Source organism: Embiotoca jacksoni, unplaced genomic scaffold (assembly GCF_022577435.1).
Source record: "Embiotoca jacksoni isolate LCO1_2020_lvr unplaced genomic scaffold, fEmbJac1.0.p SCAF_4, whole genome shotgun sequence".
Lineage (NCBI taxonomy): Eukaryota > Metazoa > Chordata > Actinopteri > Embiotocidae > Embiotoca > Embiotoca jacksoni.
The window spans coordinates 15405087-15681254 of NW_027185392.1; the positions used below are offsets into that span (position 1 = coordinate 15405087).

Consider the following 276168-nt stretch of genomic DNA (forward strand, 5'->3'; position numbering starts at 1 on the left):
AAGTGGCGAAATATGGTTCCTTTTGTGACCTCTTAAAGTTTTCCCTCTTGTGATGGACATACCTTGATTTCTCGTTTTTTTGTTCCACCTGCGGTTGAGGAAAAAACCGCAAACTATCATGCCGATGATTACGACCACCAGCACCACAGGGATCAGGATAATGATGGAACCCAAACCCTGGTCCTCATCTGGTTCAATGGTCGTATACGTGGAACTGGTAGACTCTGTACTTGTTGATGTTGATATATTGTCTGTGGAACCAAAGCAGCTTATTGGTCACTGATTCAACCAGGTTGAATTTAGAGTCTTGTCACTTGTACAATGCTGCTGCATTTTCTGCAAAAAAGCAAAACCATCAGATCACAGCTCGAGGTATTTTTATCATTACCTTCCATTTATCCCAATGAATACTTCACGTATAAAGATTATGATTATTACATTTACAGTTATATTGACACCTATCATGACTGTTGGTATAAAAGATTGTACTTGGTGTGACATACCATATATCACCTCTGCCTCTCCAGAGCTCGTGTTATCGTCAGATTCTTCAACTGCAAACAACAAGAAATAATTTGATGGTTTTATCCAAATGCCCCCTCTCTTCTATGCAGGTTATCAAATGCTGAACAACTGGAAATAAAAACATCTTTTTAAAAGTCTAATGGTGGACACGCTTCATATTTTTCCCTGCAGAAGAAAAGCTTACCCGGGTCTGAACCAGTGTCTTCTGAAAGGGCAGTGTCTGCTGCTGAGATGGCAGAGAGAGCATAACATTCAGTGAGTTATACTGATATATTGCCAAAAGTATGCGGACACCCAGACACATTGCACCCTGATGTGATTGTTGAACATCATGTCCTAAAACCAAGGACATTTAAAATTCAGCTATAAGAGCTTCCACACATCTGGGTGGTCTATCTTTAGATATGGCTTTGTGTAAATAAGTTTGATTTAAGTCATGATTTTTGAAAATAAAAAAAGGAAAATTAAATTATTATATGGACAGATAGAGTCAAAATTGAAAGTATATTAGATTAAAAAAAAAAAAGTTTGGGCAAGGTATTGACCATCGGCTCATTTGAAAAGCCCATATATTTTACATTAAATCAAAACTGTCCAAACGTGTTACAACTCTGAACAGAGCAAAGTACATGTTGAAATACCTCCTCAAGTGTTGCATTTCTTACTTATTTTACCACATTTAAGTTGTTGTCTAGAGATGTGCCGTATTAAGTAGCAAAAAAAGGGAACACTCAGGTAAAATACCTCAAAAGTGTACTGGCAAATAGTACTGGAGTAAACGTAGTTAAAAAAAAGGTTTTTCAAGACCGACCACATTGAGGTGGTTTAAAAAGCCCAACCAGTTCTCAACAAAGGTCAAAACCAGCTCAACCAAAAGATGTGAGACAACTGAAAATCAGATCCCTCCCAGTTCAATATGACTGTTGTTGTGAAGACAATGACCTGCTGCAAATCATTTCAGGATAAAATACAGATAAGACCAGAGAGTTGAGGGACAAGTCATCCCCACACACACATTTGCAGATGTAAGAAATATTGTAGACGGAGATGCAGCACCAGAACACTTCCACCACTGACTGCAGGGATTTTCTCTGTCAGCCACAAGAGCATGACAGACCTTTCTCATGCATTTGATGTCTGGCAGTAGAGTCATGCTTGTGGTTTGTTTTTTTCTAGAAGGTGTAGGATGGTGTTGAGGCTGATGGGCTCTGCAGGGCAGTGGCTATAAATGAGCTAACCATTTTCTTAATTAGATGTATGGTAGTCTATTAACCAGATCATTTAAAAAAAATTAAATTATAAATTAAATATTAAAACACATCTGTGCACAACTTTTGGCCCCAAAGTGTATAATTGTTTCTGGAACGTATTTCATTAAACCCGCCTTACCTGCTGATTCTGTGTCTGACAGCTCTTCATGTGTCTCAGGTTGTGCAGTGTCATCTTCATCTTGGCAAAACACTGAAATTCAACACCTCTCATTACTTTTTGTAATGGCACTGTCACATCATTGTAAAGGAGACTAAAAACATCTGCAGCACTTATATCAAAAGGGAAACACACGCAGGAGAAGTCTGTTATTTCAGGGTTTCAGAAACAACATCAGCAGCACAGCACCAGAAATGAGTCTGATCACACGGGAAATAAAGACTGCCGTCTTTAGGATTTCAAACGATTGCAACAAAAATCTAAACTGTTGCAAAATTCACGCTTTGGACGGAGTGGGTGGAGACGATGTTGAGCAATTTGTTCCTGACAAAAAAAAATTCACCTTGTGAGAAAATATTTCTTTTGATCAACTCTAAACAGAATACCAATGTTGACATTTTCAAATCCTACAATTGTATATAGTGACATGTTTAAAAGGTTACTGATGATCTTAACTTTATAGAACTGAAAAAACACATTACTTTCAATTGCAAAGGAGAGTGAGGTGCTAAAAACATGGTTTTAACCAAAAGTGGCTTAAAGTCAGTATAACCAAAGTGAAAAACAATATTTTTAAACCTAAAGCCCTAAGATGTGATCTTTCTGCTGTATCTTGTTTGTTTTCTTTACTTTCAGTCAAGAAGGAACACTCGCGGGCACAAAGTGAGAAAAGTAGGCTTAAGCACAGAAGGGAAAGCAGGGAGGAGACAGAGAAGTGGAGAGTGCTTTATCTTGATTCGGGGAGTAAAGAAACCCATGTCCTACCTGTCCCAATCAGAGTGGTCAGCAGCAGCAGCAGCAGCAGCTGACGGGTCTTCACCTGGGGGCATCTCATGTTACAAGGCCGAGAGGCAGACATAGTGCCATTGTGCGCCCGCTTCCTCCTGTACTGTCACAGCATCACACTTCCTGATCTGATTTAGCATGTTAAATGGAAGGAAGAGAAGAAAAAAAGACTCTCTCTCTCTCTCTCTCTCTCTCTCTCTCTCTCTCTCTCTCTCTCTCTCTCTCTCTCTCTCTCTCTCTCTCTTACTCACACACACTCACACACACTCACACACACTCACACACCCTTAGAATGATTCAGATAACTTACTCGGCTGTGATGCAATCAGCTGTGTGCTTGTAGCTACAAGTCTGACGGCTCCTCAGCTGCAGTACAATCACATTCCTGCTGGTTAGGTATGCGGCCCTACGCAGCTAAAGGGAAGCTGAACAAACTTTAAGGGAGAAAAAACAGTTTGTATTAATCTCAGTGAGAAGCAGCTGGTCGGGTATCTCCTGAGAAAACGTGTCATCTGGCGACAACATAAAATAAGCTGCTCCAAGGCTGTAAACCAGGCTGTGTTTGTAGATCTGTTTCTAGATACAAGCTCGAGCAGGATCCTGAGCCAGTCTTTGTGGTGAAATGCTGATCATGAATCAGAGGATCATGCTGTTGTGATTATCTATGGGCTGCTGTAGGCTGGTGGCCTACTTTCAAAAGATGCCACCACAATACCCTCTTCATCTAGCAGGAGAGACGTGGTCCTGGTGTGTTTCTACATGATGGCAGAGGTTTGATTTCTATTAGCTGTGTCTCTCATCTATACAGCAAACATGGCATTGAAAAACTATTTCCTTTAAACACTGGTGGCTTTTTCCTGACAGACAGACAGACAGACAGACAGACAGACAGACAGACAGATAGACAGATAGATAGATAGATAGATAGATAGATAGATAGATAGATAGATAGATAGATAGATAGATAGATAGATAGATAGATAGATAGATAGATAGATAGATAGATAGATAGATAGATAGATAGATAGATAGATAGATAGATAGATAGATTGATTGATTGATAGACAGATAGACAGATAGATCGATAGAGGGAACCAAAACTCTGTATTCCCTTTTATGGCAACCAGTCCAGTAGCTGTTAAGACATTTGAAACCACTGAAAACCACAAATATCACCCTCATAGTGGCCCCAGAGGAAACGTCAGTGATTGACCAAAGTGGGTTTTATCCTCTGGGCAACATCAATGTCCAAAAAAAAAATCACAGCAATCCCTTCAATAGTTGTGCAGATATTTCTGAACTGATCCACATTAGCATTCACAGAGCTCCACTGCTGCTGTGGCTAAATATCCTTAGTTCCTCCAATAAAAGACCCTTTATTAAAGCTTGATAAGAACCAACTAACAGCTTTTTAAATCATTAATAAATTGATACTTTTGATGTTCATCCTTTTTATTTGGTAATTATGCAGTTATGAATTTCTCTCTTTTGAATAAGCTCTAGAGTCTGCAGTTATAAGTAGTTACTAAATGGATTTTTTTTTTTTTTTTTTTTTTTAAGCGGTCAAACTGTCGAAATGAGTTTTTCATTTTAAAACCTGGCAACTCATATGTTATTACTTGCTTTTTACTGATCTATAAATGACTTGTTTATGTATGACCATATCTAAAGTATTTTGTCTTTTAGGATTATTGTGTTAACACAGACAATCAGCTTTGTTACATAAACTTGCATTTAGAATCAGAATTGCCATAAATCAACTGATTCGAAAACTTCCATAACAAACATTTTATAGGCAGGAATAATGGGGTAAAGTGTGGAAGATTTCTCATCTCTGATGACTTCATTGAAAATAGCCTTAAAACATTTAGGTCTGAGAAAACCAAATGAATTTATTCAGAAGAATCTCTGTTTCACTGTGCATGTCTGTTACAGAGGAACCAGGTCAAACTGTGGGATTTGAATATGCATGACTGCTGCCTCAAAACAGTTCATTCATAACTGAGTCATCAAATTTGAATCAGTTGGTTAGAAGTGAAACTCCTATTTGTTTTTACTATCCTTGGGTGCCGTGTCTTGTTTCAGATGCTGCAGCCTCATTTATTAATTATCACAAAAAACAACTGTTAGAGAAATTCATTAATTAATTATAATTAATTATTGATTCTCTTTCTGCTCCTATTAAACATCTCACGGCACTTCAGATTTCTCTTGTGCAGGTTTATCTAGGTTGAGAACCACTGAACTAAAATGTAAAGACTAGCTCCACTTCAGCCAGCTACAACACTGATGCGTCAGTATTAACAGTTGAATACAAGGATATAAATGGGTCTCTATGGTGTAGTGACTTTAGAGGCATCGTGTGCCTTTATTAAGATGCTGTCAGTTGCATTTAAGGCACACTGAAGCCTGCTCCCCTGAATCCAAAATATTGTATCCAATCATGGTCTCCCTCAGTTATTCTCTCACGTATACAGGGCTTCCCATACCAATATAACATTGTTTCACAGCAACTAAGCCACTATATAGCTTCACTATAAACTCTTCTGTACCAATGTTTGGTGATTTTTTTTTTTTTAATTTTTTTTTTTTTTATGGCAGACAATGCATGCTTAATAAATATTGTAATCATTATAGTCCCAAGTTGAGTGAAAATGCAAAGTTTTTCAGTCAAAAAAGTGCCCTGCAATCCCAACCATTTCCACAGCACTTAAGACCCCTAAAAACCTTTGGGAATACCTGGCATACATAAAGGAAGATGATGATGATGATGATGATTTATGATCTTTTTAACACTGACTGGTCTCAACTGGCCCCATAGAGGCAGCTTTAAATGCGGACGTTATTATTTTTGATAAAAATGTTTTTGGTTTTATTTTCATTCGTCTTTATCACCTTTTAGTGATCAAATATTTATTCATAAATGATATTGAGTCTTTAAAACACTTTATAATGAGATTTAGGAAAGAAATGTATTCATTGTATTTACCCATCTTAAATAAAACCACATAAAAACACAGCTGTAGTGCTGTAGTTCTTTAACTGATCATCTATCAAACTACTGTGCACAGTTATTTTCCCACCAAAAAAAAGTATCCTTATGAAGCAGCGTGATGCTGTATAGGCATCTCAGAAAAAGTCAAACCAACCCTCACAAAATAAATATTAACTTCATCTGTTTTCTTATCACAAAGAAAGGCGTTTAAGTTGCCAATAATTCAGGACACTTCTTGCGCTCAAACAAACACTCAATTGTTGTGTAAATCACTTTTATCTAAATCAGTGCTGTAGCTTTGATGTTTTTGTTTCAAACATAGACCAGATGAAATACACTGATGATCCTTGGAAGAGAATCAGAGCTAAATCAGTAAAATTATCAGGATTACTATTATTATCAATAAATTGTTTTTCCTTATTGTGGCCATATTCCATGCATATACCAAATATCCAAAGCCTGTGTGTAGGTTTACTTAAAAAAAATTACATTTTCATTGAATATTAAAAATGTTCAGCAGGAAAGGCAACATTTTTAAACTCTTGGTGTTTCCATTTAATGGGTCTCAAAACTCTTTACAACCTCAGATTGCAACTATCAAAATTACTTTGAACAAATTAAGATTCATTTCCAAGAATGTTTTCCAATTTCCCTGCTTATTTGTGACTCAAAGAAAAAGGGAACCTCTTTATTTTCTCCGCAACACATTCGGACATAATGTATTGACGAACTACTTCCGCTTCCGGTCCCGTTGTCAACAGTGCGGCAGCACGCGTGTTTACAGACCGATAAAAATGGTAAGGGATGCCGTGCTGTGCGTTTCTGTGCGTTGAAACTAAAAACCAACGATCACTTTAAACGATGTCAACGCCTGCGGTTTTGTTGTTGTGTTTTGCAGCCGAAGGCTCAGAAAGGAAAAGCCGCGGAGAAGGTTGTTCACCCGTTCAGCAGGAAAGCTGCTTACCTCGCCCGAGAAGAAATCCGGCTGAAAAAGAAAGAAAGGTGCGGGGATGACAATGACCGTGACTGTTGGTGCCCCGTGTAAAAATCAATAAGAAGGAATCTGACTTAGTCTACACCCGGAACAAATCATCTGTGCCGTCGCAAAGTGGAGGCTCACGTTTGAGCATTGTTTTCACTGTCATGAGAAACTCCTTCCACGTGTCCGCCCCACCTGTGAGACTGCAGACCCCAAAAACATTTATTTATTTGCATCAAAGTACAAACGACCCGTAATTTTGACGAATGAAAAGACTCCCGGGCTTTTACAATGTTTCCTTCTAACCTGTCTAGTTAGTGTTGAGATGATCGATGCGTGTGGATGGTGATTTATAGCAGGAAGTGACGCTCATGCCAGACATTGGAAGTTTGTCCACATATTTTGTTTTCCGTGAAAAAAAAGGTTTTAGGTGTTCAAGGTATGGCAGAGAGACAGTGTTTGAAGAGACGCTGCGAGATATCCCAGCTTATGGGCTTTATTTCGATGTTTGACTGCGTGGGTCACTTCTCATTTAACCGATTTCTCTGCTGCTGCAGGGCGAAGACTGATAAGGCGACACGTCTGAACAACACTGGTAAGCCTGCTTATAATTTGTATTACTACGATAACTAGATCACAGTTTAGTAAACTCTCTTTCTCCTCCTTTGTGGCTCAGGTGAGAAGCTGTTGTGGTTTCAGACTCAGTTGGATTCGACGAAGACAACTTACACAAAAAAAGATGCCTGTGACATCATTGAAAGGTTAAAGACTAAAGTTATGTTTGTTTGGATTTTGCGAAAGCAACAAGTTTGAAATTCATAAAATATAAAAAATGTACGTGAATTGGAGTTTATCAAAGTAGAGCAGTCTGTATTTACTGTTATTTTGTAGGGGTCAAAGGTCCTGATTTTGCGAGATTATTTGGTTAAAGACTCGTGTGTGTGTGTGTGTGTGTGTGTGTGTGTATATATATATATATATATATATATATACACGATTATTATGTATTTGTTTTGTCTTTTAAATGCGTTTTCACATGTTTAATAATTAGTGAGCTAGCACCTGATGTATTAGTTTAGTGATGTGATGTGTTGTATTGTGCATGTTCAGGTACCTCCACAGATTTGATTCAGAACTTGAGCAGATTGATCTGATGAACGGGATCAAAGGTCGGCAGGGTCGTCTCCATGGCGCCAGAGAGGCTGTCATCAAACAGACTGTCGAGCGAGAGCGGGCGCTGTACGAGGGCATCGGAATTGGTGAGTCTTCCTCCTATAAATAAAGACAAACGTATATTGCACACACACACACACACACACACACACACACACACACACACACACACACACACACATTTAGTCTTGGGAAAACAGTCCTTGATCCTCTTGTGTGGTTTCCAGAGATCCCAGACATCATCAATACGAAGCATCTGAAAACATTCAGGTGAGTTGATGGGCTTTAAAGCGTAAAGTTTTAGTTTGAATTACAATGTATTTATTGAGAAGATATTCTGTTCTTTCAGCCTCTTTAATTTATTAAGTGTACTTACTAGTTTAACATGGGATATAAGACGCTTCTTTCTTTTGGCAGAGAATGGACCGGAGATCTGAAGAAACTTCCAAATATTAAGCTGCGAAAAGTTTCGAACAAAGGACTGGATACAAAGAATGAAGGAGAGGAGAAACAAGAGGAAGAAGATCACGAGGAAGACGAAGAGGATTTGGATGACGAGCAGATTGATGAGATGCTGCTGATGTCCGACTCCCACTGAGGCTCCTCGCGGCTGCCCACGAGTCATCGTCGTAGCTGCTGTGGAGCTCGAGATCAGGCTGACCTTCAGCAAAGACTTTTTATAGAAGCAGTGCGATAGTGTGAGAAAACGCTGCTACTCCACAACTGTCCAGAAGATGGTGCCAAACTCCGAGATGGAAAAGTAAAATTGTATCTGACTTACCTCCTTTTAAATTTTGTTGCTCAGTAACTTCACACCAGCCTTTCGAGGGGTTCTACATTCATTGTTTATTGTACAAACAAATATGCGTCGTGTGTAACCTGAATGCTCCATTTCATCCAATCAGAGATAGAAAAAAATATTTTGACAAAGATGTTGTGGTGGATTTAAGACAGAGGAAACTGCATTTTCCCCGACGGGCCAGTGACCTTGGTGACAACCCAAATTAAAACTGTAGAAAAGTGGATGAGTGTAAACGACACTTGGCCATTGTCTTTAGTAGATTGACACGTCGAGACAAACACTCCTATGATCTACTGTAAAAACATGAAGGATGGCAACCATGAACGCTCTAATTACATCCACAACGGACCTCCAGAGCAGGATCGCGTAAAGCTGCAAACTGTCAAAACAGAAACAAGTGGGCTACTTGAAATTTTCTATTTCAATAAATATTTTTAACTTTCCTATGACAGAGAAGAACATTTAAAAAAAATATGACATTTTTAGATTTCAAGCTGAGTTAAAAATTTTGTTTAAATAATTGTTTCTCTACTCATAATATTTGAGTCTTTGGTTTCTGAAGACCTGATTGTCCAGAAGGAGGGTGAAGGTCTCCGTATGCTTCAATAATAATTCTTGTCTGACTCTTGAACCGTATTAGAAAAATGGGCCCCGCCCACGTTACATGTCGGTGAAAACATCTCGTCAATGTTTTGCTTATGTTTTACACACAAAATACACACTTTTCCTGTGCAACATAAATGCTTTTGTGGAGACTCTTGTGCTTCCGGGATTCCACATTACAAGACGCTGTCCATCTGTAGGTTAAGGTGGAGTCTGTCTCTGACCTTTCAACAAACAAAGTCAAATACGTGCAACAGGGAGAAGGTAGCCGCTGCATTAAATGTTAAGCGTAGCTATTTTAATTGGTCCATAATTCATTGTTAATGAAAAAAGACTTTCCGAGCCCGGTGAATATGTGAGACTCTTTGAGACGTGTCACAAATCTCAAGCATGTTTGATCCGTTGACCCTCTCAAAGCAGGATTCATTCCCCATCGCTCCTCCTACTGCTGCTGCTATCTGAAAAAAACAAATGAACAAGTGTGCTGTACGGTTTCATGACGGCTCGCCCGTCTCTTCACCGGGGCCGCTCGGAACAACTGGAAACATCTTCGCCTGAAGACGCGGTCGTAAGACGTGTTGCCCGACGCTCATTTGAAGCATACCGAGACCTTTAATTAATAGCGTTTACAGGGTGCTCACAACTTTTAACTCGCATCAGTGCAGGTTGAGAAAGTGCATACAGGATTAAAATTACGTCAGTGTACCACATAACTACCGTCCTCACATGCCCTCTTTGCTGATGGCTTTATTTTCTGGTCCCTTTGCATCTCCAGCTGTCCTGGATTACTGCAGGACTGGATCTGTTCTGTCTCTTGAAATCTGTCCGCTGCGTCTCGGGATCAGAGTGACCACACGAGCTGAGAACAACTTTAAAACACTGCACGAGTCCAAATCACACCGTGCTCACACCAGCTTGCGTTGTGTGAAGAGCAGGGCGTGATTCAGCCCACTTTTCAAATGAAGAGGAGAATCAAGTCAGACGGGGTTTTGCCGCGGCGCCACTGCAGCCTCCACTGACATGTCCGAGTCCGTCTGCACCTCTGGAACCGGGGCCGGACCAACGGGCACCTCCACGGTTTCGTGCCTACCGTTGGTGAGGGCGTTGAGCTGGGCCTGAGGGGTGTGCAGGTTTTTCTCGGGGCAGTTCTGCACGGTGATGATGCGGTTGAAGGCCTTGAGACGGCGCCACAGCTGCAGGTAGATTTTACACTGTATGTACATGAAGATGAGGCCCCCCGTGAAGCCTATAGCCACCACGATCAGCTTGGTCCAGAAGGGCCACTCCAGCATACCTGAGCACGCGGGCGCACACACACACACGCGCACACACACACACACACACACACACACACACACACTTGGTGTGAGTCAACCTGCAAAGTGTGCGGGATCATGATGGTGGTGTTTTCAGAGCTGTGCTTACCCTCTGGCGAATAGTACTTCAGAAGAGTAATTCTCCATAAATCGTCTGCAATCAAGAGTGAGTGTGGGTTCTCTTTATTTATTTTGATGCTATTATTTACATATATAATAAATATACATTAATGTTGAGCATCAATATTAGGTGTTATTTTACATACTGCTTCTACTGTATGTTTTCTGCAGCTAATCTTACGTACTACGTTATGATCACGAGACACCACTGAACACATCCATGAATCCACTAAATCACTGAGAGGTCTAGTTTCACTTTGGTGACATGTGAAGGACAACATGTGGATCAGTCTGTAAACCTGTCAAACTGTCACTAAAAACCACTACCTACCTGCTTGCTCAGAGACAGTTGACATAAACATCTTCTTGTCTTAGAGGAGTTTTGCATGCTTTAGCCCATTAATCAAAAAATCATGTGAACCTCACATTTCTCAAACCGTTTCTTTCCACCTCTCCTCCCACAGACACTTGTTTCAGTTGATATTTGTGCAATATGCAAATGTGCAGATGTTTGAAACACCTGCCACATGCAAATGATCAGTCGGTTGAGAGCTGGTTTTTTTTTTTGCGGTGAAGAGATTATAAACATCACTGAGAGCCTCACCGATGCCTTCCTGTCCTTGGGATCAACTTTAACGTTCGATATGATTCATCTGTGTTCGTGAACAGTTCTGAGTCTGGGTTTCAACCTCCCAACAAAACACTGTAGCTACTGCTTTTGACTCGTATGTTTGTCTTTCTGATCTTGAAGACTAAAATTTCCACAAAGTCGTCAGCATTTTTAAAAAAACCCTAAAAAAAACAACGTCAACTGCATTCTCTTGTGATGACTTTTACTTCTCCAGTAACATTAAAAGTAGGAAACCGGCCTAAAAAGCTGGTCAGTAGAAATGTAAAGTTTGTGTTATTTTAGTTAATGAGCTAACGCATGCCAGTGTAGCTACACACCCTAAAATCAGTAACATATCATTACGCGTTACAAGTCCCAATATTATTATACAACCCAGTTTCCAAAACAGTTAGGACGCCGTGTAAAATGTTTACCACTGTGTTGCATCACATCGTCTTTGAACAACACTCTCAATGTTTGGGAACTGAGGAGACCAATTTCTGGAGTTTTAAAGATAAATGTTGTCCCATTCTTGCCTGATAAAGGACTTGAGCCGCTCGACAGTTCAAGGTCTCCTTTGCCTTATTTTCCATTTCATGATGCACGTGTCTGGAGTGCAGTTTAGCACCTAGTTTTAACCAGCCTCTGTGGATGCAGCGACGAACTGTTCACAGACAGCTGTTTTCAGAAGCGTTTGCAGGGATTTCTACCACAGAATTGTGTCTGTTTTTTTAATGGCCCAAAGATTACGGCCATCCAATATCGGTTTTCGGCCTTGTCCCTTAAGTACAGAGATTTCTCCTGATTCTCTGAATCTTTTAGTGATTTTATGTACCGTAGATAATGAAATCCTCAAATTCTTTGCAATTTGACATTGAGGAAAATGTTTCTTAGATTGTTGCACTATTTGCCCATGTAGTCTTTTATAGAGCGGTAAACTGCTCCCTATCTTCACTGCTGAGAGACTTTGCCTCTCTGAAATGCTCTTCTTTATAGCGGTTCATGTTACTGGTCTGTTGCCAGTCAACATTATTAGTTGTGAGATTCTTGACCGGGTGTTTCTTTTAGCATTACACAATTTTTCCAGTGTTGCTGGCATCAAATTCCAAATGATCATGTGTTTCAACACTTGATGTGTTTTTTTGGGTCTATTTTCATTTAAAGTATGTGTTCTCATGATTTGCAAATCATCACATTCTGTTTTTATTTACACAGCATCCCAACTCTGTTGTACATGATTATGTACAACTGTATTTCTGAAGTCGGTGATACAGCAGTTAAATTATATGAGAGCTTAACATCTTAATTCAAGTCTTTGAATTCACTCTAGAGCAGGACGTTTAGTGCACAGGGACACTTAGGGATGAAAGAGATGTATACAATACAGTCACACACTTTTTTACTAGATTTAGAGAAAGTCTACAAACAAAGTGACTACACAGAAAGTCAAGACGGATCAAAATCACATTACCAGAGACAGACAGGTGAAAAGGTTACAGGTGCCCTGTGGTGTTTTGATCACAAGGAGGTGCTGTAGAGTTATGGTGTGAGTGGATTATCCATACTGTTAGTATCATGTGTTTTACCAACAAGGAGGTGAATCTAATGCACATTTGCATTGCGTTTGTTGTTGTATAAGAGTATAAAATTGATTTTTTTGTTTTGTTTGTTTTTGTTAAGATAGGGTTTATTAAGATAACCTACTGACAGTAAATACTGTGTACCTTCATTCTATTCAACATTAATACCTACTACAAGTGACAAGAGTACCAAAGGTTCATAAATGCTAAGAAATCTGCCTGTGTGTAACAGCAGATGTAAGACCCTTAAACTAGACTAATCGCTGACGTGTACTCCCTCAAAAATGTAACTGCATGTCAGGGACACCTCATGGAGTCTCTGCTGTGATCGACTGCTTGTGTTTTCTCCTACATGCTACTGATGCCAGTGGACACCATTAAGGGAGAAAAGACTCTCAGTGGTCTTCTAACAAAGCAATCACACTGTCTGCTCACTGCGATGAATGAATCAACGCGAACGCTGCGACTGTTCAGTAGCGACGCAATATCGACCTTGCGTGTTGATCGCTGCATCGCAAACCAAATAAAAGAACGTAAACACGGTTACTGTGGAGAATATGAAGGACTATGCGGCCTCATCACAAACAACAACGTCTCAGTTAAACACAGAAACAGAGCGAAATGCGATGCTCTCAAATATAAATAAAAACGATGGCGTGTCTACGCATGACAAGAGTAACGTTAATCGCTCGTGTCGACTTAAAACTAAAACAAGAGACAAAAACACCTTTCAGAAGATAATGAGAAAGAAACACTATTACTGATAATCATGGTATTGGGTGATATTAAGGTTCGTGTTCATGTTAAATGAGGTAAGAAATGGCATCCAACATACGCGGTGGTTTTTAAATAGAAATGTGAACAACACACCACAGGGTACCATCATGTTACTCCACAGTCATTCTGTTGTTTCATCAACACCATTTCAGATTTCACTCTGCATGTCTGTGGTCTGTGAGCGGGGAAGAGGGGAAAGTACTGACCGTTCTTCCCAAGTCTGATCTCTTCAGCAGTTCTCTTGACCAGAACGAAGACTGACGACAACATGCACACTATCGCCGTCAGGTGAAACAACACTGAACAGAAGATCTTTCTCCTCTCATTCTTCGTCATGTGTAGCCTCTCCCACTGGAAGACAAAAGGATGGAGACGGAGACGGGAGAAGAGGGGAGAAAGGGAGACAAAGAAATAATTGCACTCTGACATCCTTGTCTTATTGTGTGCAGCTCTCGGTGAGATTCAGGAGCGTGTGCATACCTTGCGTAGAGGTTTGAGCTTTGTCTCCATGACGAAGTCAAATTTGCAGAGTTCACAGCAGCGAGTGTCTGAGGACTTGATCCACTGGTTGAGGCAGGTCTGATGGACAAAACTCAGGCTCCCCGTGCAGCGACAGGGCATTATCAACAGGCACTCCTCGTCCCCCTCACAGTGGCAGATCCTTCACGCAAACACAGAAAATGCACACAAACATCAGGACGAGAAATGATGTGCAGCCTCTCTACTGCTTTTAGAAATCGTCTCCCTTTATTTATCTTCTTCTGTCTCTTGTTTTGGCAGCTCTGACTTTTTGGTTAAACTACACGTGATTGGTGTTCACACTTGTGTAGGCGCACAAACACACACACCAACCTGCAGACCTCCATCTCAGAGTCATCCGAGCAGAGTTGCGTTGTGGCCCCGTTCACAGCGCGGTGTTTCTGAGGTGTGGGCACCGCCATGTCCCCAGCGCCGGACCCCTTCTCCTGGTATCTCTTCGTGATGAGCGCCTCGCCGTCCTCTGCCAATGAGGAGGTGTCTCTTGGGCTCCGTGACTTGTGGCTCTTCTTCTCGGTATCTCTGCTGTGAGATCTCGCCCTCGGCGAAACGGGGCCGTTTCTCCTTCTTGAGCCTCTGTTGTTGTTGTTGTTGTGGCGCTTCTTGAGGCCCCCGCCGTCCTCCACCAGTGGCTGGTTCTCCCTCCCTTCGTCTGAGCCCACTGACTGCAGCTCCATGACCTCGTCTTCTCCTTCCTTACGCCCGTTGATTCCATCCCTCTCTCGGCTGCTCCCGCTGCGGCGGCGCGCTCTCCGGGCTTTCTCTTTGCTCCAGCTGCGGGCCGCACGCCACGCCTCGTCCTCAGTGGAGGAGTCCGAGTGCAGGGTCCCTGAGCAGCGGAGGCGAGGCGGCAGCTCCCTCCGATTCCTGAAGGAGCGCTCCCTCTTCTCCCCCAGCTCACTTCGGTCTGAGCTGAGGCTGCGGTCGCTCTGCTCCTGTTTGCCGTTGGTTTCCACGCAGTCGAAAGCGGTGCAGCTGCTCCTCTTGCGGCGATGACGACGCTTCACCTGCTTTTTCTGGGCCTGAGCCGACGAGCTCAGAGCGGTGCTGGTGACTGTCATTCCGGTGGAGGCGTGTGTGCGCTTGTTGTGTTTGTGTGACTTAGAAGCATCCTCCTCTAAGCGGGTCAGCTGGGTAGAACTAAACAAACACAAACACACACATGCACGCACACACACACAGATGGAGATGAGTTAAAAAAAAGAAAAAAGAAAGTGAAACAAGATGGAAAAGACATGAATTAACTGAACAAATGGGCTTAAACCTGTTCGTGTGCGCTTAAAGGGTCAGTTCACTCAAATTACAAAAAATAAAACTCTCTCAGCAAACTTAGTAATTGTATGTAGCTACGTAGGTAGTTTTTATATATACCAAAGTTTGGAGCTAGATGATCTCTAATTGCTGCCTTAACCCCAAAACAATGCAGATAAATAATGGGTCATAGCACTGAAAAGTAACCTTAAAAACTCAAAGAGCCATCAGCAGTAGCTCTGTTACCCTGAAGGATCCAGATTTCATAGTTTCTGCAGTAGAAAATAGTTGGAATGCAAAATGTTTGCGCGGGAAGGCTGTCCATTAACCAGAATGATTTCTGGATAGAATCACTGCTGCGGAATTACTTACATGTGATAACTTTAATGTTTTATTGCATTTCTATTGTACCGAGTGAAGGCACAAATATCCAAACCTTAGCAAATAAATCCTGAACTTCACACCACTGTATCACTGTAAATCAGAAAAATATATAGTTTTGTTGTTGTGGGTATTTTTTTTATTCTACTATAATTCAGGTGAATTTTCACATATATAGATATAAAGATAACATTAGGCCTGGCTCCACGTGTCACATTCTGTTCTGACATGTGGAAACAGGCTGTGATCATTGAAGACTGTTTTCTGCTCCAATACCATTAAATAATTTTTTTTTTTTTTTTTTTTTTTTATGTGAAGAACATAACGTATTTATTCCCTCTTAGCGCAGCTTCTGTGTCATTTGAAGATTATGCTGGCAGGATACATAATGTATATCAACTGTGACTAATTGGGGCAAAATTGCTGCCTCTAAAAAACAGAAAATGGAAAACATGACACAAAAACACCACTCAGTCTTATCATCAAGCCAAATAACAAAAGAGGAAGTCAATGAATACAGAATGAATTGAGGACTTTAAGTGAAAAATGGAGGTCCAAGCACCCGCACACATCACATGTGTCCATGTTGCCAACGGACACAGCCTCTATTCAGCCATGAAGCCAAATGACGGAGCCTGTCGGCGTGACGACCACGCCACCAGTGGGTCTAATAAGCTGAAGGATCCCATTTCTGCAATCAGTCCATCTTCCTCTGATTGATTGCAGTGTGGAAGCACCACTGGATTTCAGCATCCATGTTAAGTTTGTTACACCCTCAGGGTGCAGCAGACTAAACTAATTCCGCCTCCCACACAGTGGAGAAGAGACTAAACGGTGCATGTTATTAGCACCGAGAAAACCTGCTGCTGGCTTTAAGAGAGGTGTTTGTGTAGATGTGTGTTGTGAAAAATCTGTGTTTCATGACAAGTAACTATTTCTGGGACAGCTGTCTTACCTGCATATGTCCTGAGAAGATGGGGTTATCGATGTCTTTGAGGCTGTTGTAAGTCCTGCTGTAGAGTTGCTGGCCTGCAACAACCAACATCCTATATTTAGATCCCATGTTGCTTCGGAAGAACAACAATCTGTCAGAGGTGATCCACTTACGACAACTATCACAGGAGCACCACGACACACAACAACTATTTGTAATGATCACAAAATCTAAATAAACATTCATATTACTGCGGAATCCTTTGCATTCATTATTTATATTACCCAGCCTGCGATTTACAGTTTGTAGTAAGAATCAGGTAATAAGAACAAAATACTTCCTGGTTCTTACTAGGACAGTGGATTAAAATAGAGGAAAGAATAAACAAATTGTGCTCTCAGTATTTTTGTAAATACTTGGTATCTAAAGAGCACAGTTCTGGGAGAGAAAACTAAAACTGACAAAAATAGTGTTAACAACCTTTTTCTTACTGTGTAACTAAGGAGTTACACGCAGCCTGCAGACCTTATTCTGAATTAGATAAATTAGAATATTAACAATTATGTTTCTCATAAAACATTAGCCACCTTTGTTTTTCTGTCATTATATGACTTTATTATGCTGTAATGTTTCCTCCTCGGATGACAACAGAAGACTTGCAAAGCTGCACAAGGTATGTTTGCTTTCTACTCCAGCGTACAGAGGAAGAATCACTGCAGTGGTGGACAATTTGCCAGGGAGAACATTTTTCAAAACTATAGACCCATTTCTCACCTTGTCCTTATGCCAAGTAGAGGACATATTAATAATTGCCTGGAGGCTCACGCGTTTCCTGGTGTCATAGGATTTTATTTTATTTTATCAATTATTTTATCAAATTATGTTTCTCAATAAGTTCATCATGAATTTTTCATGGTACAGTAACAACCAAGAATGTAATATAATGAGTGCCTAGTCTTCAATGTTCACTAATTACACAGTAAGAATAAGGTTCTTATAAAGTTTTGGTTTCCCAGTGCTGTACTCCATTATTTACTGAGTTACGTATCATACTTGCTATGTTATTTTATCGGTATAAAGTATTTATCCTCGCTTCTAAAATGGCCAATAGTTACTCTCTTATTCCACATAGCTTTCTTTTAATGTACCTGCATTCAAGAATATGTGGAAAAGACGAAGTATTTTACTGATACTGATCCATGCAACTAAATTACACTGTAAAGAGCAGGGTGTGTTTGAAGGTTTTCTGCTTTTTGGCCCGTAGAGGATAAAAGAACTCACAAACTGACAAACCTACAGCTCTGACAGATTACAACTCAATAAAGTTGTTGTGGCAATTTGTTTTGCAAATTACAACTTATTTCCACATTTCTCTGTTCAACAGAGGAACATTAGCATTTATTTTCAATTGCATTTCTGGCTGCCTGACGGAGGTAAATGAAATATTATTTCTGTAGTCTCTGTAGGTGTGTTACTATGAGTGAACCTTTTCTGTAACACAACCTTTTGATCCATAGTTAATGTGAACATTTTTACAGCTTGAGGTAACTCGTGAGTCATACAACTGTGTGTTCTTGTTGCAGCCTTATATTGACGTTTCACTGACACTAACTGTGGTACACAGCCATACCACACTCTTGCACATCAGACTCTGCTTAGATAAACAATGCTACCATACACTGTGAACTGTGACCTTGATTTTAGCCCTGTAAGCTCTGATATTCAGCGGTTACCTTGGAGATGTTGCTGGATCGACTCCCCGAGCGCCCAGGTGCCTTCCTCCCCTGCAGAGAGGAAGAGAGACAGAAAATCATTCGAGCCCAGGAAGGCACTGAAGGATGGGAAGCTTTAATGGCATGTGGCAGCCGTGTAGCCTGGAGTGTTTAAACCAGTGATTTATCTGCCACACAATACCAGGTTTAAAAATAAAATACAAATATTTGACTGCACTCATGTAAACTGAAGCTGAAGGCTCAGTCATGTCCTCATAATGTTAGTGTGAGTTACTGTAGAGCTGCAACAGTCCATAAAATGATCTGCTTTTTGCTGAAATTATACATTATTGAGTTTAAATGTCAAATAGTTACTTATAGGTGCTCAACACAAGTTCTGGAAGCCAAGAGTGATGTCTTCAAATGGTTTTCAGGGTTTTAAAACTGTAGTATGGGACTTCTAACATGCAAATGAGTGTCCGTTACATTCACAAGCCTTTGCTGAACGAGTTCACGCAACATCTTCGTATTTCACAGTGTACAGACTTATAAAATCTGGTGTCTGGTGAGACATTTCCACACTGGCTGGATGAATGCATACTAAGCATGCTCTGTTAAACTTACCTTGGCCAAACCACTAACTTTGGATTCAGCCCTACGCTAACTTGAATGGGGCTAAAATGAATCCCCAACATTCGTCTCTCCTAGACTTTTCAAATGTTATCGGACCGAACGTAACAAAAGAGTAGGCTACACTGACGTAATGATGTAAACACGGGTCAACAGTTTTTGTGTAAGTTCCTCTCAGTGGCAGAAGAGGGAGACAAAAGCTTTGCACTGCACATTTAATTTAAAATAAGAAATGAATCACAGAAAAGCGGCAAATTATAATTTTTGAGAAACTGGGACCAGATGATATTCTGCAGTTCATCAATTATAAAAAATTCTTGGCTGTTACTTTTCTGTCAATCAACTAATCTCGACTGAATGTTTTGGCTCCTATTTGCCGTTTCATTTTGCCCAAAGATTTCTTTTTACAAAGTGTGCACCAATAATGTCAACGATTTAAACTAGATTTTCAGTTCAAAATTCCCCAACAAAAACCTCTGAAAAAGTGAATTTCTCACATTTTGTATTCAGAAGTAGCTAAAATCAGATAAATTGGACGATGCTCATATTCCGCAAAAAATACATAGATGCAGCAGCTTCTAACACCAGCTGGTTGTACAGTATTCAGAGTTGACCGGTCCTGCCGTCTCTGCTGTTTGAAATCCAGCATCAAGAGTTATGCACAGCCACATGTCCTTGCTATTTCATTTTGACCTGAGCTAAAGCCAGCCAATCCTATTACCTGGCTCTCCTGCTAAGTGCACAAGATGTTGCTCTGCAATGTGTTTCTATTTAAAGTAAACTTAAGACACTTTTACTAGAACTTAGCAGGGCACCAGTTGTCTGAACTCAACAGTTAGACCTTGAACTCACCCATCAGACATCTATGGCCTCATCCCCTGCCTGCAGCAGCTTACACAAGTTGCAGTCACCAGTAGATGGTGTTGCGCAGGAGTTACGGAGTCTTAACACCTGTAAGCCACCATGAAAACAAAATGGTGTGCAAATCCTGTGTCAAGCCATTTTCCAGATACCAACACACTTTCAAACCCCATCTGCTTTAGGCTGGATGACATAGATAAAATTCTACACCACAGGATTTGTAGTTTTGATTTAAATCATGACATAATATATTCTCTGGAAAACCAGCTGAGAGATTGTTGTTGTTTTTGGATAATTCAGCGAGCAAATACCACAAAAATCAAAGCACTTTTGTCATCTTGAAGAAAAAAATATAAAAATCCAGTGACTTGTTAACTCCAATGGCTAAATACACCAGCCTTTTTTAAGAAGAGTGACTATGGTATAAGCTGTGTACTATGTATCTCCACCGTCATTAAACCCAAACCTTCTTCAGCTTTGTTTTGGTGTTCACACAAGTGAAAAACATCTTGTTCTAAACCCTGAAATAACTGGAAGCAGGATAACGATGTGGTGGCTACAGGGCTTTGGTGTGAGAAATGGTGGCGTTTTCCTAGAAATTAGCAACACCTCTCCGCCCTCAGCTGCCCTCCTGTAGATATATGCTAGATACTCTATGAGCTATGTGTTAAAAGTATTCCCTAACACACACCCACACAAATGCTGAACCTGCCACGGGGGCACGCTGGACAAACTACCAACTGTCTGTTGTAGTGAGTGGGCAGTGAAAATGAGCTAAACCATAAAATAAAGTTAAAATAATAAAGATATGTTGTAATACCTTTTTGCGAGAATGAACAGGAAAACTGGACTTAAAGGATAAAGCTGGTGATACTTTTCTTACTGTCAACACATCCCCCAATGCCTATTTGTTCCTAGTCATTTGCCGACGTTTCCAACGTTTAAAATCGATTCCAGTGACATATCTTTACCCACTAAGAAGTTCCTGTCTTGGTTACAGTACTTTCCACGGACTCAGGAACGTTCTGGGTGGAGCCAGCAGGGCAGAATGTCGCTGATTGGTCAACGATGCCTGCATTTGTAACAGCTACAACCGGTTGTGCTGTAGAAACACAAATCACAACGTGCTGGAAGAGGAACTTTGACCTAGAAGTTCCTGGACATTAGTTCTTGCCTGGGAAATTTTCCTGTAACTTTTGGTGAAAAAAAGCACCTTTTATTGCTTGGTATATTTAAATTGAATTTGTTTCCAGTAATAATATCTATCATAATATTCAATAATATTCAACAGCTGTGATGGTCTTGACAATAACATAGGAAGAAAGATTTGAAGTATTCTACTCCATGGATGCTCAGGTAGTACATAGATAGATAGCTAGATAGCTAGATAGCTAGATAGATAGATAGATAGATAGATAGATAGATAGATAGATAGTCACTTTATTAATCCCACAAGGGGAAATTTTTTTTCGCATGATATGAGATTTCGTACATGATAAATCCAGCCTTTCCAGCCTGTATTTCTTTACAGCATATACAGATTTCATATACAGTATAATACCTACAGTATAATACCATTTAACACCAAACTATATGATTTTGGACACTTTCATAGAAAGAAAGCTAAAAGCTTTAAGTATCTTACAAGATATTTACAGAGTTCAAAGCTGGTGTTTTGAATGTCTCATGTAGGTGGCTCCTCTATCTTTTTTAATATTTGACATATAAAATTAGAAACAGAGCTTGTATGTATCAGCCCACACACAGACAGAGGTGTAGGTACACTCTGTGCAAATCATTGAAATAAGTAAGAGAGACACTAACGAGGAGAAGACTCCATCATCTAAGCTGATAAAGGGATTTTCTGATAGTCACGTTTTAATCAGTAGTCCCATTTGGAGTCAAACAAACCCTCCTCACGGCAACTCTCAGAGTGCTAGAGGAGATGCACACATATACTATCTTGGACACTGTTTTTGTGTTAAATTGAACTGATTAGTTTCTCATTATGAGTCATTAAATAGATTAAATCAATTGTCAAAATCTCCACAGACTGTATGTCTTGATGGGATTCAGGTAAATAAAAATGAAATGAATAGGAATTTCTGCGGTTAACTGTCAGAAAATGTAACTTATAAACAAACACTAAACACACCAGGTCTTGAATTTTGACAGTTTTCTAAAATAAACAACGTCCGAACTGTCTTGAAATTGGAGTCTCCAGCACATGAGCACACCACCACTCAACCAGCAAACCAACTGCAGCAGAATTTTCATAGCAAGACTAGAATTTTATGTCATGTGTATGGATGATTGTTTTCACTTTTAGAAAAATAAATCTACGAGGTTTGCTGAGGATCCAATAGAAAGAAGACTGAGAGCATGATGAAAGCTAGCAAACTTCAATACATCCAAGGATGATGTGGGTTTTAGTAGACAAAGGAAGGCGTAAAACGTTTGTAAAATTAACAGTGTGTTAATATGAATATGAATATTTGTAAGCTGATGTTGGGAGGCCCCTGGCAGAGCTAGGCTAGCTGCGTACTCCTGCTTCCAGTCTTTGTGCTAAGCTCGGCTAAACACATCTGAGACCAACATGCTGATCACTAAGATTGACCAGATACCGATCCTTCTGTCCATCTTTTGGGGAAAAAAAGAACTTGCAATCCATTCTATCTCTCAGCTATCCCGCCTTGCTTCCTTCCCTCGGTAACAAAACCAATACAGTGTTCGACCTGGACCACATACAAATAACATATAAGCAACTTATTTGAGCTCAGAAACGAAACCAGAAGTGAGAGAGATAAATCATCTTTGTCCAACAAGTTAAATACAGTCATAAGTAATTCAGAGTCTAACTCATTTCTTTTAAACAGGTTATGTAGCTAATAATACATTCTGCTAATAGCTGGTCAAACCATACAGTATATGTATGTAAGTATTGTGTTTACGGAGTCCTTAACTGATAAAGTCATAGTTTGTACATTTATAGGCCTATTCTATTTTGCTCAAAGTATAGATATGTAAAATAGTTGGAGGAAGTCATGTGACAGACTTTAACTAAATCCTAGCCAATAAAAGGACTTCACATCAGTTCAGTTTCTCTGACGTAGGTGGTGAGGACATGCTGAAGGTAAAAGCTCATCACAATGAGGAGGGCAGGGTTAAGCAACAGCTCCACAGATGGAGGTCCAATAATAACCTCAAATTAATCATCAGTGAAAGATGCTTTTCCAACTATTTATATCTGCATATCTATAGCATCTGTACAGTGGCTGCATCTGTATCGCACCGTATAGATTTTTCAACTCTTTTGCACAGATAGACTAAAGACATAAAAGAGCAAATTCTGCACTGTTTTTTTTCAATACCAGGATGAGAACAATATTCTGAGTTATAAATCCATACGGATCTATTGATCTAAAACTCAGCAGGGTTGTGCTGTGTTAATGGTTTCATCTCCATGGCAACTTAACCTTCAGGCTTCGGGACCTTAAGAGCACAAGCGATAGAATTATAAAACATGGAAATGTAATTGCAGTAGTAATTGCTTTCAATAATGTAGTTATTTAAAGAACTGTGTGTTTGCAAGTTAGCTCTTTCGGTATAAATCATGTGATCCCTACATTTTTACATTTTACGTACAGTATTTTGATTTGTAAATCATTTTTCTCCAAGTGCAGACAGACATTCATTTCCAGTCTTTTCTATATGGAAACCAAACCCAGCAGAAGTGCGAATTTGCTTGATAATTTTGTCTAAAAATAGAAGTCCATTGACTCTGATTTCTGTGAAATTAGACTGTATAAATATAAGGGATTTGACCTGAGTGAACATAATGATTTATCTTAGTACAATAATTTGGTAAATGGTTAAACTATGCAAAACATCTGGTGTGATGCTTTAAAGATAAAATGTAATCAAAAAGGCATTTTGTGTGTTTTCATCTTGTGCTGCTGTGTGTATCATCCCTCCATGTACCGCTTTTTATTTGCAAATCAAAAAATGATCTTAAACAATAAAGTAAAGTCTTTCAAATGTATACATAAAATTTGTAAAATCTAAAATACGGATTAGGAGCTGGATTAGAAAAACAGTTCACCGAAGACCTTAATAACCTCATTCAGTGGTTCTCTTCATGTATAATGTTTGTGCTGGACTGATCATGGAGACGATCTTCACTGCAGTGGAAAGAGGTACAGAAAACTGGTAGGATTATTACAAAAAAGATCATGACCTGATCTCACACACTAGATTATCATATCATCACCTCCCACATCTTTATAATTACTGCTTTTGTCTACACAGGTTTATCCTCAATATATATTTTAGTGTAACCATACAGTCTTGCTACACAAGATATTTGTGATTAACAGGCAGCCTGTGGGTGTCCTTCTGGCATAATGGTCTCAATGTGGACCACATAGCAACCATATCCTGTTTCATTCATTTTGAGTCCTGAGTATCAGTTTACTGCAGTTTCTCCTGTTTTCATTTCAATTGCAATGTGAAGTAAAGGCAGAACTGCCAGAAAATATGATAACATGTACTGAAGTCTGTGGTGCATTTCTTCCTTTATTTAGACAGCCACCAGTAAATTGGTGTCAGGTAATGAGAGAGAAGGTGGAACTCAAGGCAGGGAAGCATGACACTTGAAAGGATGTTATTTATAGTCAGTGTGACAGCCTGTTTGAAAAAGGAATTCTAATCTCAGACAGAATTTTACCTGATTAAGGAGAAGAAGAAAATGTTTATACTGCAGTGATGGTTAATGGAGGGATTCATTATTTTAATTAGTGGTGTTATACAGATGTTCTTTTACCTCTATGGTATAATTTCTAGTGTAATTTAGGAATAAGAAGTATTTCAAGCGTGCTGCCATCACGACCTGACTCAGACAGAAAATGGATGGATGGATATTTCAACATGCCTGTTGAGGCTCTTGTTGCTGCTGTATAACATTTAACAAAAGCACAACAATATTGCACCAAAATAAGGAGGTGAAACTATCTTACACTTTCTCTCATCAGACACTGTTTAGGTTCCTATTGCGGCTCTCAAAAGTAGATTTGTAATACATTTCTTAACTAGTTGGAGATCAAATATACAGAAACTAACTGGGCAACAACCATTCAACCACTTGAGTTCACAAACTATATCATTTTACATTTTCAACTCTTAAGTTCACATACGGCCTTGATGACCTCAGGTCTCCTGACTCGTGTCCGCGTGGAATCCTCCCTCCTGCCACCAAACTCTTTATAGCCCCAAGCATTTGACATAATGTAAGATTAAGTGGCGTGACTTGATGTGATGTGACATTGTGGGGTGTTTTTATGATGTGTGTGACATATTGTGAAATGATGCGCCATCCTATGATGCGGTATGACGTGATGTCAGACTCTGTAGAAGATGCAGTTGAAAGCACCAAACCCCAAGAGAGGGAAGAGTGATAAAAGGGGGGACAAGAACATCTAAACTGTACATGTGAGCGGCTCAGTGAGTGAGTCGAGACTGTCAATCAAACAAACAAACAAACAAACACAAACACACACACACACACACACACACACACACACACACACACACACATACAGACATATATCTACATATTAACCCCTGTCTACAGTCATTAGGATCAACACTCAGGGACCAATTAAATGACTTCTACCTTCTGACAACACAAATAACTTCTTTGGAGTCTTAAATTCCTGTAGTCTGACTAACTTTGTGCTAGTTTTAAGCCTTAACCGTACAAGACAAAGACAGAAGAACGTGAAAAACCTTTACTAGAAACTCGGAGGCTTGAGAACACATTTTTAAGGTCAGAAACTGACCTCGTTCTTGTCTTTTGAGCGAAGAGCGCTCTTGCTGTTGCTCGTTGTCTCCCTGGCTGGAACCACAGTTATCTGTTGTACTGGCATGCTGCTGTTTCCAGGCAACGCTCTGGTGTTACTCCCACAGCATTCCCAGCACGCCGCTTCTTCCTGCCCGTAGATCTGCGTCCCTGCTTGGGATCTGCTGTCCCATCCACGAGCGGTTTTCGGAAAAAGGACACGGCACTCCGGGACTGCTCTTCTTTATCAGCCCAATCTGGATCATGAAGAGGAGCGGAGATGGAACGGGATCAGGTCACCGTGGCAACAAGAAGACAGCTCCGAGATGGTAGGGTGTGAGGTCGTCATGACGACTGGGAAACTAGTCAAGAGTGCGCACCGCCTCCTCCACTTCCTCCCCCTCCTCCGCCCTCCTACTGAGAGAGAGAGACGAGAGGACGAGTTGAGATGGAGCTGAGCAGTAAACAGGGAGGTGGGGGCGATGTGTGTTGTTGTGACTTGCGTGTATGTGTGTCTTCCTCTACGGGGGCGGAGCCAGGATTTTGCCGTGCTTGCTGTATAACCAGCATAAGGTCCACGCGGATTAGGGTTTAGACTAACCTCAATCTCCTCCTCTGACCAGTGGTGTTGCTAATAAGCTTACACAATTGTGCACATGGACAGCGCTCCCTTATGCGTACACACACTGCTCAAATGTTTGGGGGGGCTCCCTGCTGTGAAACAATGTGCTCATAGATGTTAAGTCACCTCATTTATTCTGTCATCTGAAAAGCCCTTTACTGGTCTGACTGGCCACGAAGTGAGACACCGACACAAATCATACACAACCATATTGGCTTCATTGCCGAATGTGTGTGTGGGTGTGTGTTTGGGTTGTGAGGAGGTAATCCTATTTCAAATTATCTCAGGTCACGAGGATTCTGATTGATATAACTGGAAAATGTGGGACTTAAAGTGGTCACTAAAGAGCAGAAGCTGACTGAGGTGAAGAGGCATGCGTAAGACACTGGCTGTCCATGCTGTTGATACGGATCAGAACGATTAAGGAGGCTGCAAAATGCCTCCAAGACACACTGCAGATGACAGTAAGCGTAGTTTGGCAGAAGATACAGATTCTTCCTGTCTTCATTTCTCTAACTTTAATGTTTTTCGTTTTAAAAGTCGTCTTTAAAAATTGTTATTTAGACGAGGCAGACATTTGTTCCGAGTTGAAGAATTCCCACGGATAAAATTACAATATATTTCATCACATTATAGTTAGGTGAGGTATTAAAAGTGGCTGTCTACATGTTATCAAAGTCTAAAGCTGGCTGAAACAACCAAACTTTGCCTGGCTGCTTAATTGGGCAGCGTATTTATAGTTAATCTGTTAACATTTACTATCCTTCTCCAAAGAGGATTCTTGGTAAAGCATTCAAAATCAGATTTACAAAAATATCCCTTATCAAAAGTAAATGTGGAAGAATACTCTACTGCATTTATAATTCTATTTCAGTTCAGTTTGTTCAATTGTTTTTTCTATTTTAATGAACATCCACTTGTGCTTTGGTTGAATTAAATGTAAACTGACATTCGGCCTTTGTTCTGCTCGAGTTTTTACTTCACACTGCTGGATTCCTTGAAAATACTGACATCACCTGTATTTCCCTTTAAGGAGCCGTGAACCATCTCCAATATACAGTAAATCTTTTTTGTGTTGCCTTTATTTTTCCTGGTTGTTTTTCAGGATGCCAATGATGAGGAACACATCTACACGGGGAACCTTCAACAGCTTCAAGCAGCAGCCACAGCCCTGGTTTTCTCAAAACCCTGCTGAGAAGAGATGTGACACCAACCACATCCTTTTCACACATCTTGGCTTTGCACTACCATTTAATTGCATTGGAAATGGGGACATCATAATGCACTTGCTAAAAGCGTTTGTGGTTTGCAAAGCTTCAGTTCTTTAATTTGCATCTAGAGGAGACAGTGTATGTGTGTATGGACACTGACGAGGAAGAAGGGCTTCAGCAGACAAATGGATTTGTTCCATTGCAACAACGTCGTTACCACATCACAGGCTTTTTGTGAAGAGAACCAGAAAAAAGCTTTCTCTCCCACAGAACATTTCAGTTTTCAGAGCCATGTCTGAATGAGGTCACAAACATTTCTTACCATTCGGAGCAAATAGCTGAGAGCAGTCATAAATCTTAAAATGAATACATTCATGCATTTTACTTGAGTAGTTCCTGCTTAAACAGACAAACAGAGGCACGGGGCTCATTAATAATTAGAGTTAATGTGATCTCACTTGAACTTGAGAGGGCATGTGCGAGTCAGCTTTTCACAGTTGTTGCAAGTGTTTGACAGAGAGCGCTTTGAGAGAGACAAAACATCGTGTTTGTGTCATGTGTCATGAAGCAACTGTGTGATGGTCAACATCTAAACGCTCCTGAGATACACCAGGTGAGTGTCAAACCCTAATTTTGATTCAGTGTGTGGAGGAATGTAACCTTTGGAAAGCTGGTGATTCCACTGATGCAACTTTTGGACATACAGCTGTGGCAGTGGGCGTAAATCGATGGGCTCTCTGTTAACCGAGCTGGAGGGCTGGACGATCATGTTCTCCCTCCTGGTTTTCGCCCTCTTCACACTTAATGGGATGTTCAATGAGGAATGCGCCCACTCAAACGGTATGGCTGCAAACAAACGCACACGTTACACAAAGTTGAGTTTGTTTCATGCATATTGCAATTTCCCATATTTCTTGCAACAGTATGCTACAACCAGATTTAGCAACAAATATAATATAAAAGGGATGGAAAATAGTTTTTAACACAGATTTTTAGGGAAATTAAGCTTGTGATGCTGTTTAAATCTATTTGTATGCTCACATTTAGAAAAACAGGGTGAGTCAAATATAACAGACACCTCCTCAGTATAATTCTACAGTCTTCAAAATTAGTTAACCCTCGTGTTGTCTTTGGGTCAAAATGACCCGCAGCTGTGTTCAACCAAGTTCTATTTTATTTCTATATTTTTACATTTTTTTGGGATCATTGGTCATCATTCTTTAAAGAAACCCTCACAGCCTCCTTGTCACCAATGATCCCAAAAAATATGAAAATAAAATAGAACTTGGTTGAACACAGCTGCGGGTCATTTTGACCCAAGGACAACACGAGGGTTAAATCAAAACAAATAATTAAAAAAAAAATTTGATTTATTATGGGGTTGCCATGGTAGGCTGCACTAGCTTGAACTAAAAGTACTTAATAAATTTGTAACGGAGTGTGTCGGTATATAGTAAGAATGCTATTGTGCAAAATATTGGACATATCCAACCAAATCCGGCAAATATGACAATGGCCGTCATTCAAAACTTGATGAGACCCCAAATTGAACATTACTATCTTGAGAAAAACAGCAGTCAATGCAGGCTTTACTTAATTCTAACACCATCTCTTTTTATAATGTTGCCTTATTGGCAGGATCTTGCAGAAGCTAATGGTGCTTTTTCATCTTTACACTTTATAGAGTGACACCTCTCTAGCCTGGTCTTTCACTCTCGTTTATTTGTCATGCAAGATTCTATCTTTACTTGAAATCCGCTGTTCTAATAGTAACTAATGTTCTTTTTTCTTTTGTCTAATGCCGCCGTGTTTCTTGTCATGCTGTTGTATTTTGTTCATGGCACTTGAAAAATGCGGCATAAAATTTGGACATATTTTTAAGTCCTAATTTAGATCACATACCATAGGTGTTAGTTCCTCCTTTTACTGGGAAACTGTACAGATAACATGTGACTCCCATAGTATGTATTTTGGTGTATGAAGGTTAAATCCTGACCTTTGCAACAGTCAGTTAGTGTTAGATAAATAAAAAGTGGATAAAATATTACTATTACTATAATATTATTATAACTAAACACACAAATAACTAAATAACTAAATAAAATAATTTTAGAAACCAATAAAATACTCTGTGTTAAGATTATGGTAGAGATAACTAAAATTGTAATACTTTTATTTTTAATACATTATTACAACGAATGCTTAATGTTGGTTATTCTTTTATTTCACTCTGATCAAATTTGGAATATTCGGGTGAAAAAACAAAGCAAATGACCTTTTTTATTATTCCATCTTCTGCAGAGACTGACGTCAAACCTCAAAGTGAGGTGCTGACGGTCTGACTCCAGACGAGGCTCAAGACTCAAGACCCAGAAAGTGGGAAAACTGCGAACTCTTTCCTGAAGTGTTCAGATGTATTAGCCAAAGCCTGGTGTGTGACTGTGTGTGTTATCAGTGACCAGAACAAAGTCTGAATGGTGACCTCTGAACATGTGTGCTTTGTTAAAGGATCTAGTGCTGTTTGCTTAAAGGATGAGACACAAAGGAGTGGCCCACATTGTACACTGTAACAAAACAAAACAAAAAAAGGAAAAGGATTCAATAAAGAAAGGCTTGCTTCAACAAACAGGTACAGCAAGACAGTGTCACACACCTGCTGCCTTTCCTTCCTGTCTGAGCGTGTGTGTATGTGAAGAACAGACACAGAAATGCTTCTATTTTGATCAACAGATCTGACAAAAGCTGCCGGGATTCTTCTACTAGTAAGTCTTAAAACCTTGTATCTACTTTTCTTCTTGTTCACACTTCTCGTTGTAGCTCGCAGATCTATTTTTCAGCGAGTATCACTTGCAGGTCATCTGTGTTTCTGGAGAGGGTGGAGCTAGTGTGAAGGAGTACATCGACGGCAGCAAACAGAAAAATGTGTGAATCACATGCCATCTGTGTTTGGCTACAATTCATTCAGCCTCTTAGCCAGAATATGAAACTGCACAAACTAACTTGATAGTGTATTATTTCAAACAGACATGAAAACCAGTTGAAAGATCATATTTATTTAGCCTGAGGAGTTTCAGTTTGTCTTGTTTTCATCAAAAGAATTATCCAGGGATTCACCCTATGATATTTTATGGTTAATATTTAACAACTAGTTTGTTGAAGTGAGGTATCTGATGTGTTGTGGCTGAAGATTTTGGGTGTAGTGGAGGTTTGATCATGAAATTCTGCTGAAAATGAAAAATTTATTCACTGACAAACTTCCGTGCCTTTACTTTCTTCTTTGATTTCAACACCGACTGTTTTATTCATGTGAGCTGGGCCTCAGATTTCATCCAGTCTCTCACACGAGGACACCACTGCACATTTCTTAACTTTGTAATAATGTAAACACAGGAGGTGATACTACTAAGTTTATGTGACCTGGATACAATATTCAAATGTTTCAGGAAGAAATAAATCATTAACAGAAGATTGATCAACACATTGTGCTGAAGCTCCGTCCAGACCAGGAACAATTATTCTAGTTTGGAACATCTGTGATCAAAGCTGAATTTTGCATTTTAACACAGTAAGCATATAAAATCAACAAGTTTAAAAGGACAGGTCTATAAAAAGAGATTCTGGGATATCAACAACTGAACAGGTCGGTTACAAGGTTACAAGGTCATCTGGTGGCAGCAGTAGGTACTACATGCCAACCATATTGCAAAAGCATTTGTCATGTACAGTATGCCATTAAAAATCCTGGCTTCTTTTATGGAAAATATGCCCTCCTTAACAGTGGGAATAGTGTGCATTCAAAGATGACTATAAACTGCAGTTTATCTCTAACAGTTCAGAAATAATCCCGTTCCTCAATTCTTTCAAATCATGCAGATATGGCAGCACTGGACTGCTTGTCCACACACGCAAGTAGAAAATAGGTTTGGTAGCAGGTGTGTATCAATAGGTATGAAGGAGCTATGAGAAAATATTAGGTGAGTTCAAACAGCTGATTTCCAGAGCATTTTTTATAATTATAAAGATCTATGTTTCTTACAAGCCTGTCGCTGTAGTTGAATACAAACTGTATACACATTTTTCTTTGTATTTTTCCGTATGGATTATCATATCAACCTCAATTGAAATCGAGAGATTAGATAGATTGAATGTCTGTTGTGTCACGGTGGAACCTTGTTTCCACATCTTTGAAATAATCACAAATATAAGAAGCCTTTTAAACGATAGTAAGATACATGTCACGATAATGGCTTTACAAACACTTCTGTTCAGTAATGTGATAAAAACTATGATGACAGAGAAGTTTACAAGTTGTATCGCAGATTATCACTGAAAACCTTAAAATGTGTGTTCAAGCATGGGTGAGCTAACAGAAAATGCAAATGTAGATATGTCCATGCCAGCTTTTACCAAACTGTGTTGGGTGTGATGTATAAAATCAGGGAAACAGATACATAAATAAGATAGATATAGATAATGGATCAAGTTAATTAAATTTTGTATCTTATTTATTTTATTTGTATATACTGTGCATTTTGAAAACAATTTTTTTATATTTGCACCTTTACTACCTCTACTTTTATTCTGTAATTTGTATTGCGTTTGCCATATCTTCCATGCTGCTATAACGAAACAAATTCCGCTTGCGAAATCAATAAAGTATCCATCTCTCTCTCTCTCTCTATCCATCTATCTCTCTCTTTCTCCCTCGCTCTCTCTCTCTATCTATCAGTTTTAAACATGTCATGGATAAGAATGGATAAAAGTATAATGTGAATGGAGTTCACAGTCATCCGTCCTGCACCTTGTATCTAAAACAGCAAATACCAAATACGCATGAAGTCAAACTGCAGTGGCAAAGAGATTACATTTTGTAGTTTGTCTGTTTCTGTGTCATGAATTATGTATTTTAATGTGAAGGTGTTACATAATGTAACTGCATGCTTTGTGTTGGGTAGTTGTGTCGATGGAATTGCCATTCACTGGCTTTGAGCTGACCTTCATCATCGTTGCCTTCTTCGTCTTCTCCCTCTTCGGTCTGGCTTCAGTCTGCATCCAACCAAGTGAAGATCAGCCAGGTACACAATCATCATCTGTTATCAGATACATGCAGAAAAATGTTAGCTCTTCTAATGCTGCTTATGTATGCGCTTTTTCAGAAAAAGGTGTCTCTGAAGTCAAGAAGTCACGAGCATGTAACAGTAAGCAGAAAGTGTTCAGCAAACAAGCTGGACAGAAGTCATAGAGTGAAGTCAGAGACCTCCATCAGCTGGGTTTCATTGTACTGTGACAACTCAAAGTGAACATTGCTTCGAATTCCGTTTGTTTGGAATTAGAGCATTAGTCATTATAGCACATAGTGTTAAGGCAATGTCTATAACACTGTTTTCCCCAAAAAATAAATGCAAACTTGTCCCCAATGAATAATGCAGCCTCCTACGTAACGAGTGATGTCATTTGGTTTTACGTAATCAGTAACAAAAAAAAAAAGAAAAAAAAGAACAAGAAATCAAAAAAATTGCTGAAAATCTAATCTGACATGCAAGTATTGCTTTAAATAGTCATTTGTAGAGCAAGAACAGCACATGTCCAGCAAACATCATGTCAGCAGTGGAATGTCACCAAGCACATTCTCAAGTGTACCTAAGTGCCAATCTGACATACTTCTAATTTGGGTAATTACATTTTCTGTTTACCTTACCTATATTTACTTGTTGACTCGCTGGTTCGGTTGACCCACAGACTCCAATATACTGTAAGTCAACGTGGCCCCACAACTTTCCTTGCCGAGGGATGTTAAAGTGTTTGCTCTAGCACCATCTACAGGATGGTCTTCCTAAAGTATCACATGAACGCTGTGGGAAAGGTACCCAACAGATGGATGGAGTTAAATAAGCTGAAGCTCTAACTGTGGCAGAAAGTTAAGTCAAATCTGTGTATTTCTTTTTTTTTTTAGAAGCAGAACGATCAATACACTGCACTTTACAAAATAATCCAACCACAGCTGTGTGTGTGGACAGAGCAGCCGCTGTGTCTCTGAGTTAGGATTTCACAAACCAAGTGACTTTTGGCCCCTGAAGCTCTTTTGGTGGGGGGGGGGGGTATATATCCTCAGGGGGTTAGAGGCTGCTCCCTGTTGAGTTTGCCCCTCGACCCCTGAGCCCTCCGTCACTCCTCTGCAGTCAGACGTCTAGTTGTTGACACAGACGGGAGGAGGAGCATCCGAATAAAGACAAAGTTAATCAACTGTTGGATTCTTACATTTTTAAGAAACTGCATGAGAATCCCAAAAAATGCTCATGTGATGAGTACCGGTGGTCCATGCTCTGTTTGTATTTGGTGTGCACCCCTGTTCATTTGTATATGCTCCCATTGTGGTTAAAGAGATAAAGGGTCCTAAAAGTAATTAAGCTATGGCTGGCTGCAGCCCTCATTAACACTGATGACCGTATTGCATGACAAAGACCCACTATCAATCTAACTATGGCCAACGAACTGACCCAATCAGATCACAATCAACAGTCACGCGCGCACACACACACACAAACACAGGACTATATCCCAAGGAACTCAGACATCATGGCACATTTCATGTGTGCTCCTCTGAGTCCACCTGAAAGAGTGTATGGTAAACTAGAACTACAGCTGATAACATTTGCACCAGCTGCAGCCATCAGTTCAGCTAATTATGACATTGTTCCCACAAAACCTCATTTTTAAGGTCTCAAAATATGACAAGAACTCTGCAAATTTTGCAACAAACACAAACTTTCAAGATAGGCAAGATAAGCTTTTCTTTGAAAAGAGTAGTGAGAAGTTGAAGGGAAAAAAAACCCCTCAATGAACAAACATGAACAAATATAGATTCCTTCATATAGCATACATACTTTTATATCACTTAGGGCTGAAATTGTTATTGTCATTCGCAATAATTTGCCAATTATGTTCTCAATTAATCAATAATATTCATAGTTTGTCAGTAAAATGATAGAATGGTGGAAAATGTGCAATCATAACTTCACGGGGCCACAAGTGACACAATCAAGTTTTTTTTTTGTCCAAAAAGCAGTCTGACGTGCAGAAATGTTCACCGTATTATGAAACAGTGAGAAGCAACTAGAAATCTTCATTCGTGACAAGCAAATATTTTGTATTTTTGCAACAGAAACAGCCCAAAAGATTAAATGATAATCAAATTGAAAAAAAACCCAATATATTTATACTGTTTAAAAATGTCAGGAACTGGGCAGGAACGTTTGTTTTTGGTTAATTTAGTGACTTTAATACCTGAAAAAAACATAACATTGATCAAAAATCATCCAATATTCCAACATTCCCATATTACAGTCCTGCCACCCAGAATGTTATATGGTAATGTCGTACTACTGCAAACAGAAATAGTAAAGAAATAGTTGTGTATGAGAGGTATGGGTGAAATCTCGTTCGAAAAATGTACAGTTTATAAGGTATATTTTCTGGTATTGCCCAAGTGATTTAAAGCTGTGGCCTCCTTCAGAAGCACTGGACCCTCAACTATCATCATAACCCCAATAGATGGAATATATGTGTCCATCCCTCCTGTAAAGTTCAAAACACGAAGACAATATTTTCCCAGGAGGGTGTTTTTGGACGGCCACCACCCAACTGTTTGTTGGCCACCTATCTTTATACTGTATATTTGCATGTGTTTCCTGTATACAAGCTGTAATGTTCACCTTACTGGAAAAGAAACAAAGTCATTTTATGAGGCACTGTTCTTCCTGACAAGCTTCATCAGAGAGGAAGTTTCTTATCTGTGGATGCTGGTCAGGAGATGATGGGAGAGGAAGAAGAAAGTGAAAATTCAGGAGGAGCGGGAGGACTGAAGCTCCCACTGCAGTCGTAAAGAACACAGCTACTACAGGTTATGACTGCTGCAACATTCGCAATAACAGCAGGTCTGCAGTCCAACAGTTTTCTGAGTGACACACTCCTCCAAAAGGCATTTTACAATGACACAAGTAGCAACAGAAAAGGGAGAAATACACATTCAATTGAAAATATCTTCAGGGAAAGGATGTTCATTGTGAGTGATCAGATTAATAATGGAGCTTGTATGGTTTGAATTTATGAGAATGAGAAATGGTACAGCTCAAGGCTGCAAATGATGATTATTTTTTTTTATCATCAAATATTCTGTTTGTTATCTTCTTCATCGATGAATTCATTCTATCTATAAAATGGCAGTAGTGAGGAATGCCAAAACATCTTTCAAAGTTAAAAGGCGCAATATGTAAGATTTTGGGTTTAAAAGATTCCAAAATGAAGTAATATTATTCACAGAATGAGTAGAAACAGTAGAGTTAAAGTTAAGTCAGAGAGCTCTATGTATTGTGTTGCACAGATGTCTACTAAGGTTAGTTACGTCCCATTTCGTAATACCACCGTGACACCTCAATGGGCGATGGTGAGTCACTGCAGTATAAGCAACCTTTTTTTTTTATTACTTTAGTTTTTAATACTGGCTGCTGGGGACTTCTTTTAGTGGGGCTGAAATGATCAGTTAAACAAAACTAACCTGCAACAATTTTGATAGATTCTTAACCATTTATGGAATTTATGAAGCAAAAACATCAGATATCCACCATGTAAGGTGAAGATTTGCTGCTTTTCTTTTTTAATATCACTTTTGATATCAACTGATTACCTTCGGCTTTTAGACTGATTAGACGACGTCCTCTCAGACTATGGGCATTTTCCCCGTGTTTAACAACATTTTATAGTGAGCAAGTAGAAGGGCACATTTTGAACAATACCAAAAATACACTGAAGATTAAGCATCTAATGTTACATTTCACACACAACACAACTTGTCTTTAAACAGTGGTATCGGGGTCACCTCGGACCGCAACCTTGCCGAGGCCCTGGTAGCAAATCAATGTGTGTGCGCGCGCGCGCGCTTCTCTCGTAGGGGAGTGTTTGAGGAGGCTGGGTAATCCTTGTAAAGACATATAATCCCCAAGAAGAGCAAATATTACAACATGCTCTAATCAGTCACTCAGCAAACCTGGTGGGAGAATATGGTATGATTCCCTTGTTTCTGCGGAGAAGGGCAGATAGAAAGAAAGCAAGAGAGACGGTGATGCAGAGGTCTGGCAGCGGTTAATGGGCAGCGGATGCCAGGTGGCTGTGAATGACAATTGAGACATAGTTAGCATATTTAAATTGGGAAAATAAAAGTTTTTTAAAAGACAATAGCAACTGATATGCAAAATGCAGCTTGCCACAGAAACAAACTCCATACCTCAGCAGAGTGTTTGCAGCAGGATGAATGAGTGTGTGTGTGTGTGTGTGTGTCTGCGCGCTGGCCAAATGCCCGAGGAATCTCTGTCATTTTAAGCAACATTTTTGCAAACATCACAAAGCAATAAAGGCAACATTTCAAAAGACAGAATAACACTGGTGCATACACCCACGCAAACTACTCTAGTGAAAAAGAAAGGGACTGTTTTTGTCTATTTTTGATGGCTGAAGAGAGCTGACGGTCCAGATGCTTGTTCAAAGTCTCTGACTACGTGGAGCCCCGTGCTCCATTAGTGTCCTGCTGCTTCTCTAATCCTCATTCACATGTAATGGCTGACATTTCATCTTAATGTGTTAATTCATTAGCAGGGTGCTGAATGGAGGGACGGACAGAGAAGGCAGACACGCTAATGAGTCCCCCCGCACCAGAGGTAAACCGCAGAGCTGATGCCAAGTGAAGTGGGGTTACCTGCTGCAAGAAAATCCCCTGGCACACCACCCACTGCTGGCTGACACACAGAGCTGGGTACTGCTTGGAATTTAACACAGCACGACTGAGACGGGATGTTTGGGGGCCGATGCCAATACTGACATTACAAAAGAAAATTCTGCTCCTCATATATCAGCCAAAATGTGGCTAGTAAACCCCTGTGGCAGAGATATGTAATGTAGGCAGGATATTTTACAGTTTGACAACAAACTTTTACTGTTTTAATGAAAGAGTGAACCTCACTGGGAATGTAACAATTATTAAGAAGGATTAATAAATAACCACAAATACAACAAAGTCTAAATTACTCCAAGAATCTTTTTGTTTATCATATATGAAAATAAAAAATTCTAACAGCATTTCTCATCACTGGATAGTAAATTAACCTCTGTAATAGTCAACACCAAAAAGTATTCAAGTTGAGCTCCCAGCCCGAATGAGAACATGCGAACAAAGATAATTACACTGAATAGAACAAAAATAATACAGATAAAGACTGCTCTATTAGAAATATACAGAAGGTTTTGTCTACTGATGAGAGAAACAAGCGACCAAATTCCCACAAAACAAAAGTCGGTCCTCGTGCTGGCAGCCAGAGACAGTAAACGACGTCCCAGACAAATCTTTTTTTGATTTGACAGACAGACTTCTTTTGCTATCATTAGTCCACAGCATCTCTGAATTTCATTCAAAGAGGGCCGCTGCCCCGAAAAAGCTTGATGCAAACAGTCCCCCCCCCCCCGTCCCTCCACACACAACAGCACCACCCAAAAGCCCCAGATGTGTGTCCTCATCAGTGCGGGGGCAGAGGGGGGGGGGGGGGGGGGGGGAGCGGAGGAAGGAGGGATCTGGTTCTTGAAGGACCTGCTACTTTAGGTTACAGCTTCTTAAATCTTTGCTCTAATGTTTTTGGTGATAAATCAACTCTGCCTGCTTCTTCAGCTCTATTTACATACATCAGTCACTCACACTCACACACACGCACACACACACGCACACACGCACACGCACACACGTGCACACACACAAAATGCAACGGGACCGTGTGTGTTCAGGGGGCAGCTTGGGTGCAGCAGGGAGGGGGCTTCCTGTCATGTGAATTACCCCCTACATGTGGGGTCAATATGTGCAATGCTGGAGTGTGTGTGTGTGTGTGTGTGTGTGTGTGTGTGTGTGTCAGGAGTTGAGGAGGGGGCTGTGGTGGGAGCTACCACCACCCCTCCTACCCCCACCTCCCTCTAAAAAGCTGTATAAAGGAGGTGGGGGGAAAAGCACCTTTGTCACTTTGCTCTCAGACTCGGAGACAATCACAGTCTCACTGGACACACACATTCCTCAGGGACAACATACCGGTTACTGTCCTCAGAAAGGAGGAGTGTTCTGGAGGAGAAGCCTTCCGGACCTGAAAAGGGAGAGAAGGAGGAGAGACCTGAAGCACACTGAGCATCATCATCATCATCATCGGTCGGGTCACAGCCAGGAGGAACTCTCCACGCTCTTCTGGGACGTTACCATCAGCTGAGCTCTTCAGCAGCAACCATGAGAATCTTCAACCTGCTCTACCTGCTGCTGCTGCTGCTCGTGGCAAGTGCAGCCACGGTGTCCTCTGCCAGGCCAGGTACGTGTCCCCGAGCTTCACCGTCCACGCAACACGTTTCATCTCAGTGAGTTTCTACTTGTAAATTAAAAATAAATAAATAAAAACAACCGTAACGGTCAGAACATAGTCCCGGTCAGCACTTTAAATAACGTTCTAAATCACTGCGCCGCAAGTAACCATAGCAACGAGTTTCTACTTTTTGCAACTTTAATTAACTCTCAATAGTAAAAAAAACAGACCTGGTTTAAACAAAACATTTTATGCTTCCTTTAACTTAAAAAAAAAAAAAAAAAAAAAAAAAAAAAGGAGAGATCATATATAAAATAGCTATTTTTTTTAATCTATGTTATGGTAAAAGCGCGAAAAACCATCGTCACGGCAGGATGTAAAATATGCCGCGTTCACGGTCAGTCTTGCAAACTGTAAAAATGACAAGCGCAGTGGGGGGAACATTTACCGTCAGCCTCGCAGGAGCCTCAAACAACCATAAAAGTCTCAGCAACAACCACGCAAACCGAGCCGCTTGCAAATAATTCATCAACTAAAGTATATAACACTAAAACACGAATGAAGTATGAATTATTTTTTTGTACATATCTCTTGTGTAACATCGTGGTTAGCATTGCAGTGGAATAATGTGCGGTATATTCATTTTTCTATAAATTAAAGTAAACTCCTGCCTGTTGTAACAGGTGCGCTTTTTTTTTCTTTTTTTTTTTTTTTGCGCAAATCCAGGCTGTTTTTCGGTTATCTGACCGCAGAGACAAACAGCTGTGTGCGGGGGCTTTGGGGCTTGAGGTCGTGATCGGGCTCATGTGATGATGGAGAAGAGAGAGGATGGAGGAGGAGAAGGAGGAGGAGAACAGGAGGAGGAGAGGAGGAGGAGGAGAAGGGGACCTGAACGGAGCGCCGCCGGGGGATCGCCCAGCGGCCCCGGTGAGGTGTCTTTGTCCCCGGCTTGAAGGCACTCCGGCGCGCTTTTGTTAATCACGGTGTTAAAACGCCATGCAAATACTCGGGCTTTATTAACATGACATGGAGTAGTAGTGCCAAGTATAAAGAAGGATAGCTGCAGGCGTGGGGAGCAGGTTTTTTTTTTAAGAAGGTGGGGGGGAGGGCTGGGCCCGGGGGAGTCATAAAGTCATCTGGCAGTTTATCTCTTCCTGGGCTTGGCTGTCGGCCTGTGAACCACCGGGAGTCAAAGTGGATTTATTGGGGACGTTTAAAAGTAATCATGTGTTAGGTCTGTGTCCTGGTTTGTCCCAGCTGTTTGGCAATGGGTCCAAATAATAACAATAAAAAGTCATAAGAGGTTATCTTGAGCAAAAATTGGGCGTTGTTGTTTTTGTTTTTGTTTTTTAACTTGGAAGATGATGATTGGAGGAGAAATTGTTTTATCTTTTTTGTGCTTTTATAAACTTTTCTCCTCCATATGTGATTAATTAGGACTTTTACGCCCAAAACCACATTAATAAGCGGTTCATTTGCCTGATTGCAGTCTAACCATACCTACCTATGCATGTTTTAAAGGTACAATATTCTGTTTATCTATATTACAATCATATCATCGCTTTACTTTCAGATTTCCCGCACCTGAGGAGAAAATACCACAGACACTACTGCCTAAACAGACGCTGCCTGCCCCTCCACTCCAGAGTGCCCTTCCCCTAAGGTGAGACGTGTGCACTCATACATGTGTTTCTGCGTAACAGGAGGTTATGAGCCGAGCTGTGTGATGCGTGGAACAAAAACCTGGTTGCAAAGCTGGCAGGTGGCGGTTTAGAAGGTGTGTGTGATTTGTGGCAGAGGTGTGCGTGTTCACCCAGAACAGGGGGTTGCAGGAGGGCAAAAGACTCCGAAATAAATCTCGCTAACGATGAACGGGAAGGCTTTAGTGCCATGAGGAGTGTTTGGACGGGGAGGTGGAGAAGGGGCTACAGGTGACTCGTGCGCGCACACACGCCACTTGGAGCGGTTTGGGTTTTTCCTGAACTCCTCTCAGCTGGACACTGAAAAAGGCTGTTTTTCTATCACAGGTCGCGGCAGAACAATGCAGGTGACTCAAGGAGAGACGTGAACTGCAGTGTGTGGCACAAACACCACGGATGGATCCCAGTACCCAGACACAACTTGGGAAGTGGAAAGAAAAAGAAGGCACACCTTGAAAACACCACCCCAAAGACTTATCATGTATATGTAGCTGCTCCCATACATCCTGTAGAAAAGCTTCAATAATCTGTAGAAGTCAAACTGGATCACTTAACTCTTTAGTCTGAACAAAATGCAAACCGTAAAATGTTATGGCCACCTGGCGGTCACAGATCTGGGCTCCACCAGCTGCAAGCACCTTTCCACGATCGGAGAAAGGGAGCGAGGAGCTGAGGCAACATCTGTCTTTAAGTATGTTAAAAGCTGCGGACCAAAGAGCTGGAAATATATACTCAGCATTCCTTCAAAGTGTTTATAATGTATGTACGTACGTCAAATGTTTATTGAATTTCCTTTTAAACTTTTTAATAAAAATGCATCAATGTAGTGTTTTGTTTTTCTGAAGTTGCGTGTGTGGTTGAGTAATGGGACGACAGGACCAAATAAATGTTGCAACTTTGATGACTATTAATTGTTGTTGTTAAGACCCTGATTTTAGGCCAGACTTCATTCTAATTTTGCACACTTTTAGTAAGAACAGATAAAAAGCGTTACATGTGTCGTTTTAAAGCTCCACACCAAACAGGGATTCTGATACCTGCAGGACTCCTGCTCACTTTGGGCTCTCGGCTGAAGCCACATGGGAAAGGAGTCGTAAATGCTGCGCTCCCTGTGGAGTTACGGACGCCAGAGCGTAAAGGCATCACAATGGGGAACAAACACCGAGGGCTCAAATGACTATCTCGATATTTTGTTAACGTAGATTCCCGTGACTGTCGAAATTTAACACGGAGAAGGCGAGGCGAGAAAAGGCATTCACACCAGCTACTGTTGACGCTGCAGTGTTTCCATTGTTCGAGTTCTTGCCTTTAGCTCTATTGCAGTACATTAGCCACTTACTTTGGCTTTTGCTCCAATGTCAACGCTCACACTGAAAAGGCTCCAGACAAGAACCAAGTAAACAAACATAGGAATATTAGATTTATTGGAATTTGATCACAAATACACAAACTCATTGAGTGAAAATATCTTTCAACAAATACACCACCCCCCCCCCCCCCCAAGACACACACACACACACACACACACACACACACACACACACACACACACACACACACACACACACACACACACACAAGCACATAAAATGGCACTTAACAAAAACAAAAAATTATTTCTTTAACCTTTCTCTCTAGTTTGACCCGGACAAATGATAACCTCTCCTTTCTCAGTGCAGATGATCTTTTTAAACAATTTTACTCTTCTGTTTCTTTCAAAGTAACAAAAGCAGCATACATGGGTCACCGGGGGTCGTAACACAGCGATAAAAACCCCTCACCTCTGATCTGTGACCCACGACTCCTATCCTCCGCCTCCCACTCAGCCTCTTCAACTGTCCTCCACTTTCGGTTCGCCTCCTCCTGCGTTATCTGTCCATCTCAGGTGAGGACGCCTCCCAGAGGAGCCCTCCTGTCTCAGTCTTTGTGTGCGGGTGCATGTGCTTACTTTGGTCTTTTATCCAGTGTTTCCTACAGCTTCAGTTGTCTTCTCTTTAAACCCATAGATCGTCGCCCTGCGTGTTAAAATGATCGGGCTCTTTCTCCAGAGTGGAAGGTGTCGTCGGCAGGTTTGTGTAATGGAGGAGAACGATCAGGAGGAAGAGGCCGGACTGTGGTTAGTGCTGAGCAGTGAGGTTGAGCAGCCTCTTGCTCAGTAATGTGTTGTGCTGTTTCAGGTACTCTATGAGGTCAGCCTGCTTCTCCACCACCTCCTCCAGGTTGGAGCCCCCTCTGTGACACAAATAGAAGCAAATCAGGCCTTTTCACAAGAGAAATCTGTAACACTGCTGACTTCTGCTGAGTATTTTTTTTTTTTACAGTATTCACAAGAACTCAAATCATGTCCTATATTCTACATCTCTGGTTATTTGCTGCTGCTGAGGCCTTTATACGTCATTCAATTCAGACATGAGCAGAGAGGAAACATAAATCTATTTATAAGCAAACATGTCTAAAAAGGGATATAGACGGTGTGTGTGACTCCATAAAAATCAGTGCACCTGAAGCCGGTCTCAGTGGGGTGGGTCGTCACACTGTAGCTGTGTAAAAGCTCTTCTTGGCTCACATCTGGTGCAGCCCGCCCTCTGTTGAACCGCATCACCATCGCTAGAAACACAAACAGAACCATCGTTATCACTTCTGTCGTGAAATCATCAACGTTTTTAGGTTTGCCGGCTGCACAGAAAGACACACAGACATTACTGAGCAGTGAGATCTTTCTGCCAATGTTAATCACTCAGGTGAGAAACAGCACACGTTTGTTGTTTTTATTGTTTTCCATCCCTCTGCCTCTCCTAAACACACACGAGCTGTTATATCCTGCACTTAGCCCTTATGGGCTGCCATATCCTGCACTCAAACCTCTAATTCTCACACCCTAAACATACACCTTTACGCAGGGGGAGGGGCTAGCAGCAAGGTGTGGCAGCGGTGGGCACGGCGGCAGTGAGAGGACCCCGAGCCAAAATATATGTTGGAGATGTTTGAATTGAGATAGGGTCACGGGTGCGTGTGTGCTTGGATGCTGGGCGAGTGTGTGAGGAAGGGCAGAGGGAGGAGCTGGCTGAGTATTGATAAGACTCGAGTGTCATTAGCCGGAGGAAATTGTCAGGGAGGTTCTAAAGAGCGCTATCTTTACTTTGCTACAGTGCAGCATCTCAGCATCCACACTCGCACACAATCCAAAGAAATACTGAACATTCCTGCATAATGAGGCCCTAAATCTGTGTGTGTCTGCGAGTGTAAATAAAGCAATAGTAAGCAAGTATGTGTGAGAGAGAGGCATTCCTGAGAGGCAGAGAAATTAAGTGGTGGAGAGGACAGAGGGTTAAAAAAAAAAGAAAAGAAGATAAAGTGAAGCTGAACCTGTGTTTGCAGGGTGTTTCTTACAGAAAAAGAGGCAGAGAAGCAAATTGTTATCAAATATTTACAATGAATACTGAAATGGAAGTTGTACAGGATGATAAAATAAACTTAAAGATAACATTATTTGATCAGAAGGAAGGTTTATTTTAAATATACTGTGATTTAATCCTTGAATATCATTGAATTTATGACATTTAATTTGGAGACATACTTTGGCAACAGGAACACTTGAGAGACAGTTTATTGTTGTTGAGAAGGAATGTTTTTTTTGGAACTTTGTGTAAATACGTCTATTTGATGTATTTCCAGCAGTAATTGTTCTGACAAGGATGTAAACTTTCCACAAACTAATACCTGTAATGTGATGGTAACATTTTTGTATTTCCCTTTTTTGTCTTCCTGTCGAATTATGTCAATAGACCAGGTGAGTTACAACAATATATCAGTTGTTTGGGTTAATAGAAGCCTGTATATGTTTAATTGGTTTGTATATTTTTACTGTTGTTTGTTTTTGGTACGTGTTTTTTTTTCTTATACGTTTTTTTTGGTTTAAGGAAGAGTAAGTATAATTTTGTGGCATTGAGCGGTGAGGTTGCTCCACCAACGCCCTCCCCTTCCAAGCGTATAGGTAAATCTATGATGGCCACAAAACTTCTTTGTAGCCAGTATTTGGTTTGTCCCTTCTGGGCTACTGAAAAGAAAAACATGCTTTATGGAAGAAGACCACATGTTGATATGAAGGGTTCCTTCTAAGGTAACAAAAATAAAAATGATTCTCATCTTCAGGTGATTATACACATTGAAAACATAACTATATTTAATATTTTCCATTTTTGCCAATAGATCTATTTTTGTGTAATCCTACTCACTGGACCTTTAAATGTTTAAAAATGAAAACAATGAATGATATGCCAAACTTGTAAACATGAATCAAGACATGAATTTGTGCACAAACAGAAAAGGCTGAAGTGTGATGGTCTAGAGTCCATCATAGCGGGGGTAAAAACCAGATAGACACCAGGATGGATGGATGGATAGATGGATGGAGAGTAAAGGACGTGACACATTTCACATATCCCTGTTAGAGGCTCTCACACGGCTGGACAGGCAGTGCTCAGACCGGGTCTGCCCGCATCTAAGAAGCTTTAATCACCCATCAAGAAGTGCACATTTCTAGGTGATAAAAGTGAAGCTGCAGAGGTGCTAACAGCTAACGGTACTGCATGTAGCGCTCAAAAACTAAGCACTGTCAGTAGTGACATCAAAGAAGTATAAATAAATGGAGCCACGCAAGCACATGGACTGATGATCAGTATTGAAAAAAGACGAAGGAGAAGCAGCTTGGCAACACCTTTCAGGTGCAATTGAAGGATTTCAAAGTATTATGCAAGTCGGCAGTCTATTGGGAAATAAACCCTGTTCATGAAACTGTGTCATGAGTGAGAGCTGATGGCTGGGAAAAGTTCAGTCTTGTGTCAAGGAGGAGCTCAAGCTTTCCTTAGGTTTACATATGAAGAGTTACAAGGGCATTTTTTTTGTGCAGGAAAAGAAACATACGGCTTGCTCTTCAAAATTCTGTATAGGTGTTAAACTAAGAAAATCAGGTATACTATTTTTTCCACAGTAACAGTTTGGCTACTTTAAGGATAACAGCTTGTAAAGAAATACAATGGTGCACATGTTAAAGCTTTCAGGCAGCAGGAAAAGACATACGCTGTTTGTTTTGGCTGTTGGATGGCGACTACCACAACCCTGACGCTGACATGGCTCATATCCTGTAAATATACTGTATCAGTGCTGTTTAAGAAACAAGTTTCTGTCGTGTCTCTGACAGGGTGCAGGTTCCTAATTATGGGTTACCAAAATAAATAAACCAGTTCAGTTACTGCAAACGTTTTGTAGGTGAGTCACCTGAGTCCTTACAGAGCAAGTTTTCAAATTGAATCTGTCACAAAGGGAGTCAGTGAAGAAAACCAATCTGACAATGTTGTTGCTCACAATAAACTGAGTATTTTTGAATGCACTGAAACGTGAAGGTAAGAGAGGGTCGTCTTGATTTAGCTGTTCCGTGTGAAAATAACAAATCAGCGATAACTTTGAATGCAGAACTTTCAAGACATCCTGATTTAGATTAAAGTCATAGTTATGTTTATCTACTAAAGCTTAAATAAATGCAGTTACATGATCATTTTTCATCTACCTGTATTTATGTTACTACAAAATTGTTATTTTGAGATATTGTAGTTAACAGTTGTCATGTCTAAATACATTTAAATGACAAAGTAATTTTTTTGTTGGCAAAAAAAAAAACAAGTTGGTGGAATGAGCATTATATTTATTCTGAATAGTAAATAGCGGTGGGAGATATAAACAAAATATATATATATATATATATTGGTGTTTCGTAATATATTTTCACTACCATATTTTTGATAAATAATCATCAGTAATGTGGATATAATGACTAAGTGGGGAAAGACAAATCACGGAACATCTAGAGCAGTCTGGTAAGTTTAGAAAATGATACCAATTTACTGTAAAGCAGGCTTTAAAACTAGGAGAGGACAGCATTCATACCATGTCACCATATTATGATATGAAAAATCTAAGAGGATCTCCAGTCTCAAATCACCATTTCAACAACAATAATATTGCCCAGCCCTTATAATAAATATTATTACCCTTTCACTATAATGTAATGCTGTGATACTTCCAGTGTTAAAGTCTCACTCCTATCAGACATGAAACAAATGTAAATGATAACAATGAGGTATTTATGATCAATAATATGGTTTGAATCTTTTTTTTTACAGTACATGGGGTTTGTGTGGGATCAGTTTACTTAATCAGCATCAGTGTGTGTGCGTGTGTGTGTGTGTGTGTGTGTGCGTGTGTTACCCTGTGCCCCGCAGTGCTTACACTAAGTTCTTGCCATCCAGAAGAGAGAGAGATGTATTCTAAGTTAAGCCTTTGAAGGCCATGGCATGGCTTTGATGTGCATATAGGTCTATAGAAGAGAGTGTATTCATGTTAAAATGAGAGAGGCAGAAACATACAGAAAACCTCAAAGACACACACACACGCACACACACACACACACACACACGCACACGCACACGCACACGCACACACGCACTCAATCGCCACGCACTTCAAAGAGAAGTTGAACGAGGCCTTCCTGTATGGACTTCATAGCTGCAGGCATTATATATCTCCCTCTGTGTCTCCTCTCAAAGGGGAGTTTTAATTTTCTCTTCAAGACCTCACTGATGTGACTCCGCTTTGGTCAGAGTGTAAGTGTGTGAGTGTGCGTGTGCGTGCGTGTGCGTGCTTGAGCTTGGCTTGCGCTGTGAGGCGTCGTTTGGTTTGCGTCATGCCTGACCGCACTGATCTGAGCAGGAATGCGAAGGGCGAACAGAGATACCCCCTTCACACACTGGATCACTGGCACGGTAAACACAGGGACTCTGTGTGTGTGTGTGTGTGTGTGTGTGTGTGTGTGTGTGTGTGTGTGTGTGTGTGTGTGTGTGTCCCTGGTGGAAGGGGCCGAGGGCTACCCTTTGGCTAGGTTAAATCCTCTGCTTGGCTCTGTGGCATCTCTATCTCAAATCTGCGCCCTTCAGCTGCCAAACACACCTTTAATATGGGTTTCCTTTCAATACAGATTCTTCAATATCAGTATCCTCTGATTCAGCATCTTTAATGGAAGTTTCCCTTCACACACACACTGAGAGCAGGGCCGGTGTTTACCTCCATCAAACAGTGAAATATTCTCAACTTGATTGCTGTATTTCCCATTTTTTGGGGTAACTTTGTCACACAGATGCAAACTCTGTTTACTTTTTGTAAACCTATTTGGTTGGGCCATTCAAATGAGAGATGCACAATGATCCGTGGCTTTTTCACATTCTCCCCTCTAACCCTAATCCCTAAAATAATAAAGAGCTACAGTATGGGTTTTATACTACGAGCTGCATAACAAAAGAAGAGACTTTTCCAGCTCACGTTTGGTACCCTAGGGTCATTTTAAACACTCAATTACAGCACCATACTGTAAGCAGTTAAGCTGAACTTCACCTATTCTTTCTTAAGCTCTAAAACAGAAAAAAACAGATGGTGGATACATAGATAGGTATCACCCAAAGTTTCCCTGGTGTTTGTATCAGAAGCAAAGAATCAGCAGATCATCAGAGAGAAGGAGACGGAGGGAGGGAGGACAGAGAGCTGAATGGCTGATTGTCATGCTGTCGAGTCTGAAAAGGGCAGGGCAGTGATTGTGATGCAAATATACTCAGATAGAGAGTAGCGGGGGTAGTGCCTGTGTTTGTGTGTAACGTAATCTACAGGGTGTGTCCCTCCATAAGATATTACAGCCACCCTCCACAGAAAACTTGAATGAGCATCAGTGGTGCTGCGACACTGGAATAAAAACACATTCAGTTTATAAAATATTAAATAGGAACTGACTGGAAAAACAAAGTGTCATAATATCAGAGACCACAACCTGCCTGGAGGCCTGGCAATGTGATAGAAATGAAAAAGTGAGAGATCTGATGGTTGTAGCTCAGTAGCTCAGTAGCTCAAAAAAAAAACTGATAAGATACGAACGTGTAAGATACGAACTGACTGAGGTCAACATAAACTTCATTAGTCTAAGTTAGTTGCCAGGCTGCCTTTTAGCAAGCAAAGTTAACACTTAGGAACTGGGTGTTGGGACAAATATCCCTCCTTTAAAGGGATAGTTTGCTTTTTTCTTTTTTTTTTTAAATGGGCTTGTAGGACATACAAGATGTTTAACATGCTACTTTGGATTAAAACGAAGCTAACTAAATAACCAAACAAGGCAGTAGCAGAACAGCAACTTGTCTGTGTCCTGCCGGGTAAAATGACTGTTTTTGTCAAAGGAGTCTGGTGGCTTTTTAATACAGCAATATAATGGCTTCAGTTCCCCGTTGTAGAAGGCTGCCTGGCAGTAGGGTAACGTGATGACAATATATCCTCCACATAACATGCACTTCAACTGATAGTGTTTTATTTTCAGGTTGGCTTTTATGCAGATGACTAAAATACATTTTGTTGCAGACCCTGTTCACAGCAGTGCATCGTTTAGCCTCTGCATTGTTATAGCTGCCTGCTTCTTAAAACTGTGAATGTGCTATCTTCTGCAGGTAATACACTGACAGTGGATGAGCACCTCATACAACCCCACTTTAAACAACCCCAAGTATCTTTTTAAAAGGCTGTTACAGGAAACAATGTCCTTATCCCTCAGTTAGAGAAAAATATACTTTTGATAAAGCTGGACATGGATCCTCTTTACTGTTCATGTGCTACCTTTTTTTTTTTGCTGCTTGTGCATTTACACTGCAGCTGCTTTTACATCCTTTATGTTTTACATTGCTGCTGAGTCACTGCACATGAGCTCAGGTAAAGTTTGTATTTGTACTCCTATTATTTTAGGGCTCTTTCTCCATAGTTTTGTATTTTCAGACTGATATACTGCACTCTGAACTATAATAACAATACATTGAACTGAACCACATGTGAAGGAACTCAAATGATATTCCAAGCTTTTCATTGATTTTGTCTGTATATGTTTTAGAGTATACTATTTTTCCAGTTTGATATTTGTATCTTTTTTTTAATGAAACTCACTAAAACTTAAATTCATTGCTCACATTTCAACCTTTCAGTAGGTGGTAGGAAGGAACTGGATGCATGTACTGTATAGATTGTATTGGCAAGTAGAAGTGTGGCTTAAAGGGGGGCATCAGGGACACCCAGTTATGTTTTTATTCTGTTTTTGGAAAGGACATGGATGTGTGCATGTGTGCAGATGTTAAAAGTCCATCTAAAAAAAATTATATAACAAGGTTCTTTTGTTTGACATAAAAACGAGAACTGAGATGAGTTTACCTGTGTAATAGAGCAGACATGGCACTGCCACAAAGAACTCCAACCCCAGAACAGCGAGCAGCACGTAGGTGCGAACAGTCTGCGACAATCCTGAAGCCAGAAGAACCAGCAGCACAACATTTCCTATTTACACACAGAAACACACACACACACACACACACACACACACACACACACACACACACACACACACACACACACACACACACACACACACACGCTTTAGCACTACTGCCACCTTGTGGAGGACACTGACCTCTACACATGTGAAGTAAAAGGTTTCCCTGAGTGGTGACACGGTGTGTAGTTGTACCTGCAGAGTATATGGTGAGCGGCAGGTGTTTCAGTCCTTGCGTCTGCCGGTAGAACCGCAGGTATCCCCTGCACCGCGCTCGACTGTGGTGGTGCCGCACGCAGACAGTGAACAGCAGCACCAGCACCCACAAAAACACCTTCCCGAACACAATGACACTGTCGCCCTGCACTTTACCTAGAACACTCATACACGCCTCCTCCTGGCCAAACTTCAACACACACAGCACCGCCACACACATCGACAACACAACATACACAACCTTAAGAGAAGAAGAGAGGGGAGGAAGTGAGACTGACGTGTACAGAGCAGCACATCATATGACTGTTACTAAAGACAGAAAATAAAGCCTCCTATAATTTACCAGGTTAAGAGGACAGATTGGATCAATGAATTTACGTATGCTGCATATTTCAGATCAGGGCTAACATGACATCAAAGTTTAAATGTGTAATTATTCTGAGGTTGTAACTGGCAGTTAATAAGCTGATTATTTCCTTGATTCATTTCTTTATTGTTATGTCTATCACATGTCAAAAAACAAAGTTTCAGTAAACTGATGTTTTAAATGGTCTTGTTTGGTCAAACCAAGTCAAAAACAGCGATATGAACCAGACAAAGCAGCAAATTCTCACCCTGGAACCAGCAAAAAGTCACTGCTTGAAAAAGTCACTTCGATAAATAATTAGCAATAAGAATGGTTGGCAAGTTTCTGACGAGTTAGCAATCAATTAAATGACTCATTTAAGTTTCAAACACACACATTAATATCAGAATAGTCATCAGAAAATACAATTAATTCAAATTCATGTTAAATTGAGTTTTCAGCAGTGTTTTTTTTTTCAAATGCAGTTGTTCTTTCTAAAAGTTGTATGTGTTACCAACACTGACATTAGAGAATAGCCGTATTAACGCAGGGGCGATGTGTGTGTGTGTGTGTGTGTGTGTGTGTGTGTGTGTGTGCGTCATACATGCAGCACAGACAGCAGGGCAGCATGGCAGGGCGTTGGCACTGTCTGAAACTCTCTCCTGATGGCAGAGTGGAGGGCGTCAGCAGAGATCAGCGGTCCATCCACCATAGAGTCCTCCTCTATACTCCGCGTAATATCTACTGAGGGGTCTTCCTGCAAATACAAACACATGAGCATAGTTTCCCTTAAAGGATAGTATTTAGTGTCGTGTAAGCACACCTGTCCGAGGTAAAGTACAACTTTCTAACTCAAAATACAGCAAGTATTCAAAACTGAAGCATAACGTGTCTTAACTTTTTCAGGAATGATGAAAAAAAAACTAAAAAAACTAAAAAAACTAAAAACGAGATTAAGAGGAGCAAACAGCCTTTGGGTTGATTAGTTTTATACATCACGTGATGGTAACTAATTTGCTGGAGAAACACGAGATTTATAACGAGATAATAAATGCAGGTCTTATTACGCGCTAATGCTGTTGACAGTTAACATTCAGCTAATATTAACATCATATTAACATAATATCAACATAATACTAACATAATATTAACATATGTAAAGAAATAACAGGTTTGAGCTGATAGCTCGGGCTAGCCCCTGGGCTAACAGTCTTCATACCACAGTGATTAAAAAGAGAGACGTTGACGTGGCAACCAGTTAATGTTCAACGACATGTACATACTGCATGAAGTGAAGGTCCCCTTGAGTCCATTCTCCACGCTCGGTGTTTTTAAAGCCCAAATGCGACGACAACAACAAACATTAGATTACATCCTATCCGTACCAGGGGCGGGCAGGGAAACAGTGGTAAACTTCCGGTTCCGCCCTTTTTATTGCACCGTTCCCTGATGAACTTTGGTTCTTAGCTTAATGGTTCCGGCACAGGTGGTGTCGCTCTTATGATAACAACAGTGACCTGAATAATAGTCCCTCTTTCGAAAAGTCATGTGATCATCTCTTTTTTTTTTTTTACCTGTAACAAACTATTTTTAGATTTGGCGTAATGTAGAAGAACTAAATAAATCTATCACCACCGTTTGTTGATCCAAGCAAATATAGTTTTCTGTAAAGTCATAATATATTCATCTATTTAACAGCAATTTTTAGATTCAATGGGTAAGTTAAATTAAAAGTAAATACACTGGAAGAAAAAGTATTCAGATCCTTTACTTGAGTAAAAGTACCAATTTAGCAATGTCAAAATTCTCCAGTGTGTCATCATCAGTTTTATAGACACAGAGGAGATAAATGTGAGGAGTCATCAGAGGATTGCTGTGAGAGGAAAGACAAAAAAAAAAAAATAATCAAATCAAAATTGTGATGCACAATTTTGTGCCACAAAACAGTACTAAAGTACAGTACTTGAGTAAATGTACTGCCCAAATGAAAACAAAGATGGCATCCCATTTAAAACATTTTATTGATAAACATACAGTTGCTATAAAAGACAACAAACTGAGCTCTACTCCTCTGAGTGATGAAGATACTGTCAGGCGTCAGCGAGGGCAACAAGGAGAAAGGAGTTCAGCTCATACTCTGGGGAGGCAACGCTTGTGATAGAGGCATACGAGGAGAGATTTTAGGACATTGTGAACTGTCATAAAATGGGGCAATAATTAACAAGGAAGCAGCAAATGACTGTCATTGGTTTAGTTCACTGGGTAGGGTGGAAGAGGACAGCAGGTGATAAGGAGAGGCTGATCCATTTAACATTTTTCTGCTGGTATGGAACTGTGCTTCAAGACAATTTACGCATTGCATTCATAGCTATACCGACGCACGCACACACGCAGACACACACACAGTGCGCAGAGACCCAGAGGTCGGTGTGAGTTTGAAATCCTCCTGCACATACTGTTCACTCGCCCTCGCATCCATTACATAAGGCACTGATTCAGATCCAGACAGATTCATGAGAAGAATTCTAAAGGGAAAATATTCAAAAAGCAAAAGAACAAGTATTATTACTTAATAACATGCATTCTCATTCCTGTAAAGTGAATTATAATGAAAAAGCCAGCCAAATTCCCAGAAACTGTAAATGATTATGATGATGAACAACATACAAGAGGATAGTTAAAGTTCCACCATTGACAAAACCATAAAGTCACTATCCATCTGAGCAATACCCACAATAACTTATATATGTTCTTTTTTTTCATGCAAAACTGTAAACACAAAACCCAAAAATTAATGAGAAGGTATGAGTAAGGCATTGTAAGGGTCAAGCTACTTCAGGTTATCCAACCCGAACCACTTTGCATTACACTCAGAGAGTGGAGTCACATGATCAGTGCAGAAGCAGGAGTTAATGGATCAAGATTTAGAGGGTCAGTGTGTTAGAAAACAGGAAGTGTTCAGCTGTTAGCATAACATGTTCAGCTCGCGACAGAAGAGATCCTTATTTAGGTGTCTTGTATGGATGTGCAAAGGCCTAAACACACTGATTTCTTCATGCATGCTACACATATTAAAAAGAAGTGTATACGTTCACGTGTACATTTAAGAAGTACATCACTAGTACTGTATGTGCATGTTGTTGAGTCATTTAGTCCAATTTCTTTGTCATGAACATCCATTGAAGTTTTTTGTGCATTTTGGGGGAAAAAAGACGCTGATTCCCAAATTCAGACTTTTCCAGAGTGTCCAGAATGTGACTCAAGGTTCTAGAATGGTTCTCTTCCCAAGCTGACTGCCACGGTGAGGTTCCAGTTACAATTAAAAAAAAAGGTCATCATAGTGTGGTAGGCTGGCCTCTGCCTGCAAAACAACACAACAACATGTGTTTATAAAATCATAATCAGGTTGTATTGAGAAAATGTGTCTGATCTTTGTGTTGAGGGAGCACATTTGCTAGACCTTTGAAATACAGACAGAAGTGAGTCGATGTTTTTAGCGTAAGAAATAGGTTTAGATTTCAGGCTCAGACATGCAATGGTACGACTGAGGCCAAAATACATTTCAGAGGAGGAATTTTAGGAAAGCGTCCTTAAGAAACTCCGATAAGGTAGATTGAGTGAAACAGGGTTGTATTGGAATATAGGGAATGACAAGCTCTCCTTATTCTTCAAACTCTTCTGTCCTCCACTGTCTATGTGCACTGCTTTTCCACTGTGTGTGTGTGTGTGTGTGTGTGTGTGTGTGTGTGTGTGTGTGTGTGTGTGTGTGTGTGTGTGTGTGTGTGTGTGTGTGCTCTCACCTCGAGATGCAATGTAGCACTCGTGACAGCTCAGCAGTCCATTACGGATTCTTACGTCAGTCCCCGCAGTGGCGTCACCCAGCTGCACGTCACAAACTCCACACTGAGGAGACAAACACAGTTCACTACTTCATACATTCAAAGGATTTTTTTTTCAACAATATCATCCAAAATTTTGTATTTCATTTCTTACTCCTGAAGTTTATCAGCTATTTTTCTGACTTTTTTTTCCCATCCTTTTACCACAACCTGGGAGATAATTATGATATAAATATGCTTTAGTAAATTTTGCACATCTTCAAAAACTTCAAAGTGCTGCTGCTGTATAAAGTTTCTCAATTATTGTGCATGTGTGCGCTAGAATACAACCATACCTTGAAACACTGTATGTGGAAAAACAGCCCCAGCGTATCGATAATCATAGCAGCTCCTTTTCCCAGAGGCTGAGAACAACCGGAACAAAGTCTCTTTCCACTAACACACCTACACAGACAGCAGGAGGAAGATGAACAGTTACTCTGATAGAAATTCTACTTTCCATTAATGCATCTTTGCTGCATTGATGACTGGTTTCCTTTCACACGTTTATTTGTGTGTATGTGTGTTTGCATGTTTACCTGCTGGGTGAGGGAGGCTGAGGTGTTGAAGGGGAGGACTGTTGTTTACTTGTTACACCGTCATGTGATCCACATCTGAGGCATAAATGGAATTAAATAAATACATGCATGCACATCCAAAGCATCTGTAAAATGTTGACAACACATTTCAGTGAAGTCAAATGTATATACAGTATGTACATGAACTGTATGAAAAATCTGTAATTTTTCAAAAGAGGAAAAGCTTCTCAATAAACAACTCGATATCTCTGACAGATGTTTTTGTTTTGGCAATACCCATTTTATTTAAACATTAATTGTAAGAAGTTTTATAATGACCAAGATCAAAGACACAAGATGAAATTTATTGGTCTGACAATAAAGTTGACAGTAAGTGTTGCAGCAGTTTTGATTTCCAGACTCTTTTCCTTTGTATAGCAGAAATCTTGGCTCTGTTTCAAACCTTCACGTTGAAAAAGTGGCTCAGAAATTACGATCTCATTTTGTAATCTCTGAATCAGAATAATCTAAATTGACATAAATCATATAAATAAAGTTTTTTTTTTCCTGTCATTTGTGTGCCATTAGAATCGAAGCATTTTTTTTTTTTTATCTGTGAAGTGATTACTTTGCAGTATGGAGCGACCTCAAATGACACAGATGCACACAAAGCATCCTGCTTTACCTTTTAACAATCTGTGCCTGGTTCAACTGAGGGTTTCGGTCCAGAGAGGAGGTTTTCCACAGTTCCAGCTTCTTTGAAGGTTCACCATCACCTGCAGAATCTACAAAGATGCATAATAAAACAAAACTTGATCTCCTGAACCCTGATGAATAAAAGGTTCAACCGACAATGAGTCAGCTGTAAAAGCACACAAGTGGACATCTCCTGCATATCATTGAGTACTTCTGCTTCACACTCACCCTGGAAAAAATGCAGCTTGGATGCATGCTGCTCCTCGATCCCCGTGGAGATTCTTTGGCCGTTGTGCTGCGGGGGAACATTTCTTCCCCCTTTGTTCATGTTTTCTGGAGCTGGCGAAGTCGTCACTATCTGTCCCGACTGCTGGTTCAACAAACCGGTGGGATTGAGGGGTGTGACAGTCTCCTCTAGAATCCGTCTTTCCTGTATGAACAACAGAGAAAACAAAGACGTAAATATAACATAAACAAAACAAGGAAACAATGTGTTATGTTTTCCGTGCATCTGTCTGGGTGTTCGAACCTCTTCATTGTGTTTCCTCTCCTCCTCTTCCACCTCCAGCTGCGCTTTCTCCCACTCCTTCTTCAGCTTCTGTTGTTCTCTCTCGTACTGCTCCTGTAGAGAGACGCTGCTCACGTTAAATGCTGTACATACAAAAACACACACACGTAACACATACACACATTTATAGACACATCCAGAACAGTGTGCGTCGCATTCGTGGAGCCATGCACATACACAGCATCACACTACAGTACCTGTAGGAGGCGCTCCTGCTCCTGTTGCCAACTTTCCAAGCGTTTACGCTCCTCATTGGGGTCCCAGACCCAGTGATTTACACGTTTAGCCAAGTTCAACATGGGGGTCTCAATCTACCCAGACCCGACCAACAACCACACACACAAGTATACGTGGGCAAAAGGACAGAAAGAGAGGAAAAGTGAGAGGACAAGTCTGACTACAGCGACCACTGGAGACGAAGGATCAGGACAGGGTCAAATTCAAGAATGACGGAGAAACAGACAGAAGGAGCTGCAGCTGCTCAGGGATACAGTACTCACCGTCACACTGCTCTCCTCAAGTCCTTCTGTAGAGCAGGACACACACACACACACACACACACACACACACACACACACACACACACACACACACACACACACACACACACACACACACACACACACACACACAATCATGATAAACACAATTTGCAAGGAAAAGATGCTGTAAATGATACTTCTGTTTTATGAGAAGAGAAGAGAAGAGAAGAGAAGAGAAGAGAAGAGAAGAGAAGAGAAGAGAAGAGAAGAGAAGAGAAGAGAAGAGAAGAGGAGAGGAGAGGAGTTTTTTACCTGTGACAGTGGGAGAGTATTCTTGCATGCTGCTGGGTGATGAAGCATTTGGTTCCTCTGCTGGTCTCCCAAACAGCTCAGTCGTTTCAACCTGGAGGTTGAATATTCAAATAAATGATTAACTGGAAAACCAACTGGCTAGAAAATAAATCTCTGTTTGTTCTGTCTCAGTCTATTTTCTAAAATATCAAATGGCTCATAATGATGTTTTTGAATTAAGTGAATATTACACAATACTTGAATACCTGCTGAGCATTCTTCTGATTTTTTAAAATCTTTTTCTTGACCTTCCAGGCAGCCAATGGTTTCAGTTCATGTAAATGTCTATTAAAATGAACCAGAAGCTTGCTTTACATAGTAGATCCATGCCAGGGAGAGTACTGAGGATAGTTTCAGGTCAGAGTGAAGAGTGAACAACGTCAAAAACTCTTTTTATACCAAGATGTGTGTCTATTTTAAAACTAGGACTTGTTGAACATGCACCTGACCAGGTGCTTGTGCAATCTTCGTATATAGTTGATTCTGGTCTTAAATGTACTTGTCTAACTAGTGCTTTTGACCGTTTATAGAAGTCTGAGAATATTTTTCCATGAGGACATGGAAACATATTTTCTTCTGCTCTCTCGCCTTTGTATTTGTGGCTTTAATATTGTTGTAATAAAAATAAACAAATTATATTTTGGAGGAAAGTACTTCCACAACCAGGGTCTGCTGCTAAACGGCAACCTTTTAATTTAAGAAATAATTGACAATATCTTTCAGATAACGTCCATGTTTGTGTATGATTTGTCTCCTGGGTTTAATTTTTGTCTTGGATGGTATGCTGTTCTTTTCTCTCTCTGCTCTCCTCTCACCTCAACTGGTCGAAGAAGACGGTTACTCATCTCTAAACCTGGGTCTGTCCGAGGATTTTCTTCTTGTTAAAGCAAACTTTTTTTCCCAGCTGTTGCTATCGTGGGAAATAATGAATTGTTGGGTTCCTCTCTAAAATGTTGTAAAGTTCTGTTGTACGGACTCTACTATGTTAGGTGCCCTGAAATAACTTGTGTTGTGATTTGAAACTATATAAACAAAATCAAATTGAATTGAATTTTCTGCTGAGACAGGGCTGAATTAACCAACTTTCATGTCTCAGGTGCTTCCCCGAAACACTTGGATTTACCAGGATGGACAATTATTGAAACGAGACCCACTCTGATTTGTATTTCCAGATAACAACATAACTTTGACAAAGAGTACAGATATTATGACAGCAGAATTCAAATTATTATTTTCTATCAAGCGACACTGAAGTTTGTGAAAGTGGCTTTTTAGGGTGAACAGACAAGAACTGAATCAAGTGTCTGCCTGAAAGGTAGAATACCATCAAGTATGTACAACTTGGATAGCCTCAGGAAACTTGATTTACCTGTCCGTTGCTTTGGCTATCCGGGTGAAGTGGCTCCACGTGAGTCTGTGTGAGCTCTGTCACGATAGTCGTTGTGATGATACAGTTTCGGCCTTCAAATAGGGAGCTGATGGTGGAACCCGATGACGTGGAGTATTTCTCCGTCTGCTGAGGTGGCGGCTGCTCGGCTGTCTCTAGGTTTTTTACAGCTTCCTCAGGTGGAGCATCTTTCTCCGTCTGCTGAGGTTGCGGCTGCTCGGCTGTCTCTGGTTTTTTTACAGCTTCCTCAGGTGGAGCATCTTTCTCCGTCTGCTGAGGTGGCGGCTGCTCGGCTGTCTCTGGTTTTTTTACAGCTTCCTCAGGTGGAGCATCTTTCTCCGTCTGCTGAGGTGGCGGCTGCTCGGCTGTCTCTGGGTTTTTTACAGCCTCCTCAGGTGGAGCATCTTTCTCCGTCTGTTTGGAGGGAACATCTTTGACCTCCTGTGGTGAGCCCTGAGAGGAGGTAGGTGGAGTGGAAACAGTTAACTCCTCCGTCGCCTCTCCATTCACTCGCACCAGCCCGTCCATCTGAGGGGGACACAGACAGAGGTAACACTTTAAAGTACACAAACAATTAATAAATGGTTTATAACAAACTATAATGTAGGTAAAATTAGATGCAAGGGCTTTATTATCTATCAATAATTATATTTTCTTATAAGTTGTCATTAATTATCTGAGTTTGAACCAGCTTACAACAACATTAATTTGTTATAAAACATTATTAATTGTCTATATGCAGGTTAATAATGCTAAACAGGGGGACTTAAAGTGAAGTGTAACTCTGTTCTTCTTTGTGCAAGTGAGAGCCTCGTGGGTGGATGATATTTTTATGAGTCTGCGTGCAGTTTGAAGATATGAACACACAGCTTTGTCTCACTTAACAGATATTTAAAGGAATTGTTGCAGCTTCTGTCAAAACACTTCATCTCCAGCATCCTCTGTCATTACTGTACTTTTATATCCCACAGACTTTTTGTATTGTTTGAAATGTGTTTTTTTTGGTTTAAGTTTAAATGTATTTCTCCACAAATTATACCTGATAAACAGAATATAGATACATAAAAATAAGCTATACATAAAATAAGTGCGCATAGTCTGCAGAATGAGCAAAAACTGCCAACCTAAGACATCCATGTTTTTATATTTACTATATTATATATAAAATAATTTATTTGTCAATAGTGAAATAATCAACATAGAGTCAGTCAGATGAGACAGATGTACTTTGGAGAAGTTCAAAGAAGCATTTCTCTTTTTTTGATGAAAACTGAAACTTGATAATTTTTTTAAACACACCTTCAACCTGAGGAAGGTTTCAATGACTTATTGTGATGCAGTGAAAGAAGTGAAAATGGTGAAACTTCCTATAAACTACAAACAATAATGTGGAACAGTGAACGATCAGATGATGCTGACTGCTATGACTTACTGATGAGGAGCCCTTACCTTAACAGGTTTGTGTCCAGAGAGTGTGTTCCTGGGCTGGTAGTAGGGTTTGGCTGCCAGCAGCGGGACTGGTCTGGAGGCCACAGGTGGAGGGGAGGGGAGTGTTTGTGCAGGCGGCGTGGGGTGAGGCTGTACTTGTGCAGTCTGAGGTGGAGTGTGTTTGGTCTGTGGCTGCTGTGCGTCTCCTGTAATTGGTTGTTTCTGATGTGTAATTGCAGACTGGGTGAGTTGGGTCTGTGGTTCGTGACACTGCAGTGACTGAGGTGGCACATTTTGTGAGTGTGTGACGATGGAGATGGGACTGTTTGGTGTTGGAGAGCAGGTGGAGGCGGCAGCTGACTCCTCCTGTTTATCAGTCGTGTCTGTCTCCATGTTTTCTGGTTTTAGGTGCTTCTGGTTTGTTACAGCGGGTGATTCTGGTTTGTGCAGGATGTCTGACATCTCAGAGTTATTAGCAGGAGCCTCCGGTATGAGCTCCTTGTCGTCCACCTGGTTTACGTCCTGTTTGGGTTTTGCGGTGGATCTGGGCAGTTTTAGGCTGTCCAGTGTTGCATCGCTGATGGTGAAGCGGAGAGCGTAACGCTGTAAAACCAAGGCTGCCTCCTCTGGAGTCGCAGCCTTTCTGTAGGCTTCACACAAATCTGCTTCCCTGCGCTCCCTAGAAAGGAAATAAAGACACACATAAAGTATTAGATTTTGTAATATTTTATGTTATTTTATAAGTTTGTCTCACGTTAAGGACAATCCTAAAAATACTTACTTCTCCTCCACGATCTCTTTATAAGTCTTAATGCTTTTCCTCTTATTGCCGTCACCTCCCTCATTCTTCATCCTTTTCTCTATCCTCTTCCTCTCCTCCTCTTTTTTGATGAGCTCCTGTGATGCGCTGCGGCGGCGATTCTTCCAGCGAACCAATTCCTGTCCACAGTGTTAATTCAGGATATTGGTATCATTTGAATCATTTTTCTATCTGTTATTTAAATGCTGTCTTACTCAAGTTTAGTACCACAAGTTGCTTACGTCTTGCCAGTGGTCCTCCTCTTCCTGAAAGTTGTTGTACGGCTCATGCATGCGTTCATATCGTGATTGGCTCAGTGGCGGTAAGTGTCCCACCTCTTCCTCGTTAAGGATGTCATTCATACTCACACTTCTAGAAAAGGAAGAAGACAGCGTTACCTTGTAAGAGTTCCTGAAACATAATAAATATTGACTTGTGTGACATTGAGTTTGGAAAAAGAATAATAATTTAAAAAAAAAGGCTAATTTGATTTTAATCGTTCTATCATATATTCGCGTCGGTCATTTCAGTGTGTAACACAAAATCTCAAATAACAGGTACGCTGTAGTAAAAAGAAATACACATTCCATGATCGAAAAGCAGCAGAAACAATAAGGAAATGGATTTTTTTTTTTCAAAATATACAGTAATATTGCAACATCTTGCGATTAAATACGCACACACAGCAACAAATACACAACCAAAGACAGTCCACTACACGTACAAATTATTACCTCTAAATCTATTATTCTTATTTCTCTTTTTCTCGATGTAGTGGATTTATATTAGTCGTGTATGTGTTTGGTCACGTTACCACTGGGACTGTTTCTGTAAACTAATCACAAACCAATCAAACTTATCAAACATAAATAACTAATTTTAGGAAACTAAACACATTAATTAAACCTAACTGTGGTGTTGAATGAGAAATCTGTATTAATGTGTTTTAATGAATAACTATTTTAAATAAATAAAGTAAAAAATAGAATTACAGTAAAAGTATAATTTATAACCAAAAGGTGACAATAAAAGGCCTAATGTTAGTGATGATGTGACAAAGGAATGAGCACAAGGTTAGTGTGTGTATGTGTGACTGTTGCATTCAGTGTTAATACAGTTTGGGAGTTTACTCTTGAAATGTAATGTGCATAGCATGTTTATGTTGTTTTCATGCAGAAGCTGATCCAGATTCACGCTCAAACACTTACTCAGTGTCGTCAGACATAAAAGCAACTCGTCGGCTCATCCTAAAACAACAACAGAGTTAAGTGAATGAGAGGAAAGAGCAGGGGAGGGAATGGGTAACAGAGTGGCAACACTTCACATTTCAAGGGGTGCCATCGATTTCAAACGTGGCGTCACTGCACCCAAAGACACTAAAAGATAGAAATGTTTGGCTTTCACTCATTTTCATTGACAAATCTGAATTAAAATAATAAACGCAGACAGAGAAGGGAAGTGATGAAGAAAAAAAATTCAACAGGCGTCTCACATCATTGGAGGTGGTTCATTGTCCTCCAGCCAGAAGGGTTTCTTTTGTGGTTTCTCAATCACATCCCTCTTTCTCTCTTCCACCTCAAAACTCTCCTCCACTCTCTGCTTTTCCAGCTCTGCCTCCACTCTACACATCTGGGTAGTAACAGGGCCGGGTGCAGGCATGAGGAAAGGAGTATAGAGGGGTTCAGTCACAGCTGTGACACTGGTGTTGGGGAACATCATGACATTCTTTTCTCGCTTTTCTTCTTCTTCTTCTTCTTCTTCCTCCTCCTCCTCCTCCTCCTCCTCCTCCTCTTCCTGCCTCTCACTCAGCCCGGCACATGGGGGGCTGGTTGGAGCTTTGGAGTCCGGGGCCTGAGTTTCTGCTGCCACCGTAACAACACTGCTGAAACAACGATGCAGTGACGAGGTCCAGATTAACAGGAAATATGCTTAAAGTGCAAATCTGCATCACAGGCGACTGCAGCTGATCTGCTCGGTGCTTGTTTCTGCAGGGACCAGAAGAGGCTTAAAGGGACAGTTCACCCAATTTTTTTAATATATATTTTCCTTTATATCCTATATGGTGTCCAGTTATGAAAATGGCTTTGGTTATGAATGGCTGAGGTTCTATGAAATCAGAACTACACTCGACGTCAACATAATTCTATTTAAGATACTCAAAAGATTTTACATTTCAAAAACAATATCTCTATCCATAAACAGTGCCCTTGTTAATCTGGAAAATACACAGAACACACTGTGGTATATTGTTATTGGAATAACCTACTGAAGAAATAACATTAAATAGTTTGTCTCTTATAAATCCTCCAGCATTATGATTTAAGCACAGTACAAATTTTTGTAGCATCTATGATTGTCGAGTAATATCATCATTGAACTGGGGTCGTATTTCTTTTCACCAGGTGAGTTTAACTCCAATATTCAGGTTCTTTTAGCTCTGTTTTGGTCTCTACAAACTACTGAAGGAAACATCTGTCTCTTAAGATGCCAGAGACACATGTTCACCAGCATGTTGCTAGTTGTGCTTCTCTCTGCTGTTTGGTGCTGAGCAGATAGTGTACAGTGGGTTTATAGAGCTTTTTCTATTAGAGCAGCTAGATGCTGAGGGCAAAAAATGACACCATGAGAGCAGTGAAAGAGAAGCAGAACTGTAAAAGTTGCAGAGAAGAAACTCACTACAAAGCTGAGAGACAAGTGGAGCTGCAGATGCATAAGTTTCATCACTATGAGCAACACCCTTTCACATTGTGTTCACTTTCTCATTAGATGCACTGTATTGATAAATGTATGCATTGTAGCCGTTTAAACTAATAACCAAACTTGAAGACGAATATTTATTTTTCTTGTTTTAGCTCGTAATTACTTGGGCTTTTGAAAACTTTAAAACAGATACCTTAAACTGCCATAACATAATTTTTCAATAATCTCCTCGAATGTTCTTGAAAATAACTACTTAATACTTAAATCTATATATACAAAGAGCAGAGGCAGCTTGCGGTTGGTACACTGTGTAACCCAGATTATTTTATTCAGTACACAGCACATTAATTCATTCCTGATTTAAAATTTGTCTTTAGGCAATTTAAAATATGTGGAGAATATTTTGACTATAACTGGGTTTAAAATGGCTTTTAAAGAAATGATTCTTGTCCCTAAACCCTGTTCAATGGTTACTTTTTTATGTAATTAAGGTGAACCAACCCTTCAAGAGTTTCAAACACTGGAGCAGCTGTTTATGTCCTTCTGTGATTTATATGTCAAATTTGCAGATAACAGCCGATAGTTCAACACACAACTGGAACTGAACAACCAAACTCATGCCAAAAAAAGCCAGAAGTTAGATGTCACCAACAAAAGAAAACACCAGATTAGTCCAAACAAAGCACAAACCGAGCCGAGCCATGTGACAGAACAAACATTGCTGCAAGAATCCGACCGCAACAGCAAGTGGACCAGTTTTCTGATACAGATGAAACCACATCAAGCATCCAGCTGCAGCTACTCAAACATGCTGCCATAGAACCAAAACAACAACATCTTTAAGTATACTCTGAATCGCCACTGAAAACCTGTGATGTCAGTACTTCAAGCCATTAAAAGTCATCTCTCCTAGTAAAATATCCATTGTTAGTTGCAATAGTTGACCACACCACAATCTCTTCTTCATTCAAGTGCAGTAAATACCTTTCACTGTCCATCCTCTCTATGAGTTTGGGTCTGCTGTGCAGCTGCTTCATTGGAGCCACTGGGCTGATGTTGTATTTGACTGATCCAGGAACAGGCAGGAACTGGCTTGTTCTGGCTGCACTCACTTTTTGGAATGATCCGGTCCTCCGAGCCATCATATCATCTTTCTCCAGGTCAGGCACAGGCTCATTTTCATCATACTGATCCTCATTATCATCGTATTCACGTTCACTGTAAGACGTTGTTCGGATCATTGTCGTCTCAGGCTGCTGTTGAGGTGTTTCCATGGGAACTCTGGTTTGCTGTGGCTCCACTCTGTGACAGAAAGTCTTAGAATTTAAATAACTAAACATCAAATGAGAGAATGTCTTTGAAGCAAACAACACTGCGCTTGTTAGTGGCCTCTGCATCCTGTTAGAGACAGTCCAGATTAAACCTCAGCCCACCTGATGTTCAGTTTCTTGCTCCTTTCTGCCTGAACTTCCTTTTTGTTCCGTGGAGCAGCATCTGTGGTGACATCACCTTGTGTGCGGCGCTTGGATGTAGGCAGAGGCAGGAATCGGTTGTAACTCCCTGTACTTGTGTTTTGTTTATGGAAAACACCTGTCCTCCTCGCCATCATATCATCTTTCTGAAGATCTGGGATTCTCTCCTCCTCCTCCTCGTCCTCCTCCTCTGTTATCTGTTCATATTGAGCCAGACGAGCATCCAGCTCAGCAGGAGTGGGAGTGGCTTCGGGGGTCCAGGGTGGAGGGTCAGCAGAGGGAGGGGTAGTCTGATGGAGATCAGCTCCATCTACCTGACTGTTAGAGTATCGTATAAAGCTCAAACCACAGCAGCAAAGATGGATCATCTACCCATCATTGCAACTATAAATCCAGGCATGAACATGCAGAAGAGCAGGCGAGTACAGATTGTAAGGAGGGAAAAATGTCTAAACCGTCCAAGGGTTAGAAAAAGCACACAAAAGTAACAGATCTAAAAAAAAAAGACAGTGTTAAATATCTCCAGGGGAAACAGATTTAAACAAACCTCACAGAAATGCATGAATGGTGCATTTTTTTTTTTATAGCTTATCACTACAAAACAAACTGAATTTCTGAGGCATTAAAATAGTCTTTTAAAAAGATTTTGAGGGTCATTTTGTGCCATTATTTGATAGCTGGCAGTAGAGAAATGTCAGGAACCTAGTAGAGAGCCAGAGACACTGCATGTTCATGGTAACACCCAAAAACCCACTGGGCCACCAGGCAACACTGACATTTGAGAGTTTATCAAATCTGGAAAATATATACTGCATCAGTCCAAGTTCATTTTTTAACATATAAAATAGGCAAATATTTTGATAAAGTTGACTTAAATTTTATTATGATTCAGTGTGACCATGATAAGTTTGACGTTTTCTCGTCAGCGGTCTCTTGTCGACTATGTATTGTAAAAATAAAAATAAAATACCAAAAACATATTTCTCTACTGCGATGTCTTGTTATTCACACACATATGCCAGTACTGATACATCTGCAATCAGCCTGGCAGATTTATGAGGCACTACTTGTCGCAGTGTGTGCACATGCACGTGAGCGCGTATCTTTGTTTCCTACTGAAACTACAAGCAGATCAGTACAATGCAGAGAAGTGCATTAAAACGACCTATTATACTAATTCAAATAGGTTTGAAAAGTAAAATATTTTCCAAATGACACTGACAAGCAGATTAATTAAATAATGAGATCAGTAGTGCAGCAGAAAAAGGGCCTATTGTTGCTCAGCGCAGTCCATACTAATGCAGGCGACTTAGGATTTGAGCCACTGCAGCTGAACTGTTTTTGGATTTGGCCTCGTCCATACCTGCGTTCCCGCTCTGAAAGCTGGGAGCCCAGGCCAGTGGTAGGCATGGCTACAGTTGCCTTGAAAAGGAGTTGTCTTAGCAACTCCGTCTCCTCCCCTTCACTTGACATGACTGTGTCTATAGGCTGCCCGATCTCAGTCACGCCCCCAAAGGTCACAACTTTGCTGTGACCTCGTCCAGCCTTTGCTGATCCGCTGAAAGGACTTCCATAATTTTTCTCCAGACAAGCCTGACACACAGGGGCTGGACTAGCTTCACTGTAAATACAGTCTCACAAGCGAAGACAGGCACACGGACAAACGCACAGTCACAAACACACACAACAACAACAGTCGGCAAAAGAGCAGGGGGAAAGAAACAGGGTGGAAAAGACATCATGAGTAAATACAGACGGGATCAGACTGTGAAGACAAAAGAAGGATGAGGTGGAAATGTTGAATCAAACGGGATGTATGGATGCACTGAAGGCGACAAAGCATCGGGTTTGGTATTTCAATCACTTGAACACACACACACACACACACACACACACACACACACACACACACACACACACACACTAGTCTAGTCTAGTCTAGGTAGCCACAATTTCCTTCTTACTGCTGCTCTTCAGGGAACACAAAAAACTCTTTATCCCATCTAATGACATCAGCACAGACCGAGAAAAACAAAGGCGGCACAGAGCGCACTGCCAACAGTCGCCTCTTTTTTTGGTTACACACCGAGTCTCATACACATCGGCCAATTCCCTGATCTGTTTCAATGGTTGTCAGTGAAGACTGAAGTGCACAATAATGAGGAGAATAAACAAGCAGATGAGAACATGGGGAGCAACAGAGAGAAGGAGAGAGAGGACACGAAGTCTACTTCTTACAAAACAGACGTTTTAAATATCTAACAGAAAAATGATGTTAGAGGGGGGGACTTAAATCTGTTTCACTTAAACTTGTGCAAATTACTTGTTATAATGCAGATTAAGCTTATGATCATTTATTGGTTATTTAAATCAATAATAATAATAATAATAATAAAATGCAATGGGCAAATGGGCATTATAACTTTCCAGAACCCAAGAATAGATCTTCAGTTTGACTGACCAATAGTTATCGAACGAATGTCAGACTTAATAAATGACTTGAAGTAACTGTTTGCTATCTTGCCAAGAATTGAAGGAGAAGATTGATGGCACTCTCATGTGTCTCTGGTCAATATGAAGCTGCGTCCAGTTAGCTAACTCTAGAACAAGGACAGGAAACAGAGGAAACAGCTTGCTTAACTTTATCCCCAAAAAACTAAATCTGTGTAATAATTATATGTCATTTGTTCCGAGCAAAAAGGGAATTATATAAACAAAGTCTCCAGTGGCTTCCTGGAAACTGTTTCCTGCCTAAATATATGGTGGCACCTACCCTTTAATAAAATGTTGTTTTGACAAATTGTTCAAACAATAGTTTGATAATTCAATATTAACTAATTCTCTTTTAATTCTATAAAAAAAAAGCATCTAATTTTGTGCACCACCCAAAAATAAGTTTATGTTCTTAAACTGTTTTGATGACTGACATTTCCTATTTTCTGTGAAAAAAAACATTTTTTACTGTTCTGTCTCACACCCTTGTTAAAAATACTTTTGGATAAAACTGTTGGCAAAATATATCTGGGATTTTAAAGCGTTTGACACAAACAGAATTGAGAGTGTTTCAACCTGGGTGTATTTTCTAATGCTTTCATGAGGATTCAACTAGATAGCAGCTGAAATAAGGTACTAAACACTGTTCAGGAAAACAAACAGTGACTGAACCGCTGCTGTAACCCTGGAAATATAAGAGTGATAATGTTTATAGACTTTGTACATAAACATGCACATTTTATTATACTAACTATCTTATGCTGCTAAAAGGATTACTGCCAAACAAAATTTTCGTTATGTATTTATATGCAATGAAAATAAAGTATCTATCATCTGTCTGTCTGTCTATGTATTGATTATACTTAAACTGCCGGTGTAACTGTGTGAAAGATTGCTCTGCAAATCAACGACCATCGTCTGCCTGCAATGATTTGCTCATCACTGAACTAAAGCCAGACGTAAGCACACATACTCTGCACATTTGCTCATCAGCTTTTAAACATACCGTCGTGAACAAACCACACACTGACATACACCACTGTCTAGGTGCGTTGTACTGCATGTGTGCTGAAACAGAGAGTGTGTGTTGGGCACCTTGATTCAGTCATCTTGAGTCTCTCCCACTTCTGCATGTCTGCCTGGCTCATGGAGGAAGAAACAAAGCTTTGGGGTCTGTCCCTGTGAGGGAGGGGCCTACTCTGAGCCCGCCTACGAGCCAGGTCATCCTTCTGTTTATGAGGCAGCGCCTTAACCTTTCCCTCTGCTACCTCTTCCTCCCCATCTTCCTCTTCCTCGTGGCGAGGGGCACAGTTTAGGAAGGGGTTGTCTCTTCGTGTAATGACGTCAGGGACGGCTTCCTTCTCACTGTCCAATCACAGAGCCGGCACAGCGGCAGCGCACGTTACCCATCAAAGTGGAGCGCGCACACACACATCAGACCCCAAGTGACCAAGACACCCAAAGAAAGAAAGAGCAGGAAAATGAGAAAGAAAATTTAGATGCGATTTAGAGGAAATGGAAGAGAAACACACGTGGCTAACCTGATCTCCTTCTCCTGCAGGGCTTGCTGGGAGGCTCGTCTGATGCCTTCCCAGCGCTCTCGGTCTTTGTTGGTACATACAGGAGCTGGAACAAACTGATGCACTTTGGAAGCAACGGGGCCGCGATGAGTTCGTCTGGATGCCAGGTCATCTCTACAAACATCTGGAACTTTCCGTGCCTGTGCTTCCTCTTCTCCATCAGAGGACGAATCCCATGCAGATTTCTGAGAGCTCAAAAAGTCATTATCACGGCGAAGGATGATGTTTGGCGACGGTGACCGCACTTCCTTTTCCTCCACTGTGGCAGGGCTGGGGTTGGAGATAGGATGGAGTAGTAGAGTCATTTCAAAGACGAGCGAAAATCCACTGCACCACATTTTAAGCAGATGCAGCAAAGTGCAGGTTTGGATGGACATGCGACCAAAAATATTATCAGTAAATCCTGTGGGTCAGTTGAAATTCAGAAAATTAAGACATCTAACACAAACAAAAATGAGAGTTTAGTCATGTAGCATTCCCATCCACTGAAACCTCTATCACAATATGAACAGACATGGTTTAAACCCTCTCCTATACATCACTCTGCGACAAAACCGGGAAAGAGAAATCATTTAGTCATCAGGCTCTCCACAAACCAGTATGCCGTCACACCAAAGTCATAAAGACGCAAAAACCGCGGCAACCACAAAGCCAAAATTCAATCCACAGCACCAGTATGAACAAACCACAAACAAATTTACCATCAACTCTTCGTTAGTGAATGCAAACAAAGCTGTCAAACCACCATCACAGCAGCAGCAGCAGCTCTCATGCCCGTCCTCCCTGACCTGCTGTAGCGAACGGCAGCAGGAAGAACTTTAATTCCTGCTTTCTCCAACTTCTGCAACCTCCTCTGCTCCAACACTTCCTGGGTGACCATTTCCTCTTCCTGTTTTTGTCTCTCTTCATTGTTCTCCGGTGCCCAAGTGACAGTCTTGGGAGTTTTGAGGTGTAGTCCGGTTCTTTTGCATTGCTCTGGAGTGGCTTGAGGGTGACTGAGGAATGATGTGTAATGGCAGGGAAAGATCAGGGATGAGGAGGTGTGTGTGTGTGTGTGTGTGTGTGTTTGTACCATATTTCTGCTTTTACCTCTTCTTTTGTTTCCCGCCGCAGCACTTTAGAGTTTATTTGGCTTTATAAATACAAATCATTTGAATAAGAATGACTGATTTTTAATGTGTAGGTCATTACCTGCGCTGCTCTCCTTCCTCTGTGTGTGGTTTTCGCCGCGGGGTCGGGATGTAGGAGCTGGCATTGGTTCGGTTGGGAAGGAACTGGTTGAAAGGGATGGAGCTTCTTGATTCACTGCTGGCAGTCCGTCTGGCCAACATGTCATCCTTCCGCACATCTGGCTTCCTGCCGGGGGCATCAGCCTCTGAGTCGCTGCCTCGTCCTGGGCGACACAGAGCGATGAAGCAGAGAAGAAGATTGATGGAGGTCAGAGATATATTTTTAATTAGGTCATGTATAATAACTTGTGCAAACTACAAACATACGGGACCCATATTACAACCGGTCCATGCCATCTGAAACAAACACATCACTCCAATTCACTCAAAACAACCTTATTCCAAAGAAGTTGAAACGCCACCTAACTTTGGCTTCTTCTCGTAGATTCAGGAGGAATCAGCAGTAACTGGATGACAGTCATCCATAGAACAGTTTTTACTCTCAGGATGTGCCGTGTTTGTTCACAGATCTGACAACTTCAGCGATAACTAACTGATTTATTGATATGACATTCACAATAAAGGTGGGATGAAGATAATGAGATAATACCAAGTATTAATCCAAGGTAGAAATGCAAACACTCCAAATTGTCGTTACTAATCTCATGTCTCATGTCACTATTGTCATTTCTGCTTTCTAACACCATACCAAATTTAGAAAATACAGACAGATTCAGTTTGTTTTATAAAGGACAAATACAGTAGATATACTACAACCCATGTCCTTGTAGTTTGGTAGGCAGCAGCCCACTTTCTGTGACCTGCAGGGAACGCTGGGAATGAGGCTATTCCTGGCTTTGGGATAGTGTTTTTTTTTGTCACCCCGCTACACATATATTGTGCTGTCAAAATAAAAGGCACAAACAGGATGCCTGTGATAGCCCCCCTCAACACACACACACACACACACACACACACACACACACACACACACACACACACACACACACACACACACACACACACACACACACACACACACACACAGACACAGACACACAGACACAGACACACGACAGGCAGGATGTTGACCTCAGTCTGTTTCCGAGGTCCAAATCTCGAGTGAATTGCTACTTAGACCAACAGCTGCTGCATCTGGGGTCCAACACACACACACACACACACACACACACACACACACACACACACACACACACACACACACACACACACACACACACACACACACACACACACTGAGACATTCAGCTGTTGTCCACAGGCAGCCTGACCGATCATGTTATACCAAGGTTAAAACCCAACATGCTGGAGAACAGCAGTCAGTCTATTTCTGGTTGAGTGAGTTGTATTTAAAGGAATAGTTCAACATGCTGGTAACTTTTGTACTTTCTTTTTCAGAGTTAGAGAGGAAGATCAATATCGTCTCTATGTTTGTAATTTAAGGAGGCCATTAGTTCAGCATAAAGACTAGAAGGAATGGGAAACAGTCAGCAGCGAGCATGGCTCTCTCAAATTTAAAAGAAATCAGAACTGACCATCACTGTTTCCTCGATTAACCACGTCAGGAGAAGGGCTGTGCTGCGAGCGAGAGCCGAAGGAGTCCAGACTGTCAAAACAAAACAAAAAAAACACACTAGAACACTTATCAAGAGTTTTACAACTAGCAAATAAATTCATATATTTATTTGAATACAAATGTAGGTTTTGTGTCAGCAGTTGTACTGAACTTCTCATGAGTTCTCCTAAATATCCCCTTGTGTGCAACCACATACATGGGTGTGCATGAGTGTTGACAGGTGTCTCTCACCTGTCTAGGGAGTTGTCTCGAGTGTGTCGTGGTGGAGAGAGAGACTCACTCCTCTCAGAGTCCCAGCAGTCGTAGCCGCTGTCTCTAACACTGCGCTTCAGTGAACTGTCCCCTCCTTCCTCACTTTCCTACACACACACACAGACCACAGGATAATATACACACAAACAACTGTGAGAAGCAGCAAACATGCATGAAGAAGCTCACTTCGGGACAACACATGGGTTCTCTCGTTGTTTAAGAGAAACTTAAACGTATTTGAATGGACTTCCAGTGGATCCAATGGATGAAATGACAGACAATCCATGTCAACTCATATCCTGTTTGCAGTAGTCGTGGTGGAATAAAAACAAAAGAATGTCTGTCTCCTGTCTCGTGTGACGCTCCTACACCCCAACAAAGACAGGAAACTAACAAATCCATCCCCCGCACCTCCTCCACACCAATATCTGCCTTTCATGTGTCTCTCTCTGCTACTGCTCCTCCTCCTCTTCTTCTTCTTCCTCCTCCTCCTCCTCACTCTGTCCCTCTCAGACTAAAGATACTGTTATATGTTTTCACACATGCTACATTTACGCCTAACAATCACACTACTCCACTGTTTTTTAACCTCTAAAATCAACACTTTTTCAAAAGCTGCTGACCCTTATTTAGTTTGAAAACTTAGCAGCCCAGCTAATTACTGCCGATGACCCTTTTCTGCATGAAAACAAATCACATCAGCTTTGACGATCAGTAGTTAATTCAACATCGATAACAAATTGCATGAGTCAGAGACCTTGTTTTGTATGCTAACAGCTGTTTTACTGTTAAGTTCTGCATTTCATGATGCGACTACTCCGTACATGCTCAAGAGGCAGGTTATTATTGTGACAGATCCTGCGTCCAGCAGCATTATCAGCCCTACATGGAGCCCAGTGTTTGTACGGATGCAGATTATCTCTGAAAAACGCTAAAATGTGTGTGTTGGGAGACAGATTTTGCTTTAAAATGCTGTTTTACGTCAAATAAAACGGTACTGGTGTGGACGTTGGCTCAGTGAGTTCACTCACCACCTTCATTTGAGCAAGAAGCCCTTCAAACTCCTTGAGGTTGAGCGTAGGGCCGCTGTAGGAGGCACAGCCGCTGGCAGCCTTCCCAAGCCAGAACACTGTGTTCAGCACCTGAGACACAGATGCAGAAGTTGGTGTACATTTATTAATGGTGAACACACGAACACTGAAGGAAATGCAGGGAAAAAAGAAGAGAGGGCAATAACAACTCACATTTTTTAGTTTGCGGTTGGAGTCCCTAAAAAGAGAAACATGTTACTCTTATGTGATACTCCATTAAAATAGACATGAAGACATCTATACAGTCACACATTGATTTACTTGAGGTTAGCGCGCATAGAAGTGTCTTGTAAATCCCCTGGGTCAAACAGCTGGGAGCCCTTCAGGCCCAGCTCCTCGCAGCCCCGCAGGAAGACTGACAGGTTGTCCTAGAGGAAACAGCAGGGGACCACACAGTCAGTCAGTTTATCACTTTGATGAACAGGCTGGTTTACGGAGCAAAGTGTCACACTGGAGAGTGTCTTCTTACCAGCCCAGCGATGGGGGTGGGCAGTCTGTTGATCTTCTTTACCAGCCCTGGTTTGATTGCACTCAGCAGCCTGCGTGGAGGAAGGGACAGGCAGAGATTTATTGAGACTTAAGAGGAGTTTATGTATGTTGTTGCAACTGCAGACATCAAAAAACGAAGTGAGGAGATGTCACAGGCTTACTCGCACAACAGGATGCCGTTCTCTAATGCACTGCGGAAGTCCTTGTCTCCAAAGGTCTTCCCTGTTACAGCCTGTGGAAGGAGGACAGGAAGAGACAGATGTAAAGGAAGGCGGCTGGAAGAGGGGCTGCAGCTAGCACATATCTGACCTTTTAAGATATTGACTGGACATTTTTTGATTGTTTTGTCTGTAAAATGGCAGAGAATAATACAAATCACCATCACAACTCCCCAGTTTTGTGTGACTGGTTAGAAAACATGGATATTTGTTCAGTTTACAACAATATAATACGGAGAAAAGCAGCAAAGCCTTAAAAATGACTTGAAATTATAAATTAAACTTGTTTTAATTAATATTTTGCTTTTCTTCTTTGTTCCATGAAAACAACATTGCGCAGATTTGAATACATAATTTAAAAACTAATCAATAATAAAATAATTTAAGACAATCATCAAACAAAAATGCCAAACATTCTTTGGTATCAACTTCCAATATGTGGCTATTTGAGCATTTTTCTGTTTATAACATTAGAAATTAAATATCTTTGAGATTTTAGAGGTTACATTGGGTATTTGAACTATTTTTTTCTTTATTAGTTGTTATCACTATAGCCCTAATATTATTACTGTCATTTGTAGACAAGTATCCAATACTATATATTCCTGGATGTGAGCATCACTGTTCCTCATAAACGAACCTTCTGCTTCCCACTTCACCCTTCCCCCAACATTTTGCTTCAGTAGAAAACAAATTAGTGACGCCAGGTCAGTGAGACACTGCTCTGTGTCCTCATTCCAGTTTATCAAAAATGAAACCGCATGACACAACAATAACCTCAATCCTCTAACCTAGTCTACAATTTGGAGTCTACCCTGTAAAGGCAGGAGCGGAGGAGGGAATCAGGATATTAACAGTGATATACTGCCAGGACATAAACCCCCCCACACACACGCACGCGCACACACACACACACACACACACACACACACACACACACACACACACACACACACACACACACACACACACAGGCACGCACGCACGCACACACATACACGCACATAGCCTACTGCTTTCAGGAGCTGTTGTGTAACCAGCGGCCAAAGCTGAATGGAAAAGAGGAGTGTTGACTGATGCTGTTTAGACGTCTAATCCAGATTAGCACAGATTACAGTTAGCGCCCAAACTTCTAACTACAGGCCCACTCTCTCTTGTATTATGCTGCTCATATATATATATATATATATATGCTCCATCACATGCATTAAAAATTAAAAAAAAATTAAAAAAAAAAAAAAACCACACCAAAACATCTGTTTTAAGAATCTGTGGATCTAAATGATTCAATGGCATTTAAATATGGGCATCCTAACTTTTTTTCCTCTGCTCTCTTTCTGGTGATATTTATTATTTATTTCAAGTTCTTTATATACAGTTCTGCTTTACATGCATACTGTATGGATATGAGGGAGGCGTACACACACACACACACACGAACACTGTGCATCTGTAGATATAAAAACATCCTTGGTTTTTGTTACGCAAGTGATGAACAGATGTTTCCCATTAGCTTCTCCTGTTTTTTTTATTGTCTTTTTATCCTTCTGTGTGTGTCTCTCCTACACACACACACACACACACACACACACACACACACACACACACACACACACACACACACACACACACACACACACACACGGTTTGTATGCCTATCTTTGTGAGGACTCTCACTGGCATTATACATTCCCTAACCTGTTATCCTGATCTTAACAGTCACAACTAAATGCCCAACTCCAACCCTTAACCTACAATTTATCCCTAAATAGTCCTTTAGATGCATCAGAAAGTGAGGATGAGTCAAAATATCCTCACTCTCAAGGTTTTAAACTTAAACTGGTCCTCCTCTGATGGTTCATGGATTCCGGGTCTCTGAAACATTTACAGCGTGGTCATGCATAATTGAGAGGAGAGTGTAGGTAGTGTGTGTGGAGGAGGCAGGACTCAGTGGGTGGGAGGTAGAGGTGGTTAACGATTAGTTATATATGCTGCAACTGAAATACAGCAATTAAACATATGACTGGTGTGTCCGTACATGTTCTCATACAGAGCTCCTGAACAGTTAATAAGAAGAAATAAAGGTCGTCATGACTTAAAAGAAGAGACAGAGTGTATGTATTAAAAATTAAGTTAGAATTTATGTCTGCTACAAAAACCAAGCCAAAGGCCCTGGGGGATATTTCAGTGCCAGTAACAGAAATTTGACCCTTCCTCGCTCCTTCTCAGCCCTCATAGTTGGGTGCTCTGCTCAGCCTGACTGAATGGCAGCGGCAGCTACCATTTAAACCCTGAGGTGGAAGTGTGTGTGTGTGTATGTGTGGAGGGCCAGTGGAGAAGCATAAGTAGGCCAAAGTACCCTTTAGTTTATTTTAACAACTGTACAGACAGAATGAGAGGCTGGAAAAAACAGAAAGCAGAAGAGGAGAAAAACATGCAGTGCATCAAGTTAGTGGCATAATTTCCATAAAGAACATCACGTGCTGGGATCTTAAGTGGTGAAATCCAGGATTTTGCAGGTTCAGACCATTTCGCTCCAGCGCGCACACTTTGCCGTTTATCATGAGATGAACAAAACATTCAGTCTTCACCGAGATAAGGAAAACAAAAATTCAGTATCTCTTTGCTTCTTTTGTATGAAAAAAGATATGAACATGTTATTGCATAATGAAAATCTAAAGCAACGAGGAGTAACCTCAACTAATGATAATACATTTAATGTTTGCTTCACATTGTACAAATTAAGCATGAACATAACATATGTTCGTTTGGAGCCTCCGGGGAGGTCATTCTTATGAGGACTGCTTTTATGTTACCTCGCAATATTTTTCTTCTTCCATTATTGGCCATATGTCTATTTCTGCTCAGCTGCTCTGGTCCTCAAGAACAGTTGGTGTGTTGGTCCAGTTCAGCTACAACACACTGCGGGCTAAAGGATACACTCTGCTGATACCACGGGAAGGAGAGATGATGTGACACTTTTTGAAAGGTTGATCTCTTACAGTATTCAGCTACTGGTTCTAGCTGAAGCTGGGAGTAGATGTGGTTACTGTTCGGTCTTTGGCTGCTGCTGTGCTTGGGTGTTACTTTTTGAATCTGTGGTGCTGCTATGACAGTGTCTCTCAACCATTATGTACCAGCAACAGCCAACAAGGTGCTGCCATGGCTACAGCCACAATAACAGCTGTTCCATCGCAGGGCTGCAGTCATCATCCTCAGCGGTTAGCAAAAGAGCAGCTGACATAAAAGTATTGAGAAATAATTCAAAACGTACTTATGAAAGCAACAGCATCCTGCCGATTGCCGTATTGCTTTCCTCTGAAGAGAGCTACTGATCAAAGAATTTGTTGAAGTTTACTCTTCCTAATTAAATAACAATGCCTATTGAGCAGTAGCATTATATCACCATATGTAATGCCCAGTTCAAAGTAAAATTCAAAGAGTTGATTCATGCTGGGACGTTACGTTGAGAGCAGCTGAGCGGAAATAGGACATATGGCTCAGAAGGAATGAAAGGAGGAACGTAATGGGAGGCAACGCAAAAGTAGTCGTCGAATAAAATTCTCACCATGACCCTTCGGGGGCCGTGTAAGTTTGTGCTAAAATCAGGAGACAAGGCTGAAAAGCTTTTGGATTGTTCAGTGGACGTGTGTGACTTAAACAAATAGTTTCACAGATAATAAAACCTACTTTGATATTTGTTTCTTGGGCAAAATGAGATGATTGAAGACGTCACCTTGGTCTCTGAGAATTTGCAATTATTTTCCATTTTATCAACAGTAAGCATAATTTAGTCATTGAATCAAAAAACAATCATCAGATTGGTCAACAATTAAAATAATCAGCAGATGCAATAATTTATAGGAAGCAGCAACTGGGACTTGCTAAACTGTCTGTGTGACTAATCCTGAAATTAAAAGCGTTATCCATCGGTAACAGATGGAGACGTGGAGGGTTTGAGCCCTATTGTGATGCAATAACCACTGAGATGGACTGATTTTTTTTAATTAGTGGTGGTTGCATAAGCTTTAGCCTTATTATAATGTTACAATGTTCTTGAGGCCATCGGCACACTAAAGGCCACGATGCCTAAAACAAAGAAGAAAACAACAACAAAGAGAGAAAAAAGAGGAAAAGAGCAAGACAGAGTGATAAAGACATAATCTAGATGCATCGTAGATTAACCTGAATCAGAGTAATTAACCAGAGTGAGTCGACACTAGACGGCAACACGGACGTCACTTACTGAAAGTTAATATCTACTCAGTATTTTAAAACACTTCCACTGTGTAATTCTAGCTCACTTACTGTACTAGATTTTTTTTTTAATGTATTTGTAATATACTATTTCATTTATTCACATTTTACTCTGTATAGTAGTTAAAAATGGAGTCTTCCTTTCTAAGTAGTAACTTAAAGCTGGTCTTCATTGTATTTCACCACACTTTACATATAATCACAATCAGTCTGAGTGCATGCACATTTCCGGGTACTTTGCATCCTAAGACAGGGTTTTCCCAATCATTATAACACCAAGTTGCAGCACCCAAGCCACCATAGCTTCACTATAAACTTCATTTTACCAGTGTTTGGTGATTATTATTTTTATGGCAGACATTTCTAAATAAATATTGTCATGATAAAAGTCAAAAATTACATGAAAATGCATAGTTAACTGTCCATTAGCCCTCCAGAAATCAAGGGAAAACACTGTAAAAATGCAGTACAGTTAAGTGCAACACATTTCACACAGGTGATTGTCACAGTTGACACATCACAGACTAATGCTCAGGGGAAAATGTGCACACATTCAACAAGAGCCAGTCAACCTGCTATTATAACATTTCTGCATGATGAACGCAACCTTCTAATGTTTCCCAAAAACAACATGTTTAACTTTGTCTGTGACCGACAGCGACTATCCAGGCTTTTGAACAATGTCAGCAATCACTGAGGCATGTAAGACATCTTTGCCAACAGCAAATCCGTGTCATCATTGTTTCACATTCTTTGATGCATGGAAAATCCATGAATCCCCGCTCTCACACTCTCTCTCTCTCTCTCACACTCTCTCTCTCGTGCAGACACAGCTGGCTGTCTGGGACTATTGGAGTTAATCTGCCGAGGACAGCTGTGACATCTGGAGCGCACAGAGACACACACACACACACACACACACGCACTTATTCAGTCACATTCTTCTGCATGTCGGACCTTAACTCTTGCTGTGGGCTGAACAACATTGACAGCAAAGGTTAACTGCTGTCATCAAAGTTAATTTTGTGTTTCTCTTAGCTTGTATAACTTTAACCTGCTAAAAGTTACACCCAACAGTTACAAAGCACCTTTGTGTACCAGCTTTGAGACGGTCTAATCCAGCCTTGTCTCGTCTATAAACAGATAGAAAGTCTGGGCCAGTCTAATTTCCCGCTTGGGTCACTTGGTGATATATAGCCTACTGCTCTACTGCCCCCCCTGGAAACAGTGACACCTGAGAGCCTGCCTGTGTTAAGTTCCCATGGCGACCAGTGTCACCCAACCGGGGCTTGTCCGAGGAGTGTGCGAGGCTGCGAGCCGTATCATGCATGATTGGCATGAGTGAGTGTGCATACACTTTGCATGCTTTGTAGACATGGCAAAACACACACACACACACACACACACATGCGGACGGAAAATGTTTCACGGCACGGAGGGCGGCATTTTTAACCCTGTCTCGTCCCCACCTGTGAGAGCATATAAATACGCCACTGCAAATAGAGGCAGTCGGACCGGCCTGAAAATAACTGGAGAATTAGGAGGCAGGAAGACGACAAAGCAAGAGGAGCAAAAACCCAGCAGGAGAGATTAAGATTTAGAGGTCAGCATTAACCTAGACCAGAATACTACAACAGAGCTGGCTGAAATCTGTCCATAGCATCGAGTGAAAACCTGTCAAGTATTGAAAGTCTTAAAGCCATGTTTGTAAAGTTAAGTGCATTACACTTGTTCACAAAAAATAATTTTAAGAGCAAGATTAAGTTGAGTTTAAAGAGGGTGTGTTGACATCGACTGTAGGTGGGTTTAAAAATGTGGGTTATCCATTGGTTTTAAGAAGTGAAGATATTTGAGTATAATGTAGCTATGAAACTGAAAAGGGACAATTTCTAATTTCGCACTAAAAAAAAAATTGAGAATCGGCCTATTTGTGCCTCGATGAAGATGAAGTACTTGTATCTTTAAAAGTTTTCAGTAACTACTGCCTTTGTTAAAAAAAAGGCTTGTAATATTATTTAGCTGGTGCTTGTAAAGATACTGTATGTCACATTGGAAAGACGGCATGTAAATAAAGCAGACACAACGTCTGATGCTATGACCACTACCATGGAGAAATTAGGGATGAAACATTTTGGGAATCCGTAAAGGTATGTTAAAGAGGAGGAGTATGAAAAAGTCACAAAACATGCAATTCGATGCCTGGTCACTTTCTGATCAAAAATGTGCACATTTAAAATACTAATTTAGCTATTTTTAGACTGCATTTGTTGAAAATCTGTTTTTCTAAAAGGGGTGTTGTGTAACATACTTAAAGCATCATATTGTCACTGTTAAAGCAGTGTATTCATTGTAAATGTATTAGAGCTATTAAAGCCTGGTTGGTAACTTCATTTTTCAAGCCAGAAGCTGATATGTCATCTTTAGTAATCGTTTCTTGTGACTGAGAATAGGGCACAACGATGATTTGTGAGGTTAAGAGAACTCCAACCTCAACATCAGTCAGTAAAGAGATACATGTGATGACAACTTGGATTTCATTGCACTTTAAAACACAGCTAGATCTGAACTGGGAGATGAATGGTGCACTTCTGTGGATAGATGGACGGATAAACATTACAAATGTGTTTGGAAAAGGGACCTTTGTCAGTTTTCCTCGTATGACCTGTTTTTCCAGAATTTTGAAAATATAATATAATATTATTATTATTATAATTATTATATATTATAATATTATGTTAAATGTAGGTGTATAAAACCTCTTTGGGCTGTTGAACCCTGAAAATGAAGCAATCTCTGATTGTGTTGTACTTGCAGACGCTCCCTGGGATCCCAGTGGCTAATTCGTGCAAAAACTGATTTTAGTGAACTTGTACAGGTTTGAAGAGATAAATATTCACAAGAACATGTGATTTTACTCTCCTATCCTATTAATCATTATGCCACTTTATCTTGCTAGTCCTGCAGGGTTCTTACCCCCAGATTAGGATCCGACCTGTTAAACATAGCATTTAAAAAAAAAAAAAAAAAAAAAAGGGGGGGGGGGGGGGCTGGACGCATGTTTAATCTCGGGCTGGATTTCAGTGTTATCTTTATGTGCTGGTTGAAGGCCTATTCACCATAGTGAGCTGTTAGATATGAAACATTGCTGAAATCCAACTTCTCCATGGCAAAGACCTGCTTATTAAACGACCAATATTAGAACAGCCCCGTGCAAATTTTGTTGTTTGTTCCGTTTTAACCCTTTCCATCTTGTTGGTCCATCTGCCTGTACTATTATTAAAATGCAACCCAAAACCATTTTGTGAAGGACACAGAGTGTGGGACACTCACTAAAGATAAAGAGGCTGCCTGGTGCCGCTATGATTAAAATAGATGTCGGTATTGTCGTGCTTCCTTTCTGGTGCATCAAATTTGGCAGAGTTGCAGGCGAGGATTTTTTTTAGAGCAGGCTCCATAACGTCAGTGTTTATTGAATCTTTGATGTCAGGATGTTATTTGCTCTCGAAGCTGCAGTTCTAATTAGAATCTCACCCTCGACGGTAATAAAGAGACTTATGTAATACAAATTTCTCCTGAGTGTCTTTGATACATCATTTCGCTCTTACAGTTGTGGAGCTATTACTGACTGAATCTGCAGATGTATTGTCAGGTAGAGATGGAAAAAAAAAAAAAAAAAAAAAATACTTATTTTCTAACTACGACCACATGCAGCTCTGCTAAAGCGGAGTACAAATCCGCGATGGAAGAAAAAAAAAAAAAAAAATAGGTCACAACGCAGCTCCACGGGCAAATCATGATTCACCACTCGGGCTTATGGAAAGACGCGTTTTGAGCCGGCCGGATGATGGTGGACGCTCTGCAGGAAAACCGCGTGATAACATCATCCGATGCGATCAACTGTCGGGACAGCGTAAGCATCTCGTGCGTGAATACTGGCCCGGGTTTATAACCATGGCAACCGGAATCCCCTCGCGCCCGAGCGAAGAGGCGTTCCTCCTGTTGGCGAGGAGAAAACGGGCTCCTCGTCGGTGCGTAACGAACACTTGGTGGGCTTTTATACGTGTGCGCCGTTTCTTATCCTCCTTTAAAAGTGTTGAAAGTATCCACGGCGCTCGCCTCGGTGTTCAGTTTCACTCCGAGCCAGACGCCCGTGAAAACTTTTTTTTTTTGACACATATGTACGTACGGCTGTTCACGCACGCAGCAGAGCCCGTTGTCCCGCACGGTAACCCGACGCTGCGCAGTCCCCTCCGACAGGTGACGACGCACCGGTGCCGCGTGTATTTATATCCCCGGACACAGTATGTGACAGTGTGACCCATTTCTGTGCAGCAGGCCCCGGATCTCTTAAACGGTAACCTTCACTTACCTCTATCCATTGCTGCGCCTCCTGGCAGGCTGGCTCGGGATGGTTGGGCTCCGGCGGATCCTGCTCCCGCGCCGGGGCATTCGGGGGATCTCCGCACGCTGCGGGGCTCGCCATCTCCGGGCAGGCCGTGACACCCAAGACCCAAGTCGGACGGTGATGATACGGTGATATGCGATAAAGCCCCCCCTTCAGATGTTTGGCGGTGCTCCCTCCCCCGCTCCTCGGTCCGTTATCTTCCTCCTCGCTTTCTGCCGCTCCGCAACTCCACGCTGCGTCGCTGCGTCGCGTAGCCGTCTCGTCCTCCGCACGAACCTTTGCTCAAACTGTGGCGCAGAGATGGAGAAAAGGCTCCTTGCGACGGCGACGCTGCAACACGAACCGGGCGCTAAAAATAACGATTCTGGTTCCTGTCCTCACTGCGTGAGGCTGACGCTGCTGTCCTCAAACACCGCTGCTGCTGCTGCTGCTGCTGCCGCGCATTTTAGGAGGCGTGAACGCGCAGGAAGGAATCTCTGCGGGGGAGGTCGAGAGACAGGACAGAGACCGGACAGAGACCGGACAGAGACGGGACAGAGAGAGGAGGGAGACCGGACAGAGAGAGGAGGGAGACCGAGAGACAGAGGAACGATATAAGAGAGACAGGACAGAGACCGGACAGAGAAAAGAGGGAGACCGAGAGACAGGGTAACGACATTAGAGAGACAGGACAGGGACAGAAAGTGAGAGAAGAGACACAAGAGACACTGTTGAGACACAGGACAGAGTAAGGACGGTGACAGGCGAGAGAAAAGATGGAGACAGGAGAGCGAAAGGACAGAGACATGGGAGAGATGGGAGAAAGACATGAGAGACGGGACAGAAACAGGAAACAGACAGTAGAGAATCCATAAAGAGACAAGACTGAGACAAGACTGAAAAAGAATAGAGACAGAACAGAGAGAGAAGAGACATTAGAAACAGGCGAGAGACAGGAAAGAGTAAGGACAGAGAGAGGCTGGAGATGGGGGAGAGACATGTGAGAGACATAAGAAAGACAAGATGGAGACAGGAAAGAGACAGTGGAAAGGCATGAGAGAGACAGGGCAGGCATGAAAGAGGGAGGAGACAGACATGATGTAAACAACAGCAGACCGGGGAGAGACATGAGAGCGCGAAGATGGAGACAGGAGAAAGACAGAAGGGGGACAGGACAGAAAAGAGAGATAAGATGGAGGCAGGAGAGAGACAGGGCAGACAGGAGGAGACAATGGAGAGACAAAACGGGGACAGGATATAGAGCGATGAGGGGGACTGCAAAAGTTGTCCCGTTATGTCCTGCAGGCCTGTTGAGATGTGCTTCATACTGAACCACAGAAAGACGACTGACTTTAAAATGGAAGCAAAGAATTAAGAGCCAGTAAATAATGTTGAGATACGACAGTCAGACAAAGGCTTGTTAGTTTGATTAAATCCCCAAAACCCAAACTTGTTAGGGAATATAAACCACCATAACAATATAAAAAGACAATATTCTACTTCAGAAGTCCATTTTAATAAACACAGCTACGTTTAATGAAAACAATAGAAACAAACAGACACTGTGTACTCTGATGTCTCCATGGTAACATAATATGTAGATACCAAATGCACAGAAAGTGGTAAAGGGGGGGGGGGGGGCTGCAGCCCAACTTTACCTTGTGACCCACTGCAGGTTAATCTGGCTCTGCTTCTCTAGCTACATGCTAAAGTAGTCCCATTCAAAATGACACCCTAATAAGTCTAAACTAGACTTCCCCGTGCAAAAAAAAAACCCTTAAATGACCCGAGAGTTCAAAATGGTCACAGCCCAGTTTTCATGTTGCGACCATCTCTGCCTGTTTTTTTTTTTAAGTCAACACCAACCTGTAGTATTTCTCTCCTGCATTTGACCCAGAGACCAAAGCATGGCTCAGCAGTCGCCGGTATTGTTGCAGCTATCAGTGCTGTTGATAACAGTTGAGTGGAGCATTGTCGGATGCAAATGTGACCTTTTCACGCGGCAGGTCAAACGTTTGTTTTCTGTTGATTTACCAAATCCCCCGAGCAGAGACGCAGAGATCTCAACAGATAGATGAGCCCCAAACTGTGAGCCTCAGGACGTTAACCGCTTCATCACCTCCTGTGACAAAAAGTCAGACTTGGGTGTCGGCCTAAATGTCGAGTCGAGTGGTGACGGGGCAGTCGGGAGGACAGTAGAAACGGGAGCTGGAGACGTTTACAGCTGCTGCTCCAGACTATCGTCTCCGTCACTCCATCTGACAAGTATTTCCCGGATTATTCACTCAGATTGAGAAATGTTAAAATAGTGATGAGGAAAGTTAACAAAAGAAAAATCTATCAAATAGTTGCTATTCAATGTTCTGCCAATTAACTAATCAATAAATGAACCGATTATTGCAGGACTAGAAAGGTTTGCAGGCAGTTAAATGAGATGCAATTATGACTTTTTATGAGGCGTGTTTAAAAAAACAACAACAACCAACAACTGACTTTTGACACGTCCTCCTTTAAATCCAACTTAAGATACCCGATGCGGCTTCGAGGCCGGCCTGGCCAGACGGGACTTTCATTTTTCCAACACAAACACGACAGGAGTCGCAAATAAGTTGAATGCTTGTTTTATTGAGCTCCCACAGCTGCATTACCAGTAGAACTACAGCAACACAGGATTTGAAAAGTGCAGAAAGGTAAACGATTTGAACACTAGACGTACTAATAACTCTACACTGCACGACAACAACCCAAAACACTGTAGCGCAGCACTTTATTGTGATGGTCCCTTTCTTCACTGGATGTTCTGGATTATCGGTGTTCAACAACTTGTACACAAACTGTGTATTTTGACTATTTGACCATGTGTGGATTGTTAACTGAAAGTCCATTCGAAATAAAGTGCATTTCTCAATTTCTAAAACAGCAGTGAACAATAAAAACTATAAAATGTGAATCTTCTCTCGCTTTAAAAGCCAAACTTAACCCAAAAAAAAAAAAAAACACCAGACTAAAACCCCAGACCAGCATCCAAAAGGCAGCGAGTGTGCTCTGAACAATGGTTAAATTATTCCTACGGATACTTTGGGCCTATTCTGAGGAATGTCAGATCCTTATAAACTCAACCACAGCAACTAAAGGCATTCAGAGAAATAGGAAAAAAACAAGTTTCCCCACACAAGTTTTGCTTTGTCCGTTACGTTCTTATTGGCACAAAAGGTATTTAAGCACGAGCCTTCTGAGTTTGTCACGGATGCACAAAAGACAAATATATTAGCAAAAAGACAAATACGCACATGCACACAAGCAGTGGTGAGATCTGACCTAATGTTTTACAATTTCCACAGCAGTCGGGACAAGCTTGTATCAGTTAGCAGAACAAAAGGTTTTGATTGTTTGTGTGTGTGTGTGTGATGCTGTTTAAGAATGCTTTGTTCATGAGATAAGAGAGTGAGATGTGGAAACAACATGTGCTTTAGAGTGCATAGTGTCTGCAGATGTGTGCGCGCACGGAGCGCCGTGTGCCTGTCGATTGTGTTTGCCGTGTGAATGCTCGGTGGACATTTTGGTTTACAATTTGCTCGATCGTCTAACTCTGACAAAGAGCCACCGCAGAGAAGCGAACTTCGCCGTGCTCCCTTTCCATAAATCCGCGGCACACTTTGGCCGCATCCTAGACGTGATCAAGAAAAGAAAAAAGAAATCAGACATTTCAACGCAACTTCAATTTCAAGCAAACTCAAGTTGAATTTAAAGATTAAACATTTTCTCCACCATATTTAACTAATGTCTAAAATGCAACACACTGCAAATGGAAACGCAACACTTTTCAACCGGTTTCATATGTAGTTGGGATTGTGCTAAAGGCATTAGATTTTAATGTTTAGGTATGTTTCACTGCTAACATTTTCAGTAGGGCTGGACAATATTTCAGAAATACCAATTCTGTAACATGAGGATTGAGGTCATGAAATCATAAGCAGTTTAAATTAATGTTTGTTTAAAACGTTGGGGTTTTTTGGGTTTTTTTTAAAGTCCGTTCCAACTTGGTCAAATAAATCCCTATGAATGTTTATCACGACAGATTTACACATTTCATGTCCCCTAAAGCAATCCCTCAAATATTGTTACTTGTCAGTAAAAGCTATTACTGCTATTATAATAGTTTATTTTGAAAATCATACTTTTCAGTAAAGTTGTGATCACGCGTCTTTAACTTCACTGTTAATCTAAAGGTGATACTTATTTTTTTTTCCAAAGCATTCAAGTAGTTTTCTTCCTTTAAACAAGATTCAGTAAATCATCAAAACATTCAAAGTTGCAGTTTTATCTCTAATGCATGTAGCGCCACCTTGTGGTAGTTTGACACAACGCTCTCAAAGGCTCTGGCTCAGTACACACATAACCCTCCATGGCTTATGAAGCTCAGAAGCAAATTCCAAATAAAAGCATGTTGGTGTTTTTTTTTTAAATTGGATCAGTCAAATACTTAAACATCATCTATCCGTACATGAAGATGTTTTGTGGACCGTCGTCCAACCTTCACTAGTGTGTCTGTGTGTGCTTTTATGAACCCTTTGGCAGATATACGAGAGGAGAGTGCGGTTTAGCTGCATTTATTGATCGAATGAAGACACTCAGGAGCCTCCACTCCCTTTCCCAGTCTAATACCATGACTCATCATTCACAGGAAGGAACTCGGCTCACAGCTTTTTCTTAAAAATGTCTGCAAAATGTTGAGGAATGACCGCAGATTTACGCACCATTATGAAAGAGTCCTCTTTGGCAGCTCCATGGTTCACTGCTCCGTTCATTTTCCCATCTTCAAAACAAATAAAATGGTTAGAAATCCAGGGGGAGACGAATACATACAGGAAATGCAACATGAGGATACTGTAAATGCTTACCAAATTCATAAAGTTGTCCGTTTACATTGACGAAGGCAATAAAGTGAAAGTTGACTCTGTCGGCTTCTGGCTGTGAAAGTTGAAATATGAGGCAATAACATCGAGTAAATATTATGAAACCCAAACAATTATGCAAAGCGAATTGTTTGGCGTCAACATTACAAGCGGTTTAAACACCGAGTCTAATCTCTAATGCTCACACATGGGCTGGAAAGACAAAGGCCATCAGAGAAATGGGTACAGAAATATATCTTTTATCTGGTAACTCAATATAAATTGGAGTAATTCTCAGGTTCATATAAGTAAATGGAAAAACACTTCAGACTGGAACATAACGGTGACAAACAGGCTGACAGCTGTCGCTTAGAAATACATCCAACGCAGGTCAAACAAACGTTGATTAGACCAGATTTCTTTGCACATTTTTTAGTCTGAAAGACATTAGCCATCAGTACGTGTTGATAATGTGGCCAAGCATCTTACCCGACACTGTCCCTGGACTGCAACCTCATTGTGGGCCTCACGGATTGCCTGGAAGGAAAAAAAAAATAATTTCCGTTTCATTATGCTAAAAAGGGATAATATTACTTTTTAAAAATATAAATACAAATATGTAGCAGGGTAAACAAAAGTACAAGCCCAAGATTTTCATCCAAATCCAACTGCCATTTCTGATGATAAAGATGTGTTAGTGTCTGGCGCCCCCAAGTGGCTGAAACAAAGCCTGGAGGTTACACCACTCCTGATTCCAGAAACCTGAGACGTGCTTTTTTCCATTTCAGTTTTTTTAATGCAGTGCATTTGTTGGCAAATCATTAAACTATCCAACTTGTCAAAAATCACGGAACTCCCAGATATGATGCCATTTCAAAATATAAACACACAATTGAAATATGGGGCATCTGCTGAGTTGTGGCTGTTTAATGCATATCTCAGTCACATTGAAAAGGCTTTCTGTACACACACACACACAAGAAAACTGTAAAGCTTATAGATAAACGAGTCTCTTTAACACAATAGAAGATAATTTACCATCTGATGAACAGATATGTAACAAACCAACAGCTTGAAATGTAATTCTGTTAAAACTATCTTACCTTGCTCTTCTCCAGATGTTTGGCACGGTCATCAGGAGACATGTTTGCTGTCTCATCCAGAAATGTCTTCAAGGCAGAGCCATTATCTGAAAACAAAACAAGAACATGTCCTTTATTCATATTCATTTATATGTATTCACACCCTGCCAGAATAAATGAGTATCATTAATTCTCACCGAGTACTTAAAGGAGGAAGAAAAAGAGTAGCACTGTCCATTTTTGAGAACTTACTGCTGTATTTATGACGTTACAGGTCTTTAAAATGATGTGCTGCTTAATCAACAGTCTGTTCAACCGATTTATGTGTCAGTTCTTACAGCTGAAAGGAGGTATATGTACGTTTCAGACCTGTTAACAAGATCGCAGGTTTGGGGATTTTCCTTACACTGAACATAACGTTTGTTGTAATGTGAACCCTGGAAGTGAATAATCTCTATAACTGCTGAGTCACTGATACTTAGCAACAGGATTAAATATTAGTAAATGTAATGTAAAAAAAAAAAGTTCGAGTGCTTATTTCAGCTGCACTTACCAAAAGTCAATTTGCCCTTATTGTTGGCCACAGCATGGAGCAGAGCGATGGTCCCACACGAATTGACTGCTGTCTGCTTCAGGAAATAAACCTCAGAGCCTCCTGAAATCTTGTCTGCCTGCTGCGCTCTGAAAGACTCGTGCTGCCATGTGCACACAGACACACACAGACACACACACAGACGTCATTGTCATCTGCCCATGAGAACAACCTGTGCAGCCAATCCTATCGTTTCAAATGTGCGCATTAATTATGAACACAATTAGAAATCATCAATCAATCAAAAAAAAAAAAAAAAATTACATTCTATTACTCGTGTCATTCATACAGCAAAAAGACACAAAAATAATCTCTGGTTGCATCTTTTGGACTGCAACTAATGATTTTTCAATGCCTCAATTTGTTAATCATTTTCTTGATTAATCAATCAAAAAGAGGTTTGATCTTTAAAATGTCACAAAACAGTAAAACATGTTGAGCAAGGTTTCATGTTTTGCCCCGACCGACAGTTCACGATCAAGATATTAATTTTAAAGTCACGAAGGACAAAAAGGGACCAGAAAAAAAACTCACAAATGATGAAGCCAGATTCTGAGAATTATATTTAAAAAATATATTCTGAACGATGAATCAGTTATCCAGGTTGACAATTAATTTGAATTTAAATGACTAATCAATCGATCAATTGACCAATGGCTGCAGCTTTACCACAGTGTAAAGATTTACTAGGTATCTCTTTGATATTTTCATAATTTGAAAATAAATGTAATTACTGATCACACAAAAAGCAATTGAAGATGCCATCTTGAACCAAAGATACTGATGATCAGAATAACTGAAGAAAAACAAAAAAAATATATTTAATGTTTAGTTTTAACTCCTCTATATTTTGGCCGTTGACCCTGGGGATGCGCTGTGGCTCCCTGTGTCACAATACAGAGCCTTTAGTTTAAAGTTTCACAAATAAAACAATCATACTGTACACTGGGGGGAAAAAAAAAAGAAAAGAAGGAAAAAAAAAAGCTAAGAATCTGCTGATTCATGTCCTCACTACCATCCTCGTCCCACAGTAGCCCACCCATTTCAACATCCCTTCATCCATACCCTCCCTGCAGCTCAGTGTCACCCCACCCCACCCCACCCCAGACAGCCTGGATCACCGGTTCACCCCACCCTCGTGCCCTGCCTTCCAGGAAGTAGCCACCACCACCACCACCACCTCCTCCTCCTCCTCCTCCTCCTCCTCATCATCATTACCTGTTGCGTCAGGGGGAAGAGCAGCATCAAGGCACAGCATGGTTTCGGGACGTCGGACAGTTGCTCGCCCTCCAGCCCGAGCACGTCAACGAATTTCCAGGTTTCACCCACGCCCAGCTTGCTCATCATCTGAAACGAATAGCGAGGAAATGAATAAAACACGAATAACCGAGCGAATGGCCCCAATCGGTAAACGACGTCCGGTGAGGCGGTTCAAGGATGCTGCGTTGTGCTGGTCCAGTCAGACCACACCCTTTAGCCCAGACACCGGGAAGGATGCTGCCGCTCATTAAAATAACATAAACGCATCTCCCGCTAGCTGTCGCGTCTCCTTCTGATATTATCTAACACTTTTTTTCTTTTCTTTTTTTTTTATACCGAAACAGTTGACAAAAAAAATAAAAAATAAAAATCACTAACATTGTGCCGCTTTCATTGTTGCTTCGTCGTGAATTCAGACGTTGGTCTCAGTAACGGTTCAACTCCTCTGAACTTACCTGGCAGTTGAAACAAACCGTTACCGACGTGTCGCCATTACTCGGTGTCTAACATTTGATACCCACCTTGTTCAGCATCTGAAACGACAGAAACAGAGATACAAAAAAAAAAAAAAAAAATGTTAGTCTTGCTGCCCGTGAAGGCGTTGCGTTATATGTTTCAAGTTGTTCTTTCCCCCACCTCGGGGTTAATCTCCATCGGGGTCCACTCCATTTTGGTAGTGTTTGGCGGTGACTCCGTAAATCTGAACGACCTCTCTTCACCGTGATTATTCCCGGGTTTGGCAGCTGGCGGTTGAAGTTACAGAGCGCACCCGCACTTTATACTGCCGGTCGTACCATTTACCGGCAGACACGGGGGGGGGGGAGTGGGCTCAGAATAAATAACCCTCGTTGTACGGATTTAAATGACTCCCTGATCATTTTTTTTTAAAATAAGATTTAAACGCTATATTTTCCATGCTACACTTTCAGCCGCGAAAGGACACCCTTGAAAGAAATGTAACCAAAGAAGATTTTAAGGGAAATGACACCGCTGAAGACGAAATCACTCTGGGAAAATCACGTTCTTTCTGGAAAGGATGGTGTGACGTATTGTTATTGACAATCCTTCTACATAGCTGAATATCAGCCTGACTGGGAGTTTAAAATATAACCCTACCCGAGGGTGGGATTTCATTTTAATGTGTCTCGTTGTCCCCGTTTTTCTGACACTGTTTGTTGTGCATTTCAAGCTCCCAGTACCCCTTTAGCAATATCACAATGAAAAAAATGCTGAATCACAAGCAATAGTCCTGCATTCACAATTTTTCTGTAGTAAGATAACTACTACAAGCACAATTTACGTAAGTATCACAGACAAATTACTCATGAATTATTGGAATAATGCTTCAATGACATGCAAGCGAGCAACATTTATGAATCTGTCATGTTGTCTATCCACTTGGTGGCACTATAACCTATGATGGATGTAATATAAACAGTGATGATGGTGTAAATAAACTGGCTTTCATTAATTTATACAAAATTGATTTATTACATAAACCGTATGTGTCATTTTCGCTATTCTCTGTTATTCTTTTCTTATAATGAGCACTCATTGAATGCCTGACATTTGTAGAACAAGAATGTCATCTCCATTAGGTTATTAACAAGAAATTGATTTTAAAAATTCATAATTAAAGGGTAGGAATGGAATATGTTATTCACTCCTCAACGCTCTTTTTCAAAGGGCTTTCCAATTAAAAGTTGCGTTGCTAGATTTTTATTGACATTACTTATTGAGCAAAAATTACACTATCTAAAAGCAAAACACTGTGGGAGTCATTTAAATCACAAATACTTCTGATCTCTAATGCCATATTTTAAAGCGTGTCCATACGCACTTTTTATAGATCTGCAAAATGCATATGTGTTGCACTGTGGCTACAACATGCATGTTTTATCCATGCAGGATGGTCTTTAAAAATATGTTTAAATCAGAAGTGAAGATTGAGGACTCCGGAGGTGTCGATAGCTGTAGGGTGAAGTCACTGACACGGTGTACCTGTGTGACAGAGAAAGAGGGAGGGAGAGGGATTACCTGGAAGTTGATAGGTTCACAGGTACGACTGAAATGGAGAGCTGGTGATGAATTTCAGACATGTGCCCATTTGTCTGCCTGCCTGTTTAAATATAAATGAGCTTAAAAGGGGGAAGCGAACAGTGAGGCAGCAGTTGAACTCAAGACAACAGAGATGCTAACAGCATATTCCTTCAGAGGAAAATTTGGACTTATTGCCACAATCAAGATCTCTGCTTTCAGAACTGCAATGCTGCTTTTTTGAATTGTGAACCAACTTTATTGCAATCTATTTGAACGCCCTGTAAAAGCAACATCTGCTCACACCTCGGCTCCATGTGACGACCGTCGTCCTCAGAGGATTAAAAAAAAAAAAAAAAAAAAAAAAAAAAAATTCATCTGTGGGCAACAGAACTGGGACTTCTGGACAAAGTTACTGTACATCACCGTTGGGTTTAATCCTGCTGATCACTAATCGTCTCCCGGTCGTCAAGGAAACAGCTTCAGACAGTTTTCATTGGTGCCCACCGCTACAAACCACAATGTGCCTACCAGGACAATTCATGGGAATAATTGGTGGGCCTCCTTCACCAGCAGGTTGGGGATGGAGCGTGGTGGTGTATTTTGGTCTCTTTGTCCCACTCAGCATGCTGTTAGCACTGGTTCTTACTCAAAGAATCACAACACTGCAGAAAAAGATATTGACAATGTCCTGCCAAAAACAGACACCGGCTCTCCCGAAAGAGCCCGTTTGTATCTGTTTTTGGTTGTTATTTTAAGTTTATTTGTTTGTCTCAACTCTGTAACAAAATGAATACTGAGTTTGCACTGTGGCATGATGTTAGAAATACATTAAACCATTGTAAATAACAATCATAAATAAGGCAAACGCAGGTTTTCAGGGTAGGGGTGCTCGGTTCGTTCATCCAGAATGTCATTTTATTCAGAATTTGTGTGTGCGTGCACATTTGATGTTAACCTATCAAATCCCATACTTCCCATGCATGTCGAATTACAGAATGGTTAATGTCCAGTTTTATAGAATTGTATTACCTGTGCATCGTAAACTCACTTTTTCCAGCCCCGTCAGTGGGTAAGAGAAACAAAACACAAAAACCAGCTGACCCCCCGGGCTGATCTGGTGGAGCTGCTCAGTAAAGCCTTTTAGACTGCGGCTGTAGTGGGCAGCTACTGGCAGGTGTGAGCGGGTTTCTCTGAGTGAATGAACAGATGTTTAAAGTCCCTGTCTGCTGAAAAATATTTGGTTCATTGCAATTTAATGTTGAATTTTTGACCTTCACTGTTGAATGATGTATAACCAGAGTTTGAAATGACTGGGATGTTTTCACGCTCATCTGCTGACGGGAGAAAATGACCTTAAATCTAAGTTTAACATTTGGACATACCAGCCGGATTTATGCAGACACAAAAACAATCTTAGAAAAATATGCTGCTTTAGGTCACTGGTCCTTTGATCTTCTGTGATGGCAACTTTTGAAACCGAGCAATAGCATCTCTTATCATCTTGATAGCTTCTCCTTCAGCTCTTCATAAAAACATTTAAAAAAAAGCCCAAAACTCCAGTTTAAAGCAGTTTTCCTCTCTCTTTCCTGGCTGATGCACTTCGTTTGTTTGTTGTTACCTTTGCAGCTGCTGCTTTGAGTAAACAATCTGAAGGCTGTCCCCTCTGTTGCAGAATTACAATCCCTTTTCCTTGTTTTCGCAGTTTGTAAATGTTCGGTTTCCACTGCTAAAGAAGAATTTACAGCACTACTTGCAAACTTCACAAGCCACAACGTTCATAATTCCTTTGATCTTCCGGGGTCAAACATCTGACAACATCATGTGACTTTCCTGTAAGCGATGCCAGAGCTCTGAAGCTGTTACAACAGCGACACCTAGTGTACACCCAACGAGTCACAACCTTAACTCTGACATTCCAGCAATTTATTTGCATTCTGCCAGTTATAGGCTGCCCGGCACCAAACAACAGACAGACTAAAATAGCAACTAGATTGATCTGATCTGTTTCATGAATTTTGCAGCATGCGAGTGATCACCAGAGCATTGATATGGTAGAGCAGGAGAACTTGCGATCTGGTGCTTGCAAATCACTTTAGAGGAACCAGCCTCTGAACCTCTTGGAGCAAATTCCGCCTTAAGAGACCGAATTTGTCTCAGGATGTGGCGGAGACCAAAACGTGCAAACATATTGGACTTGGTGGCAGAGAAACAGATCCAGGTTCAAAGAAGGCAAGGACATCCGGTTAGATTAGATTTCCTTTACTTGTTATTGTACGCCCTTTCGTAAATAAAAAACAACAGTGCTGAAACAACCGAGAAAAGACCATCAATAATGTAGTATATGGACGCAATCATTGCCTACAAGCATAGGCTATGTAATTAAAACCGGGTTCAAAATAATATTTCATCAATCCAAACACCTTGAACCAAACAGAAGCAGAAGCTACCGCAATAAAGTATTTAGTAAGAGTCTAGTGACTCAATATTTAGAGCTTACGGTTACAGGACAACTAAAACTTCATGTCCCAGAGTACTTCAGGAGCAGAAGTCAGAGTCCGTGCTCACTGGGGTGTGGCCCGCACGCGCACCCACCGCACACTCACGCGCACGGCTCAGAGAGTTTTTCCAGTGGGTGTCCACTCCGCGTCCTTCTTCTCTTTCCGCTCTTCTGTCTCTGCCGGGTCTCTTCGTCTGCTCGCCGAACTTGATCTCACAGCTGCAGCTCCAGCGGTAAGTCTCTCTCCAGGACAGCTTCAGATGCGAATATACAGCAAGTATACAAATGTTCAGCCACGTCCACCGGGGGTTTTAGCGGTGGGAGCCGGAATTGTGCTTTCATCATGTGAACAAAAGGGAAAACTATCCGATCCAGGGACGTTTGACAGTTAAGGCTACCGGTGTTGACCAAACTGTGAAGTAGACAGAAGAGGAAACTTGATCAAATCTGAGGAGCGACAAGTTAATAACACGTGTGGTTTTAAGGAAATATAAAGTTGACTGTTTTGTCTCGTTGTCTGATAACATTTCCTTATTTCCAACAGACTTGCTTTTCACCGCAGAAAAAACAACAACTCCACGACTAACAAAATGGTGAGTCGTTTTTATTTCGCAGATGCATCTGCTGTAAACTTAAATAAACAATTTCACCTTAAACGGATGGTTTTTGATAAAACATTTTTTTGTAAAAGTTTAGACAACAAACCCGTTATTTATGCAAATGTTGACTCATCGGGTTTTAGCCTCTGATCGCCAAGACAACGCCCACTGCGTTTCACATTGTGTAATATTAAGATTTGATCTCAGTGTACATTAAGTTGTTTATTACCGGTTTATTTGCTGTTGATAGTGTTTTTGTTCAACATAATAGGCAATTATCTTCTCTAAATGAGGAAGATACTGTATCTAACAAAGCATCAGTTTATGATCAAGAAAAGTACAGTGCAGTTCAGTAATTAATTTGTTGCTGTAATCAAGTGTGTTTTAACATGGGATTAGTCAAATGAACACTCAGTCATGGAAAGTATAAAAGTTTCATCAGTTTATGTGTGTGCGCATGCTCGTCCAGCTGGAGAGGGGTTTCATTTGGGAAGTTTGGTGTATGACTCATGTGGGCTCCCTTCCATTCGGGTGGGTCTCTGTGCCTCTCCACCTCTCACTGATGTTAACACACATATTTCCACAGTGGAGCCTGGAGTTTAAAGCCGTCCACCCTCTCTTGAAGCGGAGTCGGTTCCCTTTTTCTTCATCAGGGTGGAGCTACAATGAACCATCAGTTTGTGTCAGGGTTTTGACAGTTTAGTCTGGGGCAATAAACTTAACATTTGTTTGGTAAGAACTACTCTCAAAAAGTTTGAATAGGGCTTTGTTACAGAACAGAGGAGTATTGTTTGTGTGCCTAATACATTATTTCACTATTTTATTACAGCTTGTTCTACTGTTTTTACACAATTTGATTCTTGTGAAGCACTTTGTGACCTTTGATCTGTGAAAGGTGTGAGAATTTGACTGCCTTTAAAGCCTTGACTAATGTCCAAAAACTATTAGAAGCACCTCAGAAAAAAGTATCTTTGCATTTAGTGACATGCTCCTTTGCTACAATAAACATGGGCACTGTAGTTTATATCAGTGTCAATCCCACATAAACTGCACTCCTGTTGTAACCACAGGACAGGACGGGCATCTAAAAATAGAACACAACAAATTCACTGTTTATTCTTGTTTGAGTAGCTTTTGCAAAAAAATTGCAGTGCCCAGAAGTTTTAATAGATTACGAGCCTTTTTTCTGTATAAATAAAAAAGCTAACTGTAAACTTTGTGACCTGTTCTTAAAGTTTTACATCTTCAGGAAAGATTGGGTTTAAAGCCACAACTGGAGGATTTTTAGAAATACTGAGGGCTTAAGTTGAAGCAGTTTCCTCATCTGTGTCTAATTCATTAAGCTATTCTCTTACAACGTTTGCAATTACTTTTAATCCATTTAAAAACAGTTGTACGTCCATAAGTTTCTTCACACGGTGGTCTAAGCGTTTCCTCCTCTGATAGAGAAAACTTAAAATGTTGTATTTATTCAGACATGTTTTTTTTAAATTCTTAATATCTCACCTACTCCTTTTTTCTCTCACAGAAAAATCCAGAATATATGAACATATAGATATTGTCAACATTCAGGTCAATGACAATAATGATTGTGAAATTTAACTTTTTATAAATCCACTGTGTACCTTTGAATTATAAAATGTAAACTGCACTTTGAATTTCCTCAAAAATATAGAGGGCACGACCTTTGGGTCCTCTCGTGTCCTCCTTGGAGTACCACAAACATGTTAGAGAGGTTGGAAAGTGTTGACCGATGGACAAACAATTTAATTTATGCGTTTTGGTCTTTAATCTTTTTTTCCTTTGTGGGATACAGTATATTCACATCCAAGCTCCACAGTATTGACAGTTAATAATAAAACACATTATATGATGGGAAACTTCCCTTCATAGGAGCATGATTATGTGGATTGTTTGCAGTCTCCATGGCAACCACAGTTCATAGATGCAGAAGTAAAATGGTAATGGCTTTAGAGGAGAGATACAGATGTTTGCAGATGGAGGGTCAGGCATACCTCCACCAGGAGTCCCCAGCCTCGTCAGGTCTGAACTTGCCCACAACACTCAACTTATCACTCCTATAGTCTCTAAACCTGCGTCTGACATTCCAGTGGAAAAGATCTGCATTGTCTTGTGTTGTTGTCCGAATATCTCCTCGTTGAGCTGTATATCCGAGCAGCCATCTGCACGCTGATTCTATTTAGCTTGTGGTGCTGAGTGTGTTTGTGAGACACGAGAGCTTGTGGACGTTTTGGCATTCCTTTCTGCAGAAAGACAGAATCCTGGTTGTTCACACCAACTTGTTTTTTTGGACGTTCCACTTTTCTTTTCTTTTTTTTCCCTGGATATTCAAGGACAGAATTCCAGAAACATTCTAGTGGTTTTCCTCTGTAAACTCCTCTCCCCCTGAAATGACAAAATATTTCACTGTTAATGTGTGACTGTTTGAGGGAGTGTCTGGAATGAGTCCATCATTGTTCCCGCACAAACCAGCTTTACTAAAATCGTTTACAAAGTTAATGTTTTTCAGTGTTATCACGTCATTACTGATTGATCAGCCTGGTGTTTTGAACTATCCTTTCATGCCTACATAAATTATTAACCAGATAAGCAGCTCAATCGATATTTCATTTTACTTCATCGACAACTTTCAAATTGCTGAACTAATCTAAGAGATACACAAGAATTTAAAGATGTGGAAGCAGGCTTTTGTTTGACGCGAGAGCTTTTCTGCACATCTGCATGTATTTCAAAGCTGTGAGGCTGTAAGTCATTAGGATAATTGAGTACGTCATAAAGGGATGACCTCATTGATGATAGCATAAAACGTCTGAGAAACAATGTTTTATACATATGCAAGCATGAATCTTAAGATTGACGCAGTATATTCTGTACTTGTATAATGAAAGGCAAAGGGGAAATGTTATAAACCAGAGGAGTGATATACATCATTTCACTAAAATGTAGCTAAATTTAGTTAAAGCATGAATCGAAGCAGACAGCATCTGACAAAGTTATGAACATAACAAATTATAGATTTGTTTTGTTACACAGTATTTACTCCTTAACTGACTGATTCTGTACTATATGTTCTGAAATATACTGTACGAAGGGGGAAAGGCATGTGTGCATAACTTCATCTTTGATATACATTGATTTATACAGTATAAATCTAAGCATATTTATACAGTGAGTTTTTTAATTTAATAAAGGGGAAACCCTCTGATGAAAATACGAGGAATCTGAGACACTAATGTAGTCAGCATGAAACAGACACACATCTGAGAGAAGCCATAGACTGCAGACAGATGTACAAAGTTATACATGCATTGCAGAAAAAGTTCTCTTGTTTTTGTGTTTACTGTAACTTACACAAAGATCATCTAACAGTATACATCCATGTCCTGAGTACTGCAGCAATTAAACATGAATTATTTCTTTTAATTAATCAAATACCAACACAAATAAAGTGAAGAATTATTATCTTATTGCTTCTGTATGCTGCTGTAGCGAAAAAAAAATGCCCCTCGGGGATTAATAAAGTAACTACCTAACACTAACCTAAGACAAGAGGACAGTTAAATGCACAACCTGTTCCCCAGTCTTCAAGAGCCTGCTGTTTGGTTTTGAAGACTGTAAATAATATATTGAATAGGTGATATCCAATATGGCAGAGAAGCAACACCTTAATATGGTGTGTATATAATTAGTAGGAACCCAAGTTGCAAAGCTGATGAGAAATAATCTTCAGTTGGTTTGTTGTTTTCTTGTTTTGTCTGTACTGTCCGTGTTGCAGTTGTAAGAACATTTGAATGTATTTAGACACATAGCCGTAAATAATTAAAGTGTCTATAGGGATACAATCAGGTGCTATAGAAATAGGAATTTCAGAAAACAGGACACACAACTTCAGGAAATGTACAAAAAGATAAACCCTATTTTTTTTTTTACATCTTCTGTGATGCAGGCCAGCAGAGGATCTGTAAAAGCCAGCGGAAACTTCAACGCCAGTGCGGATGCAGAGGTCTTGTACAAGGCCATGAAAGGGCTGGGTAAGGTGCTCCTGTGTGTATATAACTGCTGCCACCATGGTGTCATCTGATACGCTAAAAGCGTGAACAGAAGTGAATCTTGAGACACGTCACCGTGAGCAAACAGCGATCTGCTGACCTCGACTCAAGGCTGTAATTATGTACTCAAGAAACCACCTAAACAGAGCATGCTCATTGTTATGCAATATGTCTATCACATGAGAATAGTTTTTAAACACACAGCGTGGCTGAGTAACCATGGCGTTTGTTGCCATAGGGACCGATGAGGATGCCATCTTGCAGCTGTTGACGTCTCGCAGCAACCCCCAGAGGCACGAGATCAAAACTACCTACAAAACTCTGTATGGAAAGGTCTGACTGGCTCTTTATCAGCTATTAACACCAGCACACACATCAGCGCTCCACCTCAAAAAGGTTTCTCTGTGCTTTAAACAAACAAAGCCGTTCAGCATGTCGTCCGACTGCAGGCATAATGTTTACACTTCCACATTTCCTCCCTCAACGGTCTCCACAAGTTCATCGTCTTTGCAGCCATTGACACAACATCCATAATGTTTTATCCACTGGTTCTAAAATACAAATAGTGCTACACATAAATGATACCAGTCATTTACAGTACATTAGCAATGAAAGATTTAAATCACTAGATTTTTTTTCCCACTATTTTCATTTTAACAATAAATCCCATGACTGCAGAGAAAGCATTTGACCAAAAGGGTATTTTCCAATACCTAAATCAACAACCTGCAAACCCCAAAGAAAGGACCAAATTGGGACACACACAATCAGCCAACACAGCCTTTAACTGATGAACGACTTTTAACTGAGTGATAAATTCAAAGCTAGAGTCAACAGCGGTGTAGCACACAACTGGAAAAGGAGAAACAGCTTGGCTCAGTTCAAAACTGGCGTAACCTCAGTTGAAGCTTAAAGCTCACTGTACCTAATGACAGGCGGGCTTCCAGCTATGCTCAGCGAAGCTAACCGGTTACCAGGTCTAACCTCATATTTGTAGAATAAACATGAGAGGTAATTGATCATCTCGTCTAACACAATAAACATAGTAGCATTTTGCAACATGATGAACTATTCTTTTAATAAATCTACTGTACAGACAACTTAAAAAGTAGGAACTTGGATGGAAAACAAATCCACAACACCGAGCAGGAAACCGTGTGCGGCCACTGCGTATGGAGAAATCCCCTCCGAATATGATCGTCGTTTGAGCTAAACAGCTTCTAAAGTAGTCTCCCTTCGTGAGTATTCATCATTTAACGAGTGGTGTCACAGTTCAAAAACAGAAGAGCCCAAACACAACACTGGAGCAGATTGGGACACTGGGAGCGAGAGAGGTGGGCGTGGCCAGCAGGACACTGGACATATAGAAAGACTAGAGACCTCTGGTGGGTGGAGGGTGTGACACAGGGAATAAACTGAATTGACACTTTGGTGTATATAAAACATAAGAAGAGCTAAATTAGATTGTGCCTCCCCTCACACCTGCACATGCCTCTTTACGATGCCACAGTCATAAAACTGGTTTCAGGTGCTGTTGATCTTACAAGCTCTTTGTTTGAAGCATACTGAGGCTTTTCAATCCAGTGACGCCGCATCACATCAAAACATTAACTTGACATGATACCACCGAGTCGGCATAGTTCAAATCATCAGCAGAAAAATCCATATATGTGGCATGAACTGCAGCCAAATAATCAGGCCACACACACGACAACCATAAACTCATTAAGTGCATCACATTACTGTGCCGTCACACTTGATTTATGCTCCAGTAGAACTAATGAAAGTACATACTGTATCTTCACAACAGGATCTGGTAGATGATCTGAAGGGAGAGCTGGGCGGCAAATTTGAGACGCTGATTGTGGGTCTGATGACCGCACCCCTCGCTTATGATGTGACATCACTGCGCAATGCCATCAAGGTAAGTGCTGCAGTACGCAGATACGAGAGAGATAAAAAAACTGCCGTACTGCAGGTGGAAAGTTTCTTTCTGCAGACTGGCATTTTAACAGTCAAAGCAGCTGGAAACTTCTGGAAGTGTGACGTCTGTGACCTTTGACCTGTAGGGGGCGGGAACAGATGAGAAGGTGCTGGTGCAGATCCTCGCCTCCAGAACACCTCAGCAGGTGAAGGACATCGTCGTTGCCTACAGACAGGGTAACACACACACACACACACACACACACACACACACACACACACACAGTGTTAAAACATTTTTTTTTTTTTTTTTTACGAGGTCACAGTAACTTGATCGTATGTTTTGTTGTATATCGTTTTTTGTATTTTCCTCAGAGTATGACGATGACCTGGAGGAAGATATATCTGGTGACACTTCAGGTCACTTCAAGAGGCTTCTGGTTATTCTGCTTCAGGCAAGTATAAATCTCCTCTCCTCTCCTCTCCTCTCCTCTCCTCTCCTCTCCTCTCCTCTCCTCTCCTCTCCTCTCCTCTCTTTCAACATCAGTGTTTTGTGTCTTCTCAGGCGAACAGGCAGAAGGGGATCCAGGATGGAAAAATTGAGAGTGATGCTCAGGTGAGTTAGTAAACATTTCTAAACTTCACCATCAATGGCCTCTGTCTTTCGTCTGAGGGTGTGACTGTCACGTGTTTGGTCGTTAGTACAGCTAATCTGTAATGATGGTGTAGCATCCTCTAGTGGAGGGAGAGAGTAAAGCCTCCTAAAAGCTTTTGCTCTTGTACTTGCTGCAACTCCTAATGTTTTCTGATACAGTCCATCAGGCCAACCCAGCTATCAAACAACTGTCTTCGGTGAATAGGACGAGGAATCTGGTTTCTGACTTTTAAATATCCCTCATGTTCCCACGCGCTTGTCATCAATCTCCTATAAAGCAAACTCATCAACCAGTGAATGCCCATGTCTAAAAAAATAGATCTTCTCTAAGTGATATCTGGGTGAAGTATTATAAAAATGTATGTAGTTCACCTTAAATAGTACGATTGTGACGTGTTTTTATGAAAACCCCAGTGTAATGTCTTTCTGTGATTTTAGGCCCTCTTTAAGGCCGGAGAGGATAAGTTTGGCACTGATGAACAATCATTTGTCACCATCCTGGGAAACCGCAGCGCTGAACATCTCAGAAAAGGTTTGTAGGTGTTTGTCTGAAGGTGGGGACGCACGTTACGACTGTTTATGCCCTTTATGGAAATAAAAAAATGATTTTGGCATGATAATTGTTTGAACCAACTCTGCTCCACTCTGGGGCGAGACAGAGGAGAGAGCCCCACTAACCCTGAACATGTGTGTTTCAGTATTTGATGCTTACATGAAGCTGTCTGGATTCGAGATGGAGGAGACTATCAAGAGGGAAACATCTGGAGGTCTGAGAGATCTGCTTCTCGCCGTGGGTAAGAAAACTAGACAACTGCTTTATGTGGACCTATCCTGATATTATCTGCCCAGTTTTTTAAAAACGCTGCCTGTCCTTTCTGTTTTTCAGTGAAGTGTGCCAGGAGCGTCCCAGCCTATTTTGCTGAGACCCTGTACTACGGCATGAAGGTAAGAACATTCGTGCTGCTTTGGAGTGATGTGTGAATGTCTGTCCACAGATGTACCATTAATGGCTTAACCCAAACGTTTAAAAACATACAAGGAGCGATCAAAAGGGTCAGAGACTGTTCCTGTTGCGTGCGAATGAAGTGCAGCAGAGGAATGCGCATTGAGGGGCGAGTAGTGTTCCAAGTTACCTCACTTGATCAACATCAGCACCTGCGTTACACATGTTTTTGTGACTGCTGGTATTTGCGTATTTGCAATTTCACCATGGACTTGAACACAAAGTGCACAAAAAAGTAAACATTTTTGGGAAGAGGAAGAAGTCCCAGGGAGCCAAATCCAGTGAGTTGGGGTGGTTGGGAGCGACAGTTGTGTTGTCGTGGGTGAGAAACGTACGTGTTTTCAGTGCGCTGTGAGCAGGAAATGTTGTCATGCTGGAGAACCAAGATGCCATCACGCCACAGTTCAGCTCATCTGCCCTGAATGTTTTCCTTCAGACGGTTCAGAACATCACAGCAGAACTCGGGGTTGACAGTCCGACCCCGCGGGACGAATTCACGGCGCACAACTCAAAAAGTGTCAAAGAAAACCCGCCTGATTGCACTGCTGACCTGACACACTTTCTTTCTTATTGGACAGTGATGGTCTGCCTTACTTTTAAAAAGCTAGCACAGCTCATTGCTTCTTTAACGTCAAAGTTTGACACTCCCACTTGACACACTTAATGTGCACTCCCTCGTCAAGTTTCAGGTCCATGTTGTGCTAACTTGGAATACAGTCTTTGGACTTTTTGATTGCACCTTGAATCCATTGTTAAATTGGTTGTAATGATAATTAAGAGAAAAATGTTGCCGTTGCTCCTAGAAAAACTCCTTTTATATAAATCGATATCATACAGCACAGATGATGCTTAAAAATGTACAAATAAATACCTTTAATTAAAAGAAGTTAGACAATCAGCCAATAAACAAGTGGTTTGTTTTTCATAATGACCTGAATCCAGGTCCGGATGTCCTAAACATTTGCATAAAATACTTGTAAAAAAACTGTAAAAAAAAAAATGACATGATGTTTTGAGTCATATACTGTGTGTTTTTGTTTTTGTTTCAGGGTGCAGGCACTGACGATGACACTCTGATCAGGGTGATGGTGACTCGTAGCGAGGTGGACATGTTGGACATCAGAGCCGACTTCAGGAGATTGTTTGCCTGCTCTCTGCATTCAATGATTAAGGTACACACATGTTATTAATGACACTGCCAATACACACAAACACACTTAAACTGGTGGCCATCTTCTTTTTTTTTTTTTTTTTTTTCTTTCTTAAATCAGTCCTGTTTCTTGATTGCAGGGGGATACCGGTGGTGACTACCGTAAGGCCTTACTGTTGCTCTGTGGTGGAGATGATGCGTAACCATGGCAACAATCAATTATAAGAACCAAACCTGAAGTACTTCCTCTATAAGTGGCCCCTTTGGGCCGTCTTTTCTCTGAACAAGCTCACACAAGGTCTGTGTTCATGACAACAAAACTTGTTTGTAAGAGAGAGACGAGCCATCAGGCCTTTTAAACTATGATTCCAAATAATGTCTTTGAAAGGTAGCTAACATTTTCACCTTGTTATTGCAGCTTTTGGTCCACTAATATCGTCACTATAACGTTTGTTATATTCTTCATTTATAATGCAAAAATTAAAAAAAAAAAATGCAATTGTTTTGTTTATACTTTGTATGGGAGAACCAATATATGCAATAATAAATGTTTCAATTGATGCAGTTCAATGGTGAATATTTATTTTTACATCTCTTCACTAACCCTGTCCTCCAGCCAGCAGACTCCCCTCTGTACCACATACACTGGTGTCCTGTGGCCACAAGAGGGAGACAGAGCTGTTTTAGTAGAAAAGAGACACTGCTGAGCTCTAAACCTCCTGAGGTGGGCAATCACAGGGTACTCAGATTACTCTTCTGTTCCACGGCATGACTTTTAACTGTAAGAGAGTATTGTTTACATTATATGAAGATACTTTTTACCAAAGTAAAAAAAAAAGTCTGAATATTTTTTTCTCTGTGGGTGAATGCATTAGACATTTAATGTGGGCTTTAAAAGAGCATTACCCCAAATTACAATAAAAATAACTAATATGGGAAAACCTTTTTTGTTATCAAGGTGAATTGATAACAGAAACTTTTATACTGCTGATGAGGCCTCATAAAAAGGTTACAACTCACTGTCATGCTCTCTGCATTCATTGTACTGAAGGTATGAATGTGCTTCCTGTATCCTTTTCTCTTTACTTTCATAAACTTTAAATTAACACTTGTAGAGTAACTTAAAGTAACTGTTACCAGTTGAACGAACTCAAAAGGATTTTTTTTTTTTGTGTCAGTGCTTCAGTGTGTGTGTGTGTGTGTGTGTGTATTGGGTTAAATGAGAGGTCATCTCACGTCTTGTTACAGTACTCTCTGTTATTCTTTTTCACGGAAGCGGTAGCCGTTGATTGTTGCCAGAGAAACAGGCAGCCAATAATAAGGTCTGAACAGCAGGGTGTGGGGGTCAGACCATCTCGAGCCACAGGAAGAACAATACCTCGGACTCCTCCCACCTCGCTGCCTTGAGTGTTTTTGGGTGTGTGTGTGTCTGTTGGTGGGCATGTGTTCAGTCAGCTTTGTAGGTCAGATCCTGGGTACTTAGTGGAGCGTTGAGTTGTGTTTTCATGTTTTTTTAGTCCCTCTGACATGCTCCTCCTCTGCTTCACCACACTGGCAGTGGCTCTGCGAACTACCAGCAGTTCACGTTCAAGTTAACTCTGATCAGACGTCTGTTTTCCAGCAAAGGTTGCACACTGGTGAATGCGGACAGTGAAAGAAGCAAAGTATTGAATGGCAAATGGCTTTAAAAGATCTGCGCACAAATCAAACTTTATGCTGCATAAGTGTGTCTGTGAGGGAAGATGCCTCAAGTGTTACCCAAAATTGTCTTCTTGCATGTAGCACCTGATCAAAGAGCTGATTTCAGGTAGTTAAAAAGACAAATTATAATTCAAAATACTCGTTGCATAACTTCATACATTTTTCAAGCAAAAAGTATCACATTTCTCTGCAGCTCCAACTTCACAAATGTGGGAATTTGCTTTCTTTATTTGTCTTATAGAATAGTAAACTCAATTTCTTTGGAAAAACAACTGGAAGCCGCAGCCCTACATTCATGACATTGTGTAAACGTCTCTGTATGAGCTCCTATAAACAGCCTCTGAAGTATCTTTGGTCAGAAAGACAGGATTTAGAGTTAACTTATAGATGGGTGAAAAATGAATGAAAAAAACCCCAATAAAAAGAGCCGACAAACAACAAATTCCCTTCCATACAGCTGTGCGTGTGTGTGAGATGTATAATCTGTATAAATTGATGATAATTAGGCCTACTTGGCCTCAATTTTAAATCATGATGACAAAAGAAAAGAGAAACATGGGTGCACATGGAGAATGGTGCAAACTTCCAGGCAAAAGATATTGATTAAAAAGTTGTTCTTGTGTTTGATACTTTTATTGTTGTGACTGTGGATCGTGTCAGAATTAGACATGTTGAACATGTACACCATGGACACAAGCCTCAAGCTTTTTCCTGGAAACTAACACTTTGCAGGGATGACAGAAAACCATCCAAAAGTAATTAACCAAATATGATTGAAAGAATTAAGAATTACTCTTTTTTTTTTTAATGAGACTTCATCAACCCTAATATGCAGCCACCCTGTTTTATTACATTCTGTTTAACACAGTTAAACAAGGAGAATCCAAACATACAGCCCTTAAGCGGGAAGTCAAAGTAAAAGTGAGCTTTCCTTCGAACTGCAGGTTAACCAACAAACAAAAACAAAAACCAGGAACAATCTAAAGTGCGCCACAGGAAAACAAGAGCAGCTGGAAAGCTATAAAGTCACAGGGAAGAACACAGAAAGTCTGGTAAGGAGGAGAGGCAGAGCTAAATACGCAGAGCGCTGATGGATAATGAGACACAGGTGAGCACAAGAGCTGGCAGGAAAACTAACACGAGGGCAGGAAGTAAAATAGACAGACATAGAAGGGATTTCAAAGTAAAACAGGAAACACAACAAACAACAAACCACGACAGATAAGATAAGGAATCTAACTGGCTGAACATCTTGTGACGAACAGTTGAAATACACATTTGACAACTTAACAAGCCAAAAAGTTTGGATGTTCACTTTTTTAGAGCACCTGGTCAAAACCATTTGAAACATGCAGTAGCTGATCTACAGTCCTAACTCTTACTAACACAGCGTCCTTTTGGGAAATGAAACCACAACATCCAAACATCAGATTGTCACTTTTTCTTGCCTTTCTTCATCGTAGCAAATCCATCAAAGCCTTCTCAATGTAGAGACTGTTATAGTTTTTCTCCTGCTGTGTTCCAGCTCTAACAAAAACTTGTGGCTTTGTCATCAAAGTTTTAAACTATAAATACCTAAAACAGGAATATCAGCATTACAAAGAGGACCTGAACAAACCATTAGGCTTAGAAACGAGTTTGCTCCTGTTTCATTCATCAGTAAGACACTTGTGCATTCATGGTTTCATGGATTCAAAGGTCGGTGCATTCACAGGTGTTTGTTAAACACTATATCTGCCACAGTAAAAGAGGGAAACAAGACCAGGCATGCAGCTATTATAAGGACTACGAGGAGGAAAAGGACACACATACCTATATATCACTCAGTTAAGTTGATGATTATTGACAATAATGAGTTTCTCTTGGGGGCGTCTTCACCTGATTAAGACTTTACAGGGTTTAAAGACAGTTTGAGAGTATTTGTTTTGACAGGCTGCTGGTGAGTAGTATGTAGAGGCTTCACACATCATGGACAACTGATGTGATTAAAGGGGCACTCCACCAATTTTACATGTCAAAGTCGATTCACAAGTCGTGGAGAAAAACACCTAGAAAAACAGTTTTCTGTCTGGCCTGATGGATCTGAAAGGAGCTTCCACACGTGTGAGCAAAATGAAAGAGACATCATTCGATCTAGAGAGACTACTTTTTTTTTTTAACAGAAAGTGTACAGGTGCCTTTTAGCAAGGGCCCAAACTTTAAGTATTGATCGCTGGATATTTTTTTCATGTTGAGCCATCTCTATAAATGGTTGAGAAAGTTTACAAAATAATGCCAACTAAAATATATCACAGTCTCACACTTAAGTAGTTTTAATCTGCACACATCCGCATATGTATCAGACAAAAAACAGAAATCAGAATCTACTCATGATAACATGTTGACTGCAGTCAGTTTAACTTGAGGATCATTGTTGTTCATCTGTAGAAATGTTTGAGACTCTCTTGTGTGCTGACATTTGATTTTATAGCAAATAACAATATTACGTTTTTTTCTTTGATATTCAATATTGATTGACAAAAGCAGATAATAAACTGCTGACATGGGCTCCACGCTTCCATTAAGTTGCTGTAACACCAACGATTTCAAGACACTCCAAATGAAAGAGGTCACTGAGTCCTATAAAGAGCAAAATCTGGAGATTGTAATTGGTGGTTTAAAATCCTTAATTTTGTGTGTGTGTGTGTGTGTGCATGTGTTTGTGTGTTTGTGTATCAGTGTGTGTTCCGGTGAGTATGAATGTGTGTGTGATGTTCGTGGTCATTTTATACAGTACAAAGGTGGCACTGCCGACAAGAAAATCCCACTGAAAACACCTGCAAACGAAAGAGGCAGGAAATTACACGCACACACACACACACACACACACACACACACACGCACACACACACACACACATACACATAAACACACTACAATCATGAGTAAATATGTCACTCATCCCACCATCCAGTATCTGTTTATACACGTTAAATATCGTTTATGAGGCCTGGTGACCTTTGAGTGTGTGAAACAAACTGTTGCTTTGTGGATGGGATGTCACTCCATCGCCACACCCAGCACACTCAGTAACAATACCTACAATTTAATTTGCCCAATTATCTGTTTGTAGTTTCATCAAACAAACAGTATCATTTTCTCTCCCCGGCACAACCACAAACACAGATGAACATGGTCTTTTTTGTTTAATTGCACTTATTTTAAATTTAAGACAATTTCAAAAGTAAATCTATGAATCATTTTTTTCTTCTAATCCATTAAACATACATGGTGTAAAAAGTGTCCTCTCTTCGTCTCCACTGATCCTTGGGTCCATCATCCTGCTGGTGGATCTTCTTTTGATCTGTAGGAGCCAAGAGATGAATAAAATAAACTCACATAAGTAAAGAGGTGGGGAACAGTCTGCGATCAGTACACCATAATTGTTTGGATGATATCCTCGTTTCCTTCGTCACCCTTGACCTCTGACCTCTAACTACTTCCTTCCTGCCTGTGCGATGGTGCCGGAGTGTGTACTTGAGCTGTGGAGAAGGAGTTGGGAAAACCGTTTATCTCCAAAACATCCCCTTTGTACCATCAAAGAGAGTAGTCTTCCATTAAAAGGTGGAAATCCCTCTTCAGTTGTCTTTTTAAGTTTGTACACATCATCTGAGGGGACAGCGAGAGGGCAAGAGGTCATGAGCAGACAGGAAAGCACAAAACTGCACATCTGTGGTTGCACTTGCTCAGGGATTACACATTAAGCACACACACACTGCTCACAGACATGTGCTGGATCGAAGCAGTCTTCACTCCCTTCATGAGCTCCTGCCTGTGCAGCTTCCTGCTGTCACTGAGAAAGTAATTAGAGACTGCAGCAGGAATCTGCAGGAACAAGCCTTATATTTGGATGCTATATACAATCGCCCCACTTGTGTGTCTGAGAAAGAGTTTATTTTATGAGTGTGTGCTGCTTTAACCTGAAGGCATGATGTGGGGAAAACAGTGGTCTAATTCACAGCATGGTTTAATCTGCCAAAAACAAGTTTATTCATAGGTCTCTATAGAATAAAGCTGACATTTCAGTGGGAACGTTTAAAGGGAGGAAGTTTGTTTGGACTCAGCAGCCAGACAAAACAGATGTGTGTGCATTTGTGTGTTTTGCACATTAAAAGGAGGCAGGAAGTCCTCTAGTAACAAACAGATTTCTATTGAAAACAGGTTATTTTTTTGTTTTTGCTGTATATATTCTCAAATAGACATATTTCTCATCGTGTGGAAGTCACATTATATATTGTCCAAGGCAACACACAACATTGTATAAATAGAACATATTTATTTGTGGTGCATAAATACAGTGGTGTTTATACGTTATTAGTGGTTAACTGATGACCAGAGGTAGAATAAAATATACCGCTCAACATAATAATCAGTTCTGTGTAATGAACAACAGTGGAGGAAATATTCAGATCATAAAGTAAAAATAGAAGTGTTGTCATTCTGAAGTACTCTTTTACAAGTAATAGCATTTCAACATTTTCTATTAACAGTTTAGGTATTATGGTTAGATTCAAGAATCTCTGAAACTGCTTCAGCACCGGATGGCGCCTTCCTAGATGCGGGAGGCTGGTTTTCCATGTTTGTATCTGGTGATTACTTTTGAAACTGAAGAAGCTGCAGAGTACGAGACTGTTCGGACTGAGAGCAGAACTCACATAAGCTGATACAGTTCAAAGTTGTCCAGATCACATTGCATCTTTCACTCTGTCTGCATGTGTTTGTGTGTTGTTGTGTATTATAATTCCATCAAGCCTTTTTTATTTACTCATATGTCTGTAAATTCAATAGTCAAAACAAAATATTCAAAGTACAATGTATACTCAAGTTAATGATTTTGCAACAATTTATACTGCAATATTTAAAAGTATTAAAAGTAATAGCTAGTAAGAGCGGATCTAATTTTGAACAATTAAAATGTATCATATTACAAATCTTTGATAGCATGTTTTGGGATTAATATTAAGGAATAACATTCATCTGAACAGTTGCCGGATACATGTTGTGGAGGAAAATGTACATTATTTCCTACTGAAGAATACATAACTGACTCTCAAGTAAAAGTATCTCAAAAACTTACAACAAAGTCTTCTTAGTTTCCTCTGCTGCCCAAAAATTACCACATTTAAAGGAAATTTAACGGTTCGGGTTTGTGACTCAGCAAGCCTGTACATAATTAGATCAGATTTGCTGAGTCACATTCAGACAACCTCCTGATAAATAAGCACACCTGAGTTATGCACAACCTGTATTACTGCTGCATGTTAGAAGAAAAAAAAAATCACTCACTGTGGAGAATATGTGATTATTATTGATTAAAAATTCAATATCTTGCTTTGACCTTTACTGTGTCACAAACACAAACTGTCTCATAATGTCCATCTCCTCCGGTGATCTGCACCTAGCAATCCTCGCTTTGCATCATGGACAGGAAAAAAGAGCACACACTGGCCCATGAGCTGCTGCAATACTCCTCAGCTGTTCCCCGGTGGTTCGCGCGCTTTGTGCAGGCGGTCGGCCCGGTGACGGTGGGGCGAGGGCGGGGTGGCAGCGGCGGGGGACTGTCCAGTTCTCCGGACTGAGCGGACCCTACGGACGTAGAGATGTCCAGCTTGAAGTGCGCATCTCGGGGTGCGCGCTTACACATACCAGCCTTCACAAGCGCGCCATCGTCCCTGCACACTTTGCCGTGCAGCCTTTTGAACGCGCGTGCCACCTGTTTCCAGAAGCCCTTGGGGTCGGACAGGTAGCCCGGACATCTCTGAGGCTTGCCGTTGTAATCACAAATCAGGTCGGTGTCGCCGCCTTTGATTCGCGCTTCCGGGTCCTCGCATTTGACCCGAAGCTTGACCGTGTCCCCGGCGTCTTTCGCGCCCCATGTGCACTTCATCTTGTCCCTGGTGGAGAACTTCCCGGACGCAGCACCCTTGTTGCCGCCCCTCTGCGCTCTGCCGGGCAGCTTGCCCGCTGCTCCCGCAACGGAGGAGACAGAGACCTGCTGACCGAGGAAGGCCATCAGCAACCAGAGAGCGAAAGTCCTCAGCGGCAACATGTCGCTTTTTAGCAGAAAAGTTTTTTTACAAATTATCTGAAAGAACAGAAGTTTCAGAGTTTAGAGCGTGATCATCAAGACAGCTAGACTACAATATTCAAAAATTGTTATTGCTCATGTATTCTTTAAAAATGACTTCAAGAAAAATAAAATGTCATTAATTATTATTTAAAAGTAAATGTAGTTTTTTTCCCCCCCAAGAGGCAGACGTTTTTAGGCCAACATGGTAACGCCATTACGCACAAAAACGTGCAGTCAGAATAGCTATCAAATCAGGGAATGCTATGAAAAGTCATACTACATTATTGCGTCAGGCTACTACACATGCAGTGAATACAAGAAAGTCACATGTACTGAGTCTAACTTACCAAAAATAAGAAGCGTTGCCGTGCGTAAAACTGCTTCTTGTGCCTCTCCGGTCTGGCACATGGCTTTCATACGTGATGCTGCGACACGCCCACCATACCCGCCCATCAACACGCACCCCCACACTATACATAAGTACTTCCAAGTAAATCCATTGAGAAAAAAAATCTTGGCATCAGTTACTGATGGGAATGCGTTCTGTTCTGGCTTGACCTGACATGTCCAAAAACAGAATCCCCGCCTTAAACAGCGATTTAAACTGAAGATCAAAGAGACTGAAAACTCCAACTGATGGTGGATCTGCGTGTCTGTACAGAAGCAGGGTTTATTCTAACGAACTTTAACGAGACTGATTATTACGTATGACCCTGACCTCACCAACGACTGCTAGTTTTCCACCAATCCTCTGCTGCTTTCAGCCATCAGGAGATCCTGTCTCAGACCAGCCCAACTCTTACAGGCTTCACTTGACAGTGCATAATGAGGAAAATAATTTTGAGAACAACACATTCTGCTAATACAAGATTAGGTGTGAACAGTGCAAATTAGACATGAGTCAGATTGAAGATGTACATTCTTGGAAAATGAAAGTGCTTAAAAATTCAAAGAAAGAAAGTGAAATACAACATTTGCAGTTTGCAGTTTCTTTGATTTTAATGTGTATACTTTTTTTTATAATTAATTGCAAAACCTATTATTTATCTCTCTTTTTTTGCTGTGTGTAGATCTAACTGTATAGATTGTTTTCCATTATGACATGAGTTTACCAGCATTAATATCAAATTGCAGTTAATGTTTCAGCAGATTATGTGTCCATTGTTTTGTCTTCAGTCCCTGTCAAGTGTATTACACATTATGAGTATCGTGTTACACACATTTCTGTGCACTAATATTGCTATAAAAACATGTCAAATTTGTAGAAATTCCCTGAAGGCGTTCTTGAGATATCACGCTCACGTGAATTGGACAGATGGACACACTGAAAACATAAGGCCTACAGCCACGGCCAACAGCTAATGTTGAACATGGAGCAGAAGGTCCTCATTTTATTGGGCTCTGGGTGTTTTTTCAAAATAAACCATTGTGTGAGCTTGCTCCTTATTGAACAAGGACTGACTTCCAAAATGTTTATGATGCCACAAACTGTGTTCACAGATTCAAATTAGTTTCAAGGTGAGCTAAGAGGAACTTTTCCTCCCTCAGCAGATGAATGTAAAAGCCTCCAGTGTCAAACTCTGCATGTTGATTATTCTGAAGATAAGAAAATCAGAAAATAACACAGTGAGAGGAGATATTTGACTTTCTGAGGCACTAAAATATATCCGTGCAGTTATTTATGTCATTTATTTTTCCCGTGCTTTGCAATAAAAACTCAAAAATAAAGTGTGAATTGCTCGCTGCTCGCTTGCTCGTCACATACTAGGATGTTGTTACTATGCCAACTTAAATTGTATCTTCCTTCAGCAGAAATCAGAACATATTGTCAATAGTTTTGGTCAAACCAGTGAGTTTTCTTTGAAAAGCACCAACAAGATGCATTCAGAGCTCATTTCAGGAGTCTGCTGAAGTCCAACACCACCAAACCACAGAACAAAATGCTGAACAGAAGTACTGAATGTTAAAGAAGTTGAAATGAAATTATATGTATATGTATTATGGTTTATTTAGTATTTTTAGTGCCCTGATGTTGACCCACATATCACTTACAACCCGACGTTGACTCCACGCCCTGTTTCCACCTTTCATTCCCATAAGATGCAGCTGCAGCAGGTTGGAACAAAAACATCCTGAGAACAAAGAAGGAGCTGTAAAATGATCGTATGGGCACCTGTCCATTATTCTCACAACTTTACAGAACTTTATAGATGTGAGTCACTGTGGTTGATGATTCAGTGAACAGTACAGGGAAAGCTGTAAGTGTTTTGTGCAGAAATTAATTTGTTACACAGTCACATTGTGGGGACCTGCCTCCCTTCTGGGGTCCAGTAACTCCCCATAATGTAAGTCCTTAAATTTAGAGGGGAGGCCTTGGTTTTTTGTTGGGGAAAAGTTTGAGTCAATCTCCAGGAAATTAATGTTAGACCGTGCTTTGAAGTGATCAACACACAACTTGGTAAAGACTTGGTTTTAAGTTTAAAGTTACAATTAAATGTGTGTTTATGTTAGGAGACTAGCGATTGTTTTATGTCATAGATTGTTCTCATAAATATAGAAAGACACATCAAGACACTTTTAAATGCCAACAGGGCCTAACTCCATTTCCCTCTCTCCTCAGCTGCACCATCTTGTGTTCATCAGAGGTAAAGCACCTTGAATACATGCTGTCCGGTAATTAAGTGCATTTACTCCAGTATTGTTCTCGAAACGGAGAAAGTACCTACCCTGAAGTAGGAGATTGAAAAGTACTTCAATACCAAGTTATAGAAATTTAAGCTCCCCCCGTGCGGATTCATAAAAACAAAGGGTACTCCCTCCCACAGTTCTGTGAAATAGTTCAAACACTTTTTGGTCAAAAAATGCCTATTGTAGCCAACTTTTGGGATTTTACATAGAGTAAAATTAGAGTAAAATTCAACACATGGTTAAACCAGTGATTTCAAATCTTTTTGCCTGGTGGTCCTACAACATAAGCAGTGTGCCTTCCCATTCAGATGCCTACGAGATGTTTCACCAAAGAAACATTTCACCTCCAAATTTCTCCGATGACTTTATTTAATTAACTGTTCATGGTGCAAATAGTTTCACAATAAAAGGTAAACTTTAGAGAAATTAACTTTGTCTTTCCTTGTTTTCTGCTCTGTCTCATCACTCTATCTCACAGCCTCTCAGACTTATACTTTCACCCTCTGGAGGAAGTCAGACCCCGTAGACAGCTAAACAGTTTACTTAATGGTAGATAAAGTTGTTAAAATTTGCTCCAACACTACAAGCTGAAATGGTGAATTATTATATTTCATCAGTACTGTACTTTTAGGAATTAAGACGGAGTATATTCAAACAGTTTAATTTTTTGTTTTTGTTTGAGTTATGTCACGGCTGTGTGATCAGATACTCTGTTTATAGTTTACTCAGGTAGGTGTATATACATTATCTTACCTTTATAATACCACATAAAACGTACCTCGTACTATTTTAATGGTTAGAGTGCATTAGACAGACTGCTGTAACATTTCTTCTCTGTGAGCACATGTATAAACCTCTGTCAATCACGTCACTAATCAATGTCTGTATGTTTTTATACCAATTACAGCTTCTCAAGCAGTGAAGTAAGCGGCCTACTTATTTTGCACCATTTAGTTTAGTTCAGATATCACTTCTGTTAAATGATTTTAAAATGATAATTTCAGCTACTCTTACTGCCTTTTATATTATATGTCATTATAATGTAGATCGAATGTTGTTAAAATAAATCTTTTCCCACATTTTGACAGGATCGTACATATATTCTGCTGTGGTTTGTTTCACCTCTTCATTGACAGTTAATTACTTTTTATATTTAGGAACATTTAAAAAAAATAAAAAAAATAAATAAAGCTCTGTGGGTTTGAACAATGCTTGGTTATGACTAAAAACTGCTTGTTAAAGTGTGAAAAAACATCCAAGGGGTAAAAGTGATTTACTACTTAGTCTTCCCATCCCCTGTGGGTGTGCGTGTGTGTGTTAACAACACCGGTGCTGCAGCCACATTCATTTCCACTCACCGGCGGCCTCCAGAGACCTCCTCTGTTACTGCACGCAGCACCTCTTAAGACTCAATTCATCAGCTCATACAAAGGAGTGTTTAGCTCTCCTCAGACACCCTCCGTGACTGAGCTGTATTCTCTTTACTCCGACTGTGTCTGCACGGTAACAACTTCCTCAGCCAGGCGGTCGACATGTTGTTACAGCTGGCGATGAAAAGAAACAAGGACTCCTTTGACTGCACGAGTGTGAAAAGTTGCTGCTCGTTGCAGCTCAGCAGAAGAAACAAAGCGACACAGAAGAGGAGGGATCACCACTCTGACTTTATTCTCTTCACATTTTCCTTCTTTGGAATTCACATTGTTGAAACATTTACGTGTCATTTTACATCATATACAAACAGAAACACATGCCTGCCATATTTCCCTTTTGCCTTGCCGTTCGTTTTTTTTACAGATTTAAAACAAATGACATGCACGCCACATGACACCAGGCATCCGCTAACCGTACACAGATGTAGGTCGAGTGTTTAGGATGCTGCAGTGCAGTCAGTCTGACCTCACAAAGCGACGAAATGACTCCAGAGGCTCCCACACAGATTCTGCAAAGGGTTGATAGCTGGTGATTCCAACCTGACACAACAACACAAAGGCACTCAAAAGCATATCGTACATACCTTTATTCAAAATTTTCTAAAACATTTAGAGGTGAAGGTTTGTTGCTCCATTGTAATCCTAACTTTATCAGCATACGTCTCCTAACCTTTCTCTTTACTTTCTCTCTTCCTTTCCCTTTCCTAATTTTTCTGTCACCCACCTGCGTCTGCAGCGTCTTCTCAGTTTTGGAACCAGCCGATGAAATAGGTGCAGATGCCGTGGAAGCTCTTCCAGCAGTACTCGCTGGCCATGCGGGAGGCTTTGGAGTCAGGCTGCTCTGTGGGACGAGTGGTGGTCTTCGCAGGCTTGGGGGTGGCTTTCTTGTTTACGGGGCCCTTGCCAGGCTGGGGCTTAATGGGCTGAGGCTGGGGCTTCACAGGCTTAGGAGTAGTGATGGGCTTGGTCTGGGCTGGCACCGCAGGTTTACGTGGCTCCTGGACGGGTTTGGAGGGCTTGGGGGTGGTGGTCTTGGGCCAGGACGCCAAGAAGGTCATCTGAGCCTCTTCGGAGTACTTCTTGCACATCTGCGGGCGGTAGATTTTGGCTCCCTGGCAGGCGTGGTTCAGCTTCCTCAGCTCCCACATTATCTGGGTGAAAAAGTGGCGAGGGTTGAGGTTGTAGGCGCGGCACAGGTTGGGTTTGCCCTGGAAGTCGCAGTAGTAGGAGCGTCCCGGGGTCTGGCTGGAACCTTTGCAGGAGACACGCAGGCGAGTATAGTCCCCGGCTCCGGACACCACCATGGTACAAGAGTCTTTGGTCTTGGTGCTGAACCTGATGGGCTCGTCCCAGATGCTGCGTTGCTGCTGCTGTTGCTGCTGCTGTTGCTGCTGCTTGTTGTCGTTGATGCTGTTGTTGGTTTGAGCGTTGGACACACAAACAGTTGCTGCCAAGAGCAGCAGCAACATTCTCATCCTGACTCTCATGGTGGCGTTAGGTGTGGGAGTGATGGGTGTGTCTGTGTCCGCACCGAACTTTAAGGTGTGCAAGGGCAGAAAGCATACAAGTGCGACTTTATAAGGCTGATGCTCACAAAGAAGGTATTATTCAGGTAAACTGAAAGACTCAGACTCCTCCTCCAGTTTTAACCCCTCCTTCACACCACAGACACACACAGTGACCGCAGGGCCTCGTGTGGTGCCCTCAAAGCTCAAACAGTGATGGGCGAGATAGCTGGAAGGAGGGGGAGAACATAAACTGAGGGAGGAAGAGGGGGGAGGGGGAGCTGTCTCGGGATAGAGTAAGAAGGAGGTACACATATGAGGCCAAATGTTGCAGGACATTATATAATTTCACATAGGAGGTTCATTGACTATTGATGAGGAGAGGAGTGAGGGTCCCGTGCTACATTGCAGCCTGAAGTTATTTGCTCAAAAGTTGAAAGTCGATCTGTGACCCTGTAAAAAAAGAAAAATCTCACCGTGTTCTTGATAAGATGCAAAGTTTGATTTTGTAAAGGCTTCTTTTACAGTGTTGGTGAAGGTCACCGAGTTTCTGAACTATTCTAGCCTCAATGTTGGAGAAATTAGACTTTATTACACTCTAAACTGGTGCGACAGATTGGTGCACTTATTAAAAACACGTCAGTCGTGGGCTTGAAGATTTGACCCAGTAAAAGTCCTCAGGCTGAAAATGTTCAACAACAGTTTGTTTTGTGTGCATTATATAAGCTTTTAAAAAAAAGATTTGATTCTTTCTTGTCATAAAGCAGATTATTTAGTTGCAAGTTAGGAAATATGTTGAACAGTTTTGTCATATAGATGAGTCGTGTTGTCAAAGTTAGGGGGACTGCAGGCCTCACATCCTGGGGCCCCAAGACTCTGTGACCCATGAGGAGAGCAGGGTCCTCAGACGTGAGGTCTGCAGCCTCTTCTGGAGTCTTCAAAGGTTGTCTGGTTTCAAAACGGATGCTTAATACCGCTGTTACTTACATGGGATTAGTTTATGGTGGCTAATGTCAACAAATGAGAGCTATACTTGTGTACTGGTTTATAACTGACAATGCAACTTACTCGATTTGATTGTTGTCATCATCACACAACTGTCTCATGTATCTCAGGTTCAGTATGTAGACCTCGGGTTCATTTTGTAACAATTGGAGCAGCTTTAACCAATCGGTATGTGCTGAAACCGGCTGAAACTCTACCACCGCTGCAACTGCATTTACAAAAAAAAAAAAAGCTCGACTTCAACGTTAACATTGCACTTAACTACGGATACTGATCGCTAAGTGCTCCACCCGGCCAGCAGCTATTGGCCAGAAGGTCACATTTATTACCACCTCTAGTGGCACAAAGGAGTGACAAAGTCAGCTGCAGGAGGAGGTCAGGCGTGTTGTTAATTTCTTCTGAAGACAAAAGTTGGTAATAGTTAGTACTCAGATAATTCTGTTGTAAAACGTGCGTCACAGAGACGTGCATCCGTGCAGCTTGTAAATGTCTCAACTTGAGTAAAAAAAAAAAAAAATCTGGCTTTTTGATTCCTCTTCAGAATTGTAGAGACAAGAGGTACAAGTTGTAAGAGATTTTAGTAAAAATGACAGAAAGAACATGAGTTCCTGCTGAGATCAGTAAGAGTCGGACCATCTAATGCTAGCAAGAACACGAGTTGTTGTTGAAGACTGTATATAAAAGCTCGGCCAGCTCGCCCAAACGGGTCACTACCGGCTCCAAACTGCTCTGGACTTGCAACAACTTGGCACACATGGTGCAACGGTCAAATTGACGTGTACGGTGCTCGGTGAAAATTTGCTTCGAAGCTTCAAAGCTCCCAAATAAAATAAACTGATCTGGACTAGTTATTAGCCAAGAACACCATACGCCTCATTAAACCACAACTTCAGTTTATACACTTTGTTTTTGTTTCTTTGTATGGATTAAACAAACAAGACAGAGCACATTGACTGGGGTGCTACAGGTGCTTTACTTTTACTTCACGAGCTAGGACCCCGCCTCGGCCGGGGGCGAACCTTCATTGATTGGGGGAGATTAAGCCGGGGTGAGAGTTTGGCGGTTTGGGGGAAGGCTTAGTCGAGGATCCGCTGCAGCTCCCGGGCCTGGCAGATCCCCAAAAGAAGCCATCCTAAGAAAGCAAGGCTGCCTGCCCTTAGCGCAGGTCGTCGAAGCTGTGGCGGGTGTAAAGTTGGTAGGCTTGGGAAGACCAGCGGCCCATGACCTTGATGAGGTGGTCTGGGACTCCTCTGCTTGACTCGGTGGCGGCTGCCCCTACGCGGAAGGAGTGGCCGGAGAAGGAGTCGGGATTAATCCCCGAGGTGGTTAGAACTGTTCTGAAGTGTAAAAAGAACCAGGATCGATTGGCAACTTGGCCTGTTTCAGTGATGAACAGCGGTTCAGGGGAAGACGTTTGCTGCGTTTTCCTGAGCTGCAGATAGTGTATGAGGGGTTCGTAGGGGCTCAGATATGAATTTAGTTTAAAGTAAAATAAGGGAACTGGGTTGCTGACCTGGTTTGTTTTGCTCCGTTTGAGCGAATAGCCTAAGCAATCTTCGGAGATGGGATAGAGGTCTGATACGCAAGGGTGGAGACTAGAGTTAAACTTGGCTGAAGAAGAAGCGAATTCTGAGCATCGCAAGAAACCGAAGGAAGCGAGTAGAAACATGGATTCCAGAGTGCGCGCCAGGTGGGCGGAAAAGTGGTTAGAACGAAGGGTGGCGATGCAGCGAGAAAAAAGATCGGTGGTTAGCGGGAGACGGCGAGGAGTCGGTGGAGGTGTTTGGCGCTGAAGGCCTTTAATAAGTAAAAACGACTGGGAGAGCGTTGCAGGGGGAGCCAGTGAGTAACTTTGCAAAGAAGTTGACACCGCTAAGGTAAACCTTAATGGTGGGTATCTCGATGTGGAGAATTGAGTGGACATGGGAGATGAAGCTGCATACGGAGGCCACGTCGAAGGAAGGGAACGGAAGGTTAAACGTGGCGTGGAAGGAGCGGAAAGAGTTCCAGGCCGTCCGGTAAGTAGAAAGAGTGCTGGGGGCCAAGCTGCTGACGATGGCTTGTTGGGAAAAAGCGATGAGTTCTGCGATGGTTCGTTTCAAACAGGGAATGTCGTGTCTGAAAATGGCGGGACGGGTTGGATTCTCCTCCTTCGCTGGGGAGCCGGAGTCGTCGGAGACTCGTTCCCGAGCGCCGGCTCTGGGGCGAGCGGAGGAAGAGAGAGGGGACTTACGTTGCCGTTGACTACGTCTGGGGGTGGTGGCAGGTTTCCCTCTGTCACCGGTGAGTGAGTTATTGGAGGACGGCCGTGGACCGGAACCTTCGTACAGAAGGATTGAACGGAGAGAGGGATTCTGGTGGATGCAGCCGGTCGGCTCGTTGGAGATCGGCGGTTTGGCTCCGCTGTGCTGTCTGGGTGTTCCCGGTGGCGGCGTCTCGTGGTTAACCCTGGTTTTTTTTGGAGAGGGCAGCAGATCGAGGGCTTCCCTCGGGTGCGTGGGTGGCCTGTGTGAAGGCAAAACAGTCGTCGTCGTCGTCAGACGGGCTGAGGAACAGCAGATCCATGTTTGGTCCAAGGTAAGATCGTTTTTGTTTTTTCCTTCTGCGTGGCGTCTGGTTCCGGATGCAGAAAACGCGAACAGGCCGAGGTTTAGAGTGGGTGGGTATTTATAGGAGTGTGGTCGGAAGTGGGGGAGTGGTTGAGGCGTGGTCCTGCTCCTGAAATTCAGCTAAAACTTAGACTCCAGTCCCAAAGCTAACTGCTTCATGGCGAGCTTGAAATTGAATCGACATACATTAAAGTGATGCTGATTTTTTTTGACAAGAAGCAAATAAGCATTTTCCCCAAAATGTCAGAATATACCTGTGGTGGCGGGGTGTGGTTAGCTCAGCTGCAGGGGGGATAGAGGGTGGGGGGGGAGGGGTGGAGTGGTTCAGGGAACGGTGCCGGGAAAATATTTCAGTTTTTCTTTTTTAATAAATTTGCACAAATTTCTACATTTCTGTTTTTTTCTGTCAAGATGGGGTGCTGAGTGTACATTAATGAGAAATAAAATGAACTTTTTTGATTTTAGCAAATGGCTGCAATGAAACAAAGAGTGAAAAATTTAAAGGGGTCTGAATACTTTCCGTACCCACTGTATATTCTAATGGGATAATGAATGCAGCCAAGTCACATAAATCAACAAAACGATGGTAAAGTTGGTTGGTAAGAAACAAAATACAGTCAAAATATATGAATCATAGAGTGAAATCAAAGAGGCCTCAACGTTTAACTCGAATACCAATAAAAATCTGTGTAAATCTGGTCGTTCCCTTGGTTATGGTGGTCCTGAGTTCAAAACCAGGACTGACTGAGCCTCTGAAGCTGAATGGAAAAACAGACATGGCCTTTTAAGAGACTGAAATATTCCATTTGAACCGGTGGGTTTGGACACACCCGAAGTAGAGACTATAAAGAGACTGCAGCCATGTACAAATGCACGCATGCCCTCAGTACATTCAGTGACTTCTGATAGGGTGCAACAGCATCGCGCCACCTCAACCCCCAAAAGCCAAAAGCCCCCCTCCCTCTCCCTCCCCCCGTCCCGCTTTATTTTGATTTTTTTTTTTTTTTCCCCTCCCGGCAAACCTGTCAACCTCCATCGGCCGCGTGCATGTATTCAGCTCTGCATATGCTACATGGCTGTTCTCCGCGTTTGAAGGTCTTCTGTGTGTTTTGGCAGACGACCTGTGTTGCTTTGGGATCGTGGATGTCTCGCTCATTTGAGCATTTGCTTCACGTGCATCATCAAACACCTCTTTCATTTTATAAACTTTCAAAGAGCATAAAAGCAAAAATTGAAAAGCACAGAAAATTGTTTCTGCTCTAGTGAGTGTAATTCAGAGGAAAGTAATTCATTTCTTTTCCTGGAAATTCTGATCATGGGTTCGAGCAATCTCCACAGTATTTTCAGGAGTTTGCAAGTTTGCGAAAATTCCCATGATTTTTCTGCAAAAGAAGGCACTGCTGCTCATTTCCAGTCAGCGATGTTCTTCATGATCTCTTCTCATCATCAAAACAAACCCCCTGCTGACTGACCGGAAGAAACGGTGGAGAGGAAATAGGAAATGTAGTTTTATCGTGGGAATGAGTAATATATTAAATTAGTTTTATACACACTTCCAATTATCATAGGAAGTGATTACATATTACTCTGAGGTTGGAGGCCTTGTTTAAAATGAGTAAAAAAAAAATTAAAAAAAATTCTCTACATTTGTCAATTTCCCACAATTTAACCACAAAAGCATTTTTTGATCGCAACAATCACAAGAAAATTGCGCAAACTGATAGAGGGGGGCTGATTTATGAATGTTTGTGGAAAAGAATAACAAAGCCGACACTCGTAGGACTGAAATTTTTTTTATTCACAGATTTGTGCCCTTGACACAAACTCCAACTTTTTTCACGAGTTCCTCAGACCTCCGAGACCATAGAGACCTTTCGGACTTTTATTTCTGAAATCTTTGAAAACACGAGCAACTAAGCCTTCACTAACGATCTGGTGAGACACAATATTTTGTGTGTTGGCTGTCTTAAAACCTTGTTGGGGAAACACGCGTGTAGCTTGTGTGTGTGTGTGTGTGTGTGTGTGTGTGTTGAATAGCCTACAACACTTGGCATCATGCCGTAGCAGGAACCAAGACAACCTTTGGAATATTCACGTCTCAATGTGAATACTGAGTCAAACTGAGCTGCCAAATTACTCATTATTTAAAGGAATAATTCAACATTTTGGGAAATACCCCTTTTTCGTTTCAGATGACGGATAGCTCTCTCATGTCTGTATGCAAAGTATAAATACCCTGGAGACAGTTAGCTTACCTCAGCAAAAAGATAACAAAATGTGCCCAAAGCCTGTAAATTCACAACCTATACCTTGTTTGTTTGTTTGATCCGTACAAAAACAAATTCTTAAAAACCCTAAAATGACATTTTTAGCCACGCTAACGTCTTCGCTCCATGAGGACAACGTCAGCTGTTGCAGACCAATATCTCATGGATTGTCATAACATTTTGGAAAGACATTGATGAGGGTGAATCTTATTGACTCTGGTCAGTGAAAACCTGATGCCATCATCGAGTCGCAGTTTGAATTTTTTTTCCCCTTGTTTGGTTTATGGTACTATACACCCTGTTAAGTGCTAATCCGCAAATGTTAATAATCTGGTCGCTCCGGGAAAACATGAGCATGTTAACATGCTGACATTAGCATTCACAGGAGCTGAAAGTACAGTGAGTCCGAATGTCCACTCTTAGTTTTTGCTCGACTTTGTTTTCGCGCTTATGCTGAGCTAAGCTGACCAGCTGATGGTATTTAATGTACAGGCTCGACAGTGGTATCTTCTCATCTAATTGTCGGCGAGACCTTTTATTCGTGCATTTTCTGAAACGTCAAACCATTCCTTGAAAATCATTGGAACCTGTTGAACCAAGATAATGCAAGCTACGTTACAAACATTCACTGAGAAAGAAACTATTACTACCAAAAAAAACCAACCTACTTGCATGTTATAAAACAAAGATTAACAAAAGTATATAAAACTTTCAAAAGTTTTGAACGTGTAACAAATGTACACTTGTGTCACCTTGTTGAAACTGATGTACTGTAAGTACACATTTATTGTCTACAGGTAAAACTGACTACGCCGGGAGAATTTCATGACCTTTTATAGTGTACAGCATGAAACACCTGAGGAACTGCAGTGATTGGTTTATAGTTGGCTGGCATCGGAGATCCTTGTCAAATGGAAGGAGTACTGAGGGTGGGACGCCGTCACCACACAGTTCCTGACTGTTGTCGTTCTTCCCTTTTGTCCTTCGAAGTGGTGCGAGGTCTGAACGGTAAAGCTGGAAACTCCAGTGACTCTGATGGAGAGAGAAGCCGTGTCAGACACAAACTGCAATTTGTCAAACTGACAGTTCATTACAGAGGGAGCGTGAAGTAAACAGGTGATCACGTACCACAAAGTCATCAGTTCCAGTTTTCCTGTCCACTGTGGAGAAAAAAAAAGAAAACAAAATCAACTCTGGGTTAATAAGTTGTATTGCCAGTGTGTTAGTTTGAGTCAAGTGAAAATGAAAAGTCCAGAAGAAGTGTGAGATGTTTTTGCCTTCGTGACAGATGGTAAGAATTTGTCTGGAAAGTGTAAACTTAACCAACTGCCACGTGTAAATAACGGACGTAAGTAATGGACAAGGCGTGCTGTGGTGGATGGTTCGAAAATATTATATCATACCATGACATTACCTCGCCATAACATTTAAACAACCAAGCCCAAATTGTGGAAACAAGTTTGAAGGCATAGCTGTGCAAATATCAACAATATCAGCCGAAATAAGCATCAGCTACGGACTGAGAGATCAACAATTTACTACAAGGTAGAAAATAGTATCACCAAACAGATTTAGTACTTCTGCTTTGGAGCCTTCGTTTTTCTACAGCATAATTTAATAATGTGTAGAAAATTGCTTTTTAATCTGCTGTAGTATTTCACAACTGTCTAGCTTGTTGAATGAATGGTTTTCTCTAAACTTCTCAAATTGTTTAATCTGAATAACTGAACATCCAAAGAGATCTAACTGTCCAGCATTTTAGGACGAGAAAAACTACGTCAATTAGAAAAGCAGAACGTGATATTTCTCCCCCTCCTGTCCAATAATTCATCTCGTGACCCCCTCAGGTTAAAATCAGGGATCATTGTCCAACACAGCCTCATATGTTTTGTACTGCACACGCAGCAGCTCGTCAGGCACACGAGGAAACACGCTTCTCTCTCATTGGTCGGCGTCTTCTGAGTGGCAAACAAATCCAAGGATGGTTCGTGAAAGCTGGTCCGATCTACACACAAGTTTGGAGGCCTGACGCGTGGCGGTGTCAGAAGACTGTGAGGATTTACTTCTGTCATAGGTCACTTTGTTTTGGTGAGTATCAAAATAGATAAGAGTGATGGATGAAAGGTGAAGAAGAAAATAAGAAATGCTGGTGAGAAAGAGAAGATTGACGAAGAAACATCTGTCACAGTCTCCGGGTGAAGTCAGACTGATGACGATTTGATGCTCGGAGGCTCTTCAGATGTTTCTAGTTGTTTGTTAGATGACCGTTAGTGGATGTTTGTCGCTGAACATCAATACCTCGTCAACAGGGGGCAGCGTTCCCGTGGGTCACCAGACGGAGTAGCTCGGGGGAGCAGAGGCCCGGGGGAACCGAGTCAGAGTGTCAGAATAAGGTGAACTAAACACACACACACACACACACACACACACACACACACACACACACACACACACACACACACACACACACACACACGTACACACACGTACACACACATACACACATATGGGAAATTCTTTATTTATTTTACATTTGTGGAAACATCTCGTGCCAAACTTTGATCTGTCTGCAGAGTCTAAATCATACAGACAAAAAAAACCAAAAACCTCCACCAATTAACACTGCAGCGTGCAAGCAAGCAGATTGAGGTGGGCACGGCTCGTACCTGACCGCGGCGAGGTTTCCATGGATACCACACATGTGTTCACCATGATTACCTGTATGAGCCATACTGCAACACAAGAGCGAGGGAGGACAGATGAGAAAGAGAATGGCGGGACTCCTTTGAGAGTCACAAGGATGGCGAGATCCACGGAGGGCGCCGCTCACGACGGAAAGACGAGAGGACAGCGAGGAGTGACGGGAAAGTCCATGCGAAGGGAGAAGAGACCGTGCTCGATGAAAAAAAAGTCAGAAAGGTGTGACGCGGTCCAAAGGGGAAGAATCCCGTACCAAAACAAACAAAACAAAAAAAAGAGAGAGTGGGTACGTGGAAGAAGGCAACAAGGTGCATGAATCGCAGACAAACATCAAAGTGCAACAAGCCATGGGTAAGAGCAGCTGCAGACACACAAGGAGGAGATGTGAGGAGGATCAGTGTCCACGGAAAGGAGTGATGACGGAGAGAAGGAAAGAAACGGATTCATTAATTCTGTTTTCATCGACACCAGAAAAGATTCCCAAAAATGAAGAGCAAAACTAACGACATGTCTGCCGTACGCGTGCATGTACGAAATGTGTGTGTGTGTGTGTGTGTGTGTGCGTGTGCGTGTGGACTCACTCTTCAAAGACGTCCTCCGTGTCCATCCTTCTGTAAAATTTGGCCAATTTGACAGAGAAGAGGATGCTGGGGAGCAGAAGGATGCAGCAGCCCCCCAAACCAAACCAGAACGTGTTCTGGAAGGAAAAACACAAATTCATATTAATTTCTCACATTTGACTGAAAGTCAACATTTGATTCATTCCTGTTGCTTCCAATCAAACACTTAAACTCCCAACAAAAGCTCTGTTTTTTTTGGGCGAAAATAATTTCTCCACCAATTAGACAATGCGTTATAAAGTCTTAATTTTGTCATTTATTTATAAAATACTTAATGTTCGTCTCAGCTTTTCAAATACAGTAGAAGAAGTTCCCCCATCCTTTATTTATGTGACAGAAGGAATAACACAGTGTAGTACTTATAATATTGATGCATTAGTCTGTAACCGGCTGTTTAATGTTGGCTGGAGGTGGAAGAGCTATTTTCTACAACTCTACATAATATCGCAGAATTTAAACTCATCGATGAACTGACCGCCTCAGTACATAAGTACAATATTTACCTCAGAAATATACTGAAGTACAGTTTAAAGTAGTATAAGTGAAATGGTAATTGTAAAATACTAAAATGCGATCAGTGCAGTATTTGAGTTTATGTAGATTAAGTTTCCATCACTGCTCTAATGAGGGCGTTCCTACTGTTTCGCTTGGTCGTCAATAAATATCTTTTGCTTTGGCCACAAGAAACGAGCAACGTAAAGACGTCTCCTTTGAATCTGTAGATCCTGGAGAGTCTTTTATTACTGTCAGACGTTTTAGAGAATAAAATGACAAAAACAAATAATGGGCAGATTAATTGATTGTGAAAATAGTTCGTTATTAGTTGCAGCTTCGCAGATTTTTCCTGACACATTTCACCCAGAAATACACACACACACGGATGTACAAGAAAAGTGCACGTTACAGTGCACAAAGAGGACAAAACAAGTAATTACAAACACGTGTGCACACATACAGACATGTGCACATGTAGAGTAGCTGCAGGCAGTGGTGCAGCATTGATATATAAAATCTCTGTTTATATTGCTAACAGTCTGTGGCTTGTTTGAGTTCACATTAAGCTGACACATTACACATAATATATAGCTGATATGTAAATATAAAACTTTACAACTCCGCAGGGCCCCGGAGAGAAAACACTGAAGAATCTATGTGCGTGTAACTCCCCTCCAAACAAACTCCATCCCATCTGAGCGTGTGTGCACATGTGGCCGACTGACTCCCGTCGTCATCGCTTCCCAAAACCCAGAGCGCTGCCCCAAACCCTCAAAGAGGTGTTTATATTTTCACTTAACGTCCAGAGACATGAATGGTACCTGTGCTGCGCACACAGCTGGGAAATGAATCAGTGCGCAAACACACACCACACACACACACCACACATGTAATCACAGGAATGTCTTACCAATGAGTCGACTATGAAGCTGCAGGCTACGATCTCCGTGCTGTCCACAATGTTGCTGATGGGTTTACACTGGGCCACCTCTGTAATTAGCTGTAGTGGAAATACACACACACACACACACACACACAAATATATGCACATTGTATGTAAGAACGAGGTTAAATGTTAAAACCTGAACTTGCTGAGCATTTGTGAACATTTCCTGATCTCTCCTCATTACTGGCTTCAAGTTAAATCAACTGTTAAAACATCTGCTCCCAATCACGAAATTTGTAAAGCTCCGTTGATCTACTAAACCTGGAACAATGTGTTTAACTGTATTGAGCTCAATCACCACATCATTAGAGTGGGCAGAGGAACTCCACAGTAAACTACACTCTTCCTGTTCTGACACCGTCTCTACTGACCTTCAAATTAAGAGAGAGACGTAAGGGGAGAATACTCACAGAGTTTTTGACCCATTGTGTGTACTGTTTGAAGTATCCCACCAAGCTCGCCACGTAGCCCTTTGTTTCCTGGAAGCCAACAGAGTGAAAACAGTTCGGAAATGTGTATCGTGCAGAATGACCAAGGTTGAAGCTTCAGGGTTTGGTAGTTTCTCCTCTGACTGACTAATCCCTCCAAGTTTTGGTTTCATTTATTTAGAGTAAAATGAAATGTAAACTTGTCATCATAATGCCACTCTGCATCAGTTAAATCTGTATGGCACTATAAAAACGTGTTTATAACGTGCTTACCGTATTAATATACTTTAGTAGGCCAACAAATTACTCGATAAAACATGACAAAGTAGATTTTATCTCTTGTTTAGTCTGAAGCAACCAATGAGGCCGGTAACTAAAGTTCTTCATCGCACATTAAGACTCATTAATTAACAGAAGTACAACTCTACATGCGTCGAGTTAAACCTTCACTGAAGGCATCTTGTGCTGAAAAAGGATCACAAACACCGTTAACTCTGGTGTCTTTTAAAAACTCCACATTATCCAGTCACATTTATATAAAGCTGACATAGCACTTTAGTCGTCACATAGTTTTGTACCTGCTTCACTACACGGGAGGCATTATGAGTGAGGAGGTACTCTGCTGCATCGATGGCACTCAGGATATTAGTGACCTTGACCTGAGAGGAAGAGACGAGTCGGTCAAGAAAACAGATGTGTTTCGTACACTGATAGTTATGATCTATTAAAAACACGTGTTCGCTCAGTGTGTTTTGCTCACCGGCAGGTCGTTGGACGTCCTCTGCAGCAGTTTGATGCTCTGGCTCAGAGAACTCTGTGTGAAGAAGACGAAAACACAAACGCTTAAGAAATCAAATCAAACCACGTCTGAATGTCTGAGTGCTCGTTTACGGATACGCCATCACGTCACGCCACCGCTGTCACAACATGAACCACGCCGCTACCAGAAAAAACACGCACAACAAATACTGTCACGTTGCCGTGCGTTGACAGTGGCTTACCCGCGCTTTGACATATTTCTGAGAACAGGAGGAAGAAGGAGGGACAGTGAGGGGATGAGCAAACAAACACACGCTTTTACAACTGTAAGTCTTTAACCTATAATCATGGAAGAAAGTTTATTTTTCATTTTTGTTGCAGCTACGAGCATTAGTGATCACGTGATGAGTGAGCCGAAGGAAGCCGCAATACAAAACGCCGGAGAATTGACTAAATAAAATAAACAAGGTGATTTGTATGATGTCATTGTTTAGCTCTAACCGCTGCACAGAATTGTTTGTGTTGTTTGTACTTTGTGGGCGAAAGGTGTGATGGGAGGTGGGACATAACCGGGACGCGTGTGTTTCTGCATGCAGTCTGTGGATGAAGCTGAGGTGTTTAATTGGTGTTTGTGTTGCGGGATAGATGATTACCATCGCTTGCTCCAAGGGCACCACCTGTTCTCTGTGAATGATTCTGATGCTGCTGGCGTGTCCTTTCAGTGCGTTCTCCAGAGCACCACGTGGCTGCAAACAAAAACAAACAGGTGAGGAGACATGACTTCTGTTGCAGTTGCACACTGTTTAAATTACTCCAGCAGCTTACAAGAGAAATTCGGAAAGAACGTTTAGTTACTTCCTTCCTTCCTTCCTTCCTGAAAAATACACATGTACACTAATCCCTCTGTGCCATGTATAGGTGGCACAGCTCCTATACCATCCATGTGCCATGAATGTGTGTGTGTCCGTGTGTTTTCAGGGTGAATGGGCAGCTTGTTCAGACCAACAGGTCCGATCAGTGAGCATGAAGTGAGCTTATTTCTCCAGAGAGGCTGTCTGACTATATATTTGGACTTGTTGTTTTTAGAAGTTTATATGACATTCCTGCAGTCTTCAGCACGTCTGTCAATATTATAGGAACTGTAATTTCATTGCAAAGATAAGAGAACTGCAGACTGATTAGGTTTGAGGAACGTTAAAGCGAAGTGTTGTCAGAGATGAGCTCTCCGTTACAGGTGACATCAAAAACCCACATTACTTATAATCAAATCAAAGTGGACATTTATGTCCACAGTCAAATTATATTACTGTTGTCATCCGTCTCTGCAGTCATATTAATGGTAATGATGGGACTCACCAGCTGGTCGGCCTGAACTTCAAGGTCCGAGGAGAACGACAGCAGATCCACCTGAGTGATTCCCTTATTTATCTACAACAAGACATTCACAAATGAAGGACGGATATATCAGTTAAGATTAGGGTTTTTATTTGGGGTTTATCCTTCATATAGTGCAGCTTTGCGAGTGTTTTCTGCAATATCCAAAATGATTTCTCTTTTTTTTTATCACGCACGCCAACAAAAATGGGAGCTTTAGTGTTTCGTATCCTTTTAAAACCTATCAACAGAATTAACAGATGAATACAAGTCAGCTGTTACTTATCTGAAAGTCATTTGTCATATTTTATTCATGTTTAATTTATCACAGTCATCTTAGCACCAAGGAGTGACAATCACATGCAAAGACACACACATTGACCGTGGGCGATTTCTGGAAGCTTGTCCTGGCCTTAAAAAAACACCCCCATCAATCCTGCATATTTGTGGACCCAGATGGAACGAATGTCATCACGTAGATTACCTCAGCAAGATAAGACTCATAGTCGATGTGTCCGATTCCAGAGCTGGCGAAGTTGAGGAGGTTGTCTCTGCCGGCCTGCTCCAGCAGCGTGATGTCCTTTATGTCCACCTGCACGCTTTCAAACACTCTGGCCAGATCCTTGCTGTACTGTTGTTAAACACAGATACGAAGGTTGTAATTGATCGCGCTCCATCGCTGCATCGGGAACAGTGACACTCAGCGAAGTGACACTTACCACAGTTCTGTTGAGGAAGGAGTTAATGTTGAACATGGTCTCCAGCTGCAGAGCGTGATACAGGCCGTTGTTCTCATAGCACTCCCTATGAGACAAACATAATATGATCACACTGAACCTCCATCGTGCTCTGCACTAGAAGAGTTCATTGTTTACTTACAAAAATAATTGAACTACTAAAAACCATGAAAATCAGCTTAAAATCATTAAAACAATTTGATTTTTTTTTTTTAAATTTTAATTGCACTCAAATATAAAACTGCAAATGAAAATCTGGTTTAACTGATTAACTCCTTTTAAAACATCCAGAACAAGTAGATCTATGTCGACCATGTGTGTTGGCATGTTACCTATACATGCTGCCCAGAGTCAAGTCAATATTTGGATTTTGAAACAGCATCCCAGGAAGGAAGTTCTTCTTGTCCGGATGGACCAGGAAAGGTGTGTCTATGATCTATGCACATGCAAACACAAACACAAACACACACACACACACACACACACACACACACACACACACACACACACACACACACACACACACAGTACATTCCTCAGCACAGAGCAGCAGTGTTGTCTATTATGCAATAATATGCTGCTTCAATAAAACTCTCCAAGATCAACTGGGCAGAGAGGAGAGTGAAAATAGGACAACTCAGGAAGGAGGACAGTTTGTGTTCAGTACCTTGAATAGCTGTCGGTTCGCCAGAGGTTCACAAATCAGCTTCTCCACGTTGCCGCCGACAACAAACAGGGTGGAAACGATGGCCATCAGCACCCAGGCGAAGATAAAGGAGAAGCCCACCCCACTGAGAGAGCGAGAGACGGAGAGATTGGAGACATGAGCGCACAGAAACATCAGTTATTTTCCATCTCCTACAACAACCTGCATCATTGTTGCATCATTGTTGTCTCTTTGTTTGGAGTTTTCCCATCAGTCTCATTAACCTGCCATCAGGTTTCCATTTTAAGTTAAGTGCTGGTTGATACCTGCATAATGAATAATCCAGCTGATACAGAAGGTAAGAAAAAAAAGGACATCTTTGGACTTGAGGATGTATTTAACTTTAGAAACTTTATTCATTTAGATATTCCAATGAATTGACTATATTGTGTCCTCTGCATCACAGGTGATACTGATTTTAAAGCTGGGTGTCGGCTTTATACCGTGCTACAACACCCTGAATGATGTCATTTCTTTATCTTGTGTGCGCAAGATGAAATGCACCTCTCAGGACGTGAGAGCTGTCTGTACAGTTCAAAAGGTTTAAAAAAACAACTTAAATGGATTCATATCAGAAAGTTACCAGTTTGACAACAGAGTTTCAACACACTTGATTAAACAATTTTTTTTAGATACCTATAATTATTTGCTAAATGTCTTTGTTACTAATTTCATTAAGGATCTCAGGTTTAAAGCCTTAGATCAGGGGTGTCAAACATACGGCCCGCGGGCCGGATCCGGCCCGCCAGGGGGTCCAGCTCGGCCCGCCGGATGACTTTGCGAAGTGTGAAAATTACAGAAAGACATAAATTGCATTTCTATGACAATATGGAGGTTTATGAGTACAAACATTTTGTAATTTTTTTTTTAATCGATCCAGTAATTGCTTCAAAAACAGCGTAAATGCGACGTCTGCTCCGGAGGCAGCAGCACTCGCTGCTAGGGAATCTGCAGAGGAGAGCCCAGGCAGATAAACAGTGGGCTGATGTCTGAGTTTTTGGTCTTTATGTTTCTAGTTTATTGTAGAAAGACCTTAAAGTAGGGTTTATCATCCAAAAACCTTCACCAATGATTTAAACATAGAGAAATATTGTCGTTATGTATGCGTTATTATGCTATGATTTTACTGGTCTGGCCCACTTGAGATCAAAGTGGGCAGTATGTGGCCCCTTGACTAAACTGAATTTGACACCCCTGCCTTAGATAAATGCAATTAATCTTAAGATTCTTTTCACTGTTTTTAAGAATTAAACTTCTATTTAGTTTTGTGCAACTTATCTGTCGCTGTGAATTTGACCAACCTCTACTCAGTGAAATTCACTAACTCGTCTTTTGTTGGATGTGAATTGACCACGTTCTCACAGCGGATGGCAAACTATTAAAGCACAGATGTAACTTGTAACATTGGCTCTACTCCATTCAGGTGTGACGTCACTACGAGCGAGTCAGCGTGTTCAGTAGCTTGAAAAACGGTGGCTTGAACTTTAGAAGTTAAATGGATTGCAGCCACTGTAAAAGTTACATTTAGGCATCGGGTGAAATTATCCACCCTGAGAAAAGTCGGCCACCCCTTCTGGGTTAGATTGTTGTCATGTCAACCTACGCCATCAGCAGGTTTCCTCCGGTGTTTGATAGACAGCCGCGGGTTGTGGGCGTGGCTTGCTTGTCGTATCCACAGGTGCCACACAGCAGACCGAGGATGTTGAAGGCCAGGACCAGGACGACGACACAGAGCACCGCCACACAGCCGACCCACCTGCAGCACAGACACAAAGTACAAATGTTTTCACCTGCCAGAACAGCAACTCGTATCTATTTCCTGGGAGTTCAGCCTAATTATTAACCACAACACAGACATGATTTGCGACCACGTCAGAAATGACACAACTCGCTGATCAGAACGGCCTCACTCAAAGATGGAGCGAAAAGCCCCAATTATTACCCGAACGTTAAAGTGTTAATAGAGCAACAACCTTGTTCTTAAATTCAATGTTAACCTTGTGGAGATTATGATTTTAATCCAAGATAGAGAGAGACACACACACACACCTGTAGAAATCCATCTGGTCCATCCGTGGGTAAAAGGACTCAATGACTTTCTGTCTTTCATTGAGGAAAATGGTGAAATTGGCCAGAGAGGGCTCCACTGGGAACATCTTGGAGAAGCCGATGATCTCCATGCCAACCTTATCCAGCATGCCTTTTACTCCTTCACACACATAAACAGAATTACAAGATAATAGAGACAAATGACAAATGAATGCACGCTTTACATTAACTGGAGGTTTGAGTGAGACAAAGGACGCAGGAGGGGGGCGGGGGTCTGACAGACAACAAAAAGGGGTCAAATGGGACTTACGAGGCAGAGCTGTGGTTTCATCATCCACGCATGCAAAGGTGAGAGGAAGAACGTGAGAGGAAGAACGTGAAAAATTATACAGTCAAGACTTTTTCTAATCTTATTTGCAAAGCAGAGTAGAAAGTTGATAAAACTACACACACACAAACACAAACACACACACACACACACACATTTGTGTACCTGAAATAATGTTTTTAGTTTGGTCTTTAACCATTTTCGGTGTGTCATTGAAGGAAGTGTAACCCTGTAGGTGAGAGGAAAGAAAGAAAGAAAAGAGCAGGACAAAGACTGTGGGTTAAACAGGAAGTTATACGATGAAGAAGAGGATGACCATGAGCTGGAGACAAACATTAACCTTCTGCAAAATGTTTGTGAGATCTGTTTTCAGGACGGTGTCGACGTTGGCCATGGCCTGGTTAACATCTTGGAGCTGAGGGACAGAAAGAAAAAAAGATGGAAGGAAAGTAAACACACACGTAAACACGCTCACAATTGAAAGCCTTGTTCTTATTCATTTCCAGATGCTGGCTGAAAGACAGTGAGAAGTTTCTTGTTACCTTGGAGAAGTCAGCGCTGGTGACCAGCTGCGACAGCGCAGAGCGGATGATGTTGCAGGCGGGGGACACGGCTCCGTTGGTGCAGGCGGGGTCGGACAGTGTGTTGGACAGAGAGGCCCGTTCTGCCGACACGCTGGCCTGAAGCTTCCCCATCCCGTCCTGAAGCACTTCCAGTGAGGAGTTGACGTTCTCCAGGGCCTCTTTGGTCTCCCTCATCGCTGCGAACAACAGAGGGAGGATGAATCAAAAGACTTAACAGTGTGTGTGTGTGTGTGTGTTTTACAGAACTGTCAGTATTTCAACGACACTGATTGCACTGAACACAGACTCACAATCCACAAAGGAAAACCACAACAAAAGACAGCATCCAAGATAACACAGTGGTTATCAGGAGCAGCATCTGTTTCTAACACATCCACAAACACAATGGTCACTGGCATTGCACCACTGAGTCCAGATCAGCTCTAATTACCTTTGATGGCACTCTCAACTTTTGCTTGAGATAAAAAAGAAACATGAGGGAATCACAGAGAAAAAGAAAGTCAAAAATAGTGAGGACTTTCCCTTTAAAAGACACATCAGAATTCTGTTGTAATAAACTCACAAGAGAGGGAGCTGCATGTAGAGGACAATCATCAGTGATAAATCACAGATCTCATGATTAGATCAGATATGTTGCAAAATGCTACAAAGTGCCTGAAAATGTTCCTTTTAATGTAAAATGATTTGGTCTTTGAAATAGATCAGTTAAGTTTTGTTTGACCTGTTTGGAGTTCACCTGAGAATAAACAGCATTTTATTTTGTAACCAAAATGAATTATTTAACAGGATTTGGTGACAGAAACAAAAGATGGTGTTTCAGCTTATAGACCTCCGTATTGCTTTATGAGGCTGTGTCTCAGCTGCGTCAGGTCAACTGCAGGTAATATTGAAGGCTAATACAGAGATTGTGTTACCTCCTGCCATTCGCAGGGCTATGTCCAGAGTGGGAACCACCTCTTTCTCCAGCTTGCTGTGGATCCTACCGCCCAGCAAAGGACCAATGTCTGTCAGGGAACACATCCGGCGGTATGATGAAAAACGGCAGTTATGCAAATGTAAAAGGACATTAAACAAATAGTGTGTGTAAACAGACTTACTGTCAAGGTCTGACAGGACTTTGTTCTTTGCTATGGTGTACTGGGCTGTCAGGTATTCAATTTGCTGCAGCAGGAGACACACAGTAACATTAGACACTGGCTATGTATGAATTATGTGTGTTTTAAATGGTGTGTGTGTGTGTGTGTGTGTGTGTGTGTGTGTGTGTGTGTGTGTGTGTGTGTGCGTACGGGCATACCGCAGGTGTGTTGTTAGCAAATGTCTTCAGGTCTCTCATGTTGGTATTAATGAGCCGTCGAGTGTTCTTGATCTGTGCGCTAACGTTATGATTGGCTGCCTGGGTGACGAGTACTCCCAAACTGAAACACACATACAGTCAGGATCAGAAAAGACAGAAGACGTAGTGACTGACGTTAACCAGCAGAGGGCAGCATGGCGACATAAGACGCTGTTTGGCTTTCAAATGTCGCTCACTGAAGATTCACCTGTGTCTAAAAACAGAGATGCCCTGTACAATTCATTTCAAACTTTACTCCAGAGTTGGGGTCCAGATAAAAAAAAACAAGACAAAATATATTACTAATACACAAATAATGATGTGATATAATGTAAGATGAGTAAAGGATAAAAGAATAGTTGCTTTAGTAATTCACTGTCTTTCACTGAAAAGGCTTCAGCCTTTTAGCTTTTTGGCTGAATATTATTTCTGCACTTGGAAAAAAAACTACAACAAGAACCATACTGTTGACTTTTAAGCCATTAAATTTACCCAACAGATTCCCTGAAGTCTTTCACTTTATAAACAAACACTTTACTTAATGCTGCACTTTATGGTTCTTCAACTACACAGGCTGAGGTAGGAAGAAAAAAAGTCAAGAAGGGACTAACAAAGAAAAACAGAGAGAGAGAATCTGCTGGGTGAGAATATAAAATATATCACAATGACAAAACCTGATCAGGTTATATCACCTCATCTGTCATCAATCATGTGTGTGTCTGTGATGTGAAAGGACTCATTCAGACAGAGAGGCCTCTCAGTCGGCCAAGTGATATCAGTAACAGCCAACTCTCCTGCACAGTGTAGATCATGTGTCGGCGCACCTGTCTCCTCTGCAGGTACGCAGAAACCTCGGTGACACAATTGAAGGAGGATTTTGAGCCACTGATTTTACACATTAAGGTCCGTTTACAGGTTGCGGAAAGCATATGATAAAAAGAGGTGTAAAACCTTTTGTGCCTCCAACAGTTATAATAAAATGACATTATGTTTTGATCTGATATAATAGAACTTTTTTTTTTTATCAACAATTTAACATTGTAGTGAGCTTTTCAGTCAATTTAACATGTGGATTGTTTTTCATACAGATAGTACAGAGATGACAGGCCTCGGGTCGGCGCTCTAACCGGGATCGTAGTGGTTCATGCTTAACACATGAATCCTAAAGGGACAATCCCTGATAGTCAGTCTGAAAGTTTTTCCACTATTCACTATGTTCAAAAGTTTTCCAGATGTATAAGACCACAACAGGTACAAAGTCTCACACTCTTCAACAGCTCATCAAATTCATCGTGCGGGACTCAGAGAGCCTTGTGACACGAATAATGTCTTAATTCCGCTCATAACAAGTAAAAATGCTCCTCATAGGGAAGATAACCGATGTGATAAACATATAGATGGGAAAGAGGGGGATGATGATGACGACTCACATGATGAAGATGGAGGTGGCGATTAGCGAAGCGGTGAAGAAACCTCGGTGACAGTCTGCATTCTTCCTTTGCCTCTGATGCATCTCCCCTCCGCAGTTGTCGAAGCACCGACACATACAGAAACAAAATGCCAGGACGGGGGTGACCACCACGAACAAGATGCCGATGGTCGCACATATGAGGAATCCGGCCTCGTAGTGGAGCCACTGCAGGAGAAGAGCGTTCATCCAGTCATCAGTCCACTCTCACGCCTTCACATTGAGCGTTTTGCAGCATTCATTGTGTATTGTCAGTGAAATATCGGTCATGAGGAGTTTACCTGCAGCAACAGGACGACGTTTTCTGGCTGTAACACCAGACCGTGTGTGTGCAGAGAGTACACACAAACAAACACACACACACACAAACACACACACACACAAAGATGGAGGAGGAGAAAACCAGGGCACACAAAACACGGTCAGAGTGACAGCCAAGAGGTCAAGAAGAGGACAACATCAAGAAGACAATTCGCATTACATGGCAATACAGTATTTAGGTAATTTAATTAAATTTAATAAGCGTTAAATGTCCTCAAATTAAATTTGTAACACACACTTGCAAGAAAATGATCTGTCAAGAGTAGGCTCAATAGGTTTAAATATCAATAATATGTTAATTCATCAGTTCGGTGTTACAACAAAGCAGCGTCAACTTAAATCAACCATACCTTTCTCCACTCCTCTATTTTGATTCCCCCCATGTTTTGTTGAATGACCTTAACAATGAGATCTGAAAAGCAGAATATGCATCGAAATAGTTACGTACTTCCATATGCAAATGTTTAAATCTGCAGATAATATACTGAAAAATTGTAACAGTGATTTACAGGAAATTGGATCAAGACAACACTGAGTGGGAAAAATCCACTTATGTGTTCACGAGCAGACAACACAGATTATGTGGAATAATTTTTTTTCAATTTCCGTGGGTGGTGTTGAGGCTGTTTCCTCCCCTGACAGCTGTGTGTCTTGCGGGAGCTGTTTGAATTGTATAGTTTGCCAATGAAGACTTCAGTTCAGTCCAGCTGTCCGTGTCTGTATATAGGTCGGCCGACACTAAGCCTGCCTTCACAATGACTCACTCAGACTGTCATTCAGCAGGTAAACACACCACGCACACACACACACGCACACACACGCACACGCACACACACACACACACACACACACACACGCACACGCACACACGCACTTGTATGAACACTCGATTGCAGACACACAAACTCACACACACGACATGTATGTTTAATTATCAGCATTTACAGCAGGTAAGTGAACACACCACTTATGTGCCTCTTAAATCACAGATGAAATAAATAACACCTGCACGTGTACGGACATATTTATACATTCACACACACATATATATTTCATATAAACATTCAGCAATAGTTGCTTGAAGTTGCATAGACAGTTTACACATTTTCATTCCTGTGTTTGCTATTAATTTGTCATATCTTTCTCATCGAACCTAAAGGTGCATTCAAATGCGAGCATGAGCACCAACGGCAGTAAAAAAAAAAAAAAAAAAAACGTGACTGCGTTTCTTTTATTGTACTATTGTCCCCCCCCCCCCCCCCCCCGCTGATCGAGAAGGGGCTTCTGCACACGACAAGCAGACGGAGGCCACTTTAGCATCTAAAGGCCGTCACACCTGTCGCAGACGCTCACCGTTGCGCTTGCATCGCTTCAGAGGACGTTGCATTGACTTTCATTGATGTTCTGGATATATCAACTGCAACCGCTGCTGTTAACCAAGAATCTAATCTTGACCTCAAATCTACATCTGACCGTGTGAGCAGACACACTGTAACGTCCAAACAGAGAGAGTGGTGCAAGTGCACGCACACATGCGCACACGTCGAGTGTCTGCTCGGCCCTCCGCCTGCACACCAGCTCTCGAGACAGCGCACAGAGCTGAAGTGCGCACTCATTGGATTTATTTTTGTAACTTTCTATTTTCAGCTCCGTTTGTTCAGATAAATTCGACGATTTGAAGTATTATTACCAGCAACACTCTGCTTGCTAAAACAAGTGTTTATCGCCTTTTTCAATTCACACATTTTCTGTAGGAAAGCTTCATGGTTGTGCCTTTAAGTCCCTTGCTGAATTAGTTTACAATGATATGGGACAAAGAAAAGCAGAAAACGAGAGGGGAAAATCTAACTTTTTTTGGGGGCATTTTTGCTTCAAATTACGGGAACAGTTGATTGAGAGATGAACAGAAAAAAACTATTTCAAATATGATACCCTGTTAATTCAATACAGAGAAAAGCTACTTGATTGAAGCCTTTCTGCTGACTAAAAGGCAAAGGAACAGTGATTTAGTATATGTTATGGGTAATACTGTCAACAACGTCCTCCTGTGATGGTGGGAGGCGACCCCGTCTCTCTTCCTTGATCAATGTTCTGTCAGACGGTCACATCGGGTGAAGACGCCTATCTCTGCAAACCGTGCAGATGCAGCATATGAGCACATAGAAGTTGTCTCGATGCCACCTGTTGTTGCTCAGCTACTTAGTTAGCATTAGCCACTGAGAGCAGTTAAGCTTGGACAGCTTAGTTCAGTGACTCAGTATAAGAGGTAAATACTGCAAATGAAAGGAGGGGAGCGGATAAACAATCGGCAGAATTATACCTGAAAGGAAGAGCGGACCGTTGCACAACATGAACTTCAAGCGTCACACAGCGAGTGGCTGCAGAGACAAACCAGTGTTTTTTTGGGTTTTTTTATTCAGACATGCAGATTTTCTGCAAGAAAAATGTGACATTTTCTGTTGCAAAGAGAAACGATATGTTGGTGTCAGTGTACATTTTGTGTCGTGAAAATCAAACACTCCTGTTAATTAACTGTTGTGATATGCACACAAGTCTGAGCCTACAACCCTTTAACTGTCACGTGTAAATACAGACGAACACAATCCTCTATACTCTGACCTGCTCTGAGAGATTACTGAGAGGTGTGGACAAAGCTTTATGCAACCCAGCAACCATCTCTGCTGCTTTATACAGGAACGGCCCACCTACCTGACGTGACAAAAACAAATTGCTTTTGAAGAGATAATCGAATACATGAACCTATCGACATGCTAAATCACAGAATTAAAGACTATATTCGTTTATTTCTACTCACTCCCGGCGGGGAGGTGACGTCTCGTGCTCACAGCTTATATCTACCGGCAGTGAAGGATTTAGAGTATTCCAGAATATACTTTTACTGTGTTTTTATTCTATCGTTTCCACTTTGTATTGTCTTCATAATCCTGACTCTTAATACCTCTCTTTTTGATTATGGAAAGTCAGTGTTTGTTTTTTTTTATCATATTTACTGTATCCTGAATATGTGATTTTTTTTTTTTTTTTTTGTTGCTTTTATCTACGTGACGCAAACTTCAGTAAATCACCCCTCTGTACAAACTGTGCTTTACAAATATAATTGCATGTTTGTTATTCAACCAGAATTTGCATTTATTTTGGAACCGCAACAAAATCTGTTGAAAATGCAGCCGTGTATTCAAGCTCACTGTTAAAAGATGTGATTTTGGATCAGAAGGGCTTTTAAATTGGACATGAAGCTTCATTTAAAGTAATTCATGTTTGTTGGCCTAAATGCTTCAATGAATAGGAAGGAAGCGTGACAACAGCTTGATGGTTGTGATGACCAGAGTTTAAGCATCATGTTAGTCCGTGTTTGAGGAGCTAACAAAAGAAAAGCAAAAAGGAAATATTTACATGTTTTTAATGAATTAAAAGATGCTTTGAGGGAATTAGGAGACGACAACAAAGCTAATAGGGAAGAAAGCTGCTCAGCAAAGTCATCATGGAGCATCTTTACCTGCAAATTACTTTGATAGCTGTATCAGATAGAGATTTAATTATTATGTGAGATGTATCATGTGATCCTGACCGTCACTTTGGGAACAGCTGCTTTTAAGTTATCATGAGACAGTAAATGGAATTAGATGGGTTTTTTTTTTTTTAATATAAGTATAATATTGAATTGACAAATTAAAGTTGCAGCATATGTAAAAGTATTAGTCACTTATTTACTGCAATTTGTGGCAAAGCTGCAACACGGAGGCAACATTATGGGTTGAAGCTCAAAAGCTTAACATCCTTCTGGTTCACAGCACTTGTGATACTTTAAATTCTTCGAACTGTACAGTATGTTTTACGTACTGTCTGTTATACAATGGTATAAGTGGAGTATGTCATGGCGGCCCGGGGCTACATAAAGTTATACAGCCCGCTGTGAGCTGGAGCAAAACTACTAAGAGGATTATGTGCAATGTCTTTTTCTGTTTGGCACTAGACACTTATATTTCCACAAGGAGACAAAAGACTGGCAATCATTTTCATTACGAATTCATCAGTCTGTCATTTCTTTGATTAACCTATTCATCTATAAAATTTCAATACAAATGTGATACATGGTCTGCACATTAATAACAGCTTGTTGATGAGCAGTGGCACAAAAAACAGATATTTAATTTAGAATCACAAGAACACCAGTTTACACCAATTAACTACAACTGATTGAACAATTCAAATGTATTGAATAACAACATTGTCTTCCTTTAATTTTGTTTTGCCTGATTAATCCATTGATTAATTACTTTTTTTTTTTTGTGCCTCACTTGTCCCCTTTTTACAAACCTGCGTGAATACATTGAAAACCTCGGTTGAAAATGGTCCCATTTCATTGATGAAAATCATATCTGAATCTATAGCAGAAAATCAGCGTGCCTGCAGTTTAAGGTGCAATCATCCACATAAGTTTGTCTTAAATATCCTCATTGCTTAACTTATGTGGGTTTCTGTTGAGTGTATTTAATTAAAAATAAAGACATTTGCCTTCTGATAAACAAGATGTCCACAACTAATCACAGTAATTAAGGCAAACAAGACAAACACCAGAACTCTGACCCACTTTCACGACGTGTGTGTATGCTTGCCGTGCGCGTGTGTGTGTGCGTGTGTGTGTGCGTGTGTGTGTGTGTGTGACAATGCCATCTGTGGCAGTGGTAGCAGTGCAGTGTTAGCATTAGCCCTGCGGATGGTAATCCTCTAATCCACCCTGTGTATCAGAGGGATAAGACTCTGTCCTCTCACTGAGTGAAAGAGCCCAAAATGCCTCCCCGCTGAAAAAGCAGCCTTCACGCAGGTTTGTAAAAAGGGGATAAGCGAGGCACAAAGAAAAGTCAGAGTAGGTCGAGAAACAGTGATGTCGTATCCGGCGGCAACTTTCACGTCTTTGATTCTCTTTTGATTAAAACAGTTCCACTGGAAACTTTACAAATTACTCACTTCAATAGAACGAGAATTATGTTCGTATGCTTCTGCCAACCGGCAATGTTGCAGCTTACATCCAAGTCTGTCCAAATTCATATATTAGAGAAGACTTTAGAATCTATAAATAATATTGATAAATACACTTGATTAACACTGTTAAAACATCAGACAAAACACTCACTAAAAAAAGTGTTTTTGCAGAACATTATGATGTCACACTGAAGCTGACCTTTGCCCTTGTGGATATAATATGCAATCACATCATCATTTTATCCTATTAGATATTTGTATGAAATGTTGTGATTATTACTGCATGAATTCTTGCGATGTGGTCACAAATGTGTTACGTAAGGTCACAGTGACCTTTGACCACTAAACTCTAATCGGTTCATCACACATCAGTCCAAATGAATGTTTGCGTCAAATCTTGTATAACCTTAAATTTATATTTATTTCATCAGCAAATTGTGATCATAGATGCTGCATTGCTCCAGCTTAATGCTTGCTCATTAGCCTTTTGGTTTAGTTTAATATACGTTTTGCTTGCCATATATGCAAAAAAAAACAAAAAAAAGATGATGCAACATTTGTTTCAGGTAAATATCTTTTTCTGCTGTGTTCTAGTTTGCAACATGAGGCTCCGACAATGAATCACACTGTAAGAGAAAAAAAAAACAGCAGAAGAAAAAAACTATTAATTATTATTCGTGCTTCCGTGCAGACGACAGCTGGAGCTGGAGGCATTACGCTTTTGTGTTGGCCGTCTGTCCGATTTTTATGAACGTCGTAGCTCAAGAACACCTTCGCGCAAATGTTCACTCGGACTCAAAGATGAACTGAATAGATTTTGGTGGCCAAAGGTCAAAGGTCACCTTCGAGTTGTCCCATCCTATCTGTGTTCTGTCAGAAGCAGTTTCATTGGCTCTTCACACCGTATATTATATATGTCTAGACAGACATGGATGGAAACTGCAACTTTGACCGTGTGGTTGAGGCAAATAACCGTAAAGAGTCTACAGCGTGCTTCATACATCAAGTCCATGAGCACACAGGTGAAGTTTAGTTAAGGTGTACCATAACTGTTATTGGGTTTTTTAACTGGAATGAAAAATATATATATATATCCCCCTTCCCTCCGCCTCCCCTCCACATATCGATATTTTGTTTTGTAACAAACATTAGAAGCATTATTAAAGAAACTACTCTGTATGTTATAAATGTAACAGAGTTATTTACATAACTTTCATTTCAGCCAACGAGTGTCTTTTACCGAACAACACGGGAGCAAAATGGTTCTATTTTTGTAACATTACTGTATGTGTGTAGTCGTGGTTACGTAAGTGTGTTTGAACCATCGCACCAATCTTTATGTTACTTACCTCACTGTATGTACAGAACCTGTTTCCTTTGGTGGTTAATGCTATGTTGTTCTTTCAGATAGTTTTACTCATTATAAAGGACACTTTTTTTTGAGGCGGTTTTTAAACTGAACTAAAACAACACGCCATTAGTTTTCACTGTTTATCACTTCCTTCTAGCGGCATGAAAAACCAAACAGACCAATAAAAGTACGTCAAACAGCATCTTACAAATTGATACGGTCCTGAACACGTCTTTGAGCAACAATTCAATCAAGAAATGGTTTTAATGAAACATTCAAATGCTGCCAGTGTTGACATTTATCAGAAAGTATAATCGGGTTTTTTTCTCACCTAGTTAATAGTTTGAAGTTAATACATTCAAAATACTTTGATACTGTACATGGTAGAAGGTAAATTTGTAAACAGCACTGTTGACTTATAATGTTAAAAATACCCCCAAAAAGTTGTAGAGATGACAAAATGTGAGTTTCAAAGTAAAATAATCTTGTTTTATGTTATTAGTAAGGTTAAATAAAAAGTTGGTTTTCTATTTAAATATTGATTTAACTCTTTGAAGGTTGTGGAGTAACTACTAGAAATTGTCTTAGAACACCAATTGTAAATTTAAGTATACAAACTGATAGCTTCCAAGAGTTTTGCTGGACTCCGTTGCTGCCATATGTAAATAATGTGTATATTACATATTTTATATATATATGTGTATGGCATGCCTGATTTGCACGCGGCTGCTGCGTCTGTACTCCTTCTATAAATTGTAAATCTAAGCCATATCAGCAACATGATCCGATTAACCTGCCCAGTGCCTCAGGTGGTCATAAACAGTGTGACAACTGATTTGATGTGTGTGAGCAACATGTATGATTCAACACGTGACGGGGGAGTGGCTGATGTGACAACAGACGGCTTCTACCTGTGAGTGTGAGTGACAGTGAATCGTACATGGCAGGCCCCACTGCCGGAGCAGCATATGGCCCAGTGGATTAAGGTATTACGCAGTGATGCAGGTGACTGAGAAAGCCTCCTCTAATCGCTGATCTGCTAATTGATTACCGAGCCAATAGCCCGAACTGTGGGCACCAAAATGGCAGCAACTTAAAACCTCCAATCCTATTGTGTCATCCTCCAACGTGACCAGTCACAGTTAAACAAACAAACAAACAGACACTTTTAAAACGTTGTAGCTTCATATAGCCATCACTGCGTCGCTTGACGACACCAGCGGGGACCAGAGCACCATTCACTGTGTATATATTGATCCACCGACAGACCTGATCGCCTGTTAATCACCTCGCGTAAACCCACCGAAGATCACTTATGATTTATGACAGCTACTGATCCCAATAATCTGCTGATAACATTGGTTAACGCTCAACAAGTACACGCCATCACCGCGTGCCGCCCGTCCACACCGCGTCTCTGTTGACATACTTTTAAATTTACACGGTAAAAGTATGGCACAGATTTACACCTCAGAGAGGGAGTGAAGACGCAGAAGTCCTGCGCAAATGAGGCCTGCAACGGCAGCCTCTCTGAGTTTTTGACTGTTTTTTGGACTTTGCTGTTTAGTTTAGAGCGAACAAGAGGACCGTCACATCCTGTTAGGATACAGTCAGCCAGGCTCGTGGTTTCCACTTTTTTTTTTAACACTTTAAACAAAAGCAAACTACCTGTAATCCCTCAACGCAGTTCATGGTGTCAGTGTGGATGTAAACTGTGAGAAGTTCATGTTCGAGTAGGTTTTTCCAGACTGTTTCATTCATTTCGGGGTTTTTTTTGAGACCAGAAGACGTCAAAATATCTGATATTTCACACAAAATTAGATATTGGTCAGAAAATAATGTATGACGTGTAATAAACATTCATTTAGTTTTTCTCATGACTTCACATCACTTTCATTTCTTATCATTTAGCTTGGGACGCCTTGGATGACTCTCTACTCCAACCTGGTTGTAGTTTTGGATAGATGACTGATAGTTTAATCAAACACTGACATGTGAATTGTTTAACAGGCATACTTAAACACTACAATATTGCAAACTGATACTGATATCATAATTATACCTCAGTTCAATTGCTGTTATTTTTTAAATTGTTTTTTTTTTTTTATCACAGCTCTTATGTCCACCTCTATACTTTAATACAGGTCATTTTTTTTCCATTTATACTCTTTATGTTTATGCTTGTGCTTCTAATATTTGTGACATAAATATATTGAAAACAGATGCACCTTTAAGAATTAAGAAAAGTACCAGGAACTCATTTGTACTTTGCAATTCCCTTCATGTTACATATATAACCTACTTGTATGTGACTGCACTATGTATATGTCTTCTATTTCATATATAGCCTCGTATTACTGCATATACTGTAAATACATATATTTGGCAGAATATTTTGAGCATCTGTGGCATAACACCTCTCAGCCTATGTCTCTCTTTATCTTACTGCTCCGTGAGACTAATCTCATTTCTTTGGGCCCACAGTTTGGTTACAATATAAGCCAAAACACAGTATGTACACACAGTTTATAAACATCTGTAGGAGTAATAAAGCTGACATTTCTCATCAGGTAATACAATTTGCTGTAACACCTGTTACGGTTGCACACACGAAAGTTAAACTACAATCTAAACTGTAATTTAATAGGCATTTAAGTGGTGTGTTTACTCTCATAACAACTGGTTATAAGTACAGATACACGACCCCTGGGAATAAGAAACCACAGATCTGAGGATGGAGAAAGTCGAGCAGGGATTGAGGAGGAGCGGGTGAGCACGTTGATCTTACCTTTGGGGAAGGAGTTGGGTTGGATTACGTAGAGAAACGCATGGACCATGTGGAAGAGGATACCTATGGTCCCTGGCTCGTAGTAAGCGTGGGTATCATAAACCGCCGCCGGTACAAACCCAAAGTCCAGCGGCTGCACCGGCGGAGGGGAGCGCTGCCTGCGGGAGTCCGACCGGACCACGGCCGGTGCCGCGTCCCTCTTATCCACCTGCTGCTCGCCACTCGTGCCCCACCAGCAGAGCAGCAGGACGAGCCACCGTGTCCACAGCATGGCTCACAAAAGTCCAGCTCTGTGCAGAAAGAAAAGAGTAAAGAAAAAAAAAAAAAGAAAAAAAGAAAGAAAGCTGCCAGCCCCGGTCGTGCTACAGAGTCCGGCGTGGGGTGGGTGGTGGTGGGGTAGGGGGGCGGATGGAGGAGTGAGAAGGGCGCCGGTGACACCTGTCCTTCCCGGTGGTTTATCCCCGCAGCGCACAAACAACCAGCCGAAGACAGACTTTCAAACTCAACATCCGACGTTCGACGCGGTCGCAGCCGTTAGCTCCTGGTTGCCCGGTACCGAGTCATAACTGACATCTCCCCGAAGGTCCAACGGCCGACTCCGTGCTCGTTCTCCCGGCGCGCGCGCGCTCACTCTCACCGGCGAGGAGCCTAATCTCACGTGCACGAAAAGGGCTCAAGTACGCTCGTGCTCGCCGAAAGCCCCGGGCGCATCTGGGTCGCGCGCGCCGAAAGCCGGGGGCGCATCTGGGTCGCGCGCCGCCGCGCTGACCGACCACCTGTCCGCCTTTCTCTCAAGAGTCTCACGTTTATTCTGCCGGAGTTGTGGTGACCTGAGGTTCACGACACCGGACCCAGTTCAGACACGGTGACCCTTGTCAGAGCAGGAGGAAGCGCAGGTGGAACATTTAGTTCAGGAGAGACTCTTCCGAGACTCCCGTGCTCGCTCGCTGTCGTGATTTACAGGGTCGTTGTTGTTGTTTACACCTGGACTTCTTGTGCTTTTACGAGTCACAATCTCTGTCGCGCTGGCAGAGTGGGAACCTGGGCAGACACTGAAAGCGCCTACTCTGACCTACAGGGAGACAAATGACCTCGAACCGTAGACATGTGGTCTGTGTTGGTTTGCCATTTCCCAACTGTATCTGTCTATTTTTGAGATAATTTGCAGGTGAAGACCAGTGGCCCTCCTGATGCCTTTGGGCCCACTGGGCCCGTGTCCTGTAAAGGTCCAATTCAGTCTTCTATCCACGACGTGAAATGAAAAGAACCTATTCATCTGAGTGCTGCAGCGCTGATAAGTTTGTCCATTTGCTTCTGACCCACATCGGCGTCTTTTCTGCCAATATTCAGTCCGTCCATCTATACCCTCTTTATCCTGCAGGGTCAGGAGGGCTGGACTTTATCCAAACAGCTTGCCAGTCCATCATGGGGCCAACTCAGAAAGCAAAACCTCCAGATACACCTGTGGCCAATTTAGAATCACTAATTAACCTACATACAGTATGTTTGGCTTGTGGAAGGAAGCCGGAGCACCCGGCACAATGAGAACTATAAACACGACACAGAAAGGTCCCAACCACCCAGCAGCTTCAAACACGGCACGCTTTTGCTGCGTGGCATCAATGTAAACCAGATTATATGATCCCACTTCAATGTAAACCTGTTTTTCAACCTAGCAGTTCATTAAATTCATAAATGCACACAGTGTGTGTTATTTTCTCAAGGACTAAACTTTAACTACTTAATGGTTCAGAGGTTATTTTCCTCTGCATTTGACTGACAGTTTATGAATTACTTTTGGGTGACTTTGTATAATACAAATAATATAATCAGTTCATAAAATACAGTATATAATACTAATTATTCAAATGTGCTCCACTCAACCAGCATCGGTAATAACGATCCAATAATATAACACTGACTGGTGCATTTTTTTTTTTTGCATAATAACTCCTTTTGATATTTAAAAGTATAAATGAATAATACTTGCACAGTTTAATGTAGCTCTTTATACCCTTGAGGTCCCTGAACAGGAGCATCTGTTATTAAAGCCCAATCTACAGCCATTTTTTTTGAAGGTCAACGAAGGATAATCTAAATAGTTCGTTCTTATTTAAACTGTCACATTTACTACCAGGTTTGGTCCTTTGTGAAAACAAGGTGTCTCCACTTTGTATTGATTGGTCAAAATCTGAATCCTTCATTGTGCATAAATGAGAGAAAGTTCTGAAGCTGCTCTCCAAAATAATCTCTGTGGGCCTCTGTATGAACGTGAGGCAGGTCACTGACAACAAGGCTGGTCCCTGAGCAGCTGACCCTAAGATAGACAGTCCACGCTAGTGAATTTTTGGCAAACACAAAGTTTGAGTTCAAAAAGGGGAAAACCCAAAGTTCAGTTAAAAAGTATCTGAATAGTCTGGTTAAGTTGCGCAAGTCCCGGTAAACTGCTTTGAAGTCTCTGATGTCAGTGCTCTCTTTCACCCTCTCTTACCTGCCCACAAGGCATTTTAGACAACACTAAACTGGTTAAATATAAATAAGATAATTTATCAGAGCTGGGCCTTCAGAAAAAAAGCCCCCCAGTGTGTGAAAGTGTGTGATGACAGAGTCCCCCTCCAAATGTCCATTCAGGGGGAACAGTGGCCTGCAGTGTTTTCCCTGTTAACAGAGACCGCTGTGACTCCTTTCAATGAAACGGCCGCCACTGTTCCCGTGCTTACACACACACACACACACACACACACACACACACACACACACACTAACACACTAACAGAGAGCAAAAAGGGTTACAAAACAAAGTCTTGTTTTATTCTCCTTCTACCATGTGAGGAGATGCATTACACAGGTGGCTTGTACATGAAAAATAAAAATAAAAATAAAACCTGATTCACACAAATAGCACGTCTTCAGGTAGTGACATCCATCCACACACTGAAAATCACCTCTCACACGGTATAACACACACACACACACACACACACTATCATGATGCAGTCACTCTCTTCATCCTTCTTTCACAGGTCATGTATTTCACTTCATTGACTGTCTCGGCTCCTGGTCGTGCCTCTCATGTATTAACCTTTCAATTAAGATAAACATCTTGTTTTGATAATACCTGGTCATGTTTGAGAAATCAAAAAAAAAAGGTCAAATAACAAAACTTTCCAATCTTCTGGAAGGTTGAAATCATATTTATAATCGTGAAGAAGTCTTCGCAGCATGATAAAGAAACCTGCACCATGTCCATCACTTGTCCTCTGCACCTGCTGCTGAGACTTCATGGTGTCAAAGACTTTTTCAACCAAAGTTGCAACCCTAATTCTGCTCCAGGCAGGAACAGGACTTAATTAATTTTCTGCCTTGTTTTGCAATAAACAAGAAAAATATAAACACATTATTTTTTTTTATAAAAAATAACTTAGACTAACAACACTAACATATACTCTATATCTTTTATAATAAAACTTACATTTTGGTTCAAAAAGGACACGTTGAGCAGAGATTCTTGGCAACCCATTTCTTTTTGGATTAAGAAATACAGGAGAGGAAAAACCAGGGCTGAGTTGATATGCTTATTGATTTAACAAAAGCTTTCAAAGCAATTAAGACCAGTTGATACATGAACATCTACTGTAGCGCGAGCTTCTTTCTATAATCAAAACCAGCAGCCAACAACAACAAACACTAGCCACTTTCTTTAAAGCATATCAGTTGTTTTTGTAGCGCTCCTGCAGGATTGCCAACTCTTTCTGTGATGCTCCACACCACTCATTCAGAGTAGTGAGGAATTGGAAAACATGTTTACGTTGATGCACGCACAGCAAATCTAAAGATCAGACCGGTTTACAACATAAAAAAAAATGCTGCACGCCTGGGTGGTTGTCATGATTATCGGCAGGCTACATGCTTGAATGATGAGGTCACAAATTAGGCATATTTCATGAGAGAAAATAAAAGAAATAAAAGTAAAATATGTCCTAAACCTGTCTGAGTTCAGAGGCCACCTCAAAATAAATACTAACGTCTTGACGAGCGTCTTGACAACGTCCTCAGTGCTTCAAAGTAACAATGTCAACACAAATGGCAGTACACTAAAACCTCCAACTTTTATCTGTGTCTACAAGGTAAAGTCACCAAACTGTGTAAACAAACATCCCAACTGAAGATGATGCGCTCATGCAAAACTGCTCTCAGTGTCGCTGCTGTCATGTTTAACGTGTTGGGACTGCACCTGGCGTCGTCACAGTAACGCAACCTAAACGAGATCTATCTGAACGTGTGTTGGTGGGTGTGTCTGCAGAGCGGCTGGGATTTCATTGCGTGACTGTGAGTCTTAGTCCTGAAGCTGAAACGGGTCGATTTAGAAAAAAAGATCTGAGATACGTCATTAAAAACTTCAAATTTGTCTGATTTTCGAAATAAAAAAAGGAAAAAGTTTAAAAATGTATAAGTTTTGTTCTCTTTTAAAAACAACTTCTCGCTGTACACATGATTGTGCTTTTGGACACACACTTTGCACAGTCCAGCTGTAATGTTCCTATGATCACACATGTTTTCACATATGCAGTTGTGTTTCTTTCTTTGTGGTCTGCTCCACCCATGTTTTCCCCATCGTCTTCTTCTACAACATCTCTTCATGTCGCCATGACGACCGCGGCCCAGCGCCAGATTCCTCTTGGTTCATCGGACCAGCTGAAAACATCTGACGCCGCCTCTGACACTTGTAGTAACAGCTTTATGCCTTGGCTGGTTTTGTCAGTAATAAATAAATAAATACTCGAGGGGTCAGGTGCACAGGAATAAGTCAGGTCTGAGCATGCTCCGTGACACGTGTCTGATCCCTGAACCACGTTGCGTTGCCATGACACTGCACTGACTGGTTGTTCCGATGGCGTTCAGTCTATTCGGTTGCCGCAGATGGTGAAGCGGTCGATCTCCAGCAAGTCTTTCTTGGGTGTTCTGTTTTTGAGTCCATCTCCTTCCAGCCCCGTGTCAGCGTTGATGATCTTGTCATCGTCCTCCTCGTCCGGCGTCGTCAGGAATTTGTCCGAGTCACTCTTAGGGAGAGTGGGGGCAGCGCTCTCTGCCATGGCGGTGGGCTGAGAGATGTCTGATGCCAACGGTATTCCTCCTTTGTCAACTGTGGGTTCTGTTGGAAAGAGAGTTAATGAGCAGAGGAGGATATAAACACAAATCCACCATAGTGAGAGAGAGAGAGAGGGACTGAGCTACCTTGGTGTGGTGAGGTGGGAACTTGTTTGGTCCGGTGAGCTTTGGAGTTTGCACGGCTGGAGACCGCAGAGGGTGGAGGGTCGGAGAGCTTTTCTTCCATGTTGGCCTCTTTGACGAACACACAAGACGTTCCCAGCAGGACGATACTGTTGAGCACCTTCAGGGTGATCATCCTGCTCACAAAGACACACACAACATGCGGATATGAAAGATATTTTTAAAGTTAAATCTGTGAAAATAGGAACATCAGGGAAACACGGAACTCAAAACGCTGCAGACATATTATCAGTAATTACCCCAGGTAAAAGAGCAGCACACACATAAAGGACAGTGAACCCTGAATCTTCACTGAGCTGGTCACCACTCTGATCAGCTGAAAAGAGAAACACAAACACATCATCAGATCACACAAACACTCGATCATTCATCAATAGATACAGATATGTTCAGAAAGAATGACTGACCAGCAGAGCTAGAGGAAGAGGGATGAAGCCCATTCTTCTGGATACTGAGTCACTGTAGTCTGTGTAGGCCTGGGGACACATTTCACACATTATTATCTAAATGCATCAACAGGCAGCATTGTTCTACTTCCTTAACTAATGAATTACTCAGTTCAAAAATGTTTATTTCAAATTATGACAAAATGAGGAAAAAGATGGCTGGATATTTCCTCAACATTTAAAAAAAATAAATAAATAACGGCTGCAAAAGCATTCGCAGAATACACAATGGCAAAATGGAAAATCTACATTTGAAAGACTGGGAATATGAATGTGTTGACCATCAGATTTTTCCCTGTGATTTACATCTTCATAAGCTCCGGCTGTATTTGATCATGGTTGGTACAGCTGCAGGATTCTGACTGACTGGATTAAACAAAAACACATTCAACATTATTTTACATATAAACTATAAAGGCTGAGAAACACAAGCAGTGTTTCATCCATTTACCTGATTCTTTTTTTATTTTATTTTTATTTCAGGGTCTTGAGTTGCCACCCTGACCAGCAGTTTCACAAATGAGTTCCCAGAACATTTTATATATGGTTATGCTGTTATATAATTTTTTTTTGAAACGGTGTCAGAAGATATTATCCAGAACTTCTACCCCTAGTTAAGAGTTTCTCAAAGTTGAATTGATCTGCACAGTGTGTCAGTGTATCAGACACATATATATAAATATATGACTATTATGTGTCCCTGTGCTCATAACAAGTGAGTGGGATCGTGACCCCTGGTTTGAGAAATTCTTCTAGACACTCATCTACTTTTTGCTCACAGATGGAAGTTTAGGAAGGTTTTTGAGGTTATGTTAACAAAGTAAATATATATATATATATGTGTGTGTGTGTGTGTGTGTGTGTGTGTGTGTAGACTTTGCATAACAGTTTGCTGGAGACACAGCTAATTATTTGAACTCTTTTCACTCACATTTTTCTGTCGACTGCTGACGAGGTCAAAAGCAAGGCTGGCTCTGTATTCTCCGTATACCTGGGAAATAACAAAGAGTATCGCAACATTTATCAACCAAAGCCGAAACATCAAAATATCAACAAAAAAAAGTACATTTACTGAGTAGAGGGTGTCTGTGTTGCAATGATGAAGGGTGATAATTGGAAAATTGTTTACTTTGAAGTCTCATAATTAGTTTATCTGCTTATTATTTACTGTGGCGCACGAATGTAAAGTGAGAGTGCTGTTGGGGTAGTGGCAGAAGAAAATACTGAATTCTTAAAGCCAGCAGATTCACAAGTGCTTGAACACTAACAACGCGAGTAAGGTTTGTGTGATTAGGTCTGACAGTTCAGAGGTAAAGGGTTTATCCCTTCCTGTGGGATTGGTTTATGTTACTTAACCATGGTTACAACTCCTTAAGGAAATCAAAGAGGAAGACAAAGCAGGATGGAATAAAGAGGGCAAGAAGCCAGAGGTCAGGATGAAATGACACTGTAGTACGTAGTGTACGCTGGCTGTTATAGACAGTGTAAAAGAGACGGAGAACCAGAGAAGAAAGAAAACACGAGTTTGTCACATCTAGTGTTGAGAGTCCACTTCCTGTGCTTTTAGCTGCATCTCATGGCCTTTGTAAATGGATGTAGTTAACCAGGTATGGTATTGGTATCTTGGTTAACACTGTGACAATCCAGAGGCTTTGTGCTGTCTATGATTCAGGATGGGCTGTTGTCATTCAAATTGGAGCAGTGGGAATTTCACTCTGGCCAGTGTTTGTTAAGAGATTATTCAGCAGCTCTCGGCGCTAAGTCGAATTCATAAAACTATTCATTTCCATAAAAATGGTCCTGAAATATGTAAAGATGTAACAACCTGTGAGTTTGCAACATGCGAATAATGGCACTTCTGAATTTCCAAACTTAATATGAAACTAACTGCTAAAAGCCTGGAAATAAAGAGAGAGAAAAAACAAGCAAAAGAGCTCTTTAACTAAGCAAACTCAGATTTTGTCAAGCAGGGTTGCTTCTTTAGTTTCTACACTTTCCACAAACAAACGAAAAAAAACTGTGAAAGTACACAGAAAGGACTCACGTCAGCACTGATGTCATTGAATTTGGTGATGAAGGCGTGCTTGACAACATCCACGGCAACCTCCGACGCTATCACCATGACTACATCTGGAAACAGCACCCACAGGTGGTCTAAAAACAAACACATCAAAAGCGAATCAGTGTAATTGTTGAATACAGCATTAGTTAAAAAAGAAAAGAGTGAGTCTGTTTCATGATGGTCCAGTGAGGAGTACTGTATGGGCCTGATTTACTAAGATCTCAAATAAAGGATACTAAATTGCGTGGTTTTTTTTTCTTCAAACGTTTAAAAAAAAAAAAAATGTACACCCGTTTTGCGGGTGATTTACTAAGAGTGATTGCGTCATTGAAATCAGGTGCAAATCGCTGTATTTAAATGAGGGGTTTGTGTGTATTAAAGTGATTCTAGCAGTTGAAAACAGAGCGACCGCAAAAGGAAAAGGAAATCTGATCCCACTGAAATTAAGAAATAAAAATATAACAAAAACAAAACGCTATATAGGAGATTATTAGCAAGAAAGTCAATACTGCGGGAAAACAAAAAGGCGGAAAAAAAGACCTAATAATAAAACGTCAGCAAATAAGGATGAGATCCTCTAACAAACTGATCAGCAGGTCCAGATCTTTCTGTGATGAGCAGGTGAATTAGTTTCATTCAGTGCCTCTCGAGTGCTCGTGAACCTCATGAAGCTACCTGTGAATTCTGCGGGACACATTAAGGACCTGTGACAGCACACCTGAATAACGGGACTGGTGGGACATCCAAGCAGCGATACGCTGACATGACTCAGAGGCAGGAAAACGCTGAGTCGTAAATAGTTTTGACATTGCTGGTATTTCGTGGCTCCTCCTTGTTGTTGGCTGTCAATCATCATTCAGTTCATTCAATAACTCAGAAAAGTCATCGCTGGACAGACGATATGTCTGAATAATCTTTTCCTTCTGTCATCTCAGAAATGTTTCCACAGGTATAAAACCTCGTTCTCTACGTATTCTTTAGTTTCTCTGCGTCTCCTTCTCACCACAATAAGAGCAGTCGTCTCTCCAGATTTGCGCATCTGAGTAATACGTTCCTTTCAGTCGTACTAAAGTAAACACGCAATCAATTCTCCTATTTCTACTTTGAGGTTTAGTAAATATTATTTCAGATGCTAAATTTATGTATTCCAATTTCCCCTCCCAGTATTTTGCACTTTCAGGTAGAAACGCCCAATATTACATATGCATGCAGGCAAACACGCAAAATGGACAACGTGTGTTAAATTGCAAATTTGAAAGCTGCAATCCTCACTGCACGTCGTCAGTAGATCAGCTTGGATATTTTTTTGCGGGTGGTGTGGAGTTAGCACGTGATTTTATACACGCAAACGTTTAGTAAATCATGCCCCATGTGTACAATACAACTGTGTGAGCTGCAGAGCTTTCAATACTGTCACATTGCTTGCACAGCGCTGCATCAGTTACCTGGGTTCCATGAAAACTGCTCCATGTTTCGGAGACAGACGATGAGCAAGAGGATGTAGTTAGTGAACCTCTCTTTTATGTCTGTGGGAAACAAACAAATCAATCCTGGATTAACCTACTTTTTGCTCACTGCGGCCGAGCTTGATTTCGCAAATTTACCTTGTACTAAACCGTCAAGTTCAAAGGCTGAGGTACAAACTGTCCAAACTAAATTACGATGTTTGTGGATTGTATCTGTTTTACATATCATTCACCACTTACCGCTATTAGACATCTGGAAAAGGTTGTTCTTTTCAAACTTCTTGAACACACTTCCTTTGATCTCCACAAACTGCAAACAGATCCATAATATTATGACAAAACTGCCAGCGCCGCGCGCAGTTATCACGTCTGTGTTTTATACTCACGTTGTTTGACATCATTATGGTGAGCAGAGACTTGTTGTGGGAGTTGAAGGCAACATTGAGAGTGGTGGCCTGAACCATGATGAGGATGGCATGAAGAACTAGATAAAGACATGTTGAGGAAAACTGTCGTGGAAGGACGAGAGTGAAAAAAGACATCCTGCTGCGTGTTATGCAACTATTCATATGCTCTACTAGTTAGAAGTCAAGCTGAGCCGAGTTGCAACCAATGATTATTCTATCATTGAAAAAAATAAGAATCACCAGTTCAGGCAGACACCTTCAAATTACTTTTTTTTTTCTGATACCAAAACATATTCAGTTTACTATGAGAGAAGACAAAGAACATCAGAAACAACTGAAATTTTGAAGCTTAAACCCTCCTATCAAACTTGGATTGGAGACATTTCCATTATGTGCACTAAGAGGATCATCTACCAGTTTTAAGAAAACATATTTCACTCTTAACATATTTTGAAAGAGTTACGTTTCCTGCCGTTTCAAACTGTCATCCCTAATTCTGTATGTTTCGGTAATATATTTCATTTGTGTCTTGTATTGCATATATGGATCATTTAAGTGATACGTGACTTTTTACTTCTCACCTGTGACTAAAGCCCATTTTGTACATGCATTCTGTTTTTGTGTCTTCCAGCCATTATCTTTAATTTTGTTTTTACTGGGTTCTTTTTTAACATTTTTTGAAATGTGAATTTTTATGCACGCCTTGCTACGTTTGTATGAAAAAAACTTCTAAAAAACATTTACTTAGCTGATTGACTGATTATTAACATTGTTGCAGATGAACTGTTGTCTGACTGACCGACTATGGGAGTGTTGTTCCTATATCCTGCACTCTTTCTTTGTCAGCTCACGTGAGACCTGCAACAACAACAGTGAGGATACAGACGTAGAGCACAGCCATGAGAAAGTGAGGAATCACGCCGATGTGCGCCCTCTTCTTCTCTTTGGGCTCTGTGGCTGTCCAGTACAGAGCATCCAAGATGTCTTGGCCAAATGATGAGAAGAGGCGGTCCGCCACCTGACAATACGACAAGGGAAGGAAGACAGAGCTGATGGGTGGCTGATCGTACAGTGTAATCAATCAATCAATCGGTTAAAATGATTAGGAAGCATTATCTGACTGTACCTCTAACATGTTGTAGATGATGTAGAGTTTGATAACAGACTGGCCCCTGATGAGGTGGTACATCATGGAGTAATCCACGTAGCTCATCATTGAGTAACACAGCACCATAATGAAACCTTTCAGCACATCGCACACCTGGGCTGGCTGGAGCAAGCGGGAGCCACTAAAACACACACACACACACACACACACACACACACACACACACACACACACACACACACACACACACACACACACACATTACAGATAAAAAAATAATGTTCACAGAAGGAAATTTCAAGAGGATAAAGAAGAACAGCGCAACAGAATTCAGGTTATTAGCGTCTATTTAATCTGAGTTAAAGTCAGATGGAGCTCTGATGCCCTCTAGAGGTTAACAACAACGCTGCACAGTTTTCAAATATTAACGTGAAGATCGTCATTAAATTTGCACTCAGGCCGCAACTGATGATTATTTTTGCATAACATTTTTTAAAGTAAACTAATAAAAATGTCTAACAGTAATAATAATAAAAAAAAAAATCTAAATAAAATGTTACATCTTCAAATTCTAAAGGAACATTAAACATTAAAGTTAAAGTGGAAACCACAAAGTATTCTGTTTACATTGTTTTCAAAACAGAGAACAGGAACGACTCCTCACGTGAGATTATTTCTTAAAAAATAACTAAAGTAATCTATATTTATTATAACTGAGCTGATTAATGTTATACTGATCAACAAATAACTTAAATAATCGATCAGTTCAACAGTTTGTACCGACGTTCAAACACTTTCCTTTAGAGATAAAACATTCAGTCAAGAACCAGATCTGAAACTTTTGCATAATCTCATAATCATCAAAACATTTGACACTGGGAGGATTTGCTGCTTTGTCTTTGTGGTACACAGTAAACTAAATAGGTTTGTACTGTTAGACAGACTGAAAACATCACCATGGGCTCTGGAAAATCCTGTTGGGCCTTCTTTACTAAATTCTAATGTTTCATGGAACCAACAATTCAATAACAGAGTGAGTGGATGTAATATCTGTACATCACACAACATACAATAATGATATCTAATACAATCTGTGGCATAAATAAAGCCTTTTATGACTCACTAACTAAACTGTTCAAATTGTATCAGAGTGGTGTGGATTAAAATCTTCATGCATGATCTAAAACCTGCACTGAAAAAGAGCTTTTAAACATTAGTCAACTCTTACTAGTTAATGGCCAATGAAATGTGTTTGTAATGTGTGCATCAAGATGTTGGAGATGTTCTACCAATCTGTTGTGGCCAGTGAACTGTACTTCTAGTAGTCTGCTGGGGGAGCAGCGTTGGAGCCGGAGACACCAACAGACTTAACAAACAGGTTACGAAGGCCCGATTCCATCATTGGCTGCAATCTGGACAGTCTGGAAAAGGTGGTGGAGAGGAGGACGCTGAGGAATCTATTATCCATATTGGATAACCCTGACCTCCCTCCACCACCTGCTGCAGGGACAGACTCCTCCAGCTCCGCTGTCACAAGGACAGATACAGGAGATCATTCCTGCCCACTGCAGTAAGACTGTACAATAACTCACCTCTGGCCAAATTAATCTCACAACTGTAACACTGTTGCACTGTTGGTTGTTTGTTTGTTTGTTTAAATCTTTGCACTATTATTTAGTTAGTTTAATTTATTATTCTATTTCTATTGTATATAGTGTGCATTTTTATATTAAATATTTTTTACTCCGTTATTTTTATTGCTTTACCTGTATCTATAAATGCTGCTGTAGTGAAAGAAAATTATCCTTGCGGGATAAATAAAGTAACTATCCATCTATTCAGGAAATTAATTTCAACACGTATTCCTAAGACCTGAGCATTTAGGTTACCTGAGGCCACAGCATGGCACCGTGATGAGTCTTAAAAGGGCCAGGATCACCCTGAGGGGCAACAGAGTGAACACGTAGAGAAAGGCGTCGAGACACAGGAAGAAGCCGAATGTCATCAACTAAAGAGAGAGAAAAAGGAAAACGTGTATTTATTTGTGACAATTATTCAAATTTGTATGCTAACTATTGTAATTGAAGTGTTTTGTGTGTTCACCTTCTCAAGCTCCTTGGGGATGCGGAGGCAGGTGTAGACCCTCTCTCTGCGCTCTGTGTATTTGGCCTCATTGTGTTCCAGGAAGTAGCCTCTGGTGAGCTCAGTAGTTATAAATCTGACCAGAGAAAGGTCTGAAGACACACACAGATGGAGGGAAAGCATTGACATAACAAACTGAACAAATCCTTCTTTATGATTTCCTTTGAGCTTGTCACCATCACTTGCCAAGCTCAAGGAAATGTCACCTCCCAATGATCTCTCTCTGGTGACTTAATGTAAAAATAAACAGCGGCTGCTTGCGTGAGCTTTTATCACTTCAAACAATGAGGAATCCTTACGTAATAATAAACCACATCCTTTAAAATTCATATTCACAAAGGAACTAGCTGCACAAAAACCCAAACATGGGAAATGATCTGCTGCTACAACAGCCTCCAGTTTGCAGAGAGGGTTCCCACAACGCTTTGGACAGCAGGGATTTGCTCCCTTTTAGCCACAAGAGCATTAGTGAGCTTGGCTAGTCATGTTGGGCGATAAGGCCTGGCTCACAAGGGGAGCTCCAGTTCATCCCAAAGTTGTTAAGGTGTTGGATGGGGTGGAGGTCAGGTCAGGACTCCCTTTGGGTTGTTTCGTGTTTAAAACGGTGTTAAACTTTATAGTTTGTTGAAGGTGTCGGCTGATGTGTTCAGTAGATCCATCTTTTACCCAAGCTGTACATATTTAGTTAGAAATGCATATTGATTAATCTGTTCACATCGATCTTGCATCTTTTATTTGGATCAAACCATTGTCATCAATGTTCAAACTCTCCAATAGACTCTCACCGTGATCCAATTACTGCACAACACTAGTGTTTCTCCTCATATGGAAATGAGAGCAATCTAACGATGCGTCTTCTTCTGGCTGTGGAGGAGCTTTATAAATCAGGGTTATCCATGCAGTTTTGGCTTTGTTTATAAACCGGGGGTGCAGAGTTTAAAAGACGTGCAGCAGGCGAGAAGGATCCAATAAAAAGCCGTGTCAAGTTGCATTATGGAAAGTGTAAACATATAGCAGGGATACAAGTAGGGCCATCTCTGCTCTTGCTGCATTAATGAGTAAATTAAGAAAAATGTGAACATAAAATCAAGGGTGGAAGAATGCTTGTTAATGTAAATATACCAAAATCATGTCTAATGAATGGTTCCTCGGCCACTGTTCCTACGATAAAGGAAAAAGAAAAAAAAAAAAGAAAAGAAAAAAGGGCCAGTCTTTTCCACGTCTGTGATATGTACATAGGTGTCCATAAACTTTTGGCTGCATGCATTATGTACCGCCTTAGTGCGCATGTGCGAACAGTTTGACAGAGAAGCCGAGTGGCCTGTTTGGACCTGAGCATGGACACACGCAGCTGTACCGTCACGCTGACCGGCGGAAATCCGGCTGCTAATTCACTTCCACATGCACGTAACGACCACGAAGCCACCCGGCGTCACTGCAGCTTCACCTCGGTGTGTCCAACAGCAGCTGAGGCGGCAGCGACAGATCAAGTGCAAACTCGGGAGCAGCGCCCGGAGCTGCACAGGCTCAGCTGACTGCAATTTTCTACTGCGTGCTCAAGCACCTCTCCGTGCACGTGATCTCACCCCCCAAAAGCTGGATCGGCCAGTAAATTCACAAATAGTACATCAACACTTGAGCAGCTAGCATGCGCTGTCAAACCGGGAGGGTGGGGGGGGTCCGCGGCTGTGGAAACGAGGCTAGCCCTCACCTGACAGGTTACGTTTCTTTCCCATGCTGCCGCCATTCTTATCGTTAAAGCCCAGCGTCTCTGTGACTCCGTCTTTCTCCTTGTTCCTCTCGGTTTTGGGCGCCTTTCTGTCCCTCTCTCTGCCCTCCTTCTCCTTCTCCTTCTCCTCCCCGAGACCTGACGACAGCGAGTCCGCCATCTTCACCAAACGCTCTCATCTGCCGCTGCCAGGGAGACTCGCATCAAGCGTCACGCGCTCTGACGTCATCACGCACTGTAGTTTTACCGACTTGCCGGCAGATGGCGTCGAAAGCTTCGGAACTACCTTTCGCGTTTTGTTTAATTGGTTAAATTATTAATGACTTGACTGCCTTACACTCCACCGAGATCTTTGGTGACAAAAACAGTGTACAACAAGCAGATAAGACAGCTTGATTAAATTTGTTTTAATGACAGTCAATAGATAAATATAACGTAAAAAGGCATAAATAGTCACGTACAATAATGCAAAAGAAAGTATATAAACACAATAAAACAAAATAAAGGGCTCGAGAAATGTAACGTCTGACAATATTTCAACACAAGTTTTGACCCTTTTTTTAAAAGTGAATGCTTTCTTTGAAATAGCCTTTATAATGAGACAACAAACAAAAAAAGAAGAGTTTTAGATTTTGTATTAATGTATGTGGACTTGGCCTTTAAGGATACCCAAATTAACAATTTCTCTTGATGTGGCATGATATCTGCAAAACAACTGAGTAATTCGTTTTTGTTATGATTAATTAACAATTTAATAATCTGCACCACTAAAGCAAAGTACAAAGCTCTTGCTTTTTTCCCTATAATCTTAAAATCTTGTCTGGTGGACGAAGCTTTGCTGAGGCCCCCGAAGTTCATGGCCTGCACTGTCTGGAAATTATTCTGGAATATGATACAAGTCCATTTTGCCGGTGATAAAATAATTTGAACAGAAGTTGATTTTGCCCTATGCACCATGTATCACCCAAAAGCTGTTTGATAAATGATTTATTTCTCCTTCAAGATCAGGGTCCACCTATCATGGCAGTGGTTATTGGGCTTTTAAAAGTTCCCTAAAAAGCATGTTCAAAATAACATATTAGTTGCAGCTCCAATCAGGTAGGCCTACTAAGTCATTCAGAAAAAATAAATGTAAAATTAGTCAACTATACTCCAAAATATAACAATAACAATGAGTATCAAAACATGCCGGCCTACAACATGCAACAATAGTAACAAAAGAAGATGTGGTGTGAGATAATGGAAAACATATGGCACTGTTAGTTAAATCTGGTTCATGTTTCATGTTTCAAATGAGAAATCTTATCCTGTAAAACAAAATATAGATAGATAGATAGATAGATAGATAGATAGATAGATAGATAGATAGATAGATAGATAGATAGATAGATAGATAGATAGATAGATAGATAGATAGATAGATAGATAGATAGATAGATAGATAGATAGATAGATTTCCCTTGGTTAATACTCTAAACTGACCTTTAGGTTCTGTGTTATAATAAACCACATCTGCCATTCCGACAGAATTAATGGCGCTTACATGGTTTTACAGCTATACAGTCGTCACTAAGGTCTAAGATGATCCATGTCTGCATCCAAAGGCCGAATTGCAAAGGCTAATTCATGTCATGAATACAGAGGAGTGAGGGAGAAAGGGAGCAGGAACCAGGCGCGCAGGACTCGGATAGAGTTTCTCCTGGTAAGGGATCTCTTTGACCACCATGGATTCAGTTTCTCCTGTCTTGTGACACGCATTTGTACATGCAACATCGCACCAAGAGCACCGATTATGATTATTTTGGGTTTTTCAAGCCTTAGGATAAACTCATGGTGATCGCCGAGCGCGTCCCGCGGTCGCTGTCTGGCGTCGTGTTACCTCTCTCGGGGCACCATGGGCTCGTAAGATGCCTTCTCTGTGGAAACGGATAACATTCTCGGTGGCCTCGGTTCTCTGCGTCGGCTCGGTGGTGCTCCTGGTGGTGGCCCTGGCCACGGAGCGGTGGGTCACCGGCCGGATCCTGTGTAAAACCGGGGCGGAGATAGTGAACGCTTCCCATCCTGAGCTGGAGCAGTTCATCGGGGACATTTACTACGGTTTGTTCCAGGGAGGAAAGACCAAGAAGTGCGGGCTCGGGAACAGACGCTCCAAAATCTACAGTAAGATACAGCCTGAAAGCTCTACAAAAACAGTCTGGAGACCAAGAGTTTATAGTGTTGGGCAAGAAATAACAAGAATGAAGACAAACCGGCTGCACAACCATTAGTCAGGCTTTTAACTATTGTTTGGCAAGACAGCTATTTTGTACACACAAACACACTCACAGGATGGACAAGTTTGTGTTCTTCTTTGTTATCTGATTTCCTTTCTTTTTGCCTGTATTACTTCATGGTAGCCTACCACTTTTTAATAAGGCACCATGAAAACATTTAAGTTGTGACAAATAATAAGTTAAAGGACTTACATTTTTATTTTTAGTCCTTTCAAGATCCGTTATGAAGCATTATAAAGGACTTTTGGCAGGTTGAAAAAGACCTTTAAAAAAATAAAAAATAATAATCAACAACTTGATACACTTCCAACTGCAGACATATATTTATATATTTATTAATTACTTTTATAAAACCACAGACTTTGTTTTTTTTTTGGAAAGGCTATCACATATAAGATTGTTTTATTCCAACATTTGTCATTACATTAATACCAAATAACCATAAATAAACCACAGCCACTGTGATTCTTAAGAATCGGAAATCCCCAAACATGTTCTTGTTAACACACTCAAAGAAAAATATTAATGAAACACTTGTTTTTGCTCCCATTTTTTACAAGTTGAAGTAAAAACTTGGAAATTTCTTCTATGTACACAAAAGGTGTTTTTCTCACAAATTGTATTCACAAATTTGTTAAAATCTGTGTTAGTGAGTTCTTCCCTTTCTCCAAGATGAACCATCCACCTGACAGACATGACACACTGAGATGCTGATTGAACAACATGATTACTGGTCACAATAAAAGGCCACTCTAAAATGTGCAGTTTTCAACACAATGCCACACATGTTGAAAATCCATTGAAATAGTTTGTGTGCACTTTCCAATAAGACACCAAAGCCATGAGATTATAAACCCAAGAAGGCCAGAAAGATGCATCTGAATTTTAAGTAATTGACCTAAGAGGTCAAATTTGAACACATTAAAAAAAATACTGGAATTGGCCAAAAGAAGCAAAGTGTAAGCTTACTACCAATATGCTAAAATCCACCAATTTACAAGAAAATACAGCCGACATAACCTCAGTTTTAACTGTATAAAGCACCAATTTCTTCTTGACTCTGAGTCCGGCTCAGTGCTGACAAAGTGTGTTTCTGTCTGTCTCCAGTTTTCCCAAAACTTGTGAGGACACTGAACGGTGGCCTTCACATGATGGTGATTCTCTTCCTGTTGGTGGCTGTGGGCTTCGCTCTGGTCAGTCTGTCTTTCTGCATTTACAACGCACGCAAGGTTCCCTACCAGAGCATCAAAGGGCACAAGGGACTCTATCTGTGGAACTTCATCGCTGGTACGTAAAGACGGCCTTAAATCTCCTTTGAATTATCTCTTATAGATGCTGCATCTACTTTGTAACTTGCTTTCTCTATCTTTTCTGTCTCTTCACCTCCTCTGTTTCCAGCTTTTTTTGGTGCCCTGGCTGTTCTGTGTTTCCTGGCAGCTGTCAGACACCACAGTCTGACCGAGCGGGTGGCTAACTATCGAGAGAACCTCTTCGTCCTCATCGTCCTGGACGACAGTCTAGATTGGTCTTTCTGGCTCAGTGTAGGCAGCATTGGGACTCACTTTGCTGTCTGTGGAGTGGTTGCCTCGAGTCGGATCAAGCTGCCTAAACCAGAGATCAAGAAACCTGAAGAACCCACCATCTCTGCTTTGGACTTTCTCTACTGAAGGTCCAGCCATAGAGCATATGTATCAATGCTGGTTGAAAAGAGCAAACCACAAAGACTCACAGTGGAGTGAGACCAACACAGTGCCAGTGCCCTTTAGTTTGTAGGCTAAATTAGTTTTAGGCTCATTGAACCCACGATTACAACTTTGTGACTAATTTATATGTACATTTTTACTTGACCATTAACGTTTTCACTGATATTAAATGTTGATTTGTCAGAAAGAGTTGTTTATAGGATTCAAACATCAACTGGAAAGTGGGTTGTTCAATCAAAAAGCCTTGACTCATGAAACTAATTCAAGCCTCCTGCTGTAAATACAGCAGATGATTTGTTGTTTGAACAGTCCAGATATCCTGCAAAATATTTAAAAGAACACAGACTGTTCCTTTATATTGTCCTCTGAAATCATGCCGAGCAGTTGCAATATACATAACCAGGGGAGTCACAGCACTTATAAGCAAATACAGGTGACAGAGAAGTATCTCCTGTGCAGACAGAGACAGACTCTTAATGGATCAGACTTCATCAAACCCAAACTTGAGCCACTCTGACTTGTAGTCTCAGACACAAAATCACAGAAGAGACAGAACAAGCGAGTCTTTGTATTTTGTTTCTGTGCAGATCAAACTGAAAAAGCTTAACCATCCATCTCAAACTCCACCGCTGAACAAGAAACATCCTATATATTCTATAGTTGTTATGTATATAATTACATGGTTGTTTTTTTTTCATTATATGTATCCAACGTAATATAGACTAGTCACTTCATGACATCAAAGAAAAGTCTCAAATATTTTGGTCCACATCCAGTTTTTTGTTTTTTTAAGTATCTTACATGTTTTCTTGATGTATATTTATGCATGATGATCATTGATCCATTTAAAACATTTTTAATGGTTGAAGTTGGAGCTGCTGAGTTCATGCAATAAATAATGTATGATCTTGCATAGATAAAAGTGTTTACTTCCCATTCAGGTCTATGTACTGAGCCATGTATGCAGGCTATTCAAATTCAAACTATTTTTTTCATGTTTAAAAGTCTGTGCACATCAGTTTGGGCATTGCTGAAGGACTGATGATGTGTAATACACTAGTTAAACACTCACACTGTTGACTGTATGGCTTCTCATTGTTTTTCTTCAAGATGCCTCCTTCCATTGAGAGAAACTTGAGTTCAAATATCTGATAAGCTTATCTTTGCTACATATATCAATTAAACATTTACTTATTGTATGAATTTCTTTCTCGTTTGTCAAATTCACAATCTGTCAGCACCAAGGCTTTGTATTTATTCCTTCAGATACTGTCTACAATATATGACATACCATATACTTCAAAAAATAATGTCGCCAATAACTTTCAAGTATGAGGCAAGTCTCTCAGATGTCTGTCAATTGAAATTTATACTGTAAAGATAGTGAATGTCATTTAAATTAAGTCAGAACAACCGTAATAGTTAACCTAAGTAATTGCTGCACTACTAATACTACTGCTACTCCTATAACTACTTTGCTGCTATAACTATGAAAAATGATAGAGGACTTTTTATGCAGGCCTATATGTCACAGTGAAATCAGTGCTCGACTCAGTGGAATCAAAGTTCAAGGTTTACTTCAGGGTTCAGGTAAACACAGCACACAATGGGGTGACTGTTGAAAAAGGGGGAAGTAAAACTTACACAGTGCTGATAGGCCAATTATACACAGGTGAGCACAAGAACTGGAGGGAAAAAGAACACACAAGGGCAGGAAGTCAAGTGTTTAAAGTAGACAGGAGACATAAAAGTGTCTTGATTTCAAAGTAAAACAATTTTTTTTTTAAAAGAAGCAGAGATGTGACGAAGCATGATCAAAATTCATTCATGACTTATGTAAAACCTTATATTGAAGCTATTTTCAATGTTGTTTTTTTTTCCATATTGCATATAAGCACTTCTTTATGAATAATAAGCAAATTATGACTCATAACATCTAAAGTGTGTATGAACATTACACAAAATGGCCACCTAGTTTTGGCAGCTTTATATCACCTATAGAGATGACAAAAACGAATTAATAGTAATAAATGCTAATTATTTTAGAAGAAAAATAATTCTCGACACGTTTTGAGTGGAGGTTTCTCCTAAGGTCAGTCGCTAGGTGGCGGCAAAGGCCCTTCTTTGTCGCTTGTTGGTGACGCAATTGAAAATGCGACGCGAGGTCGTTTAGCTTGCTTTTGCACATGGGACGTAGACGACCTTTAAATTTCGGACCTGATCATTTTTTTTCGGTTTTGTATATGTGCAGCAGATGACAATGTTTCTTGTGAGGAGAGCGGTGCGGACGAACCACTGCAGATCATTTTGTGCCTCACAGACTCACCTGAACGGGAGAAAAGTGAGTATTTGAAGCTGACAGCATAGTTTCATCTGATCAGCACAGGTTTGAACCACAAGTTCAAATACCACACGTGTATGTTGAGGTGGTCCGCATCTGTTCTTCTCATGATAATAAACAGCGCTGTTTTCGTGTGTCTCCGCAGGGTCTGGTCCTCGGGGTGTTTGAGGGGGAGGAAGAGGAGAGCAGCCTTCATCTGACGGAGGCGGCAGCAGGTTTCGATCAGTCTTTGTCTGGAAAACTCTCAGAACTGCTGAAAATGTGAGTTTCTGCTGTCCTGTAAACTGACCGTATATGTAAGGGCAAAACCTTTAAACCCCCCCCCCCCCCCCACACACACACACACACACAACGACAAACCATTTTAAAAACATACTTTCACAAACTTCTAGAAACAAAACGGGATCAAAATTTGCATTGTGTATGAAAAATATTTGAAATAGAAAAAGAGGAGAGAGGACTGGTATCAGGTCAGTACCTGAGTTTGTATGAATCTGTGTTAGAAAAGAAAAAAGTATGTCCTTAAACATTGGTATCAATAATACAAAACGAGCAAAACATAATAGTGTATAACTGATGGACATCAGGCAGAAAGTGTTTCTAACCATCTTGTTACAGAGCAGTGTCGTTACGCTTAATAAACGTTTGTTTTGTGTTTTCCAGCTCTGGACCTGCACTCAAGAAAGGCAAAAGCAGAATATTTTATGGAATTCACAAGGTAACAAGGTCTCACATCACCTTTACAAACCGTCTGCTGACAACTTCAGAGTGACCTTCCCTGTGTGTTCTCCAGGACTTCCCGTGTGTGGCAGTAGTCGGGCTGGGAAAGAACAATGCGGGTGTTTGCGGGGCAGAAAACTGGGACACCAGCAAGGAGAACATCCGGCAGGCGGTGTCAAGTAAGACGCATACCTTCTTCTACATGCAGATTTATGTTGAGTCGGCACCTGGCTGAAGTCTGTGCGTTTGTCTGTGTGTGTGTTCAGCTGGCTGCCGGTTACTTCAGGACCTGGAGGTGAACCACGTGGAGGTGGACGGCTGCGGTGACGCCCAGTCGGCAGCAGAAGGGGCCGCTCTGGGTTTGTTTCAGTACGACCAACTTAAATCCAAGAAGAAGACCAAAGTAACAACACGGCTTCATGGAAGGTAGTCCGACTGGATTGCACAGGTCATTGACATTCGGGTAAATACTACATCACACGGATCATGTTATTTTCTGTCTGTGTGTAATTGTTCACAGTCCGAACGTGGTCGGCTGGGAGAAAGGTGTCATGTATGCAGAAGGCCAAAACCTGGCCCGGTTCCTCATGGAAGCGCCGGCCAATCACGTCACCCCAACTGCTTTTGCCAACACCATCGAAGAGAAACTCGCTGCACACGCTGAACGAGTCACAATAAATAAGAGGTTTGTACATCCTTTAGAATTATTCATAATCAATGACATTACTTTAGACAGTACTCAAAAAAAGAAAATCACAGTGCAAACATTTGTAATTTATCTGTTATGTGTTTGTCAGTTGAAGGAAGTGCAGCGACGACATATATTAATTTGTCACATCATTAAAGGGCATTTTAGATATCTGTACTTACTGACAAGGCAGTATAGGACACACGCATTATTCAAACTGTTTGCTTGGTGTAATAAATATTAATACAGTTTTATGATAATTTGGTTTATAATAATAGTTATACACACTCTGGACACTTCTTTAGTTACCCTTTACTGTACCAGGTTGGACTCCTTTTTGCCTTCAGAATTTCCTGAATTCTTTGGGGCACAGATTTAACAAGGTGCTGAAACATTCCTCAGAGATTTTGATCCACATTGACACGATAACATCGCGCAGTTGCTGCAGATTTGTTGGCAGCATCTTCATGATGTGAATCTCTTGTTCCACTCCAGCCTGAAGATGCTCTATTGTGATTTAGATCTGGTGACTGTGGAGACCTTCTGAGTACAGTGAATGGAGAGTGAAACAGTGAGTCTGAAATTATATAAGCTTTGTGACTCCCATGTTATCCTGCTGAAAGTAACCATTAGAAGACAGGTACACTGGGGTCATAAAGGGATGGCAATAATACAGAAGTAGACTGTGGCATTTAAACAATGCTCAGATGGTACTAAGGGACTCAAAGTGGGCGAAGAAAACAGAAAACCTCGACAGTATCAGCCTGACTTGTTGTTACAAAGCAGGATAGATCAATGCTTTCGTGTTGTTTACACCAAATTCTGACCCTACTAACTGAATGTCACAGCAGAAATCAAAACTCATTAAGCCAGGCAATGTTTTTCCCTTCTTTCATTGTTTAGTTTGGGTGAGCCTGTGTCCACTGCAGCCTCATTTCCTGTTCTTAGCTGACGGGAGAGGCACCCAGTGTGGTCACGTGCTGCTGGAGTCTATCTGCTTTGAGGTTGTGCGTTTAGAGCATCTGCATACCTTGGATGTAATGAGTGGTTACTTGAGTTTCTTTTGCCTTTCTATTAACTCAAACCAGTTTGGTCATTCTTCTCTGACCTCTGCCATCAACAAGGACGTTTCGCCCAGAGAACTGCTGCTCAGTGGATGTTTGTTCTTTTTCTGACCGTTCTCTGTAAACCCTAGAGATGGTTGTGCATGAAAATCCCAGTAAATTAGGTCAAATACTTAAACCAGCCAGTCTGGCACCAGCAACCCTGTCACGTACAACGTCCCTTAAATCCCTTTTGTTCCCTGTTGTGATGCTTGGTTTGAACTTCAGCAGGCCTAAATGCATCGAGTTTCTGCAACATGATTGTTTTTTTAGGTATTTGCTTTAAGGAGCAGCTGAACAGGTGCACCTGATGAAGTGGCAGTGAGTGTAGACATTGTATATTACAATCATACAACATTGTTGTGTCTACTATACAATATTTGGAAAGCTTTGAGTATTTATTGGGTTAATCTTTCATACTTGAGCTGAAGCATTTACTCAATCAATTTTTGACTCGTTTGTTACTTGTTTCCTTGCTTAATTTTTTTAAGCATAAATCCAAAACATCCTCTTGTTCCAGGTTGTCATCTCTGATGTTTTGTGGCTCTTTTCTGCTTTACATCACAGCAAATAGAATTTCTTTGGGTGTTGTCTGATTTGTTGGAAAAAAAACAAGCAATTCTAAGATATTACCTTGGACTCAAGGATACTTTGATTTGAATTTATAATTTTTTTGCATAATGTGGACCTAATAATTAATTGATTTACAAATGGTAAGTACTTGTATAGCGCTTTATCACCTTTTGGTCTCAAAGCACTTTAACATGGGTTTCCCATTCACACACTAATGAGACAGATCACCATGCAAGGTGCTGCCATCAGGAGCACATTCACACACTGATAGTACACCATCGGGAGCAACTTAGGGTTCAGTGTCTTGCTCAAGGACACTTAGGCATGTGGACAGGAGGAGCTGGGGATCGAATCACCAACCTTCCAATTAGTGTTCAACCCACTCTACCAACTGAGCTACAGCCTCCCTGTAACAAATGAAAATGTTTGCTGCACCCCGCTTCCTATCAGGAGGCACTGAATCAACTCTCATGTACTTTACATCCTGGAGAATAGTCGAAACCTTTATTTAGAAATTTCCAAAAGATATTCACAAGTTTGACCCATGTTAGCAGAATCATGACAGAAACATGAGACATTGTAATGTGAAGGGTGTCTCTTCAGCCAGGCTCTGCATGGTAACTTGTAAACCACAAAAACAAATGGACACAATGTATTATCAGCTATTGATAACAGATAACAATTTAAAACAACATATATTCTGATCATAGATCCTTCTGTACTGTAGGAGCAGATGAAGGAAAATAGTTTTTGTCTAATAAATTGTGTGTTTCTGCAGATCCCAGGCTTGGATAGAGGAGCAGCAGATGGGAGCCTTCCTCAGTGTTTCGAAGGGTTCAGAGGAGCCGCCTGTCTTCCTCGAGCTGCATTACAACGGTTCACCTGACAGCAAGCAGCCACCGCTGCTCCTGGTGGGCAAGGGCATTACGTTTGACAGGTGAACCATCATCACACTGCTGCGGTCAGGAAGACATCAGACATCTTACCTCATTTACACAAACCTGCCCCCTCTGTCTGTGTCTGCAGCGGTGGTATTTCTCTGAAGCCTTCTCCTTCTATGGATGCAATGAGAGCTGATATGGGCGGAGCCGCCACCGTGTGCGCGTCCATCGTCACAGCAGCGGCTCTGAAACTGCCGGTCAACATTATTGGTGAGCCCCATGATATTAAATACCAACCTGCAGGATTTGTTTTCTGTGATTCACAATACACAGCCTGAACATGTGTTTAAAAAGTGCTCACTACCCTGTTTCCTTCAGGTCTGGCCCCGCTGTGTGAGAACATGCCCAGCGGAAAGGCGACTAAACCCGGAGATGTTGTAACAGCCAAGAATGGAAAAACAATCCAGGTGGGTGGAGCCGTAACGACAGGTGACACATTCATACAGCCGTGTGTGTGTGTGTGTGTGTGTGTGTGTGTGTGTGTGTGTGTATATATATATATGTAAATATATATATATGAGCAGGTTTTATTGTCTCCATGTTCAGGTTGATAATACGGATGCAGAGGGCAGACTGGTCCTCGCTGATGCTCTGTGTTACGGACACACCTTCAATCCCAGAGCCATTGTTAACGTTGCTACGCTAACAGGTGGGAGTGACATCAAATTTACCTGCTACTTACTAAGTCCTGATGACTCGTACTGTGAGCATGTTCTTCTGTCACGGAGGCAATCAAAGCGCCTCGGGTTTTCCGTGGCACTAGATGTTAACGAGGTTGAGATTATTACACGGTTAAATATGGACAGTTAAAAGCTATTATGACTAAATATTAAACATTTTCTCTCTCCAAGGTGCTATGGACGTGGCTCTTGGCTCAGCAGCAACAGGAGTATTTACAAATTCTGACTGGCTCTGGGAGCAACTGCACAAGGTACTGCAGACACACTGCAACCACAATGTCTCCGTCTCTCAGCTCCTCTGTTGACAACTGTGTATGCGTGTGTGTAGGCCAGTGTTGTGACAGGTGACAGAGTGTGGCGGATGCCTCTGTTCCAACACTACACCAGACAGGTGACTGACAGCCAGCTGGCCGACCTCAACAACATCGGCAAGTACAGCCGGTACGTATCTCGCTACAGCTCCTTCCATAAGCGTCAGAGTAGCAGAGGAGTCTGCTCGTGGTTCTGTTTCCATCCACATGACTTGTGTTTGTCCATTTCTTTCCAGTTCTGGTGGCGCGTGCACAGCCGCTGCGTTCCTGAAGGAGTTTGTCACAGCTCCTCACTGGGCTCATTTGGACATCGCTGGCGTGATGAGTAACAAAGATGAAGTCCCCTACCTGAGGAAAGGCATGTCTGGAAGGCCGACACGTACGCTTGTGGAATTCGCTGCCGGTCTGGCCCACAAAGGCTGAGAGATGGACGCAAAATCCGATCACACACTTTCAAGACCATCACAAAATCATGAAACATGATCTTTCCAGATGAAAAGTGACAGAGGGCTCAACACCAAGCACTAAAGTCCGCACAGAGTCAAACAGTTCACTGGAAGAACTGATATAAATATTTAATTAAAATATTTTGTGAAACAGTCTGATGGAGATTCACTGTTTACAGTTGAAGAAGTTTTTAGGCTTCATTGTAATGCAAATGTTCTCCCCAGAGCTTCTGGTTTTAGCAGATAAACCTAAAGCTTTGTAGTACCTACATAGTCAATTATCTGATGTTTGAATAAACTCTAAAAACATCTTTACCATTGTTGTTATTGGATGCATGAATTAACACTACATCATCGAAAGTATGTGGGCTCTCAAACATTACATTGATAATGTGATTGTTCAGCAACTCATCTCAAAGTCACGGCCGTGAAGATGATGTTTCATCAGCCTCCAATCCTCTGGTTTTATGATTTTCGGGAGTTATGAAGCCTGACTGCAGGGATTTGCTCCCATTCAGCTGCATTTGTCAGGCTAGCCATTTTAATTAACCCCAGAGGTGTTAGATGGTTTCAAAGTCAGGGCTCTGGATTTTCTACACCAAACTGGGAAAACCATTATAGACCATGACTTGTGCAAAGAGGGTAATACAGATGTTGGGATTAGAAATGGCCTTCCGCCTGAAACATAAATTTGCATTCAGTTAGAGTTACCTTGACTGAAAGTAGGCCAAATCATAAAGAAAAACTGAGACCAGCAACAGTATGTGAACACGGGAACATCAGGCTGCTTGTGCGCATGTGCAGAGCGTGGAAACAAAAAAAAAAAACAACAACCTCAGAACAAGATGGCGTCGTCCATGAGTGGGATGTTTTCCGGCCAGCAGCCTCCTAGTGCTCATTCTGTGGGGGGTCCCGGTGGACCGGGTCAGCCGGGCTTCCCCGGTGGAGCTGCCAGGACCCCGGGGAACAACACGCTGGTGGATGAACTGGAGGCGACCTTCGAGGTAGGAAGGAGGCCGACGTGCTAGCGTCTGTTAGCCGTGGGTGCTAACTGTTGTTAGCTGCTTTAGCTGAGAGGTAAAGTCGTAACACCAACTATAATCCAGGTCTCATCGAGTATTCTTGGTTTAATGTGAAGAGCACACCGGGTACTTTAACGACGACGTGTCCCGGTCTGCACTCAAGTGACACGTGAGGTCGGGGACACGTGATTCGGACAACCTGAGGCCCTCTGAGAGGAAGTTTCACTTCACCACGAGTTTGGTTGGAAAGCTGGTTTCTCTCTCAGGGAAACACTTTTTCATTTCCCTTATAAAACCGCCTGGTTTTCATTGTTATTCATTGAATCAGGTGGTAGAAGTTTTGACAACCACACATGCCCAACTCACTATTTTAACCACTCACTCATTAAAAACCAATTTACTAACGTTGTTCTTTCCATTTATTTATTTATTTATTTATTTTTTAGGCATGTTTTGCATCGCTGGTAAGCCAAGACTATGTTAACGGAACAGACCAGGAGGAGATTCGAACTGGTAAGTAAACCCGTGTATGTCTTTATGGAGCACATCTCTTCCTATAACCTGCACATTAACGCGTAGTATCTGTCTGCTCATCGTAGGTGTGGACCAGTGCATACAGAAGTTCCTGGACGTGGCTCGGCAGACGGAGTGCTTCTTCTTGCAGAAAAGGCTTCAGCTGTCGGTGCAGAAACCAGAGCAGGTGGTGAAAGAGGTAAAACTGTTATACTCACTCATTTAAAGAGGTCCTCTTCACCTCCCGTCCACGTGCTTTCCCCTCCATACTTCCATCATTTGTCAATTGAAAACTACTCGTAATCATCCAGTTATATGCAAGAGGTGATCCCAAACAAAACCCTCGTGTGTTATTTATCCCTCTCCCTTTGTTGATGTGCTCGCTCTCCTCCTAAGTACATGTTTTAATCTCACTTCAGGATGTGTCAGAGTTACGTAATGAGCTGCAGAGGAAAGAGCTGCTGGTTCAGAAACACTTGACCAAACTACACCACTGGCAACAAGTGCTGGAGGACGTCAGCGTTCAGCATCGTAAACCCTCGGACCTCCCCCCGCCCGGCCCGCTGGCCTTTTTGGAGCAGGCCTCTGCGAGTCTGCCGCCCGCCCCTTTAAAACCAAACTAACAAACCAAAAGGTAGAGACACACACTGCCACACACTCAGAACGTGCTGTTATCCCACCGATGTGTCGCGTAAACGAACTGTAAACAGTCTTAAAAGCCCTTCAGTGATTTGTCTTTTAGAGTAATACTGTACTGAATAATAACCTACTCACTTCTGTACAGTCCCAAGTTCAACCACGGTGACCTCTGACCTGAGGGTGCAACACGGCTGGTTCGAGAAACAGTGACTCGTACAGGATTTATTTCAATGAAATGGAAGATGGCGTGAATATCTGTTGGACAAAAGTGTAATGTGACCTCAACCCGAAAGAGGAGTATACAGCACATCCATTGTTTGAGGCCCTTTGTCAACCTGTAACGAACTTACACAGTTGTAATGAACAACACAGTTATATTTCAACTTATGTAAATATTTCCATTGAAGAGTTTTTTTTTTTGTTTTTTTTTTACTGTAAAAATAAAATTTGTGAGTATTTTCAATGTGGACTGAAGTCTCAATTATGTTTTTATTGTTTTTACAGTACTTGCATTGTGACACTTTAGTGACTGAAAATAGCCTCGAGCTCCGGCTGTGCAACTTGAAGCAGCATTCCAACAATTTTACACATGAAGATCTGGTCACTGGTCATAAATGAGTACTACGCAGTTTACGTATTCTGAGTAATTAACCTCTGATAATGTCAATATGTTGTCTCGGCTTGGATTGAGCCGGTGTTACAAACTAGGAGCTGAAAGGATCAAACTGATGCTGTCAAGTTGTGTTCAGCAGTGGATCCAGCAGTTGACTTCAATTCTGACCATTTTGAAGTCATTCAACTTTTATAAAAAAAAAATCTTTGGAATACCCCTTTAATCACCTTCACTTGTCCCACAGAAGAGAAAGTAGCTGGAATAATGTCACTTTATAAAGTTGTTTCTTGAATATCTGCTGTATTTACATCAAATATTACAGTGTAATCTTATCATGATGGCTCAGAAAGCTACCCGCCAACAGCTTCAACTTCATGTCACTTCAGCGTGACGGAGGAATGACTGAGCCTCCTGACAGCCTGCTGTCTCTAATGTATTCAGTGTCTTCACACCAGAACAGACGTGTTCTGCTCAGCTTCACAGCTCTCGCCTGTTCACTAACAGTACAGCCAGACTAAACCCTCACAGATGGACTGCGGGGACAAAGCTCTACAAAGCAGAGGTCTGTGGTCCCAACACGAGGGAAACTGGATGGTGAATCGATTATTTCAGTAGTATTTGTCTCACCTTTGTTCTTTTATACGGTCACTCAATTCGATAAAATCGACTTAACTGAGTTGTTATGCATCTTGTAGTTCAGTCTGAACTTTATGGGTCGTCATTTCAGACAAGTAATCAGCAATGTAAAGTTATCCTCTAAAAGGTATAAACACTCACGTAAATCCAATTTATGAGACAAAATATTGAGAAAAAAAAAATCTAATTCTGTTAGTCACAATAATTATGAGATATATCTATATTTTCAGTTTCCACGTCAAAGTTATGATACCCACAGTCTGAATTACGAGATACTGACACACATTGTAAGCCAACATTGTGAGATACACAGATGCACAGTTTCAGGCCATTTAGATTCTTATCCAGCATGTTCCATCATCGGGGAGCCGTCTGACAAGTCCCAAAATAATTCAGCAGCATGACAACGACCTCAAACATGCAGCACTGCACATGAGTTTTGAGTTAGTGAGTCCAAGTTATGAGATGAGTCAAAATTAAGAGATTCAAAAGCAAATTGATGAGATGTGTTAAAATTGTGTTTCTGATTCAAGTTTTGATTTACGGGGTCATTTTGCTGAGCTATAAATGTTGAGTTTGATAGGACATAGGACATAAGAAGTTAAAACATAGTGAGTCAGTATTGTGGGTACGAAACCAAGTTTTGACTCAGTCTACATCCACCAGAGAAGTATGGGAAGCTATGATCTGCACTGTGCGGACTTATTTCAATTATCTCTCCCTAAAGCTCCTACTGAAACGGGGGAAGTTTAGGTATGCTGTTCCCTCTGCCTGAGGAAGCTGCAAAATGACCTGAATCTTCAGGAGTTTTCATGAGTTGAATTTGAAATATGAAAACAGAATTTAGAGACTTCAATTTTTAAAATGCAGTTTCAGAGCAAATTAATTCAAATTGAGAATTTAACATTCAGTTTCAAGTTTATTGAAATTCTGTTTCAAACTGAAATTTCAATTTCAAGTTGAGCAATTCAAATTTTTAAAGTAATTATTCAAGTTTTGCAACTCAAATTCAAATATGAATGATTCAAATTCAGTTTCTACTGACACATATTTGCCTGTCTTGACAAAAAGTTTGACCTGTTTTAAATCAAAATCATGAAATACTAAGTCAAACTTGCAATGTAGAAATTGTGATTTTTCTTTAATTGTGAGAGAGCAAATACAAATTTGGGGTTCCCAAGTCAAAATATATGTGATAATGAGTCGAAATGATAAAATACTGAAGTAGAAATTATGAGATATTAAATCCAAATTTAAATATAGATATTGTTAGATTTTCTTTTTAAGGAAAAATTAGGATATAGTTTTGACTTAGGCCTAAAAAGGCCAAACGTATATGTGTAAATCAAACATTTAGAATTTCTATGCCAGAACAAGAGAGAGTAACCAGTTGTATTAAGTGTCATGTTATGATAATAAGTCCCAATTTTTTAATCGTGAGAATGTCAGTCACCATGATAATGTGTATCGATCATGTACAGCTGTTCATCCAGCCTCCTCCGGGTCAGTCTTCCACAGCTAGAGGGAGACAGCGCTTTCTTGTGGGACACCTTGGCTGTTCGGAGGACCGTCTTTGCCGACATGTCCTTGTTTGTGCGTTTTAATCAGCGATTGGAAAATAACAGGTATCCCTGTCCGTTCGCCTCGCACCCATAGACACCCAGGAGTAACGAGGGGAGAGATAGAAGGAAAATAAACCCCATTTGACACGGCGGTGGGCCCCTTTCCTGCACGTTGTCGGGCCGACATCAGACGCACAACAGCCGGGCTCGATCGCAACGTGTCTGTGGAGAGTGTCACCGCAGTCGGGCTGTGCATTTCTGTGAAACGGGCTGCTTTAATGGGGCTGCCGTCAGCCAGTCACTCCGCCTCTGGACAGATGATCGCCGTGATTCACGCCTGAATTTAAGCCATCAAAGAGGACATTGTGGATATGGAATGGTGCATGCCGCAGGGCCAAGTTTTCAGCCTCTGAAAAACACCGGAATCATGGACAGTCATCCGCTGTGAGTGCCAAAAGCTGCTCTCTCTCTCTCTCTCTCTCTCTCTCTCTCTCTCTCTCTGTGTGTGTGTGTGTGTGTGTGTGTGTTGACGTTTTCCAGTGGGTGCTTGACGGATGGTGCCGCATTGACAGAGACAGCGGCCAGCCGGTGTGGCTGCTCCCTGACCGGAGGGGACCGATACCCGGGGACTCGTGCTGAGCCTGCGGGTGCAGGAGGAGGCTGCAGGGCGGCTGTGGTTGTGTTGGAGTAATGTGTTTGGTTGTGACAACCGAGGTGTTTTTGTTTGTTCGACAGATGATGTGTGTCAACTGCTCCACAGCCATGTGTGTGTGGGTGTGTTTTTAACAGAAAACAGGGACCACGTGACTTCGCCACGAGCAGAATAATTATGCTGGATGGTTTATTGTGAAAGAAAGAGGCTATGGTGTGGGTTTATAGGTTAAACCAGTTTCCATCATGTGTGGATGGTAGTGGCTCATTGTTTTGACAATATACACCTAAAATCTGAAAAAAAGTCCAGAATATAAAGCAAAATCTGTGTAGCAGAACTTTTATTATTTCCTCTCAGACATGTCTTGTGAGCACATTGAGAAGGACTGACCACTTAAGAAGGGAACCACAGTATTAACAATATGATAATATGTTATAATATATTAAACACAGGGGCATGTTTCCTTTGAAATAACTGTTTTTAATTTGTTTTGATTTTGATGATACTATTACTATGACTACACTTTGGTAGGATCTTTAATGAAATGCTTGCAGTGAAGTTTTCTCAATGTTTACATGATCTGAGAACTTGTGTAGGAAGTTTGTGTTTTTTGATTTTAAAGTGCTAAAGTTGTGCAGCATCTACAAACTCACTGCACTGTATTATAGTCATAATAATGACACATATTTAGAAAATGATTAAATACAGAAATATCAAAGATGGCATTATGTTGCATATTTAGGTTTATGAAGATATAATTTATGGCAGAGTCTCTGACAGATGTTCCTCATAAATGGTTGGATTAACCTGTGACAGCCCAAAGACCCCAGCTTTACAGCTATTTTAAGGTACTTTGTTCGAACAATATACACCATGGCAATAACACATGATAATGAAGGTCTTAAAATGAGATTCAGACAAGACAGAGTACCAACATGATCAAATATTGCAGGTAAAGATTGAGTTTTGGAAATTTAAAAAAAGTAAAAAAAAAAAATTGTAAATTAAAAACTTTTATTTAATTTGTGCATACAAAAATCAACAACTTTTGCCAACAGGAGTCAATAAAAACCAAAGAACATTGTACATTCATCCTGATATCTATAGAAAATAATGTGTATTTGTGAGAGAAAGCAGGAGACAATTCTAACTTTACACTTTTATTTAGCTCTTAAAAGCCTTCTGGTACGTATAATGCATATGTTACTCAAATTACAGTCAACGTGGGGGGTGTTTGTCTCCTGGGAAGTTGTCTGATCTGCCTGACTGATAATCAGTTTGGGATAGTTTTTGTTTGTGAAAAACCCACCTCTAAATCAGGAAATAAATAAATATTAAACTCTATGTAACCAAAAGCAGCAGTATTTGCTGAAATTCCTCTTCACAAACAGATAAACCAGATGTCACAGGTGAGACAGGTGGAGCCACATGATTAACGAAAAATTTACGCAGAGTTAAACACAGCTTCTGATCTATAAGGACACCTGCTTTATTCTCTCTTTACATCTGTGTGTGCGTTTGCTTCATGTTTAACTGTACTGTCCCTCTCAGGTGCACTAGACTTTGTCCACATGCTCTGGATAAAGAAGACGGAGTCGAGAGGCAGGGCCCCGTCACTCTGAACCCTCGGCACATGAGGAAGGCGTTCAAAGTCATGAACGAGCTGCGCAGGTGTCCCACACTCTCTCTTCACTTGTTCGTTGTGTATCTCCATGTAAACTCTAACTGGACATGTTTTCTCCCTCTCACTTTCGGTCTCCTTGTTCTACATCCAGCCAGAGCCTGTTGTGTGATGTGACCATCGTGGCGGAGGATGTAGAGATCGCTGCTCACAGAGTGGTTCTGGCTGCCGGAAGCCCTTATTTCCACGCTATGTTCACGGGTAAAGACCTGTGTCCATCCCTCCTGCACCACATCTGTCCCTGATTATTTTTAGTTCTTATATTTAGTTCCCTCCTGTGCTTTACACATTTGTAACTTTAGTGATAATGAAGGGTAACGTGTGTATGTGTACTAACAGGGGAGATGGCGGAGAGCAGGGCGAAACGAGTGAGGATAAAGGAGATGGACGGCTGGACTCTGGGCCTGCTGGTGGACTACATCTACACAGCAGAGATACAGGTCACAGAGGATAACGTACAGGTAAACACTCATTAAATGAATAACTATGGTCTGTTATCACATTGAGAATACACTGTCACACTGGTCCACGGAAACTGTGCAGGATCAAATTTAAATTTAATATGAGAATGACATTTCAGTTTTACATCTCTGAGGGCTAGAAAGGGATTGCATTGCTGGTCAGGTTATTGTGGTTACATTAAAGCTCATTCATTCATGCAAAAACCCATTATTCTTGTTGCCAGGCTGAAGGTGAAATTGGATGACCTAGGAACAGGTTTTAGTCTGATTACTCACAAATCCAAGTTAATGGGAGGTGGATGATTATGACATTTTTCAACCTGGACGACAGTGACTCTTCACTGGTGACGTAACCCTGCACTTGCCTGCAAAACCGAAACATCTAAGCAGTGAAGTCATCACCAACATTTGAACAGTCCCACCCTTCTGCTCGCCCTATCAGATGAATTTTTATTTCCATACCTGATAACCAAACAACTTGATTGGACTGAAATGATTTCAAACGAATTAAATCATGGTGCCTTTTACGTGTTTCTATTAGCTCTAAATGGTACATTTTCCCATCAGGAAAGTCATTTTTCCTGTCCTGATCTCTTCTGTACAAATTGGATTGTGAATTGGATTGTGAATAAAAATGGTTGTATATTTTTTTATTTTATAATCGTGATAATAACAATAATCAGACTTGTTAATGTAATGACGTCATACCCTTATGTAGCGTGACGTATAATGTACCTTACATGTGTAACTAATGCACAGCAACAAGCAGCATGGCTGAAAGTGGCACCACGTCGAAGGAGTTAGTTCCAAAACGGGGAGTAAGTCAGTGTTTGGTTATTAAAGATTCAGATGTGCTAATGTAATATGTTTTTACTGAATATTTGAGGATAAATTGTTCCATTTATGCTGACATTCAAAACTAAAATGCTTGTTTTGTTGCAATTTTCTGTTCTTGAAATGAATTATGCCCTCTTGTCAGGAATGTAATTATTTCAGAAACGCCCTGAAATATCCTAATTATATTTTAGGGCCATATCGCTGATTCCTGGTGCACAGGCACTTGTCAAAAAAAGTACACAGAAGTAATTTATCACAATATAATACATAAACCAGAAAATGAGAATTAGTTTCTTTGTTCACGTTGATGTTTTCTGTTTAAAACACACCAGGCCGACCTGTCAGCCCTCTAAATGACTTCATCTGTGTGATGTAGCTCTAAACCCTCCACCTGTGTGCACACCGTGTGTTTCTGTGTCTCAGGCGCTGCTTCCTGCAGCAGGACTGCTCCAGCTCAACGAGGTGAAAAAGGCTTGTTGCGAGTTCCTGAGCTCTCAGCTTCATCCGTCTAACTGCCTGGGAATACGAGCCTTCGCTGACCTCCATGCCTGCTCCCAGCTCCTCACTCAGGCCAACAGCTACGCAGGTTTGTGTGCTATGTACATGCGCATGCACGTGTCGACACCTCGTATTGCTGTATTAAAGCGAGTTTGCGTGTGTGAGCAGGAGGATGTGGGACAGTGTTGGCGAAAGAATGAGAACATTTGTAATTAATGAAAGTGTGGCGAGAAACACACTCATGGAAAGTAGGTGTGTTTGTCTGCAGCCATAAAGTAGTAGATACACTTTATGTTTGTGCTGACAGAGCAACATTTCACTGAGGTGGTTGGGAGTGAAGAGTTTCTCAATTTGGGCATGGAGCAAGTTTCCAGTCTGATCGCCAGCGACAAGCTCACCATCCCCACAGAGGAGAAGGTACACGCACTCGTCCTGATCATTACCCACAGGTACGACACGATAATGACAATACAGTGATCCATGTGTGCTCCTATGTTGTTGTGCAGGTTTTTGAAGCAGTGATAGCTTGGGTCAACCACGATAAAGATGTCCGCCAGGAACACTTGGCTCACCTGATGGAACATGTCCGCCTGCCACTCCTCTCCAGAGAGTACCTAGTGCAGGTGTGTTCATCTGGACTCTCAAACCACGTAACTGCCGGCAGAGCAGTTAAAGTTTGAAGCAACAAAAAAACTGGGGAGTATTTGTTGTCAGTAACATCACTCGCGCTCGTGTCGTCTCTCTGACCAGATCACAATTATGTTCTGACCACTGAACAGCTATTTCTAAACAGAGCTGCTGCTATTTGTGCCACCCGTGTTTTAACAAATGAAGGCAGTTTAAAGTCTGTTATGTTTTTGCCAGCTCCCTGCAAGGAAACATAAAGCTGTGTATCCAGTTTGCAGTAAATGTTTTAAGTTTTCTTTCTGTTTTTTTGGGACTGCTTCCAGAGCAGATGGCAAAAAAAAAAAAAATGTTTTTATGTAAAGTTAACAGCATGATGTCGACTATTTTTACCTAGTTTCAATGCCAAACAATGTTTACAACTTTTATTTTAGCTTTAGCGTTTGACAATATTTATGATTTCTAAAAACATAAATCAGGTAAACTTGTTGGCATGTATTCTAGTTTGCTTTGATGTTGTTGAGGACTTAGTTACATAGTTGGTTATATATTTATTGAGGTATACGATGCAATTTTATATATATGTTTTTTTCCATCACCTTCTGGCTCGTCCTCGTGATCTATTTTTGTTGTGGCTGTGTTTAATTTAACTTTGGTCTTTAACGAAGAAAACATCACACGTCATTGAATATTACGTTGATTAAAATATAACATCCCGTTTCCGCTATTAACAATGTTCAGGTAGATCTAAAGAAAGCCACTATGTCACATGATAAGACATTTTCCTTGACTTTAGTTCAAATATTTGTAAATCTTGCGTGCTGAATGGTTCCTCTCTCACTGTTTTGTCGCGTCAGCGGGTGGAGGAGGAGTCTCTGATTAAGAACAGCAGTGCGTGTAAAGACTACCTGATCGAGGCCATGAAGTACCACCTGCTGCCGGCTGACCAGAGAGCTCTGATGAAGACAGCGCGCACACGCATGAGAACTCCGGCCTGCTGTCCTAAGGTACAAAAGACTGTCAACACTGAGTGTCTCCAGAGCAGAGGAGACGAACACTTCCTCTTCTATTGATCTGCAGTACTTCCTGTAACGGTGCTGCTGTTTCTGTTGCCTTTAGGTGATGGTAGTGGTTGGAGGTCAGGCTCCCAAGGCCATCCGGAGTGTTGAATGTTACGACTTTGAGGAGCAGCGATGGTACCAGGTGGCTGAACTCCCAACCAGGAGGTGCAGAGCAGGTGGGAAACCTTCAAAACCAGCAACAACACATACAGCATCACATGTGATGGGCTGTATCCTCTGAAGAACATGAATGTTGGGTCCGTCAGTTTAACTGAAGGACCGACTACACCCTCATCTCCACGAGAGAGTCGGGCCCCCACCAAACTAACGGTGCATTCAGGTGGTCCTTATCGGCTTGTAAATCATAAAATTTAAGGTTTATTACCAGGATTTCTCTATGAAACAGATAATAAAGTGTTAATACCACCACTTAACTCAGTGGGTTTTACTATTTTACTACAGTTCAGTATATTTACAGTACTTTGAAGTTATACTGATGAGACCTAGCAGTGGTGTTTATTTTGTACTGCTTTTGTTATCTACTCCTTTTAGTGGGTTTCCATCTGTTTAATTGATAAATTGGGCATAGACTGATGTCCACATGAGCCAAATACTTCATAAGTTTAGTCATGTAATATTCCAGACTTAATGAGATGATGAGGTTTGACTCAGGACTGTTTTTTTTACAAAGTCAGCAGTGTCCAATACAATGGAGGATCTTGAAATTCAAACAAAATAAGGCTGTTTTTCTCAGCAGTTTATGGAAATGGAATGGGGATGTCCTCTGATTGATGAATTCAGTGCAGAAGTTCATCCTTTAACTGGGACACAGCTACAGTCTGTGGTAACTTCTGTCTGTTTGACACAACCTGGTGGATGTCAGGTGTGTGCACTCCTAAAACATGTTGCAGCCATTAATGTTTGGCTCCTACAAGCAGCGTTGTTAATTTCTACTCCCTCTGCTGGCAAGTTTCTGACCACATGCATCCAAAGAGGTCTCACTGTGAGGAGGGAGGCAAGTTTGATAGTTAATTACAAGGTTGTAACATCAGCAAAAAAAAAACAACACTCAAGGGAAATCAGTAATGTGTAGCGTCACCATTCCACCTTTACCAAAGCATCGCTCCGTTCCTACATGTGGAAGTTGACTATTAAGTACGATATTTTGAATTGTTTATCAATTTTTAAGTATTTATTATATTTATCGAACGTGTCCTTTTTGTCTGTTTTAAATGTTCGTTTGTCTCTAAATTTGTACTGATCAGGAATAGCACTCCTAATTTCGTTGTATTTTGTACAATGTACTTTGTTTGGTTGTGTTGTTTCAGGTGTGGTGTACGTGGGCGGTTGTGTGTACGCAGTCGGCGGTTTCAACGGTTCTTTACGTGTGCGGACGGTCGACTGTTACGACCCGATGATGGACCGCTGGACGAGTGTGAGCAGCATGCAGGACCGGCGATCAACGCTCGGTGCTGCTGTTCTCAATGGACTCCTGTACGCTGTCGGAGGCTTTGATGGCAGCACAGGTACCGCTGTGCTTCTGTACAGTCGTGACCTCAGAGTGTGACATCAAAACGGGCTTTAAGAATGTGTGCAACTGCAATGACTTCGAAAACGTACGACTGTTTTTCATACGTGCCCTGTGTGTGTTTGCAGGTCTGTCCACTGTTGAGGCGTACAACGCCAAGACAGACGAGTGGTTCCATGTGTTACCCATGAGCACCCGACGCAGCAGTGTAGGAGTGGGTGTTGTCAATGGTGAATACAATTCCCAGTTTGTTTTTACAATCAGCATTTAGAGTTGGATTTTAAAGGTGGACAAAATAACAGAAATACCCAACAATATAATACTGTGGTCCTGCAAGATGTAAAAAGTGGAGCACAGAGCTTCACGAAGTGTCTCATCTTCCACAGCTACCGCATTATATTTTCATGTGTTTCTGTTATTTAGTCTACCATTGCGCCTCATTATAAATTATGGATTACATACTGTGTTTCTACTGTGATTCCTGCTGTGTTTTTTTTAGGGATCCTTTATGCAGTCGGAGGTTACGATGGAGCCACGAGGCAATGTTTAAGTACAGTAGAAGCGTACAACCCAAAAAGTAACACCTGGAGCTACATCGCAGAGATGGGCACGAGGCGCAGTGGAGCAGGTGTGTTCATGTGTCACCTTATATGTGGCTGTGAAATATTTTTAGAATTTTTTAAACGTTAACTCAATGGTTCTTTATTTTCTATTTGATGCAAACATATTTATCCTTCAAACAACACAAAAATACACAAATCATTACATTCATGACCACAGTAAGACAGAAACATTCACCTGTTGTTGCTACAACTTGTGATTTACCATGAAGAAATGTCTTCTTTAGGTGTTGGTGTGTTAAAAGGTTTACTCTATGCTGTGGGGGGACATGACGGTCCATTGGTGAGGAAGAGCTGTGAAGTTTATGATCCAGCCTCCAACAGCTGGCGACAAGTAGCAGATATGAACATGTGTCGACGCAACGCAGGTGAGTCAGTATTTCCCACAGGTTGAAAATGTACTTCTGATGGTGTGTGACTGATGTATATGCAGAGACTTGTGCATTTTAGCGAGGGAGAGTTTAACCCAAGTTAATTTTTTGTAGCTACAGGTTTGTTAACCTGACACACCTGATACAAAGAACTGACTGAGAAGTCATCCTTGGAAATTGTTTGGAAAAAAAATGCTTAGCACATGATTGGATGAATCATCGGTCTACTAACCAATTAGATCATTGCCGTTTTCAAACAAACAGTTACTTCTCCCAACCAAGCCTTTAGCTGCCAGTAAGTTCTCACACGATGTTGATTGGTCCAAACAAATGTGGTTTAGACACAAATCCATAACTTGAAGCCTAACAAGATGGATTCTGGCGTGATCTCACAAATTCAGTTACCTGACAAGGTGAACATGGTACAAATGTCCCCTAAATGCCTCACATGCAGGCGATCAGTAGACTACAATTTACAGGGGTCCCCTTAACGCCTCACATGCAAGCTATCGGTAGATGCTATAGGTGGCTGTGCACAGACAAACCTCTTGTCCCCACTCGGTTACTGCCACGCATGCAACTCAGACCCTCTGTCCCCCTGTTAGATGTCTATTCATTACTTTGTGTTTGCGTGTTTTCAGGTGTGTGTGCTGTAAACAACATACTGTATGTGGTGGGAGGAGACGATGGCAGCTGCAATTTGGCCTCGGTGGAGTTCTACAATCCAAACTCTGACAAGTGGACGCTACTATCGACCTGCATGAGCACAGGCCGCAGTTATGCAGGTCAGTACACAACTGTGAGCTACACACACTTATATTTGGTCGCTTCTTGTGGATGTTTGATGTTCACTGTGCAGATGTATGCTCAGAGTCTGACACTAGAAGGCTGTTTTATAATTAATCCGCTAAAAAGTTTCTGTGTGGGAAACTCTGAGCACGGTCATGTTTATAACAGGTGAACAATGGCTGCAAGTTGATTTATTTGAATTAGCCTTATGCTGAATGCGTAATTCAGTGGAAGTGATGCAACCTTTTTCCAAAAGAGTTGTATATCAAGATGATATGAAGCCACAAATCTGCTTAGATTTCAGAATCTGAAATATTTATTCTTCCATTGAAATGTGTCATTAACTTCTTATGGTTTTAAATCTTTTTTAATCCTCAAACTTTGTGATTACTTCCAGGTTTCAATGAAAACATGACATATTTTTGATGTGGTTTCAGACTTTTGGACCCAGTCTATATAAAACTGATAAGTGGTGATAATATCTGAATTCTTTTTTTTTTCACAGGTGTGACTGTCATTGACAAGCCGTTATGACTACTCCTGACTCCTGCCACTAATTCGGAGCAGAGTGTGTTCTCCTGCTGAATACTGATCTTGGATCTGTCTATGATGCCAATGCTTCATTGTTGGGCAGCATTAGCACAGGCACCGATGAAGATGAAGAAAAATGAATGAAGATTGTTGTTGCGGAGGATGAAGAAGATTTTTGCACTGAGCTGAATGGGGGGAGCTGTAACAAACAAGGGGATCAGACCTGTGTTTTAATCCCCTCGCGGCAGGACTGCAGCACCGACTGGACAAACCAGTGTTGAAGCACCACTACAGTGCCATAGAAATGCTACTGATCTGAAGCAACTACAACTGCAAAGTTACTTTAACATGAGTAATGTTAACAGGAACCGGCTCTGAGGAAGACCACTGATCTAATCTACGGGAGAGGAAGGAAGAGAACGACCATCTCGGACAGAAATCAGTTTCTCCTTCGTTTTTATCCTCATGAGGAGTGTGTGTGTGTGTGTGTGCGTGTGTGCGTGTGTGTGTGTGTGTGTGCGTGTGTGCGTGTGTGTGTGTGTGCGTGTGTGTGTGTGTTTGTGCGTGTGCGCTAGCATATAAAGGTGCTACGCTGCTTGCACATGTTAGCATGTGTGTTTGTGTACATCTGAGTCTCTTTGTGTGTGGTGACGCCTGGTTCGGCGCCGCATGAACGCACTCTGCCTGACCTCTGACCTTTTACAGTGTCACAGTGTGGCTGTTCAAGAGTGCCTGAATGTCAAAGTACACCCCGTTTCCCCTCCTCTTCTTCTCCGCTGTTATGCCTTGAGTACCGTTACCGGACACAGCTGGACTCGGCTGCTGTCCTGGGATGAGGAAATACATTTTTGACTTCAGATCGGTTGCATCAGACCACGTCAGTTCAGAGTAACGATTTGAGGAGCAGCTGCAGAACACGATGGTGTACATTAACCTGGAGAAAACAGACTTTCAATGGCACGCTAACTCTTCTGATAAGGGAGACGCCTCATTCTCGATGCCAAAACCAGTGAGAGACAGAGGGAGGAGCTGTTTGAGATGAAGAACAGCTGGATGTATCAGCGCTTTACTGTCACCTGGCAGCCATATTTACTATGGTTGTAACCACTAATGACAACAGCAGCCTGAACTCTGCATGGTCCCCGTCTCTAACCTGCTATCCTCCAACAGTACCTTCCTCTCCTTTGGTGTAGCAACTCTATTAACTACTGCACACCCCGACGTACTATGAATGTGGCAATTTTAATATGTCTCTTCTTTTCTGTCTCTCTTTATGACTCTACTTTATGGATCTGTTCTCTCTTTCTGGAAAGTGACCAAACCTACTTCTGAGTTTCGTTCTCTTCAGTCTCTTTCTCTCGCCTCTCGTACTATATTGAAAATTGCTATAATAGTAACTGGTATCGCTGTTTCTTGTCAGTGTATTGAGGAATGTCATGTAGGCTAATGACTTTGAAAATGTTTCATTACTTGTTTTATATTATCATTAATAAATATGCTTCTTGTATTTAAAGCTGTGAAATGTTATAATCCGTTTTTAAAACTTTGCCAAATCAGTAAAACATTGAAATGGAATGTGCTGTGTGGTAGTTTAATCATTTTACAGTTACAAAGGTAGTGTAATATAAAATGTCCCCAATAGGGTTCGGTATTCCAACTCCATACTTTAAAAAAAATAATAATTTTAGACAATTTTATACAGGTTATTTCTAGTATTTCTACTTGTGTTTACATATTGAATGTGTTTTGTTACATAGAAAAAAAAAAGGCAATATAATTTAATGAGGCAATAGGAGAATATGTCAGGCTTCAAGATATTTATTTAACAGCCGCAGAATAATCAGTGTTACAGAGCTCTGGGTCCGGACTATGTTTCCCTGACCGCAACAGAGTATGTGTCAGTTCACGAAGTCTGACCTCCTGACTTTCCCTCACCCAGTCTTCTTATAGTACTGAAAACAAAAAGTCATGTGTATTGATGTGTCCTTTGTTGGTTGGTGGAGGTGGTGGTTGTCTTCCTTCACACCCTGGAGTTCTCATGAGGGTTCCTGTTTATGCCTCAAAGAACAACAGTATGTGACCCCACAAGTTGCCGACCCCCTCCTGTGACCTTTTGGTTTGGTACAGTACTTTCACTCTCATTCACAAACACAGCCTTTCGTCTACCCCTTAGGATTAATAGTTGATAATACGACCTATGTATAAGTAATATAATATGGCATACATATATGTTGTATTATTGTAAACATAACCTAGCACAGAATCGCACAAAAATCAGGTATCATTTTCAGTAGTAGCACTGAACATTTTTAACTGAAACTGAGTCATATAGTCTAAATTAAATGTCAGATATGATGACAAGAACTGGAACTTAACAAGGATGCCTAGATGCATACATGTAATATGAATAAATGTAGATACCTTTCCGAAAAAGAATCAGTAAAAAGTTTGAGTAGAAAATAACACAAAACATTGGTGTGATTTAATTCAGTTGAGTGTAAAAATATTGTTCAACTAGTTAAACATTATATCACAATATGTATATTTGTATCAAAGTCTTTCTCAAATTAAAACGGTTCTGAAGTGAAATGTACACGGAAGATGTATGACTCAAACTTCTTCGGCCCAGCCCATCTCTCCACTGATGCAGTCTGACAGCTCTGCGAAGGTTATGAAAGCAAAGCTCGCCACTGATTGGTTGTTGCTGTAGAAACCTCCAGTCTCACTATCATCGCTCCATTCCGCGGACCAATCAACGAGAGCGTTCGGCCCCTCGACGCTGGTCTCCTTTCCTCTCGGCCAATCGGATTGTCCGATATTGCTGTACTTCAGCCAGCCGGCAGCCTCTCGCCCAGGTAGACGGGACGAACCGAGGGAAAGGTGAGAGTGCAACGTTGTTGTCGGCTACAAACCGACATTCAGCTGGATTTTTTCCGCCGCAACAGTAAATGCTTGTTCGTTATTTGGAATATATGAACCGGGAATGAAGGCAGGATGTTGGGCTACAAAGCTGGGGGAAAGTCCTGCAGAGGATATTTCGGCCCGCGCTCTGTTGGTGTTGTCAAGACAGTTTTTTTATTTATCAAACACTTTATTTAGCTGGTGTGCAAGTGTACGTGACGTTATTAGAGGCGTCACTGCAGCGTGACTGAAACAGAGAGGCAGCGGGGTCTTTTAGCTGTTAGAGTCAGCAGTGTATTAGATTATAGTTCATTTTTGGCAGCTGTTTGTGGTAATCATCTTGGTACGTCCACATGTCTTAGTAGTTCTTGCACATGCGGTCTTTATTATGTCATCCTGCGTGCTCGAAATGATATAAAAAGTGTTTATCATCGCTTTTTCACATGTTATTTTGTAACACATTTTAAGGCAATTTGCATTATATTCATACTGGTCAAAACAAAGAAATTCTACTTTTTAATTATTAATCTCAGATAGGTTCTGAAGTGCTAAAAGGTATTGTGTAGGCAGAGGTTGTAAATTTGGATTTCTTTGAGTTTAATTCTGTGTTTTGTGTTTCGTAGCATAATGGCTTTCTGTTCAGCCAAACTGGAACAAGGAAGCTAAGTAAAATAACCTAACTACTGCATTCAGTGTTTTACTTTACTTGAATAATTTTATCAAATGCAATATTTACTAGAGCCCAACCAAAATGTCAACCAGCTGATTTTATCGGCCAATATTGGCCTGTTGCAGATCAGTGTATGTGTTTGCTGGTATGCGGACTATATGAAAACTTACAAAAATACAACATAATCCAGAAAAAGATACTTGGAGTAAATACGAAATCGCTCTATTTATGTTTTTTATTAGTTTTTTATAATTATGTAATTCTCCTTGAAGTTTACTGTTTCAGGACACTGATGTCAATGCGGACAATCAATTGTAAATTATCCTGATGTTATTATCAAAATGTGTGTTTGTATACTGTGTACTGTATGTACATATATAAAGAACATCAGTCAATAGATCAATATCAGCATTTTTTACTCGCTAATATCTGTATCAGTATCCGCTCCAAAATCCAGTATCAGTCAGGCTCTAATATTTATACCTTTTTCTGTGTTTCACTGTGTGTATTTGGCATTACATTGCAGTTGGAGATTGTTTATTCAAAACCTATAATCTCCTCACATGATCTACTTGTTATACGGGCTATATGGAGTCTTTTCAATTTCAAACTTTTCTGATAACCTTTTTTTATTTTCCCACATCAATATTTGAATGCAGGGAAACATAATTTACACAACAGGGTTGTTGCTACTTTTGCTAAGAGATCTTCCACTGCTGTCTATTAGCAGTGTGTCCGGGGTAATAAATAGACATTATAAATATGTGATGAGTGTGTACATGAAAGCTGTACTATCAATTAACATTGCTAAGGAAATGCACAGCATACCTACCCTCTACCTTTCTTACTTTTTTGTAAAGATATGATAAGCACACATTGTAATTGATTAAATATTTTTTTTCTAAATAATATTTTGGACCTTTATTGTTTTCTATTATTTATAGTTTTTCTGTTCGTTAGTTTTAAAAGATATTTTTTTGCTGTGATTGTTTAAAGAGATAGTTTTGTTGAATGGGAAAACTGAAAGTGTAATTTAAAATTTTCCACTAATTTACGGCTCTGAATTGTGTAACATTACATTTCATTATGTTTAATATGACACTTTATTACTGTATATAAAACACTGCGTTTCTGTCTTCCAGTCTTCTCCTGACCTGCAGCCACCTCTCATCATCCGTCATGGCGGCGAACGGCACGGCAGACATCTTGACCTCTGCCTACCTGGCGGTGGAGTACGTCGATGCTGCGCTGCCTCAGAACCCCTTCCAGCCCTCCCTGAAACACGCCTGGGACTACATGCTGGACAACTACACCAAGTTCCAGATAGCCACGTGGGGGTCGCTCATCGTCCATGAGTTCATCTACTTCCTGTTCTGCCTGCCTGGTTTCCTCTTCCAGTTCATGCCCTTCATGCAGAAATACAAGATCCAACAGGTTGGTGTGTGTTTTCTTTTTTTCGATATGATTTTAGCTGTTTTTTTTGTTTTTGTTTTTTAGTGTAAAGGAAACTTTCTCTAAATAATTCTGTGTGTAGGACAAGCCGGAGACGTGGGAGAAACAGTGGAGATGTTTCAAGATGCTGCTGTTCAACCACTTCTGCATCCAGCTGCCTTTGATCTGTGGCACTTACTACTTCACCGAGTTCTTCAACATCCCCTATGACTGGGACTCCATGCCACGCTGGTCAGTAGAAGAACTATGAAACACACCTTAACGCATTAGAGTACCCTGGAGATACAGTGGAGTAATTCTACAAATGTCAGTTGCCTAAAACGTGGTGTGAATACAACATAGATACAGTAGTTGAACTTTTTTTTAGTACAGTAGAAAGTTAGATGTTAAATCTATTTCTGTCTTAACTGTGATGATGATGATAGAAATGGGACTGTTTTAGACAGAAAACTTATTTTCTTTCTATTCAGAAATTATATCTCTGAATAACTTTAATACTAATGTTAAAACGCAGAGCAGTCATTTCAAATCAGATACTTAAAAGGGTAAATTTAAGTCACCTGACACATCATTCTGCTTTAGTATAGAAAAGATGAATTTAATTCAGCTTTGCGTGTAAAACAAGCAGAAGAACACTTTTGTCTTTACATACTTGTTGACAATAAATATAAAAACTGCCACATTTTTCATACATTATATTGATAGTCGCTGATTAAATATAGTCAGACTACTTTGTTCAACTCAATAAATAGGGCTAAATATTATGGTTTAAAATTTATATTGCGATATTTATAACAGTGTTCTCCCAAAATCAATATGTAGTATTAAAATATGGGAAACTGAGATAAAATCACAAAGAAAATGATCAAACAGATGTTGAATTCAATCACCTCAGAACAAAAACTCATCACGTCACCAACAATTTTTTTTTTTTTTTTTTTTTTTTTTTTTTTAAACGTACCTCTTGCTAACTCACCCTGAATAACTGGTCAGAAGTCATCGCCTGTGTGACCCTCAGTCAGTCCTGTTGGTTGGTTTCACTCAGTGTGCCTCCTCTCCGTCTTCTCCTCCAGGCCCTACGTCATGGCTCAGTGCTTTGGCTGCGCTGTTGTGGAGGACACCTGGCACTACTTCCTCCATCGCCTGCTGCATCACCGACGGATCTACAAATACATCCACAAAGTCCACCACGAGTTCACCGTAAGTGAAACGCGCACGTGATAAAACAAACAAGTTTTAAGTTTTTTGCCTAGTTTGTCTCTTTGCTGAAGAGTTAGTTATTAAACCGACAGGAGCTCCCATTCATTTGAGATGTTGAGAGTGCACACTCATCATGTCTGTCCCCTTCAGGCTCCGTTCGGCATGCAGGCGGAGTACGCTCATCCCGCTGAGACCCTCATCCTGGGGGCTGGTTTCTTCATCGGCATCATGATCTTCTGTAACCACGTGTTCTTCCTCTGGGCCTGGGTGTCCTTCCGTCTGCTGGAGACCATCGATGTCCACAGGTACGACATGATAACAGCTTCCCCTTACTACCTATATGCACATACTTTCTTCTGGCCTCTCATTTCCTCTGTGACCTGAACCTCTTGTCTTAGACAGAGCAAAGAGAACAAATACGTATTGTGCATATTGTGTAAATACAACATATTTTGTTTTCACACACACTCACTTTAAGGATTAAAAAAAGAAAGAGCAGCAGCAGCAGCAGCATCTGTGTACAACAGACCATTACGTTAACTCAGTTTGAAATTCGTGAGGTCGACCACTAGAGGGCCACAGAGAACACCACATGTTCTACAAGTGTATTCAAACATTTTGCCCTAAAACAAGCTTGCTATTACACATTTTATTTTACTATTTGGTCTTTGGATTACATGGTAATATTATCTTTATAGCATGTTCTTCAGAACTAGTGTCTACTGTATAATCATCATCATCATCACACTAACAACTTTAATTTGTGTAGCACCTTTCGAGCAAAGATGGAGCCCAAAATGTTTTAGAAACAAAGGTCAGACGGAGGACAATAAACAATACATTAAAACATTTAAATAATTAACAGTAAAATTGACAAAACTAATTCTAACTGAATACGATTTCAAACATGCATTGAACCTTTACATTCACAGAGAAGACACAAAATTATTTATAAAAACATTATATTCATTAGGCAAGCTCGTTCTCTTTGTTTAAATATCTCTTTAATAAAACACATTATTTTAAATATACAACTTATTTTCTCATACGGTTTTAAAGTCTGTTTTGCCCTTTTGTAAGTTTCTTACCTGAAGAATTACTTGTTAAAATTTTTATTTTAAATCAAATAGAATTTTTGTTTTCATTCGATTTAAAATAAAAAAAAATTTTTTTACTCTGATACACTCTTCTGCTATTTATAAAGGATTTTGCTTCTTGCTTCTGGACCTAAGAACTTGTCCGTAAAACTTTTTTAATTATTATTTTGTTGTGCTAAAGCTAAACTACATAATAATTAATTGAGGTTTAGAAGATTAATAACAATTCTATAAGAATTATTTCACCACAGATTGAATATGCAACATATGCAACTCCTTAAACTTACCAAATTTAGAACGAAAGATTAAATGAGCGAGAAAAAGGTCAAATGAGCTGATAAAATTATAAACACACACACTTGGAAAGAACTAATACATTCTTGTTGCCATTTTTAAGTTGGAACAACTTCACAAAATTAAGTAAACACAGCTACATTTAATTCAACTTAACAGGTGGCTATAAAGTAAACTTCAGACTAATAATTGAATGTACTTACCTTCTTAAGGTTATAGGTTTCCACGAGTTTTGGGGAATTAAGATGAACCTTTCAGATTTCAGTGCAAACACTCGGGCTCTTAGTTTCCACGTCATTCTCCTGTGATCATTTAACATTTCTTGCCCTCTTGAAAATCTGCTCTCTAAAATAAAAATGAAACCTCAAAAATTTATTTGAAACAGCATTTATGCCTAAGGCCTCAGTCAACAAGTAAAAATGTTTTGTGGGCACATTTTGTACAGACGACAAAGCAGAAGTAAATCCATCATTTCTTCAGTGTCTCCAGAACAGAAACATTTTCCTAATTATTTCTTGTCATAATCTTAAAAAGCATGCTGTGGAAGGTTCCTTATAATCAAAAGTTTTTATTCTTGTTAGTTAAGACAGTAAAAATTGGTCTCTTTTTAAGAATAACGATATATATATAAAACCTTTATTCCCGTCTTATTCCCCGTCAGCGGTTACGACATCCCTCTGAACCCACTCCACCTGATCCCGTTCTACGCCGGCACCCGTTTCCACGACTTCCACCACATGAACTTCGTCGGGAACTACTCGTCCACCTTCACCTGGTGGGACAGGCTACTGAAGACAGACAACCAGTACAACAAGTACATGCAGAAACAGGGAGACAAAAAGGAGCAGTGAGCCACCGCTGCCTCCGTTCATAGAGACACAGAGCTGGAGGAGGGAAGAGGCAGCGAGTGGTGCAGACGCTCAGTGAACACACAAACAGCGCTGCTTTTCTTCTCTTAATCAAAAACACACACACACACACACACACACACACACACACACACACACACACACACACACACACACTAAAGGGTTATGAAACATGAATCAGCACAACTGCGGTTTAATTCTAAACTGGGCTGCAGGTTGACTTCAGTTCGCCTTCTGTGCCTTTCGTAAAAAGAAGTGTTGTCTGCTTTTGTCAACAGCTGCTGGATTAATAAAAACCATCAACAACCTCATTTTGAATTTTTTGCTTTGCTTGTCATCCAGTGAAAAAAGTTGTACCCTTTTACTCTGTTGTGAAACACTTCTGTTTACCTCTAACAGTCTCAGCACTTTAGCACTTCCTCTTCAGTCACAATGACACTGTCAATACTTCTTGCAGTGAACTGTCTAAACTCAGCACTGATGTCTGAAACAAGTCAGGTGCGTTTGATGGAAACACATGTAAATTTTTAATGAAAAGAGATCTGTTGGCTGATATGGTGCCTCCAGGTTGTTCAAGCCTGGTTTGTTTGAGGTTGTAGCAATAATTAAATGCTGTTTTCACAGAAGGAAACCTTGACAATGTTTTGTTTTTCTGTTTGTGTCATATAAAAATAAAATATGTTAACAAATTTAAACGTGGTTGGTTGTCAAACAGTTTCACTTGTCTGCATTTGATGAATGGACATACAGTCTCTCTGTGGAGAGTAGGATCACTGACAGCTCAGGAGGTTCACATTAACATCACCATTTTAATCCTCGCGGTAGTGCTTTTTTTGTTTTGTCTTAGGCGCAGTAAATTTGTGTTGATGGTAAACTGGGATATATTGTTGGAGTATATATGGTTGGTTTCAGATCTCCTTTGCTGCACTGTGGACACACCCCTACAGCTCCATCCTGCACACACAGCAACGTCAAGACAACCAGCAGCAGCAGGCACCAAACAGGAAGTGAGGCCCTTTATCAGGAAAAACCTGGAAAACATTTGATTGAATTAATGCATAAAATAGTAAAACACATTTTGATATGAATAAATAAATGTAGTAAGGAATCAACATTTATTTTCCATTTTAGTGTCATCCCTGGATTTCTTTTCCACAAGCAGAATTTTAGATTGTTAAACAAGGATTAGCCACATTATAGACAAATGATGTTGTATCATCTGTATTCTCTGATTTTGGGTTAAATGCAAAAAATGTGTAATTGTTCAGGTTTATAGGGTTGTAACTTTTTCAGACAATGCTGAAGTAAGATCTTAAACGTTTTCGAGAACCCAAAATCCCAGTCCATTCAATTTGCAAAGAAGAAAATGAAAAAGCAGTAAAAACTGCATTTGCAATACATTTGCAATAACGGAGTAATTTTTGACAATAAATAATATAAATAATAAATAATGTATCAATGTTCAATTATTAAACCAGTTTTTTTTTTCAGTTGGATAATAATTTAATCAACTGAATTCTACCAAACAAAATGTTACCAAAGTAAATAGAAAATTGAAGTAAAAGCATTTTCAACTTTAGTAGCCTTTCTGCTGCAGGAAAAACATTGTCTTGTATTATCTTACAACCCTCTGTTGACTACATTGTGATAGATATTGAAGTAAGGAAAATATAATTAACAAATAATAAGCCATAAATAGACCATAGTTGTTAATTGTCTTCCCTGCTCTAACTGCTGCACGGGCCTTCTCTCTGGTTCTGAAGACTACTGTGTAGTTTTGAGCTCAGTCAGAAGCTGCACTCAGACTTTTACAGCTCAGCCTGAGGTAAAAAAAAAAAAAAAATACACTTGTCCACAAACCATGTCAGAACCTTCACATTCAAAGTCTTTCTGTATCAAAAATCTGTCCAAAATCTACAAAAGGTTTCCTTCTTTTATTTGCTGTAACTCCCTTTGAGATGTACACACACTTCCTTGGTGTAGAATCATGTTTTGTTTTGCCTTCAATCAGGTGTATCACACCCTTATTGACATTCTTATTTATTTGTTAACAAATCATTTTTGTACGTTTTTTTCCATCCACTTTTCCATCTTCAATTTGTATTTCTCCTTTATATAGTCAAGCATACACTGAGTTCCCCCTCTGTATGAAATAATATGTATGAATAAACCTTGCCATAAAATGTTTAGAACTTCAAAAAACAAGGCTATATTTTGAAAACCAGGCCGGATATGGAGGTATTATTAGTGTAGTCTTTACAGAAGAGGTTGACGGAGTCTGCGCGCAGGTACAGCAGCGCATCACACTCGGAGGGGAGAGAGAGAGAGAGAGAGAGAGAGAGAGGCAGAGATATTTATAGCCTAAAGCGGAGCTGCAGCACAGAGATAAGGCTTGGGACCAAGCCGCAGGCAGACAGGCAGACAGGGCTTAGAGAAACGAGGACGCGTCAACATGAAACACTTCCTTTCGGCAGTTTTATTCGGGGCCGCGGTGGTCGCCCTGGTCCGCGCGGCCGGAGCCGACGGGGAGATCTCCTTCGAGTACCACCGTTATGAGGAGCTGCGGAAAGCGCTGGTGTCGGTGTGGCTGCAGTGTCCGACCATCACCCGCATCTACACCATTGGGGAGAGCTTCGAGGGCCGCGAGCTGCTGGTGCTGGAGATGTCCGACAATCCCGGGACGCACGAGCCTGGTCAGTTTTACGCATACACAAAGTCTGCTTCATAATGCGGTGAATGTGCACCCCTTTGTCCCCGCTTTGCTTCTCGGTAGGAACCCCACCACCACACGCTGTGATAACAGAAACACATCACGCACTATTGCGCAGAGCAGCTTGGTGATGCCCGGATTTGGTGTGAGGAGACATAAATGACCGGTGGGGCTGATATCCCTTCAGAAAACAGCAGAGGTGGAGCGCAGGTGTGTCGTGCTGTGCGTAAAAACGGCGAGCGCAGGGCCTGCTGCATCACTTCAGAGGAATGGAGATGATAGATTGTGGGATCAGCCACGCAAAGCCGCCATTTTGCTGGTTGATAAGAATCTCCGTGCTTATCGGGAGTCATGATTCTGAGAAAACATCCCAAAGGATGTGAATCATGCCCAATGAGGGCACGGCTCATTGGTCTGCGTTTGAATTACACTTTCCAACTAAAAGCAGTTGTATGTTGAAATGTGTTGGCCCCAACAAATGAGGAAATAATGTTCAGACACAGAATTCAGAGGAGGAAGCTTAGACTGAATATTAAATGAACCAGTAAGCCCTGATAGGCTTGAGTCATGGTGTTCCTCAGAACTGGTGAATACTGGATATTACCATCATCTTCATCACACTGCTCTATACTAAATAAACTAGTACGCAGGCTGGAAGAAATCAGTGAGATGAGATTTCTTCTTTAGATGCATTGCACCTTTTTCTGTCCCCCAAGTTATGCACCATTCGAGAAGAAACTGAACTATTTATTTTGCCTTTTTGACTATAAGATCCATTTGAGGAGCACACTGTCATCTAAAAGTTCATCAGATGGTTTTAAAAATGTTGCAGCTGAAGTAGAAAACTGTTGAATGTAGTTTTAAATCAAACGTCACTAGACAATATCCTTATTCTTATTGTGTTTTATTTCAGACTGAAAGGCTGTAATTCAAACAGTCCATGATTTAATCATCAAACGTTCTGGCTGTTTCAGTCAAACTTTTAATGCCTGTCTATATTTGATGACGATTGGTTGACAATGATGTCCAGTCTCTGACTTAAGTTTGTAAACCAAACCAAATGTACTCCTGTTACCACTTTAACCCCTGAACACTCAGTGTCTGTACTCTGTGGTGAGATGAACTCTGTTGACACGTACAGAGCAAAAATACAACTGTAACGGATTAGCTTGTGTACACATATTATCATTCATTAATGAATGCTGGTACCAGTTCAGTGATTTCTAGCCAACTCTCCAAACAGAAGCTTTAAACCGCCGACACTGCCGGAAGTGATTAATTTGGTCTCGGTAATCCTGAGACAGAGTCTTCAAAAGGAAGAGGAAACTCTGTCATTACTGCATATAGCAGCGTATAGAGTGTATTTTGTGGGATTTTAACGATAGTAGAATTTGTGTGTAAAGGTGTATTTTTCTTTCTGGGTGTGTTTGTGTGGTCTAAATGGTGCACCACAGGTCTGGTGAGCAGCTCAGCTCACATGGTCACACAGTCTAATGTTCGTAGGTACTAAATAAGCCTGTAATAGTCTGGTGGGCGTGCGCAGGCATGAGTCACAGTAGCGATGTGGAGCCCTTATTACAACCAGATGAGTTTCCAAGCCGCTGCTTCACCAACAGGGGTAGTGCCTCCCCCCTCCTACCCTCTCCTCTCGTCCCTCCCCACCCTCTCCCTCTCCATCCTTGCCGAGCAAAACATCCACAGAAAGAAGGATGAAACAGAGAAGGAAAAAGAGGACGAGGAGCTCCAGAGACTGACGGGGCGAAGGCGAGTGAAGGAGGAGTGATAACACACAGGGGGGTCTGCGACTAGAAGAATAAAATCTGCCATCTTTAAGCTTTTTTTTTTTTTTTTTTTTTTTTTTAAAGGTGTCCTACCAATATTTGATCTGACCCTGCTCTGTGCTCAAACTAAGGTGGAGCTGAAATAGCAGTTGCCGGGGCAACAGATCGGCTTAGAGCACTGAACTGACTGGCAGCCTGTGGTTGGCTGGCTGACTGGCTGTCTGGCTCCGGAGGACGATGGTCCTGAGCTGATGCATCTGTCAGTAAGCAGCCATCTGTCATACACTGCGGCATGGGAGCTGCCTGTAGCCAGGAGTGTAAACACTGGTTTCATGTTAATATACAGTGAGAGCGTGCATTGCAGAACGTATGGGAATCAGGGACAGTAGGCCGAGGTATTCACAGCGTTCTGTTAAAGCTCTTCTTTTTATAATTGCAGATTTAGAAAACAATCATGTTTTGGGTTATGATCATATGTACAGTGCTGATGGAGAGCATCAGAATGATGCTGCACCTCTTTTTTCTCCAAAATTCATAAAAAAAAATGTAATTGCAGAATTGTCAAATTTGCCATATTGACATTTAAGCCAAATTGATTGATTCACAATGTTCACTTGAAGCTTCGTTTTGATCCGCTACAGTTTTCTGTGTTAAAGGTACTGCATTACGCGTTAATACAAACTCATCACTTCCTCTATCTGTTTCAAATTAAAACCCCTTCAGTGTTTCAGTAGACAGAAATCAACAAATTATTGACAAGGCATTGTCATTTGCAGAACGTGTTGTGACTGTAATGGGACGATCAAGAACAATATTGAAATTTGCTTCATTATATTGTTGACTTTAAAAAAAAAAATCTCGGCTACATTATTGACCATTGTATGTAAACTTGCCTCCGCAGTGGTTTCACAAACTTAGAAACAAACTTAAGAACTTAACAGTGCGCTTGCCCACGTGTGCACATGTTACAGGTGCACTGCTGTACTTTGACAAATAGCACTACGCCCTGGTTACAGTCAGTACAATACTCCAACGTGCGCCCAATGTTACAAAACCTAGAACAGAATGTAAATTAAAATAAGTCAACGTTGACTTTTGTTTTCACACTCTGAAAATCCTGTTTGATCTTTCCAACGTGAACTTCATCACCTGACTTCATCCCTTTCTCCTGTGATTATTACAAGAGCTACTTGAACCTTCTGGCCTGTTAGTAGATACAGTTTTCCCATGGTTTAACACCCCTCTAATAACCCATAAGACAGATGTGTGATGATAACCATCTTTTTTTATTGTCTGAGGGGACATGATGCGAACTCTAGTCTTAAGTACAATTTAGCACCGATCAGTTACAAGTTACTTTATAGTTTTACAGCCCTACATTTCAAAAGGAAAAGTACATTTTCCTCCTCTGCTACTAATGATGTTAATTATTGAAGCTAAAGTTAATGCTACTACTACTTAAACTGTGATGCAGCCATTCTAATGCACAAACAATGAGTACCTTAACTTTTAATACTTTAGGACCATTTGGATGACAGTGATCAGGTACTTTTATGTAAGTAAAAATGATGTGAAAACTTCCCCCTCTGAACACGAGTGACATATTTTGTCATTTAACGGAGGTGTTTACTTCTCACAGTTGGCTCATATTGGAGCTGAGAAGTGGTGTTTCTCTTCAAGGAGAAGGGGCTCGGGCGAAACGCCTTCGTCTCTCATGCCTGGAACCATATACAACATTTCTAATATAAGGAGAAACCCTATCTTGTAATGGCTTTGTAAATGTCTGAAGGTGAAGGAAAAATCATATCAATATGAGGCCCTGCTTCATTCAATATACTGCAGACTGTCTCATGTGGTGGAGACAGTCATCAGACTCCACGCCGGACTGTTTTATCAGACGACAGAGGAAGTGTGTAATCCCCAGAGAGCACGCATTAAGATGCCCAGTTGAAGTGTATAGCAGCCAGACACACTGCCGAATACATCATATCAGATGACATATGGTATATTGAATATAAAGTGTCTTTCAAATGGAACATGTTTCCATTAGAGGGCGTCACAGTGAAGGAGAATAGAGTGTAAACCTAGTATATATTTTTTTATGTTTTCACTATGAGGAGACTCTTCCTGAAGAGATAGCAAAAACAGCTGAGAGACAGAAGGAGCTGATGGAAAAGGGAGATAAAAAAAAAAAAAGAAAGGAATGATGATTTAGAAAACAGGACATCTTGCAGGACAGCAAGTGTGATGAGGGAGAAGAAGAGGGATGGGTGAAAGAACGCAGAGGGAATAAGAGAGAGGCAGAAACGGAAAGAGGATGAGAGGAAGGCCAAGGCATCAGCCAGAGGTCATTCATTATACATCAGACGCCCACACGCATCCCCCTCCTCTTCCTCCTCCTCCTCATCCTCTGCCTTCACTGTGATCTGACTACTGCTTCATGTTGTTTTTCTTCTTCTACTACCCGTCGCTCTGTTCTTGTTCTTGCCCATGCAACATTTTTTTATTGTCCTCTACGTTCACTGTTCCTTTAACACTCACTGTTTTGTTTTCTGCTGTCTTGCAGTTTATTTAGCGTTCTTTCTCAACATGCTGCGTGACATCCCAGCCAAAGTCCCACCTCCCTCTCATTTCTGTGTATTTATTTTAGACATTACTGCGTCATTACTTTTCCTGCAACATGTTGATGGAGTTTTCTGTCCATTTTTTCTTTGTCTAACACGTCATTTTATGAGACACAGAACAGTAGTTATTTTGTTCTGTAACAATCAGCAGCTACAGCTCCCACAAGGCTTTGACATTGTTCCAATGTTGTTTAAGGGAAATAATTGCATTACTGTTCTGTCTTATTTGAACTAAAGGGGTTTCCCAATATTACTATCTTGTACATATTTAACATAGAATATAGACATCTCAGACATCTAAATATTAGAGCAGGAACAATCGATCAGTTCAAAGGATTATCAGAGTATTTAGATTCAGCTTCAACTATTTTGATAATCAGTTAATGGTTTTGTTTCTATTTCTGTTTTTTATTCTCTAAACTATTTTAACGGGCTACATGACATCATCTCTACTTAACTGCTTGCCAACCACTCCTGAAATAACCAAAAATGTTAGCTTTAACATGTATTTGTGTATGTAGTAAAATTAAGTGTTGAATTGAGTGAGAATCCACAACTTTGTAGTTTTTTTTTTTTTCTATGACAGTGCATATCTAAAAGAGTCTTATACAATGGTAAATAATAGAACGCAAAATTTGCTTTATTTGGTGTAATTTGTTAAAATTTGACAGTTTGAAAATGAAACTGGAAAGATAGTTTGGGATTTTAGTACAAGATCTACTGCAGCATAAGATCCAGCGCAGCGCAGCACTGGTGCGCTTCCTCCATGCGTGTCTGTAATATGAGTGAGAGTGTGTTTACTCTCATCTCCGAGTTGATTCTTCTCCCTGAGCACCTGCCCCTGTCAGGGTTGCCACGACGACTGAGAGCACTAATGTGGTGCTTCCCAAATGACATTGTAGCTGCAGTCATTATTACGTGGTAACCTAGCAGACCACATCGATCACTTGTCAGACACTCTGATCATTTCTGACACTCATAGGATGATGCAGTGGGCTCTGCCGGCATCGGATGTGTTTTATTGATCTTTGGGAAGCAGGAATCAGCAGGGGTTAAAGAGAGGAGCTGTGCCATTAATGCTCTCTCACAAAACGTGTGAAATTTGGGTTTTTAAATATGTTTTCGGATGTGAAATGCATCAGAACAGGAAGGAAAAGGAGATTGTTTTGGGGACACAGAATATCGCAGGTACCCATGTTGTAATGTAACAACCCTCTGAAATGTTCTTAATCAATTAGACGGACAGAAAGTAATCAGTGGTTAGCACTGTCGCCTCACAGCAGAAAGGTTCTGGGTTCGAACCTTGACTGGGGCCTTTCTGTGCGGAGTTTGCATGTCCTCTGTGTGCCTGCTTGGGTTTCTCTCCGGGTACTCCGGCTTCCTCCCAAATACATGCATTTCAGGTTAATTGGGAATTCTGAAAAAAAAAAAAATAATAATCCCCTTAGCTGTGAATGTTAGCGTGAATGGTCTTTGTTTCTGTCTGTCTCTATGTGTTGGCCCTGTGATAGACTGGCGACCTGTCCAGGGTGTACCCCGCCTTCTCCCAAAGTGTGCTGGGACAGGCTCCAGCCCCCCTGTGACCCTGTTCAGGATACAGCGGGTGTAGATAATGGATGGATAGACGGATGGAAAATAATCACTAACATTTTTAATCATTCATTGCTAGTGTCTTTTGGTTCTATGTTTGTATCATTGTAAACTAAATATATTTGGACATATATTTGTGAATTTTCTTTTTTGTTTAATTGCAAGAAATACTGGTATATTATCTGTTATTAAAGATAATATATGCATTATCACAGGTGTGTTTTAATGTGTGAAAAATTCACACATTTCAGTTCTATGCGTGAGGGATTTGTGTGTGCATATGACAGAACAAAAGCTTAGGAAGCTATGAAGTTATGAAGTTATGAAGCTGACAAGCTTCATGACGGTTTGAGAAAGAAAAGGAATAAATTAGGAAAAGACGGACACTTTGTTGTTCGTGTAAAAGAATAAACACAGCTCTTCTCAATGTGTGGGTGTGCAGAAATGATAATTATATGAATACAAATGGCAGTTGTGCTGAATTTAAGGAGTGAATTATCATCACCTCTCCTCTGCTCTGCCATGTATGCACACATCAGCCAAAACACATCTGAAATTCTTAACAAGGCCTACTTGGCCCATGATGGTTTTAGTGTGTGGTCTACATATACAAACATGTACAGCTCTGCATTATGTCACACGCTAACATGAGTATCAACAGCACAAAAACATGTCTCTAAAGGGGGAAACAAAAGGTCTCCACATACTGAGCATCTGTGTAATAGCTTGAATCCCAGTAACTCCCATTGGAAAACTTCAAAGTGTGTGTATGAATGCAGAGTGTGTGTGTGTGTTTGACAGCTCTGTCAGGCCTCTGAAGCCTGTAAAAAACATTCAGTGCCGCCAGGATGGAAAGAGTTAATTGTAGTCTTGAAATCATTAGTAGCAACTCTGAGAGGAACCAGAATGGTGCATTTAAAAATAACCCGACTACCAGATGTTTGTTGGGCGGTGTGTGTGAGTGTGTGTGTGTGTTACTCTCTCAAGCATTACTTTACATCAAACACTGAAATGTTCAAATCAGCTGAAATGTTCAAATATTGACAGACACGCACACTTATATACTTATTTGGATTTTCAACAGTATTTTACTTTTAAAATGAATGAAGTGAAAAACAAGGCAGAGAAATGCCAAAATCAGGGTAAAAATAAGCAATAAAAATACACACAAAAACCTCACAATAAAAACGGGACCCCTACAGCAATTTGGCTTCAAACACACACAGACACACTCCTCCTCATCTGCCGATCTCGAGCTACATTTTATAACTGATCTGAACAAAAGACTATTTTTTTCCATCAACAATCAAAGACGCTCCTTTGTTTTCATACAGCCACAGATAGACATTAATCTTGAGTAAATAGGAAATGTGCACATCATGCTGTGAGTCTCTCGCATGCTCATGTGTGTTTTGTATATATTTGTATAGCTGAGGACAGAGAAGAGAAGGAAAGGCTAATTAGTATATAAAACAGATGGTGGGAGCATGGGTCATTAGAACACAAATAGGGACAGAAATAGCTCTTAAATGTAAAAATAAAATCACCTGTGATGAAGGAAAGGAGAGTTTTTGTCCCTACTCACTGACACATCCAAGATAAGCTAATGTACCAAATGGTACAAAGTCTAAGTTTAGATAAAATAAGGGAAGAAAATAAGTCTCGAAGCAACAAAACACATTAATTGTTTGTACTTTTAAGGTTAAAGCAAGCTTCACTGCTGAAATAGTATTTTTTCAATGTGAGAAGATGAATATGTTTGTGACAGCGTGCGGTGTCAGAGTCTGTGATCACAAACAATAAACGTCATGCATTTTATATATCACAAGTTTCCCTGTGGATGTGTAATTATGTAACATGATGTCCTGCAGTTAAACTCTCTGTGAATCTGATCTCAGACCTGTCACAAGCTGTCCGCTCTGCAACGAGTAACAGGCCGAACAATCTGTGACAGTGTCATTACCTTAATCCACTGTGTGTCGGTCATTATTGTCCTAAAGGAGTCCAGGGCTGCGATGTTCACTTCTTTTTAACCTTTCAGTGGATGAGTCAGTGTGTTCATCACTGCTGGACCGTGTACATCCTGTGTTATAGCTGGTCGAAGGCTCTGAGTGTCCATGGTTACATCCATCACAAATGAGCTGCCTTCTCCTGGTCCTGAGGAGATAAAAGGACTGTTTCTGTGACTACCGACTAAAATGCTTCTTCTTACAAAGGCGATGATGTTATTGTGATGCTTATGTGGCCATTTGTGCCTTATTCAAATTCAGTTCTGCCTCTTAATATGAGCCATTTACATGTTGTTCAGAACAAGGTTGAATACATAATGTCAAATCGTAGCTCTGTGACGCACAAAAAACAACATGTATCTTTTGGTTCCCCAAAGGTGAGCCTGAGTTCAAGTACATCGCCAACATGCACGGAAATGAGGCGGTGGGCCGAGAGCTGCTCATCTACCTGACTCAGTACCTGTGCAACCAGTACCAGCAAGGCAACGAGACCATCATCGAACTCATCCACAACACCCGTATCCACTTCATGCCCTCAATGAACCCAGATGGCTTTGAGAAGGCCGCCTCACAGGTGATGACAAGGCAAAATCACACTGCATAGCCTAGAAACCTGATCCAAGGATTTAACAGCAGACAGGTTGAGTTTACAATGATACAAACATTAATCTAGGAATCACAAATCTTGGCCTTAAATTACACAGCAAGACCCGTATCAAAGCTCCAGACACTTGTGCCTCTTCATTCCTCTGTCTCTGTCTGAACATCCGTTACTATTTACTACGCAGCCTGGAGAGATCAAAGACTGGTTCATGGGCCGCAGTAACGCGCAGGGAGTGGATCTGAACCGAAACTTCCCCGATCTGGACCGCATCATCTACATCAACGAGCGCGAGGGTGGAGCCAACAACCACCTGCTGCAGAACATGAAGAAGGCTGTGGATGAAAACACCAAGGTAGGTGAACAGAACAAGTGATTAAAGGCTAAGACGGGGGTTGTTCCTCATTCTCAACAAATCCAATCAAAAGGGCAAAACAACAATGTGTGTCACACAAGCCTTTTCAGATTATCTTCCCTGTCTCTGTCAGCCCAGAACGAATTCATTCCCACTCAATGTGCAGCGCTGTATCACACCCGTCAGTCCACAACAGGACGTCGGTGTCATGTTTTGGCTTGGTTAGATAGATAGACAGTTACTTTATTTTAGATTAGGCAGGAAAAGTACACTTTGAAAAGTGTGACTGGGGTCAAACCCAGGACTTCTACCTCGAAGGTCATGGTTGGAGTTCATGAGATGGCAAAGTTTCTTTAAATAATCTTTTCCTAACCCTAACCAAGTCGTTTTTTCCCAAACCTAATTCCCTGGTTTTTGGTGGCTAAACTTTACTTTTCACACGATGTGTGAAAACACGTGACACAGACACGATATCCTGTGGTGGACTAATGGGTGTGTCACACGATTTGGTGTGAAACCGGGTTGCAACATGATATGTAGTTTCCTAACTAATTTCCTTTAATATTTACACTATGATTTGATGTCATTTTTAGCAAATGTTACTCAGATAAGAATAAATTATGCATTTGTTGGGATCTATTTTTCGGTGTGGATGAATAAACATTTGGTTCTCTGCGGACATTTACATCAGAAGGGTGGAGTATGTCGAGCTGACTCATAGCTGCTATAATCGGCATTTTGAATAACAATAAAAATGAATTGAGTTGAGGCTGCCTCATGAACCTACAGAAAATTAACTAACCTGACTTGTTTGCAGGTACTTTATAATATTATTTAGTTATTAGAAATTGTAATTTTGTACATTTTTGCCTTTTCTGCCATTGCAGCTGGCTCCAGAGACCAAGTCTGTGGTCCACTGGATCATGGACATCCCCTTCGTCCTCTCAGCTAACCTGCATGGAGGAGACGTCGTGGCCAACTATCCGTATGATGAGACCCGCACTGGTATGCACACGTACACACATGCACACAATCTCATACCCTGTTTTTCGTTTTGTTGTTTAGCTTGTTAAATTGTATATAAACTGTTTCCTTCCATGTTATAAGGATGTTTGTGCAGATTTATTGAAACAAATATTTGAGCTGCTTTTCGTCAGAATGTCGTAAGTTTGATTTAAATCAGATGGAAAATGTTTCCTTTCTCGGCATTATTCCTCAGAGTAAACAAAATGTGCTCAGCAGGCCTACGTTTAATGTGTTGCAGATGCAGGTGTTCTGCTCACACTTTATCACATACCACTGACTAAACATTGTGCACTTGTTTGTTCTCTTCCATCTCATTTCCTCCTGAAAGGATCCACCCACGAGTACAGTGCCAGTCCAGATGATGTGATGTTCAAGTCTCTGGCCAGAGCTTACTCCATGTACAACCCGGTCATGTCAGACCCTCAGCGACCCCCATGCCGCAAGAACGATGACGACTCCAGCTTCAAAGATGGCATAACTAATGGCGGAGCCTGGTACAGTGTGCCAGGAGGTAAGAGCTTCCAATATCCTTTTGTTTTGGCGTTTCTCAGGTTAAAACACACCTGTGTTACTTGGTTAAAGCTGAGCTGGATGTGGTTGAACAATGAGTAATTTTCAACGTCAAGGTTAAAAAAAACATTTTTTTCCATACTTTCATGCTATATTTGAACATGTAGCAAATACAATATATTATAGGGCAGGCTTTTATTTTGAAATTCAAGCCGAAGCAAAAATAATTCTATATTTGACCTAAAAACATAAAATATATATATTTTTTTATGAGGTTGCCTTTCATTTTTTTTATCAAACGAATTGTGACTAAGGTGTGCAGAGACATTTTACAGTTAAAAAACTAACTCACACAGTGCTCTCTGGTGGACAAATCATTTACTGCAAACACTATTTCTAAAATCATTAAAAACAAAACTTTTGTACTTCTGAACATCAGTTTTAAAAGATTTTTTTTTATCAGTGGATATTTTTATTTATGATGAGCTAGAAGCGGATGTTACTTGGTCAGCACATGTAAGAGTCGGGTTCTGTTCAACAAGTTGAAACAGCAGTTTTATGTGACCCATGTGTCTAAATTAACTCATTTTTCAGCTAAAATGTAGCCCATTTTAAATTTGGAAACCTAAATTCTTTCTTATCAAAAATAGCAAAAATCAGGCTTATTGATCGATCATTTCCGCTTTGATTCTCTACTTCCTGTCACTACCACTCATTCATATCAGTATCGCTCTCTTACTGTCCTTGTTTTTACCTGACAGGCATGCAGGATTTCAACTACCTCAGCAGCAACTGTTTCGAGATCACTCTGGAGCTCAGCTGTGACAAGTTCCCCAATGAGGACACACTTAAGAACTACTGGGAGCAGAACCGCAACTCCCTCGTCAACTACATCGAGCAGGTAGGCAGAGCACTATAAATATACACATTATAAATCATGCTGTCAGGTCTCATCTGTTTTATGGATTTATTTGAAGCACCTGACACAGATACAAAACCAAGGTGGGTTATCTCTTGTGAGGAAAAAAAAAATACTCTGAATAGGCTGTTTGTCAGGGCTGAGCTGACTCCTCTGGCTGTTCCCGAACTATTCATGACACATTTTCTGATCTTAGGTTGGTTGAGGTATGATAAAGGCACAGCTTGATGGGATAAAAGAAACATCACTTTGATGGTAAAAGGGACCCAGCTTTGACTGTTGGTAAGTCATGGGACATAAACTGCAGTCTCATGGTGTCAAAAGTCACTCCACTACTTCCACCTTTACTACTGAGCATGCTCAGAAGAGGTTGCTTGACCAAAAAAACATAATGGTTGCTTCAAGCACTCAAACAGTAAATGCTCTGGAGGAAATGCTCTCTGCATATCCTTGTTATTCTCAGATTCCACATTTTTTTTGCATGTTTCCTCTCCAACAAAGAATAACGTGCCATTTATACCCAACTTTAAACAGAGATCCGTCCCTCCGTCTTTGAATCGAACTGAATCTTTGTGTGTCTGTGTGTGTGGTGTGTAGGTTCACCGTGGCGTCAAGGGCTTTGTCCGTGACCTTCAGGGCAACCCCATTTCCAATGCCTCCATCTCTGTGGAGGGTATCGACCATGACATCACCACAGGTACTAGCATTCAGTCCAAATGTACCCAATCTTAACCAAACTAACATTCTCTCCATCACACTCAACATGTAACTGAAGCTGCGTGAGAAATTGAATGGTAAAATGCTAGAATGCCCCCATCTTGTGGACATAAAGGGTACTGCATCATTTCTTTTGTCTGATTTCTGTTAGTTATTTGCACCTGCTCTTGTATCACAGTGACTGTAATATGTAGTGCTGTGAATGTGATTATTTCCACAGCTGCGCATCACCTGCTGCTTTGTGTGTTGCTTGAATACATTTATTAACGAAACAACCTGTACTTTATAGCCAAAGATGGAGACTATTGGCGCCTCCTGGCTCCAGGAAACTACAAAGTGGCGGCCTCTGCCCCAGGATACTTGACTGTTATCAAGAAGGTGGCTGTTCCCTACAGCCCCGCAACCAGGGTAAGACACACACACACACACACACACACACACACACACACACACACACACACACACACACACACACACACACACACAATCTAACTCACATTTGCTGTCTGGTCCTTTCAGCTCTCTAAAAGGTTTGAGAAAGACCTTATAGAGTTGTGTATTTACAAATATGTCTAAGCACTATTTGTGAATCAAAATATACCTAATTGTTCATTATAAACAGGCACCTTTATGTATCATTCTTTCATATTGTAGACAGTGCATATGTGTAGACAGTGCTTGCATCAGTCAAATATACAGCATCTTCTAGTGTAGAGGCGTCTTTTAGAGTAACCAACCAACAGTGATTCATTACAGATGTTTACACACCAATGACAAGAAGACAGATTGTGATGCCTCATTTACACTTGCTTTACTATGACTGGATTATTGTATTCCTGGAAATTCACTGAAAAAGAGCAAAGTTCATGAACCCTTGAAACAAAGTCATGTTTGTGTGAGACTATTTGTTACATAAGACAATGAGCTGGGAGCAATTTAAGATGGCTTCAGTTTTATAGGCCTGCAGATGTGAACTATCCAGATTTCACAAGACCATTACGAAGACTGATGGAAAATCTAGACTTGAAGGGAGCACCTGTGTTTTCGGCAGCTGCACTTTTAAACATCTTTTTCACAGAGAATAGTAATAGTCAACAAAAGGACCATCGTAGGGTTGCACCGATCAAAGGTTTGCTAAGATTAGCTAAGATTAGCTAAGATTAGCCACCATAAACTACAGGTCATACCAGACCAACTGAGGCTGCAGTTCTAAAACCCTCCAGTGTATTGAATTAAAATCTGCAGATTTTTTTCTTATTAACTTTGTATTTATAAAAGGAGATTATAGTATTTTTTCTTTACAAAATATGCCATATTTTTTCTTTAACAAAAGCAATATTTTTTTTCTTACCAGCCGTGTTTCTCATTTCAACATGCCTTAAATTCGTATTGCAGTGCATCCACTCCTTTTAAAGCTGTCCGGGGGGGAAGTCCTAATTTGTCAATTAATTTCTCAGGAAAATAAAACAATTAAAAAGATTCATAATGATCACTAACTTGCTTCTTCAGAGATTTGAACTGCATCTCACAGTCTTCATCACTAAGCAGACCCGGCTCAGGTGTGGACCAGGAGTCAGAGAGGTCAACCACACCAGATGCCAAAGATTACTCTTGAATCAAGATACTGAGTGTGATATTCGTTTATATGTGACCACCTGTTACTGCGAAACCAATGTTCCTCATTCATGCTGTGTTTCCACTGCACGGTACCAGTTCAGCTCAACTCTAGTCCACTTTCCTCTTCAGAGAGAATGTCATTTGTCACATGCAGTACTGTGTCTCCCCAGGGTAGCTGGTTGTCAAAAGTGACAACGTGTGAAACCCTGATTTCATCTTCTGCTTGACACATTTTTTTTTTACCCTTTTGTTGGCAGCCAAACAGAGAAATGACTGCAGGTCCTCAATTGACCACTGGGTGGTTTTGGTGGTTTCCATTTATTCAAGTCGTCCAGTGAATAATAAAAAAAAAATGGTGGCTGCTATCGTAGCTTGGCTATGTTTGTGCAGAATGTCCCATTAGTGATGATTCTCTCTGACCAATCAGTGGTTTGCAGTATTTTCACATCACCTCTAGCGATTGCCTCATTTGGACCTTTGAAGGGGAGGATACCAAAAATGTAACAGGAACTATCCCCAACTTTTGCCCAGTGGATAGCTGAACCATGTGGTGGTCACATGAGGACACATGAGCCACTTCTATTGGCTGATAAACAGCCTTGGATGCCGTTGAAAAAGTTTTCCAAAGTGGAAACTGTAAAATACAGAAAAGGTTGTGGCCGCATCTTTTACTTCTTAGCTCTGATCTCTTCTCTGCCTTGTTATTCTCAGGTGGACTTTGAGCTGGAGTCTCTGATAGAGAGGAAGGAGGAGGAGCGGGAGGAGCTGATGGACTGGTGGAAGATGATGTCAGAGACACTGAACTTCTAAAGCGTTTGTCCCTCTGATGATCGAACCACCCACACATCGATGTAATATATTCAACATTCTGTGTGCCCGTCCCCTCTAAAAAGAATATACTGTCTCTTTTTGGTTGTTTCTCTTTCCATTTTTGTTTTAATTGATTACGTTGTTTATTAATGTAACAGCTTGCCTCATACTCCTGTAGATTGTTTGAATATCCTGCACACACAGTGACAGACAAAGGAGGAATTTGCTGGTGAGATTGGTGTTGACTTCTGTGGTATTGTGTTTTTTATTGTACACGTGACTGGTAACCATGGCACCCATCTATATAACCAATGAATGACTGAGTAACTATATATGTAAAAAAAGAAGAAGAGCTGTTTACGTCATTACCACATGGCTCCGTCTATAGGAATTCATTTTTTTCCCCCTGTTTTAAATGTCTCTGTTTCTCCAGGCTTTAGTACAAACACACAAGCTAATGCACACAAAAACACACACCCTCTCAAATCCCGGTAACTGTAAACACACACGCCGATTTATACTCGTTCTGTTTCTTTCCTGTAATATAAAAGAATACAATGCTATTGTTCTGAGATAATCAGGGACATTGAAAACACTGTAAAATCACTGTAAACATTATATTGTAAACAATCTATACAGGCAAGCTCATTTCCCTGTATCTTATCGATGTTGAGATGTTTTTTTTTAAACTGCAGCACAGCTTTGATTTTAGCACAAGATAAATGGTTATAATATATACTGTATTTATGAATTAGGTATTGCAAGAAATGTGTGGTTTTGTAACTAAGAAAATCTAAAGAAAACAAGGCCATAACACTTATTAATCGGTCCACCTCAGACTACCCAAAGCCATTCCTTTGTATGTGCTCTACACAGGAAATACTGGAATACTGCGGTAGGAGTTGTTTTTTCAAAGTAAAATTAAAACACTAATCTTCTGAGCGGACGCCTGACTGTTCACCCAGTGTGAGACCACCAAGAGGATTTATTGAATGTATGGAAACAAATACAAACTGTAAAGAATGAACTGATCAATAAAATCCCCCTCTTTATGTTGTCAAACTGCAGTCTCGTTGCCTTTGTTTGAGCTCAGACGGGGACTCAGAGTCTACAGGTGTTAATTGGTGCGTTGTACTTCTTAATGAGGCTGAATGGAGCACATTAGTGAGGACGAGGACTCATTACGTTTTTGGTTAAAGCCTGTTAGTCTGTCAGAGCTCAAAAACACCCCTCTTTTTCTTCCTTGGTTGCTTTAAAGGGACAGTTTGCCTCAAACTCAACCCTTTCTACTCTGGAGGCCCCTGTCCTGGGACCAGGTTGAATCTGCCATCATAACACTACCTGCAATAAAATTAAGCAGAGTTACAAATGGCAGGTTCAATAACATTAAGGGTCCTTGACTCATTGCTATAAGGCTGCTAGCTACTGTCTCCATTTTTGATCAGACGGAAATATAATTTAAATGTCTGCTGGAGTTTTTCAAATCTCACTCTGGCCTGATGATGTTGACAAGCAGACTTAATGTTCTTGATAATAGTCTCACGTGTCTCTTATCCATAGAGGAGGGTTGTTTATTACTTGGGGACGTGTTTAACATGGAAATTTAATAAAATAGCAAAGGCGTTAATGTGTAATACTATATGTGGTACTATGTAATATTTAGGACGGGATGTGACTGAACGAAATATAGTCACATTTTTTTTAAATTATGTACCGTTTGTGGGATTTACATAATCAAATTACTGTTTATATGTATCAAGATATTAATTATATATCAAAACCAAGTCCAATAGATAATAGGTAAATTTTAAAATTTCAGGGTATTGATTCATCTGTTTAAACTGGAGGCCAGAAAATAAAATAAACGGAGGAATACAACAAAAAGTTTGGTACTTTATTTTCCTGGGCAGATCCTTCTGTATATGGTGTACCTTCATGTGATTTGCAAGGCAAGTAGAAATCCACATAAATACAAATTTAAGTGTTAGCTAGTAAGCAATATTTTAGTTTTAGGAACTGTTTACTGTCAGTCAAGTCTGTTTTGTAAAGTTTACCTCGGTCTCCTGCTGCCTTGTAAAAAGCTAATTTGCATGAATCAGGCAGAATAAGTGAAAACACCTGGGTGAATGTGCTTGGCCTTCAAACACACCTCCAGACAGACAGCAGTGAGAAATCAGGAATAAGAGGAAGAAAGTGTTTTCCATGGACTTGTTAACCAGCCGGTTAATGGCTGTGTAGTACACAGCTGTGGGGAGGGACATCATAATAAAGGTATGGACGGATGTAAGGACGTTCTGTATGTTCTCTTCGGAGTTCTGTTATTTTCTCAGCCTGCATTAATTGACTCATCCTGCGCATAATAATCGTTTTCATACAGAGCATTTTGATATGTCACGGCAGAATAAGTGCAGGTATAAATAATGAAATTAATGATGGCTGGATTCCATTTAGCAGCTTTATTTTCAGGGTTTTGGCACACGCTGGTTCACTTTCAAACTGTCACGACATCCTGGGACTTTTGAAAGAGCAGAGCCATCGTTAACACTATTAGTAACGTCTGTGCTTTTCCTACTAGGACTAATGTTGGCTGTGGAAATTAAAAGTCAATTACTTTCCTACTTTGACACACATGGACAAATCAGTTTACTGTTTGACTTCATCTTTGTTTTCAGGTTTAAATCTACCTCTGCATACCGTGTGTATGTTTGTATCATTTGGCCTGTAGCAGAAATGCATTGTTACCTAACTTTCACTCTCTAGTGTGCGCGCACGCACACACACACACACACACACACACACACACACACACACACACACACACACACACACACACACACACCGAGCAAGGGTGGCACTTTTTGTCCAACTCTGTGGTTGAATCAGCTGTTTTAAGCATTAGATGCTAACTCTGCAGATCAATGGCACCCTCGGTCTATTAGTCATATAGTCCTATTAGCATCTGGTATTAGCATCTTCTCATCGATACCATTGATCAAACTGCTCTGGCTCTCGGACAGAGGAGACCGGCCGAGAGGCAGAGAGAGAACAGGACATTAATCTAAGCACATAGTCGACATCGGTCAGATCTGATACTAGACAACATTTGGGGATGTGTTACAGAGCCAAACATAACAAGTCTGCATCAGTCTCACAAGAGGGATTGGAGATGATGGAGTCACTAAAATATTATCGACATTTTTGTGACATTAGAGTTGTAACAGAAATAGTGGATAAGTTGATAAACAGAAAATTAATCATGAGTTGTTTTGAAAAGCATTAGAGTGATTTTTAAAGCAAACATTCACTAATACTGGCTTTGCCTATTTTTGAGATTTGGACTGTTAAACAAACAAAACAAGAATACATCACTTCCTGCTCTGGGAGATGGTCATATTTGTCACTTTTTGATATTTTGTTCCCCCCAAATAAGTATTTAAAAAAATGTAACTGTATTCCACAAGTTAAAATGTTATCTCACGGAGGGAGTATTTTCATAAAGTGCTCTGCATGATTGTAGTGGACGGCAGCAGGACACAGATGATCTCACACCAAAAGGACTTTTGAAAATAGTCATATGTAATTTGGTTTTTAAAATATCAAAACAATTTTTTTTTCCCTTGGTTGTGGCTGGCATTTGTAATTTTACGCTCTGTCCTGGTGGCACAGCCGTCCATGTTTGTCATGACTCCTTTAATCCTGCAGATGACAGCAGTGTGCAGATGACATCACAATCGCTGACAGACGCATGTCACTGAAGTCAATCTCAGCACTGAGGTCGCTGCAGCTCTCTGTAAGGATCCACTATAGTCATTGATCCTTATTTGAATGTGGATTTGAGCTCTTACATGATGAGAAGTGTTTCTTGTTAGCTGTGGAGTTTGTGGAGTCTGTGAATGTTCTTCATTAGAGAGTGGTTTACCCCTCAGAGCTCACCGACTCTCAGAAGTTCAAAGTGGCAGGAAATGGCGTCATCTAACTGGAAAATTTAACTTAAAGAGCAGTTAATCTTTTGCGTGATGTGAAGCCACTGGCTGTGAGAATATTAAAAACCGTTTAAAACAATTAACAGCACATCCTCTCCTCTCATCTGTTCTCTGTGTTGGCTTTACTTTCAGTTAAGAATTGGAAAATGGCTGAGGATCAGTGGGACAAACTGTCAACAAACACTGAGACATCACTTCCTGCTTAAAAGTCAGTTACTTTCCTACTTTGACACACATGGACAAATCAGTTTACTGTTTGACTTCATCTTTGTTTTGAGGTTTAATTCTACCTCTGCATACTGTGTATCATTTGGCGTCGGAGATGGTAATACTTATCACACAATTTAGAATCACCAATGGGAAACTTACAAAACTAAAAAAAAACCTGATTCAACAGGGGTTAATGTCGAGCATGGAAAGACATGCTGCCACACTGCCCATCACGACTCAAAGAGTCAAAAGGCATCCAGTGACACAACATGGCGAAGATGAGACAAGCTTTGTGCTATCGTGCCTATTTTAAATCTCTTACTCTACGGCACTCAATTTGAACTGAGAGTACTTCATACAAAATGGAGGGAAAGTGATGTACTGCAACTCACAACTACTGAGGCTTGTATATGGGGAAAAAAAGTTCATGTGAACACATCACTCAGAAGATGAACGCGTCCGCAAGCTTCAGACTGATGAACAGGAGTGAGAGTCTGCGTCTCTGTATGTGTGAATGCTCTGTAAAGACCTAAAGTGTTGCTGATGCTGCTTCTTTTCTTACAGGTGCTGCAGGTTGATGATTGGTGTGAATCGTTTCCCCCAAAGAAGAATCTTTTAAACCATCTTTGTGACACTGTCAGTGATTTTCAAAAGGTACTTTGCATCATGTGCAAAAAGAGAGAGGTTGGTTTTTACAGTGTACCAAAGTTTGATCTGGCTGAAATGTCTTTCTCCAGGAATTCAACTCTCACACACAAATACACACATAAACACAGTCTACGGTCGTTGCTGCTTATTTCTAGAGCCTTTTTGAGAAGAAGCATATCTGCAGGGAGCAGAAGCGAGAAGACGCACGCACGCATGCGAGCCCAAACACACACACACACACACTGAAATGTTTCCATCATTTTAAAGGACAATACATCGACTTGCATTCAATTCCTGGAGACTTAGCCTAAACCTTACCCCTAACCTCAAACTAAGTCTTCACCCAAAGATTTAATTATTTACGTTATGGAAACGAGCTCTTTGTCCGCAAAAGGAAGTTAAATCGCTGCAATGTGAGTTATACAAGTACACACACGCCCAGGTTCCTGAAGAAGTGCTATGTCAGCGAGGGGCTAATGTTTACATTTACACACACACACACACACACACACACACACACACACACACACACACACACACACACACAGAGAGAGAGTCTTCGCCTTTCAGAGTAGGGGGGATGTGTGAACGGTAGGACTTGGTGTGTTTGGGAGTTATTGCTCACTCAGTGCACTTCTTTGTCTGTCAGAGTTCAATTCACCAAAATCTAACTCGGAGCCATCGGCCTTTTATCCAGCTGTCATCCTCCTTTTGCAGCCATAAACAAAATGTCCAGATCAAAGAGAAAACTGTGGTGAGATAAGTTCACCTGCATCTAGGTGAAATTTCACCTCACAGTACTTAAAGTAAGATAGTTCATTCTCACAATAACACAACACCAGCAACATCTTTGGAAATAAATATACACACGTATATTTTTTTATATCATTTTTACCAAACAAAAGTAGGTCGTTTGACTATAAAATTTGATAAAATATATATATTTTTTTTATGATTTCAGCAAAATGTCCTTTTTGTTTAGAAAAGGAGAACAGAAAATACTGAGGTTTCAGGGTGCACGTCACAAATTAACATTTGTAAATGTTCTATGATTGTACATTTTTGAATCCCTTCATTACTAACTGATGCTGTGTGCAAAAACCCAATAAATGCAGTTTCACTTGAAATTTTGGCAAAGAAAATTCAAAAGACACTAAATAATCTTGCCTCCGCTCTCCCTGTTTACATAAGGACAGACTACTCCACATAGCTCGTATGTGTGTGTGTGTGTGTGTGTGTGTGTGTGTGTGTGTGTGTGCTCTATCCGGTAACACGCAAGAGCTCCAGTCATCATTTATGTTACAGTCAAACTTAAACCCTCAATGGTCACACTGGATCTTCTTGTGTACGCCACAGTAAATGGGCTGCACTTGTATCGTGCCTTTTGACCTCAGTGGTCTCAGACAACTGATGATGTACTCGCACATTTACAAACCTATTGCCATGCAAGGTGCTCGCCTGCCACTGGAAGCAACTTATGGTTCAGTGTTTTGCACACGGACACTTCAGCATGGACGGGAGGAACTGGGGATTTAAATGTTAGCAGAAAAGACGCGCATGAACACTATCGTATCTACAGTGGTACCGATTCTCAAAACACATCAGCATAGTATTATCACTTGAGAAGAAAATAAGGTGACAAAAGGTCAAAGGTCTTGGACAACAGCCCCTTTGACTACAACCTTTTTACAGTGAGGCATTTATTGTCTGAGTTCGTAATATATGATGATTTCTTGGTGACACGGGGACAATATTACACCCGCATCCCTATCCTCTCACCAACATGCATCCTGCTCCGAGTCTTTACTTGCCCCTGTTGGCAAATCCTGGTGGCATGAAGACAAAAGCAGTCCGTGTCATCTTCCCTGACTCACGACCGGGATCGTAAATGTGAGCCCGAAACTGGCACGTGCACACCCACACAGTCACGCCCACATGCACGAACACACAAGCGGCAGCGGAGGAGAGGTGAAGGTGCAGAATGTGAGCCATGAGAGGTGCAGAAAAGAGGAAATAAGAGCAGGGGGGAGAGAGAGAATGGCACGCACAGCTTGGCATTTAAACAGAGGATTTCCTCTCTGTACCTCGTCTTCCCTCTGCTCTCTCTGTTTACATAAGGACACACTACTCCACGTAGCTTGTATGTGTGTCTCATATGCGAGTGTGTTTGAGTACGCATATGTCTCCAGTAACACGGGAGAGCTACACTCATCATTTATGTTACAGTCAAACTTAAAACCTCGGGGATCTTCTTGGGTTGACTGGTGTGATTCAACAACAGCATTTAAAAAGCTCAACATTTCCCTCAAGTTGCCTCAAACTCGAACTATCTCCTTCCCTCCTTCCCTTCTTTCATATATTTTGAAGCTGTACTAAACAAAATCTGAGCATTAGCATCCTCTGTTGTGTCAGCAGACTGTCTTCCTGTGGCATTTCAGCCAAAAGGTGATGGATGTCTCTGGCCACCTCTTAACTCCCTCTGGGGGAATTTCACAAAACACTTAGGACACCATCACAGTCAGCAGGCCTGAGAGAAAACACAATATTTCCTTTTTTTTTTTTTTCTTACCTCAGGTAATCTTACCATTTTATCTTTGGTCTCATTTTCTTTCCTTTCCCATGCTCTGACTCCCCTGTCCCTGTCTTTTATCAGCTGACCAAAGGTTATCTTTATAGATTTACTGTACTGACCTGAAATAAAAGTTACAATGGGATGGTAGAGGATTAGTATTCATCTGGTAAAAAATCAGGTCGAATTTTATGACTGTCTTATAATAACCGAACAGTCACTAATAAAGTGAATAAAATGTAAAGACAGTTGGTGAGATATTTTTATTTTTTTCACAGTCAAGCACTTCAGTGTTATTCACCTGTTAATGAAATTCATTGTTGTGAAGGAACTTAAAAGTATAAAACAAGTTTAAAAGATTGAGTCCATTAAGTCAGAAGGTGAGAGCGGGTCCAGATCAGATCAAGTCCTCATAAGGAAGACATTTACATGTCTTCAGTCATCTCTGCGCCACAGGCTCAATCACAGCAGGACTTTGAACTTCTGTAACTTTGTGAGTTCACAAACTCATGCTTATGTCATATGTCCGACCTGAGAACTGCCCGTGTTCAACCTTTTTTGCCGGACAACACACTGAGCGGTCATTCTGTTGTGGAGCTAGCGAGCTACAAGACCAAAGACAGCTTGTACTTGGCCTGGCCATGCGTCACTCAGAAAAGAGTCGGCCAGTCAGAAGAGAGGGTCACTGATGTCAATACACATTAAAGACACAGACAGGAAACAACCTGTTTTTTGTGCAGCTCTAAAAACAGGTTCAAATGAAAAGATATATAACTATATTAAGGGTTTTTGGTACTTAAAACCACAAAAATATCTCCGCATGGATAATCAAGACGGCAAATAAAAGACTGGAACAGTGAAAAACACGGGACCTTTAACATAAAAACATTGATTTGTCAATTTTTAAATCTTGTTTAAGACTGGTCTCAAGTCAACATCTGTGGGATTTTGGTTATATTTTGGGAAAATTGTAAATATAATGGACATCAAAGTGCCAAAGCTGTAACAAGTACAATGATGACATAACAATTCTTTCTGAGCATATGCACAAACAGAGAAGTGAATTTTCATGTGATTTGTTTCTATGGACTGAAAATTGGCAGCTGTTGGAGTCTAAAAAGGGACAGTAATCAGCCATTGAAGAGAAGTGCAAACTTTTATAACAACATTTCGATTTTGGCCAAAGGATGCCTTTAAAGTTAAAGTACAGTGCAAACCTTGTAGAGGCAGCTGCATATAGAATTGATGGGAAAGTGTGTTTAAGGAAAACAAAGCTAATAATAGCGATCCAATACCTGCAGACGACAGCACTTGGGGAAGTCTCGAGGGGCTGCTGCTCCGTTTGAGGGTTCCTCCTGATGCATGTGTGTTTGTTTGTGAGAGAGTGTGGTTTCAGGAAGGTGTGTGGAAGTGGCGGTGGTCGGTGTGCTAGGTCAGAATGCTGGCGAGGTACTTTCGCAGAGTTTCACTGATCGATATGTGCTTTAAATAGGGACACAAATACCCGCACACAGCATTAATTTCAATAGCTGGATCCTATTTAAGAAGGAAGCATTTTGCTGAATAGATTGGCTGGATGGTAACCACACAGAGGTGCTGTAAGTGGTTGGAAAGGCCTAGACCCCGCTCAATGCCTTCCCCAGTGTTAATTAGTAACTGCTCAGCAGGGAAATCCAGACTACAAATACACACAGAAACACACACACAGTCACATCTGATAAAAAGAGACTCAACTCAGATATTCTGCCACAACAGTAGCGATGCTGACACACAAACTAAGACACATTTCACAGGTCCTTGTTGTCGCTCAGATGTCAGAGAATCTGAAAAGCAATTCTGTGCTGTTGCTCAATAAAAAAAATTAAAGGCGTGTTATAAGCAATAAACCTTAAAATTAGACCAATAAAACAAGCAGTAAATTTTACTTCTGTTATAAAAAATTAATTGGAGGCCAACTTGTAGGAGGTAACCAATTAAAGAACCACTCTTGTAAACTTGTAAATCTTGTTCTTGCCAGGTGATGAAGTTTTTAGCAATGGCTCTGTCTGACAGTGTTGGTTGGTTAGTCACGTCTTTGGTCCACATTGAAATATCTCAGCAAATAATGGGCTGATTCCCATAAAATTTTTGAACATATTTGGGCGAGCGATGAATCAGACTTGATCTGTTTGGGAACCCATGGACACTACACCGCACCCACATATGGCAGAAACTTGACTGCACCACACGCCTGTCAATCAAACAGACATGCCCTGTCCCCCCCCCAAAAAAAAAACAAATAAAAAAAATACTGCTTTTTGAGGCCATGTATCTAATTAATGGTGGGATTATTTTCAGATGGCCCATCAGAAAACTATTAAGAAGGAGTGACTTTAGTGAATTACACCAAAATGACTTTTTTAGGGTGGGTACATTTATGGTCACCAAATGATAAAGTCTGTGGACTTTGGTGATCGCCAGACTTTATCTTTGGTTCAGAACAACTTTAACTTTCCAACTGACATTTCAATCAGCTTCAGCTACAGTTTGTGTTTCATGCCAATTAGCATGTGTTAGCACACTGACATGCTAAACAATGATCTAAGCAGTAAAGATTTTGCAGTTTAATATCAGCATGAGTTTCAGGTTTCAGTTTTCAGGTATCTTAACAAAACTAATACTGTTAACAACAAACTCACCAATTTGTAGAAGGCTACCTTATTACATTAACATTTTCTGACCAATTTAATGTGTACAGAGCCCCTGAGGGGTCACGGCAATAATTTCTTTGAGGACAACTTTTGTATACCCTCACAATACATTTTGCGTTCTCTCACAATACTTTTCTTCTTTCATTCCTTCTGAGCCATATTACCAAAGTTATCTTGCAAAAGTATTGCGAGGAAATGCCAAATATCACGAGGGAATCTCAAAAGTAGGTCCTAAAAACTTTTCGCCATGGCCCCTAGGAGACTCCGTAGGCTCCAAGTAAGTATCCAGATCTTCATAAGAGGAGATAAATTCCACATGCTGATTTGGGTTGTTGCTTCTCTTTTCCAGCTCTTTGGCCCTTGTTTCTATAATTAATGAAAAGTTCAAGCTGCCACCTGTTTGGGGAACAAAAAATCAGGAGTGTGTTGACCTACACAATTTAACGCAGTGTCTGCGTGTTGCCTCCAGGGGATTTGTGTCTACGGCCTGGGGCGTGCATAGTGGACAGCTTGCGGCTGGATTGATAACGTGACGTCAGCGCTCCGCTACCTCTCCCAGAGGGCAGGATTAGTCGGGAGCAGCAGAGACAGCGCTCCGGTAATCTCCCGGTAATAAATGGGAGAGACGGGCACGTTCGGAGCCGAGTTATCCCAAAGGCCCCCCGAGACTCCCGAGAAGGTCCCTGCATTTGGAGCATAATGGGTCGCTTCGTGACGCCGGAGCAAGCCGACGCGCAGGTAAACGCAGCAGGTAAGCTGTGGAGACGCAGGGTGAACTCGTCTGAGGAGGATTTACCTTGGCAAGGTGTTCACAGGCTGCACTGCTTGTCTGTCAACAACTGCTGCTGTTTTATTTTTACTGCCTGTGTGTGTGTGTGTGTGTGTGTGTGTGTGTGTGTGTGTGTGTGTCAGCTGCACTTGGGAGATTATAGGTGGTTGTTGACAACTTCCCAGTCCATCAAAATGACGGAAAAGACGACAAGATAAACAGACTGGAAATATTATTTTCTTCGATTTTAAGCATATTTTGCTGGGGCTTTATGCGCTCACACACACACACACACACACACACACACACACACACACACACACACACACACACACACACACACACACACACACACACAGAGAGACACAGACATACAGAGTGGAGGTTGCTCCACTGGACTTTTGGGTGTCAGGGATGCAGTGGAGGATCATGAACCCATGTGAACTCTCTTCACTCATCTGTCGTTGACCGACCTCCTGCTGGCAAGGTTATTTATGACAGATTAGAGAGGACAGAATAGATGAATGGGAGACTGGTGTGCATCTATCTATCTATCTATCTATCTATCTATCTATCTATCTATCTATCTATCTATCTATCTATCTATCTATCTATCTGTCTGTCTGTCTGTCTGTCTGTCTGTCTATGGCACGAGACAGATGAGCTAAATAATTCCAAATAAAAAGTGCTAGTATCTAGAGTTGCTGAATTGATTGTGTTTTAAGATTGCATTTAATAGCCTACAGACAACCACATTTTTCTGCTATTTCTGTCTTTCAATGACAGGAAATTAGGAAAACAGAGGAGGCAGAATAAAGACTGATTTGACTGTAAAGGTATCCTCATTTTAAGCACCGCTGGGCATTTATGGTCTGCCTGTCACCTACTTGACACCTGCCTCTCAATAACCAGATAACAGCTACTAAAACTCTCAGGCAAATTTGTGTCCGCCGTGTTACTTTTACCGCTGCCGGCTTTTTTATTGACTGAAAGTTCACTTCATTTTACAGATGAGTGTGAGTAAAGCTCCAATTACCTGTAATGATCAGTGCGCGCTTCCTCCACCGCACTGAATGAGCCCTGTGAAGTTTATTTGGCAGGTTATCTGATTGAAGCCTAGACGTTTGATTTAGTGTGTGCGCGCGTGCGTGCGTGAGTTTGAGAGAGAGGGCGGGTTGCGTGTGTGTGTGTGGGGGGGGGGGGGGGGGGTGGAGGGGGGTGGATGTCATTGACAATGCTCAGCCAATAGAAGTAAAAGAACAGGTTTTGATTCTGCACCACTTTGGTTGAACAGTGCAGGTATGATGCGGTGTGTGTGTGTGTGTGTGTGTGTGTGAGAGAGAGAGAGAGAGAGAGAGAGAGAGAGAGAGTGAGGGCGGCGCGCTGACGGGTTGAGAGAGACAGTACCGGACGAGAGAAAGAGAGAGAGAGAGAGAGAGAGAGAGAGAGAGAGAGAGAGAGCAACGAATATACTAGGCGGATGTTTCTTGTGTGTGCCGCAGACACACCGCCGTGCGTCTTTACGCTCATCCAGTCCTGATTCCCCTCATCGCTTCTCTCTCTTGTTTGTCCCACAACAGCCTCACCTGCGAGATCACAGCGGAGGACAGCGGAGCTCCTGAGCGGACACTTTGCTGACTGAGAGACACCGGGACTGACAGGCAGACACCTCAGCGCACTTTTACGATGGAGGAGAGCCGGCAAGAGTAACTTCGAGCGCCCTACAGTATTTACAGACAGGCTGTCAGAGAGGACACCGAGCTTCACGATGACCCGATAAATTCCAGCCGTCGTTGCTTTCCCCGGAGAGTGGATTGACTATCTCCTGACAGCGGAGGACACGCGCAGAGGGGCCTTTTATTTCATTATTTCAGTCTTCAGATGGACCGAGTGCCCTCGGCACTGGCCGCTAAGATGCGCTGGATCACGCTGGTGCTTGCCGGCTTGACTTTCTGGGGCAAAGTGACTATTTGTAACTGTTTCGACTACGAGGAGCCAGACTATGATTATTATGAAGAGGACAAAGCCGAGACCATTGACTACAAGGATCCGTGCAAAGCCGGTGAGTCCTGTTTTTTTTTTTTTTTTTTTTTTTTTTTTTTTACTTTAGTTTTAAATCACAAAAAGTGACACAGGTCAAATGTTTTTGCGCGTGTGCTCAGTTATCCTTCCCTCTCACCGCTGCATTTGAGTTGGCACGTGTTTGTGTGTATGAGTGCTGACAGCGTGTGTGTGTGTGTGTGTGTGTGTGTGTGTGTGTGTGTGTGTGTGTGTGCGCGCTGGTCCAGATGCCCCTCTTTCCCCCACCCTTCATAACCGATAAGTCAGTGTTCATGGTGATGCCGCAGATGGATGCCACGTGCAGACCGGTGATGATCCCGTTAAGCCCGTTCCTCCATCGAGATGGACTTTTTACAGCACGCGCACGCAGTCAGCGCGTGCATCACCTGTAGGCAATAATGTTGGTTCTGATTGTGCCGCGCGCATGTATAGGCTATTCTTCTCTCTCTCTCTCTCTCTCTCTCTCTCTCTCTCTCTCTCTCTCTCTCTCTCTCTGTGTGTGTGTGTGTGCGTGTGTGTTAACGCGTGTGCAGATCTTAAGTCAACCATCAATGGAGATGAGAAACAGCTGGACTCAGCCAAGCCTGAGGCAAGCTCTTGCACACAGATGCACGCACACACACGCACACACACACACACACACACACACACACACACACACACACACACACACACACACACACACACACACACACACAGATACAAATTTTGTAGGACTTTTAATGACTGTCTGGGAGCTGCTGTGGAACAACACCATGTTTGATCTTTAACTGTATGATATGAGGATTCCTGTGTGTTTAATGAGAGAGGGAACCTCTGCAATGAAATCAAAATGAATGATTGAGTTGTCAGTGAGTAGTTGTCACTTTTTAAAACTTGTTTTATACATGAAAGAAGATGTAACTTTCTTCGGCAGAGGTTTACGGGTCTTTTAAGGATGTCTCTGCTCGGTCCACCCAAATGAGCTCATGTTTTTCAACCCAAAGCCTGGCGGTTCACTTGAAATTTTACACAGGCGCTGTGTTAAATTAACCTTCTGTCATGTATGTCCTGCACAGTATTTGTTGGTGTCCACATACATATTGTTGTCTTCATGCAGCTGTTTTATGACTGAAATTCTTAAGATTCTGGTACGGATGTGAAGCCTTAGCTTCGGTGAGGATAAAGAAAATCCTAAGTCAGTAGAAGACGAATATGTTTTTGATATGAAAACCCAATTTGATCTGCAAAAACAATAAAGTGTTCTCTTCCCAGTGCATCGGTGTTTGAAGTCAAATGATAATTTCTTAAAAAAAATAGAATTTCCAGATTTAGAAAACACATGAAAGAAGAAGTAGTCAAGTCTTAAGACTTGGTTAAGAACCAATGTTTTCAGGAATGAAGAGTTTTTCCCTTTCAGTATGTTTTTTGTGTGTTCAGGTGAAGTGGCACGTCGCCATCGTCTATCTTTAATATAAACAAAAAAAACACCATTTTTATGATCACCACTGTTTGTCCAGTAAAGTCCATCTCAATCTCCTAAATGTTCATCCTCCAGCACCACCGGCATCATTCCTCACGTCAAGGTAGAGAAATCCTCTCCTCTCCTCTCCTCTCCTCTCCTCTCCTCTCCTCAAGAGAGATGTTCAGAGGTTGGAAGACAAATAATCACGTTTTAGCTTTTTGTTTGGGTTACACCCGTCTGACTTTGTGTGCATACATGTTTGTGTACATGTATGCTAACGCGTGTTTTCACAGTACTTAATGTTGTGACGACACGTCGGGCTGATAAGAAATCCACCCGGAGCACCGAGCGTCCACAAGCTGACCGACACACATTCCTCACATACCACATACACAAACCTGACAATCCTGGACACTGGCCAGCGCGCGCGCGCGCGCGCGTGTGTGTGTGTGTGTGTGTGTGTGTGTGTGTGTGTGTGTGTTTGTTCATGTGCATGTTATACTGATCTCTTTGTGGGTAATTTTATGTTGATACTGCAATCCCAGGACTCTGTGGCTTTTAGCTATGCTGAGAACTTACCGTGCGTGTGTGTGTGTGTGTTTGGATGGAAGCCCGGCAGGTTACAGGGAGACGGTCAGTCTACGTATGTTTGAGTAACTGCAGGTTAAAATAACTAAGTGAGAAAACACAGACAGTGTTTTTATTTGCTGAAAATATCAATGTACATAAAGAATGTTTTATACTCGCATGCTCAAATTTCTGGCAGCAAATTGCACACACCCATGCGTACACGAGTACCCCAGTTTCTGTAGCTGGAACACGTGTGTGTCTGTGTGGGAACTACCATATTCTGTCCCACTTCATTTTTGCTCCTGTTTCTATTCATGCAATACGTCGTACACTTTGCAATAGCCACACATGTTTTGTTGAAGCCGAGACTTTTTTCAAATCATCTGAAAATGATTTTGTGCGCTTGCATCAAATATCCGTCTGTATATGTTCTCCTGTTGATCACTGGAGCCTCAGGATTTACACGAGATTCACTTCTTTCAATTACCCTTTTATGTTCTCTTATAAAGGCATGGTTTTTACTTGATTAATGGACTGAGAAAATTAATTGACAAAACGGTCTCACCTGAAGGTTAGTGTTGTGGAGACTCTGCGGCTTCTGTTTGTATCACACGGTCCTCATCAGTAGACTGAGTTTGGTGAAAAGCCACAGAGCTGTAGACGTTCATCTTCCATGACTCGCACCATCTCCTGGGCTTCTCATCTATATTTAGATAAAAGATGAGATTTTAAGTACATTCTTTACCTTTGAAATAGGAAAAAAAATGGGCAAATATTTGGATTAGCATTTAATTCAAACAAGTTGTTCAGGTATATCAAGCAAAGACGGATTACGGTGTCTCACTTATGAGGATTCATTTACAGTATTTCTCTTGTTTTATCTCATTGTAAATAAAAAAAAAAAAAAACTGCATTTTGAACTTTTGGGAGGACAAACCAAGTACATTTTTGTCTTTTGGGAAACTATGAACATCTACATACAGACAAATACATACACACACAGCCAGAACCTGCACACATTCATGCACATCTATCTATAAATTTGTGTCCGCTGATATACGACTGAATTTAAACCTTCTTGTGACCATACAGATGACTGCTTTCCGAGATTTTCCAGACTACATAATGTCATGATTTCATCGATTCATCAGCAGATCATTTTGTTGTCAGTGTGTAAAGTCTTGGTGGCCGTGTGTTTCTGTGTGGGCTGGAAGCGCAACTCATTCCTGGCCTGACCCTGTGGCATCGGTCTGAGTGGTTGGTATTCCGCCTCCTGTTTTTGCTGGGAAAACACAGGGGGACTATTTGGCTGTCTGCTTATCTCCTCCGAGTCCCGCGCTGGTAGACAGGGGAACACACACTTCCAGGCCTTTGTGAAGTGATTTCCCCACGCGAACACACAGGCACACATATGCAGAACATTCGATACACACACACACGCAAAGCTCCCTCCATTCACCCGCGCTTATCTCTTCCTGGTTGTCTGCATCCTGCTACTCAGCTGGAGATGACACACACGCGTGCACGCACGCACACACACGTACGCACATGCACGTGCTCCTACGCTCACTCAAGAGTCATTCATGCTTCCTCCCAAATCACTGTTCTCATAAAATCCTCGCGTACACGGAGTGAAAGCTAAACAAGCCTCGGGTGTCTGAGCGCTGTGGGTCGTTTCTTCAGGAGTGATCCAAGAGACCAACTGTCTTTCTCTTCTTCAAATACAATAGTGGTGTATCATAGGAATGTGCAATAACAGTATGGACAATACATAATGTTCGGGACATTTTCTTATGGATACACACCTCTGAGCTCAGATATTACAGCGCAGGATTTACAGGCCTGACTAGTTTATGCACAGGTTTGGCATAAACAAATATCAATTGCTAGAATTTGAAGTTCTGAATGAACAGATATGGTCTTCATGTAGAGCTTAAGCAGTTCTAATTGAAAGCAGTAACTCGTCTCCACACAGGTAAAACTCAATAGTGATTCAAGGTCGAGCTCCAGAGTGCTTAAGTAACATGAATAGTTACATCACAGTTTCCATGTGGACCTCTCAGCAGAGGGACGATCTCCACCCTGCTGCCTACATGAATTGCTTCACGTTGGCTGAAGCTCATTCGGTTGTGATGTAAAGGCTGGCTGCTGATCCTTAGCGGAGAGTAGGGATGTTGATACTGGTATCGATTCCAGATGTGAATAATATACTGTACGTGCACAAGCAGTTAGTTACAACCCGTTCTCATCTCAGGGCGTTAAATACTTCTGTTTTGTCATAGCCTGCTGGTGTTTTAGAGATACACACAAGTTACCTTAACTCTAGGCACCAAAACTAAGCGGTTAGAGTTTGGAAAAGGTCATGGTTTGGATTAACATAGGTCATTTTATGGGAGTAACGTTGCATACTTGACATTAGTTGCTTTATGTATGTTAAAACATCATATCAGTTACGTTACTTAAAAAAAATCCACATCGAAATTTGCTATCTCATGGACTTGAACACAAGTCTCCCCATGTTAAAGTCCTGTGTTGGTTCCATCCAACCCTGTGCGGATTTGTCACTTTTTCCTCTTGTTCACATGGCCTTCTTTGATCCAGGTCATTACGGTATCAATACCAAAGGTCACCTTGTATGTATGCCTTTGATGCCAACAGCTTTGTTAAAATGTCAGCGTTTGATGTCCTGGGATAGAAACAGGCTTTTTGTTGACACATCAGATTTAAGGAAGCATTTTAAGTGCAGAGCACACAGTGAAGAATTGTTTGATTTTGACCTCCACAGCCAGCCATGCAAACTTCAATGCTGTGTTTAACCACATGCACTGTTGTGTCTTTTTGTCTAATAAACCTGTTCTTAAGGTTGTTACAATAATACTAAATCTACATCAGAGGCCACCTTTGGAACACAAAACACGGTTTCTCTAAACTAATGTGTTTTGATGACAGAATTTCTTAAATTTTTCCTCTTGTTTAACTCTAATCAAGTGGATTCATTTAGTTTTGTAACAAAATACATTTTTAACTCGTACTCATACTAGATTTTGAAAATCTGTGAATGTCTTTCAGTGACTGTATTGACACCACAAGTTCCTTGGCTGGATCCTGAACTTTGATACTTTTATGGCATCTATCAAATTACTTCGGTATGGTATCAAAAAATGCCTCATCATTTGGTACCAAATTTTGATAATGACTATAAAATGTTGGCGCAAATCTCTTCATCGTCAATGAACCACCGTATTTACAATGCGTATCCTCTACTTTGGTGGCCCACCCACGTAGATACAGTCACTCGCTAAGTCAGCAAATATTATAATAGAACGAATTATTTCACTCTTTTCAAACCAATTTTTGGCCACATACCTAAACTAAAGGCTTGTATCGTAATGTGCAATTTTTTTTATCTTTTATTAAAATTTATTTTATAAAATGGATATTGAAAAAAGGACTCTGTTTTGATATTGATATCAATATCGAACGATACCCAGCCCTACAAAGTTCACACTTTAAGACCAAAAACGATATCAAAACTAAAATCAGATTTTACACTACATGCATCACAGATGATTGTTTAAAATACAGGATGTTTTTGCTCCAGTGTTTGAGATCTGGTCTCATTTTAGTGGTGTTCAGGTGTTCATACAGCTGTTTTATGGAGATCTAACTACCACTTTAGAGTAATGTTTTAGCATCAGGTGTACCTCAAACAGTCAGATGTGCGTATGCCCATGTATGTTGTATGTGTGAGGTTTTTTCTATGAGGAGTGTAAAGCCCACAATGTCGTGACGGTGAGCTGCAGCTACTGTTCACCCCTTCCCCCATTCCTCAGTAGGAAGGAAACTAGAGCAACGTGTGTATGTGTGCGTTTGACACTGTGTTTTGTGTGTGTGTGTTTGCGCGGGAGCAAGTGGTCTCACTCATATTATATTAAACAGGATTTTCCCGAGCAGAGTGCTCCTGCCACTGAGCTTCCGAAGTCTTCCTCAGGATTCCCGCCTCAGCACAAACTGTGCGGCCGTGCTGAGAGAGCCGACTGTTTGTTCTGGAGCGTCATTGTTCCGGAGCTGCAGAAGCCATTAGTCAGCACCGCCGTCACTCCGCCCACCTGCCGCGCATTGCTCAATTATTAAATATCTGGGTGCTTTTATGTCACCTGGCTTTTCCTGATGGTATTTATAGCAGCAGAAATCCTTCACATACAACCATTGATGGCTGAAGAAAAACAGCATTCTTTTTTAAGTCATTTTGAGGTCATAGGAACCCAGCATGTGGTCTCAGTCTCCCTACAGTCTCCCTACACCTTATGACGTTCACTGGGAGAACATTTCAAATGTTCACGCAAGCTAATGTTTGTGTGAAGTGCATCGCTACAAAAACGTTCAAGGACAGATTTGCTTAAAAAGTAATTCATGGCTACTTTTATACCGTTTGAAATATACATTATAACGAAACATCCTCACGTCATTTCTGCTAACTAACTAGACGTGACATGAGCCCAAACTATGCTGCACTACTGGCCTCATATTACAAAGTCTGAGAGCCTAGAGAAGTGGTTACTCAGTAAGTGTTACCTGCTCACGTACTTCCTTACACATGGTTTAACCCATTTCCATAATTGAAAGCTGCGTGTCAGACTTGTGTCTAACCTTGGGGGCTGTGGCTCAGATAGTATGGCGGGTAGCCAATGATCATAATGTTGGCAGTTCAATCCCTGGCTCCTCCTCTTCACACTTTGAAGTGAGGACAGGAGTGCTCGAAGTGCCCTTCGGTGTGTGGACACGACACCCAAAGTTGCTTACGATGGCAGGCGAGCACCTTGCATCTGCGGGAGCATGTGAATGGGAGGCGAAAATTATAAAGCTGTTTGTAGACCGCTGAGGTAAGAAGGTGTAATATAAGTAAAGACCATTTACCATCATCTGGTATTCCATTCCTTTCTGATGTTTTTCTTGCTTTACTGATCCACTATGGTTCTCGTGTTTATGTAATCCTCACGTTCTGTACAATGGGGTCCAAACATCTGACTACGCTAGTGGTATACCAGATGTTTTTCTCAGCGCAACAATTTGAGCGACAAGTTAAACCTCTGAAAAATGTGCACGCAACCGAGCTGCATTGACTCCACAAATTTGTTCAAATCCGATAACCCACAGTTTCCCAGTCTGATAATGATCCATCATGGATAATGTGATGGAATCCTTGCTTTTCTCAGTATTCAAGTACCCCATGAATGTTCAGAGGGGTTGAGGTAAGGGGACTGCAGAGGGAAGTCGTGAAAATCTTCACTCCTTGGTCTTCATGTAGCTCTTCAAAGCTTTGCTGCAGTATGAATCCTTCTCCACAGAGCTGCAAACCAGAGAGTGGAGCATGTCTCTGAAGAATGGAGAGATTTGGGTTTGCAACTGTTTGTCCTTAATTCCCGTACTGAGAAGATTTAGAAACACTACTTGTTCTCTGAGACAAAAACTAGGCAGCCTTCTTTTCTCTTTTGTCTTTTTTACTCTATTCAACAAATTCCCGATTTGTAATAAAGCTGCTTTTCTGTCTGTCACTGAACAAAGCTTCATGTATTGATCCAATGATGGCGTGATCACATTTGGGCCGCATGATTGTGCTTTAGATACAACTTATTCAGTTTCCAAAGACTGTGTCATGCACTGCCCCCTTAGAAACCTTCAGTCTATGATCTGATGCAGAGACGCTCTTTGCTCACAATAACAATCTGACTTCTGAGACTTTCACTTAGTTCTGACGCCATATTTCTAATTATCACAATGCTACTTAAGCAAGGTTCTGTTGGAAACTAGAAGCACTGACATATTTATAACAGGTGTCTCTATTAATCAGAATGAACCTTTGATGAGTCGATCAAATCAACGTCAGTGTTGCTGCTTCAATAGAAGGATACAACTCGGCGATATCTGACCTTTTGCACCAAGGAGTTAACATGATCATTGCTGTTTATTTGCTTCAATTCGTTTTCTGACCTCGAAAAGATGCAGAATCTTTAATATTTCTTCATTTTAGATATCGTAACTTCTTGTGTTATTAAGTTTTCCTCAATCCTCAAACTTCCTGATGATTTCCAGGTTTGCATGAGAAATGTATGTGATGTCAGACTTTTGGTTATGTTTTGGGTTTTTGATTAGCCAGCAAAAGTTTTAACATTATTATACTATGTATCTGCTGAACACGTTTTCTTTATCATTCATAATTACATTGATACACCATTCATATGTCATTTTATTACTACTACTTTATACGTCACTAAAATTACTGTGAAAAACAGTGAACTTCATGCTGACACACTGTCACAATTTACTGGGACACGTGATGAGAGCCATCGTTAATGTGATAACTAGTTTTCCCCCTATGATGGATCAAAACGTCTGCTGTAGAAAATGCCTATATTGCGATGAAAGCAGACAAATCTGACCAGCAATATGAGTAATATCTTATGGATGTCACTGAATGATATGTAGCACTAGCCTGGTGTTACCAGAACTAAGTTCAATATGTGAATAAATGGGTCTGGCTACGCTCCATTGAGGATTGTTTCCGGTTGTTGTATGCTAATGGCCGTAGACCTCATGTTAATTATGAAATTATTAGAGCAGCCTTTAAACAATCAGCATCTACCACCATTTGCGCCAAAACTACCAATGTTGCAGGTACATTGAAGAAAACCAAATGCGCTTGACTTCAACTTCATCAGTTAGCCACCAACAATGTTTCAGATGATAATCACAGTGAAGAAAACATCTGGTGGAGCCAGGCTAATGTAATATGTGAGTAATTAAAAATGATCTCTCTATAAGCCAACTTTTCCCCACTTTTAAGATAGTTTGAAACTCCTTAAATATTAGCCATCTGTGTTAGATTTCATGCTGTCATGTGATTTATACACTATAATCAGACTATTAAAGTCATTACTCAGAATAACTGCCCTGAAATCAAACTTCAAAGGAAGACTAGGACTGTCCAGCATCCTCACAAAATTATCATTGTTCTCCATTATGTAACATTTATTTGATATTGGTCCATGTAATGTTCTGCTGGCTGCACACTCAGGACACCCTGATGGTAAATAAAGCCACGATTGTGTCTTCGTCAACATGTCTGGTTAAACCCATGACCTGCTGGAGAGGAATCTCATCGTCACAGTAAAGTGATTAGGGGGTTACACCAGCTCTGAGTGTGTGTGTGTGTGTGTGTGTGTGTGTGTGTGTGTGTGTGTGTGTGTGTGTGTGTGTTTGTCATATGATATTAAGTTATTCTGTCTCATACCAAACATTTCTTTGCCTGTTATGCTCTTCACTTTATGAGTTGGAGTGCTCTTTCAGGGTACCGCTCTTTTGAAGTTGCAGATGTTCTTTTTACTTTGCTGTGAATATTATAATTATCTAAATCTATATTCAGTTCCTGTTTAACAGAGAGAGAAGCTGTTTTTACAAAGTAACTAAAACCATTTTGAAATTTCCTTTTCTTATTAAAATCAGTCGATCCCTGGCTCTTTATATTATGCTTCTTTATTATTTTTTATTGTCTGTTGTTCACACTATGTCAAAACTCTAACTTTTTGTGTCATGGTTTATACATAGTTTATTACAAAGAAATATTCCTCCTGGGGAGCTGATGAAAACTTGACTTAATTCTCCTGATAACTGGATTTGTTTATGATCAGTCTGGGCTTCGTTTCCAGCCCGTTTGTCCAGTTGTGCGCCTCACTGCCCTGCCATCTGTCTTCAGCTGTGTTCATGCACGAGGAAACTGTGTCTTTTCTAATCTGGGGACTAACACACACACACACACACACACACACACACACACACACACACACACACACACACACTGTGGTGGAGGCAAACACACCTATGTGTCAGTGTAGAGGTGTGTAACTGGGTCTCTGTTTCTGTGTTTAAGCCTGTAAAAATACATAATTAGAGTGTGTGAGTTTTGTGTGGATGCATGATATCCCAGATCAATTGCTAGCTTGTCTGTGTTGGTGGTGATTTACACAAATTTTTTATTATCGTGGTTTCAGTTTGGTTTCTGACATGATCCCTCACTGACACGTTACAGTTTTGTTCTTGATTATTTTATCCCGTATGTCACATAAGTCTCCTCTTCTCTGTCTCTTCGTCTCAAACTTGCCTGCAGGAGGGTGGGGGTGCGAACTTTTTTTTTTAACTTGGACTAAGCATCTGTATTTTTCTCTTTTCTTTCTGAAAGTACATTTTTGACCCGTGACAATACAGACTGCACATTCCAACACCTTACAAAGTGAAGTAGCTCATCGTTATTCCATTTTAAATGCTCACAAAGAAAACCAGAAGTGGCCGCCTCAGCTTAAAGTGCTACTTTAAGTCCTACTCTGCTCCACAATGGACAATGGATGCTGCGGACAGCTCGGTTTCACTGCAGTTATTTTGGATTCAAGTCGTGATTTAACATCCATAGAGACAATTCTTGTAGCTTAACCCAGCTCAGTGTCCCAACGAATTACCACATTTCACAATTTATGTCCAAGTACAATGTTCGGTTCAGAGATGAACTGGTGTGCCCTTTATAGATGTCTGGGGGATAGTACATGGGTGTGTGTCATATTGTATCTGACTAAAAATATGGACGTCACAGATCTGAAATTACTGTTTGGCTTTTTAATTAGCATAACTATGATTTTCCGCAAATCTTAAATGTGCTATGTTCAGATATTGTAGAAAGAGAGAACTTGAAAAACATTTTAATTGGCCATAAAAGACAATGCCAGTTGCCCAAATACCACAATTATTTTCCAATTGTACGGTTTTATCATCCGTTTAACCTCTATGTGTACGCTCACTATATATGGTCCAGTTACAGTTTTGAACAAATACAGTTTTTTGGCCGTGCTGTAAAAGTGCTTAGATCCTACTCTTGCTGTATTGGCAAAGCTACGTCAGTTGATCAACAACAGCATCCGAGTTGCACTTGTTTTTGTGACCACTGAGGGGCAGAACGTCACTGTTCAACAGCGAAAGCGTGTGAAAATGCACCGGTTATCACACAAGCGTTGCGCCCCACCACCTCCACTTGCCTACTCTCTCTATTCGCCAAACGTTTCACACAAAATTTAACGAGCAGTTTATACTCAAGTCCATGCTGACTTCGCCGATGTGCATGTACCTGTGGTGACTTAAACGTTTGTAACTCAAGTTCTGATGTTGATGAAAGAATCCTTACTCAGGAGAGTTATAGCTTCCTCTTGCTCCGTACACAGTTTTGTGGAAACTGCATGTTTGTGCGAAATAGGATGCGTCTTTTTGAACAAACCATGGCTGATTATGAATCTTTCAGTTTAGCCGCACGCATATGAAGACAGGTAGTACAGTAATACCTGCTGAGGCTACGTCAAGTCTGATGTTTTGCTGTATCGAGAAAGTGAGCGTTTAAGGGATGTGCGAAGACCCAAAAAGTGAACTGAAATAGGAACTAAAACAAAATATTCAGAAGTAAGTTCAACAGGCTATGCAAAGTGTGAATGACTAGTTCTGACCAATGGAAGAGAAGTACGTGATCAAATGGACAAGAGTGTTCGGACGGAGGGAGTCAAGGTATATGGCAAATGACTGTTTGGAGCACACTGCTCAGACATACGTATGTCATTATGGTTGTACCAGCTGTGAATACAAGCTGACCACAGACTCTGTTTAATGTAACATTTCCATCTCAGACGATCGAGTGTTTCATGGTGAAAAGATTTTTGGGTGGAGGTTCAACTTAATGGTCCACTCAGCTGGAAAACTGTATTGTACATTTTTAGTACCCTTCCCCATCAGGGCTGTAAGCTTGAACTGCAGCACCTGCTGCTCGCAGAGGGTTAATGTGGATCAAGCAGCTCGCACAATGATTACTTTTGGAGAAAATCCTCAAACAGGGCCGAGATAATCTCTTTTTAATATTGCAGTAGTTCACAGCCACATTTATAGACAATATAATAATATCACACGAGTTAGAAAGGCACATATACATGCACATGCACACGCTCATCTTAGCCCACCTACAGTGTGACCTTATATTTGCTTAATGAGGAGCTTAGTGAGCCGCGTTTGTGTGTGCGTGTGTGTATATTCTCTGTGTTGGTGTTAGATACACCCCAGTGAGTACAGCATGAGTGCATAACTTGGCAGTGCATAATTCTTTACTGTACTGTAGTTTTTGTAAAATGTCAGAGGAAAAAAGCAAAAGCCATTAAAGTTAATATAGGGATAATGATAATGAGATAATATAGGAACAAATTAACAGACTTTTTTGCAATATTGTTAATGTCTACATTGTGTATAATGTGTACATTTTGTTCAGTATAATATATTTAAATATAATGACAATAACGGACCAAATTATTGACAACCACTTAGAACACAGGACTGAGGCCAACACAAAATCTGATTATGTCTGGCGACATACTAGAGTATGAGATTTTTATGATATTTTGGATGAGATACGGAATACTATGTATTTGCATTTTCGATTAATCTGTCAATTATTTTCTCGATTAATTGAGCAGCTGTTTAGCCTTTGAAATGTCAGCAAATGGAGCAAAATGTCGATCAGTGTTTCCGAAAGCTCAAGATGGAGACTAAAATGTATTGTTTTGTCGTGACCAACAGTCACATGTACAGACGCACTAATGTATACGTAAACTAACAGAAAGCCGACAGTACTCGTCTCTGCCTGGGAACTTGATCAATACAACAACCGGTCCACCAGCCGCCACCATAGTGGGATGTAAGGGATGCCATGTGGGGGTAGTCTGCCTCTCACTTTGTGTTTGGTGCATTACTCCTGTGTGTGTGTGTCCCTGTGTGCTGGACTGTGTGTTTGCTGCAGTGCCCCTGCTGAAGGGCGAACAGTAAGGCCCTGGTCAGCATGATGTAGGTCTCCCGGGAGGTCCTGGGGTTTTTGGATCAATACCTCTCCTCCTGCATCTCCCTGCCTCACTGTCCTCACCCCTCCTCACCCCACGGCTTGACTTTGGGCTATTTATGGTATCTCTATGGATTAACGAGACCCTAACAATCAATGGGCCAAACTTACTATCACTGTACTCTCCCTCCTCTCATTGCTTTGTGTCTCTGCTTGTGTCAGCTCCTTTTCTCTGAGAAACTTTTAGTCCTTGTAGTTTCCCTTGTTGTCCTGAAATTGTCGCAACTACTAGGAGTGTATTCTCAGGACACTGTCACAAATACACTGTCCCACAAACAGAAACAAAAGTGAGAGGGATATCGTTTCTGATGCAGGTGCAAAATGATACAGTTGATGTTCACATGCGAATTCTCACGATGACCTTTTGCTGGTGAGGTAGCAGCTTTTTTGCTCATATTTGTGGTGCTTTTTTGTGGATCACACTGACAGAGGACACAGTAGAGGGGAGTGTCAGTAGAAACTGTCAGCCACAATAACATTTTTTGTCAGAAATAACAGTTGTGACAAGCCTGTTCAAGCCACATATTAAAACTGGTGCTGGTGTAACTGCTATTTTTGTGACTTTATATGGCAGCAACTCTAAAACTCATTAAGGGTGTTTTCACACCTCCCTTGTTTGGTCTGGACCTTCAGACTTTGCATTTTGGTACCATTTCGGAACCAAAAAAGTATGTGTGAAAGTTGCCTCGGACCAGAATCTGGACCAAAGTATTAAAATTTGGTTCAACCAAAAGAGATGATGTCAGTCTGGATCAGATCTTTGCAGTTTGTAAAAATATCCAAAACGCTTAAAAATTTCAAAACCTAGAACTGAATTCTGGTCATAAAGCTATGATAATAATAATAAAGTGGTAACGAAATTAGACTGGTTTTTTTTTTCTTCTCTACCGCCTGACTTGCCAACAGGACGATGTCAGTCGCACCCCATCTACAAATCAATCAATGTCAAGTACAGGGACGTAGGTATGCCATGCAAAGTTATTAACCAAAATAAATCAAATCGAATGTTAACAATGTATAAAAAACATGTATTTTGGTTTGGATTTCCGGGTCTGATAAAGCCCTATGACATTTCTTGTATTCTGATTGTTTAATGCATATTCATATCCAAATTTGTACTGTTGAGCCTGTGTGTGTTACATACTAGATGCACAATACATACTTATACAGATAAAAATAAATACATTGCAGCTCCAGATCCAACCAAGATCTCCAACATATCATACACCACTACTGAACAGCACACACTCCCAGTCTGTATGTGATGTTATTATTCCTACATCTGTGGCCATTGTGGTTTGCTCCTCTTTTCAACAATAGTGCAAAAGTTGAGCACAATGGCACTCTGACCCCCATTTCCTTTAGTGGCAATCCTGATTAGCTAAGTGACAAGCTTCTCCCATGCCATTGTTAATGTATTAGTGTCTTGAATCCCTGTGGAGGGCAATAACTTCGCTCAGCTAATCATGCAGCGATGGTTATCATTCGGTTGTTCATTGTTAGAAGCTGGAGATATACTCTGCTGTTGGTACGGAGGGGGAGAAACAGAAACTGAGCAAACAAGGGGTACAAGATGTGCTTTGTCTGATGCTAAAAGGTGTGTGAGAAAAACATCACAGATTGTAGTTTAGTAATGTGTGAGAGTCATATAAAAGGATGAGAGTGAAGGTTGAAGCAGGTGGAGGAGTTATTCTTTGGAATAAGATGATGAAGACACTGTGCAGAAAAGGCATAATTTAGCTGGAAATAGTAACCAATGGAGCGTGGCCAGACCAATGTGTTCATGCAGTGAACATGGGTCAAGCTGGGGTAGATTCAGAACACGCTGGGAATATTACATATCTGATTTGGACTGGGAACACCTCGGGATCCCTTAAGAGGAGCTGCAAAATGTCTGGACTACTGTTCTAAACCTGCTGCCACAGTTATGTGTCAGGAAATGAATGGATAGATGGATGGAAGACATATGCTGGTTAAATTGCTGTAAACATCTTGTTAAATCTCTTAACTTTATTTTCAAGTATATTGAAAGCCTGCATTTTAAATATAGACACACTGTACTTTACTTAAACAGCATGATCAGCATTTTACAAACTGATTCTGTTTTTTGCTGATTTTTTTCCCCACAGTGTAAACTATTGGAAGTGAGCACAGCAGTATGTACACATTAAAGCATAAGTTCACACTTTTCAAGCACAGTTTAAAACCGAACTTTAGAATACATTTTTGATAGAAATGAGGCTTGTGAATTTTGGCCGCCATCTCTGAAACTGTAGTCAGGTTAGGAAGGGATCACTTTACATCCAGTATGAACTACAGCAACCAATAACTGGGAATTAAATGTCCATTCTAATAAATATGGAAATAAGCATAAAGGAGGATGTTGAGAGCGAGAGTGGTCCATGAGGGCAGGGAGGTAGGAGGGGGAGTGAACAGTGGAAGGGACAGCGGTGGGAGTGTCACTTTCAAAAAAAGGCTTACACATGGCCTGATATCGGACCACTGTGGGCTGGTGACTTTGTGTGTGTGTGTGTGTGTGTGTGTGTGTGTGTGTGTGTGTGTGTGTGTGTGTGTGTGTGTGTGTGTGTGTGTGTGTGTGTGTGTGTGTGTGTGTGTGTGTGTGTGTTTGTAAGGGCAAGAAGAGCAGAAACAGGCAGACAAATCTGCTCTGAGGTCTAGCTCCAACAATAGCTCCTTTATATTCGGGTGGAGTTTGAGATGCATGATTGGAGTGAGAGATACCACGGCATCTCTTTGCAGTTGTATGAGAGTGGTGCTATAAGACTGAGAATTGACAACCTGAACATTCAGTTATTGTGATGACATTGCAAATCCATGTGTTTAAACTGTATACAGCGCACGCAGGATGAAGATGACTATTGTGTTTTGATTCTAATAAAGGTAATCAGGTTATTTCCAGGAATCCTAAATACGATGAAAGAAATGTATGTGATTCTAATTGATACGTTGTGTTTTTCTTCTTCTTACTTCTAGCTGTATTTTGGGGCGACATTGCTTTAGACGAAGAGGACCTGCGCATGTTCCAGATTGACAGGACGATAGACCTGAGACAACACACACACATGCACACACACTCCCGGCAGGGGCACACGTCTGGTGAGTGGATTCAACTCTCACTCTACATTCGTCACGCAACGCTCATTCTTATGTTTCCTCTGAAAGTCTCTCATTACCCATCAGCGGCAGAGCAGAGCAGCTTGAAGAAGAAAGAAGTAGACAGGAGGCCACCTGAGGATATCAGCATTTATCATGCAACGTTTGTGTTTCGATTTTTTTTTTTTAATTTTTTTTTTACTCTCGTGTGTGTTAGGTGGCGCGGAGGAACACGAAACTGTGAAGAAGAGGGGATCGTTATACATGCTGCTGGAAAGAATACGTAGATTTGGCCTTGGTAAGCAATCTGAAAGTCACCAAACATTTTTTGATTTCCGTTTCCATCTTAGTGACTTCATTCAACTTACTTACTCATTAATGCTTACAGTTTTCTCAAGCATTTTATAATCGTGTCCTGGATCTTATATGAAACCAACTGTTTCCTTTGAAGGCAAAGTTTTGATCCATGATGCAAGTGCAACCATTGCAGCTTTGTCAAAAAGTTGTGAAATGTTTTGCGTGATTAGTTACAATCACAAACAAGTTTCAGGTCTCTAAATATTGCTTGTCATAAAAGTTAAAAAAAAAAATAGAACTTAAAGGGTGACTGAAAGGTAGAAAATCTAATACACTGCAGGATGCTGAGTCAACAGTAAAGTACAGTAACATAGTAATGGTTACATACATGAGCGGCCCTGCACTGGTGTATGTAGTGTACTTACATTTAAACATGGAGGACGAGTCTATGTTTCTGAACGGATTCATTTGAGGTCAACAATTAGTGGAAAAGATTTCTGTAATATAAAAAAAAAAATCCACCATTATAATAGCAATCCACCGAAATGCAAGCACAACTGACCTCAAGGGATTTAAAGATGACACTCTGGTCTGTTAATGCCTAAAAAACACCTATGATTAATTAGGGCATTAAGTACCAACCTTTTGAACCATGTGCCTTACATTGTGTTCTAATTATCTGCCATTAAACTAGAAAAAGTGGGGTTGAACATTATGTCCTAATTGCACTTGTGCCAGGTGCTTTAGGCCGAATGCTTAGATCGTTACAATAGACCACAAGAGTTGATAGACGATGATTTGAGACCGCTTACCTCTTTCTCAGTTTTTCACTATGCTTCTTGCAAGTTAGCAAAGTTGTACCACAACCACTGTTCTACTGCAGCACAATGATATCCAGAGCTGCAGAATGTTTGTGTTTCCTTCTTTAGCACCCACCTCACCCAGTGTACATTATGAACTTCTTTAAATTAAATGCTTAATAAAGCAGTAAATTACACTGGCTGAGCTATTCCTGTTTGAGGTTTTTTTACTCTCTGATTTGAGAACAAACTCTGAAAGGTCACGTATTATGAGAAGCAGCAGTTTCCAATAATGTGGAATCCCATTTCTGAACTGATATTTAGAATAATATCACAGTCATTTATTATGTTTGAACACAGGCAGACTTAATTGTGCTTTCTCTCTCACCACTCTGTCAGACTATCTCCCAAAGAATGGCAGTAAAGGAGCTGCCAGTCCAAAGAGCCAAACAGGGAAAGGTGGGAAGACTGGGAAAGTAGTGAAGAGTCGTATTCCTCGAGCAGCCACATCCCGAGCTGAGAGGATATGGCCTGGAGGAGTCATTCCCTACGTCATAGGAGGAAACTTCACTGGTAAGCAACTCCACTGGACCGCTGCCATCACCGCTCAGCACTAAAATACACAGACGTGTGTTTGTGTAAAAGTAGGATGTAAAATGTGTGTGTTTCAGGTAGTCAGAGGGCCATGTTCAAGCAGGCCATGCGTCACTGGGAGAAACAGACGTGCGTGACGTTTATAGAGAAGACAGATGAAGAAAGCTACATAGTCTTCACCTACAGACCCTGCGGGTGAGTTTGGAAGATCTCCATGTATATCTGTGTGTGTGTGTGTGTGTGTGTGTGTGTGTGTGTGTGTGTGTGTGTGTAGTGTGTGTGTGTGTGTGTGTGTGTAGTGTGTGTGTGTGTGATCTGTGTGAGTACCTAGAGTTCACTGGTGACCTTGTCACAGCGAGAGACGATACGGTCACTCAACAATGGTTCCACTTTCCTTCCTGTCCTGCTCCTGTTTCCCCGTCCCACCAATCATACGGCTCTGTTTAAGTGTTTGTATGTTCATGCAGTTTTTTGTTTTTTTTGTTCATACTTTGCAGAATTGCATTGTTCTGTCGAGTGGCAGCACGGTGGGGGTCAGAGTGTGTTTGTACAGCGGTGACACTTCACTGACTGGTCGCCAGGTTTTAGGGTGTTTAAGATCACGACGATGGGCTTATCGTCAGACACTGTTTGCAGATGGTTGAAAGAGTCGGATATCCAGCTCCATTTATGAATTTACGCTGTTAATGTAGGAGTCAATTAAGAAATGACCCAGTTATTACCAAACACACACACACACACACACACACACACACACACACACACACACACACACACACACACACACACACACACAGTTTCCAGCTTCAAACATTAAGGGGACTTGCTTCTTTTTTCTGGTTTCCATTTTTCACTATTTTGTCAAACTGTAGAGATTTATTTACATGTTTGTCACCTGTTGTTCTGCATGGCTGCACCATTACATCCAATGCACATTCTCACTCCCTTTTAAAATGACATATTTGGCATTTTTGGAAACTTTTACATCTCAACTAGACGTTATCCCAGCGAGGTAAAAAAAACCTTAATGGCTGTTTGTGTAAAGACACAATATCACATTTAAGAGGCTTGATTTCCTTTTTTTTTTTTTTTAAAGGTGACAAATCTTTGGTAAAAGACATCTTTATAATTCTTAAATGACATGCCAAAGAATAAATTCAATTTTGATAAAGCAAAGTATTATATATTTGAAACGATACACACCCCTATACTTTAATAGAACTAATGTGGTTTGAATATTGACATTAAGGTAACGATTTGTGAAATGTTTCTTTGCTCTCAAAATAATATTTGATGCCTATTGAAGATCTGTGACGATCAAAACTTTGCACTGTTTCTGTGCTTTTCAATCTTTTTATTGATTATTATTTATAAACAAGTTCACATGCAGAGCTTTATTCTGAAATGTATTTAATTTCTAAATGTAAAACACCAGCAGCCATTTAGGTGAGTTAAAGATCTGCGTGTTAACTGATGATGCCAGTTGTGTCGTGCTCTGTGATAGGCTGGCTGCATTAGAGATTAGACACTTTAATCTGATGTATAAATACCCTGCAGCTTGGAAGTTCAGTGAGTTTATGAAAGAAAGATGCATAAAAGTAAGAAATGCATGAATGAAATAGAACCACAGCCCAGTTTTGGTACCTGTTGTGTGTGTGTGTGTGTGTGTGTGTGTGTGTGTGTGTGTGTGTGTGTGTGTGTGTGTGTGTGCAGTTACCGATGCTAGCAATGAAAATGCTGCAAGAAAAGACTCCGTCTACTCCAGTGACTCCTGATCCTTACCATGCAATCAGCTCACAGGATAACTTTAATCAGATTTGTTAGCCTGGCACGGCTGTCTCTGCTAACCAGAAAAAGAGAACGTGTGTGTGTGTGTGTGTTCTGTGAGCAGCGATATGTGAATTCTCACAGCTTATTCACGCTGGGTTATGAAACTCGAGTGTTATTGAAGTGTTGTATGTAAATAAATCCTGCCACTTTTCCTCTGGTGGACGTAGTACAGCGCAGGAAAGCCTGAAAAGACTGTGTGTTTGTGTATGTGTGTGTGTGTGTGTGTGTGTGTGTGCGCGTATCTGTGTGTGTGTGTGTGTGTGTGTGTGTGGTCATGGTTAACTAATTACAACACTGCTGATGCTTTTTTTCCACTGTCAAACATGTAGTTAATATTATCCGCCTATCTCCTTGCTATCACCCTCGAATCCTTATTAGGTGTTGTTCCTATGTGGGTCGTCGTGGCAACGGGCCCCAAGCCATCTCCATAGGAAAGAACTGTGACAAGTTTGGCATCGTGGTCCACGAACTGGGCCACGTCATTGGCTTCTGGCATGAGCACACACGGCCCGACCGTGACGATCATGTGACCATCATCCGGGATAACATCCAACCGGGTGAGGCTTATTACCCAGCAGGCACCTGGGTCTCTGTTAAAACCCTTCAGGTTGTATCTCGCCAGAGATGGCATTTACAGACGGTGTGTGTGTTTCCAACTTCACACTCATGTCTGGCTCTGGGTGAGTGTGAATGAGCCTTTTAATGACTGTGAAGTCACCTCGACCGCTGTCTGCCACCTCTCCTCCAACACACTTCCCTGCACCACAACACAATCTGACAGGTGTTAAATCAAATCACATGGCCGTGTAGCAGACCTGAGCCATGACTTTTTTTAGAAACATATCGGAGCTTAGAACAACTCTCCTCAATTGGACTTAAAGGATTTTAATAAAGGACCTTAAATGGCCTTATCTGTTTGTAAAGAGTATATTATGCATCTATGGAAACACACTAAACGGTTACACCCTGATCGTTTTTGTTTGATAAAATCTCTAATGCAGCTATAGCTCCATATGTGCAAATATATGTATGTGTGTGTGTGTGTGTTTCCCAGGCCAAGAGTATAACTTCCTCAAGATGGAACCAGGGGAGGTGAACTCTCTCGGGGAGCCATATGATTTTGATAGCATCATGCACTATGCCAGGAACACCTTCTCACGGTAACCAGTGGCGACATCTTGCCTGTTGACCTGTTTTGAATTTACAAGATCACAATATGCCAGGGCTTTTTTTTTTCTCAAAATGGAAGTCGGTTCTGTAGTTTTGTGGAAGAGTGAAGTATTTATAACTGAAAAACAGACAAAAATACTGATGCTGAGCTAATATTTCACTCAGGCAACTGGTTACTTTAGTTTTACAAACATTTTAGGTTTGTGACAAACTCCTTACTACCCCAAACTTTTATTTGTTGTTTTGTCCCTTATTTGAATTTTAGCAACCTAAGGAAAATTAGCAAGCGGAAAATTATCTGAAAATGTCAAAAATGTTTCTGATCTCTATCATTTTAATCATTTTGTGACCAACTTAATTCATCCTTATGTTCCAGCTTCTGTACATTTGCTTTGGCAGAAACTGTAAATGATCACTCAATGCAGGAAAGTAAAGTAAAACTGGAAGTGAAACTTTAAAACAGTAAAACTGAAAGTTTTCAGCGTTAAGAAATCTTTTCCTAATTTTTTCAGATATTTCTACCAATTAAAATCAGCCAATTTGGATCTGTCAGTGAGACCAGAAAAGGATTCCCTTTACATGTTTTCCGTGTGAGGGTGCTCATTAATCCGTGCCGTGCCTACTTTTATAAGCCTTCCCATTCCCCAGTCAGCTCCAATGCACACGTTAGAGAAAACACAGAACTGGTGAGGTGATCAGGACTTGAATGGAGGTCACTGTTTCCTAAAATCATAGCTTGTTCTTTAAACATAGCAAGTTGTATTGAACGATTATGATGCTACATGTGTGTATGTGTTGTAATGACATATTAAATGCTCGCTCTTTCCCCTCCCTGAAGCGGGATGTTTCTCGACACCATCCTTCCATCCAGAGATGAAAACGGGGTCCGGCCTGCTATCGGCCAGCGGACCAGGCTCAGTAAAGGAGACATTGCACAGGCAAGGAAGCTGTATAGATGCCCAGGTACTGATATATTTACTATGAGACCGCAGTGTGTGTGTGTGTGTGTGTGTGTGTGTGTGTGTGTGTGTGTGTGTGTGTTGGTGCGTGTGTGCTGGCGTCATAGCTAGGAAACAAAAGATGACCTCTGTTTATCTGCTTGTAACTTTGACGTAAAATTGGCCCGCCCCTCTACTCTCCAAGGCACAGAAGTGAAGTTGAGTAATTTGTTTTTCCATGTGATGCCTCCCTCTGTGTTTTCGGGACTCGCACACATCACACACACACACCCTTCGAAACAGTTCTTGCGCACAGCCGTGTGGTTCTGGCGTTCCTTGGTCCCCGGCGAGCCGTTCTGACGTGATCTCACCGAGCTGTGCAGTAATGTCGCAAAGGTTTATGATTGTTGTTTATGGCCTGTTTTTTTTGCCACCCCCACCACACACAATCACTTGTCACTAATTACTCATTTTGTCTAATTTTGTTATACAAAAAAACATTTCCATGAATTTCATATCTGCGTTAACAACACAATATATAAATGCTGTATACAAATGCACAAGTATTTAATTTTACAATCTATGTGTTTGATACTGGAGAGAGAACAAGACTGTGTTAGTGTGTCCCAGCTGGAAATAAATATAACTTCAACCTTATAAGGTCATATTTGACTGATACCATATTCACTGACAGATGAACAGAGCCCCAGGGCATTGTGGGGGAAAACAGCATGCATGATGGGATAGGAGGGGCACATTTGGCTAACCTCCTTTTGAGAGGGAGTGACGGCGTTAAACTCCGAATGAGGGATAAAGAGCAAAAGACTGTCTGATATTTTTCATTGAATGATTGAATAGTCTGCCACTTTTGCTGACCTGCAGTAAAAGTTAGAGCTACTGACATTTTTTTAAATTCTGCTAGATGGTGACCTCATGTCTGAGGTTGGACCACGCATGCATACTGATACACGCAGGAACACAGATGCGCATACTGTCGCCTCCTTCATGCAAAGCCAATAGAAGCCAAAAGCAACATGACGCATGAGTTTGTTTGGGAGAGTAATTTTAATTCCTTTACTGGTGTCTGAATGAGAACTGCATGTCTAACAGTTTCCACATGGACAGATCAGACAGTATGGACATAAACTTTGGCACAATAACAAAGCATGTTAGAGGCTGTTGTTTTGACAAAATAGTCTGTAATATATCTATTTCGGTAAATTGGCAGTGGAAAATTAATTTTATGCTGATTGAGAATAATAACAAATATGAGAGCCATGTGCTCTTTATTAATTTACCGATTATAAGTCATCAGCACACAGCTGAAAGCACTATACACACGAGCAGGACATACCACAGAAATCTAACTCCATCTGTGTGTGTGTGTGTGTGTGTGTGTGTGTGTGTGTGTGTGTGTGTGTGTGTGTGTGTGTGTGTTGCAGCATGCGGAGAGACGCTTCAAGAGTCAACGGGAAACTTCTCCTCTCCTGGTTACCCCAACGGATACCCTTCATACACTCACTGTGTCTGGAGAATATCTGTTACACCCGGAGAAAAGGTGCGCACACATGCACGCATTCAGTGGCACCCTACAGTGCGGTGAATGTGTATGCCTAGCCAATATAAAACGAGACCACTGACCGAATGACAGTATATTGATTAAGTTCTAACAACACTGGTTCTGCCCTCTTCCTCTGCTTCCGCGTAGTCTCTGCAGAGCACAGATCTGCATTAAGCATGTTAAATATGTTTGTTTTTGTTTACTTTTATGCTCCTCCAGATTGTCCTAAACTTCACCACCATGGATCTGTATAAGAGCAGCCTGTGCTGGTATGACTACATCGAGGTTCGGGATGGATACTGGAGGAAAGCTCCGCTGCTCGGTAAGATCAGGAGACCGTTGTTGCTGCTCGTCTCCTTCTTCTTATTGTAATATTCCTTTATTGCATTTAAAACTAATCTAGATGTTTAACACAAACAGCCCTGGTTTTAGCTTTACGACCCCATACTTTGTGTTCTTATTCTTTACGATTAATATTGCAGTTGGTCTTCAAATGTTTAGGATGAAGAAAATTCTCTCAATCTATTAGTGACACTACTTCCTCCTGCAAATTAGGATGTACAATATTTTGTACGTTTTTTTTTTTTTATCGTTCTTGACAGAATAAAATGATTTTGAATGATTGGGACTGAAGTGAATACAAGACTGCATTCATAACAACCAAAAACCGTACCCGATTTAAATCTGACTGTCCTCCCCTACAAAGTAGTTCCCTCTGTGCACATCACTGTGGTGTGCTCCTGTTCAACAAGAACAGTCTTGGAACTTGTTGATTAACCCTTGTATGTATAAAAAAAAACACTATAAGCTGCACTGTAAACTGTACTCGGTGACAATTGCAAGTCCAAGCCAGGAAATGCAGGTGAGGCCTGATGAGATGCAAAGTGTTGCCAGATGACTCTGTGTTGCAACAGACGTTCCCCAGGATCAAACTTTTTTCCCAGCTCCAGTGACCTTGTTGACATGTAAGATGCTGAACACAGACCGTTAACAGAAAGTACTTCTATTGTGCTAAAATGTCAAGTTGTTCCCAGCTACATCATGTAATCTTTTGAAAGCCATATTTCTCCAAAAATGATCAGACATCCTGGTTTACAGAGTTTGATTTTGTGTGTGTTTTACAGGCAGGTTTTGTGGAGATAAAGTTCCCGACGTCTTGATTTCCACCGATAGCAGAATGTGGATTGAGTTCCGCAGCAGCAGCAACTGGGTGGGGAAAGGCTTTGCTGCCATTTACGAAGGTAACAATGAGTCAAATTCATAAATAAAAGCATGGACATCTATGAACTGAGAGACTGCAAACTCAGTGTCTGATGAAATAAGGCCAGGCTCTGAATTTGATGACCTTGTGTCTTTTGTGAGAAGTTTTCTCGGGGCTTTCATTATTCATCGTGTACACAGAATGTGTTTCAGGTGTCTTTGGTCAGTGCAGTTGATGCTAATTCATCCTGTTTCTGTCTCTCTCCCTCTCTTCTCTTGTGCAGCGATCTGTGGTGGGGAAATCACCAAGGACTCAGGCCAGATTCAGTCTCCCAACTATCCCGACGACTACAGACCCTCCAAAGAGTGTGTGTGGAGGATCACTGTGTCCGAGGGGTACAACGTCGGGCTCAGCTTCCAGGCCTTTGAGGTGACTCACTCCCTCTGTGTGTGTGTGTGTGTGTGTGTGTGTGTGTGTGTGTGTGTGTGTGTGTGTGTGTGTGTGTGTGTGTGTGTGTGTGTGTGTGTGTGTGTGTGTCCTCCGCCCCCCTGTGCGTGTGCTTAGGAATGTCTGGGTCAAATTTCACGCTCGTATAGCTGCTGTGAAGTTAATGAAGGTGGTGGTGGTGCGTGTGTGTTTGTGAGCATACAGAGAGACACTGCAGGCAATTGAGGGTTAGTTTCGTAGTTTGAGCGCCGTAAAAACTTCATGGGGGAGGGAAATTCAAATGTTCATGGTGTCTGATTCTGCTTTAATTATACACAGAACTTAATATTCACAGGTTGTGTCACTACTCTACTCTTGAAGCTGAAATGGTGTCACTTCAGACAGAGTTTAAGGCTTGATTAAGGTTTACTGATGAGCACACATCAGGTGAACTTGAAGCTGTGACGTAAACAAACCAATGTGAAATACCGACAGAATGTCTCAAACTGTAGCGGCTCTGTCAGCTCTGTTTGTGTTTGCAGCTGCAGGTCTACTGATGATCATAACATTTTCCACATCTGATTCATTGCTGAAATGTGGGAACCTGGTAACTCTGGTGTAATACAGTCTGTCAGGGAAAGCAAAATGAGCAGTTAAGCTTTCAGACAACGAATCCAGTTTTATGTAACTTAGTGAAAGTCAAATTATTGCCTAATTGCTCCCTGCTAAATGTCTTCTTAGTTCAACTATGACCTTACAGTACGTCTACTATAACGCATGTTTTTTTGTACATAATGGAATAATAGTAATAAGGGATTATGCTATTGTTAATATTAATAAATTCTTCTGCTATTTACATAATGTGCAATCAGTTTATTTATGTCTTTTGCTTTCTTTTTGTAGCAGCACCACCACTGCATCCCACATCTCAGCCAAAAGTTTAAAGACCCCCCCAGGCGTTGTCAATTGGAAATTTTTGACATATTTCACGTTTGTAAATCTCTGAACACTTTAATTCCCAACCTCAATCGTCAGGTGTGACCTGATTATGTTGAATCAGGCTCAGATTATTTGATTAAGCCAGTGTGTTTGAGAGGGTCAGGGTCATAATTCAATTCTGATTTAATTCTATTTTATTTATATAGTAGAAAATCATTGAGTGCATTTTACAGTTAGGTCAAAACCTGACAGTATTGTAGAGAGAAACCCAACAATTATGTCAACATAACAATAAATGTCAACAGTGAGGAAAAACTCCCTTTTAACAGGAAAAACCAGGCTTAGAAGTGGGCGGCCATCTGCCTCGACTGGTTGGGGTGAGAGTGGATCGGAGAGAGAAATGAGTACCAGCTATTGTCTTTAAATGCCTGGTGAAGGAAGACAAATACTGCTTTTAATAACAGCAATCATTCTGAGACATTTGATGGTCACACTACATATATTCACAGCAGTTTTCTGTATCTGTGTGTTTATGTGTTATTGTTGGTAAAGATTGAAAGGCACGACAGCTGCGCTTACGACTACCTAGAGGTTCGGGATGGCCCACTCGAAACAAGCCCTCTGATTGGTCGATTCTGTGGCTACGACAAGCCTGAGGACGTGCGCTCTACCTCACACACACTGTGGATGAAGTTCGTCTCGGACGGGACGGTGAACAAGGCCGGCTTTGCTGCTAACTTTTTCAAAGGTATGTAAGAAGGACAGAGAGTAGCTCTGTGTGTGTGTGTGTGTGTGTGTGTGTGTGTGTGTGTGTGTGTGTGTGTGTGTGTGTGTGTGTGTTTGCGTGCATTGTTTTTTTCTCACATGGCTTTTTCACATTTGTTATGTGCTCTCACGTGTGTGTTTTTTCAGAGGAAGATGAGTGTGCCAAGCCAGACAATGGTGGATGTGAACAGAGGTGTGTAAACACTCTCGGCAGCTTCAAGTGTGCCTGTGACCCAGGTTACGAACTAGCCCCTGACAAGAAGAGCTGCGAAGGTAACAGTTAGTGTATGTGTGTTTCTGTGTGCGAGCGTGTGTCTGGTATGCTGTTTTCATGTTTGTGTTTGCATTCCTGTGTATGCCGCTTTGTGTTTCAATAGGATGTGTGTCTAACTCATCAGAAACATAAATCAACAACATCCAAACAGCCTCCATCAACAGGAAAAAACATCTTTCTGAAACAAAGCCACATGACTCACTGTTCCAATGCCACACAAGCTGTAAAGGTCCTTTAATCTCACAAAATAGATTAACAACTCGTAATTCCCACATAGTGAAACAAATTAACAAACCACTTCTGAGGCAGGCAGAGAGAAAAAGCTATGCTCGTGAAATATCCAAATTGTGGGTTTGCAGTGTTTTTCCGAAGAGCAGATATTATTGTGAAATCCTCACTGATTTAATGTGTGGGTACATCAAGTAGTGAGATAATTTAAAACAAAAATAAAAACAAAACATAAAACTTTAGTTTGCTCAGCTACTCTGAAGGGTAGACTAATCAGTGAGCGGTTGGGTGGTTAAGTGCAATGATGTTGAAGTCAAGCATTTGTTTCTAAATGCAGTTTCAACAATGGCGGCAGTGGTAGAGGTAGATGTAGAATTACGAAAAGTTGGAACAAGACTAGCAAATATCTAAAAATTGAAGTCAGAGCAAGAACAATGCCTAAAATTATTAGTTGAGGGCAAGGTTGGTCTTCGTTTTTTACAGCTTGGTGAACTTCAGTGCACGACAAACATCATATGGTGGTCTATAGCGATTGGATCCAATAATTTTAAATTAACCTGAGGTCTACACCCATTAGGATAAAATGACTGGAAACAATCCCCAGTGGAGCATGGCCCAGACCCACATATTCACACAGTGAAGTTGAGTCTTGTAATCCAATGCTGCGGTAGAAGCATGAAGCGCATGTGCCCCATTTACACATACATGCTTTCTTTTTTATAGCTATAATTTCTGTTAAACCAAAAGGAATTTAACCAATAGATCCCAATGACAGCCTGACGGTTAACACTCATACGCCCTCAGTTTGTTTGGACGATCAAATAAAAGCAGAAATGCAAAAACAAGAGCATGTATTTCTGTGCGTATCTAAATTGTTTGCATCTTTGCAGCGGCTTGTGGCGGTCTCCTGTCCAAGCTGAATGGGACCATTAGCACTCCCGGCTGGCCCAAAGAATATCCACCTAACAAGAACTGCGTGTGGCAGGTGGTCGCTCCCACTCAGTACCGCATCTCCATGCAGTTTGAGGCCTTCGAGCTGGAGGGCAACGAGGTGAGTTTAACTGCGTGTTTCTGTGTTACATACTAATCAGAGCAAAAGGAAGTTGCTGAATGTAGCAGCCACCTTGTGGATGTGTGTTGCAAGAGCCTTGTTTGTGTGTTAAGGTGTGTAAATACGACTACGTGGAGGTGCGGAGCGGCCTTTCATCCGACTCTAAGCTGCACGGTAAATACTGTGGAACTGAGGTCCCCGAGGTCATCACCTCTCAGTACAACAACATGAGGATTGAGTTCAAGTCGGACAACACCGTCTCCAAGAAAGGCTTCAAGGCTCACTTCTTCTCAGGTAAGACACATGCGTGTGTATTTTTGTCAGGGGTGTGCAGATAATCTACTGTCTTTAACCAAATTGTAAGCGACTAGAACATCCAAAGAGTACAGATGGACATGGGAGAAGTAGATTATGATGAAGGAGTGGTTTGTGGTTTTTGATGCTCTGCACCACTGGAATCCAGTGAAACTGCCAAAAACTCAAACTGAACACAACTTCTGTCTTCCTAAAAACTCAGACTATCATTCTAAATATGAGATGCATAGCAGGAGAAAAAAAACCGCTTGTATAGTGTCTGGTAGGCACATTTTATATTATATTTTTAGGAGATTGGTCTACACAATCTGTTTATCGTGCTAGTTTGCAGATCACATTTCTTGTCCACTCACCAAGGAATTTAAATTCCATGAATCATTTGGTTTAGGCAAGTAAAACACTCAAATTTCTAAAATGGTCAATACTACTTACTTTTCTTACTTTCTGCATCGGCGCAGGATATAAATCATGGCATGCAGAATTCAACGTATTTCCCGAGAGACAGTTGAATATTTTCACTGTGCACAGCTCAGGTTTTCTCTGTAAAAGCTGCTACAATACAGGTTTGCATGTGGAATTGGCTTTATTGTACATTAATATAAAAAAAAACAAAAAAAACAAAAACTTGTAAGTGTCTAATTGTGTGTTCCCAGTCCACCTCTACTGTGTGTTCATTTGTGATTGCTTGCATAGTTCAGTATTTAGGGAAATATCCATGTGTGCGTGTGTAGCTATGTGTACATGTGTGCGTCTGTCATGTTGTGTCTCCTGAGCCTCCACCGGCGCTCCGGCCTCCTGCACCCACCTCTGCCCTCTCTCCCTCAGACAGACTGGCACTGTGCCAGGAGCGTATGTTTGTGTTTGAGTCGTGCCAGGACATAAAGCGCGGCCGTCCTCTGACTCCTGGCCGTGTCAACAGCAAGCTGGCAACCTCGTCAAAGGTCGGAGGTAACATGACCTCACAATCGGGATCTCTGATTGGCACTGGTCTACCGTGTGATACGAGGGAATGGATGGATCCTGTTTTAATAGTGTGGATCGGTTTTTAATCCATTCTCCTCCAGAGGGAAACATGCTGTGGCCCAGTTTTTTTTTTGTTTTACTAAATAACTAAATACTAATCCTACCCAGTACCAACCAAGACCACACTGTTTAGTAAAATTGATGAGCACCAATTTAATGTTTGTCAGTCTGATTGAAAAAAATTAAATTTTCTGAGAATAAGCAGTTTCTTCTATTGTCTAAGCTGTTTTAGTTGGGTCATCTCTATTTGTTTCAATATTTTTAACCATAAAAAAGCTTATTTACTTTATATATTAAGATTGTTTTTTGAGATTGATACACACAAAAATGTCCGGTCCATGGGTTTAAAGACTCTACTATGAGTGGTTCCTCCATTTTTGTTTTGTATTGAAGGACAAGTGTCCATTATCACCACTCTCTAAAATCGAATGAATTTAGCATGCTTATTGACTCATTTTGGTACTCTTAAAGTTGACCAAAAAACAGTTATATTTACATTCAGTATTTTATATCAAAGCAAATTTGAAGCAACACTTGAAAACCTGAATTGTTTACATCCATGTCTACTTGGTAGCAGTCTTCTTCTCTGCTTTCTGTTGCCACACTGCTGTGTATCTTTTAGAGCTGTGGACTAATGTCAAACCATTGACAGGAATGTGTATTGCTTCTTGGTGTCATCACATTCCTAGATGGCACCTTTAACTTCTCGCCTATTCTGCGTGAATAAATTGCATACTCAAAAACGATCACAGCTAGTATGAAACTGGGACACAGCTATGATTTCCAACTAAAATTACAACAAATATCCCCCACTTGCTGTTGCAGGGATGAATTTGTTGGATGGTAACATCTCAGAATAACAATTTTAGGAAGTTCTCCTGAAAAAAAGAACCAGATTTCTCTCATCTTACTTTAATGTGAATCATAGAGTAACTAAAAGAGAAAATCATGACAGTTAAATCAATCAGGCGACTTCCTCTGAAGGAGGAAGTAAAGCTGTTATCTGGATGAGCTCATCAAAATTCAACTACCTACAGACCACCTGGAACACACAGTTAACCCGCTCAGTGGAGCACAGCTGTACCGAGAAATTACTCACATACAGATAATGTGTGTGTGTGTGTGTGTATTTGTGTGTGTTAAAAATTGCTGTGTGGCTCAGATATTGTCAGAAGCTTCCACAGATAGCTTTTGGTTGGCAAAAAGCCAGCAGCTCTGGGGAGGTCCCTCCAGCCTCCTACATACTACTGATCCGTGTGTGAGTGTGTGAGTGTGAGTGAGTGTGTGTGTGTGTGTGGAAATTTTGTGCTTGACCTGAAGACAGCCACAATGAACACTGTGTAGCATCGACCGCAAAGCTTCTTAGCCCGTGATAGGGCGAGACTGAGCCCACAATAGCACCGTAATACCACATCAGACACAAACACACACACACACACACACACACACACACACACACACACACACACAGCGAGAACGAGAGAGAGGAGGATTTAGTGGTTTCATTAAAAGCAGATCTATTTTAATTCACAAGCTCTGGAGTTGAGGTGAGACTCAGCGTCTGGGTCTAATCTCACATCTCTTTATAGGAATCTGCTTCTCTACTGCAGTCACAAACACACACTCCCTGTCCGTCCTCTGTCTTCCTGTGCGGTCATCGGTGCATCCCCACCTCCTCTGCCTCTGACACCATCACTGTTGTCAACGTCGCAGCCCCACACAGAGCGAGCCTTCACTGCTCCTTTTACCTCCACCCTCTGATCTGCTCTGTTGCCCCAGCGTTCAGCCTCGCTAAAAGGCTTTGTCCTCGCTCAGCCGTCCCGAGGTGAAGCCAGGTGGTTAGAAGAAGCCACAAATTAGAGAATGAGGGGGGGAAAAAATATTGAGAAGGAGGACAGCATCCTAACTGTGTTGGTTCTTTCAGCTTTTGGTTCAATTCTACAAATATTTCAACATTTTAGCCCGCTGCTATCGTCAATCTTCACAGTCTCTGCTGCCAAACAACATTGAGATCCAGAAAATCTTAGTCAAAATTGTAGTTTGCTTCAAATAGGTTTCCAAGAAAAAGAATATGTCAACTTGAAATCTGAGGAAAGGTGTATCAAATGATGAAAAGGACACAAAGAATATTTACATTTTATAGAACGGTTATATTTTTCACTCATGTAGCTACAATGAAGAGATACAATAAGTTAATAGTTTATTAAAGGAATTGCTGGAGGTTTTGGGTAATGCTCTTTCATGCTGGAAGTTAGATAAGAGGATTTTCTTGACTGTCCACTATATATGACACCGCAGCCAGTTAGCTTAGTTTAGCTTAGCGTGACAACTTGAAACAAAGAAAAAACAGAAAGCCTGGCTCTGTCCGCGGTTAACAAAATCCACCTACAAGCACCTTTCAAACTCACTGTTGTTGAATTGGCACACAAACCAAAGTGTAAAAATGTCATGTATGTTTAAGAGGAATTAAAGACTGGACATCGTGGTGTTTTGTTATCATGAATTTAGAGATTCTGGTAAAGGGGTTTTCTTATTCTGTAAAATCCTACATTCATTTATTTAGTATTGTGTTTAACCATTACTGAAATGCAATGATATAAATACAACCAGTTAATGTAAGGCAATAGTTATTTGATATTATCCCACATAGTGTAACCTACCATGTAGTGTAGTGGGACATTAACATAAATAGGTTTAAGACAGCAGCCTCACAGGACCCTAATGTGAAGACAGACTGCAGCTGTGGTCAGATTTTACATTTTCTCTTCAGTTGGCTGGGTGAACACGTCAGACTGACACAGCAGCGGAGGTCTGACCAGAGAAGAGCACAGCTGATCTGAGAACAGCTGTTACGGTCAAGAGGTTTCAGAGTCAGGGTGGAGAGTGATCACACAGCAGCCACGACCTTGACCTCGAGGCGCTGCACACAGACAGTTTTACAGGCCAGCAGCACCATTACACAGACCAACAATATATATAGTTTACCTTTGTCACAAACCTTTGACTATGTTTTCATATATTATACTCTCTTTTCCCATAACCTTTCCTTAAGAAATATTTAGCTGTTACTGTGGTAACAATTTGGACTGCAAGCAGTGTTGAAAGCTGGGATGTCTGTTTTTTTTTTACCATCATGCTGGACTTTAACTGTCATCCTAATGAGAAGAAGTTTAACCTGACAGATGAATAATGTTCTAGTTGAGCATGTTAGTCTTGTACAGACTAGCACTGCTGGATGTTTTTTCTTCCCCCACTTTTGTCACATTCCCGTACTTCACTGACCTTCCTAGTTTGATTTGATTATCTTCTTGTAACGCCTCTTCTGCCATTTCCTATTATCTCTCCTTCCCTAATCATCTTCTCTTCCTTCACTCCCTGCCCTCCACCTCATCTCTCTGATGTTTCCACATGAGTGATGTGTTGCATGTGTATCTCTCACAGACAAAGATGAGTGCAGCAAGGACAACGGCGGCTGCCAGCACGAGTGCATCAACACAGTGGGCTCGTACGTTTGTCAGTGTCGCCATGGCTTTGTACTGCATGAGAACAAACATGACTGTAAGGAAGGTGGGTTTCACGTACATTCACATCTGCACACACACTGGCATAAAAATATGGGCGCGCACATGCATGTCGTTACGCATCCACACAAGCATGGTCTCATTCATAAAAACAGTCATCATCCATCATACAGTCCATACTCTGTCCACCAAGATCGACATGACAACAAACTGGAGCTTTACATTTGAAGGGAGTCGTTTTTTCCATGTATTTTTACACCTATAGCCTGCGAGCAGAGCTGTAGACTTGAGTAGAGCTGGGTACCGACCGAGTTGCTTTAAGACCATCTACTATTGAAAAAGTTTGTGTGTCAAATTTTGATACCTACACAAACACAAACACACAAACATGTTTTCATTTTGAAACGCATAACTTTTGCTTTGTATATGAAGGAGTAAAGTCAGTGAGTCAATATAACATTAACCCTATATGGGGTCTTTGGTTTAAACTTTTTCACTCTTACATTAAAATGCTTTGTGTCACTCTTCTTAAAGAAAGTTTTGGCCACATACATTGCAGTGTAAGTGCCTAGCTAGTGTCTACATTTAGCCTGCATGTGGTGTTTAGGTAATATCTGTAAATTGTAGCTACAGAAAACAACTTGGGTTATTCTCTCCCCCTCTGAAGTGCATGAAAACTAAAGATTTGTAACCGAATGTGTAATGAAATGTTTTATTTTTCTTAAGGATTTTATAAAAATTTTGCAAAAGAAAAGCATTGTTTTGGACTTGGTATTGAAGTAAAGGTATCAGTAACGGTTTTGAAAATTTCTGAACGACGCCCAGCCCTAAACTTGAAGCTTAAGAAACGGACTGACTAAGCTATAAAAGGGGAAGACTAGAGACCTGTTGACTTGAAGTCTGAAGCTTTGACCTGGTAAAACCCTTAAACTATTGAAAAAAAAAAATAAAAAAAAAAAGGATCAGGCAGGCTTCGCTACATGCCTTAAACAATTAATTATTCCAAATCTATTTCTCAGCCTGTACATTAACATGACTTGCATTGTGTGATTTTAATGCCCATTACTCCAATATTGTAACTTCCGATTTGCTTAAAACTTATTCAAAAAGACAAAAAGTCTCAACTGTTTTGTACCTATTTTTTAACTGTTTGTTTTATTGTTAACACTAACCCACAAAGAATCACAGTTTTGCTACCCTCATAAACGAACAAACTAATTTCAGGTATGTTAGGTTAGGTAGGTTAGGTAGTTACTTTATTAATCCCCAAGGGGAAATTTTTTTTTCGCTACAGCAGCATACAGGAAGCAATAAGATGATAATAGAATAATAGAAAGCAATGAAATAGCAGTAAAAAATATTAAATATAAAATGCACAGTATATACAGTACAGTATATATCTATATATATTATATACAACAGTATATATCTATATATATTATATACAATATATATTATATACAATATACTGCAGAAATATCCTATAAAATTATTATATTATTTATTATACATAGGATCTAAAATCCAGGTGTTTGGGCTCTGTTAAGGCTTCCTCTGAAAGACTTAATACTAAACAAACTTGACCCAAAAGAGTTCAAACCAGCCAGGAAGTCACTGAAACTGTGGTCACTGTGATGTGCTTGTGTGAGAAACAGGCTCACAGAGAGCATAAAAGGTTTCAGTTTGACAGAAAACATTGTTTATCAAAAGTTATTTGCACATTCCCATCTGCGTGCACACACACACACACACACACACACACACACACACACACACACACACACACACACACACACACACACGTGATGAATTGACATATTATACGCAGCTTTTTGAAGTTAAACTCTTGAACATGGACATGCACACATACTCACGCAACACATTAATACTCACATACACACCACACTAAAGGCTCCCTGTGCTGCTCATAAAAAGACTCATGTTTCAAACATCTGGGAGCTTGAAAGCTTTGCATGTAGCGCGGTCTTCCTGTGTGTATGTGTGTGTGTGTGTGTGTGTGTGTTTATATGTGCATTAAACCAGCTTGACACAGTAACCTTGCCGAGTCATGCAAGTCCATATTCCCATCACACAGCTTGTGTCCGTGCGTGGATATGTACACACATACAGTATGTGTGTGAAAGTTTAGGCATATGGAGATGGACATTTGGATAGAGTGATTTTCTGTTTCATGTTGGATTCATCATTAAACATGAAATGTTATTGACAGAAGTTTCCTCCCAGAGTAGAGTAACACTTTGGGCTCTATTTTAACTAAGCCCACGTGTGAGGTGAATGGCGCAAGAGCATTTAGAGCATGGCTAAATGCACTTTTACAAATTTATTGGCAGATAATCTAAGGGCAAAGTAAGATTCACGCTTAAAAGGGGTGATACTTAGTCTTATTACTTACTTATTGTTAAGTGTGTTTTGGGTGTAACATGAAAGAAATGGGAGTGTCCCATTCCTTTTTAAAAGCAAGTCGTAGGAAATAACGCTTCCCTGCAGGGGAAACACCTCTGATCGTGTGCAGATTGAGCAGACTGATGTACACATTAATAATCTTTTACATTGTAATCTCTTTATTTGTAATCTTTTGCATGTTTGTATGCTGCTTCACATCCCTGTGTGTGTCACAAGCATAGTGTAGGCACGCTGTGCACCTGCCAGTGTAAGTTGATATTACTCTACTATTAGAGTAATTGGCCCTTAAAATAACAGTGAAATAGTGAGCCAAATGATTTAAGACCAGGTTTTTGTTGGTGAATTGTGCAATTGCTTTCTGCTGCCTCAAGATAGAAATACACAATGCACCTGACCAAAGCTCAGTTTATTACCAACAAGACAATGGGCAATCAGATGGGTGCAATCGCATTGGCTTATTAATCAACGTCAGTGCTGAATGGGAAAATAATAACTGCTTCTGTCTGAAACTAGCAAAGACACTTGCATTGCGCTTAACACCACTTTGTGCTGCGTGTAATATAGAGCCCTATCAGACACATGTAGTGAAAAAGAAAGAAAAAGAAGAAAGACAATGAAACTTAAAAGCTGCAGTGTGAAGGATTTAGTGGCATCTAATGGTGAGGTATCAGTTTGTGACAAATTAAACACCCTTCGCCTCACGCACCAAGGCCATCTCTAGAGCCAGCGTTTGTTTGTCACTTCTGGGCTACTGCATAAATACTGCAGTGGAACTGCTCCATATGTAAACACAACGCTTCTTAAACAAATTATGAATTTTAAATGCCATTTCTACCAATAGATGCCCCTAAATTCTACACACTAGCCCTTTAAAATCAGTATCCTATATATGCTCTAAAAGGCTCATAAAAGGAAGACTTGAAACTTTTGGGTTGTTTATCTAATTACTGGCAACATTATGATGTTATGGCATTGTAAATTATTACATTTAATGTGTCCCACAATAACTTGATAATGGACAATAGTTTTCTTTTTCTGCCATATCAGACAACTTGATTATGTGATAAATTATCCTCAGAGTTTAAACCTGTATCCTGTAAATAGCTTGTCTTTTTTATACTAGGCGTGAAGATTTTCTGTGACAATTGTGTACAAAGAATATGTATTTAATACTTTGCATGTTAGACAACTAAATTTTACATTTATAAAAGTTCTTGTAAACTCATTCATTTATTCTGTATATGGGTTTGGTTTGTCTGAGAAATAAAATCTGTCACTTTCGAATACATCCTTTCTGTCTTGTGCATGCCTCCTACATGTACCTCCAAGCACCTTCATAAAGCCATGGAATTCATCTAAGTCGGATTATACGCACCTGAATGCAGTGTTTGACTGTGAGCTGTTGTGAAAAACTTTTGGTGGGGTTTAAAAAAAATGAGGTGAATACTCCAGGAAGAAAGGAATTGTTGAGACTCCAACTTCAACCAGAAAGAGATGTTAGACAGTTTCAACAGTTGCCAATTGCTACCACAGCTTATTAGGGCCAATTTCTGGAGCCGGTTGGTTGGGGTAATATTTTCTGGGAAAAAATAAACGGAATTATTGAGTATTAAGTAGTAAATTTACTTGAAAAAAACCTGAAACCTCTGAGATAAAAGGACACAGATTTTTTTTTTTTGTCAGTGAACGACAACTCCTCACTTTGCAAGATTGCATCAACGCTATCACACAGAAAGTGATGCTGGAATCAGATATAACAATTAGGAAAAACTTGTGCTTTTAGCCCAGAATCACCACAACATCATAAGCAGCCAGACTTGAGACATTGCCACAATTTTTTATAGTGAGATTTTTATCTGATTAATGTTTTTTTCTTTTTAATTTGCCACTTTAATTTGAAAGAACATTCACGTTTTTTTACGACTTTAATCTCGGAAATGTTGAGGTTTTTTTCTCTCAGTTGTAGCTTGTATTAAATGATAGCTAAAACGTAGCTGGTATGTTGCAGTGCATTTCAAGGTGCTTAATGTGAGCAGATTCTTGAGATTTCTTTGCTGTCAATCAGTGCTGCAGATGCAGAGAATCAATAATCATGATTACATATTATGTATGTAGGAATGGTTAAAAGCTAATTTTTTACTGACTGAATGTAAATAACTACAGATAGCATTCAGGGTTCACATAGAATATTAAATAATAAATTTAAATACTCTATGGAGGAAAGTGATGTACATATATATTGAGTTATTCTACTATATAATTATATATGTAACATTATAGTATTGTATATGTGTTGAGATGTTCAAATCTTCATGTGTACATTATGTTGTCACAGCAATACAACTACAGTCTGTAGAGTACAGTCCTGCTGCTGAGTGTTTTTGCAAAGCATGCGTGCCTGCCTCCATGTGAAATTCACACTGAACTTGTCACCAGGATGTGTTTCTTTGAAATCTTTTCTCTCTCGGCTGGGTCTCTTGTTTCTCTCCTTCCTGTTCCCTTTCCATTTCCTCTGACCTTTTCCTGTGCAGTCATGATTTTAACTTCCTCCCTATGTGTGTGCTTGCGTGTTTCTGTGTGTGTCCAGCTGAGTGTGAGCATAAGATCCACAGCCCGAGTGGGACCCTGAGCAGCCCGAACTGGCCAGACAAGTATCCCAGCCGCAAGGAGTGCACCTGGGACATCACAGCCACGCCGGGACACAGAGTCAAGATTGTAAGTGTGCATCCAATGAAGCAGGTTACACGTGATTTTGGATCCCTCTCTTTCTTTTTAGACCATTTTCTTGATGATAACTCCCTCCAGCATAACGATGCCTTGTTCTGTCTGTGCCATCATATTGTCTGTAGGAGCCTCAGGCTGTTCTTCCCCCTTCTTACATGATTGTCTCTCTTTTCATGTTCCACTTATGAAGCCCAAATGTGAATGGGGGAGAAAGTGCACGTTTGTATATTTGGGCTAACTGCAAGTGTGTCCTCATGCGTTAGTAAGAGGCCTTGGGCAGTGGCCATCTGTGTCCTTGTGTCTTTCTGCGTGTATGTATGTGTGCGTTCAGCCTGTGCACGTACGTACGCACACGCACGCACACACACGCACACACACGCACACACACACACGCACGCGGAAATTCCACTCCACATTTTCCAAGTCTCTGAACATATATGTACATATTTATGAATAAACTTACATATTGTATTATCAGTCACAGTTAGAATTGAGGTTATTAACATTTCGCTTTTGAGTTTTGTTACTGCCGGGGAAACTCAAATGACCTCAAATTTCCCTTTTCTCTGTGTAGGGAAGATGAGGTGTTTTTTGCATTGTGGGTTAAAGATAGTCATGGTTGAAAGCTGCGGCAGTGCTACTGCCAGCCCTGCCTTTCTAAACTGAACATCACTTTGATAATGGCCCTCAGTGATCGAAGGTTTAAGGTCCAAAAAGTGACAAGTTGTAACCAAAATAGCAGTCACATGATTTTTGTTTACCCTCGTCCAAAGAAAGACACACAGGCGCAAAGATGGAGCGAACCCTTCACAGAGCAAATTATTGGCTTAATAATTCAAGCCTACACTGGGTTGCTATGATTATATAGTGCATGTGTGATCAGAGATCTTTTGCCTGTATTTTTTTTTGAGAACCATGCCCATCATGAATACAAAATTGTTGTCTCGCCTATTCTAGCATAATTGAGACAGCATTTCACCAGGGAAAACATTGATTCATGGTTAACTGCTATTAATTGATTGGCTGTTGAAAGACGTGACATGATTTATGTTCTAAAACTGACCATTAACGACTTGACTAACAGAGTCACAGGCGACACCATCAGCTAGCTTTAGTTGCGCTGAAATGGACCGGTTCACACGGCGGCCACTTTTCCTTGCAATGTTCTAAAACAGATTTCTCAGAGCAAATCTTTGAGCCCAAACATCGTCCTTCAGACATTATGATTTTGCATAACATAAACAAAAGTTGAAATGGTGACACTCAAAAAGGTTACAATGTTCATTGACATCACGGCAGAATTAGCAACCGTGGAAGACTCTTCAAATCTTTATGTCATTTAATGTTGTGTTTTATTCAGTGAGCCACTGACTGCATGTGTGCAACCAATGCACTGTATAGAATATAGGTAAAAATCACGGCCCCCCCAAAGATATTCCCTTACTGTCATTAATGACATAAAAAGCAGCAGATCTTCTCAATTATGAGGCCAGAACTGGGTAAAGTTTGGCATTCAAACTTGAAAAATGGCCGTACGTGACAATTTATTGGGAGTCAAAGCTCTTTAGTTCAGAATTTTTTTCTGTCAGTTGACTAATAGATTAATCACCTCCTCATATCCGCTAATATTAAGCATCATGGGCATACAGTTCAAATTGGTACACAGAAAGAGTCGAGTCCAGCAGCAGACAGTCACACACACACACATTCATTCATTCACACAGCGTGCCTCAGATAATCCTCCTAAAGTCCACTCATGTCCTCATGCAAATAGTGTCACACACACACACACACACACACACACACACACACACACACACACACACACACACACACACACACACACACACACACGTAGCCAAAAAGCACAAAATCTTAGGATTTGGCTCCTCCTCTCTTCCACTCTGCAGCTACATGCCGGGCCTACTGCATGTTATCAAAATTGTCATCAACTGTCATTTAGTTTTGATAATCTGCTATCACCCCTTATGTAACCATAAACACATTGCATCATCAGTTATGATCACATACTTAGGTTTTTGCTGCTGTTTCAAATGTGTGACTACATGTGATTTATATGCAAATTTGGAAAAGTTGGCACTCAATGTGTTTGTGTATATGCGTATCTTTGTGAGGACCAGTTTCTGACATTTTTGGAAAGTGAGGGTAAGGAGCTAGGGAATACATTACATCAATGACAGTCCTCTAAAGATATCAGTACAAATGTGTGTGTGAGATAAGTAGAGTCGGTCTCCATGTCCACAGTAATGACATCACAGCGGGATAAATTTAATATCAGAAATCTGAACACACACATGAAGTGTCGTTCTGTTATTCCTTCTTCACATACACACTGTTCCTGTAGTAGTAAATAGATCCGCCAACAAACCAGTGTCTCAGCTGAGCTATAGTTAGAAACATCTGGAAGCCATCACGACCCCAGATTCAAACATTTCCCCTCTCTGTAATGACATCCTTACATCAGACCACCTTCACTCATCTTTGTCCTTCTGCCTGGTTCTTATAAAGAGGTCTGTGGTGTGTGGTGGTTGTGGTGACATGATGGAGATGATCAGAGAGTTGTGTGGGAGAGAGAGGCCTGCAAGGTGCTATGACTCAGCTCACGGTGACTTGATGAGGTTATGAATCGTGACAGCCTCTACATGCATGTCAGCGTAGCAGCAGTGTGTTGGCACGGGGGTTTGGAGTTGGAATTAGAAAAAATATGAAATGTAGATATATTTATTTTTTAAAACAACTGTCTACTATGTCAGTGTCAATTAAAGACTTTATCGATGTCTGATAGCCTGGCTCTGCCTATCTATTGCTCAAAACCTCAGTCTTCTTTGCTGTTATCATAAGTGCAATGACATTTAAGTCAAGCACTTGTTTTGAAATGTAGATCCAACAATGGCCGCAGTGGTAGAACTAGATAAAGTAATACGAACAGGTGTAGCAACATTAGCAAATATCAAGGAATTTTTCTCTGCTTGCATTGGGTGAGGGTCTCTGTTGTTTACAGTTTGGTGAGTTTCCGCGCACAATAAGGTGGTCAATGCTGACTGGTTAAAATCTGTTTCAATAATTTCAAAATGAACCCGAGGTCTGCTCCCAGTATAATGCAACAACTGGAAACAATCCCCAACGGATTGTGGCCAGACATATATTCACACAGTGAATTTGGTTCTGGTAACATCAGGCTACATGTAGTTTGTGCATTCCTGACTTTGGTTATAAGCCTGAAAACAAGAGGGCAAGGGACGAAGGGCCTTAATGTCTGTTTGGTATGTCTATAAAACTGAACCCCTCAGCCATCAGGTCGTCCCCACTGTCCGAGAGTCAAACATCTTTGTAAATACTTTTTTACCAAAGTACTGTGGTCGTATTTGCAGAAAATCTAAAGGCTAAAAGTAGCTCCTGAACAGTTGAGTTAGAAAAAGCTTTTCTTAAAAATCTGTTAAAGAGCGAATCACAAGTATTTTAGAACTAAACGTATCTCCTAAGCGTGAGACAAGTTAGAGGGGAGCCCTGAGGACCAGTAAGCCTCAAAAACCTGCTCACAATCAGCTACGACTGCTGGCAATAATGGACGTTGTTTCATTCATATTTTAGACAAGTGCAATAATAACAAACTGCTGCAAAAATATATTGCCTTAATCTCAAGACTATTTTAATGGGGGTGGTATGTTTGTTAATTTCAAGTTTTGTGTACTAATAAAAATTAATTCACTGACACAAAGATTCAACCAGCTATGGATGAATGAAGACATTATTCATCCATAGCAGCTGGGTCGACCCCGCCCCTTTTCGTAGCTTAGGAGTTGTGTCAGTTCTGCTAGAAGTTGCTCACAGCAGCTTTGTTAATAGAGTCTCAAGAGGAAAATCTTGGTTGGGAACTTTTACTTCCATTTAGGAGAACTGCAAGTGGTAAAAGCCTTGTGAAAACAGACAATGGTTTCTATAACTGTTAAAAAGAATTTATTGGAGTTTCACATCATATCTCTCTCATCAATCTCTTTCTGTCAATCTCTCTGCCTCCACTTCTGCAGACCTTCAATGAGTTTGAGATCGAGCAGCATCAGGAATGTGCTTATGACCATCTAGAGGCCTTCGACGGGGACAGTGACACTGCAGCCATCTTGGGCCGCCTGTGTGGCAGCAAGATCCCAGAGCCCCTGGTCTCCACTGCCAACAAGATGTACCTCCGCTTCATTTCAGACGCCTCAGTGCAAAGGAAGGGTTTCCAAGCTACACACTCCACAGGTGTGTGTCTGTGTGGGAGAATATTTCAGTATTTATATTAGTATGTTAAGTCAGTATGTGCAGGACTGTGATTTTTCTTTTTGTCTGCAAAGCGCATCACTTAGTCACCAGTTTCGAGTTTCCAAGTCTGAGGAGTTTTTAGGAGTAATATCGCCCTCTAGTGATTCACAACACAACATACATGATGAAAAGCACTTCTGAAGCCTGCCTTTAGTTTAATGAGTCTCTGAGACGACAAGAGAGGCCCAAAATATCTCGATTTTTAGTTCAAACTTTGAAGTTTCTCCTTCATCTGTGCCTCTTTAGAGTGTGGAGGTCGTCTGAAAGCAGAAGCTCGTCAGAAGAACCTCTACTCCCACTCTCAGTTTGGAGACAACAACTATCCGGGTCACACTGACTGCGAGTGGCTGCTGACAGCAGAGCCGGGCTATGGCATCGAGCTCACCTTCATAACGTTTGAGGTGGAGGAGGAGGCCGACTGTGGCTATGACTACATCGAGTTGTACAACGGATATGATGCCAACTCCCACCGATTGGGTCGCTTCTGTGGTTCAGGGGTAAGTTTCCACGTTTCCATGTTGTCGTCGTGTTGTGTAAACTTTTGGGACTCTTCGAGGACAGTGCACGTGTTATTTTGTAGGTTTTGGTTCTTAAATAGAAGTCATATTGCATCACATCTTTGCTGGTAGTTGTTTAGTTTACCATTTTTAAATGTATTTTAAAGTTTTAGTTTGTAATATTTATACTGCTACTGGCAGCCATTAATTTCTATTATTTTCTCCTTTTTTGCATTTTTTTTCTTTTCGATTGGACACTACAAGGACACTCACAGTAAACTATCCAAAATGAATGGAGACTTGATGTCAACTGTAATTAGCCACACAGCACAGTATTCAAGAGTCGATTAAAGAATTTACACACAGAAATCAAAGGAAAACTTGTATGTCTAACACTTAAAAAACTTCAGAGCTGGTCGGTAGAGTGTAGGCACAGAGCCCACGATGCTCGGACCCATATCTGTGGAAACAGGCAATGGACTGACCTAAAACTATTTGAAAACTAGCATTTCACACCAACGCAGTCGGGAGATTGGTTGGTTTTCCCCCAACAATTTAATGTTATTTGTTAAAAAAAATTATGCATTACATTTAAAATGACATTAATAAAAAACAGTTCTTGTTTTTTACTCTACACTCTAACATTAGCAAGGAGAAAATGTATACAAATGTGAAGTAATCCTGATACACAAAAGGATTACAAATTATATTATTATCAATAGAGGTACATCTTTTTTTTTTTGGAGCAACAACACCCCAATGGTGGTGCTGAAGGAAAGTTAGGAATTTTACTTGAGTTGTTACAATTCATCTAATGGACAACCATCCAGGACTTATTGAGACACTACACTCAAAACTGAAAATGAACACCTCATGGTAGGAGAAGAAAAGTCAAGGGAACAGACCCAAAAACACGAAACCGATGCTAAGTACAGATGATTTGAAGTAAATGAGCTAAAACGTGCGAAACCACTGATATCATCATTGAAACTGAAATACTGCTTCACGTGTCTCTCTATCTTACCTTCCTCAGCCAAGGGAGGGGATTTACTCACCCGGAGATGCGATGCTGATCCGTTTCCATAGCGACGACACAATCAGCAAGAAGGGTTTCCACATCCGCTACACGAGCACCAAGTTCCAGGAGAGCCTTCACACCAGGAAATGACTCGAGTCGCAGCCCGTGACCTCTGAGCCTGCCGCTGTTACCCCCGACCTTCACCATGGCATTGAGAAACAGTACAGCATGTCCCCTCTTCTTGGACCCCACGGATAGATGTGGACGCTCGCCAGCCACCACGGGAAGAGGATTCTTATGTGAATATTTGTCTCCCTCTGTGTCTCTGCACAGGTTATCGCACTCTGAGATGAGACAGGAAAAACAAGGACACATCAACAAACGTGGGGAATTGTGCTGAAGATTGTAGAGAAGGAGATACTTTTGTGGCGGCACATCAAGCTACCCCTCGTTCAGTGCAGAAAGAGGGTTGCGGGAGATCCGAATCAGTTTACTTACGGAGATACTCATGGGTGCATAAACAAAAGACTACAAGCACACACACACTAGATTCATACTCAGAATTATAAACTATGGATGCTAAAGAGCTAAAAATGCATCAGAGAAAGGAGTTTGGAGTCTTTTCAGACTCCTTGGTCCTCGAACTGTGCGACTTACTGTGATCAGACGGCTGCTTGGACCCACAGTAACTCAAAAGAAACTGCTGACAGACATTTTTATTGCCTTTGATGCCTGGGAACTGGTCTCGTCAACCCAGCTCAGAACGGCCGCAGATTATTTTATTTCATGTCTTTGTATTGTAAAACCCATTGTGTTTACTGTATGTGTGTTTGTGTGTGTGTGTGTGTGTGTGTGTGTGTGTGTGTGTGTGTGTGTGTGTGTGTGTGTGTGTGTGTATGTGTGTGTACGGGAAAAAAAGAACAAACAAAAGGCTGAAGTTTGACCTTTACCCCTTTTTGCGTAAAGTTTATGCGGACGACTATTGTGGAATGGAAAGAAAAGAACAAAATAAACGCAGATGGAGACTTTCCAGATGATCTGTGATGTTATAATCTGTAATGGTAAGCCTTGCTTTATGTTGTGAGTGTTTTTTTTAATGAGTTGGCACCATCTTGTAACAAACTGAGCAACTTTCATGGATGTTTCCAGTTTCCTCTCCTCCACAGTAGACGTGATTCTTTTTTTTTTCTTCAGTGGATATCAGAAGGGAATATTTTTCGCAGCCGTCTCTTGGAAGTGAGTGATTGAAGAGAGATTCCCACGGTGCTAAAATAAAACTACACTGAATGACTGACTGAAGGTTTTCCAATGGAGACACAGTCAGCGTGCGGACGGCACACTGCATCAACAGCACTAGTCCTGTGGAACTACAATATTGCCTTAGAACCAAATGTATGCTGTCGGGGGCCGCTCCTATGCTCTTGCACAGGTGTCTTGTGTCAGCGGAGTGTTTTTGAGGTTTTTTGGCAGCATGCAAGGTGCGATCTAAACGTTCAGAGACTGCAACGTTAACAACTAAAAACCTGATTTGAATCTGGCCACCATCCCCTTCAAAGTAGTCCCGTTGTGCAGCAACACAACACTCCTTTCACACTTGTAACGCTCCGAAGAAGTCCCGCTCTGTAAGTCGCACTAGATCTCCTCCACAGTGTCAAAACTGCAACCCAACAGCTTGAACTTAATTGGGGTTATTAGGGAAGGGATGGGAGCGACATTTGTGTTGCTTCGGGCGAGAAACTCACCAATTTTCAACGCCCTGTGAGCCGGGCGCATTGTCATGTTGGAGAACCCAAGTGCCATCGGGCGACAGTTCAGGTTGTTTGCGCCACATGTTTTCCCTCAGACGCCCCAGAAAATCACAGTACAACTTTGTGTTGACAGTCTGACCTTGGGGGATTAATCAGCAGTGCACAACCTCATGAATGTGCTCCCGACCCAATGCACCTCCTTCGGTCTTGGACAGCAACGTTTTGCCCATGAATTCCACCTAAAACACTTTGCCTGGCTCGTTGCTTCATTGCAATAGGCCTTCTGAGGCAATTAAAGGGTCTCCATTTACGATGTGATTTGATGTGCGTGCTTTGCTCAAGTTTCAGGTCCATGCTGAAATCGAACTTAAGCACAGACCAGTGGTCCCAAAATTGCGTGGAACACCAGTGCTGCTATTAATCAAGCAACATAACCTGGAATACTTACTCACAAAAGTTATTTCTTCCCACTGCATTCTGTTCATGTGCAACAAGAACAGTCTCTAAACTTTTTAATCACACCTTGTCATTTAATTTGTTTGGAAATATTGAATGGTTTTATTGTTAAAAATAACATTGGAAGTGTAGTCTGTGTGTAAGATAGAGTGTCTACAGTGCATGTGTGTTTGTGTCAATTTTGTAGCTGCTCTGAGAGATACATCCACACATGCTTACACACACACACAAAAACACAAAAATGCAGCTCCTGTTTTTGTGTATTTTCCTGACGACATCTTAACTTTTCTGTTCTGTATATTTGGAGCGTGACGAAAAACAAAGTGAGAAGTTAAAGGAATATCAGCTGCATACAAGCTGCATTGTTTCTGTGTACGTGTGCGTCGTAGGTGATTATAAAGAAATATGTGTGTGTCTGTGAGCTGTATGTGTTTAAGTTGACTCATTCACTGCTGTACGTGCCAAGCTCCAGGTGACCCTGATCCACTGTAGTTTTTGTTTTATCACTCCACCTCTGTGTCTGTAACTCAGAGACACTGACATGACGTCCTCTGCATCAGTCATTAAAATACACACAGGTTAAAACTACAGGTGTGTTTCATAAATTACTGTTGTGTTTGTTTTTACCTTACATGTACAGATGCCAATTTTTTTCCAACTTGTTTAGAGAAAACTACAACCACTATTAGTGCCCAATATTGATTCATAAATCTAATCCTGGCAGTTTCCTTGTGATAATTATCACATGAAAGGACATTTTATTTGCTGATGATGATATCTGACTATTCATGGCTCACATTAAAGGAGTAGTGTGTAGGATTTAGTGGCATCTAGTGGTGAAGTTTCAGATTGTAAACAGATTGCAAGCTCAATTCTCCCATTTGAAGCATGTAGGGGACTCTACGGTGGATGCAAAGCTCAAAACATAATAAAGGCCCTCTTTAAAGCCAGTGTTTGATTACTGTAGAGAAATGGCGGTTGAACATGGCGTGCACCGTGTCAGAAGACCCTCTCCCTGTGTAGATATAAAGGGCTCATTCAAAAGTAATAAAAACAAAACAATTCTTAGTTTCAAGGGATTTTACTTTTACGAAAACAAAACTGGGAATATCATATTCTATTTCTGCCTATCAATCACCCATGATCACACACACTGAACCACTAAATAAAATGTCACTTCTAGTCATAATGGCAAAAAAAAAAAAAGGACATCTGTATGTTTTGTCAAACTATTAGCAGCAGTCTGTCATTTTCATATATCTACAATTGCCACCTGAAAAATGTTTTACTCTTTTCACTGTTAACTTATTATGATAGAGCTGATGTCTTCTAAAATAGTGACAAATTACACGTTAAAAAAGTAAAAGAAATAATTAACTGTGCCAGTTAATGATTTTTTTCCCCTTATGTTTAAAAGATAAATTAGTTCATTTTTAAAGTAGATCTGAAGAACAGTAATTATGAATGAATGTTCTTAATGAACAAAACAGTCTCACCACAAGTTAGATTTAGCTTTTTACTGAGATTAATTCTCAGCAGACGGAGTTTGTCATGTCATTAAATTGTAGACGCTGTGGTTTTCATTTAAAACTTTTTTTTTTATTGAATTTTGAGCATGAGACCTCGTTCTTGACCCTTGTGTCTCTTGATCTTCCAAGCCTGAAGGTCTATGTACCATATTTCAGTGCTGTCAAATTATTTTGTGATTTACATTTGTTTGTTTCTTATTTGTTTTCCAATCATATTCTATCTAATCATTCTCTTGTTGACCGTTTAAACATTGAGCTTCTTAATTTAAACACGGCTATTTGTAATTAACATCACAGAGTAGTAGCAGGAGCATTGATTGGCCAGCTGATGAACACATGAATCTTGCCACAGGGCTGAGCACCACATAATAACCATCCAATCAGACATCTTGGTGCTCTGACACCATTTGTGATGTAAATGTGAGGAACCAATTTGTGATTTCCTGTGAAAATATATCAGTCTATTATTTCATCAGTTACACACTGGAAAAAAAGACTACTCCAGTGGCACACACTAGACTCCATATCAAGCAACAGAGACACACTGTTTTCCTATTATAAAATCAGTGAACACACATTACCTCCAAAATCCGTTTTACATTGCATGTCTTTGACCTTTCAGTGAACATATTTTGACCCAATTTAAACACCAGAGCTTTGCGGTATGTGAGGACAAACCAATTACCTTCATAGGATCAGTTTAATAAGCTTCAGTTGTCACACATTTGGTGCAACACACACCCAGCTGCTGTTAGGCCTATAAGTAACCAACAGAGGGCGCCCAGTTTAAGCTTTACAGAGTTCAGTGCTTTGAAGCTTTGAGTTTCACCCACATAAAGTGTTTTTAATTAAACATAAAAAAGCAGGCTTTTCGTGAGAGCAGACGCTTCTATGAAATGAACACTGATTAAACAAAACAAGCACAAAACTCGTGAATACTCCGTTAAAGGTAAAACAACACCACTCATGTAAATGTTTATTATGAGGACGGAGGGTCTGTGGTGCAAGACTTCTTAGAGGTACTAGAACCATAAACTGTAGGACTCACAGCTGCGGGATGTGTGCTGGAAAATGTACAT

At 41.0% G+C, this 276168-nt stretch overlaps 18 protein-coding genes and 1 long non-coding RNA gene across 35 annotated transcripts in view; 10 read left to right on the forward strand and 9 right to left on the reverse strand.

Moving 5' to 3' along the window:
• tmem154 (transmembrane protein 154) overlaps positions 1–2995 on the reverse strand; it is a 9860-nt gene extending 6865 nt beyond the window's left edge. The window contains exons 1-5 of one of the 2 annotated variants that reach the window (XM_069167341.1): positions 2719–2995; positions 1915–1986; positions 710–748; positions 504–554; positions 63–251 (exon numbers count right to left, since the gene is read on the reverse strand). In XM_069167341.1, coding sequence (XP_069023442.1) covers positions 63–251; positions 504–554; positions 710–748; positions 1915–1986; positions 2719–2812 — 445 coding nt within the window. In that variant the 5' untranslated portion in view covers positions 2813–2995. Of the gene's footprint in view, positions 1–62; positions 252–503; positions 555–709; positions 752–1914; positions 1987–2718 lie in introns of both variants that reach the window. The other variant, XM_069167340.1, reaches the window with a different exon arrangement.
• A 3475-nt stretch (positions 2996–6470) lies between these two features.
• Positions 6471–9134, forward strand: tma16 (translation machinery associated 16 homolog). The gene is made up of 7 exons (XM_069167029.1): positions 6471–6531; positions 6633–6736; positions 7271–7308; positions 7390–7474; positions 7824–7972; positions 8114–8156; positions 8304–9134. Exons 1-7 carry the CDS (start codon positions 6529–6531, stop codon positions 8482–8484), a joined length of 603 nt encoding a protein of 200 aa, XP_069023130.1. The 5' UTR covers positions 6471–6528; the 3' UTR covers positions 8485–9134.
• On the reverse strand, positions 8714–26231 carry marchf1 (membrane-associated ring finger (C3HC4) 1). 3 transcript variants are annotated; one of them, XM_069167025.1, is made up of 7 exons: positions 25838–26231; positions 18531–18581; positions 16819–16892; positions 14547–15371; positions 14175–14355; positions 13901–14045; positions 8714–10585 (listed from the first exon to the last, which is right to left on the reverse strand). In XM_069167025.1, the coding sequence occupies exons 1-7, from the start codon at positions 25922–25924 to the stop codon at positions 10269–10271; spliced, it is 1680 nt and encodes a 559-aa protein (XP_069023126.1). In that variant the 5' UTR covers positions 25925–26231; the 3' UTR covers positions 8714–10268. The 3 variants fall into 3 exon arrangements, with proteins under 3 accessions (XP_069023126.1, XP_069023127.1, XP_069023129.1); XM_069167026.1 differs by lacking the exons at positions 18531–18581; positions 25838–26231 and having other exon boundaries at positions 14547–16338; positions 16819–16894; XM_069167028.1 differs by lacking the exons at positions 18531–18581; positions 25838–26231 and having other exon boundaries at positions 14547–16292; positions 16819–16883.
• LOC138208849 (uncharacterized) lies at positions 26137–30430 on the forward strand. 3 transcript variants are annotated; one of them, XR_011179125.1, is made up of 4 exons: positions 26137–26309; positions 27564–28509; positions 29971–30298; positions 30400–30430. It is a non-coding gene; the product is annotated as an uncharacterized lncRNA (long non-coding RNA). The 3 variants fall into 3 exon arrangements; XR_011179126.1 differs by lacking the exon at positions 30400–30430 and having other exon boundaries at positions 27564–28282; positions 28376–28509; positions 29971–30313; XR_011179124.1 differs by lacking the exon at positions 30400–30430 and having other exon boundaries at positions 29971–30313.
• An 11823-nt stretch (positions 30431–42253) lies between these two features.
• Positions 42254–52123, reverse strand: tmem192 (transmembrane protein 192). Its single transcript, XM_069167956.1, has 6 exons — positions 51993–52123; positions 51314–51466; positions 50343–50604; positions 50030–50152; positions 43249–43354; positions 42254–42979 (listed from the first exon to the last, which is right to left on the reverse strand). The coding sequence occupies exons 1-6, from the start codon at positions 52020–52022 to the stop codon at positions 42865–42867; spliced, it is 789 nt and encodes a 262-aa protein (XP_069024057.1). The 5' UTR covers positions 52023–52123; the 3' UTR covers positions 42254–42864.
• A 588-nt stretch (positions 52124–52711) lies between these two features.
• On the reverse strand, positions 52712–82970 carry LOC138208748 (LIM and calponin homology domains-containing protein 1-like). 6 transcript variants are annotated; one of them, XR_011179115.1, is made up of 33 exons: positions 82504–82970; positions 79604–79663; positions 73821–73891; positions 73640–73709; positions 73432–73538; positions 73324–73348; positions 73111–73221; positions 72059–72186; positions 71787–71857; positions 70253–70454; positions 69850–70056; positions 69023–69331; positions 68577–68846; positions 66352–66609; positions 64950–65306; positions 64501–64818; positions 62309–62698; positions 62025–62063; positions 61059–61188; positions 60799–60956; positions 60039–60696; positions 58572–59117; positions 57164–57254; positions 56870–56895; positions 56567–56680; positions 56331–56423; positions 56030–56231; positions 55791–55890; positions 55127–55201; positions 54884–54992; positions 54703–54758; positions 54510–54612; positions 52712–54070 (listed from the first exon to the last, which is right to left on the reverse strand). XR_011179115.1 is itself a non-coding variant. In XM_069166847.1 (32 exons), the coding sequence occupies exons 1-32, from the start codon at positions 82615–82617 to the stop codon at positions 54045–54047; spliced, it is 5535 nt and encodes a 1844-aa protein (XP_069022948.1). In that variant the 5' UTR covers positions 82618–82970; the 3' UTR covers positions 52712–54044. The 6 variants fall into 6 exon arrangements, 5 of the variants coding, with proteins under 5 accessions (XP_069022948.1, XP_069022946.1, XP_069022950.1 ...); XM_069166847.1 differs by lacking the exon at positions 54703–54758 and having other exon boundaries at positions 62309–62695; XM_069166845.1 differs by lacking the exon at positions 54703–54758.
• Positions 82971–85123: 2153 nt separating this feature from the next.
• On the reverse strand, positions 85124–91111 carry uchl1 (ubiquitin carboxyl-terminal esterase L1 (ubiquitin thiolesterase)). The gene is made up of 9 exons (XM_069167476.1): positions 90984–91111; positions 90869–90880; positions 90306–90434; positions 89049–89190; positions 88517–88602; positions 87903–87950; positions 87420–87489; positions 87276–87334; positions 85124–86185 (listed from the first exon to the last, which is right to left on the reverse strand). Exons 1-9 carry the CDS (start codon positions 91014–91016, stop codon positions 86102–86104), a joined length of 663 nt encoding a protein of 220 aa, XP_069023577.1. The 5' UTR covers positions 91017–91111; the 3' UTR covers positions 85124–86101.
• Positions 91112–94991: 3880 nt separating this feature from the next.
• Positions 94992–104848, forward strand: anxa5b (annexin A5b). 2 transcript variants are annotated; one of them, XM_069167941.1, is made up of 13 exons: positions 94992–95117; positions 95429–95477; positions 99451–99535; positions 99792–99886; positions 101364–101477; positions 101623–101713; positions 101852–101931; positions 102042–102092; positions 102570–102663; positions 102830–102925; positions 103018–103076; positions 104184–104306; positions 104425–104848. In XM_069167941.1, the coding sequence occupies exons 2-13, from the start codon at positions 95475–95477 to the stop codon at positions 104485–104487; spliced, it is 954 nt and encodes a 317-aa protein (XP_069024042.1). In that variant the 5' UTR covers positions 94992–95117; positions 95429–95474; the 3' UTR covers positions 104488–104848. The 2 variants fall into 2 exon arrangements, with proteins under 2 accessions (XP_069024042.1, XP_069024043.1); XM_069167942.1 differs by lacking the exon at positions 94992–95117 and adding an exon at positions 95278–95345.
• A 4409-nt stretch (positions 104849–109257) lies between these two features.
• LOC138209146 (fibroblast growth factor-binding protein 1-like) lies at positions 109258–112470 on the reverse strand. Of its 2 annotated transcripts, XR_011179142.1 has the most exons (3): positions 112442–112470; positions 111311–112109; positions 109258–109328 (listed from the first exon to the last, which is right to left on the reverse strand). XR_011179142.1 is itself a non-coding variant. In XM_069167531.1 (2 exons), exon 2 carries the CDS (start codon positions 112071–112073, stop codon positions 111423–111425), a length of 651 nt encoding a protein of 216 aa, XP_069023632.1. In that variant the 5' UTR covers positions 112074–112109; positions 112442–112470; the 3' UTR covers positions 110059–111422. The 2 variants fall into 2 exon arrangements, 1 of the variants encoding a protein (XP_069023632.1); XM_069167531.1 differs by lacking the exon at positions 109258–109328 and having other exon boundaries at positions 110059–112109.
• Positions 112471–116955: 4485 nt separating this feature from the next.
• Positions 116956–117699, reverse strand: fgfbp2b (fibroblast growth factor binding protein 2b). The gene has a single exon (XM_069168433.1). The coding sequence runs from the start codon at positions 117697–117699 to the stop codon at positions 116956–116958; it is 744 nt and encodes a 247-aa protein (XP_069024534.1).
• A 6873-nt stretch (positions 117700–124572) lies between these two features.
• prom1b (prominin 1 b) lies at positions 124573–149304 on the reverse strand. 2 transcript variants are annotated; one of them, XM_069167757.1, is made up of 29 exons: positions 147590–149304; positions 138797–138858; positions 138407–138433; positions 138088–138293; positions 136619–136739; positions 136422–136485; positions 136239–136328; positions 135755–135778; positions 135283–135500; positions 135081–135155; positions 134906–134969; positions 134413–134572; positions 133967–134119; positions 132325–132448; positions 131990–132093; positions 131640–131724; positions 131405–131551; positions 130903–130974; positions 130200–130292; positions 129789–129806; positions 129548–129601; positions 129366–129446; positions 128770–128838; positions 128324–128413; positions 126880–126995; positions 126265–126330; positions 125897–125996; positions 124727–124758; positions 124573–124630 (listed from the first exon to the last, which is right to left on the reverse strand). In XM_069167757.1, the coding sequence occupies exons 1-27, from the start codon at positions 147858–147860 to the stop codon at positions 125927–125929; spliced, it is 2724 nt and encodes a 907-aa protein (XP_069023858.1). In that variant the 5' UTR covers positions 147861–149304; the 3' UTR covers positions 124573–124630; positions 124727–124758; positions 125897–125926. The 2 variants fall into 2 exon arrangements, with proteins under 2 accessions (XP_069023858.1, XP_069023859.1); XM_069167758.1 differs by lacking the exons at positions 124573–124630; positions 124727–124758; positions 125897–125996; positions 129789–129806; positions 135755–135778 and having other exon boundaries at positions 126009–126330.
• Positions 149305–150378: 1074 nt separating this feature from the next.
• tapt1b (transmembrane anterior posterior transformation 1b) lies at positions 150379–162438 on the reverse strand. The gene is made up of 14 exons (XM_069167477.1): positions 162224–162438; positions 160474–160604; positions 160260–160378; positions 158389–158551; positions 158145–158280; positions 157242–157339; positions 157096–157165; positions 156835–156915; positions 155372–155481; positions 154259–154318; positions 153289–153357; positions 153121–153197; positions 152825–152997; positions 150379–152741 (listed from the first exon to the last, which is right to left on the reverse strand). Exons 1-14 carry the CDS (start codon positions 162399–162401, stop codon positions 152488–152490), a joined length of 1719 nt encoding a protein of 572 aa, XP_069023578.1. The 5' UTR covers positions 162402–162438; the 3' UTR covers positions 150379–152487.
• Positions 162439–164049: 1611 nt separating this feature from the next.
• On the forward strand, positions 164050–167379 carry clrn2 (clarin 2). The gene is made up of 3 exons (XM_069167524.1): positions 164050–164401; positions 165622–165801; positions 165913–167379. Exons 1-3 carry the CDS (start codon positions 164149–164151, stop codon positions 166179–166181), a joined length of 702 nt encoding a protein of 233 aa, XP_069023625.1. The 5' UTR covers positions 164050–164148; the 3' UTR covers positions 166182–167379.
• A 988-nt stretch (positions 167380–168367) lies between these two features.
• On the forward strand, positions 168368–174335 carry lap3 (leucine aminopeptidase 3). Its single transcript, XM_069168094.1, has 13 exons — positions 168368–168558; positions 168704–168819; positions 169222–169276; positions 169352–169457; positions 169545–169704; positions 169799–169963; positions 172421–172579; positions 172669–172793; positions 172902–172990; positions 173130–173232; positions 173435–173514; positions 173592–173704; positions 173811–174335. The coding sequence occupies exons 1-13, from the start codon at positions 168472–168474 to the stop codon at positions 173995–173997; spliced, it is 1545 nt and encodes a 514-aa protein (XP_069024195.1). The 5' UTR covers positions 168368–168471; the 3' UTR covers positions 173998–174335.
• Positions 174336–174851: 516 nt separating this feature from the next.
• Positions 174852–176657, forward strand: med28 (mediator complex subunit 28). The gene is made up of 5 exons (XM_069167195.1): positions 174852–175024; positions 175489–175555; positions 175642–175754; positions 175975–176189; positions 176340–176657. Exons 1-4 carry the CDS (start codon positions 174866–174868, stop codon positions 176176–176178), a joined length of 543 nt encoding a protein of 180 aa, XP_069023296.1. The 5' UTR covers positions 174852–174865; the 3' UTR covers positions 176179–176189; positions 176340–176657.
• A 2357-nt stretch (positions 176658–179014) lies between these two features.
• Positions 179015–190171, forward strand: klhl2 (kelch-like family member 2). The gene is made up of 15 exons (XM_069168276.1): positions 179015–179449; positions 181209–181328; positions 181433–181539; positions 181678–181799; positions 183060–183222; positions 183442–183551; positions 183641–183757; positions 184616–184765; positions 184878–184995; positions 186148–186345; positions 186476–186577; positions 186847–186975; positions 187195–187335; positions 187980–188123; positions 188633–190171. Exons 1-15 carry the CDS (start codon positions 179382–179384, stop codon positions 188659–188661), a joined length of 1818 nt encoding a protein of 605 aa, XP_069024377.1. The 5' UTR covers positions 179015–179381; the 3' UTR covers positions 188662–190171.
• A 1306-nt stretch (positions 190172–191477) lies between these two features.
• Positions 191478–197836, forward strand: msmo1 (methylsterol monooxygenase 1). Of its 4 annotated transcripts, none has more exons than XM_069168278.1 (6): positions 191478–191538; positions 193372–193663; positions 193764–193912; positions 194755–194881; positions 195032–195186; positions 196934–197836. In XM_069168278.1, the coding sequence occupies exons 2-6, from the start codon at positions 193409–193411 to the stop codon at positions 197121–197123; spliced, it is 876 nt and encodes a 291-aa protein (XP_069024379.1). In that variant the 5' UTR covers positions 191478–191538; positions 193372–193408; the 3' UTR covers positions 197124–197836. The 4 variants fall into 4 exon arrangements, with proteins under 4 accessions (XP_069024379.1, XP_069024382.1, XP_069024381.1 ...); XM_069168281.1 differs by lacking the exon at positions 191478–191538 and adding an exon at positions 191584–191602; XM_069168280.1 differs by lacking the exon at positions 191478–191538 and adding an exon at positions 191629–191902.
• Positions 197837–199463: 1627 nt separating this feature from the next.
• Positions 199464–215472, forward strand: cpe (carboxypeptidase E). The gene is made up of 9 exons (XM_069168277.1): positions 199464–199834; positions 208233–208429; positions 208644–208811; positions 209699–209816; positions 210166–210348; positions 211109–211248; positions 211864–211963; positions 212273–212391; positions 214312–215472. The coding sequence occupies exons 1-9, from the start codon at positions 199594–199596 to the stop codon at positions 214408–214410; spliced, it is 1365 nt and encodes a 454-aa protein (XP_069024378.1). The 5' UTR covers positions 199464–199593; the 3' UTR covers positions 214411–215472.
• An 11387-nt stretch (positions 215473–226859) lies between these two features.
• tll1 (tolloid-like 1) lies at positions 226860–274179 on the forward strand. The gene is made up of 21 exons (XM_069168216.1): positions 226860–227341; positions 243318–243440; positions 243655–243735; positions 244934–245107; positions 245206–245323; positions 247337–247515; positions 248013–248118; positions 248967–249091; positions 250509–250624; positions 250847–250949; positions 251752–251868; positions 252112–252257; positions 253746–253941; positions 254106–254231; positions 255351–255511; positions 255625–255805; positions 260291–260416; positions 265382–265509; positions 269568–269781; positions 270088–270338; positions 271372–274179. Exons 1-21 carry the CDS (start codon positions 227161–227163, stop codon positions 271504–271506), a joined length of 3087 nt encoding a protein of 1028 aa, XP_069024317.1. The 5' UTR covers positions 226860–227160; the 3' UTR covers positions 271507–274179.
• The last annotated feature ends 1989 nt before the right edge of the window (positions 274180–276168 follow it).

What these genes read in the sequence shown, in the direction of transcription:
- uchl1 (XM_069167476.1), bottom strand. Translation starts at nt 91,016, where the DNA reads ATGGAGTGGACCCCGATGGAGATTAACCCCGAG. An exon ending in TAAGGGCAAATTGACTTTTG is followed by an intron (nt 88,603 to 89,048) that starts GTAAGTGCAGCT and finishes TTTTGTTTTCAG; the next exon opens with ATAATGGCTCTGCCTTGAAG. An exon ending in CAGTCCAGGGACAGTGTCGG is followed by an intron (nt 87,490 to 87,902) that starts GTAAGATGCTTG and finishes CAACTTTCACAG; the next exon opens with CCAGAAGCCGACAGAGTCAA.
- tapt1b (XM_069167477.1), bottom strand. Translation starts at nt 162,401, where the DNA reads ATGGCGGACTCGCTGTCGTCAGGTCTCGGGGAGGAGAAGGAGAAGGAG. An exon ending in GTGCCATGCTGTGGCCTCAG is followed by an intron (nt 158,552 to 160,259) that starts GTAACCTAAATG and finishes TGTGTGTTTTAG; the next exon opens with TGGCTCCCGCTTGCTCCAGC. An exon ending in TCAATGACATCAGTGCTGAC is followed by an intron (nt 154,319 to 155,371) that starts GTGAGTCCTTTC and finishes GTTATTTCCCAG; the next exon opens with GTATACGGAGAATACAGAGC.
- LOC138208748 (XM_069166845.1), bottom strand. Translation starts at nt 82,617, where the DNA reads ATGGCGAGCCCCGCAGCGTGCGGAGATCCCCCGAATGCCCCGGCGCGG. An exon ending in GAGGAAGGAGAGCAGCGCAG is followed by an intron (nt 70,057 to 70,252) that starts GTAATGACCTAC and finishes ATCATTCCTCAG; the next exon opens with TCACCCTCAAGCCACTCCAG. An exon ending in GCTGCCGTTCGCTACAGCAG is followed by an intron (nt 69,332 to 69,849) that starts GTCAGGGAGGAC and finishes CTCCAACCCCAG; the next exon opens with CCCTGCCACAGTGGAGGAAA.
- fgfbp2b (XM_069168433.1), bottom strand. Translation starts at nt 117,699, where the DNA reads ATGAGAGTCAGGATGAGAATGTTGCTGCTGCTCTTGGCAGCAACTGTT.
- cpe (XM_069168277.1), top strand. Translation starts at nt 199,594, where the DNA reads ATGAAACACTTCCTTTCGGCAGTTTTATTCGGGGCCGCGGTGGTCGCC. An exon ending in TTGAGAAGGCCGCCTCACAG is followed by an intron (nt 208,430 to 208,643) that starts GTGATGACAAGG and finishes TTTACTACGCAG; the next exon opens with CCTGGAGAGATCAAAGACTG. An exon ending in TCGTCAACTACATCGAGCAG is followed by an intron (nt 211,249 to 211,863) that starts GTAGGCAGAGCA and finishes TGTGGTGTGTAG; the next exon opens with GTTCACCGTGGCGTCAAGGG.
- tmem192 (XM_069167956.1), bottom strand. Translation starts at nt 52,022, where the DNA reads ATGGACTCAAGGGGACCTTCACTTCATGCA. An exon ending in CCCTGCTGTCTGTGCTGCAT is followed by an intron (nt 50,605 to 51,313) that starts GTATGACGCACA and finishes TCTTCTCTTAAG; the next exon opens with GTTGTGTATGTTGTGTTGTC. An exon ending in CCCACTGAGACCGGCTTCAG is followed by an intron (nt 42,980 to 43,248) that starts GTGCACTGATTT and finishes TTTGTGTCACAG; the next exon opens with AGGGGGCTCCAACCTGGAGG.
- anxa5b (XM_069167941.1), top strand. An exon ending in CGTCGTTGCCTACAGACAGG is followed by an intron (nt 101,714 to 101,851) that starts GTAACACACACA and finishes TATTTTCCTCAG; the next exon opens with AGTATGACGATGACCTGGAG. An exon ending in CGCTGAACATCTCAGAAAAG is followed by an intron (nt 102,664 to 102,829) that starts GTTTGTAGGTGT and finishes TGTGTGTTTCAG; the next exon opens with TATTTGATGCTTACATGAAG.
- med28 (XM_069167195.1), top strand. Translation starts at nt 174,866, where the DNA reads ATGGCGTCGTCCATGAGTGGGATGTTTTCCGGCCAGCAGCCTCCTAGT. An exon ending in CCAGGAGGAGATTCGAACTG is followed by an intron (nt 175,556 to 175,641) that starts GTAAGTAAACCC and finishes TGCTCATCGTAG; the next exon opens with GTGTGGACCAGTGCATACAG. An exon ending in CAGAGCAGGTGGTGAAAGAG is followed by an intron (nt 175,755 to 175,974) that starts GTAAAACTGTTA and finishes ATCTCACTTCAG; the next exon opens with GATGTGTCAGAGTTACGTAA.
- marchf1 (XM_069167025.1), bottom strand. Translation starts at nt 25,924, where the DNA reads ATGCCAGTACAACAGATAACTGTGGTTCCAGCCAGGGAGACAACGAGC. An exon ending in GCTCAAAAGACAAGAACGAG is followed by an intron (nt 18,582 to 25,837) that starts GTCAGTTTCTGA and finishes TCCTCTCTGCAG; the next exon opens with GGGAGGAAGGCACCTGGGCG. An exon ending in GATCCAGCAACATCTCCAAG is followed by an intron (nt 16,893 to 18,530) that starts GTAACCGCTGAA and finishes TGGTTGTTGCAG; the next exon opens with GCCAGCAACTCTACAGCAGG.
- tll1 (XM_069168216.1), top strand. Translation starts at nt 227,161, where the DNA reads ATGGACCGAGTGCCCTCGGCACTGGCCGCTAAGATGCGCTGGATCACG. An exon ending in GCCAGGAACACCTTCTCACG is followed by an intron (nt 248,119 to 248,966) that starts GTAACCAGTGGC and finishes CCCTCCCTGAAG; the next exon opens with CGGGATGTTTCTCGACACCA. An exon ending in CGGGACACAGAGTCAAGATT is followed by an intron (nt 265,510 to 269,567) that starts GTAAGTGTGCAT and finishes CCACTTCTGCAG; the next exon opens with ACCTTCAATGAGTTTGAGAT.
- tma16 (XM_069167029.1), top strand. An exon ending in GTACGAGGGCATCGGAATTG is followed by an intron (nt 7,973 to 8,113) that starts GTGAGTCTTCCT and finishes TGTGGTTTCCAG; the next exon opens with AGATCCCAGACATCATCAAT. An exon ending in AAGCATCTGAAAACATTCAG is followed by an intron (nt 8,157 to 8,303) that starts GTGAGTTGATGG and finishes TTCTTTTGGCAG; the next exon opens with AGAATGGACCGGAGATCTGA.
- msmo1 (XM_069168278.1), top strand. Translation starts at nt 193,409, where the DNA reads ATGGCGGCGAACGGCACGGCAGACATCTTGACCTCTGCCTACCTGGCG. An exon ending in AAGTCCACCACGAGTTCACC is followed by an intron (nt 194,882 to 195,031) that starts GTAAGTGAAACG and finishes TGTCCCCTTCAG; the next exon opens with GCTCCGTTCGGCATGCAGGC. An exon ending in GAGACCATCGATGTCCACAG is followed by an intron (nt 195,187 to 196,933) that starts GTACGACATGAT and finishes ATTCCCCGTCAG; the next exon opens with CGGTTACGACATCCCTCTGA.
- LOC138209146 (XM_069167531.1), bottom strand. Translation starts at nt 112,073, where the DNA reads ATGTTGCCGCTGAGGACTTTCGCTCTCTGGTTGCTGATGGCCTTCCTC.
- lap3 (XM_069168094.1), top strand. Translation starts at nt 168,472, where the DNA reads ATGACAATGTTTCTTGTGAGGAGAGCGGTGCGGACGAACCACTGCAGA. An exon ending in CATCCGGCAGGCGGTGTCAA is followed by an intron (nt 169,458 to 169,544) that starts GTAAGACGCATA and finishes GTGTGTGTTCAG; the next exon opens with CTGGCTGCCGGTTACTTCAG. An exon ending in AGAATGGAAAAACAATCCAG is followed by an intron (nt 172,991 to 173,129) that starts GTGGGTGGAGCC and finishes CTCCATGTTCAG; the next exon opens with GTTGATAATACGGATGCAGA.
- prom1b (XM_069167757.1), bottom strand. Translation starts at nt 147,860, where the DNA reads ATGCTGTGGACACGGTGGCTCGTCCTGCTGCTCTGCTGGTGGGGCACG. An exon ending in AACTAAAAACATTATTTCAG is followed by an intron (nt 134,573 to 134,905) that starts GTACACAAATGT and finishes ATGTGTGTGAAG; the next exon opens with GAGTAAAAGGCATGCTGGAT. An exon ending in GGAGGAAACCTGCTGATGGC is followed by an intron (nt 132,449 to 133,966) that starts GTAGGTTGACAT and finishes TCGCTCTCTCAG; the next exon opens with TGGGGTGGGCTTCTCCTTTA.
- klhl2 (XM_069168276.1), top strand. Translation starts at nt 179,382, where the DNA reads ATGGTGCATGCCGCAGGGCCAAGTTTTCAGCCTCTGAAAAACACCGGA. An exon ending in TCACAGAGGATAACGTACAG is followed by an intron (nt 181,800 to 183,059) that starts GTAAACACTCAT and finishes TCTGTGTCTCAG; the next exon opens with GCGCTGCTTCCTGCAGCAGG. An exon ending in CATGTGTCGACGCAACGCAG is followed by an intron (nt 187,336 to 187,979) that starts GTGAGTCAGTAT and finishes GCGTGTTTTCAG; the next exon opens with GTGTGTGTGCTGTAAACAAC.
- clrn2 (XM_069167524.1), top strand. Translation starts at nt 164,149, where the DNA reads ATGCCTTCTCTGTGGAAACGGATAACATTCTCGGTGGCCTCGGTTCTC. An exon ending in CAGACGCTCCAAAATCTACA is followed by an intron (nt 164,402 to 165,621) that starts GTAAGATACAGC and finishes GTCTGTCTCCAG; the next exon opens with TTTTCCCAAAACTTGTGAGG. An exon ending in TCTGTGGAACTTCATCGCTG is followed by an intron (nt 165,802 to 165,912) that starts GTACGTAAAGAC and finishes CTCTGTTTCCAG; the next exon opens with CTTTTTTTGGTGCCCTGGCT.